General features: G+C 46.0%; 5 protein-coding genes across 11 annotated transcripts; 2 read left to right on the top strand and 3 right to left on the bottom strand.

The window, feature by feature from the left end:
- Positions 1-65,128: 65,128 nt before the first annotated feature.
- On the bottom strand, positions 65,129-153,782 carry LOC8025943 (MAP kinase-activating death domain protein). Of its 6 annotated transcripts, none has more exons than XM_040503951.2 (37): positions 153,186-153,331; positions 143,353-144,474; positions 137,218-137,359; positions 135,575-135,733; positions 133,120-133,251; positions 132,082-132,276; positions 130,612-130,800; positions 127,939-128,097; positions 127,403-127,469; positions 117,524-117,667; positions 115,560-115,664; positions 115,232-115,445; positions 114,576-114,642; positions 112,240-112,497; positions 108,213-108,350; positions 106,860-107,061; positions 106,554-106,619; positions 105,939-106,074; positions 101,282-101,465; positions 98,741-98,938; positions 95,994-96,104; positions 95,802-95,889; positions 95,284-95,376; positions 93,986-94,140; positions 86,653-86,829; positions 83,171-83,378; positions 81,851-81,971; positions 80,559-80,775; positions 78,355-78,378; positions 77,702-77,806; positions 76,414-76,578; positions 75,357-75,429; positions 72,648-72,754; positions 69,289-69,297; positions 66,859-66,931; positions 66,329-66,375; positions 65,129-65,389 (listed from the first exon to the last, which is right to left on the bottom strand). In XM_040503951.2, the coding sequence occupies exons 2-37, from the start codon at positions 143,928-143,930 to the stop codon at positions 65,291-65,293; spliced, it is 5,205 nt and encodes a 1,734-aa protein (XP_040359885.2). In that variant the 5' UTR covers positions 143,931-144,474; positions 153,186-153,331; the 3' UTR covers positions 65,129-65,290. The 6 variants fall into 6 exon arrangements, with proteins under 6 accessions (XP_040359885.2, XP_029831518.3, XP_042142462.1 ...); XM_029975658.4 differs by having other exon boundaries at positions 115,232-115,415; XM_042286528.1 differs by having other exon boundaries at positions 115,232-115,664; positions 153,186-153,782.
- Positions 153,783-153,988: 206 nt separating this feature from the next.
- LOC8025944 (liprin-alpha-4) lies at positions 153,989-214,822 on the bottom strand. Of its 2 annotated transcripts, XM_040503954.2 has the most exons (25): positions 214,158-214,822; positions 212,289-212,390; positions 208,564-208,728; positions 207,605-207,679; positions 207,399-207,488; positions 204,231-204,449; positions 202,764-202,910; positions 201,943-202,053; positions 197,223-197,300; positions 195,914-196,108; positions 195,158-195,249; positions 193,459-193,735; positions 190,359-190,585; positions 186,664-186,877; positions 184,591-184,718; positions 182,926-183,012; positions 180,338-180,528; positions 178,851-178,956; positions 178,374-178,467; positions 174,639-174,839; positions 169,026-169,201; positions 166,124-166,221; positions 164,403-164,578; positions 158,212-158,280; positions 153,989-158,013 (listed from the first exon to the last, which is right to left on the bottom strand). In XM_040503954.2, the coding sequence occupies exons 1-25, from the start codon at positions 214,404-214,406 to the stop codon at positions 157,957-157,959; spliced, it is 3,624 nt and encodes a 1,207-aa protein (XP_040359888.2). In that variant the 5' UTR covers positions 214,407-214,822; the 3' UTR covers positions 153,989-157,956. The 2 variants fall into 2 exon arrangements, with proteins under 2 accessions (XP_040359888.2, XP_029831522.3); XM_029975662.4 differs by lacking the exon at positions 182,926-183,012 and having other exon boundaries at positions 214,158-214,782.
- Positions 214,823-215,586: 764 nt separating this feature from the next.
- Positions 215,587-229,037, top strand: LOC8025945 (fatty acyl-CoA reductase 1). The gene is made up of 12 exons (XM_029975689.4): positions 215,587-215,685; positions 216,373-216,489; positions 218,572-218,750; positions 219,247-219,319; positions 219,392-219,498; positions 220,350-220,527; positions 221,454-221,498; positions 222,456-222,574; positions 224,494-224,733; positions 227,485-227,614; positions 228,000-228,127; positions 228,342-229,037. The coding sequence occupies exons 1-12, from the start codon at positions 215,587-215,589 to the stop codon at positions 228,523-228,525; spliced, it is 1,599 nt and encodes a 532-aa protein (XP_029831549.4). The 3' UTR covers positions 228,526-229,037.
- A 4,213-nt stretch (positions 229,038-233,250) lies between these two features.
- Positions 233,251-234,719, top strand: LOC115317940. The gene has a single exon (XM_040212210.3). It carries the CDS (start codon positions 233,376-233,378, stop codon positions 234,717-234,719), a length of 1,344 nt encoding a protein of 447 aa, XP_040068144.2. The 5' UTR covers positions 233,251-233,375.
- An 11,855-nt stretch (positions 234,720-246,574) lies between these two features.
- Positions 246,575-252,422, bottom strand: LOC8037758. Its single transcript, XM_029975663.4, has 2 exons — positions 252,263-252,422; positions 246,575-247,851 (listed from the first exon to the last, which is right to left on the bottom strand). The coding sequence occupies exons 1-2, from the start codon at positions 252,418-252,420 to the stop codon at positions 247,641-247,643; spliced, it is 369 nt and encodes a 122-aa protein (XP_029831523.1). The 5' UTR covers positions 252,421-252,422; the 3' UTR covers positions 246,575-247,640.
- Positions 252,423-288,358: the final 35,936 nt, after the last annotated feature.

Here is a 288,358-nt window from a genome sequence, read left to right as displayed (position 1 = left end):
ACGCCGCGAAACTCAGAAACGGGCTTCTAAGAGTTGCGCTCTGAAAGGACGGTGGAAGCTTGGAGCTTGGAGTCATCGCTTCCGGTGCCCAAGGACGTCACCACCACGTGATTTTAGAGCGCAGCTCTTATGCGCCCGTTTCCTGGTTTCGCGGCGTCAGCGTCGCCGCAGGCGTAACCGCGCTACATTTAGCGGGAAAATTGACGTCCCGTAACCTCAACAGCAATTCAATTCCTCGCTAAATTTAGCGGGTAAAATGACGCCACACGTTTTGGTGTCACGTCACCTTTGAAAAATTCAGTTTCTCAGCTAGATTTAACGGGAAAATTGACGTCACGTGACATCAACAGCAATTCAATTCCCCGCTAAATCTAGATAGAAAATTTACGTCAGGTGACCTCAACATCAATTATGTTCTCCCTAAATTTAGCGGGGAAAATGAAGTCACATGACTTGGTGTCACGCCACCTACGGACAAATTCAGTTTCTCCATTAGATTTATTGGAAAAATTGACGTCACGTGACCTCAACAGCAATTGAATTCCCCGCTTAATTTAGCAGGAAAATGAACTGCTGTTGAGGTCACGTGGCGTCAATTTTTTAGCTAAATTTAGCGGAGAAACTGCGGGAGGAGGGGAGGGTATAAAGAAGGAGTGGACTACGAAGAAGGATGGGAGGGTACGCAGGAAGGAGGGGGAGGAGGAGGGAGAGAGGAGCAGGATGGAAGGAGGGGACAGGAGGAGAGGACGAGAAGCAGAGGAGAGGGTACGGAGTAGAAGGAGGGGCATACCCTTCCCTCCGTACCCTCCCCTCCTTCTCCTTAAGAGCTGCGCTCTAATTTTGCATTACAGAGATTTGTAAACGTCTTTCTTATTTTCATTTCGCGTTTGAGTTGAGGTTTAAAGCTGAGGAGGAAGAAGTTGAAAAATCGTTTCACGGTCCCTTAAACATACATCCACACACACACACAAAGAAACGTGCAAAACACACAAAAAAGCGAGAAAGTAGTTCTCATACCTCATAATGCTTGTAGCGTTTCTTTTTCTTTTTTTTTATGAAAGTCGGCGAAATAATATGCTCTGCCCGAATTCCGCAGCACGCACTCGGGACTACGCGTGACTGCATGCTAACATCTTTCCCAATCTGAACGGGCATGGAATAAATTTACCCGATTTCTCACCCTTAGAGTAATTTGTTAGACGTCAGAGCCAGAACAAAAGGAAGGAGTATGCTCGCATATTTAAAAGAAGAAGACAATGGTAATTCCCTATTTTTTATTCACTGTCTGACGTAACCATTACGTATTCATCACCTCGTTTCGCCTTTTCTCTGTTGTTGTTTTGATTGTTCTTTTTTGTTTGTTTTTTCAAGCGGCAGGAAATAAGTGTGAATTTCAAGATAATGGTTCTTTTTCTAAAGAAGGAATACGCAAAACGTTAGAAAGGAATTCAGAAATTACGTCTTTTTTTTTTTTTTTTTTGTGGGCATGCAAGACAGCTTCTGAAGTAAAGGTTCCTTACCTTCGGCTTCTTTATCTTGAGTGCTTACTTAACCGAGTCTTTTAAACATTTTTTTTTTTTAATTTATTTACTTTAAGATACGGTATACTCTTAGCCGACTTAAAAGTAAAATCCAGAATAAAGTATAGATGAACAAAAGTAACAGGGCCAAGCAGGAAATCATTTGCATACAATCATAACGCTGCGAGAGTATTATTCGCTTGCGCCCCTCCCCCCCCCCCCCCCTTTTTTTTTATTTTGCTTTTTGTCGGTACGAAGTTTCAAGTTTCGTTTCATTCCCCACCAGTCGCCTTTTCGCGTCGCCGGCATTTTTTACTTCACTCCTCGGGACCATGTCCGTCCCTCAAACGTGCTTTCTTTTTCTCGACACTTTTCTTTAACTCGCTTCACGCCTTACCCTAGCAGGTACAGTCTCCGGCAATATGAAAGACCCACTGGGAGCGCGTGGCCGAGGCGGTGGCTGGCGGGGGCGCTGCGAGCGCTCCGGGCGATTCCATTCTGCTTCGAGGGGAGGACGCTCACTGGGGGCTCAGCACAATCTGATGAGCGCGTTTCGCTTTAGCTGACCCCGAGTGAGCGTCCTTTCCTCGAAGCAGAATGGAATTGCCCGGAGCGCTCACAGCGCCCCCGCCTGCCACCGCCTCGGCCACGCGCTCCCAGTGGGTCTTTCATACTGCCGGAGACTGTACAACCGATACTGCCCGGAAGACGAGGACCGCTCATTACGTCGTCATTAGTAAATCCCCGAGCCGTACCAAGCGGCGAACACGCCGAACCACTACGAGAGGTACGCCGCAAACCGGCAGACGCGTTCTTCTGGGCGTCGCCGTCTGCTAGCCCCGTGCACGTTCCCAGACGCTGCAAGACGCTTTCGTGCGGCGACGCTGACGCCAGCTAGGCGGCGATGCGTGGATTCACTATGTGGCGCAAGCCGCCACCCGAGTCAAAGGGTTCAGCCTTATCAGTGTTGTACGGAACGGCGTTCCAAGGAACGGCGTTCCTGGAACGCGTTCCTTTCAGGAGGAACGAAGGAACGCCGCCGTTCCATTTTGCATCGCTGGAACTGGAACGGGAACTCGTTACATTTTTACTGGAACGGAAAGAGTAACGGCGTTCCTTTTTTTCGTCCAGTGGGGTAATTTTTATTTTGCATCGAACAGGGTAATTTTGAAGGTACAAAAACAATATCTTTATGAAGTGCAGGATCTCGTTACTTTTCTGGCTACTAATCTTGTGGATTATTTTGTGTGGTCCTCGCTTGCTAACAGTTTCGGGTGCAGGAGAGCTGGTGGACATTTATCCGTTTTTGAGAGTCCGAAACTGCGGTACAAAAAGCAAGGCTTTTAGTCGTAGGAAAAGACAAAGAAAGAGGGTTATTTCAAGCTCAGCTACTTTCTTTAGTTCCACGAATCCTCCCAAAACTCTAAGGCCGGCTACAGCCACTTGTGAACTTCCATAATGAAACCTACAGTTACAACAAGATCACAGACTGCCAGTCATCGAACGCACCCTTGTATCCCGAACATTGTCACTTAAAAGATACACACAAAAAAATAACTATTATTTCTTCTCTTGTCCCCCCCCCCCCCCCACCTTATAAGTGATCAACAAAGCGAACCTTACAAAGAAGAATTTGTACTTTTTATGACTGACCTTCCGTAAGCCCTACCCTCTCCTCGACTTGCTCGTCTTGCGGACAGCAACATCGAGAAGCAACTGTTGTTAAGTTCAAACAAGGGACTACGCTCAATTGAAACGTGTGAGGCTTCCGTAAAACGCTCGTGCAATGTTGGGTAAAAGTACATTCGGCTCGTCTGAATTGTCCACTACAAACATGCATATGGTTAAAAGCTGAGATTTTTAACTTGAATATATCAACAAATGAAACTCTGCTTCCGCTTGTTTTCTTTTCCTGTTGCCCTTCCGTAACGATATACAAACTCGTATGTTGACTACTAATAGGATAGATAAAAAAAATAACTCTGCTTGATTAAACTAAATATAGTAATTAGCAAAATACAAATGTAACGCATATGTAACGATACGTTCCATTTCTTAAACTGTAACGGGAACGAGTTCCCTTTTCACAAATGTAACTTGTAACGGGAACGCGTTCCAAAAATCAGAAGGAACGGGGAACGAGCTTTCGTTCCTTTTTTTGAGGAACGTGTACAACACTGAGCCTTATCCATCCATCCAGTGATGACGTTCGGGGGTCTAGGAGAACTCGTCACAAGCCAACTCGTCACAGCCGACTCGTTATAAGGGAACCGGTCAGGGCGGCCATCTCGTAATGGCGGAGAACTGTTTTTTTTTTTTCAATTTTGTTAAAATTTGTTTGTCTCAGGGTACGCCTTCAGTTACGTAATTTAAATTAGGTCCTAATCGTTTTCCTACTTTTCACGAAACTTAATGAAAAGACAAACGAGCAGGTGGTATTTGACTTAGGGCTCTGTTTTCAAGCAAATAGGGTCTGCATGGTTGACGAGTATACCGATTTTACTGCACCCTTCCGGAAACGTGGTGCTTACCTATATTGCGCACAAAGTAGCAGAAATTTTTATTAAAAAACATCAATCAAAACTTTGTTTAGCAGCATAGTTGCAACGTGCTGGGTTGTCAATACCTGCATCGTACAGCATGTCGGTGTTTTATGGCAGTTAACACATTTGTTCCGATTTGTATATATACTTCAAGCAAGCGTTCTACCAAGTTCGCACTTTGGTCTCCTTGACTTGAACCTGCAAACAAAACATAAAAACAAAAAAAAACATCATTAAAATTGAAATAAAAAAAGCACGAAGGTTTACGCAAAATAGTGCTTCGGGTGCGCACCTGGTGTCGACGGCAGGAAGATAAAGGGGGGACACCGGGACCGCTATGGACGCGAAATAATCGAGTCCTTCCTCATGGAGAACGCAAAAAAGAACGTCTCTTCGGCCTCCTTATGAAAGTCTGCCCTCTAAAAAGAACTCCGAATAGTGCTGACAATGAAAAAAGGGGGTCACAGCAAAAGGCTTTCTTGTTTGGATGGACTGCTGAGCGAATAAAATAAAAATAAAATGTGAGGTGACGAACGAACTGGAAACGTTTTACCACTTTTCCTATGACGAGAAAGTCAATGCGACCACTCTGCCTACTACGGGATTACCTAGAAATAGACGTCTTTAACCAGTTCACCTATGACCAGTTTTCCAGTGACGAGTTGGCTGTGACGATTCGACCTTTTCCCACGCTCGGAAGGGTCGGGCTCTGCGGAGGTGCAATTGGGCGCAGACGGCGAAGCCACGACGTCACAAAGTCGCGTGACATGTATCACGTGACACATGACGTCACTGCTTGTTTTAGTTGTTTTCGCTTCGTGACATGTGTCACGATACATGTGACGTCACTGTTTAGTCGCCCGACAGCTGAAACAATCAGCGGCGCCTCGAAAATGACTTGAGGTGCGCCTCGCGTCTGTTCAACGCCTCGGTTCGCGGTAGCGGCAATAGACAGAGAACCACAGAGGTCTCCGTGGCGGCTCTGGTCAGCGCTAATAAATAATTGCTCTTTAAATGACGGTCCATGTCACATGAGCGAATGGCGTTTTAGCGAACAGCGATCATTTGAGCGAATCGACGTTCTAGGGAATACCTGGGGCGCGTGTTATCCCCTAACACCCCCCCCCCCCCCCCCCCCGGGCCAGCGTTCACGTCGCTTCGCGACGACGGTCTGCGGCGGCTAATTACAAACATGTTAACCCACCTGGTCCACCCGTACACGCCACTTCGCGGCGACCGAGCATTCGCTAAAAAACCTTCCGATGAAAAGTCGGCGTTCGCTAAAACGTCGTTCGGCCAACTGAGTGCCACCCACCCAGGCCAACATAACGAGTTTTTTTATATGGGAACGAGGACGGATGTATAGCCGTGAAAAAACAACAATAGAAAAGCAGCGAGACGCAATCCCCGAGCTGTGGCGAAGAGGACGGAATTGATGGGGGCTGTAGCGGCTCGGAGGGCTTCCGAGAAGACACCCGCGTCTATCGCTCTCATGCGACAAGCGACCACCGACGTTCATACTGAGGGTGATCGACATGTCGCTACCGGCGATTCGCTTCTCGGAAGCTCTCGTGAGCCGTCGTCGATTCAGTACACCCCACCACAGCTCGGGTTTGCGTTTCGCTGCTCTTTTTCATTTTCGTTGTCTCACTGCTACACACGCGTCGTCGTTGACATATTAAAAAGACTCGTTATGTTGACCTGAATCCTTCGCAAGCGTACAAAAAAAGAACAATCACCACATCGGCGTGCACTCGCTCGAGCTACCGCGTCGCAGCACGTACCTGAAGTGGCACGGATTCATTGCCAGACCGAGTTCTTTCTCGGGCGTTCGTTCAAATCGGGGTGCTTCGCTTATAAAGCACTGGCGACGTGCGCAATCGAAAGCGTCGCTATGGCTGGCTTTCCACGATTGGCCGAATGCTGACTATGACGTCGGCAAAGGATTTCTCATCGAAAGAAATAAGAGGAATGTAAGAACTTCAATTTTAACGGTGTTGGCAGTGTTGGTTTCAGAGCGCTATGATTTCGAGCTTCCACCATGCTCATTGCAAACACCATCGAACTTGTTGTTTGCAAGGTCATGAGGTCACGAGAGGTAACCATACGAGGGCGCCACCCAAAACATCTCGCCGCTAATACCGATAAAGCCTGGCGAATCGCCACGAGACGCGGCCGCCGAAAGTGAAAAGGTAGAGCGGCAGACAACGGATGAGAGGAAGAGGCATGTAACGGGAGCCCCGACATTGCTGACTAACGCCCCCGATATTGAAGCTGCAACGACATATTAGTTCCAAAGCGAGCGGCGCTCACTCACAGGGGCACCGCCATGTTTCCCCGCATCCCTAACGAGCCAGTCACGTGATTTCAAAATCCCTCTCCTAGGTACGGCGGCTAACTTTAGCCGCAGTTAGAGCTTCGAGCAAACGGGCCTAGAGCCGCAGCAGAGACCTCCTGTGGCTTTGTATCCACGACCGCTACAGCAAACCGAGGCGGTGAACGGACACTTTGCTTGCTTCTCCCACAGAAGTTCGGCGTGCCGGATGTAAACAAACGCTAAGCGCACCCACGTCACTTTCGAGGCACCGTTGATTGTTCAGCCGCAGGGCGACTAAGCAGTGACGTCATGTATTACGTGAAATATGTCAAGAGGCAAAAACAAACAGTGACGTCATGCGTCACGTGCTACGTGTCACGTGCCTTTGTGACGTCATGACTCCGTCCTTTATGCCCAATTACACCCCCAAAAGGCCCGACCCCGTTTGCAAAGGAAAGGCGCATGCCTGCCGCCCGGGCGGCAGATGCGCATGTACTAGAGCATTTTTGGCCGCCGCCGAGCCGACTTCTCAATATAGGGCTCGTTTTATGGTCCCAATAAAGACCGGCATGTTTTGCAAGATCGTGTGCCGGACACCGTTTCTTTGTTTTGCAGTATTCTGCGTCGCCGACTACTGCAGCTGACGCAGTCGAACACGACGCAAAGAAACTTGCTGGACAATTAGCGCTTCCACGGATAGAAGAAAGACATGAGGCGAAGGTCAATCGACATGGCGTCCTGCGAGACTCTGAGCCGAAGGTACGCCGCGCGAAACTGTCCTATAGACCTTTTCCGCTTGCTCTCGCTCCCGACTGCCAAGTAGGCATATTCGGTATGGGCAACGAAAACATACCAAAACGTTTCAACCTGCAAATAGCAAAAAAAAAAAAAAAATAGAGGGGAGGCAAAACGAGAATGTGTGACGGTTACGTTTATGTCCTAAATGCCTTCTATTGGCGTGGCGACGGCAAAACAATGTTTTCGCCCATACTGGAAGTGACGATAATTCAAGATGGCGGCGCCATTGCGAAAAAGGTCTATACCAAAGTTACTAACACACTCAGTTGGGAAACTGCCATAGATATTAATCTCAAAAAGTGGCCCCGATCTGACCTCGAGGACCGAGCTAATGACGAACGCAATGCCGCCATTTCTCCCGCAGCGGCCACTCGAGGACCACCGTGGAGCCAAAAAAGATACAGCGGAAGAGGTTACAGGGGTGCCACCCCCGTCTCCCCAGCGGACGCGCCGCGACTTACAACCGAAGTTAAAATGCACCTAGGTCGAGAGCAGGCATACCGTCTCGCTCGCAAACGATACCCCGCCGGCCACAAATCCTTAAGCAAGGCCCAGGAACATACCTGGCGCCGATTGCAGACAAACACATATCCTCATCCCACAATATATTCGCACATTTATTCCGATAGGTACACGGGCATATGCAAATTCTGTCCTCAGCCAGCCAACCTCACCCACATGATGTGGGGGTGCCCCAACCTCCCGAAGAGATATGGAAACGTCGAAACTATGGAGCAGTGGGACGCACTGATGTGTAGCTCAGATCCGGTCGTTCAAGCGGCGGCCTGTGAATGGGCTGCGGAGGCCGCCGGGGCTCAAGGGCTACCGGTCGCCTGATCCCATCATTATTCCCTTCTGAATGTACGAATAAAATTTTCAACAACAACAACCTAGGTCGAGACGCGCTACCTGAAAGCACCGGTGAGGCATGGTTGTATAAAAACAATATTAATTGTGCCGCAATACCCTGCACTCTAAAGATTTTAAAAACATCACGCGCCCATCATTTGGGACTAAACTCTAATAAATTTCATACAAAAAGAGTTTTTCCCGTTTGTTTTTACGCAAAAACATGCTTTCCAAAAATTCAAGGTGACCACAGTACAGACAAATGACAAAGAGTGGCGCTGTTGTCGTATTTAGCTCGGTCGCGGTGGACGCCAGCGGCCCAAGTTTCGACGGCAAGTTTCCCAACTGAGTGTTCAAGTAACGTTGGTCTATACGGAGAGCAAAGTCGTCTGCTTTTTGCGCAGGAGTTGAGGTGACGTCAGAATGACACCGCCGAGTTCTGAGTGGCTCTGATTAGAAAAATAAAGTGGGTAGATTTTAATGCTAGATGCATTAAGGCCTATCCCCTTTTTTATTATTTTTTTTTTAATCGGCCAATTAGAGCTCGGCGTTTTGACATCGCCGCAACCCCTGTGCAAGAAGCAGACGAAATTGCGCTCCGTATAGACATTTTCCACAGGGGCGCCGCCATCTTGAATTGTCGTCACTTCCAGTATGGGCGACGACAAAATAATAAAACGTTTCAAAATGTAACTAGCAAAAAAATAGAGGGGAGCCAAAACGAGAATGTGTGACGGTTAGGTTTATGTCCTAAATGCCTTCTATTGGCGTGGCGACGGCAAAACAATGTTTTCGCCCATACTGGAAGTGACGACATTTCAAGATGGCGGCGCCCTTGTGGAAAAGGTCTATAGTCACTGACAGCGGAAGAGACGTAGGGTGTGGCGAATCCCGTGCATCTCACACGTCGCCGCGCAGCCAACGAGATTGCTGCATCAGCCGATCACAGCGCCGACGAACCAATCACGCAGCCAGAAGCTTGAAGGTAACGAGCCACGACCTGCGCGTTCCTCAAGCTGTCAGGGACTTTGACAAAAAAAAAAAAGCGCGCATCGAGCTAAAAGAAACAGGCATGTACGGAGACCATGCACAAACGCACCTTTAGCGTCTTATTTTCAGCGAGAGCATATTTTTATGCCTCGTCGTTTTTTCTTTTTTCAGAGTACCGGCGATTGAGTTGACGGCATTTTTGTTAAATTCGTTCTGGTTAAACTTTTCTTTTCCAGCTATAAAGACGTTTACTATTTATTTATTTTTTTCATTTCTACTCCCCCAACCATCGCTAGCACGGGCCTCCATAGAAAAAAAAAACAAATATTAAATAAAGTTAGGAATTTAAAAAAAAAAATGAATAGTGGAATGAATGTCGAACCTAAGTAAAAAAGAAATACGTGCTTTCGCGTTTTTTTTTTTTTGTTTTTTTTTTTTTTTTTGTTTTTTTGTGCGCACGACTGAGAACGAGAACGCATGTACCGTAGGCCCAGAAAAGCGGCAAACGTGTTTATACCGCTTGGCGCACGAACGCATTGGTCGACTGACTGTGGAACATATATAGGGACCGCTTAGGCGTGCGCCAGTTCTCGTGTTACGGGCGAACGAGGCGTGCGCAAATGAAATTCCGAAGAGTAATGCCGGCTGAAAACGTTTCCCTGATCTTTATCGGTACTTGTAAAACCCGTTTTGTTTTTGGCTCGAGCGATAAAGCGGCCTCGTAATTTGTTTTCATTACCGCTGCGCAAAAAAAGTAAAATAACTATAGAAAAAAAATAGATGCGACCAGCTTGGTAGAGTGGATAAAACTTGTTTTGTTTAGTTTTTTAGACAAGGTGCGGGGCAAGCACCAAAAAAAAAAAAGAAGTGTTTTGCTCTAGGATTATTTCGTTCTCTCTCTCTCTCTTTCATGCTCGGCATAGTTAATGCAAAGGTATAATTGTATACCGGCTGCGTTACACCTTTACTACTTAAAAATAATAACATTTATATGGATTTCTTTAGTCGCTGGTGGGGGGTCAAGGCCGACAAGGCCCCGCCACTCTTGTACATTGCTCGTCAAAAGAAAATGTAATACCACAGCAAACGCATGAATAATGTTATCAATGAACTAAACGCAGTTAGCCAGTAACTGCGAAATAATAGTTCTATACGTAAAAAGTGGAAGGAAAAGGCATAAAAAAATAACTCATGAAAGCACATAACTAACATTTATCTTTTACATAAAGTTTGAATTTATGGGAAAAGTTTAGAACATAAAGTACAAACTTTGTCGTGTTCAATTATTATTTTTTCTGGTTTTTGCATGAGGGCGAAATCTGCTGAAACCTACAATTAGTAGTTCAATAAATAATTACCCTCGTTCATTTTTTTTTTGTGAGTTTGCTTCGTTGTTTGTTTCGCCACATTAGCAGTTCCTACAAATCGGGACTTTAATAAAAGCCAACAGCAAATATATATATATATATATATATCAAGATGGATTTTGACATATTTCGTTGTCGTGGTGTAGGTGGAATCCTAAAAAAAAACAGAAATAACCACCCGTTACCGTTCGCTTTAAGTGACTAACTTTTTCTTACTTATTATTCGGGGTTATAGTCGCGTAGCCACGGGATACACCTGCGCTTGCTGATCTGCACGTTAGCGCAGATCCAGATTGTACACGAATGCTCTCTCAGCGTTCGGGTGAGCTGCGTGTCCAGTCAACGCGTCGAAGGAAACTCGCAGTCAGGCTCGAGCCCAATAGACCGATCTCACTAAGCGTTCGGCGCATGCGTGATACCGCCATAACTTTAGTTCACAGGAGCCAGACGGCCGTGCATGCGAGGGCTTGTGCCGTCTCGTGTTCCACACGCGCAGAGCTCCAGCGGGGTTGTCGAACGTGCAGAAAGCACGTGCAGAAGTTCCTTCATGCACTGCGGCAGCGGTGGCGTACTCAAAGTGGCTCGTGACAAGCACGTAGCCCTGGGGAGGGGGGGGGGGGCGGGCTTCTCTCCCCCCCCCCTTTCCGAAATCTTCTATTTTGCTGGCACATCATATCTCCCCTCCCCCTCATACAGCATTTTTTCATGGGCGAGTCCTCCCCAAAACAAAATTCTGGCTACGTGCCTCGCTCGTGATATCGGTCTATAGGGTGTATTCACTGGCGGCCATAGCTGTGTGCGCGATTGCTGAGCGCGTGCTGATGGCGAACTTCCACGGTTATTTTGCAACGTGCACTTCACACCGTCAAGGTTGCTGGTCTTAGCAGCCTATTAATATGAGCTCATCTTGAGCATGCGCTCTAACCAGCACCCACAAATATGGCGTCCAGTGAATAGACCAGTCTACGCAATCCGCGAGTGTGAAAACGTCACCCGGAGGTAGTGGCGACTGTTAGCGAACTTTGATTATATGCTAGGTGGTGTTGGCCCGGTGTATAACTGCTAATAGTCGGTTTGCAACCGGCCAGTCTTCATTACAATCGTAGCACCGGCACATTTCTATGGAGGCCTACTTGCAACTTCATTTTGTTGATTGTTTATTTTTATATGAATCGAATTCACACATTTAAGTCACGTTCTAAAGCGGAAACGCTGTCAATGCCTTCTCGGTTCATTCAGGACACGCACAAATGCAACGACAGGCCTCCGCGAAACTAAACAAACAAACAAAAATAATCGCGCTTTCTCGCACAAGCCTCGTCAGCTACGATTGTTAAAGCCCGGGTCACACTGCTTATGCATCATACAAAAGACAGTCGACATACAGATTCAAACGCGACTCACTGCGAGATCCGTGCTTCGAGTTGAGTACAGTATGGTAACGAATTCGAGAAGAAACTTGTGATGAAAGATTCAATACAATTTCACGCGGGATGGTGGTGCAACTGCTCGCGTATGTGTTTGCGTTCCGCTGTAGTAAAAGTGCAGGTTTGACGTACTCCGCAGCGCTTCCACTGAGAGCATTCGTGCGACGCACGCAGCACTAACAGAAGGGTCTTCACGCTATTCTATAACTATCCAGTGTCAACAGGACGTCGGTTTTGCTTCCCGTGTTAACAAAGCACCTCGGCCCTTTCTGCCGAATCAATCAGGACCAGAAGCGGCTCGGTGCAACGTACTGAACACTGCGCTCGCACGGAGAGACAACAACGGCGTTGTTTCCAAGCGTGTTTCGCGTTTCAGCAGGCAGCTGTTTTGGATGTCGGGAAACGCCACACGCTCATAAATCGAGAGTGTGAAGAAGGGGCAAAGGAGGCTAAGTGAAAGGAGAAAAGAGGGGGAAGGCAGGGGCGAGCGGGCGAGCTCGTGCCAACCAAGCATTATCATGCAAATGAAGGAAATACAATTGGAGCGCCATGCAGAGCAGAAAACATTCCGTGCCCACCCCCCCCCCCCCCCCCCTCCCCCCTTTCATGTATATGGATGCATCTTTTGGGCAGTGTATTTCTTTTGTTTAACCTGTACGCGTGCTAAAGAGAGGAAAGGGATGGAGTAATATAGTTTTATGGGAGATTTTTTTTTTTCGTTGAATGCACCGTGTGTTTACGTAATGACGAGGTTTCTCCCTGCGTTCAGCTTTCTTCCGTTGAATGTGATCATGAGTTTGGAATGTCAAATGCCTAGTAATCGACAAGGCATTATTCGTGTAGTTCGCACCTGGTACAAATCATTTTCTTTTCGTTTTACTTGATTTCAATGTCGTGCTCTGTATAATTTTCCAAACTTCCCTCTTACTGCGAGCTTATTAATTTGCATTTCATGTGGAGTTCTTTTCTTTTTCAGGGTGTAAATTTTAGAGGTGCTTCTGTTATCAACCATCTTCTACGCTGTTCTATTTACACTATTTCTCGCTTGTCTTCCCAGCATTAGAGTAATACTAAAACAAATTAAATTTCCCCGGTTTGCCCCATTGTCTCGCCTTCAGTGTTACTTTATATGTCAGGATGTTTATTTCAAAAACGTATCGTTACGCTAGAAAAACTGAATTCAAAACACCGGCGTTCACATCAAGCTTTCACATGTTTTTCTTTTTTTTTTTTCCTCGCTGCTTTCCTTTCGACAACTCATATTTCTTTAATGTTCTTGTTTTAATTATCATATTGCATCGTTTGCATACTGCTTTGCCACCAACGTCGTCTTGAGACCTGCGTTCTAAAAATGACATTATGCCTACGTGTCATAAAGGCAGTCAACATTTAATATTTGATCTATATGGATGCTTTGACAGCAAAGAGAGCTATAATCTTGGTTTAAGCGGGGCTATTTGACAAAAATTAGAAAAGTGCAGGGTACAAATTTTTGAAAGTTGTGAATCGAAACCTTAAAAAAAAAACACTCAACACCCTTTTCTTTAAGTGCCTGTATATAACACGTGTGTCACCACACTAAATTTACCTGAAAACAAAAAAAAAGACATTTACAACACCCTGTAACGCCGAATTAGAGTGCAGCTCTTGAGGAGGAGGAGGGAAGGGTACTAAGGGGAGCATATACCCCCCTCCCCTCTTCCTCCTCCTCCCTCCTCCTCGCGCGGTGCATTATGGGACATTTCCCATAATGCACCGCGCGGTTACGCCGACGGCGACGGCGACGGCGTCGGCGACGCCGCTCAAGCCGGAAACGGGCGCCTAAGAGCTGCGCTCTAAAAATAAAAATAAAAGATTTAATATTTACGTCGGGAGACAGGAGCGATTTTTTTTTTAAGTTCAGTGTACCTTTATATGTCTCTTTAATAGCCGTGGCGACTATTTGGTAACTTCTTGCTCTCTATAGTATTCAAGGTTCCGCCCAAATGTATGATTGATGATATGTACTTTTTGGCATCTGGTGCCTACACAGTAAACTTCAAAACACCTATAATGGTATTTCATACCGAATACACCTTTTCAAAGCGCTATATTTATTTTTACAATAGGTGTAATGATTTTGATACACCTACTGACCGTGTGAGAAAGGTGTTGTTACACCTTATGGTGGATTCGGAAAGGTCTGTAAAAAAGATTACAGCTTTTACAGAGAAGGTGTTTCCGCCTGAAAGCACCTTGTTTTTTTAAGTTTGCCGGGACAGAATATTGAAATAAAAGGCCGGTGTTATACTGGGACCTGCGTATAAGACATGGTTTGGGGAACTTTGGGGGAGAAGAAGGGAGGGACTAATCGGCTAATCCAGCCAGAAAAAAGGGTAGCATTTTGTACAAAATTAGAAGTAGCTACCATTTTTTTTTTAAGTTTCGGGTTGGACCTCTAAACCGCGAAAACAACACACACCATCGCTATCACTATCAACAAGACGACATGGAGAAGAAGAAAACAGCTGGATTGATAGAGCCAAACCTGGTACCTGTGGTAAATGCAGGGGGTAGCAGCGTAGTGCCAGTAGAGGGAGAGAAGCCGTTGGCACTTCGGAGAGTCACAGTAGTGGGAGACTCCAACGTGGCAACGACCTCACAGTGAAATAAGACAAAAGGGTGCGAGTAGAGGCCCAGTCAGGGAAGTACTTGGTAGATGCCGTTGCCAAGGTGGAAGAGGTATTGCGGGACAACATGGAGGGTGAAAACCTAGTATTGATCCACGCAGGGCTCCACAACGTGTTCAACTGGAGGAGCCAGAACCTGGGAAAACAGATAGAAGGAGGACTGGGTAAACTAAGGGCGGCCAGTGAGAGGGCCCATGTGGAAATATGCACTCTCTCACGTGTCCGAGGACAGTCTCTCGACATCGAGAGGTGGGTCATTGAGCCTAACCGAGTGATTATCTTGAGTATGGCGTAAAAGAGATAATCTGGGAGGTTTATGCGGCTGGCAGCTGCCCTTTTACACGGTGTGAAATTCCTTATAGTCCAGACACCGGTAGAAGAGGGGAGAGAGGCTGGGTTGGCATGTTGCGGCTTTTTCGGGGACCCACAAAGCCCAGAGTGCACCGGTGAAGATGTACCAGTACCAGAGTCGGGGGGAGCTCCTGGGTTTCATCACCTCAAGAGAAGCAGGGAGAGCAGGAGGAAGCCCCGTAGAAATAAGAGAAAGAATTGGCTCAATATAGGGTTCATAAACATGCAGGGAGGCAGAAACAGAATAAAGTGGGAGAAGATGGTGAACAGTTAGAGGCTGAAAATTTCACAGTGCATTTGGTAGCTGAAACGCACCTTAATATATGACGAGGAACCATATTACATGCCAAACTACTCCTGGATGGGAGGTGAACGCCAAGGCGGAGGTCTAGGCATATTAGTTAAAGGACAAGGCTGAAAAAGAGAGAAGGGAAGCTGCAGAAAACACTTATGACTGAAAGGTAGGGTAACAGGTCTGAATACTCTTCTGGGGTTTGCTTACCTTAAAACAGAAAATAATTCAAGAAAGGAAAATACAGAACACTTTACATGTATATCGAGGGACATCAAAGAAATTGGCCTTAATAAAAAAAATTATCATAAGAGACACGAATGCCCATTTAGAAGAGTCGGGCCGGTTTATAAACACAATCGGAGAGTTCTTTGAAGATTTCTGTGATGTCCCAGACCTAGTGTTAGTTAATGCACAAATAAATGCGACAAGAAAATAGCGGAGCAGAATTGTGCTGTAATGAAGACGACCACAAGAAAATGAGACAAGGCAAAAAGTAAGGTTCCAGGAGGTGCAGTGACAGTAACAGACGACATACCCAAGGAACTCATAAGGACACTAGGAAACATAAGCAAATTCAAGTTACGGAATATGACTAATCAAATAATTATGGGAGGAGGGGACCCAATGATTGGAAACTAAATAACTTGGGACTAATATATAAAGGCAGAGGAAACAAATACAACATTAGGTCATATCGCCTAATAACGGTTACTTCAGTTCTATACAGAAGAGCTATGCGGATAGTAAAGCGGAAAATGGAGGGATGGGCAGAAGATATACAAATATTGGGTGAGCTTCAAAATGGTTCCAAAGAGGTAGGAGACTGGAAGATAACGTATTTGTCACTACACAATGTATAGAAATATCAATGAAGAACCAAACTCCTTCATGGGTAGCTTATTTGGACATCAAGGAAGCGTACGATAATACGAGCCAGGAAAAACTCTGGGGTCAGCTGAAGTGGTATATTTCTGAGGGTAAAAGCGCGAAAAACAATTCGGACAAGTAAAAAAAAAAAAGCGATCAACACAGAGCGCTTTTACCGCTTTTACACGGAGCTCTTTTACTTGTTCGTTTCTTTTAATTCTCCGTTGTTTTTAGCGCTTTTACCCTCAGAAATATGGATCACCAACTCTGAAGTAGTATAATTTAGATGAAAATTTGGTTAGGTTGATTCACCAGGTGTACACAGACAATAAAGTAGTTACAACATGGGAAGCAGAAACTACACAACCCGCAGCAATAAAAAGAGGGCTCAGGCAGTGCTTTTTACTGTCACCTCTACTCTTCTTAATAGATATCAGTGAAATGGAGAGAAAAATAGAGCAGAGCAACTTAGGCTTTAATGTGAGTTATATGGAAGGAGGAAATCTAATACAGGTAATACCAGGACTGATGAATGCAGACGATATAGTACTTATGGTAGATAATCAGGATACGTTACAGGAACTAGCTTGAATATATGGAGAGGAAGGGGACACCTTGGGCATGAGTTTTAGTAGTGGCAATTCTGGGGTAATGGTGCTTAACGACGAAAGGAGAGAACCCCTGAGGATACAAGATATTGTAATAGACCAAGTAGAAAAATACAAATACCTAAGTCTGGCCCAATAAGGGAAGAAAATATCTAGAGGAACATGAGGAGAATATAAGAAGAAAAAGGAGAGAAATTTATCTATTATGAAGCTCAAGGCACTATGGAACTATAATAGATATGGAGTGGTCAGAGGTATATGAAAACGAGTGATGGTACCAGGACTGAACTTTGGCAATGGAGTGCTGCGTATGAAATCAGAGATTCAATCAGTATAGCACTGGAAGCACGTGGAAAGACACCAAATGAGGGAGTACAGGGAACATGCGGTGGTTGTCTTATGAGAGAAGGGATGGAAGTTGGTAAGTTGAAATTTGAAGAAAAGTTGACAGAAATGAATGATAGGCGGCGGGCACGGAAGGTATTCAAGTATTTATACATGAAAAGTTTAAACACAAAATAGACAAACCGAACCCAAAAGCTTATATTTAAATACCTACACATCGGTGATGGGGCTGATCAGACTACTCCAGTGGAAAAGGGAGTGAAAGAGGGAAAAAAAAGTGTGGGAGGTAAGAATGTAGGAAAAATCAGCCCTAGCAATGTACAGGACACAAAAAGCAGGACGTAAGAAAGGAAAATGTGTTTGACAATTCACTGAGAATTTCTTTACTGTTTGAGTCGAGAACGGGAGTTTTGAGAACCAGGACGTATAGGGCTAAATTTTAGGAGACAGACGCATTATGTGCCGCCTGCCATAATGAGAGAGACGCACTACAGTACTTGGTTTTGAAGTGCACGGGGCTTCGCCCTGCCCTCCCTGAAGGGGTAACGGATTTGGCCGGGGCCCTTGGTTTTACTGGCGAAGATGGAAGTACAGAAGAGAAAAGGATTGCAGTAACAAAGAGGCGATTAGAAGATTGATGGAGATTATCTAGGCATAATTGAATTATTGGAAATTAACCAGCACAGCTGGGGACAGGCGGGACAGAGGAAAATTGGGACTCCCTCCGGCGTGACTCCAGCCCAATGCCTCAACCCTGTCTCTCAGTGGATGCGGTGCGGGCGTAACGCCGACAAGGTTTGACCAGAGGAAAATTAGCGACTCCCTCGCTGGGGAGATGAGGCGGGGGCCGCTTTTAGTTTTTTTGTGCGATCCCCCAAAGGTCATCCTGGTGATATCCCACACTGCCTGGTGATAGTTCGAGGGAAAACATTGGCTTAGGAGGACGGGAGGAAACATGTGTTTGTCTTTTTAAACTTAGGCTAGGCAACGCAAGGCACCGCCCGTTACAAGCGATATGGCCATTAATATCCATTCATCTACGGGAAGTTCTCGGACTGATCGGACGTGTTCTTGGAAGCTCCCCGAATTCCCAAAGCTACAATTCGCTTTTTTTTTTTTTTTTTTTTTGTTTGTCGCGTGATTATGTTTGCATGGAATAGTACAGTGGTTCTCAAATAGGGGTCCGCGAAAACGTCCTAGGGGTCCGCGAAGCCCAGCCTCACCAGTTAAACCCGGCAATAAAAGTTGTCTATTTTGCAGTTTGTGAAGAAACGTTCCAATTGGAGAACCACTAGAATAGTGAATACGGATATAAATAACGTTACGGACTGTAAAATACAATAGTTGACAGTTTCTTTCTTTTTTTCAATATCTCGTGACAGGGCTTTGTTTGAAGATTTGGCGGGATAGTTGGCCGCGTTAGTAGATGTGTTTTATCCTCGGACGGTCTTGTGTCCCATATAAAGCGATAGCGCGAGAAGCAGGCCACTCAATGGAGCATTTACCAGCTTTGTTGCTAGTTTTAAATAGCGTCAAGAATATAGGTTAGCGTAGGCACCGGCGGCGGGTAGGCCATTAGGGTCAAACGTTGTCTAGATTTTGGCGGGCTTTGCTCCGATTATGGCAGGAAATGAGTTGTAAGGACGGAAGAATAACAGGGAAGTGGAGTTGGCAGAGTGTAAAGAGTGTAAGCGATGATGCTATGTAGAGGAGACCGACTTTGAGAGCTTAGCTGACGCGGTGGGGGGTAGCTTCACTTGCCATCTCTGTGAGAATCTTGAGGTCGGTTTTACGAGGGTAGAAGGAGAGTGGGCAGCTAAGTTTGAGCAGCTTAAAAGGGAGTTCAAGAAGGATAGGGAGAAGCGGGCTGGTGCTCGAGACGCGGGTCAATAGAGAGTTTTAGTAGATCGTTCCGATACCTCCGATAGCCCCGATAACGATACTATGCATGCACAAGGGAGGCGGTGGCGGAGTATCGGGTATCGTTATCGGAGTCATGGGAACGATCTACTAAAACTCTCTATTGAGCTGAACGATGAGCTCAGGCAGGAACGGGACAAGCGAGCCGAGCTCGAAAATCGTGGGGCAAGTTTTAAGAGGATAGGAAGAGACTAGGCAGTTATGTTCGAGGAAATAAAGAATATGCGGACGTAATTGCACAAAGAGAGGAAGAAGCGAGAGGTGCTATAGGCGGCCTGGCAAGGTAAGCTGGAGGAGGTGAAGGCGACGCAAATGTCAAACAAAGATAAACATGAAGCAATGGAATGGCAACTGGAGGTGAGGTTAACGAAAAAGGAAGGGTTCGGAGGCAGTAGAAAAGGAACTAGAAAAGGTGGGGCGTGAGCTGCAGAAGGGGGAGAGACAGGGGACAGAGGGAGGAGCAGTTGTTGCAGTGCCCGTTGTAAAAAGAGCAGAGGACGTAGACACTAGTGTGACGGCAAAGGCAGCGAGGCCGTTGTAGAGTACAATGGTGCAGCAGCAGCCCCCTACTCCGACATCCGCCAAACCTGCGATGCAGGAAATACAAAAGGGAAGGGGGCAAAGGGTGTTGGTGGCAGGAAGCTGCAATGTGTCTATGTGCACAGCGGGGATCGCCAGCAGGATCGGGAGAGATGGAAGAGTAATGTTGCAGCCCTCCCAGGCAAAGGGATGAAGGGGGTGATGGACACCGCAGTATAAATGTTGACTGTGAACAAAAGGGAGGAAACCCTTGTGGTGGTACATGCGGGATTGACTGACGTACTAGGTAGAAGGGGAAGGGACCTGGCCACACACATCGAAGAGGGTGTGGAGCGTTGATGGTCATAACCCTTGGGATGGTGCACATTGTAATGTGCACCGTCCTGGAGGTCAGGGGCCAAGGAGGACGTACAGAGAGGGCAGTTCAGGAGACTAAAAGGACCATCAAGAGACTGAGCTCTAAAAATGGATATAAGATCATGAATGTGATGACGAAGGTATACCAGGAGAGTCCGATCCCCCTGTCCAGCCAGGACGGCATCCACTATGGGTAACTGACGGGTATGTGGGTGGAACAAAAGATGAGCGGTATTAGCCCCGAGAGCGAACAGAAGCGTCGCTGCGGTCGCCGCGCCCTGATTGGGTGAGGTGTACCGTGACGTCAGGCAGAGGACACCGCTCCGCGATCTCGCATCCGGCTCGCTTTGCACCGGTTTCCTGCTTTGGCGTTGTGTGCCGCAAGCACTTCGAGAAGCGGGACCTCATTTACCCGGTGTACACAAGACGCTGGGTTAGTCCGATATTGACGTGCTTCCGTACATTTTATAAGCCTTCTTGTCACTACCTTTATATTTGGGTTACAAACCCCGAAAGCTATCGGCGGAGGCAATTCCGTCGATGAACCTTCCCGTCCGTCCACACGACACAAGGCAATTTTGCGACGGGTCGGTGAAGCGGCGGCGTAAGTGTTTCAGGCGCTGAGATTCTGTTCCTTGCATGTTCATGATTTAGGACGATATTACATCCTGCTCTGCAGGCTTTTGAAATAGCATTTATATCAAGGGTCTTTGGTCGGTCGGCAAATTAGCTCGTGACTCCGACTCTGCGCGTGCTACTCTGCATGCGCTGGTTCGCCGATGTTTTACCGCTCATTCACACTGGAAGCAGATCCGCGTTCGCAAAGCGGTTGCGAACGCGGTTGTATAAAGATCCAGTACAATTGCACGCGCACTCGATGACATCAAGTGCGCGTGCAATTGCACTGGATCTTTATACAACCGCGTTCGCAACCGCTTTGCGAACGCGGATCCGCTTCCAGTGTGAATGAGCGGTTAAAGGCCCTGGATCTGAAGGCCTTTGAAGTGCTCGTGGAACAGGGTTGTTTTACATAAATGTAGCTTTTTCGTGAATCAATGATATAGTTCATACACGTATGCAGGCATGTTTTATTTTTTAGAAGGTGCACAATTACTGGAAATTAGTTTGTATGGTAGCAGGAAAAACAGCCGAATCGTCCCCCGTTGCCTGTATGAGATCTAGTAAACTGCCCAAAATATGCACAGCGATAGTACTGTAATTTGGAATGTTCATACTTTTTCCTGACATTCTTTCTTTATTTTAGACTTGAGTACTCGGAAAATGGACGGGTTAGTTTGAATTGTCATTTCCAATTAAAAGAGACACTGCTGCAGGTCCCCCGAGCTTCCTCAGCCTCCAAACCATTTACAGTTGGACTCTCTGACAGCAAAGGAAGCAGGAGGAACAGCAAGCATTCGAACGGCTGTCCAGTGGTAGATGCTGCAATAATAGAAGGAAATATGGAACCTGTGAAGGGTGACAGTTTGCGTGAGAAAAGCTTCTGATATTTTAGCTTCAGGACCAATTTGATATAGCTAAAATCTCAATCTCAAGGGACTAATAACGGGCTAGACACCTTCGCTTACGTTTGTTGTACATTACTTGAGGGACAATATAAACAAGTCGACAGATACCACCAGTGGAGTCTATTGAAATACTATCCGAATCCAGCAAAGGTCAAATGCGAGCAATGTATATAAATTTATGTTCCTTAATTCTTTCTTTACTTTGCCCCTGTACTTGGGCTGTCTTACTTGTGATTCTCTCTCCATGGCCCAGACTGTATTTAACATGTTGGTCAGGCAGCATTCAGCTTTTCTGCTTCGGCGATCTTGTTTAAAAACAGATACGAAAAAAAAACATACACGAAGTAGTATACGTAACCTGCCAATTTATTCAAACCATCAGCAGCATTTATTGTGTGAGACGTAAATCTATAGTGATGCTCCTGCAATTGTGGCCATATTTCTTTATTTTCATATACCACCTGCGATTCATGCGTTGCCTGCCCTGTCAACCAAGCCTGAAATGTTGCTTGAAGTTTAGCCTGCAGCTACAGGCCATGCCTCAATAAAGCCAGATATAAAAATTTACACCTCCTACGAAGAACACGCACAAAAAAAAAGTGAAAGCTGCTTACAACTCCCTGTAACGCCGAATTAGAGCGCAGCTCTTGAGGAGAAGGAGGGAAGGGCACGGGGGGGGGGGGGGGGGGGGTTAAACTAACCAGGGATGGTCACGTGACCCCCAATGCCGATGATGTCATCACTGAGGTCACTGATGACGTCATCATTGACGATCACGTTGCGGGTACCGATGACGTCATTAGTGACGTCACTGATGACTTCACCAGTGATGATGACGATGACGATGCGAATGTCGGTGACATCATCAGTGACGTCGCTGATGACGTCATCAGTGATGATGACGATGCGGATGTCGGTAACGTCATCAGTGATGATGACGATGACGATGCGGATGCCGGTGAGGTCATCAGTGATGATGACGATGACGATGCGGATGCCGGTGACGTCATCAGTGACGATGACGATGACGATGTGGATGCCGGTGACGACATCAGTGACGTCACTGATGACGTCATCAGTGACGATGACGATGCGGATGTCGGTAACGTCATCAGTGATGATGACGATGACGATGCGGATGCCGGTGACGTCATCAGTGATGATGACGATGACGATGTGGATGCCGGTGACGTCATCAGTGATGATGACGATGACGATGTGGATGCCGGTGACGTCATCAGTGATGATGACGTCATCAGTGATGATGACGATGACGATGTGGATGCCGGTGACGTCATCAGTGACGATGACGTCATTGGGGGTCACGCGACATCGGCGGGGGTCACGTGACCTCAGGGGAGTCACGTGACTTCGGGGGGTCACGTGACCTCGGGGGGGGTCACGTGCCCCCACGAGGTCACGTGACCCCGGTGGGGGGCTCGCGCGGTGCATTATGGGACATTTCCCATGATGCACCGGGGTCACGTGACCTCGGGGGGTCACGTGCCCCCCACGAGGTCACGTGACCCCGGTGGGGGGCTCGCGCGGTGCATTATGGGACATTTCCCATGATGCACCGCGCGGTTACGCCGACGGCGACGCCGACGGCGACGCCGACGCTGTTCAAGCCGGAAACGGGCCCCTAAGAGCTGCGCTCTAAAAATTAAATAGAAACGAGCGCGCCGACAGCTAACGTCGTCACAGCCTCCACAGGGCAAGCGGGGTGAGTCAGGGAAAAATTTTCTCCTCGCCGTGACGTCACCCCGGTTCGCCGTAAGGGGGCGCCACGCGAACTTCTCGGGGCTAATAGCAAAGTATTTTTTAAGAGCCCGCAGAGCCCTCCCGTGGCTGGCTCAATGCAAATCAGAACCTTAAGAAGAAACCTCGCAGAAGAAAAAAGACGCAGCTCATTGTAGGATTTATAAACATGCAAGGGGTATAAATAGAATGAAGTGGGAAGTGATTGTAGAACAATTAAATTATGAAGTTTTTGTAGTGTATGGATTGCCAGAGGACGCATCTTAGAGATATGCACGAACCGCTCTATTTGGCAGGTTATTTCTGGGTAAAATGCAATCGATGTGAAAGGGAACGGAAAGGAGGTGGATTGGGAGTGCTAGTGAAAGGAGAGGCTGGGAAAAGGTGAGGGAAAGCTGCAGAGAACACATGTGGTTAAAAGGTAATGTCAGGGGTTTAGACACGCTCACTGGATTCGTATATCTGAAAACGAGGACTGATTTAAGGTAGGAAAACGCACAGCACTTGAAGTGTATTTCTAAAGATGCTGGAGAAATTGGCACGAATCGGAAAATAATTATCTTTGGAGACATTAATGCATACTTAAAAGACTTTGAGGGATAGAGAAATTCAACAGTGAGGATTCTACAAGAATTTTGCGGTGCTCTTGATCTAGTGCTGGTTAACGCCCAAGTAAAATGCATGAGAAAATAACGTGGGAGAGAAACAATATGCACTCAACAATTGAATACTGTTTAATGTCTTGCAAATTGTATAACAAATTAGGCCACATGGAAACAGATGAGGGCACAAAAGGCTTAGAAAGTGGTCAGAAGCGGCTTAAAATAAAGTTTGGTACAGCAGAACCGGAGAAACGAATTCTTGAACGAGAAAGTATATCGACCTAAACGATACCCAACTACAAGAAGTATCAGAACAAATTGAGACTATATTATTCAGACAACTGGAAAAAGAATGGGCATATGACGATTTAGTAAACACTTTTAAAAGAAAATTAGAGAAGTTCAAACTCAAAAAAGGAAGAAGAAGGAAAAACATTAAAAAGCTGGCGGGACATTAAAGTTAAGGCAGCCATGGCAGGACGACAAGAGGCCTCAAGGGAACACAGATGGGCGAAGAAAAGGGGGGACACACCCGCTGAGGTAGCATCGATATGGAATACAATTCAGGAAAGAAAAAGAAAGGCATCTGCTCTAATCCATGCCGAGATTGGTAGAGCTGGAGTGCAGTGGATGATGGAGGTAAATCAAAATGATAGGAATAGAGCAAAAAGGTTACGGGATCACATTAATGCACAGGAGAAAAAAAAACAGAAGGGTTTCATGATTCATTGACCACACAAGAGGGGATAAATGTAGAGGGTGAGGAGGCAAGGGATTTAATTAGACGAACAATCGAGGCAACATTCGCAGAACTTGAACCAAACGGGATTGGACAGAACACAAACAGCAACACGGCACATGACGAGAACACTAACGAGACAACCGAGACGACCACGGGGGAATGGAACAGAGAAGAAAGTAGAGCACCTGCTGGAACGGCGACAGGCCCAGATGAATGAGACTAGTCAAGGCACTAGGAACAAAAAGCAAATTAAGACAGGCAACTGATCAAATAATAATGAGGGCAGAGGAACCCAATGATTTGAGACTAAGCAGGACGAGATTACTACATGAAGGCAAAGAAAATAAGGATAGCATAACATCATACCACCCAATACCAGTATCTTCGGCCCTGTAGATGGTAACTTATTCACCATCACTCAATGTAGGGAGGTGGCACAGATGAGTAAAAAACCGTTATGGATAGCATTTCCATACATTAAGGGGCGTCCGACAATCTGAGTCAGGATAGACTCTGATTACAGCTGAGAGAGTATGATTGAGATGCATATTTGATTAGGCTTTTCCAACAGGTAGACACAAATAACAAGGTTGGTATAACATAGGAAGCAGAAATAAAAGAACCGGCAGAAATAAGAAGAGGACTCAGGCGAGGTTGTTCCCTATCACCTCTACTTTTTTTTTTTATGATATACCTGAGCAGAACGGAAAATAAATTAGAAAAGTGTAATTTAGGTTTTGATGTGTCATGTATGGAGAGAGGGGGAAAGTAATCCAAGTTATACCAGGAATGTTCTACGCAGACGACATTGTACTTTTAGCAGATAGCCGGGATAGGTTACAGGAGCTGAGTGGAAAGGAAGGAGACTCTTTGGGCCTGAAATACAGTAGCGGCAAGTCGGGAATAATGGTTTATAACGATGAGAAGGCGGGCCCGCTGAACATTCAAGATGTTTTAATAGAACACGTGGAAAAGTATAAATAAATGGAAGCATGGCTGAATAGAAAAAAAAAACACTTAGGAGAACAGGAAGAAAATATACTAAAGAAAGGAAAGGGAATGCAGCAATGATCAAGCATAGGGCACTGTGGAATTACAATAGATATGAAGTTGTTAGGGGAATATGGAAAGGAGTCATGATAGCGGGGTTGTCTTTTGGTAATGCGATATTATGCATGAATTCTAAAGTCGAGTCGAGCTTAGAGATCCGACAGGGGAGCGTGGGCAGACTGGCACTGGGGGCTCATGGGAATACGCCAAATGAAGGAGTGCAGGGAGACATGACCTGGGCATCTCTCGAGATTAGAGAGGCGATCAGTAGGTTGTAATAAGAACAATTAGACTGGACAGAATTCAGGATACACGATGAGCGAAAAAAGCCTATGTCTATACATGAAAACTTTGAACACAAAATGGACAAACCGAACCCGAAAACTAAAATTCAAATACCGAGAGTCAAAACAGGCTACTTCTATGAAAGAGAAAGTAATTGAAGCCGAGAGAAAGATGTAGGAGGAAAGAATGCAGGGAAAATCAGCCTTCACTATGTATTAGTGACGAAAACAGGAAATAAGGCAACATTGGAATGATAATTCACGGGGCAGATCGTTGGTATTAGAGGCTAGAACAGAAGTACTGAGGGATAGGATAAAGAGTATGAGGAAATGGATACGCGGTGTGCTGTATGCCAAGGGGAAAACGAGACAACAGGACACGTGGTGTTGTGGTGCACAGGGCTAGTTTCGGCTTTCTGGGGGGGGGGGGGGGGGGGGGGGGGGGGGGGGGAGGGGGGGGAGGGGGGGGAGGCGGATTTAGCTGGAGCGCTGGGATTTGAAGACGAGAATGAAAGAATGGATGTTATGAGCACTCCCACCCGCGTGGCTCCGGCCCAGTCTCCCCCTAGAGCCACTCTATATGGCAGCGTAGCTGCCAGAGTAGCGACACGACGCAAAATTATCTAGATGCACGACGTCAGAAGCGCTGATAGTGATCTCCATTTTGGGCCTGGGAGGTTGCCATGGTAACCGTGCTTCTAGCGACGCTGGGCGGCAACCTTTGTAGTCTAGTTGATATCTTCATTCGTTCATTGAAAAGTGGTATAAGACGCTTGGCATCGCGGTACGGCAAGAACCTCTGGAGGAACGGTGCCTGTTTTTTCTGAAAAGTGAGACGATTTGCAGCCTGGGGACTGTCAGGCGACGAGAGCTGCTATCGTACGTGCACGGACAAGGCGAGTGGTTTTCGGCGCCGCCGGGATGGCGGCCGCTTCGTGGGACGAACGTACCGTCCTAGTATTTTCGGACTTCGCTCCGATGGAACAAAATCTGATTACGCCGGCCACGACAGGACGGTTGGCTCGGGATATGACTGCTGCTCGACTGCCCCATAGTGAGCGACTATATGTTTAGCATCATACTTCTTCAAGACCCGATCATCCCTTCAAGATGAGATTTTCTCACCGACTGGTGAGGAGCGACGTCGACGGGGTTCAATCAAGAAGGACGGCATGGTGGTCTCTAGGGAATCGTTGACACCATCAGAACAGACGGACGCTGGATATGAGGTGTGCTTGCCGACAAGCCAAATGGTCGTTCGGAAGTTTACCGGCATTCAAAAAGTCAATATTTAATCTGGTGTAGCACACATATCCGTGTTAAAGGGGCCACGAAATTATTTTTAAACTTCTTCTTCCTTACCTGTAATCCTCAACTCAGAAGAGAACTGTGAAATCACGCAGTCGTGACATGCTAGGGCACCGGTGCGATGACCCCAAGCTTTCACCGTGCTTTTTAAGCACACCGTAGAACTTGGCATTCGCAAGTGATGATAAGTTTTGTCAGGACACTCATTTGCCAGGAAAGCGAATTCAAATATCCATGGACGAATTGATTGCTGACGAGCGCATACATCCGAGCGACGCAGTTTTCGTGTCCAATGCGTGAGTTGGGGTCGGCTGACGTCATTTTGGCCTTTGCAGGCATTGTAAAGAGGATATTTGGAACCAAGCACGGAGCACAAAACGGGCCCAGCTACAGAAAATAAATATTACACTTGTAAGAAATAAATACGTCTGTAACTTGTTAATTACAAAGACGAACGCACCTCTGAGCATCTAAGTTTAATAGTATGTGTTGATGCATTGTTATATAGCAGGACATTACACATACGTCACTTGAGCAAACGCCAGTTTTTCACTTGAAAAACAAACCAAAAAACACTGCGATCAAATGCAAGCTATTGCAACGAAAGCAAGTTATATCAAAATCTTCAGAACTGCCAATTCGTAAAATTGACGATTATACTTCGTCTCACCCAACGATGGACTAAAGGCAGAAGCTACGGACCGCCAGATCCAATCGCGAGCCACTTAAAAAATGTGCGGTATTTCGCTTCGATACACGTATCGGCGCCCGTGTCTCAGATCACTGATAAGGGGACGGGTGGACAGTGGTTCGAATCGAAGAGCACTGAGTGACTCAACAATTTTACATCGCAAAGAAAGCCACAGCATACATGCTCTTTGCAGTGTCGAAGATATAGAAATGATGCGACACTTTTGGATACGAGCCTCATTCGTCCACCCCTAATCAATGTTAAGCGTGTCATAGTATGGCGTGAAACGGGATTGGACCTGGCGGCCCGCGGCCTTGGCCTTTAGTTCATCGTAGGATGAGACAAAGTATAGTAAAAAAGGTTAAAGATCGCAGGAGCATCCTCGCTGAAAAATGCTGTGATTATTCGGTGACCCAGGGCTGAAACAATTTCCCCTAGGCCCTACAAGCGCCGTATACCTTTCGTTATGATTCTCAGAAATTAAGACTTTGAAAGGAGGCTAGATAAATGCGAAAATTTTATCCTAAAAGCTATGTGGAGCGCAAGTTCGTCTGCTTCTTTTTGCAGGGGTTGTGGTGGCGTCAGAACGCCGAGCTCTGAGTGACTCCGATTGAAGGATAGTGGGTAGACCTAAAAGCAAGCTGCCTTGAGGCATACCCACTATTCTTTATTCAGAACCAATCAGAGCTCGGCGTTCTGACGTCACCACAACCCCTACTAAAAGAAGCAGACGAACTTGCGCTGCGCATATCGTAGTATGCTTAGAGTATGCTTGGGAGTTGTGTGAATATTTATACAGCGTGTAGTTGGTCAGCCATTTCAAAGTTGCGACGAGTCACTCGCTGTAGATGCGCAATTTAGCCAATGCAGTATAACCGCTAGCTTGGGGTCTATAGGTCTTTAACGTGCATCACGCAGTTGTGATACACAACCACAGGCCGGTACGATGCTCATCCAGATCGAAACGGGCAGGGGTGGGGATTTAAACCAGGTTCCCTGATTGTTTAGTACAAAACGTAAACATCGCAGGAGCTTCCTCGCTAAAAGTTTGTGATCATGCGGTTACCTGGGGCAAAAACAAATTTTCCAAGGCCCAACATGCGACGCGTAGATTTTGCATCGATTCTCAGACACTCCAACGTTCAAATAAAGCTAAGAGAATGCGAAAATTGCATGCTAAATGTCTTATCGATCCTCAAATACATCCGGAAACCCGAACACCGCTAAGGCGATATTACTGATGCTGTCGCACAGGTGCTAATATCCAGAGCGATCTTGCACAGAAAGGGTATAGAGTATCATTCTTTCAGATCTTCACGTTATGCCTACGTCAGAAAGCACGAAGAAGCCCTAAATCGTCGGCAAGCTGCGGCACATCAAGACTCCGCGCACAGAACAAACTCGCATCCACCAGCTCTGGGCGCTGCCATCTTACCGATGACATCGCGGCTCTTGAGAGGTCACGTGACGAGTCGTCACTCGGTTGCTACGGAAACCGAGCCAGCTCAGCTCGTTGCTATGGTACCGCGTGTGACCAATCGCGGTGAGAGGCGGCACAGGGAAAAGCGTGGCGCTACTCTGGCAGCTACGCTGCCATATCGAGTGGCTCTATCTCCACCCTATATTCCAGTGGGCACAGTGCCGGGATAACGCCGACTAGGTTTGACGAGAGGAAAATTGGTGACTCCCTCGCGGGGGAGAAGAGGCGTGTGTGTGTGTGTGTGTATGGGGAAGGGGGGGGGAGGTTTTGGTTTTTTTGACCGATTCCAAAAAGGGCATCTTGGTGATATCCCTCACCGCCTGGTGATTCTTACGAAATTCCAGAGGGTAAGCAAATTGGCGAATTAAAGATATCATACTGTTGGTTTTTAATTTCGAGGCTAGGTGGCGCAAGCTACCGCCCGATATAAAGGATACAGCAGTTAGCATCCATCCATCCACCCATAGCGCGATCGAACGGGCAGATAGAAGTGCAGAAGTGCGTCGTCTGTCAATCAAAGTAAGCTTTTGATTGTGTTTTCATGTTTTTGGAGGAAGTATACGACTTGGAAATGTTAATATGTGCCATATCAGAACTTCCGATCTATTTACGTGAGTTTTGTAATCAGAGCCGTACTGGAATGTTAACTACAAACATACTTATTTTCTTAGCTGGGCGAATATTGGAACTGCATGTCGTATATTAGGAATTCAAAAATTATGAACTTCGCTTGGTAAATTGGGTGTCTTCATTCGCGATATTTCAGCCAGTGATTCCCACAGTGATTCCCTGTGGCGTAAAATATTCGAATCGGAAAACAGTGACGTTTGACTACGTTGCGTCGGAATACGACTTCAAGTTACTGCGGCATTCATGCTTCGTATGGCGCGTCCCGAGCCACTCGTCGAATGGGTTGCCTCGCGAAGTTTACGAAGCACTAGTGTATCGTTCTTTGCGGCCGTATCTCGGCGCAAACACCCGCTACGACTCAAATTTAGACGCTTGCCAATTTATTAACATATATAAGCCTCCCCACCTCGCAAATAATGCCTTTTAGGCGTTGCGAGGGAACCTGAATAAATTAATAAAGAAAAATGTACGTCACGGGGAAATGCTAAAAAAGTTAACATTTCCATTAGAGGTTTATTGAGTATCAACATGTGAATGCATAAAGATAAATGGTGTTGGATACAGGAAACGGGCATCATTTCCTCATTGCAAACTTATGAAAATCGCTTAAACCTTTTGGACTAGAAAACGGCAAGCTTTGAAACTCTTGCATCTGGTCTAAACCGCTGACACGGAACGTTTGGCGATGCAAAGTTTGCTTTTTGCGGTGAAGAAAAATCAGTTTCTTTTCAGAGACACCCGGTATATATTTGTTTGCAGTTTATTTGTGCCAAGGTTCTAATTCCAAATAATGCTACACACGTAAAAAAACTAGGTCGTCTAGAAATAAGCTCAAAACGTTCTTTTTTTTTTCTGGTTCAAATGACTCGGTGAATTAATATTGCATCTGCAAAAAGGCAAGTTGTTCATAGTTGGACAACAATTCTCGCAGTTGATATTCGAAACCACTCATGCCTTTTTAATTGAAATCTGCTGACGCGTTAGCTTATGAACTATGATTTTCTGAGCTAATAAATCAATTACATTACAGTGTAGTTTGTGCCTCGTCTAAATTTAGCATATTTTATTGTTGAGTTTGAGGACTAATCAAAAAAGTGTCTTTTCATCGAGAAACCAAAACTTGGCAGTGATGTTTAGGTATGACATATTACAGTATGTTCGTTGAGTGTGCTTCCCTCTTTAAAGAGACAATAAAATAATTTTTCAACTTCTTCCTTCTTAGCTTTAATTCTCGACTCAAAAGCGAAATGAGAAATCATGTGGTCATTAGGTACTTGGGAACCGGAGGCGATGACTTCAAGCTTCCACCGTGTTTTTTAAGCACGCCGTGGAACTTGTCATTCTCAAGTGATAAGTCCCGTCACGGCACTCATTGGCCACGAACGCGAATTCAAATATTCGTCAACGGATTGATTGTTGACGAGCGCATAGGTCCGAGTTACGCAGTGCTCGTGTCCAATGCGTGAGTTGGGTTCGGCTGACGTGTTTTTGGGCACCGCGGATGCATCACAGTAAAAATGCGGAGTGTTTTCGAAGGAAAGGAGGTACGAAATAGACGGCTATATTATAAAGTTTTTGTACCGAAATGTTTTTTAGGATTTTTCGCTCGTGCACTAGTATTTTTGTCCACTAGTATTTTTGAGCGCTAAGTGATAGGCGATTAGCAAAATTCCAATTTATCCAAGCCGAAAATTCACTTCGTGGTCCCTTTAACTTTTCTGTGCAGTGCAACACATATACTGTGGAACATTTACAGGACCAAATAACTACTGGTTCTGCCCAAATTACTGGGCATCCTTGACTGACAAAGCAAACACCTCGACGAAACATTTTTATATATATATTTCAAATGAGGAGGAATGTTGTTACTTTTCTTTATAGGACCAAACATTTCTTTGTTGTATCAACCTTTTTCTTTTAAAAAGCAAACACAAACAGCCTTGTAGAGAAATTCAGCGACTCACGACTCTTTGCAAGTTACTTCTATCGTTAGAGTGTTCTCTAAAGATGGAAAACATTAAATGTCATGTGTAGATCAAGTGCTCTCCAAGGCGCTATGCATTTGCTTTCTAAAAAAGTTGACACAACAGAGATCTGCAGGGCCCTATAAAGAAAGGAGACAGCATTGCTTTGTGAGGGGTAACAACACCTACCAAAAAGGTGTAACAACATCTATCAAAACATGTGAGTTATAGACGTTGGATAAATTGTCGGTCACACCTATATAGGTGTTTTGAAGTTTACTGCGTATACTGCTTTATTAATCTAACTTTGTTTCGTAGTTTAGTTTAAAAAAAAAAACTCCATCGTGATATTTCACTTTAGACATTTTGGTCTGTCTTTATAGCTTCAGGGTGACGATTTTATTAACTCAGTAATGCTTACCGTTCGGTCCTTCATAAACTGCATTCCAAAATAGCGCGGTCCAGCAAAGGCAAGTACGTACAACTTCTATTCCAGCTAAAGTTCGTCTAAGGCAAAACAAAAAACTTAGGGTTGAATTGCCGGCACGACCACCGAAATCTTCCAAGGCAGACTGCCATCACCTGTCACGTCACTCGTGCCGTTTCCGGCCCCTGTCAAACACGTCCTTCTTTTTACCCCCTACGTGCCACTGCCTGCCCGACACGACAGCTTTCGCTCACAAGAATCCCGGTGAACATTTATTTACCCTTTGCTTTCCGGAAGTTCTTCGACGACCTCGCGTCTTTCTCAGTCGATCGTGGAGTGTGGTATACGTACGAAACTTGTTGGATGCGTGTTCAAGCTGAGATCCTCGTATTCAATACTTGTTCGCTTCCTTCTTTTTTGATCCCGCGTTCAATTGCATTCCGTGCGCTGACGCTTGATGCGCTTTATCTTCAAGGTCCACTTGGCATGCGAGACGCTACACTCGTGAGGATGTTTGAAGGGCGGACTCCGAATTGAGGGGGGGGGGGGGGGGGGGGGGAACGTCGTATGCTCTTATCTCACGTCGCCGTTCTTTTGTTTGATCCTCGGTTGTTTTTTTGTGTGTTTTTTGGGCATCTGGATCGAGATATGAGCGGTGGATTCGTGACAGGCGATTAAAAGAAAGAAAGCACCGACCAGAATGGTTGCTCGACTATACTTCGTTTCAGCTCCAGTCTAGACGCAGCCGATGCGCTAATGCGAAAAAATCAAGCAGCGTCAAAAGCGCAAGTCACTAGGCCTTTTCCGTTAATGGTTGTTTCAGCGATGATAGAACGCTGTCTGATTAATCTCACCAGCTCGTAGCGACGGCGGCGTCTGGACTGAAGGTGAAACGGAGTATAGTGTCTGGTGATTGTGGGGGAAAAGGCGGCAAGGACAGCCGAAATTAGATTTGGACAAAATTGGTGGTCTTGTTTGTTGGCGTTCCCGAATCGAGGAAATAAGCCTCTTCCGTTGCCCAGGAGGTGCTGCGAAAAGGGACCTGTTAGCACTTGTTTTGGGGAATACAAACTTTAGCGTTTCAAACTGTCACATATGTAAAAGTGTGCCTGCTCTGGTACGGAACGCTAGATCATGAGGAAAATACATTGATGCATCGAAAATTCGAACGCCGTAGAAGTACATGTCCAAGATGAGACGTTTAAGCGTGAAACACATGTGAGCAAAAATCGCGCCTCTGAACGGTGTAACCGCATCAACCATTGCTGTCACTGGTGGTTTCAATTAGTGATGGACCAAACTTTTGCCGAATTGAAAATTCGGTACCAAATGTTAGGACTCGGCAAAGCCGAAATTCGGGTGAACTTTTTTAAATGTTCGGCTAAAATTCGGCGGCACATACTTTGTTGACAGGCCTACAGTTGACAGGCCTACGTATACTGACACAGTTGTTACTAAAAAGGGCAATATTTCACAAGATCAGTGTATCGGTGTCATTTTTGTATATTTACTGGCAATTTTAGTGATGTTTAGGCAGAAGTGGTGTGACACCCAGGTCGGGTAGTAGCAAGCACAGTCACGGTACGTGAGTTTCAGTTTTGAGACCTCATCAGCGCAAGCCTGCAAGTGTGTGCATTGTTTAAATAAACTCAAGTCACCGTTTGGTGCGCGAAAATGAATGCAAAGGCTGCTGAGCCTTCACCAGAAGAGATAATAATATGTTGTAAATATGCATGTATTTTTTTTATTTGAGACATTTCAGCTTTGCATGATAGTGAATGTCCCATATTCGCAACGTCTCCTTTTTAACTGTTAAAATGCCAGTTTCTGGTGTTAGGGCACACGCGGACGTTTATGAGTTAGGAATCCCATACAAAAAAAATGGTCTATGGTCGTCTATGGAAAATTCTATGGCAGGCTATCTCCCCCTGTGGCCTTCTATGGTCGGCCATAGAAGTCCATAAATACAGCTACAGCCCGCTATAGAAAAATGTATGGTCTTGTCTCTAAAGACTTGGAACCAATCAATTTTCTTCGCCCGCTTATAGAAAATTCTATAACCACGAGTCTAAAAACGGGGGATCAATAAATTGTCTATACCCGCCTATAGAGAAGTCTATGGCCCTGAGTATAAAGACAGGGAAGCAATAAATCACCTTTACTCGCCTATAGAAAATTTTATGGTTCCGAGTCTAAAGGTTGGGAACCAATAATTTTTCTTTTCCCGTCCATTGAAAATTTTATGGCAACGAGTCTAAAAATTCCTCCTCCATGCTCGCGGCGGCAGCGGCGGTCTGCTAAACGATCTACTAAAACTCACAACACGGGATTTTGAACTTTCTGACTTGGGCAACTTGATGCTTTAAAGCGGTGGCATTATATCATCGAAGACAGTCTCATTTTAGTCGTCTGCTGTGATACCCAAGTCATAGCTCGTGAGTCTTTATCACTCCCGGCAACTACTTTAAATAGAAAAAACGCTCCAGGTTAGAAAATTAAAGCAATAGTAAATTTCTGTAATACCGGTGGCAAAGCATGACCCAAGAAATGCTCTCTGCTGTCGCAACGAGTCTTGAAAATCAGTAATATTCTTTGCTTGAAAAATCCATTGAAATACTTGTGCAACAATTAAAATGAATTATTACCCCACCAAGACTTAAAATAGATTACACTGCAATCAAGCACATCAAACGTATTAAAAAGATAATCAATAAATTTAATTAATTAGCCGAATGATCTACCGTATTTTCCGGGCTATAGTCTGCGGACTATACATGTTTAAAAGTTGAAATTTCTGGCTGTGCGGACTATCTAAGCGTGCGGACTATACAGGAATTATTTTTTTCAAGATCGTTTATTATGACGAGACGTGACGAATTTTGTGCACGAAAGTGTATGTTAATGATGATTTATGCACATCATAGGCTTTATTGTGAGCTAAAAAGCAGACATTTGTAAACGTGTGCCGTCTATGAGAAGATTTTCGTGTCGACTAAGCACCAGGTGCGGACTATGCACCGGGTGCGGGCTATGCACCGGGTGCGGGCTATCTAAGCAAAATCTTTTATTTTTGACCCCAAATTTCCCCCTGCGGACTATACAGGTTCAAAAGTCCGGAAAACTTAGTTTTTTTTTTTTTTTTTTTTTTAATTTGCTGGCTAAAGAGAGCCATAGGAAAAGCCATAGAGAAGTCTTTAGCCAACCATTAGAAAAGCTAAAGAGCGCTGTGGCTGGACAGCGATAGAGCCATAAACAAAGCTAAAGAGGCCTATAAAGGCGACCATAAAAAATATTAAAGACAGTCATAAAAATTTCTCTAGCTAATTGGGCCAAATAGTTAAAGCCAACCATACAAATAATTTTCTATAGCCGACCATAGGACATTCTTGTATGGGATGTTGAATGTGCAAAGTCAAGCATGATAGTTCTTTGTTCAGTTTTATACGGACAGATGAAAACCGCGAAACAACGCTAATTAAACAGCAATATTATTTCGTTTTGGCACAACCTACTTGTTAGACAAGAACAGGATTGCTGTAATGGCGAGGTGTGCCTGCCTCGTTGCATGACTGGAAATATCAAATGAAAATCACGCTATCCAGAATGGACCGCACTTGCGTAGTGGACTGCACGACTCATGGTCGATCTTCTGTTCTTGAGGCGAAAAAATATTAAAGAGAACAACACTCACAAAGGTTGAAAAACACAGAGTTATCATGTCGCCTACTCCGCGCCTCGCCGTAACCGCTGGTAGTACTACACTGTGCAATGGTAACCGCACGACCGCACGCCGTCCATTTGGAATCCATGGCCCCGTCGCAATCTCGCGCGTGCGCAGAGGTTTGCCAAATTTTCGTTGAGTCTTTGCCAAACTTTCCTTCAAAAGTTCGGCAAGTGCAGAACTCTGCTGAATCTGAAGTTCGGCAGATTTGGTTCATCACTAGTTTTTATAGTTACGCCGCGCCGCGGTGCAATGCGACGCGGTTTTTGCTAACACGTGTTTCACGCTTAAAAGCGTAAAAGAAAACGCCGTTTCACGCGTAAAAAAAAAGTTAAAAAAAAAGAAGTGTCGGGACGCCAGATGCCATAGCGTAATCGGCAATTTATCGAAAGTAGATAACTCACACCTTTTGATAGGTGTTGTTACACCCCCTGGAGCTATGTTGTCTCCCATCCTTATAGGGCCCCACATTTCTCTGTTATGTCAACTTTTTTTAGAAAGCAAGTTCACACAGCCTTGGAGAGCTCCTGAGCGTACGCGTGACATTTAATGTTTTCCATTGTTAAAGAGCGCTCTAACGATAGGAGTAACATTGAAAGAGTCGCGTGCCTCTGAAGTTCTCTACAAGGTTGTTTCTGTTTGCTTTAAAAAAAAAATAAAATAAAGTTGATACAACAAAGAAATGTATGGTCCTAAAGATAGGAGTAACATTCAAAGCATCATCCATATACTTTCACTTTCCTTTGAAACAAAAAACAAAAATGAAGAACAGTGTCGTCGAGGTGTTTTCTTTGTCAGTCAAGGGTGCCGAAAGATTTGGGCAAAACCCGAGGTTATCGTATTCAGAACAGTTTTCACAGTACGTGTGTTTCTCTGCACAGAAAAGTTAAAGGGACCATGAAATCAAGTTTCGGCTGGAACAGATTGGAATCTTATTAATCAAATATCGTTTAGTGCGCCCCCCCAAAAAAGCTTGTGCACGAGCGTAGAAATCCTAAAACCTGTTTTTCAGTACAAAAACTTGAGAATATAGACCGACACGCGGAGCGGGTCTGTTTACCAACACGGCCGGGAGGCCGCGCATGCGCGGTAGCTATGTGGGCAAAAGAACCCGGCCCTCAGTGTTTTTGCCATTGCGTTGTGAGGCGTGCGCTCGTTGTTGACGTTGTAGGGACGCTTCTAGCTTTGTTTGTGAGTCGTATTTCTTGGCAACGTATGTCGTATGCTATGCCCGACTATTTGAGCTCGCTACCCGAGCCTGAACGGCAGCGGTATCGAAACAAGCTGAGCGTGGACGGCGTTGCCTACGAGGATTCGTATGCCGTAAACAAGGCCTGCTGGACTTCCGACGTGAAGTTGCTGCCACCGAAGTCGACGGCTGACGTCGTCGTTAATTTAGTTTTTTCGCCAAGCCAGTTCACGGCCGACACGCTGCAGGCGTACGAGTCTCTCAAGGCCTACGATTGCTTCGAGTCGGTTTCCGCACTGCCGGCGGGATCAGCAGACTGTGGGTATGCGGAAGTGTATTTATTAATTAAATAAATACACACAGCGTCTTCAAGTCAAGGTATGCTATTTTTCCTACTCTGATGACCACAAGGCATGACAAACAGTAACGCTTTGTCCGTTCTGCAGTCTCGGCGGTAACACGTTACAAGTAACGACGTTACCAGGAACGCGTTACTTTTTTCAGTAGCGTAGTAACTTAATCGTTACTTTTTTGACACAGTAACGGGTAACGTACTTACGTTACTATGTCAAGTAACGTAGTTACGTTACTCGTTACTACAATTACACTTAAAGTTTTTCCGTGTTTTTAGGCGTCAAGCCATGTTTTTCTTTGCGTTTTTTCTCGTGAGCATTTAGGTGAAACCGTAAAAAGAGATAAAGTAATTATGTTCTGTTTCTGCATGAACATAATGTTTTTTTATATGTGAGCTTATGCATACCTGTATCGTCAAAACCGTAAAACGTGTTAAATCACAATTTAAAAAGTAACGCAGAAGTAACGTGCGTTACTTTTTATCAGTAGCGGTAACGCGTTCTTTTTATTTTTAGGCAACATAGCTCAGTAACGCGTACCTTTGATTTGCAAGGAACGAGTAACGTATTTCCTTACTTTTTTTTTTGAAAAGCCTACAACACTGCCGTTCTTTCGCCGATCCCCTTCTGCTGGATAGCAGAGGCGTAGCGAGCCTCCGACGAGCGCTTGGCCGGTGCTTTGTGTGCGAACACCGTAAAAACAAAATCCGGGTGGTCTCGATCAGAGGACGGTTTCCCTGCACATAAGCAGGCCTCGGGACAGAAATTCAAACGAAAGCCGCACTTGCCTCCAAGAAAGTGCTTGCCGCACAAACGCGCGAGGCGACCATAATTTTTGATTCACGGATATCATTTACCTTCGAAGCCTTTCAGAGTGTGCCGGGAACTTGTAGAATTTCACTCCGGTACTTTTCTTGTACATTTCGGTGAGATTAACGGCAATACAGCTTCGCGGCATCCTGAAATACTATGACGCCCATGCGAAACGTGCTCCCTTTTGCCCACACCCCTCGGCTCCGGCGCGATCGCAGCGCCGCCGCAGCGCCGTGACGTCAAGCCCCCGTGTCGGTCTATAGCCGTCTATTTCGTACCTCCTTTCCTTCGAAAACACTCCACCTTTTCACTGCGATGCATCCGCGGTACCCAAAAGCACGTCAGCCGAACCCAGCTCACGCATTGTCATTGGACACGAACACTGCGTGACTCGGACCTATGCTCTCGTCGACAATCAGTCCGTCGACGAATATTTGAATTCACGTTCGTGGCCGATGAGTGCCGTGACGGAACTTATCACTTGAGAATGACAAGTTCCACGGCGTGCTTAAAAAACACGGTGGGAGCTTGGAGTCATCGCCTCCGTTTCCCAAGTACATCTTGACCACGTGACTTCTCAATTCGCTTTTGAGTCGAGGATTAAAGCTAAGAAAAAAGATGCTAAAAAAACTATTCCATAGTCACTTTAAAAGTAGGGACTCGCACTCAACAAACATACTGTAATATTTCATACCCAAACATCACAACCAAGCCAATAAAAAAGACTTTTATGATCAGTCTTCAAACTCAACAGTAAAAGAACCGCTACATTTAAAGGTGGAACGAACGACAGTGCAATGTAATTCATTTTATTAGTCCATAAAAAATTATATACAAATAAAGTAATAAAAAGAAAGCTATTTTTTTTCGACAGATTATTAGCTTCAAAGAGTTTCGGTGGCGCCCCCTTATGGCTTCCGTTCGTGACATCCCGACCGGGATTTGACTCGCTGTGACGTCACGAGTTGTAATGTTGGCTACTTATTATTAATTGCAAGCAAATTTCGATTGTGTGTGTAAAAATAAAAATAGAAGCTTGGAGTCATCGCATTCTTAAAATCATATCATGAGAGTTGATAATCTGGCATTGTTCTTATTTCCGTCGATGAAAGCAGAATTGTTCAAAATAAAGACATCTTAATGAGCGTTTGGGAACCTTAGAATGCCGACCGAAACGACGCTTTTGGTCACCCATGTAACAATAACCCCTCCTGTTTCTTTTTCTTCTTGAGACGTTCCCCTCTGTGTCACTTTAGAGATGTCCCCTGCTTCATCATGGCATAACAGCAGATTCGGCAGGGAGATCATAAAGTCATTCGCCATGATCACAGCAAAAAACAACGTGTCAAACCCTTCCCTCCTGCCGGCCTTCGCGCCTTCATTGAGGAAGTGGAAGGGCGCCTCAATAGGAGCGAGGTTTGTGAATTCAGCGGTTAGTCCTCTTTGGTCTTTATCTTGCTTTGTGATGATCGATCAGAATCATCCAATTCCCGTAAATATTGTCAATTAACGTAACGTTGTCTTGCAACGTATTTTTATTAAAGAATATTAAATATTGCTTAGACATTTATGCCTTTACTTTTAAATTTTAGGCGTCTAAAAGTACTTTACCTATCGTTATTGCCATTATTTTCAAGTGACACTAGATTATATGCGTGGCAGGGAAACACTTGAAGTGACATTCGGTGAGCTGAAGTGCATTTGGTTGAAGCGGACTAAATTAGCCCGTCTGACGAGTCAGCCATTACACTCAATGGCCGCCATGAACCCCCCACCCCCCCCCCCCCATAAAAAAACGTTTGTTTGTTGTTGTTGTTTTTTTGTTTGTTTTTTTTGGTGCGGAAGTTTGAGAAGTGGAATTGCCTGGGTTAAAGATGACTGAGAAAAACAAAATTTCTTTATGACCCGACGTCCAACTAAGCCTAATATATCGTCAAAACAATAAATTCTACTGTGAACACTCGTAAAATTTATATGAGTGAAAAAAAAAAAACAGTTGTCAGCAAGAAAGAGAATATTTGTTTTCTTTCTTGCTGACAAGTTTGTTTCGATGAAATAGATGGTACAGACGCCCACAATGTAATATTTTTGTTTTTTCTTAAAATTAGGCTAAGGTGGACGTCGGCGCATAGGAAAACTTCGTTTTTCTCAAGTATCTTTTAATCTAAGCCACACTATGTTCTCAAACTTTCATATCCTATTCCAACCGTTGGTGTCACGTTCTCACTGAGATTGAGCATTCCGCGATGCCTAATTTTTTTTTACCCGGGTTTAAAAGCAAGGGCCTCTTTTCTCAATAGAAAATTTTCTTTTTTCTTTTTTTTTAAGCTTTTCCGACAGCGTTAACTTTGCAGCAAATTTAATGTAAACCAGTATCAACTGCACTTCTTTTTTGCTAGGTTATAAATGTTTTTGTCGAACTTCTCGCGCTTTGAAAGCATTTATTAGCGCCGAGATGTTCCCGTGACGCTCTCTTATGGATTCTATCCGTGACGTCACGACCAAGATTTGCCTCACCGTGACGTCACGAGTCATTACCCGGGTTACTTATCATCAGTTGAATCAATAAGATCAATAGTGTGTTAAAATAAAAACACCGTCGACGTTGACAGCCTTTTGTGCTGGTGGTTTGGTCAATCGTAGAAAGCCAGGCAAACCTGACCACGGCAACGCTTTTGGAGGCGCCAGTCGCTATCGAGCATCTCGTTACCGTCCCGCAGCCAATGATGTTGCGGCGTCGGCCAATTTGAAAGCCGCACAACTAATCGCGAAGCGAGAAGCGTAAATTAACATAAAAAGCCCCACCCGGGGTTTCTTAAGCTGTCAGTGGCTATATTAACCGAGCGTCGGAGTCACAGAATGCCAAGCGGAGAGGAGCGATATTACATACGCCGCACGTAGGCAAGCAAACACGCCTATACCACAATAAAACACACATCTATAAGACTCTTTTTCGTCAGAAGCCTTTTTCACGAACCTTAAAATGTTCTAAGACTAAAAGTTGCCTCACGGATGCTTTAAATCGGATTCTTCTTATCGCGCTCCCCCTCCTCAAACAAAAAAAAAAAAGAAAAAAAAATAAACCACAAAAGCAAACATTTTGATTTGCGTAAACAAAAAATCTCTCTTAAATCTGTGGTGTCCTCTGAGTGTGGGGTTTCTGTTCCCGCGATAAAACGCCCAGTTATCTAGCTTATTAAATTATTATATCACGACCTAAACCTCCCATGCTAAATGTTGTGTTTGCTTGTTTTTTTGTTTTTTTTTTTTTTCTCGAGGCTTTGGATATTAAGCTCAGCAGTCGATTTCTGGTCGCTGTATTTTAATAGGAACTTTCTTTTTTTTTTATCGGTTTTATTAAAGTGTGGCGTCGCGCTTCGCAGGAACTATCAAGTTTCGACGATGAGAAAAGCTCTCCTATCTCGGAACACATTCTGCGAAGCGTCTTTTCCACCCCTTTTAAATGTTATTTAAAAAAAAAAAAAAAAAACATTTGGTGAATTGAGTTTGATTTTGGATATTTCTTTGCCGACTCTTTGTTTGCTACGAGTGCGTGTGCTTTGATTTGTATTATTGACGTGGGTATTTTTTTCGTTTTTTTTTTCGTGCAAGATCCAAGCTTGTCCTGTAACAACGGCGATAAGGCTGTTCGACGACAATAGCGTTCTTCGCTTTACAATTTATGTTTCCATGAATCGAAACATTTAAACCCCCATTTCTTCGCTGATAAAAATAAACCAACAATAGCAAACGACCAAAAGGATTTGTAGAACCCCCCAAAACAGCAAATAATGAGTCTCTATCCCTTCGCCTTCTTGGCGTCGGTGCTCAGGCGGCGCCGGACATGAAGCAAAGCGTTTACTTCGCGCCGTCCTAAATCCCCTCTACCCTCTACTCGTACCCCGCACTAATGTCCGCGGTTATCTCTCCATGACTGCTTGGCTCGCTCTCTTCGATAGTCCTTTCTCCCGATGCCTCATCGCCTGAATAAACTAGTCCATCGTTTTCCCTATCTTTTTTTTTAGAATGTTTTTCGCTGTATTTTTTTTTACTTATTTTGTTATTTATATGCCGTCCTCTTTTCTCTTTCCGTCTTCTCTAAAATTTTCATTGTTTGTTTCTTTTCTTCTTCCCAAGCCAAACTTCCCTTTCTCTTTGACGCGCTTCTGTAACTCTAATTCTTTCATTCTCTTTCTCTCTTTATCTCTCACCATATTTATAACGGCTTCTTTCTACATTTATACTCTTGATAATAAGATAGCTTAAATCAATTTTTAATTTCGATTCGAGCCAGCTGCAGCGCTGCAGCGGAGATCTAAGGAACGTTTTCTGACGTTTATACGTGCGACTTGCTTGCGTGACAAAGATATATATATATATATATATATATATATATATATATATATATATATATATATATATATATGCTGGAGACTTTTTAAGAAACATTCACACCAAAGAGATAGAGACATGGGATCTAAGAAAGAATAAAGAGAAATTGTTAAAATCAGAGATGTGTCGTTTTGTCCGTCTTTCTGTTAATAATAATTTCACTGCAGAGCGCAAGTTCGTCTGCTTCTTGCACAAGGGTAGCGATGACGTCAGAACGCTGAACTCTTATTGGCTGATTGCAAACAAAAAAATATTGAGTAGATCTCAAGGCATCTTGCATCGAGGTTTACCCACTATCTTTTCAATGAAATCTAATCAGAACTCGGCGCCTTCCTGACGTCACCGCAAACCCTGCCCAAGAAGCAGACGACTTTCTCTTCGCATAACGTCTAATTGAAACCCACGTGGTCAGCTTCTACTTGGACGTAAAGACGATGGCGTGTTCATTATATGCAATCTTGACGCAATTAAAGACATGTGGCTAAATCAAATACAATTATGGATACTCCCCAAGATAATAAACCACAGGAGAGAGTTCATAATAGCTTTTCGGTGTTCTGCGTGTGTATGACATAACCTTCTTTCGTTCGTTTGAAACAACGTGAACGAGCAATACAGTGAGACGTTACACTAATTCGTTGTCACAAAAAAAATTTTCTGTTCATTGTTTGTACTCTGCGCGAGCTAATTCTTACGAAATCTGATTCTTGAAAGAACAGACGGTGATATTAGCCAAAATACAATCAGTGCGCAGGCGAGCTGGGAGTTTACCGTGATGTATTTAACCCGAGACTGGTCCACAAGAAAAAGAAAATCTTTCACAATAGGAAAAAAAAAATAATGTTTGGCAAAAAGTGAAATCTTTTTATTTATTTTTTAACTATAGGTTTGGTGGTCAATACGGGTACAGACTTTTCCGAAAAAGGACTCCTGGCCGGTGATTGATTGAGTAGACGTTTACTGACCCTTCTGGTAAACAACAGGGGCCTAATATTCACACATTTAGATAACGATGACTAGGCATTCTATGGTACAGCTGTGGTCCCGCCGTGCGGGGGAACGACCCCCTTATATGTGCAGTTCCATCCCAGTCTCGCTCAGGTATCCAAGCAGGCCGGACAGCACCGCGACGCGCTCGTCCTTGTCCCCCTCGGGGGCGGGAACAAGGCTTCCAAGCGCAGAGGGCGGTGTTGTTTCCCTAGCGCGTCCAGGGCTTTCGTCCTCTCCTGGTCGAAGCGCGGGCAGTCCTATACAATGTGCCGTTCATCGCACTCTACATCGTAATTCCTGCAGTAGATGCAGTCCCTGGAACAGTTTGCTGTTTCTCGTCGCTGTTTCCGAGACAGCAGGTTGTAATCGTGGTCTTCTACAGTCGCAGCCCCAGTGACGGCAGCTCTCCTCTCGGGGCCCTCCCTCGCCCATTGCTGAGTGCGAGCGGGTGTGATGCCCGTTTGAGCCCTGAGTTTTCGCAACTGGGCGTTTTCAGATAAGATCGAACAACGATGTCCGGTCACCATTTTTAATTTTGATAAAAAAAAATATTTTGCTGGCTTTATGCCCAGAATTATAAAACCAATCCTAGTTTTCGGAAAAAAATGTTTGTACTTGCGAAAAAAATTTGTAAGCACCCTCTCAGTCTCCTGTGCTTTTTGCGTATTGCGCAATATTGACATTTCGGGCGGCTTCCCCCAAAAAAACTGTTCTGGGTTCTGGGTCTTGAAAAATTCACTGACAAATTAGGCATAGGAAGGATTGACAAAAAGTATTAATCACCGAATATTAGGGTAGGTTTTTTGAGAAAAAAAATCGCAAACACGGCACATTGCGCAATAACGCTCTGGTTTAAAGAATATTTTTCTCCGTATCTATAAAAGCTAAGGTCTTCAAACTTTGACAGTGTGTTTCCCTGTATATAGTGCATTTTTGCGTAAAATATTGTTGTCCTGGTTAGCGGTAAAAATTTAGAAGAATTGCTCACACAGGGGGCATTTAACTAAAAACGCACTATTTTGAAAATAATTTTAAAAAAAAAGGCCATCTTTAATTTTCTTTGAACTCTCTTAAATTAACGTTCATAATATGTTCTAACAGATTCTGCAAAATCATGATGCAATATTTGTGTGGCTTTTGGGTTATAAAGCGAGAAACATGGCCAAATTGACGCTAACGCGGTTGCCATAAATGGGGTGTGCACATATCCGTTCTTGACAATTTTATTATTATTAAAAAGTGTAAAAATGCTAAAGGTGGTCAGGAAAAGATTAATTGACACCACAGAGGTGGGCGATAGTTTTTAAGGGAAAATTCTTAATACGTTTTTGTACTACCGACACAAAAATGCCCATGGGCCGAAGCGATCGAGGTGCCACCCTGTAACATGCTTCGCGGTGCCTGTTTCAACAGCCGGCGTGTAGCGTCTCCGTCTACGCGACGTAAAGGGAGCAACCGGAACGACTTTTCAAACAGATCAGCCTACAACCTTTGCGGGAACATGATATAGGAAGTAGAACGCGGCAGAACCAGAACCTAAGCCGCCTGTGGGCGCCAATAGATCCGCCGACGTGGAGGGCCGCACAACGCGTTCAAAATAAAGAGATATAAAAAAAAGAAAAAAGAATTGCGATTGAATGAGATTATCTGTAACTTAATTTATAAGACAACGGTTTTGGAGAATCGTGAAATCCAATTTGGGTATGCTCATGTCACCTACATAAGTGATGGTGCAACAGGCCACTTTAAGAACAAGTACCAACTACACGAGGTGCAGAGCCACAAATACACGTCAGCAAGGTGTATTTTTTCTGCAGATTGACATGGCAAGAGTGCCTGTGATGGAATCGGGGGTCGTGACAAGCACCAGACAACGTTGTGCAGCCTCCGACGGCCCACTAAGTCAGTGATCAAGTCGGCATCAGAGATGTTTCCCCCACTGAACACTAAATTGCCGAACGTGAAACTAATCAACTTCCCGACAGCTGACGTCGAAGCGTTCAGGGACATGAAAGAAAATGTCTGGGACTCTGTTTCCGTTGTGCGTGGAATTCAGTCCTATCACTTGTGGCAGTGTACGCGGTCCGACACTTCGCAACCACAGCTTCTTTAGCAAGGACAGCAGCCGCAGAAAAGATATATCTTTAAAAGTAAAGTCTCCTATGGCTGCGAAAAGCAGATCGAGGTCGCGAGCTTGCGGTGCCACTCAGAAGAAACGAACAGTAAACGCTACAGGCCAAACGGGAAAAAAAAATATTCATCCTCGGAGTGACAGAGCGCCGTGACCGACTGAGGTCAGCGTCCGACAGAAAGAATTCACGGGACAAGCTCCGAATGTGCGCACATGATCTTGATTAATTAAACTAGTTTCAATTGTACCACTTTAAACGTGTGTTTTTGCTTATCACTATTTAAACGTCAGCAGCCCAGCATCCCCACGAAGGTAGGCTCCGAAATCCACTGATCAGAGAAATCTTTATTTAAAGTGTTGACTTGTGCTTCAAACTTACCTGTAATCTTCTGTATGAATTCTAATTTTTCACGGATTCCTGTCACGGTGCTTTCTCTTCAGACTTCCTGCATTTTTCGACCCCTTGCTTGTCCTTGTTTGAAATCGGCAACGCCCTATATTTCTCCACTCCCGTTACGTCAATTCTGTATATTTAAAACCCTGGAAAAAATATTACAAAGCATTTTTAAAGGGCCTGATGGGACAGCTTAGGAGCCTTGATATGTGAAAAGTAGGAGAAAAATTGTGATGGCGTTCATTTTAAACTGATTTTCCAATTATTGCAAAATCGGTAACCTGTCTAAATTTCAGTGTATTTGTTTGAGAAAGGTTATCGTTTTCAATTTAAATGACAATTTACGTGAATATAGAACAGACGCATTCAAATCATTAAAACATTTTGAATTTCCAGTCTTTTAAGATACAAATTCATAAAGCTCTAAATTGCTTCGTAATCGATAATAGATGTTTACCGCATTTTATTTTATTTTTTTCTTTCTTTAATGAATATAAAAAAAAAAAACGGTTTCACGAAAGTCGCAAAAACGAGAGCGTATACCGACAGCAACTTTGTAATTTTTTTTTTTCCTCAAGAGAATTTTTTTTTTCCGCTCAAAAAGTTTGAATATGTTTTTGCGCTTGCACAACAAGTAAAACATATATCCTTTGCTAAAAATAAAAAAAAAAACTGTCGACCGGACATGGTCGTTCCATCCTATCTGAAAACGCCCAATACAGACATTCTCAGTCAATCGGGATTTTTTTGGTTTTAAGTATCTTTTATTTTCAACGCGTTGTGCGGCCCTCCACGTTGGCGGATCTATTAGCGCCCACAGGCGGCGCAGGTTCAGGTTCTGCCGCGCCCTACTTCCTATATCATGTTACCGCCAAGGTTGTAGGCTGATCTGTTTGCAAAGTAGCTCCGGTTGCTTCCTTTACGTCGCGTACACGGAGACGCTGCACGCCGGCTGTTGAAACAGGCACCGCGAAGCATGTTATAGGGTGGCGCACCACGATCGCTCCGGCCCATGGGCATTTTTGGGTCGGTTGTACGAAAATGTGTTAGGAATTTTCCCTTCAAAACTACCGTCCACCTCTGTGCTGTCAATTTGTCTTTTCCTGACCACCCTGTAGCATTTCTACGCTTTTTAATAATAATGAAATTGTGAAGAACGTCTATGTGCATGCCCCATTTATGGCAACCGCGTTATCGTCAATTTGGCCATGTTTCTCGCTTTATAACTTAAAAGCCACATAAATATTGCATCATATTTTTGCAGAGTTTGTTAGTACATATTATAAACGTTAATTTCAGAAAGTTTAAAGAAAATTAAAGATGACCTTTTTTTTAAATGATTTTGAAAATAATGCATTTTTAGTTAAATGCCCCTGTGTGAGCAATTCTTCTAAATTTTTCCCGCTAACCAAGACAATATTTTACGCAAATATGCAACATATACAGGGCAACACACTGTCAAAGTTTCAAGACCTTAGCTTTTATAGATACGGAGAAAAATATTCTTTAATACAGAGCGTTATTGCGCAATGTGCCGTGTTTGCGATTTTTTTTCTCTCAAAATAACTACCCTAATACTCGGTGATTAATACTTTTTGTCAATCCTTCCTATGCCTAATTTGTCAGTGAATAGGTCAAGACCCGTAGCCAGAACATGTTTTTGGGGGAAGCCACCCGAAATGTCAACATCGCGCGATACGCAAAACGCGCACGAGACTGAGAGGGTGCTTACGCATTTTTTTCGCAAATACAAACATTTTTTTCCGAAAACAAGGATTGATTTTATACTTCTGGGCATAAAGCCAGCAAAATATATTTTTTTCATCAAAATTAAAAATGGTGACCGGACATAGTTGTTAGATCTTATCTGAAAACGCCCAACTTCACCATCTCGTGCCTTCGGAAGACCCCCGAAGGAATGATTGCTTCGGGGGGGGGGGGGGGAGGGGGGGGGGGAAGGGGGGGGGGGCTCTTTTGTGTTATGTACCAGACTATGTTTATTTAGAGCATAGTCTAGAACAGGGGTGGCCAAAGCGCGGCTCGCGAGCCGCATGCGGCTCTTTGCTGGTCCAAGTGCGGCTCGCGGATCCCTCGTAAAGGGACCCCCCCCCCCCCCCCTTCGCCCCTTTCCGCTTTTTCCCAGGAAAAAAAAAAAGATTTCAGAATAAAGCACACTGCAGCTTGCAGTTTGGCAGCCTTTCCCATACGTACAGTCGTACAGCCTTGTGCCCCCATACCTACAGTCAGACTCTGAACAAAATTCAAGTTTGAACCCCCCCCCCCCCCCCCCCCCCCCCCGCGGCTCTTGGAAGTTCCATGGTTTTGTTTGCGGCTCTTAGGCCAGCCAGCCTGGCCACCCCTGGTCTAGAACATAGAATGAGATGCTGCTTCTGGTCAGTCGTCGATGGAATGTTCGAGAGCTTGCGCCATATCACTTCATCCTCGGCCGGTAGTCACGAGAGCACAGGAGCCAGGGAGCGCTGGCTGTTAGTCAACGTACATAACACGCCCCCCCCCCCCCCCTTTTTTTTAAAGCAAATTAACTTAACACACAAAATAAAAATTTCAAAGCACTTGAGATCTTCATTGTATGAATCTTTGCGGTTTCACCACTTTTCTACCTGCTCGTGTGCAGTAGTGCTGGTACAAGTCTGCTGCCTGTGGAGGCGGTGGCGGTGACTGTGGACTGGATGCAAGTGGAGAAGGAGCTGCCGCATAGTAATTCTCGGCTGACTGTGAGCGGGTCGGATGTGAGACCTGTTGCGGCTATACATGGTGCCTTCCGGTGTCATCACAACGTATGAGCGGTGCGAGGGCCCCACAAAATTAATGTAGCCTGGTGTCCACTTGCCACAGTGCTGAAACCACACTTTTTGGCCTTTCTTAAGTGCGACCAAGGGCTTGGTTCTCTTATCCCCGTGCCGATGCTGCCGTTCCTGACGAAACTGTACACGAGATTGGGCCTCGGTGCAGTTGCAGTGGGGTTGCAGTTAAAATGGATTCATCGGCAACAGTGCGCGGATTTTTCTGCTCATTAGGAGCTCTGCAGGCGACTTCAGCCCATCTATGGGAGTGCTTCTAACATCCATAAGCACAACAAAGAGGTCTTTTCCATCTTCTACAGCTTTCTGGAGTGAGTGCCTTATGGTCTGAGTGGACCTTTCAACAAGTCCATTCGATCTGGCATAGTAGGATGAGCTGGGATTGTAGGTGATGTCCCAGCTGGTGAGAATCTCTTTGAATTTCGCTGCATTAAATGGCGGTTCATTGTCACAGACCAGTTCATCAGGTACTCCAAATCGGGCGCACACAGCTTTCATAGCGGTGATGACAGCTTCAGTGCAGGCGGACGCCATGGGTTCTAGTTCAACATACTTGCTAAAGTAATCCATGATGAGTAAGTAAGTTAATCTGTTAAAGTAGAAAAGATCAGGTGCGATCTTTCGCCATGGGCGGTCAGGCAAGTCACGATCAGCAAGTGGTTCATGTTGGTTTTGTCGCTGGTAGCGCTGGCAATGCTCGCACCGCTGGACCATCTGCTCAATGTCTTTGTTCATTGAGGGCCAGTAAAGAGCCTCTCGTGCCTTGTTCTTACATGACACAATGCCACGGTGTCCTCCATGCAGTTTCTCTAGGGCGTCCTGCTGACATGAGGTAGATAGGACCAGTCGCTGCCCACGGCATATTAGGCACATATGTGCAGTCCAGTTCATCTTTGCAATGAAAAAAGGGTTTTGCTGTCACATGAACTGAGCGCTGTTCCGGCCAACCTTCTCGTATGTACCTGGAGACTTGCTGCAGCATCTGATCTGCAGCTGTTGCCTGACGAATGTTTTATTTATGCTCAGCTCCCCCACTCCCCCACCCCACTCCCCCCAAACAGCCACCACTTCGCAGGGCAAACAATGGCCGGCGGCGCGCAAGGGATACCAAGGGAACCGCCCCCCGGCCCTGGGGAAGGGGGGGTCTGGTTTGCGCCCCCACTCAAGAACAGGTTGGTACGCCATTGATAGTGGCGCCCCCACGCTTTGCTTCCGGGCAAAGCTCAACGGAACCACTCGGCGACGACGCTCAAGGTCCTGCACCTGTGGCAGTCGGGCTGGACGGGCGAAAATTGTCTCCCGGGGCCTTTCGGAATAGCGCCACCACAGTTAATGCATCTAAGTTGGAGCTTGCATCCCACGGCGGAGTCGTGCTCGTGGCCGCAGCCGCGGCACCTGACGGCGTCCTGAGGGCAGACGTCGGATGGCCGAGCTTGTGGCACTTGTGGCAGACGTGGGGTCTGGGCCTGTACGAGGACACTTTGAAGGACTCACATGTATAGCGCACATATCTCCGAAGGGTCTAACTTTAGAAAGTAATGAGCACGGTTCTTCCAGATTGGCCGAAAATCATGGCTGCCGAAATTTCATGGGTTCTGTACTCCAGCTGCTTCATCAGTGACTTCGACGTCATCGTGTCCCCCTGTCCACTTCGTTTGGGTACTCGACGTGACGACTTAGGGCTTCATTTCCAGCGCTTTTCCTTTCTGCTAAATAGTTCCAATCGCGAGGAGCACATCAACCGCCTGCTGATTCCTGTTTGTGATGGCAATCGCATTCGATTTCTTGTTGACATGAATGGAACATTCTCTGTCGTCAACGCTTGTTCGAGTGTTGGATTCTCTGATGTTTTTAGTGGCGATGTTGAAGACGTCTTCTCTACAGATGGTTTTCAAGACAACCGTGTACTTTGCTGTTGATGACGTAGAGTCGCTTATCTCATAGGATCTCTGACGTCTGCCGTGTCTATGCATTTGATACCACGGTCTAGCCGCACCTGTTTCTTGTTCCCCGTCCTCGTCCATTGACGTTATGTGCTGCTGACTCGTTTCGGCGCTGGAGCTTCCTGGGAGAACTTTGCTATCACTAGCCGACTACTTTCCCGTCAAGTGTTGGCGCTTATATTCTTGGAAAGTGTCCCTGTTCTGCATGTGCTTAGTAATGGCCGCTTGGTTCTGCTCATACCCGGCAGTAACTGCCCGGCTCTACAGATACTCGGCAATAGCGGACTGTTTCTGTTGAAATCAAGAAAGCTGCCCTGTTCATCATGCATTCCGTACGGTTCGAGAGTTCTCGCTTTTACGCGGAGGAACCTTGCAGTTCTTGGCCCGGTGTAGTGTAAACGACCGGGCCAAGAATTCTCAACCCCGTTGAGACACCTTCTTGGCAGGTGTCTCAACGGGGTTGCTTTCGGGCAGGTGAGGGTGGGCTGGATTCGCCATGCTCTTCCTTCTTTGTTGGTTCCGGATCATGCCAGGAGAGAGGGCTTGCGAAAGTCCCTGGTTGTCCACTGTCCCTCCGGAAGCAGGAAAATCACGCTCCATGGCGGGGGTGGGTGGCGGTGGTCGTTCAGTCAGCGGACCCCCAAAACGGGGGACCGGGGCCGAGAAATTGCTAGAAAACGCTTACAAGGCGACGAGGCTTAGCAGAGATGGAGCGGCCAGGATTCGTAATCAAACGCTCTCCACGAGCCCCGATTAATTTTGTTTTCATCGACGGAAATAAGAACAATATCATATATTGCCAACTTCGACGGTGTTGGTATAGGAATGCTAAGACTCCGAGCCTCCTTCAGGCTTTTTACACACACCATCTAACTCGTAGTTCGCAAATGATGATACTAAGCCAGGACTACAACTCGTGACGTTACGGCGATGCAAATCCTGTTCGTGACGTCACAGACGGCAGCCATAAGAGGCCGCCACCGAAACATAATGGCGCTAATAGACGCCTTGCAGCGTCTGTGCATGGGTGCCGCTATGACCGACCTTCAATTTTTCTTTCCTCTTTTTACGTTCACTTCACCATAACCACAGCAGGGCAGGTTATCGCCATTTTAGGTTCTACCGCATCCTTCTCCCGAGCATTGACTTCGAGGAAGCTCGTCAATCACTGGCTCGCCATCTCGGTATAAGAAAAAAAAAGGTCAGCAATGGCGGCTGTAATCTGACGCGTGTGCAAATCGTATTTGCAGCGCTACCCTTGCACTATATTATTAATACGAAGCTGATACATTGCGACATCAGTGCCAAGTTACGTTCAGGTCGGCGCTGGATCAGCGCTCTTCCTTTATGAAGCTGGCAGTCGATGCATAGAGAATATGGCCGATGTTATCTCACGCGCTTATACGGAAGTACCAGACGTTGCTGTACTTTCGAATTTACCCGCAACTTAAGACTCTGGTTGCAATTGTTTTGTTTGTTGTTTGTTTGTTTGTTTTTTATACTTCTTCATTTTTGTCTGAATTTACAACACGCATACGAATAAGCGCTCCTTTACAAAGCGAGAAATTATGCTCAAGAGAAATTAATAAAGAAAACCTTCTTGTGAGTAATATTTTAATTGTAAGGGGGAAAAAAAGCACGTTCAAATCGGTAAGCTGTTTGGTGAGAAAAATGATTTTAACTAGGGTAATTTCACATGCCTTAACCGCGGCACGCGTTTGGACAGAAAAAAAGGAAAAAAGTAAGCATTTATTTTCTGATGGGCTGCCGCTTTGCCGCATTACCAAAACTCTCGAGCAAATAAATCGCACAATGTAGTTTGTAAAAATCAAAACGTTTTAATTCCAGATGGTCGTTAGGACGCTTGCGTATCATCGTTAATGGCTCTTATGATTCTAGCTTTTGTCTGTGTGTGTGCGAACCAAGTCCCCAGTTTTTGCGGCACCTGCGGTCTCTTGAGGCAAGGTTGTTCGCTTGTTTCAAGAAATAAAATGTAATGAAAAGCAAACAAAAAATTACGCCGGTGATACGGAATGGGTAAACAGTTTGTTTACGCGCTGCTGGATGCTCGGATTTGAACGCTAATGCGAACTGTTAAATTATTTACGACCGTTTTCGAGGACCTTGCTCCCTTAGTGCATCATCTTTATCTTTTCCGGTCTATGTATGCCTCTATATTTATTTATGTTTGTCCTTATGTTTAGTTAAATATTGGTTTTGAAACCACAAAACCAAATAAATGCATTCGTTTACTTCAACTTTTTTTTTTTTCACGAGTTTTCATTTGAAAGCCAGAGATTTCTGCGCTTACGGGTTTCCTTAAATGAAATTAAGACATTTGTTCTGATGTGCGGTTTATCGCAAAGTTATCACGAACAAAAATATTTGGTGGATGTATGTTACAGTTATATTTTATCACACCATAACTTGGCAAAAGAGCGACGGCTGGCTACGGCTTGTTCGAGCCAATCAGAGCGACGGAGCCGAGCCAATGGCCGATCACGTGACAGCTCCCCGAGAGAGAGAGAGGCTACTGATACAAGGCTATTGAGGCAGTAGCCTTGGTCGTCTGTCAAGTTATGGTGAAACGAAGTACAGGGTTGTTGTTGTTGTTGTTGTTGTTGAAAACTTTACTGGACGTAACAGGAAAGATTGGGAAGGGAAGGGGGAGTTAAAGAGATAGAGAGTGAGTGTATGCCCTCATTCCAGGGCTCCAATTGCGGTTTGGGCATGCAGCGCGCGGGTCACCAGCAGCTTTTGCACATCGATGACTTCACTCTGCAGCCCCGCTTCCCACTCTTGAGTAGAAGGCTCCATCAGTGGAGCCAGTCCAGGGATCTTCTTACACTTCCAAGTAATGTGATGCACGTCCGCCCAGGGGTCACCACAGAAGGGGCAGGCTCCCGTAGTGTACCGGTCGGGGTACCACTGGTGCAACTTGGCGGGGGTCACAAGAGTGCCCGTCTGGAGCCTTCTCCAAGTCCATTCTTCTTCCTTTCCAAGCCCCCCGCACGGGCTCGGGAATACGCGCCTGTCGAGTTTCTTCATTTTGAGTGCCTCGTTAAACGAGAGGTCCGTGTCCACTTGACCACCCGACTGGGACGAGTCCCGGAGAATACAGCCTCGGGCCGCAGCATTTGCTGCCTCATTCCCAGTGTTCCCCACGTGGCCAGGGGACCAGATCAGATGCACCCCCTGCACTTCCGTCTTACGTAGTATTCTATCAGCGACTGCGCACACCATCCCGCGAGCGAAATTTCCACATGCTTTCTGGGAGTCAGAGATGACAGTCGCCCTGGGGTTGCAAACAACCGCCAACGCAATCGCCGCTTCCTCAGCCTGCCCAGCCGACTCTACTCTGACCGAAGCTAATCTTAACACCCGACCCTGGGCGTTAGCCACTGCGATTGTGGCAACTCCGTTTACTGGGCCGCCACAGTCAACATATAGCGTTCCCTCTCTGTGATCCCATGTCTTAGACAGGGCCTCAGATCTGGCCTTTCTTCTGCCGTCGTCCTTTCCTGGTTGCATATTCCTCGGGATACGACTCACCACTATTTTCTTCCGTATTTCTGCTGACAGCTCGTGGTCGGGGACAGTACCCGTATGCGTTCCTCCCGGAACCGCCATCCCGAGTTTGTCCATGAGCCACGCCCCGTTCTTCGTGGACCCCAACCTCTTTAGCTGAGCCACGAGATGTGCTTCGTGAAGCTCATCTATCGTGTTGTGGACCCCTAACTTTAGTAATTTGTCGGTCGCTGTCCTCTCGGGAAGCCCTAGCGCACTTTTGTAAGCTCTTCTTATCAAAACATCAATTTTTTGCCGTTCCGCTTTACTCAAGACCAAGTACGGTGTGGCGTAAGTGATTCTGGAGATAATAAAGGCCTGAACGAGTTGCATTGCTTCTTTCTCTTTTATGCCCCTCCTACGATTTCTTATCCTTCGAAGCATGCCACAGACCTGGGTGGTCATGGTGTCAAGTTTATCGATAGTCGACTTGTTGCCCCTGCCTTGTCGAATGAGCTGGCCGAGGATACGAATCTCCGTGGGTTTAGAGACCCGTTTCCCGCTCACCCAAACCTCAATCTGTTCCGACACACGTTCATAAGGGTTCCTCAAGACAAGTAATTCGGACTTCTCCGGTGCACACTTTAGACCGCACTCCTCAGCGTAGTCTTCTACAATTTTGGCAGCCGCCTGTAGTCTTTCTTCAATCTCCGCGTCGTTTCCCTCCCGACACCACAGGGTAATGTCGTCGGCGTAGATGGCGTGTTCCACACCGGGAACCACCCCCAGCGCCTCCGGCAAACCCCGCAGAGCCAGATTGAAAAGAAGCGGAGATAAAACAGCCCCTTGAGGCGTCCCCTTTGAGCCGAGCTCGAAGCTATTGGATTTCATGCTCCCTAAGGTTAGAGTAGCCTTCCTGTCCGTTAAGAAACTCCGTACGTATTCGAACGTTCTCTGTCCGCAGTGGATCTCGTTCAGGCCTCTGAGTACGCTGGCATGCGAAACGTTATCAAAAGCCCCCTTTAAATCAAGAGCGAGAATACACCGTGTTTGTCCCCTGGAAGGGTTCTCCAAAAGATCTTTGTATATCCACAGGAGGATGTCCTGCGTTGAGGTACGAGGTCTAAACCCAAATTGAGTATGGGGCATGAGATTTTCCTTCTCCAAGTACCTCATGAGCCTAGTGTTTAGTACCCTCTCAAAAGCTTTACCCACGCATGAGGTAAGTGAGATGGGTCTAAGATTTTCTAGATTTAAGTTCTTTTTGGGCTTGGGAATAAAGCGAATGTCAGCGGTTTTCCAGCAAGCTGGCGTCACCCCCCTAGCCCAGTAGTGCTCGTTAAAATGATTAACTAGCTTCCCGAGTTCGCCTTCTTCCAAGTTATAAAGGAGTTTTGCCGTGATGGTGTCGGGCCCCGGCGCGGTGCCCTTTTTCATGGCCCCGAGCTCGTACTCGAATTCTGCCACCGATACCGGCCTATCCAGTTCGGAGTTTTCGCGTCCTAGATATTCTAGAGTTTCCTCCGCGCGTTCAAGACACAAATATCTGCGCGCGAGTTGGTCCATGATTTGCTCTGTATCGTTGGGTAACTCGTATATGAGTTCAGCTATTCTACTGTCCGTAACCGACTTAGTCTTAGTTGGATCTATGAGTGCCCTAAGGAGACGCCAGGACCGTGCCGTACCGAGGCTGCCGCGTATAGAGTCACAAATCCCATACCAGTTGTTCCTAGCGAGATCGACCGCATGGTCCTCCGCGTCCTTAGTTAGTTCTTGGATCTTAGTACGAATCTTCTTGTTGTGTCGCTGACGTTTCCACCTCTTGGTCAGACCACGCCGGGCCTCCCAAAGGTGGAGGAGTCTTGCATCCACAGCCGGGGTCTTCTCCGAAAGCTCAACCTCCGTGACAAAAGGGCGCAGGCTCGTGGTCACGTCCGCAGCCCACTCCTCAATGTCCGCCAGGTGCACTTCTGTCTTTTCTCTTTTCTTCCTCCATTTGTCCCAGTCCGTGATCTTTGCGGTTCCAGTTTTTCTCTTGTATCCTGCCTCTCTTAGTGTCGTTTCAAGGATACAGTGGTCGCTTCCAAGTTGTTCTGCCAGGTTCTTCCAGTCGGCGCTCCCCACGTTCTTCACCAGCGTGAGGTCCGGGCACGTATCTCTGCACGTGCTAGTCCCCGTCCTGGTAGGCTGGTCAGGTTCCGTGAGGAGCGTGAGGCGTTCCTGGTTGATTCCTTCGAAAAGTTTGCGTCCTTTCGGCGTGACGTATTTGTAACCCCATCCCGGGTGCGGGGCATTAAAGTCCCCCGCGATGACGAGAGGTTCCTTGCCGGCCGCCCTCACCGCGTTTCCCAGGAGAGTTCTGTAGTCAACCTTGTGAAGCTTGGGGTTCCCGTACAGATTCACTATGTGGACACCCCGGTCCCCCTTCTTCACCGGGACGATCACCACATACCCACACTCCACTCCGCCCCCGTCCAGGTGCCTCTCCGTGGCCGCGAATGTCCTGTGGACGAGGGTCGAGAAGTATTGGGTTCCGCCGACCGTCCGGTAGTCCTTAATCTTTACGGGCTTCTTTCCAGGTTCCTGCAGAAGTATTACCGCAGGGGGATCGGTTTCAAGCGACAACCGAAGGCTGAGACTGGCCTGCTTCCGACCTATCCCCCTGCAGTTCCATTGCCATATTTTCAGATATGATTGTTTTAGACGACACATGGTTATTCGTGTCTTCTACTGATTCCACTTCACGTCGTGCATCAGTCGGCGATCTTCTCTTCGCCCCTAGCTCCTGGAGCAGGGAACTTCTTTTTCGTTCCAAGAATGTCGATTTTTTCCCGCTTGACCCAAGTTGCTTGAGCATGGACTCCCGGTTTCGCTCCAACGCTACCACTTTGTTGGAAAGCTGCGTGATTTGTTCCATTAAGAGCTGCGTGGCAGACTGCACCGCCTGTTTCACCGCAGCCTCCACGATTTCTCGAAATTGGTCCGTAGTGATCCCGGGGGTCCCAGAGCAAATGCTCTTCATTTCCACATCTTCCACTCCTTTACTCGGGGCATCCTGCCTGAGGACTTGTGTATGCTGGCTACTCCCGCTTGACCTCGGTGGCGGGTTATTCTTGGGCACATTGATATGGTTATCATTTTTCTGCAGCTCGGGCCATTTCTCCTGGTCCCCCAGGTCCAAGTTCTTCCCGTCCCGCGACATAGATCTTTGATTCCAATTTTGCTTCTTCCCGCCTTTACGACTTTTCCTCTTCCTTTTCTTTTCGGAAAGAGGCGCCGGGCGTGACGAGTTTCTCTTGCAGCTTGCTGATCTGCTGCGAGAGCGAGCACGCGGCCTTGAGCCACTCCGCTCCTTCGACAGCCAGCGCACCTGCCGTTCTCCGTTGCGGTGCCTCGAGCGGCTCCGTCCGGTTCTCTCAATTTGTCTCTTCTCCTTGAAAAACTTCTCAGGACAGTGACTGTCGTATGTTTTGTGCGCCCCTCCGCACAGTGCGCACTTCGGGACACATGGGTGTCCCTCCATCGCTTGCGGGGCCCCGCACATCGCACACGCGTAACCCGTCGGTTTGCTGCACACATCCGTCCGATGGCCGGCCTCTCCGCAGTTAAGGCAGGCTGCCTTTGTCTTCTTGTATAGAAAGCAGGGCGTTTCCAGCCAGTTGAAAGTGACCGTGAACGGAACTTTGGTCCCGGCGAAAGTGATGAGCGCCGATTTGGACCTTCCGAGCCTCCTAGCGTCGAGTATTTCGTGTCCTGGGGCCCTGATTTTCTCTTTGATCTGTGCATTGGACAGCTCCGGCCGAACCCCATGAATGACGCCACGGCATGCCTCTTCCCTCGGGGAGACGTGGTAGGCCTCAACGTCGAGTTGTCCGGACGGGAATATCAAACTTCTAAGCTTCGCCAACGCTTCGGCTTCGTCCCATATGTCCGTGCAGATCATAATGGTGTTTTGCTCTTCTAGCAACCGGACGATTGAATTCTCCGCAAGACACCTCGGGAGCGAGTTCTGCACCGCTTCGCCGATCTGGTCCCGGCAGCTTTTCAAGTCGACCGCCGTCTTCCGTGGCTTCACAATGATCTTGTGCTTGAATTCCTTGAGGCTGGGAAGCCGAAACGGTCTCTTCGTCTCTTTCTTCTTGACCTCCGTTGCTCTACCGGTAGGTCCTCGGTCTTCCTTCCGCTGGTCATGGACTTCTTTCTTCTGGGTCTTCTTTCTATGCAGAACTTGTACCCAGCTATTGCCGGGTAGCGTGCCTACTTGCTCCTCCGAGGCGGTTTTCTGAATTCCATCCGTATAAAGGGGCCGCGCCGCTGGATTTATGGAGTCAAAAGCCACCTTGTCCGGATCGTATCCGGTCCTGGGGCTGAGCACGAGAGCTTCCGTCGATATTACTTCCATCTTGCGTTTTCCACCGCCGCCGCGGCGGTTCCACGTGGTGACGCTTAGCTGGTTAGGGCCAGTAGGGCGGCCGCACCGAGCGAACTCGGCTCATCGCCCTAGTCGAGCAAGGCCCAACGAGGCTTAGCGAGGTTCCTCGTGGGTTCAAAACAAAATGCCTCTAAAATCAAAATATTCCGCTCACCAGCTTGAGGAAGGTATCCACGTGAACTGGGTCACTAACGCTGTCTATCCAAGACTTCTTCTCGCTCGGAAATCAAGAATTTCAGCACGAAACATCGGTTTTTCGCGGAGCCTTGATGAGCATGCGTCCGCTCGCCGCAACCTTCTTCTTCTTCCTCAAGTACAGGGAAAATCTGTACATGTGTGAAGATAAAATGCTACTTAACTACATGGGGACGATTGGAAAAAGAGACTAGTGGCACATACATATGTTTTTCATCGTTCATTGAACAAGGTGCTAGAACAAAAAGGAAAATACTGTGAACAGGTAGCTCTCACGTTTCGAAGCACTTTGGAAGCTGTAGTGTTATAAAAATACGTTCAGTGCGCTCAGGTTCGGTGCAAATTAAAAACCAGAAAAAAAAGTCCTTGCAGGACCCCTTTAACCCAGATCTTTTTTTTTATTTTTTTTTTTTTAAGCTTTTGGATTTGGCGATTGTTTTTCGAAGCGTCTTGCAGTCTTATACTTTGTTTCAGCTTAAGTCCAATCACAGCCGACGGTAAGAGCTAATAGAGCCAATCAAACATCGTCAAAAGCGCAAGTCACTGGGCCTCCTTTGTGATTGGTTCAGCGATGACACGTACAGAAACATGACGGACACCACCGTGATAGTGCGCTTTTGACGTTGTCTGATTGGTGCCATCGGCTCGTAGCGTCGGCTGCGTCTGGACTTGAGGTGAAACGAAGCATATATTCGACCTCTTCGGTTTTTTGTTTTTTTTTTACTTTTATGTCGCAGTCGCGTTATGGGGCCGGCGGAACTTACGCCACGGCCAACACCAAACCTCGGCACACTTCTCACTTTCTTTTTAAGGCTAAATAAGGGTTAGCTTCATTGGGAATGAAATTCTACCTGCATTTTAAAATAGCTGCGAAGTCGCTTGAAGAGCGACTTCGCAGAGCTCATAACTTGAACATCTTTATGGTGTACCATACCGTCTTAAATTTCACTGGATACGCTGTTGCTCGTCCGTTCGGAAGGGGAAAAGGTATCCGTCATAACTTCTCCGGCATCTTGGCAAACAACGCATTGTTACTTCCATTCGCACACTCGAAAACATATGTTGGACAGATCCTGTCGCCGAGGAACGCAGCCCGCCTCCTCATTTCCAAAGTCCTACTACCTTCGACATCTGCCATCAAGCGTCTCGCTTTTTTATGGCCTGCGAGCCACCTAGCGTCTGATAAAGTTGCCTGGTCATGTCGTGTAATCTTCGTTTTAATGTACGAGTGGGCTTGCACACACCAGCTCGGAGCAGAACGAAAGCTCGCGCTACAGAACCCCAGGATCCTGCAGGTTCAAACCACACCGCTGCCCGTTTCGATCTGAAGTAGCATCGTACCGGCGTGCGGTCCTGTAACACTATTGCGTGATGCAGCGGTTCTACTGCACTGGTTAAATTTCTCATCTGCAGCCGGGAGACAAGTCGCCCATTGAGGCAGGTTAAGTTCTAGGCTGTATAAACATACGCACACCCAATTTTTGTTTTAGTGGTGCATTCCAAACACGAGCGCGCGTGCATAGAAGACCCGCTCAAAGCGTTGCGCTCGCTCCTGTAGCACTTCTGGTCACCCGTAGCGAAACGGAGTATAAATTAAAGGTGTCATTGGTTTCCAGTGGATCGCTTCGGGTCAAGAGATCGGACGAGTCAAGAGATTCAACAAGACAAGAGGTTAAACAAGTCGAGTTTCCACGAGAAACGAGACACAACGACTCCAAAGACCAACAATTGAAGAAATCTATGGAGCTAAATCTGAACTTCGCAGTGCACTTGGTTTACCTAAAACAAACTCACTAGCAGATAAGGGTGGCAAGTCAAAAATAATTATCCGCACGCTTTTTTTTTTAGAGTAAAAAAAAAAGTTTGCTGTAAGACTGTGTTTAGAGTCCTCAATCAAGATTTGTGTACATATAGTAGAACAACAGACTGTTATTACGAGTCCTGTAATATATTTGTGAAGCCAATATATTGAAAAATTGGGTTGTGTATGTTTATACAGCCTGGAACTTGGTCTGCCTCAACGGGCGACGAGTTTCCCAGCTACATGTAGATGAGAAATTTAGCCAGTGCAGTGCAACCGCTATAGCCTGGGGTCTTTAACGTGCATCACGCAGAAGTGATACACGACCGCACACCGGTACGATGCTCATCCAAATCGAAACGGGCAGGGGTGGGGATTGATTGAACCCAGGATCCCTGGGTTCTGCAGCGCGATGCCACGTGCTCCGAGCTGGTGTGCGCTAGCCCACTCGGCTACCGATCCCCCGAAGCGAATATAGGCTGCGTTTTAAAGGCGAAGAGGAGTTTGGAGGTTATATTGAATCTCCTGACTCGTTATACCTCGACTTGTTCAACACTAGTCAAGATGTAAAATGTGGGCAAAGAGATCCAATTAATAAGTTAATCGAGTTAAGAGATCCACAATGAGCTAAGAATGTCCAACCAGTAAAAAAAGATAAAAAAATGGTTTGATAACTGTTAAAATTCTATTACTTTTTTTACGTCGTTTGCGGCGTCATTGCCACATAGAGGGCTTTCTTAGATGTATGCAAGCAATGCAAAGTGCTCCTTTTGTAGTCCTTTCCTCGCAGTTAATGCCGAAAGCAGCGCTTGAGACTTGCATTATTGTTTGCCTTGCAAGCTCATTGTAAGGTTGTTCCTCAGACCACGTCGAGTGCTGCCGCGCCCCGCTTCTATACGTTTCGTTTATCTTGTTCATTCATTCGTTCATTGCTTTATTTCCAAATCTGTTTTAGAAATACACACAAAAACTGTTTGGACCCATAGCCGTTGAGGCTAGCCCGGGGTCCAATCGTAGTATAGGTTCAAAAAGTGGCAGAATACAAAACTCATGCAATGCGCAAAAAAACAAAAAAAAAAAGGTAATTTAAGTAATTAGCGTAACTGCATTTCATAATCATGAAAGAATCTTTTAAAGGAAGGCAGCATTCCAACTTTATATTAATAGGTATTTCAATCCAAACTAGAGCACCATAAAATTCAATCAGCCTTTGTCCATACGCATTATGGCATGGTGGTAAATTAAACACATAATTCGCTGCAGCCCTTGTTTGTCTTCTGGGATATCGAAATAAGTTCAAAGATAGGGGTTCATTAGGCTCTACGATTTTACGAACTGTTTGAGCTATTTTTAGTTTGTAAATACAGCTGAATGGCAACACGTTTAGACCTGGGAAAAGGTCTACTATAGAGTTAGTTGTTCTTGAAAATGTTATAAATCGTATCGCCCGCTTTTGCAAGCGAGTTATCGGATCTAAGTATGTAGCGTAAGTATTACCCCAGGAACCAGCTGACTGTACACCAATGCAAAATAAAGTATGCGCAAAATAAATCAATCAAAACAATCGTGCGCCTTTAATAATGTATAACCATATGCAATTTTTGAACACATGTGCTTAATTTGGCTTTTCCAGCGCATATCAGAATCAAACAGAACACCTAAATAATGTAACATGTTGTAATTCCGTATTATCTAATTGTATAACTATCTCGTCGTAATTAACAGCCTTTTTCTTGGAGTGAAACACTGTATACTTAGATTTTTTTTAGGTTGAATGTAAGTTGATTCGTGAACCATGTCAGTATCCTAGTGAATTCCTCATTGATTTTCATCCTGCAATTTGCCTATGGTATCCCCAACAGAAATCAGTGCCGTATCGTCGGCGTACATTAATGCGAGTATTTTGAAAACGACGGAAAATCATTTACATTAAGTGAAAAAAGGATGAGCCCAAGAACTGAGCCCTGTGGTAAACCAGTTAACACCGTTTGGAGGGTAGAGCTAAATTAATTTATTACTACGCACTCTTTCCGATTAGAGAGATAACTAGTAAACAGCTCCGACGTTTTCCCCCGAAAGCCATACTGATGGAGTTTATAAAGCAATATACTATGATTATCTGTGTCAAATGCTCTTTTTTTTATATCTAAATATACAACAACGGCAATCTTACTGTCATGGAGAGCTCTGTTGAGATGTTGAGTTAGAACAAAAACAGCTGAGGACGTGTATCTAATTGGTATAAATCCGTGCCGATTGTGGCCAAATATTGAGTATTTAGTTATGAAGTCCTTTATGCGTTTGCATATTATTTTTCCAAGAACTGTGTTAATTATGCTTAAAATTGCAATAGGTCTACAACTGGACAAAGCAGAAGAATCACTTGGTCCTGCCACTTTTGCCACCAGCTTACCTGGCACGAGCATCTTCGGAGTAGAAAACGCCGGCATTCCAGGTTAAAACTTTACCTTTTCCACGTTCACTTCACCTGCGCTGAGAGAGCGGTTGGGGAACACGGAGTCGAATACTCCTTCAGCGACGGGAAGCGTTGCTTCTCCGCAGTGCACCGGTGCTCATTAAGCAGCGCACTTAACGGGGCTAACCCGCCGCGGTCAACACTTCGAAAAATACGAATATCAGAGTTCACCCCGCAGCGAATATCAATGCGCGGGCTAGGTACCGTCCTCATCTTGCCACACATAGCGTTAGCCTCGAGATAGACTGAGGAAAGCGGATTATCATGAAGACCTTCTCGCGATTACTCTAGAGGCTTATCACCTTCTCCAACAAACCTCCCTGTACACCTCGACCCCGCCGGAAACAACTCCCTGTCATACCGTACACACACACAGCACTTCGCATCGCCTCAAGGCGCTTGCCTCACGTTTCGGCGCACGAGAACGTACCGGCAACTCCTTCTCCTCCAAACCCCTGTCCCAACAAACATTAAAGGCAGGTCGCTCTCTGCCGGAGAGAGGAAATCTATTCCATTCCTTTCTCTTGCGGAGAATATATCGGGCAAACCGGCCGATGCCTAAATGACCGCCTGAGCACTTCCGAGAAATCGCCGATTCCAGCGAAGATTCGGTGCACTCAATACCAGTGCGTCGCTGCGCATGCAGACGATGTGCACCTAGGTTAAAAAGACTCGAGGTACACCTAATCACTTCTTACGAGTTGTGAATGCGAAAGCATGAATGTCGCTCTTGCGCACGCTCTCGTGAAGTGGCTACGCCGCGCTGACATCGGCCGTGCAGCCGCTCCGGAGTCTGCCCGAGCGGGCACTGGAAGGCCCCGCCGCCAGCCGCTTCTTTTTAGCGGCGCGGGCCCGCAGCGCCATAGGGTGGTGCTCCTTAAGGCTGACAATCGCCGGTCAAAGGGGACCTAGTTCCTTGAAACTGAAGCGCACCAGCCAATGGGAGCGTATCCATCAGATTTCGGCTTTACTTCGCTCCATTGGGAGGGATTTTTAGCTGCCGTTTGGCACGGCTTCAAAGCTGATGATGTCGGCTCGCTCCATTGAACCCCCCAGTTAATGCTTTCACATTTATATATATATATTTAAAAAAAAACAAAAAAAAACATGCCGTGTTTTGGCGCCATCCTCAAAGATTAGGGAGGAAAGTAATCTAATCATTTGCAATAATATTTAAAAAAAAAACCGGTGTCAAAGCCTTTTCCCCCTCGCTAGCCCTCTCTGATGGAGATGTATTATCTGCGGCTGGAGTTATCCGCGGCAACTAGACTACCTTGATGAGCGGCCGCCCCCAATGGGTCAGCGCACCCTGCTGCCTCTCTCCTTTCCCTAAGAATTGCACAGGGGAACGGGCAGTTTCCCTCCATGGAATTAACTTTGGGGAAGAGAAACAGACAAGTACATTCTTTCAACTCACAACATTCTCTTTGCTATCCGGTATACTTTACCAACACGCTCGTTAGGAATATATGGCACACCAAACAATTAATTCCTTTGACCATGCAAACATAATTTACGGGCCAGCATACGCTGAGCACTTCTCACTTTTTGCCCCTTGTTCCTCTTCCTCCTCCATTCAGCTCCTTCACGGTTTGGAAAAAAAAGACATCAGGAGGATTTTCTGCATTGCAGGAAGTTAAGCGCGTACGTATGATGGCCTTAAAGATATACAGGTCCTACTTACATTTGAGCGAACATCCTGCAAACGGAAAGCGAGGGAAAGGCAAGGACAACACACGTCGGATAACATCCATGTGCTTTACTTTTTTAATGTTCGGTACAATGGCCGCGGGAGCTGCTCCTGCGGCCCTGTATACCACGCAACATCAACACAGCCTTGTCTCTGGTAGCCCGCTCGGTGGAACTTCTGCTAAGTATATAAACGCCTCCAAGCACATTCTTCACCTCACGACCGCGAAGAGCCAGCTCCGGGCTGGGCCGGCCGGGGGTCCCCAGAGATAAGGTACGAAAAAACACAAAGTACTGCATAGCATATTTCGCTCGCCTGCAAAGAGAAAGAGGGACGAGGGTAGAAAGTTGGGCGAGTTGGTGATTCATAATGACTAAAAAGTGCGACAGGACAATGGACACAGAAGGAGACACAGACACAGCGCTACTTACAACTGAACTTTATTTTCGAGCTGCAGCGGAAATAAAGTTCAGTTGTAAGTAGCGCTGTGTCTGCCTCCTTCTGTGTCTGTTGTCCTGTCGCGCTTTTTAATCATTCAGAAAGAAGGAACAAGTTGCCACCATCGTTTGGTGTTGCACATTGACTATGTAGCATAAAACCGTACAATAAGCTAACCAACTAGACAGTTAAATACTACTGCTCTACTGTGACAAAATGACAATGTCACACTGCATGTAGAACTCCCTTTTCCATTAAATTATAGGTTCTCAAACTGGCTTCCCCAGATACCTTCAAGAGCTCCCCAGGTACCCTCAGGGGCTCCCTAGGTACTGTCAGAAGCTCCCCAGGCAGCCTAAAGTGGGCTCCCCAGGTACCCTCACGAGCTCCCCAGGTGCCCTCACGAGCTCCCCAGGTGCTTTCACGAGCTCCCCAGGTGCTTTCACGAGCTCCCCAGGTAGCTTCAAGGGTTACCTAGGGCTTTCTCGGGAGCATATCCTTATGAGCTCCCCAGGTACCCTCAGCGGGTCCCCAGGTACCCCAAGAGCTACCTTGAGGGTTCCAATCTCCAACTACAGGCTACTTCAACCTGATCCTATAACTGCTCATTTGCTCTGCAATCTATTCAGTCAATATAAACATCAACATTAGGCAGTTCTCTCATCACTCTGTCTTCACCTTCTAGTCAGACATTTCCCCAAGACAGGAAGAAGATTAGCACCTTGGAAGACAGTTAATGCTCACATGTTCCTCTTTTTCTTTTTTCCTGATCACTACACCACTAACTCAGCACAAGATTTCTATTGGGACACTCACCATCTTCGACTCATATCTTCTCTCAATGGTATGGCGAGTCTTGGGGTCTGAAAAAAGAATAGAAATAGCTCCTCGCAGCTTTTGTTTGCTTCGGTTTTACCCAAGGAATATCTCGTTATAAGAACAATAACTTGAGAGCCTAATGGTTTCACTCAAGAGCAAAGCATTTAGAAAACACACTGAAAACCACAGGACAGGCCAGGAGTAACTACTGCCTTACCGAGTTCCACATCCTTTAGAATTACTTCCACCATCACTGACAATCGTCTTCATTATCTACTCAGCCCAAATAAGGATAACTAGGCAATCCTTGGCAGAAACAACCAACACATTGTAGTAAATGTACTCTGGGATGTAATTTGATTGTACTCCTGCAGAGCACCTAAATGTAGAGCATTAATAGCAGTAACATTACCATCAATTTTCAGAGAATCCAACTGAACCATACATTTCACATCTAGCAGGATAACATCAAGGAGCCTAGTAATGATACTATTAATAATTAAAATATCAAACCATTGATTACTTACTGTATTCTTCAAGTACAAAGATATGCTCCCTTTGAGTGTAGCATCTCTTGATGTTCTCTAGCCTTACGAAGAACTAGAGGAAACAAGCCAGTTTTACTAGAAGGAACTCACTGTGAAAACCAAACATCAATCTGGAATGCCTACATAAAACAATGCACGAGCAGTGCCAAGCTTTGATCCATTACAGGATACCCCTTGCTAATCTCAACCATATACACAAGGCATGCACAATGCAACTGCAATTCCGAACCGACATCTACAACAACTCCTGTGCTAAGATTAGTGCAAATATGTGCGCACAAAATGTTTTTCGTCTATCAGGTGCCTCGTTACAGCACTAAGATAAACAAAGAATGTAAAATGATCACAGGTGTAACTTGAGTGTGGCACATGAACAATAAACATTAAAAAAACTAACCTGTTTGTGCAGCACTACCATTAACATGTCATGCTCAATAAAATAGAAAAAAGCTCTCGCAATACGAGTGGATGCGGAAAGTATTAAAGCTCGATCTTGGGGGTTCCTCTCAAGCTGAAACTGATGTGTTTAGTGTTTGCGGGAACACAAAGCTATTCTAAAAATACATCCAACAAAGGCAAACCTCCACAACTACACATAGGACGCAACATATGGACATGCTGTCTTACTACTAAAAGAAAACTCATGCCAGTGTGCAGGTGGAGATACAACCACAGTGCAGCGAGTGTATGTGCATGTGTACGATAACAGTTTTATTTTAGAAGGTTCTACAAGAAAAAGTTCAGCCCTGTAGTATTTTACTGACATCTATTTGATAAACACAAAATAAAACCTGTACCTTAATCCGAAACCAACCAAAAGTGTTGGGCAGAACCGCACATAAAAAAAAAGTTAAAAATGCAAGCCTAAGCCAGGTAGATAAGTTATTCCTCAATGACTAGCATCCTGGAAGATAACAGACTTGCAAGAGAAATGACAAAATATGTCAGCTGTTAAAGGAATCATAAAAACAACCATGACAGAGCTACTGAAGTCAAACTAGGTTGCTACGATTGAACTTTCACTGACAGTTGCAGGCGAAGACAAGTATTAGGGGCGTTACAGGAAAAATTACCATCAACTTTGTTATTCCATATAAAATTTCGATCTCGACCAAGCTCTGTGTTTTGAAGCCACATTTCGTAAACGAAAACTGAACTATGCAGACAAGTCTAAAAGAAGGCTATACAATATTTATATTTCAGCATTACACAAATCAAAATAACCAGTATAGCAATAAATGTGCCCAAAATTAGTGGGGAAAAAAAACAAAATATATGCCAAAGATAGCTTTAGATTAGGCCATAATTTAGTCACTAATTTCAGGCTTGCTTTACACCTCACATATAATCCTTTGCACATACTCCACAATTAAGGGTGAGCTCCCAGTAATTGTTAGAACAATAAAAAAAAAAGAAAAACAAGAAAAGCAATAGATATTGCAGCAGTTTTAATCTCACATTTTTTTTTTTATGCTTTCACCCTCGACTATGCCAGTGCAAGGTACGTGCACATGCTCCATGCTCACGTGCAAACCGACACACAAAGCACATCATGTTGCACATCATATTGCACATGCTCACACATGCTCAGGGGGGAGGCAAGCAAAAAGCTTTGTTGAACAGTTGCCAAAGCCAAATGACAGCAGAAGACGCAAAAACATTAGGAAAAAAGTCAAATAAAGGAAGGCCAGAATAAAAGGTGAGGACCGCAGCCGCCGCACACTCGTCCACATCACCTTCGCAGGAACGGAGAAAAAGCTGGTCAATGGAGACCGAAAGAGGTAGGAAACCAAAGTGGATACACAGAATGAGGAAGGAGAAAAAAACAACCACAAAAGAAGAAAGTGACACCAACAAACTGAAAGCAGCAGCAAAAGAAGAAGACTTTTGGAGATGGTCAAGTCAAGTCAAATCATGTGGTGTTGCTCCAACTCTACGAAAAAACCAAGCAAATAATGTATGGTACATGCTCAGAGTTCAGGTTGAGAAAGAAGAGGTAGAGAGATAGGTATAATGCTGTACGCCACGACTAGGTACTACCAGGGCCTACGCTTGCACATGGAAAGGGGGAGGGTGACGCGCGCGAGTGCATAATGTGTGTGTCTGTCTGCATGTGGATTAGTGCGTGCATGTGCGACCAAAGGCGGCAACAACGGAGGTACGGACGGGAACGGTTTCGTTAGTGTGTGCATTTCTCTCTCTAGGCGTGAAGCGAGGCGAGAAGGAAAAGAGCGTCACCTGGTGAGTGTGGTAAATGAGAAGGGGAAAACAAACAAACGACAAAACGCCTCGACAGCTGGTTTGTGCACTACCGCCACTACTGCTAGGCCCTCTCACTCGATCCCCACTACAAAAGCAGACTCTCTCTCTTCTAGACAGTGACAAAGCAAAAAAAGGTTGGGTCTGTACCTCAAAGTCCTGTTTCCGTTCACAGGGAGTGGGAGACAGAGACACACAGCGACATAGAGGAAGCCGAAGAGACCCCGGGTAGGCGTTAATTAGAGAGGGGAGAAAGAAAAAACAAAAACGAAAAGGAGAGTTGTACAAATGTCGGAGGATAAAAAAACGCTGCCCGGAAGAGAACGAAGAGAGGGCAAGTTCCTTTTTTTCTCAATACTTTTTTCACTGCGCTTTAGGAGTTCGAGCCAAAAGCATACACATGGTAAAAGGAGCACAAACAGAGTTAAAGGCAATGTCTCTCTCTCTTTCTCTCTTCTGCGTTGTTAGCGAGCACTGTCGGCGGCGGAGCATGCGGTATGTCAGGATGTCGCCCGCTTTCCGAACCCTGCTAGTCTCTAGTCTGTCGCCGAATGGAGGAAGGGGGATGGTAGGCATGAAAGAGGGAAAGGGTAGAGTCTGAAAAAGTGGCATAAAAGTAGGCAAGTTGGTGACAAGAGCAGGAGGGAGGGACGAGGAGGAGACGGAAGGCTTCGCAGCAAGGGCCAGGGAAAAAGTTTCAAAATCCTCAAAAAGCCCCGACCGTCAAGGCGACAAAAAAAAAAAAAAAATAAACAAAAAAAACTAACCGACTGCAACGGAATTTCCAAAGCTACAGCTCAGGCTTTACGGATTCAAGGGTCGGGAGGGGAGAGCTTGAGGAAAGGGGGAGGTTTTTTGTGGGGAGGAGTAAATTAAGCAAACGAGGCAAGTTTTAAAAAAGAGCGTGAAACGAGAAGATACGACGAGAGCTGTCAAAGAAGACGTGACAAAGAAAAAAAAAAGAAAAATCGATCAAGACAGAGGACCATCTCAAAAGTCCCTTCGCTTGCTCCTTTCTTTCGGACCACAAGAAAAAGAAGTCGCAGGGCAGGAAAGAGAATGTACATATATATCATGTCTATATATGTAACAAGGAGAGAGAAGAGGGGGGGGCAAATGTTCCAAAGATGCATGCACAGACCTCATTCCAAAGTCACCTCACGTAGGAAGTATGGTAGTAAACTGGTCTGAGTACAGTATTAGGAGAGGTATATATACGTAGATAGAAAACAAACTAGTAAATAACCAATATGCGCATATATAGTACGTAAATGCATATATACGGGTCAAAAAGTCCTGGGAGAGAGAAAAAGAGGTGAAGATAGGCACCACTGAAGCAGTACAAAAAGAAAAAAAGAAAAAAAAAAAAACACTCAAAAAGAGGAAGAAAAAGAAGACGTTTTAGACCGGGAAGCCACGGTATCCTGTTCGGAGGGATTGCTCTGTGCTTTCGTTCAGGCCTGCTGCCCCCCCGCCCCCCCCACCCCCCCTCCCCCCCTCCCTAAGTTCGTCTACCGAGAAACACACAGGGATAGCCAAAAAATGGGGAAGCTCGCCCGAGGGCAGCGGACACAAGGGACGGCATTCGGGTCCACAAAAAAACCTGCTCAGGCCCCGCCCCCTCCCGAGTCGTTTCAACCAACGCCAGGAATTCACTTTGTCATTAAGCCAAAGCAACTCAAAAGAGGTATACGCAACGGCTGCGTCGCATCAGAGAGGGGTCATGACAACTAAAGGGAATGGTCAAAGGCAAGCAGTAACGGGAGTTTTGAGAAGGTCCTCGGCCGGGGCAAGAGGCACCGTCCAATCCAGATTCAGGGCCCGCACCCAGCAATGCATCACTCTTCGTCCCCACATCAAAAAATAAATAAAAATTTAAAGAAAACCAACAACAAGAAGTAGCTTTTCTATTTAACCATACCCCTAAGTCTTTCTCCAAAAAAGGAATAGCTAATTTTTTTTCGGTCATGATTCCAAGATTTTAGACTCTTAAAACTTGTTTCGAAATGCCTCTTCATAATGCCGTCTTCTGTGGGCCCCACAACACCATCCCAAACAGGAGGGGTCTCCAGTCTAAAGTTGTATGGCCACTGAATCAGGATAACACGGTAGTTTCTGAGCAATAGGGTAGCACAATGGTATCATTGAAGAACATTGGTCGTATCACCAAAAGCAAGCTGTCGAACAGCCGATACACATACGTAAAGCAACTGTGGATTTGGGAAAAAACAGTTCTTATTTATGCTTACTGTTGTCTAAGAGGACATACAATAATTAGCCTATTTATATGAAAGAAATTGTTCCAGCTAAAAGTTCCGCTAGACAGTGCTTAAGTTGCAAGGGAGCATGTCGGAATGAAGCGAAGTTACTCGTAAGGATACATAGCTTCTAATAGATTATCTACTTTTACTGAAAGTGACACTCCATTGCCAATTGTGAGTGAATCCCCTCAAACCTTCATTTGCTTTTGTTTTAGAAATAAAATATGACATGTGACAAATTAAAGATAAGCAATAAGGTTCATGAAGTTACTTTAGCTCCAAAGACCAATGAACTCTCATAAGCAGGGGTGGCCTTTGGTGCATTGCACACAATGTGGGATATTGTACAAAGTAAAAACAACAGGAATCCACCCATGGCTGGGAAGAAGAAACTAGAAACTACATTATTGATTTCTCATTAAGATACCAATTTTCTCTTACTACAGTACTAATTATACCGGGTTCTTCAAGCCCACTACGCCACACATTGAATTATTAAGGACAATAAGGACAACCTTATTTACTTGTACGCACAATTAGCTAGAAAACATATAGCAGGTAATAGAGCCCAAGTTATGTAATCACTATGAGGGATATGTTTTCCAAAGATTTAGCGAGACAACAAATTAAATTTATAAATTGGACTATGCAGATGCGGTAACAATAATTGAAGTATGGTGCTTTGTTGCAGTTTGCTTTCCAAATGTGTGCAATTATGTAACTGAGCCAGGACGCCCAATCCTGTATACATTTGGTAATGCTACTTACACTTCTAACACCCAACAAACCACATTGAAGGATTTCATGATTAACTGGATGAGTACCAGTAATGCAAGGGGTTTAGAGTTTAGAAAGTTCCAGACACAGTCCGAAATGAGCCTAATGACTATGTAAAAAGTAGCTTGCGCAAATTAATGCTCTGGCTTAATTTTGATAATCCCAAGTTAGCTTGCTAGTCAAATTGTTGACAAATAAAATCTCAATTAAAAACATCTGTAGCCCATGCCAAACTTAACATCAACATTTGAATTTCCTGTTACTTCTCTGGCTTATACAAAAACAAAAAAAAACAAGCTGAATAAACACGAGATCTTAAACATAAAGTACTGCCCCTACAATGTGAGGTGGTGTACAAGCTGAGACGAGGCATCGCGACTTTAACAATGCTATCAATTAGCACATTACGAGGTTAAGAAACAATGGGCACAGCAAAATGAAGAGAAGAGTAGAAGTCGGTGCTTCCCTTACCTTGCTATTGGCAAAAAGCAAGCCTACGCCTTCCATGCACACCTGTAAAATCCCACCTTCACGCGTAGTCATGTCCAGCACCGGAAACTCTCCTCCGAGTTCCGTACCTAAAACAACAATATAGTGCAAGAGTAAATAACAAGTCCAGAGAGTACCACATATTGGTACTTACGTTGCACTGAAGTAATGCAAACATACCGTAGTAACTATAAGTAGACTTCGAGTATAGGTCAACTTCCAGTGTAGGTCGACTTCGAATGTAGGTAGACTTCGAATATAGGTCGACTTCGAATATAGGTCGACTTCTATACTAGATCACTTGCCTCAAGTAATAAAAGAATGTTCAAATGAAAGACAGCCCCTACTTTTTATAAAAAGGAAGGGAAGGACGTTCATATAAACATTTATTTCACAGTGTCTCTAGTCACCCCAGTTAACCCTCTCATTGCCGGGTTTTTTGCTGACTGCGGGTTTTTTCCCGCATTGGTTCCGTGGCCATTTTATGCTGGTAACTCGGCAATGGTGCCCTTTCTTGTGTGTGCCATCAGCATTATGGCAGTCAGAAATACATAGAATTCACGAGCAGTCACGTCTTTCCCCCAGTGTACAGTTGCCGACCGATTTTTCGGACTGAACCGAAAAAACGCCCAAATAATAGAGCAGTCAGAAAAATCGGCAGATTAAAAAACTTGCCTTTATTACGTCTAAGCAGGCTTAAAAAATTTGTCAATAGTGACTTGCTTCAGGCTACGCCTGCACGTCTTACTTCAGGTTTAGCCACTTTGAATTAGCTTGAGAATTGCTGCCTTCTTTTCTAGCATTATGGTCGCTTACTTTCCGTGCTTTTTAGCGACACTTTGTGGCAGCAGAAGAAAAGATGGGACCATGATGTCCAAGCAAGCGTAGTCCGAAAACATGATTCACCGAGACGAGATGCGAGGCGCAAGTCCACGACTGCAGAATCGCGAATGAACGAAGCAAAATGGTAACAATGACGAGGCTAATGGCGCGCAGCTAGAGAAAAAAAATCCGTAGCGTGGCGTCACCTAGCGGTAGGACTTAGCAGTACTTAAGTAGCACTGCCAAACCAAGCCAATCCATGTGCAGTCAACATAAAATCTAAAATGGCGCTCGCGACAATTTTGTCCGAAAAATCAAACTTTCGGACTTCAAGCTGTCCGAAACATTGGTCGTGAATATGCACTATTCCTCCTATCGGGTAGCTCACAGTTCCTTCTTTAGGTTCGATATATCAAACAAGTCCGAATTATCGGCGTTTGAAAAATCGGTCGGTGACTGTATACGGGATCGGTCCGCCGACGTAAGAGCGACAAGTAGTTGGCACAGGAGAAGGTTTGTCTGCTCAACAATTGCATCCAAAACATTGCACGTAAACAACACTTAGGTAAGCTGCTTCATTGTTATCACTTTCATTGGAGTCAGAATTGATCAAAAGCTAATTTATTGTTTCTTGCGTCAAAGAGCGGACGCGCATGACACACTGATGCGCCACAACTGCGCTGCCGAGACGAAGCGACGGAGCAGACGAATAAATGAGCGCTCGAACTGTTGCCTAAAATTTAGCCCACAAGTTTTATATGTTTAGGTGACCTCTCCATAGATGGTGCAATGAGCCCACAGCATTTCTTTTTTTACAAGAGTTGCGTCGGGAGTGCCAGGGAGTGAGCTAAAAACGCATAACGAGTATACTCGAGAGTAGCAGGGGGTGTGCGGGGGAGGGGTCACTCGAGCTAACTCTAGAGTGGCAGTAAAAGGGTTAAAACTCACTTAACCATCACCTTGACCACGCCATCGCTTAGCCTTCTAAACGACAACGCCGTCAAGACGGTCATGTCCCCAATGTCACAAACAAGGATCCGAGAGGCTGCCAGAAGATCCTTCCCGAAACTGTAGGATGGCAGCTGCCATTATAAGGCACAAATAGTCTGTTACTGCTGATAAGATCACATTAAATGAAGTCAACCATTTGCCCCCATGCCTTGGCAGGCAGTCTGTGTCGCTCGCACCAAGCTTCACCACCTCGCACTGGTGCAAGTGCATAAAGTTTCACTGCTCAGCCCCGGTGCATGCATCAAGCTTCCCTGCTTTGCACAGTAGTGCTAGGAGCAGCAGCTGATGCAGGAGAGCAACTGGATTAGCTCCAATGAGCTCAGAAACTTTGCTAACTGTTATGAGTTGACATTCTTCGGTTATGACTATAGGTCAACCCCTAATTTAAGTGAACAATGTAAAAAACAAACAATGTCAGCCTATATTTAAATAAATAGAGTAAGCAACAATTTTAAACTTTGGCCTTAAGAACACAATAGCCAAAAAAGGCAGAATTAACACACTGCAGCAAACGAGTTAGCATATAACATGTGTTCGTCCCCTTCTGTGTTCTTGAGTCTTAGGTTTTTATTACCACGTATAACATTCCAAATAAAAAGAAGTCTGGAAAAACTTTCTGCAAACAGACGTCGAAATAGCAGCAGTTCATGCTGCTATTTCAGCATGCTCATTTCACAGTTTCACAGTGAGCAAGCAGTGGCTTCTTTAGGCTTTCATTCCCCTTCAACTGCACACATGGTTAGGATACACAAGGTAGTGCAGCTTCATACGATATAACCAGATATGTGCAGACAACTGTATGAACTAGTGCAACAAACCACACAACAACCAGGCCACAAAAACAAATCGGTCACTTACCAGACGTGACAACTTTTCCACGGGCGGCTGCCCTTTCCATCGCTTCTTTGATGCTGTAGTACATGTCTTTACACTGAAAGCATCAACAGAATACAATGCGATGTCGTCCCAAATTTCTAGGCTCTTGCCCAAATAGTACAGTTTCTGACCGAGTGCCGTTAACCCCCTGGCTACTAATCACGAGTGTCACTCGTGTCCTTCATTACCCCTCTGATGGCACGACACAGTAGAGGACTCCAGGGTGGACACCTCAGATTTCCAGGAATTAATAGTGAGAGCAACAAACAACACCTAAAGGCCAAATGAATGCTCTGTTTAATTTTCGTAAGTGACGATTTAGAATATGTGTATTATGTTTTATAAAAAAAAGAAAAAAGGCTATGATGGGTTTAGCATGGTATTTAGCTGTGAAAGGTGTACGCTGTACTGTTGACATTTATGACAATCGAGGAACAGCAGAGTGCCCGCCGATGGCCTGCCCTCCTGGCGGTTCAAAGACTGTCTGAAGCGTGGCACCCTGTACAAAGAAGTGCACTTATACAAAGGTGCAACTTACACACCGACTCTATTGCGAAAATGGCCAATTATAGGGGGTGAAACTTACCAGAGAAATGCCTAACTTAAGCCTACTACGGTTTTGCTTCGAGGCGTTAGTGCCCGAGTAGTTTTCTTATTGGCTTTTCTATGGCTTTTCTCTGGGTCGCCAATTAGCTGCCAAAGTGCCAGAATCCCGCCAGACTTCAGCCAAAGGTGCCACATATCAACCAAACAACCAAAAGTGAAGCCTGATGCTTGTTTGGTTTCTTAGGGCCAAGATACCCACACTTAGGCCATAGAAATCTACTTTGGTTTTTTCGAGCATTACAAGGCCCAAAATTCCCAGACCAAGGTTTGACCCAAAGGACTGTGCTACCTGGGATGCCACTTATGGACCGGTAAGACAGTATGATGGTGCGGCTAACTCTTCAGACCCCGGTTCAGAGCAGCGAGAGCACATTTTAGTCGACGCCAAAGCGGCTCCGTTCGACGACACTCCCTGAAAGAAGGCGTCGCTCACCTTGCGAGTGTAGTACTTATGCAGCTGTGTCTGGCCTTGGCTCCGCCTCCAGAGACAAAGAACCTTGTTTTTGGGGCAGTAAGACATGTTCACCAGCCTTTCGTACCACCAGCGCTCCAGGACATGGCCGTTTGCGGCACGAAGAACTAGGCCGTCATCCCGCACCTGCACACGGCGATCGTCGTTACCACCATCATTTGGACACAAGAGGCAAGCACGTTGGGCGTGCTCGTATGAATCACCCCAGTCTTAACTTTAAATTTGGAACTCCAAAGTTAAAACAGTCTTTACATAGAAAAAAAAAAAAAAAAGATGACGGAACATATGGCGACTTGCGACATACACCCACTTGTCTACCTGAAAGGTATACAGGTGGGTGTATGTTCACTACATGCACTCTGTGCATCAGGGAAAGGTGTCTAGCGGAGACAATTCTCAAAGCTGTGATTTGGTGTTTAATGCCGAGCGCCGTTCAATCGTAGAAATAAATAAATAAAAAGTGATAAACTGAGCAAAATTAAACACTTTCCAACGATGTCCTTAGCTGGCACATTTATCATTCTCTAATTCGGCAAGGTAAGCTTCTAAAACAAAAAACGGGAGAAAAAAAAGTTGTATTCCTATGTACAAAAATAAAAATAAAACGTCTGGGTAATGTTGCTACTTACAGATGGCAAACAAGCTTTAAAAGTTTTGTGTTTTATGTGGTGCAATCTGAGAGTGGCAGCACAAACCAGACGTTTTGTTTCCATTTTTCTCCCTGCATGCAGGAATAACTCACTCTCCTTTTCCTGCATTAATTTTTTTTACAAGAAGTCACACTCCCAAAACTTGAGTGCGGTAAAGGTACCACCTAAAGACACCTTGGCAAAATGTTTCATTGCACACCTATCAATGACTCATATATAAATTGTTTTTTTTTCACGAGTGAATGGCACTTGGGAACCTCCCATTTATTCCATCATTCCCGAAGGCGAGTGTGTGGTCGATGCTACATACTCTTCGGAGCAGTCATGCCTACTTTTCACCACATGATCACACTCCTGCTCAAGCCCACGTGCAGAGTGGTATCAGGTGATGAAATAGAGGGGGGGGGGGGGCTGATTAGTCCAGCAAGAGTGTAGTTCCCATCAAACCCTCAGCTTACGGGTGAACGGAGCATGGTACCTATATGATATGCCTATAAAGAGAGTCTTCTCGCGACGTTAGCAATGACTTGCGTGGTTGCCTCGTGCTTCTAGCCCTTACATGGGTGAGCCAGGTACTGCCAGAGACTGGGCTCACTTACCTCCAGGAACCTAACTTCGTTGGAGTCTGTGGTCATGTGGACCGTGAAACACTGCGACTGCATCTGACGACTCCCTAGAGGCCTGAGGTCAATCTCGTTCCCAGACTGCAAATGAGGATGAGCGCGAGATGCAACATTTTAGTCGTCTGAACAGCTAAACAGAATCCTCCTAGATTTTGGCCTTGATAAACCCTCAGCAACAGTTAAGGATAGCCACAGCATACGAAGAACGGACAGCAGCCACAGCAGTTGTTTCATTTTCCAGTGGCTAGGCGGACTTTTAAATGTGTCTATCGTGGTATACTGTGATTACTATCATGGGAGGAGTAAGCCATGGTAGTAGAAAATGATGGTTCAAGGACAAAACTGCTATGTGGCGTTCATGTGCCGACCAGGTAATCATAATCTAAATGCCACCGCTCCTTCACTTCTCTGATTGCTAAGAACATAATGGTGCAAGTATAATTGCAATGAGCCGCAATACCAAAGAGTTTCAAGAGTGATGGAGATGCTACATGCTACATATCCAATATTATTATTATTATTATTATTAAAAGCACATGGCTCCCCTCCTACAAAACTGACCTTTCATCACTTTGAAAACAATCTTGCAAGCAATGAAAATACATATCCAATCTTGTAAATGTACCTACCTGCCTAACTTTCTTTCCATCCACCTAAAAAAAAAAAGAAGAAAAAAAAAGTAAATTTTTTAGTTTATAGTTTGAAAACTAAAGCTTCACATAACTACCACATATTCCATGTTCTAGCATGCTCCCCAGGAATGGAGCACTGCACTGCGAATGGGAGCACTTAGTACATGCACCCGTTCGCATTACCATCAAGACACCAAGAAAGTAAGTTTTTCATAGCTTGGAAAAGAAATTTCAAAACCCCACCTCAAGAAAACAAACCACATTTTGATGTTGTAAGCAGGGGCGGATCCAGAACTCCGTTCTGGAGGGGGTGGAAAATTTGTAAGGATATTATTCTCCCATTCTTTCTAGTGCACCGGCGGGTTTACCCATGTCAAATCGCCCTCCGAGAAGGGGGGAGGGGGGGGGGGGGGGGGGGTCGACTTTGCTTGGGGTGGGGGGCGGCCGCTCCGTCGCCCCTCCTTGGATCCGCCACTGGTTGTATGACCAGAGCGCACAGATTTCCCACAAAGCCCCATTTTAGTATAGTAATACCGCAATTTCCGGACTACAGTCCGCCAACTATACATATTTAAAAGCTGAAATTTTCTGCGGTGCAAACTACCAAAATTATCCTGAGACATGGCCCGCCCCACTTTTCGGGCGAATATCGATTTCTAAAAAAACACCAAGTGATCGCCCACCCCTACAAATACCCCAAACACGGACTCTGCGAACGTTCATCCTACCCGAATGACGCAGCCGCGGACCTTACGGTTGGAGGACGTCCGTGACAAAGTAAATTGAAGGAGGGAAAGACACTTTACTTTGTTCACACAGTTTCTCCCCGATTTCCATGACCCCAAAGTCGGTGTATATGCATGTGAAAGGAAGACAATGAAGATAACAGAATAAAACTTTGCTTTGCTAATAAAAAAACCTCGTTCGGACAAAAAAAAAAAATGGGGAAGGCAACACAAGCATTAACCCATTCAGGGATTGCAAGGTCAGCGAACACCCCATATCCACGGAATGCAAGGTCAAACTGCGCCTCCACCGAAATCACCGCAAACTCGCTCCTTCTCTTGAAACATTCCGACCACGGTTGATAAAGTTGTGCAATGTTTGAGACAAAGCCAACAGGTAAATAAAGATTTGCTGGAACGCCGCACACAGACGTTTGTCAAGCGTTCCATTTCGAGCTCCGTGTTCGTGGTGCTGTCCAGCCACATAGCAACACCGCCTCAACCTGCATTAATAGCACGTCGCGCATGGATGCACGCATGAACGGTATGCACGAAACAACCAAGTTGCACAAGAGCCTGCCCGCTCCTTGCAATTAACAAGGTGCCCCACTTGGCCCGACACCGAAGTATTTGCCAACGTGATCGCTGGCTTTCCCACTAACACAACATCGCTCTTAGTCGCTTCTTTAGCCCGCTTGCTTGCCCGCTCGCTCACTCGCTCTCTCCCTCGTTCATTTGTTCTGCCCGATTCTTTTTTCTTGTTTACTTTCCTTCTCATGAAGAAAACACAGCGTAGTAAAAAAACAAGCTTCCACGGAACAAGCGTTTGCGCTGTATGCCAATCGGCGGTGTACATCGCGCATATGGAAGTAACAGACCTTGCTTTAGTCAAACATTCTTTCGTGAGCATTTCTTGCATAACACAATAAAACTAATTCGAGTTTTGAGTTTAAAGTATCTCTTGTGCAGCCACGCTAGATATGTACAAAAAAAATTGGGTTTTGTTTAGCTTTTTCTCAACTTTTTGTACTTATCTACCGAGGTCCACCCACTTTTTGTTTTAAAGAATTTGAGGTGGCAGGGTGGTGGGCGATGGCTCTGGATATTACGTTATACAAGGACATTTTTTTTCTCAAGACGGTTCATTACGACACGCGACAGATTTTATGAAAGACAGATTATGTTAATGATTTGTGAAGGACACAAACTTGTTCATGCACTAATAATAATAAGGTAGGCATGTTTACATTGTTTTGAATGTGAAATATGCACAAAATGTGGATTATGCGTGGGGTGCAGGCTATCAGGAAAACATTTTCCCTCTTGGCCGAGATTTGCCCCTGCAGAGTATACACTGGGTGCAGATTACAGTCTGGAAAACATGGTGCTACCAACACGTCCAACATGCGGTTCTCCAACTTGCTAACCCCTTCATTGCTGGTCAGACGGGGGATATGTGAAAGAGGCGGCACTCACCACAACCTCCAGAGCGTCGAGAAGGGTGTTGAGCTCTGCACTGTACACCAGGCTAATGTGGCACTTGCCAAGGAGACGGCGGGCACGCCTGCGAATCTCCTCAATGTTCACTTCCATCATGAGCATGAAGGCAATCACGTTCGACAAGAGGGTCGAGAGCAGACGGTCTTCCTCATGCTCAAGGCGCTTCTTCTCTGGACTTGACAGTGTCCGGTACCTGCGGCACGAACACCGTCGATCAGGGCACGTGGCATTTCCTCAATGTGCAATGTGCAGTGCAGCATACTTTTCCATATTTTTCTCGGCACAAAATTGAATAACACATCATCGTTTGCAGAGTTCCAGCTCAAATGACGTGGCACCAGTGGGGGGGACCGGATGCAAAAATTTGGAAGCTTACTGTTACCCAATTAAAAAGAGTGATTTTTGGAAATTTTGAATGGGGGAATGGCAGCCAACGGAGCATGTGAATGCATAAAAATGAATGACATTTGCCGCCAAAAACAAGTCCCATTTCATCATTAAAATTTTTCGAAAATTGCTTTTGCTTTACCTAAATTCCTGACTATTTGCCACTTACCATAAAATACTGAGCATCTGTCCATGTCCCAACAAGCACCTGTTCGCTACTTGTGAAATGTTAAAAAAAAAAAGCGAAGGACGCGTCAATCATACGTCCCAGACTTCCGAGCACACCTAGCTAGCCGAGATGCACCTCCGTACCAGCCGCTTCTCTGAATACAATGGCGCGATGCGGTGAAGTTCGACACGCATGCATTGGTGCTAAGCGGTGAAGTCCACCACACTGTGAGCCTCTTCAACATATTTGCTCTCAAGCCTAACAAGTGCCCGTCCCACAGTTTTTTCAGAGTGAGCTTCTCCCAACGTTAAGGTAGGCGCTTGCTCGGTATTTTACGGTACGCAAAAGACAACTGCCGTACTAAATGAGAACTGAAGGCACTCCATCGTCTAACCGTTTTAAGCTTTCATCTATAACAGATGCAGTTTCATTTAAAAAAAAAATACAACATGTAGGACTGCGAATGTCAACGTTAAGAAGGTGCTCGTCTAAATTCACACAACTTTTTGCCAGTTTAGTGGGCACACAAAGGCCGGCTGGAAAGCAGGTTTTTTCAACGGAAGATGGGTGTCTATATTCCCCCGCCCCGCCCGCCTCACCCACCCCCCCCCCCCCCCCCCCCCCCCCCACCTCACACTTTGAAGCCAAATAGAATAGCCACCAAATTGCGGTAGACTGAAATTAAAAAGAGCGGAGGAGAGAGGCTGCTTACCTCTTCATCTGTTCGCCGGGCTGCTGTTCCACGCCGATAAGGTCACGCTCTTGCGACACTGCGTCGAAAAAGGTGTCCTCCCAGAACTGGGGCTCGTCCCAAAGTGTCGACCGATCTTTTCCTGAAATGTTGCGGACGACAGAACGTAGGCCAAGTGAGACAACATGAACATCAGAGATGACATTTTTCTTACAGCTACCATATTTTCTAGGCCATGTTCCACACACTATGTTTTAAAGCTTATTCTTTAAACGGTGTTGACTACTATACTTTTTAGAGCGCAGCTCTTAGGTGCCCGTTTCCTGCTTGGGCAGCATCGCCGTTGCCGTCACCGTAACCGTGTGTTGCATTATGGAAAACGTCCCATAATGCAACATGCGGGTCTCACTTGTGACCCACGCGTTGCATTATGGGACGTTCCCGATAAAGATGTCACAAGTGATGTCACGAGGGTCCTGCGTGATACATCATGGGAAACTTCCCATAATGCATCAGGCGGATCTCACTCGTGACCCGCACGTTGCATTATGGGACATTTCCGATAATGACACGTGATGTCATGAGGGTCACAAATGATGTCACGAGAATCCCGCGCGTTGCATCATGGGACGTTTCCCATAATGACGTCACACATGACATCACGAGGGTCACAAATGACGTCACGGCAGTCCCAAGGGTTACGAGTGACATTGCCAGTGATGCCACTAAAGACACTCGTGAAGGTCACGAAGAAGGTCATGACCCTCACGAGGCCTTTACGAGTGAAGTCACTAGGGTCACGGGGGGACAATGAGGGAAGGAAAGGAGGAGGGGGAGGAGAATGAGAAGTGGATGACGGAGGGGGGAGAGGGTGGAGGAGGGGCAGGAAGAGGAGGAGGAGGAAGGCAAGAGGAAAGGGTACAGAGGAGGGGCATACCCTCCCCTCCTCCCCAAGAGCTCTGCTCTAATTCGGCATTACAGGGAGTTGTAAGCATTCATCTTTTATAATGGGATTATAAAGGCCGATAAGTGAAATAATCGCCTTTATACGGGTCTCAATGACATGCTGAATGCCAAGCCGAAGTGCCAAAATCAATTCGCAATTGTCAGCTAGAAATACCAAAAGCGTGCAGAGCAAAAATGTACGGTCTACGCACACCCCCCCCCAATACACGTTTTAAAAACAATCTATTCTCCACAAAACTTTTTTTTTTCAGTATTACAAAGGTTTTTTTTACTGACACGCAAACTAACAGGCTTGGCTACCTGAATAGAGTGGTAAAGGGCATTAAGAACCGCCCGTAGCAAAAACGCCAAGGAGCTCAGCGTAGGCGAGCTCACCTATGAGGCCCTGGTAGATGTAGGTCCGGGTGTGAGGGGGAGGCGTGGTTCGGGTTGGCGTGCTTGGACCCGGGCCCGGGCTGGACCCCTGGCTCGGATCAGGAACCTTGCCCGGAACCGACGTCGCGCTCGGAAACCTAAACCCTCCACTCAGGCTCGTTTTCCCGGTCCAGAGGCTAGCGGCACGCTTCTGCCTCGGTCCGAGGAACTGGATGCCAGAGCGGGCAGTTGTGGGGCATTAGGAACCGTTTTATTAGCTCACTCTTTGAGTTTGGCTGGCTTGAAGGCCTGTTCACACACGCACCGCAGTGCTAACTCAGCATCGTAAGCAGTCATAGTTGTTTAACATAGTTGGTAAAACTTGGAAATAAATGTCTGAACCAGACTCTATGGTGGTTGAAATGTGTCGGTGCACGAGGTGATCAGGGTTTCTCATTGTGAGTTCAAGAAAAAGATGTTCAGTAACAAGTTAGTAAAACTACTGGTACAAAAAAATTGTGCCAATAAATTTTGAAAAAAAAAAAATGATAGACGTGTAAAGAATAATCTTAGTCGTCAAAGAAATGAAATGTCAAGTTAGGCTGCATTCTGCTCGTTTAAAAAATTTTGGGGCCAACTTATGTGCACACAGGATTGTGCAAATATTCGAATAGTAGTTTTAAATGATACATAATTTGATCTTCACAGCGAGATGAACTCCGACATTCCTATTTTTTGTGGTGTTGATCATGGCAGGTTAGCCCCGTTGAGCACACTTCTTGCCGAGCATCAACGCATTGCGGAGAAGCAACACTCGCAGAGCTTGCTTCGCAGATGTTGCTCCTATGCAGTGCACCGGTGCTCGGTAAGAAGCACACTCAGTGGGGCTAACTCGCTGTGATCAATGCTTTGAAAAGTAGGAATATTGGAGTTCACTTAAAAGTGAATGTCGAATAGCATAGTATTCAAAACTACTATTTTAGAATTCTAATATCGCACAATCCTGCACAACGATTGAAGGAGCTGTCTCTTAGTAAACGTATATGTTGACTCTTTAAACATTCCCTCATGAGCACCTTGTCTACCCTTCTGGCAAAGTCACACGTATAGTGTCCTACTATGCTCCTGCCACTTGCGCAATGATATTTCTGGCAGAGCTCACAATTATGCATTTCATGAACCGCTGAATGGGCACATCACAAAATAGAAAGTGGCTAACAACCTCGCTGACTTCGGCCCCAACTAAAAACACGGTGTAGGTCAGAATGAAATCGAAGAGCAGTGGGCCACCAGAGAAAACTGTCAGTCATGTGCAAAACTAGATGAACGAGATGGGCCAGGCATTTTAGAGCGAGCAAAGTACAAAAATTTATGGCATGCACACGCACACAAAGAAAGCAAGTTTCCCAATGCATCAGCAAAGCAACTTCATGTCGAGCAAAAGGTCAACCAGTACCTGAAATATTCGAAAGCATGCTTTACCGCTTACAGGTAATGAAAACTTTTTTATTAGTTCATCTGGAAACAGCCTGTCTTACAGAGGCCAGACTAGCAAAAGTTCCATTTCAACAAGAAAGCATTACATACTTGCCTGCATGATAGGTTGCCAGTTTCCCAGCAGCAACCTATCATGTGTTGTTGCTGTTATTACAAAGCACCAACTTGCCCAAGCTTTCAACTTAACATGCTACTTTACTCATACTCGGCCACAACGGGGGCCATGGTTATTTGGCATCAGGCATTTAACTTTTGGAAGACTTAGTTAAGCGCCACACTAAAGAAGGCTTTTATTTCTTTTGTTTGTCTTAGTGCCAAACAAAATTAGGGAACAGGAGAAAGAAGCCATTAAGCTTTGAGGGTCCTCGAAGCCACAAATTAAGCTTTAATCTTTTTAAGAAACTAAGAGGCCAGATGCCTCCTAGGCATTGTTGGGGGTGGGGAGGAGGAGGATGGGGGGGAGTGAAGGGTACTCTTCTTTGACAGAATTGGTTACTAGAAATCTCCAAAATGTCTGAGAAAGGGGAGGAGAAGCGATTGCAACCCTCCCTCCTAATCCTCCCTCCCCTCCTCCCCTCCCCTCCCCCCCCTCCCTCCCTCCCTCCCTCCCTCCCTCCCTCCCTCCGTCCCTCCCTCCCCTCCCCTCCCCTCCCTCCTTTTTCCCTCCTCCTCCTCCTCCTCATGCCTCTCTTGTTCCGATGTCACTGGTATCATATGCAAACGGGGCGTCGGTGGGTTGCCCTTGAAGCATTACAGTCAGCAGGCACACACAGAAGACAACCAGTGAAGACATGCTAACCACACATAATTGGAGAAAGCACCAGTCAGAGCACAGCTGCACTAAAAGGCAAGCAACTACAAACTACTAGACTACTGAAGCTACCAACTGAACAACTACACAAGACTGCCAATCGTCTCGTTAAGGTTATACTGAAGCTACCCACTTCAGTAAAAGGGACACACACTACAAGTTCCCTTGTTGGGGAATTCGTGTGCAGAGTTAGCAAACTACAAGGCACGCATCAGACACGCTGCGCCGCACACAAAGTGTAAGCGCATCAGACACGCTGCACCGCACACGAAATGTGGGAAGTTGCACACAAGAATCACATTCATGTCTTCCCAAACCTCAAGCAGTGCAATATCATTGAAAGATTCGCACCTTGCAACAACTCTCTACTAAAGTCTACTACCGGCGGAAGCCAACAGACGTTCACTGGAGATCGGTGAGAGTTATAGTGAAAACTCAAAATTCTTCCAGAAACCAGCAAGTTCTGCTAGAAACCACGGCCATATGATGCAATTAAATCAGATGTTTCTGAAGGTATTTCCAAATCCAATTAAAGACATACCAAACACCAGCATGTAAACCACAAGGAAGTACCACAATTAATGAAAGCGACAAGCATTACAAACATGGCATGTGCATACATGCTCTTGCCAGGCATACAGAGCCAAACTGCCAATGGCATGGCGAGTCACGCAAAAATCTTAATAACTGCGCCGCAACAATGACCACGACGTTTCACACGTTCGGAACCTAGTTGAGACTGCATTTAGAGTAGAAAGCAACTGGGCTTCATTATTTCCTAGGCCCCTACCAACGACTGCGTTGACTCTTTCCAGAAGCTCCGCACAAGACCAAATCAACATACCCTGCTCGCAAACAGTGTTAGCCCCCAATGATTTCCATTCACCTTCCTCGGAATTCAAGATGGGCACGCAGTCAGTGAAATCGCCGACAGCCGTGACTGGCCGGCGTTGCGCTCAACCTTGGCACTGGCCAATTGCAGTGCGGCGCCGGCCAATCGTGGTGGTCGGTGATCTCGCTTAATTTCTCGCCGAGTGTCTAACTAAGAGCTTCTGGTTTCCAGTGGACTTTTGAAAAGGTATCTTTGGTTTCTGCAGAAAACTGGTACGAGTTTGCAGGAGACCGGTGCGAGCCTACCTCCGTCCAATGAACGTCTGCCGAGTCTCGATGGCCTCGTGTCCGAGGGCATACTCACGCTGCCCGTGCCGCCGGCTTCGACCTCACTGTCAGAGACGGTCGAGCGGAACGAAGCATTGCTTCCGCCCCGCGTCTGGCGGAAGAAGGCCGGATTCATGGTCACGCTGCCCGTATCGCTGACGCTGCCGCTGGGCACTGCCAAGTCCGAGCCCTGACTCATGCCGGCTTCCGACACCTACGGCAAGCCCCGGCCACCCCGGCCCCACCTTGTAGCAGCTGCAGCAGCCACTAGCACTAGGTCACGCAATGGTCAAGAGAAACACACCCTTGCTCCGGAGTTTTACGTGTAGGAAGAGACTGGACTATAGGATGCGCGAGGCTCCAGAAGAGAGGGTTAATCCCCAAACAGTGGTACTAGTGTGAAGCCACTGATGCAGAGTGGTCCAAGGAAAACAAACCTCACTCCAGAGTCGTATATAGGGAGAGACCGGACAATATCCAGCAGAGCAGGTTATTCCAACAGCGGTGGTAGTAGTGGGAAGGAATTTTTAGCCTTATTTACTGTAATATCCCGAGATGCTCTGCCCCCGAAAGAAAACCCGCCCTCCATTTTTGGCACGATTTGCTAGTCTTTCAAAAACACCAAAAGATAGCCCACCTCTAGTAATTGCAAGGCTCTAGCACATGGTGACCACTGCAGAATTGGTGTTACTCAGCCACAGCGGAAGATAAGTGAACATTGCAAACTGGGAAGGACAATTTTTTATGCTCCATTGCCCCTCAATGTGAAAACAAGCTTGGCAGGTCACAGAATATAAAAATAGCATTCTTAAAAATTTTTTAAACGAAAGTTTGCCCACTTCTAATTTTCACCCAATTTGCTCTCGCTTTTAGGTGGGCTATCTCTCAGGATATTATGGCAGATGCTTGCTCTCACAATTGAAGCGATGAGATATGACGTGAAAAGGCTGACGAAGAGTTTATTTCCGCTTGGCTGGCAGCAGAGTTGCAACGGCTGAGGACGATTATAGCCTTTTGGATTTCTTAGGTTGTGGCCAGAATGCCTGTCGTATTATAAACAGGTTTTAAAAATTTAATATGTAGCTATGGTTGTCTTTTATTGCAAAAAGTTACCACCTCGATTTCTTTGGGTAATACTGAATATGACTTTGATAAGCCCACTTTGCTGGTCAAGGATCAATGTGACATTTGTGTGATGGAAATTCCCATCCTGAGTATGGCCATCACACATCCTTGCTGGCATCCTGGCAATTACAACAAATGTTCAACAGCATACTTGTACATCCGGCTCTGCCTCATCATAGCCTTGGTGATACTGATGTCAGTAAGCAGTGTCAGTTAATATGGCCATCTCATCCGAAATCAGCTTAGTCGTTCATTCTAAAAATCGGCTACTCTCCCTTTCCTGAAAGCAGTGTCTCTCCACACAACATGCCTGTGCTGCAGGAAAAGAGCTGAGAACACCGCTGAAACGATTACGTACTTCAGATGTGATAACTCTCGACTGACAAAATGTTGTACGAAGTTGGGATTGACGCTACATACATTATGAGAGTCCGGCCATTGCACAAGCATACAGCATAACAAAACGGCACACACCAAGATAGAAGACCTGTTCATTTGAAGTTTTTGCGTTTTATGCCCTCTGCTTTTTAATCCCATCCTATCCTTGTGTCAGTTGCTATGCCATAGTAATTGTTCAAAATTATTCTTTACTTATTTATTATGAAATTCCCTGTACTTAGTGTAAGATAACAGATATTTCAATCTGATATTGTTTTTTGGGGCAACCCTTCGCTAGTACTTTGCTTATTCTTTGCTGTTCCACTTATTCACACCCACCATTTTCCTGGTACTTCACCTGCCTGCTACATACCAATTTTGCAACTAACTTAACACTTCACAATATAACCATGTCCTTACTAGTGTTACAACAGGGCTGTTTTATAGTGCCCTTTATATCTTGACCGAGCTAAAAGCAAACTTTCACTCGGTATAAAGTGTTCTTAAAGGATGTAATGTGTTACACTTAACAGTTGAACAAACTGACTATGTATATACTTGGTACATTTCTTGACAACGCTTGGAGCTAAATAACTGTACATCCCAAGTAAGCTGCAAGTAGAAATTGTGCCCATTTTCATTGTACTGTATATGTATGCACAATGACCATACTATGACATGTCCCACTTAAGCTTCCAAGGGAAACATTTATGCAGATGCTCATGAAACAAGCAAGCACTTTTACACAGGCAAAGGGAGTGCATCACTCCTGCTTTGCAGGGTATTTTGGTAAGGTGACAGTGAACTCTTTCCAGTCGCTGAATAACCATCTTGCGCAACTTACGCAAAGCCCTAAACAGGCATAGAAGTCCATAGCTCAATGAGTATGTACACATCTGAAGCATACTTGAGCTGAAAGCTCAGGAGGATCTCACCTTAAATTACTTAATGTCTGGAAAGGTTTCAATGACACAGTGTGATGTATACAGCAGCAAGAGAGAGAAAAAATACATTTTGCAAATCTGTAGCTCGAATGCAGGGGCAGGAAACACACTTTGCTCACAAATGTGACAGGCTAAGATGTTTCGAGATTGATGCAAACAAAAACTTTAGAAGCCAAAAATTTTGTTTTGCCAATGCAATGCCATTGAGGAAACTATTTACTCCAAACTTCTGAGCTGGGCAGCACTGACTTGTAAAACTTTGGTGAGTAGCGCCTATCATAAAATACCACGGAAGTGACCACTTTGTTCAAGCGCCCACTATTAACATTTTCCCAACTTGGGGATTCTGCAAATTACGCGTTAAGCGCCCAAACTGACTGGACAAGCTCCCATGGCTAGATTAATTTAGTTTTCAGTAAAAGTGGGGTGGGTGCTTTTCCGGTATTTCACTGTAGGTTACCCCTTTCCTCATGCAGCTAATAATTTCTAAGATTTATTTTTCAATTTCTGTAACTATCTAAACTTTATCCTAAATTGATAAAATAACCTTTATCTTCTTACTTCAATAAAATGACTCTTGAATTTTGGTGCCATAGCAATTTTCCAGCAACAGACAATTCTCTAAAAATGTGACATGACCTTGCATTCTGCCACCGATTCAAGAAACTTTATACATGCCTCACACTGCCATGGTCATAGAGTAACGAACAACAGGAGAAAAGTGTGCCATATGTCTTATCTCACAAACATGAGGGATCGCAAAGAAAGGGTGCCCCAATTTTTTGCCCCTTATCAAGCTGTTTTAAATAAAAACTGAACGGTCGCCAGGTGCGACCTGCTGTACTTCAACGTTTACTTTGGTTAACCATTCTCAACACCTATTGAAAGGTTGTAGCCTATGCAGTGCTGCACAGAAGTAATAAGTACTTCTACTCTCGTAAATGAGGTGCTTTTTCCAACACTCCACAGAGTGGCCAAAATCGAGGAGATAATTGAATGGTGAAAAAGGCAGTGCAACACTCATGCACGCTCCCCTGAAAGAACACGAAAAGGTGATTGAAGCCAGAATTATAGGAAAATATACAGGGTGTCAGACAGGAAATGACCCTGGTTCAGACAGCCAGAGCAGGTTTGTTTCTTGAGGTATCATGCCACAGTTTAGCAGACACATATATATATATATATATACATCGCTGGACAGCGAAGTGTTTTGTCAACATATCACGACAGAAATCGACCTGAACAGAAACTATAGTTGGCAACAACTTAAGAATGCAGAAGTTCCACTTCCCGTATGCGCTCATTGCCATCCGTCGTGCCTTGACTGCACGGGCTCACAAGACGCCAAAGTATTAACGAAGGTAGAAAGCTATTGCTAGAGCATTCATAACATGTCGCCGGTGGAAGGAAAAAAATGTGGTTTTGTTATTCAATGCCAATATTGTAAGCCTATGTGTACCTCGTTGGCAGAATGACAATTGGAGTGTTACAATAAACGTAAGCGTTAAGTAAGCATTAAGTCAATGTATTTCATTGGTCCTGGCAGTCCCAGGCAGAGGTGTAAATCAATGAAATTAACCTGAATCATATAAGGAAATTCCAGTCCCTCATGCTCGAACAACAACAGTCTCACAGGGGCATCTGCAAACATTGCAAACTTTCAAATACCAATTTGAATATCAATGTATAGTCGATTATAGGTTGAATAGTAGGATTACTAAGTAATTTTATCGTTTTGCATTCTTTTCTATCGTTTTTGACATTTCTCAGACAATTTCAGCTTTACAGATAATTGCAAAGAATTTTCATAAGTTTGCTCACTTTTCTTTTGAGATAATGTTTAAAAACCAAGTGGTATTTACAGATTTTAAACACATAGTTATCATGCAAACTAAGCACCATTGAAGTGCATGGGAGTGCCAATCGCACTGTGACCTTCTTGTCCGCGCATCGTCGTCGAGCCGGAAAGTGTAACGGCCCGCTGCCATCGCCCCAAATAATTTCGTTAAAAATCTCGATTTGAGTTTAATTGAGCTGGATTGGTATTTTTATTGGTTCTACTTTTAGTAGAAGTTACTTGATTTGATGTTATTACTGAATTTAAATTAAAAAACCATAAGGGTGGTAAAACTCATCATGCTGGTTAGATGCAGACCATGAGCAAACTGCCATGGGAAAACCAGACCACACCCTCCATCGTCAGTGCGCTCACATTCACATTTATATAAAAAGTTTGTCTTTTTGAACCACGCTTCGAGTTATAAAGGTACTATGACACCTCAAGAAATCAACCCGCAAAATGAGCCTAACATTCCATCAATTAAATCCCAATGCTGCAGCTCGTACATGTGCATGAAGTCTTGACCAGACAAATAATGAAGCATGCTTAAAGTTGCCAGGCACACATAATTCACCAGACAATTGATGTTACGAGTACACTTTAGAAGGTTGAAAACATGCAAATGATGTGCACAAGTGTCTTATTTGCAAATCTTGAACTCATTAACCAGGAATGCCATGCCGCAACGCACATAGTGTACGGTGCACAACAAAGTCAGCTCGCACATGGCATTGGTGCTTTTGGCACTTTGCTCAGTTAGGTTAATATTTAGTACAAGATTTCTGGAGCCCAAAATGTCACCCCTAGGTGGATGACGGACACGAGCTACCTGCGATGATACTCTTAGCACAAATGAAAAAACTAGTCGAACCCGGATATATCGAATTCAAAGGGGATCGTAAAATAGTTTGATATATCAATCATTTGATATACAAAAATATGTTAAATTAAGCTCAAGTTGAAATTTCCTGGCGTCTCTGCTAATACCGAAGGTCGTGACAAATGGGGCTTACCAAATAGATCCAAGAACCGTTAAATACAGTAGAGCATAGTTAGCAGAAACCGGAAACACCGCTGCGCTTACACCCGTTCCTGGCTGGGACCTCCACACAGCATAAGCGACAAAACACGAATAATAAAAAAAGAAAAACGGAGAAGCGAGAAACATAAAAACAAATCTTTATCCATAGAAAAAAGTTAAGCAAGCAACAAAAAGAAAGCTCACTACATTCAGGCAGTAAAAAATGTAAAGCAAAAAAAAAACAGGCAAAGCTATAACAGCAAAAGAACAAGGTAAACAAAAATAAAGCATTCAAAGTGCATTGACAACCGTTATTGTCAACACACTCAACTTGCCGAAGACTTTCTTTTTTTCTTTTTTTTTTGCTTTTTTTATTTTGGGGTTAGGGAGTCACGCAGCATCAGCAGCGTTCAGGGAAAAGACGCAGGCTCCCGTTCCAACAGCGAGCACTCCCTGCACTTCCTATGCGTGCGCGTGTGCCCTGCCCTTTGCTTTTGCCATCCTCCACTTTTTTTTTTTTAATGGTTTATTTTATTTTTCCCCCACAACTGCTCTTTCCCTGCGTATTTTTTTACGTGAATGCTGGCTTGGCCGTCTGCCAGCCACGCAACGCCAGCGGTGTGCTCGTCACCCGCTGCCGGTGCAATTCGATGGCGAGAAAATCAACAGGCGGCCGGGCCCAGGCTCCGTTCGCTATATCAAGTGTCCCTGCCATGGAGTTGGATACAAAAAAGAGGTCGCATCTCCACGTGGTGAATGATGTTGATTGAGGCGAAGCTCTGGTGGTGCTGATGATACTGATTTTATTGTTCATAGGTAGTGCTGATGGTGCTGTTTTTTTGCTTTTTTATTGCTCATAGGTAGCGTTCAGTTGTGGGTTGCGTTTCGACTTCACTATTACTGCTTTATGGTCGGTGAAATGCAGAGCCATTGGTTTTTCTAGCGGATCAGCTTGGATCCGCTAGAAGCCGTGGAAATGCATCTCCATCGCTTAAGTCAAAGGTCCATGTCAGAAACAGAATGTGTGGTATGGATTGTGGTTATATATGCATTTGAGCATTTGACCACAGCGCCCTCTCGTCTATAAACGTTGAGCCAATGCACGCAAAGTTTAACGCAATTATACACGCATCTCACCGCAGCGCCCTCTCCAGTATAGACGTTGAGCGGCTACGTGCAACATTGGAGTGTAGCATAGTAGTTAAGACGTCTGCCTCGTAAGCAAGCGGTCCCGAGTTCAAACCCCCGTGCGGGCGTACATTTTTTTTTTTTTAAAGTAGGCCGATCCCGGAGGCAGTGCAATCGATGTGAGCACGGACGCCGGACGGATGAACAAAGCTAGACCCTAAGGAGTCATAATGGAACAGCGCGAATTTTTGCAAGGACAGAAGAAGGAACTGGACAGGACGAGCTCTTCGTGGTTTCCTGAGAATAAACCTTTCAGTTGTTAGTCAGCGCTCGTCCTGTCCAGTTCCTTCTTCTGTCCTTGCAAAAATTCGCGCTGTTCCATTATGAATCCATACCAACTCGCCCAGTTATCCTGTTTACTAACCCTAAGGAGCTTCGTCCCTAAAAGACAACGCTCCTATACTATTACATGTGATCTTCAAGGGTATGTTTCGACTGTTTGATATTAAGAATAATTCGAAATATCCGAGTGTGATATAACTGGGTTCGACTGTAGACGAATTGCCAAGTGATTGCCCAGGCTGACTGTGAAGCGCTCTGTACATTTAGCACTCCGTTCAACGGATTGTGTACAAAGAGTGGAAGCTAAACAGTCTCATGACATCTGTATCAGGTGAGTCAGACATTACAAAATCAGTCATTGGATGTAAACAGAGAGAAAGCAAAATTATGTTGTTAATTAAGAGTTTGACAACCTCAGAACAGAACACTTGAAAAAAATAAGCCAAGATTAAACCTGTCTCGCTGACTAGAGCTAACTGATCTGTCATAGCAAACCTATAAACGGAGCATATTAAATAACACCAACCGCGCAGCTGAGAAGGTAGGCATGAATCTCCTCCGTAACTTCTAGAAGTTGGCGTGAATGGCATACCTCTGAGTCGATGCTCGTGATCTTAGAGAGCACGAGCTTCTTCGCGTTCATGAGTCCCCGAAACATGTCGGAGGCCTCGTCGTGATGGTCGATACTGTCGGCCGAAGGGATCACGTTCATCTGGGGTGGCGTGTGCTGAGACACGTCGGAAAGGCCTGCAAACATCCCGTCTTTGTGTTAAAACGCGGTGGCAATTTAACGCTGCTTGAAAACGCTCCGAAACTTTGAAACAAACACTAAGAAACACGCAAAAGACACGACAGGCACCGTTCCCTAACAACAGCCATGCCTCTCTAACGCAACAGCACCGGCAGTGTCTCGTCAATCGATCAATCGTTTCTTTTATTTCTCCAAGGCGAGAAAGAGATCTCTTTGGAAGGTCCAGAGGTAGAAAAGGCAAAACAAAGTCGCAATGACAAAGCACCAAAAGTGTTTTTCTTTTTTTCTTTTTCTCTTAGTCTTCATTTCTTAGTACTGTTAGAGGGTTTCCATTATGTTTCATATGACATACCAGTTACCGTTCCTTCATACCCAACAAGGAATCAAATTTCCCTCGTTAACCATGTGAGTTACCTTCACTGTCTCGAGGGACAGCATTATCAGGCATGTTTTTAACAGCTACAGGTGAAGGATAATTTGACTGCTGCATTTCCATTTATGCCCTATTAGTAACCTCTTTACGATATGTTACTCAGCACAAGCTTCAATAAAGTGACAGCAGCAGTGTTGGTCCAACTTTAAAACTATAGGGCCCTAAAGGGAGACTGAAAATCGTCAATGTAGCCAATGCGGAATAGTTTGAGCATACTGCAAACACTCTGACTACTTCGGTCTAGAAGGATAAAGAACACAAATGAGGAAAGCAAACAATCATTCCCTTGCGAAAGAGACTAAGTTTGTCTGTGTGCTCCATGCTTTTCAGAGCGCAGCTCTTAGGGGCCCGCTTCCAGCTTGAGCGGCGTCGGCGTCGCTGTAATCACGAGGTCGTGGTTACAGCGACCTTGCGCTCAGGTGATGTGGTGACCCCCCCCCCGACGTCAGACGACCCCCCCTGAGGTCACGTGACCTCAAGGAGTCACCTATCCCTCAGTACCCTTCCATCCTCTACCACAAGAGCTGCGCCCTAATCCCGCGTTACAGGGAATTGTAAAAGGCTTTCATTTTATTGTTTAGAACTAAAGTAGACATAAATAAACCTACCTCAAAAATACAAAGTCACCGTGCGGGTTAAAAACAATGCAAACCAAAGCCGCAGAACAAGGAACACAAGAAGGGAAGTGTTCACTAGCACCACTCACTGAAGCGGTGTTCCAGCAGGGAGCCTCGGTCAAACGATCCCCTTTCTTCTCTGTGGGGAGAGTTATCCATGGGGCTGCTAGCTCTATAAAGATCTGAAGAGAAAAATAAGATTTGTGTGCTTTTCAGATTTAATATAAAAAGAAAAAGAAACACTACAGCTAAACCACAAAAAATATGACTTAGAAATAACTGAAAACACAGTGAAGGAGGAATAGAACAAAGACGGTGCTAAAACACGGTTCTTGGTTAGGGACATTACACAGAGAGCTCGCCAGCACGAAAATTAAAGCCCAAAATAATCAGTCATCCCAAACTTTCTCCAACTCACTTTCCGACAAACAGTCTGGTAGTATGTCAAGTGGAGTATAATAGGTGATGCCGTAGCTTTTACATAAACAACTGTACCGTTACTGTCACACACACGGTAACAAAATTATGTGACTTTACTTTTATCCCTTTCTCAAGTCTCAAATGTCTAAACATGCAAATCATGCGATTTTGTTGCACTGCTGTTCACCTGCAGGATGCGCCGCAACATCCGCCGCCCTCGCAGGATCCGTGGGATACCTGTTCAAATGTTCTCCGCTGCCGTACGGAGAGATATCCTGCATGTTCAGAGAGATCATGGCACTCACTCACCGAAGGAACCTCAGGTTCGCTGCAACAAGTCAGGAGCATTTATGTGCACATGTAATTTGAAGGGTCCCACCTGGCTCCTGTTGTATTTGGCATCTTGAGCACAGAGGGAGTTTTTGCGCGACGCCGACAGCTCCGGTTCTGTGCTCTGGGGTCTGCTCCTGCTGCCGACACTATTGGCATCCTGGCAGACACAGAATAAAGAACCTCAAGTTTTCGCTAAAAAAATTATAATTAAGTGGTCAAAAAGCTCAAAACTTTCCCAAGGGGGCGTTGACACAACAGCCACCGTATTACTCGCATAATGAATGCACTCACATAATGAACACACCCCCCCCAACGGCCGTCAATATTTGGACTTCATATTTTTTTCTCGCGTAATGAACACAGATTCCTCACTACATCGCCGGCTTGACACGTACCTTAGAAAGCAAACTGCGATAAGGCATTGAGGGTGTGACAAGGGTTAATTGGGTCACGTAGTAAAGACTCTAAGTTGGACAGAACATTTCTGAAAAGATGTTTGTTTCACCAGTTTCAAGGTGCGGTTAGAAATTTTGCCCCTCCCGCCGCCTTCGTCCCCAAAACTGAAATGGCCCCTCATACATTTCGTAGAGGTATGGTCTACACATACCAAAAAATACCAAGCGAGCGCCCAACCAAAATTGAGATATACTGTAATATCCCGAGAGATGCCCCCACCCCCGAAAGATAGCCCACCCTTATTTTTGGCATGATTTGCTATTTTTTCTGAAACACCGAAAGATAGCTTACTTCTAGTAATTGCAGGGCCCTTGGCCTCGGCTAAACCAGTTACTTACCCAGGCGAAAATTTCTAACTGGGACCAGTTGGCACCTCAACTGGTTTCAACTGGGACTAACTGGTCCCAACTGGAAAGCAACTGGGACTAACTGGTCCCAACTGGGAATCAACTGGGACCAATAGGAGTCCAACTGGGGCCAGCTGATGGGTCAACTGGTTTGAACCATTTCCAGTTGGGAGTCAACTGGTTTGAACCATTCCCAGTTGGGAGTCAACTGGTTTGACTCCCAGTTGGGAATGGAGTGCACTGGAACCAGTTAGGAAAGTAACTGGTTGGAGCGATTCCCAGTCGGACTTCAAATGCCTTTCCCGTTCCCAGTTCACACTGGGCAACAATTTGGACAAGTTGGGGGTGTATTGACCTTTGCTAATGAAGAAAACTAAAAACACTAACATTTTTAGATTTATACAAATAGGGAATTTTTATTTACTGGGGTACATTTATATATTTATAAAAATAATATAAAAATTTTAATTAACTAAATAATTTTTTAATTGTAAAATATAATTAGTGACAAAATGTGTTCACCTAAATGAACATTTAGTGCATTATTAAAATATATTAAAACATTTATTTCAATACCTACAGTATTTTTTTTTCTTTTATTAAATAAATTTATCTTTTGACTAACCAGAGCTAGCCGGCCGCCGCGGCACGCAGGTGCGGATTAGTGGTACGCGCTGTCGACAGATGGCGCTGCCTATGCTGACGCCGGAGTCGGACGGACGCGGTAGAGAAGGGTCGCCATCGCCCAAGTTGGCGTCGTTATGAAAATGTCAAAACTACAGCTGCGCTTCTTTGGACCTAACTGTACACACACCATGGTGGCGACGGTGAACTTCGAGGATGGAAAGATGCAGTTGAGCGATCGGAGGGCACCCAGGAAAGACCGGACGGAAGAGAACACGCCGCGGAGAGCACAATGGCGAAGATGGCGGGAGGTCTACCTCGAAAATGTTCCGACAGTTGTGACAGAGATTGCAAGGTGGGGGCGCTACCGCATCTTATCAGGACTTCACCTGCGCAACGCAGGATCACGGGTGAGCACCTTTTTTCACGCGATGGGAAGAGAAGCTGAGGACGTCTTCACTAACAGACGCCAGCGGCCGATCTTCCTTCATCTCATCAATACCACCTCTGAAAAAGCGATTCAACCGTCGCAAGCAAGTGGCTAAACCCGGAGCGTGTACGTCACCGAACCTATTTAGTTTCATTCTCCAAGTTTTTGACAATAAAGTCTTGTCACCCTTCCATTTTGTGCCGTGTTTCATTGTTGCTGGAGTTGATACGAACTCCAACTGGGACCAGTTGTAACTGGGACCAATTCCAGCTGGGACCAACTCCAACTGGGACCAGTTGCAACTGGGAATTGTTCCATAAACCAGTTGCAACTGGGACCAACTGGTCCCAGTTGAAAATTTTCGCCTGGGTAACTGGCGACCTCGGCAAAACTGGTTGCTTAACCATGGCGGGAGATAAGCAAACATTACTGACTGAGAAGGGCGGTCGTCTGGTTCATCGCCTCTTCCTGCGATCATAAGTCTCGAGGGTCTCAAAATCTAAAACTAGCATTTTTTCAACTTTTCTTATGGCACACCAAAAGTTAGCCTACCCGTTATTTTCATCCAATCTGCTATCGAATGTAGGCAGGCTATATCTCAGGATGTTACGGTAATCTCGAAGAACCGGGGAACGGGTGCTCGTTGGGCTTCGTACAAATTCATACAAAGGTGGCTTTCCTCTCTTTCCCACTTGTGGCTTTGACGGCACTGCATGGAACTAGTGAGGTATAGTAGAGTCGCGGGCCTTTCTCCGATGCACCGACTGACTTGCTGGGACCACAGCCCTTGTCGTCTGCCAAGTTCTGCTGGACACGAGACGTGTCCTCAGTTCTCAAACGTTCTAAAAGCGGCGGGTGGGCACTTATTGCGACCCGGCCACACGCTAGGTACCATACGGTAGACTCAAACAGAACTCGACGAAGGCGACGACTCACTTGGGGAAGGCCGGGGTTGATGCGCAGCCCCTGTTCGGAGGCAACGTCCTTGCTCCAGAAGTGTGTATGGGCGATCTCGCACACCTGCAAGGCGCTTGCCATCCCCCCAAGGCCGTAGTTGGTGTAGCTCTGCTCCAGTCCCGAGATCACCATCTGGAGCATCTTCAGGGTGCCCTTGTACACCGGCTTTGAGATCATCTGGGGCCGGGGAGGGAAGGGAAAGAAGAGAGAAGGCACCATGACCGACCTTTCTTGGCGACTTTCAAAATCGTACCAGTCGCCGCTGAAGTGCGGAAACAATGCGAGAAGGAATGCAGACACCAGTTCTCCAGAGATAAAAATAAAAGGAAAAATGAGGAGAATACAGTCACACCTGTTTATACCACTCTTTCGGATGCGCAGATGAGTTTGATAAATAAAAGGGTTTGTTATGCCAGAACTTGATATAGAGAATTTGAATGCCGGGAGTTTGAAATACAACGTATTGACATTAAATGTGCAGTAAACACTCAAGTGTAGGTAATTCGATGGATCGCGAAAAGAAAGTTTATTTCGAGAAAACGTAACTGACGATGCGCTAGGCGGGTTAATAGACAAGACAGGGAGCAATTCCAGTTCAGCTGTTTCTTCAGCTGGGATGTTTGCTAGATCGGAGCATCTGGCTAGACTCGCACGAAGGACTAGATAGAAAATCGCTTACCCTTTTCCCTCAGAAGCTGCGCGAGGCGCGCCGATTAAGAGAAAGCCACGAGCGCCCGTGTTTTAGATTTAGATTTCAGACTTGCGCCCAATCTCCGCAAGAGGCATCTGCCATTAAATTGCAAGCGCTCCCCATGGTTTGAAATGGGCCATCTCACCAATCTAGGCTCTCTAGGTTACGCCAGTGATTGCAGCGACCTCGTAGTGGCTGCACCAAAAAAGTTGCTATCTATACTCAGCCGCTCAGCATGCCCCTGGAAATTCATGAAATCATGGCGACTTCCAACTTTTTTTTCGCCATGCTCTTCGCAATTGACTATTTCGACTATGTCCAAGAACGGGATTCGTAAAGCGGAACCAAAAAAATACCGCATCTCCACGTGGTGAATGATGTTGATTGGGGCGAAGCTTGGGTGGTGCTGATGATACTGATTTTGGACATAGGTAGTGCTGATGGTGCCGTTTTCATTCATGTCAGTAGAAGAATGTGTGGTTTTCTTCTTTGTCTTTTTGTAAGAAAACAGATGGGATGGCAACTCAGAACCCCCTACTCTTTTTTTTCTTCTTTTTCTTGATACTGATTTTGGTCATAGGTAGTGCTGATGGTGCCGTTTTCATTCATGTCAGTAGAAGAATGTGTGGTTTTCTTTTTTTTCTTTTTTTAAGAAGACAAATAAGATGGCATCTCAGAGCCCACTATTTTTTATTTTTTTTCATCTCTTTTTAAAAAAATTTTTTTTTGCTCTTGCTGCTGAACTCACGAGCAGGGGCACGCAGGACGGCGGACGGACATACGGAAATGGCTAGCCCCTAAGGAGTTTCGCCCCTAAAAGAAAAGAACAAAGCACACACTAAGCGGAAGCGAAAAAGCAAAGAAGCAAATGACGCGCACACTCACGCGCCAGTTCGCGAAGGAGGTTTGCTTGGTGGTGTATGATGAGGAGGAAAATTCACACTTTGCTAGTCACATGATTTCGGAGCAACCACAAAATCTATCGCGTGCTGCGAGCGCCAAAGTGCAGAACAGAAGCGTGCACGGGCCACATGGGGACGCTGTGGAGGAACGCTTGCGATGGCTCGCTGCGTGCCTCGACCTTGCCTTTGAAGTGCCGAGTTGTTCTCTTTTGTTTTCAACTTGCGCTTCACGATTCATTTTTTTTTCTTTTGGAACAGGACAGGCGTTTGCATGTTTCTTGCGGCCGTTTTCTGTTTCAGAGTTCAATATAGCCAACGGGATGTTCGTTATAAAAGTACATTTTACCTGCATTTTCGTCCGAAATATGTGGGCGTTATACATGGACAGTAATACGCTATATCCGGGTTCGTTTTACACGAGCGCGACTGTAGCCGCTTTATGGTAGCACTCTAAGCCGACTCTCCCAATTACACCTGCATTAAAAGAACTTTGAGCCTTTCCATGCTAGTGAAGAAGGAAAACCAGCAAAGCTGTGTTATGGTGGGAATAAAGTAATGGCCGTCCGCAAGTTGGCAAGCCAGAGTGGAAAGGTTAAAAAGGTTGCCATGATCTATGAGCGACGGCGGCAAGCAGACAACCGGCAAACACAACACTCTGGACAGCTACCGCCATCTATGAGCGGCGGCGGCGATCAGAGTGTTGTGTCAACATGTTTTTGGTACTGGACACAATTCTAAGGAACCTAGCCCTTAACAGTTCCGCCGTAAAAAAAATAATATACGTATATATATAAACTCGTTAACACAGAAACGGATGTGGTGTACGAAATTTGTGCCTCGGCGAAGAACAATACGGTGACTTCAGAGTCCCCCTCCATTCAATGATCAGTGTGGCACAGTCCACGCCGCTTGCGAAGGGCAACTCACCACGTCCTTGATGAGACCGTCAGGCCCCACCCTTCGCTCGAGCGTCCGGTTGAGCTGGGAAACGACCAGGTTGCGGTAGCTCTCGTCTTCCATGAGCCTCCTGATGCGGCTCTGCTTGAACCACTTGACCCCCTCCCCATCCCGAATGGCATTCAGCACCTCCTTCAGGAACTGCTGGTTGTCACTGCACGCAGGGCGACACAATTCACAGATCACAGAAAATCCCAAATAGTACAATGGGTACGGCTCAACGAATTAGAAAGCATCGGTAATGCTGCAATTATAGAAGGAAAGCAAGGAAAAGGACGGAGACAACTCTGATGTTTGGTCCAGTCTTTATCCTTTTTGTTGCATTCCTTCTACACTTCTTACCATAAAGTAGACTGATTACTCAAACTCCATGAAGCCTTGAATTTTGTTTGAATTATCAGAAGTTAGAATTATCAGGAAATTCATCAAAATATAGACATGGTATCCCTGGAGCAAGGGGACAAAAAGGGATGGACAGACACGAAACTCCAAAAATTGTAGGTTTCGTGCCTGTCTGTCCCTTTTTGTCCCCTTGCTCCAGGGTTACCACGCCTATCCTTACCCAGCTTGCCTGTTTACTTGCTTTAACATCTACGGTAAATATGATGCAAGATAAAATTACGATTTGTTCTATGAATGGTTACACATACAATGCAGACATTTGATGATTTCCTCTATATAGAGGCCTTTCGATCTGGATGAGCATCGTACCGGTGTGTAGTCGTGTATCACTACTGCGTGGTGCACATTAAAGACGCCGGACTAGCGGTTGGACTGTACTAGCTAAATTTCTCATCTACAGGTGATACTCCATACGCCCATTGAGTCTGACTAACTTCCGGTTGTATAAACATACACACATTATATATTACTAATCATAAGTAGGCATGCCACAGATGAAATATTGGTGAAATGTCTGAGGTAACTATATACCTCCCTCAAAAATTTTGTACCATCGTAAACTGTATCGACAGCAGATGACACCTTAGAACAGAATTAAGTTTGCTCATCCAGAAAAAATGTGTTTTGTGCACTATTAGCCCCGTTAAGCGCGCTTCCTACCGAGCACTGATGCACTGCAGAGAAGCAACACCCGCAGATACAAGCTCTGTGGGTGTTGCTTGTTCCACAGTGCACCGGTGCTCAGTAAGGAGCGCACTCAACGTGGCCACGAGAACAAAAAGTATAGATTACGCAAAAACCCTATTCAATTAAGAGGCTTAATGCATTAAACACACAGCGGGGCAACCAAATTTTTGAAATTTGTTTGAATTAACCAGAAGTATGAAATATCCAAGTTTGAATTATTATGAGCCTACTGTAGGCATACAATGCCCACCAAACTCGTATGGAGCATGCAAACCATGCATTTTCTCGTGGCAGAGCTCTCCTGGAAGAAGCTGAACGACGGCTTCTCGACATACAGTTGCCGACCGTTTTTTCTGACTCCGATAATTCGGACTTGTTCGATATTTCGGACCTAAAGGAGGAACCGTGACTTACCCCATAGAAATTGTGAATATTCACGACTAATGTTTGAGACAGCTTGAAGTCCGAGAGTTTGATTATTCGAATAAAATTGTCGCGAGCGATCAGTGGGAAACACCACTGAGAAGCGGCCATTTTGAATTCTAGGTTGGCTGCAAATGGGTTGGCATGGTTTGGCAGCGCTACTTGAGTACTCCAGAGTCCTACCGCTAGGTGACGCTATGCTAGCCCTTTTCTTTCCATTTAGCTGCATGCCATCATCATCATCATAATTATCATTTTGCTTTGTTTCCTTCCATCCCTTCACGCCTCCTTGCCTTTGCCCAACGTTGCCTCCCCCTCACTTTCGCATCGCCAGTCGCCATTTTGTGCTCGTGGATTTGCGCCTCTCATCTGGTTCGGAAACCGCTGGCTTGGACGTCATGGCCCCATCTGTTCTTCCGCCGTCGCAATATGTCGTTAAGAAGTGCAGAAAGTATGCGACCATTTATGTATCTGTGTACAGGACAGTGCACTGCTGCTTAGGCCACTTGGCTGTTTGCAGGCACGCAAATAAACCCCATCTATCTATCTTTAACGCTAGAAATTAGTAGGCAGCGATTCTCAAGCTAACAGAAAGTTGCCGAACGCAAACGGAGGCGTAACCTAAAACAAGGCACGCAGGCGTTACCTGAAGCAAGGCACTATGTACGGCTTTTTTAAGCCCACTTGGAAGTAATAAAGGCAAGTTTTTCAATCTGCTGATTTTTCGGACTGTTCTATTATTCAGACGTTTTTTCGGTCCCTGCAAAGTCCGAATAATCAGTCGGCGACTGTACCACTTTGGGATGGTTTGTTTAAAGGGACACTGACAGGGTATTTATGCTCGCCGAGGTTGTTAGTTGTACGTGACATATGAGGGCTCAACTACCCAGAACAGAATTTGCGGCTCAAAATTCGGTTTCTTTCCGCCCGAAAACCGCCGATCAAGAACTGGCCGGTTCGAGTCTCGCTCACTCTCTTTTCCGCGGTCACGGGCCATTTTCTAAGGTATCGATGCGACCACCAAATTTAATCAAAGTCGTGGGTCACTGAAGGCACACACTCAATATTAAAAATAGAAAAAAATATGAAACCCATTTTTTGTGGCTTCTAAAAAGCTGCAAATACGTTGATTGAAAAAAAAAGTTCCACAGACAACCGGAAGCATTCTGTGCGTTCGTCGTTTCGCGTATCGTGGGACTCGCGGGGACGGCGATGGCAGCGGACGACGGGCGTGGGACCTCTATTTCAGAACTGTCGTTCGCGGTACCGGCGAATTCTGTCTACCGTTAAAAGAGAAATTTGGGACTGATCAAAAGAATTGGTATTCATCCCGTACGACACGCCCGGCCACCAAGCCGATTTGCACGAAGACGTCGCCGAGCCGTCGCTCCCTTCTCGTGGCTGAAGACAACGCTCGCGCAAACGTCAAGCACGACGTGTCTACTTCGAGTTGAATATGCACGCGTACGATTTCTTTACTAGGTGCGAATGTCCCCAAAGCGTGGTGCTTCCCGACTTCGACCCGGGAGTGCTTTTGCTAAAGAAAAATCGACAGCAAACTTTCAAACTTACAGTTTACCGGCTGAATTATTACTAAGGAAAGAGATCCACCAGAAACGAGATGCCCCAGTAGCTCAGTGGGAAAGACGTCCGCTTCACACACCGAAGGTCCGGGTTCGATCCCCCGTGATTTTTTTTATTTTTTTTATTTGCAAACAATTTCTGATGTTTACATATCTTTTTCTTTTTTTTACAATCATCACTGAAGAAACAAACAAAAAAAAATAACAAACAAATGTTGTGGACGATACTTCGCTGAATTAAACGGTATGGGATTTCCGTTTTGACACCTGCGAACTCAATGTAATCACTTTCCACAAAGTGCAAGGAGCATATAAATCAGGTAGCGTCCGCTTTCCGAGGTGCCCGTAAATGTTCTACAGGAATTGCAGCCAGCCATTGGTCCCGATCCCGTTGATCTTTCGACAATGCCACTTTTTTTCGGAGGACATGTGAGCCAGCTCTTCACGCAACATCTTGGGTTTATTCTTTTCGGAGCCGATCATGGAAATTCACCACGGGCACTCACTACTCATCTCTAACTCCTCAATGTACAAAACAACTCATCTTGGAGTACATAACAACGAGCGGAACAAACATAACTGCAAAAGAATGGCACGGCAAGCAGTTCCCGCACGCCGCATGTCGTGTCGTCTGCTACCGGAGAGGAGAAAAACAAAAAAAAAAGCATGGTCGGGTGTAGCCACGTGACTTCCGCCAGTCACTCTCTTCTCTCCACTTCTCCGACCTCCGTCGGGTTTCGGTTTCGAGCAGTTGCGTCTTTTGGCTTTATTAAAGAAATACGCTACTCTGTTGCAAAATATTAATTGGGTAGTCCTCCGACACCATAATGAAGCGCCTGGCAAAAAATAAAAAAATTTTTTTGGGGGGTGTCAGTGTCTCTTTAACGCCACATTACGAAGCCTTAGCTTGGCAGTTGCCAGGATGGCGATCCTACCGGAAAGGACGCAGTTTGAGTGTTCCGTACGAGCTTGGTAAGCACTGTACATTGCGAAAATGTGGGCTCATCCTCGGCTGGAATCCAGCCGGGAGCAACTGGATCCAGATGTATGTATAAAGCCAAATGGGAAACGACCGAACCCAGCTGGATAATGCCTGGGCCTGGTTGAACGGGAAACGACTCCACATTGAGCATTCAGCATTCAGCTGGAAAAGCCCCTGCTCCAGTTGGAGCGTTCAGTGTCCAAGCAGATACTTCCAGCTGGAGTTTCTAGTGTCCAACTGGAGCACTGCCTCCAGTTGGACTAGCAATTACTCCACCTGGGTTGGCAGAAAGATAGCTAGAGGCAACCAGTCATGCCACATACAGACGGGGTTAGTTTCAAACACCGCAGCTGTTACGCATTCGAGATTAGTTTGGTTTGTTCGCAGATCATTGCAAAACCAGAATCGTTAGACTGAAAAAAAAATGACGAGACAGCGGCTGACAAAAAAATAAAAAGGTTCCTTTGTTGGCCCAGCAGAGCCATTACTGTGCCAAAATTGGCATGAAGTCCTAGACTGCTCTTGAAGCAAAGCTCAGGAATGTGCCGACCTTTGAGTGGTGGACTGCTCTTCAAATGTTTGCAGAGACTTGGGCGGCTCCTGAGGCTGAAGCCTCTTGGCCTGCTGAGGCGTGATGTGCTTGATGAGTGGCGTCCTCTCCACGGGTCCCCTCCTCCCCATGTTAGCTGGTTAATACAAGCATGCACACAGCAAGCGTTTAGTAGTTAGAGGGCATTGTTAGTCAGCCATCATGCAAATCCATTAGTCAGATCTAAAACAACAAGTACAGCAGTTTTGACAGGGGGTTAGGCTATAGTTGTTTATGGAAAATTCTTATGTCTGCAATGCCAAAAATCACAAGGGACCAGGAACAAGGCAAAGACGAAGAGCATTGTGTCTGCGTGAACTTCGTTCCTGGTCTTTTGTAATTTTTGATGCTGTTAATATATCGGAACAAGAAGCAGAGGCTACCGAAACATCTAAACTGCCTCTCGTAAATAAAACTCGCTGCTGTACACCAGTAAAGTAATAGTGTGTTACTTTGCTAATTCAGTTCATGGCAGCTCTTGTTACCTTCATACTTCACTTGAAATGCAGTAATAACAGCTAACAAGCAGACAGCACAGAAAAAACAAAAAAGGTTGAAAACGAGCTCTTCACTAACCTTTGGGAAAAGGTCCAAATGGGGGTGCTCTTTCTTTGCCCTTCACAGTTGAAGACATTCTTCCTCCTGCGATTGTTTAATAAAAAAAAAAAACAATAGCACCATCAATTCCACTACAACCAGCCCCACTGCTTGCACTTCGCAGTCTTACATCCATGCAGCTTTTTACAAAAAAAAAAGGTGAGCGGTACGTCCAGCGCTGCAAACCTGGAAAATCCCCTAAGCGACAAAGCAAAAAACAAAAAGGAGAGCTCTAGAAGAGTGCTGGAATAACTAGGAAGTGGAGGAGGGAAGGGAACAAATTACTTCTCTCGCCGAAGAGGCCAGAAATGCCCTGGATGACGTTGGATGTGTGAGCGGCAAACCCATTGAGTTCGTTGCTCATGGTGGTGATGAGGGAGCCCGAGTCGCGCCGGGGAAACGAGAGCTGCGTCGTTGGGAACTGGCCTTCGCTGGACGACTCCGAGGGACAAGGATCCTGCTTCTCTCTGTCACGGTCGCTCAAGGCCTGAACAACACAGGACAGAACATAGTAAAAAAAAAAGAAGTAAAATGCGTCTGCTAGGGTACGTGAATATTCAAACTTTCGAATAGTAGTTTAGAAAACTATGCTATTCGATATTCGGTTCGAGATGAACTACGATGTTTGTGTTTCTCGAAGTGTTGATCGTGGTGGGTTAGCCCCATTGGCACGCTTCTCACCAAGCGCCAGTGCACTGCAGAGAAGCAACGCCCGCAAAGCTCGTTTCCGCAGGTGTTGCTTCTCCGCGGCACACTGGTGCTCGGTAAGAAGCGTGTTCGACAGAGATAAGCCGTCGCAATCAACAATTCGAAAAGTAAAAATATTGCTTTCAAAGTGGGATGATGCATGTGTGTGCTTGGTGCATTTCAAGAGAAATAGAAACTTTGTGAACGTTGATATCTACACTACAGTAAAATTTTCAAAATTAAAGTGTAGCTATTATGTGAGAGTATATTTATTAAGCGGAGATGTCCTGAAAACCTGTGTTCATCAATCATGACTGTCTTTTTTCTTTTCTTAAATTCGGGACTTAAGAAAGTATATTTGCATATAGCATGATTTATAAATTTCTAGATTACGGTAGGTGTAGCTGGGCATTTCTACAAGTTTAATTTTATGTCGAAAGCATAATTTACTTGCCATCCCAATGTATACATTGGACTTTCTGAGGCCGCTGTCTATAAATATAGTTTATAAAGTTAGCTTAGAAATGAATAAATGGAAGCTTGGGGACAACTTTCTCGAGGTCAGCCGGCTGTTCGTTTAAGTATGGTGAAGTAGTGAAAGGCTTGATGAAACTATTCGGCATTAGATTCTAAAATATTCGGCCAAAACCACCATTTGCTTCGAACTCAAAATTCGTCATTCGCACATGCCTAGTATCCATTTTTGTTGTTGTTTTTTAGACCTGAAAGGCTGTCATTAAAACCATAGGCATGGGGGAAGATCTCACTTGGGGGGCACTAGCCTAAGTGCCAAATTTTTGCTGCCCACCAATATCACTTACTAAAATGTGAAAAAGCGCCGATGTCGCATTCACGTCAACCGCGCCACGTGGTGTACGTGATCGTAACTTGCAAACTCGGCAATAATCTGTGTCAATGAAGTGTAACAGGAGACGAGAGGAGGGGTCAAACCTTCATGAGGGTCTTGCGTCCAGCCTCTCGGGCGGGTTTGGTCGCCTCCAGCGCCGACCGACTCACTTCGGCCGCCGCCTTGGAGGCCTCGCGGGCCACTTCCTTCGCCTCCCGTGCCACCGCCTCAAACAGGGAACCCTGGGGGGGTGAGCGAACACATTTATTGTATGTCGACAGAATCAAAGACACTGACAGGTGGTGGAGGGAGCAATACACTGACGGAAGACCTCGCTAATGCGGGGGCCTGGCGTATCGAACATGTTTTAAACAAAAAGGATATGCAAGGTATGGGGCCGTAATTCTAAAGGTGCTGGAATTTTGTTTCGGCAGAAATATTTAAAAGATATACGGTACCAGCCGACCCAAAACATTCTCTCCGACAAATATAAAATTTTTAAACTGTTTCGCTCCCAAACACTTCAGGTGAAAGAAAGAAAACGGCAAGTACCTAAGAGTCACGAGTTGTTGCGAATCAAATGTGAATCAGTGCAGTCATTTCATGATTATGCATTGCAGCAGTCAGTCAGTAAACGATTTTACTAACATAAAAAGGTACCTCGTAGCATCTTGAGGGAACCATTCGTGCTAATGAAACATTGACCAACCCGTTGACTGCTGCCTTGCGTCAATTACGACGGACTTGGGCTATAAAAAAAAAACAGTCGGCCATTTGCCGTACTAGCGTGGCAAAGGCCAATGGTAACACAGAATGTGATGTGCGAGTGTGGAGAAACCGTGTACGGATGTGGAGACTGGATGGTGCAAAACGGCCCAACGTTGTACAAAGTAAGTGAGTGAGAGCTCTGTGGTAGCCTCACTTATGGGTACCATCTTCTGCGATTGAGATCTAAATGTGACTTTCTCGGAGCCCTTCGAAATGCGAGATGCAGTAGACGGAGTGTGCAGAAAACAGAGCAATCGGAACTCGGCAGCACCGAGCAAACCCCTGGCGCAGTTCGCGGCAGGAGAAAACCAAACACTCAGACCCGTTGCGGCAAAGGAGCTGCTTTTCTTTTTTCTCCACTTTTCTGTCGCTTTTTCTCACGCTCTTTCTCCAAGGAAGCCCGGTGAGCACTTGTTTCATGGAGCAAATCGCCGCCACACACCTGAACACGCAATGCTTTACCCTTGCCGGGAGCAATACAGGGGCACTTGAAGAGGGGATCGAAGTGGCAATGCAGATAAGTTGGTTCACGATACAATCGGAAACAGCGCAGGAATAACAAAGACGATCAAGGTGTGGACAAAACGAGCTCTGGAACAAGGGTTTTCAGCTGGCATTGGTGTCGAGTTGGCAAGGAGACGGGCACTGCGTCAGCGTTTGGCCGGCAGCCGGCCCATCGACTTCTGTTGCCCGGCACCTAACCGGATATGGTTAGGTGTCAGCCGAATAACTAGGATTCCGTGTTTTTGGAGTTTATTTCTTGTGCAATTCACAGCGTGTTTTTCTGAGTTTATTTTTCGCTCCAAAATCAGGGTTCATCGGAGTTTTATTTTTGTTTAATTCTCAACACTCTGAAATTGTGAATTCATTTTACCATGTTGCCATTTAAAAAAAAAGCTTTCGGCCTTTCCAATTTGGTGAAGAAGGAAGACCAGCGAAGGTGTACTATGGTGGGATGACCTCAAGGCCGACTTCTTGGATGACCTCGAGGATGACGCCTAGGGGACGACGTTTTGGGCGTCGTCTAGGACAACCTCAAGGATGCCATCTAGGACGACCTCAAAGATGACTTCTAGGACGACCTTGAGGACGACGCCCAAGACGACCTCAGGGACGACGTTTAGGATGTCCCAGGCAAAAATTTCTAACTGGGATTAGTTGGCACCTCAACTGGTTTCAACTGGGACTAACTGGTACCAACCGGGAATCAGCTGGGATAACTGGGACCAGCTGAGGGGTCAACTGGCTTGAACCATTCCGGGAGTCAACTGGTTTGACTCCCAGTTGGGAATGTAGTAAACTGGGACCAGTTAAGGAAGGAACTGGTTGGAGCGATTCCCAGTCGGACTTCAAATGGTTTTCCCGTTCCCAATTCACATGGAGCAACAATTTTGACAAGTTGGGGGTGTATTGACCTTTGCTAATGAAGATAACTAAAAATACTTGCATTTTTAGATTTATACAAATAGGGAAATTTTTAATTACTAAGTACAATAATGTATTTACAAAAAATTTTTTTTAATTAACTATATAATCTCTTTTAATTGGAAAATCTAATTAGCGACATTAAATATGTTTACCAAAATGAACATTCAGTGCATATATTAAAATGTGTTAAAACATTTATTTAAATACCTACAGCATTTTTATCATTTGGCCAATCGGAGCCAGCCGGCCGCCGTTGCACGCGGGTGCGGATTAGTGGTACGCCCTGTCGACAGATGGCGCTGCATATGCAACCAACATCGGACGGAAACAGTAAACGCGACGCGGTAGAGAAGGGTCGACATCGCTTAAGTTGGCGTCGTTATGATGTCAATACCACAGCTGCGCCTGTTTGGACCCAACTGTGCACACACCATGGTGGCAGCGGTGAACTTCGAGGATGGAAAGATGCAGTTCAGCGATCGGGGGGCACCCAGGAAAGACCAGACGGAAGAGAAAACCACTGCGGAAAGCACAATGGCAAAAATGGCGGGGGGTCTACCTCGAAAATGTTTGACTGTTGTGACAGAGGCAATTGGAAATGTTGGATTGCAAGGTGGGAGCACTGCCGCATCCTATCAGGACTTCCCCTGCGCAACGCGGGAACACGGGTGAGCACCTTTCTTCACGCAATGGGGAGAGGCTGAGGACGTCTTCACTAACAAACGCCAGTGGCCTATCTTCCTTCATCTAACGAATACTATCCCTGAAAAAGCGATTCAATCGTTGCAAGCAAGTGGCTAAACCCGGAAGCGTGTTTGTCATCGAACCTATTATTTAGTTTTATTCTCCCAGTTTTTGACAATGAAGACTTGTCAACCTTCCATTTTGTGCCGTGTTACATTGTTGTTGGAGTTGGCACCAGCCGTAACTGGGACCAACTCCAACTGGGACCAGTTGTAACTGGGACCAATACCAGCTGGGACCAACTCCAACTGGGACCAGTTGCAACTGGAAATTGTTCCATAAACCAGTTGGAACTGGAACTAGTTGGTCCCAGTCGAACATTTTCGCCTGGGACGACCTCAAGGACCACTTCTAGGACGACCTCAAGGACCACTTCTAGGACGACCTCAAGGATGACTTCTAGGACGACCTCGAGGACAACCTCTCGGATGATTTCAAGGATCACTTCTAAGACGACCTCGAGGATGACGTCTAAGACAACCTCAAGGATGACTCCTAGGACGACCTCAAGGATGACGCCTAGAGGACGTCGTCCTCTAGGCATCATCCTTGAGGATGACATCCAGGACAACGCCTAGAGAAATTCAGAGTGGAAAGGCCTGGAAAGGTTGCCGCTATCTATTAACGACAGCGGCAAGCCGGTTGTCTGGTTGCCGCCGTCGCTCATAGATGGCGGTAGCTGTCCAGAGTTTTGTGTCAACATTTATTTGTTGACGGACACGAAACTGGAGAAACTAGCCCTTAACAGCTCCGCTGCAAAAAAAAAGTTTGGGCACCATAATTTGTCCTGAAAGGAACCTCAGACGAGCTAAATGGCAAACCCCTTTTTTTAAGCGGTTTGAGATTTTAAAGGAAACTGAAGTGGCACTTCCTCTAGACCACTGGCCCTGCACTCCTATAAAATTTAAAAAAAAAAAAAAATGTTTTTTTTTTTTTTTTTTTTTTTTTTCAATTTTTTTATTTTGTTGCAATTTTGAATTTCAGAGCTTTTCGGATTAGGGGCGACCCGGGTGCTTAATCTATTTTTTTTCATTTATCGAAACAATTTCTTGAAAATTGACATGCTTTTTATATTGTGATATCATATTTGGAATTATATATCCGATATCTTCTCTAGAACAAAAGTTATGGCAAAATACCTAATTCCAATTACGTCATTTCTTAGGGGTCCCACTCCCTCCCCCACTGTACCTGGCTCCCCTGGGAGGTGAGGCTGCCGCTGCCGGGCCCCCTGCTGAGCACCCCTCCGGCTAGGCTGCCCAGGGCACCCATGGCCCGGCCGGAGGAAGCGGCGGAGCCCCCCTCTGGGGGCGTGCTGCGCCCGCTGCTCACGCTCCCCACGGGGCTGCGGCTGGGGCCAGACCGGATCGTCGAGGGCGTGTGAGGCTCCCCGTCGTTGGATGAGCCGCCCCCGGCCGGGGCGTCGTTGTCTCCGCCCTCGGAAGGTTCCTAGGCCAGCCAGAATCGAACACCTTAAGCTCTGACGATAATGTGTTTGTCCTTTGTCCCCCTTGTTCCCCTTCTCCAGGGATTACTACTCTCATCATTGTCGTTAGAACTACACTTCCCTGTTTTCGAAGGATTACGTTTCTTCAGATGGCGGGACGTTTTTTCGGGGGGTTTTGTCTTTTCTTGACAGATCTGGCGTCCTTCAGTTTCAATTTTCAGCGTCAGACAAAAAGTCAATGTTTGTTAGCCCGGCATTGGCCGAAAATCGGATGTGCTCGCTGCCTTGTAACTACGGTTTCGCGTTTTTGAGGGTTTGGTTTTTCTTCAATTTTGGGGATGCTTTTCAGGGTGGTATTATTTTTGTGCAAAATCGGTGTTTTTCGGCTTTGATTTTCGGATGTCAGACGAGAGTTCGCCAAAATTATCGGCCGGGCGTTGGCCGTAATGATACCCTTATAACCAGAGTTCCGCATTTTCAGGGGTTTTCTTTTTTCAAATTCAAGAATGCTGTTTAGTTTTTTTGTTTTTTTTTTTTCTTACAGGTGCAGTTCTATTTAATCTCAATTTTCAATGTCTCACAATAAAAAAAAAAAATCTAGTGTGGTTATCGGCCAGGCATTGGCCGAAATGAGACACACCACCTTCTACTAGGGCTCCGCGATCTCGAGTGTTTATTATTATTTTTTTTTTTCAAATAAAAAATAGTTTTTCCTTGTTTTTTTTCTTGTTTTTTTTTTATCCCCCCAAATTTAATGTGTTGGTTTAAATTTTCAATGCCGGACAAACATGAAAATCGGGAGCATGGAGCTCTCAGATCACCAGGGAACATAACCAAACAAATGGATGACATTCCGGTACCGATAAGAAAGCAGGACAATGGGCGTGATGCCCCAAGAAAGCAGCAGCTTGCAGACAGTTCAGCGTGGTATATGTTCAATGTCTACAGAAAACAAAAAGCCGTAAATAAAAAGCTTTCTTCCCATGAAGCTCAAGTTTGTTTGTTTTTTTATTCAAGGACAGCCTCAATATGAAATATATATATTTCAGTTTTTTCCAATTTTGATAAGACCGACTAGGGCTCATTTTTGGCATTTGTTGGTATGTACCAGAAACACAAAATCCTAGTTAGAGCTATTGTAAAATACTGGGCAAGCGCCCACTCAAAATTTAGAGATAATCGCGAAAAAATGGGGGATGGGTGCTTGTCCGGTAATCAATATTACACATCAATGTATTCTGCACATTTTCTTAGATCTTACAAATTTGGGAATGGGTGCTTAGTATGGAATGGGCGGATACACGGTATTCTACGGTAGTGTTTTCCCCTATTAAGTACTATATACTTACAAACACTCAAAAAGAAATGCCCGAGCTAATTTTTTTCAAAATCGAGAAAAACCAGAACGTTACGAACTGAGGCTGTCCTTGAGTGAGAGCAACCTAATGGTGTATTCGCAAGATGGAAAGTTTTATTCGAAGAGGGGATTAAACATCACCGAGGGGATTAAGCGTCACGGATGTTCTGTCCGAGCAACTGGGGAAGGATTATGGTTACTTTGGGAGAAGGATTATGATCACGACTACTTTTAGGGAAGGATTGTGATCAGGAGTGTTGAGCTATGGGTGTCTTTCTTTTCTTTTATTCCTGCCTTTTGTTCGATGAGCCCGTGACGGTTACAAATAGGTTCTCAAAGAGAAAGACTTCACAGACTCAACTGAATGTGACACAGCAGTGCGAATGCTTGCTCAGATTTTCTCAACCGCACCCTCCTCCTCGAGGCATTTCCTCCTCGCAGATCTTTGACAGAGTACTCGGTTTTCTCCGTTGATCTAAGCCTGTCAAGCGAATATACCCCAAGCTTCACCGTTAGAAATCTGTCTGGAGTTTTATTCACTGCAAACAGCGCATGTCCACAGAGGGGGATAGCTCACTCAATGAGACATGAGGAAACATGCATGCACGAAAGATGGCCAAGTCTAGAGAATGACCCAAAACGTTAAAAACCCAGCACACACAAGAGAATACTACTTCTATGAATGGTTGACACATTAAGCTGTTGGTAAAGCAGCATCCTCACCTGCCCTTCCGTCTTAGGCGCTGGAAAAGCTCCTCCAGAAGCGTCTCCTTGTGGTTGCCCAGAGGGGCTGCGAAAGAAAACATAAATAAAGAAATAAATAATAAAAAATAAAATTAACAATAATGTTTACCTTAATATCCCGAGATAGTACAGATAAAATTAAGAGCAAATCTGGTGAAAATATGGAGTGAGATAACTTCCGGTGTACAATCAAGAAAAGTTGAAAAAAGGCCACCCCTAGGTTATGTGTTCCTTCCAAGCTTGTTATGGTGGTGAGGGGCAATGAAGCAAAGATGACTGTACTTCCCAGTCAGCAACATTCGCTTTTAACTTGCCATAGCTAACTGGCTGCATTTATGCGGAGTTCATCATTGATCCCAACACTACTATTCCTAGAAGTGGGCCATCTTTTGGTGTTTTAAAAGATATAGCAAATCAAGCCATATGTAGGGGTGGGCCATCTTTCAAGGGAGGGGAGGGCATCTCTTGGGATTTTATGGTAAATATTCTCTTCTTAGCTTCAGCTCAATAACGGATGCGCGGAAGGAAAGCTGACAAAGGAAGGCAGCTTTAATGATCGTAAACCATACACATTAGATACGAATAAACCTCCTACCAACCGAAGGTGGTGACACAAGTAATTGAGGACCCCCTACCTCGACAGAGATGAGTTGGCCGACGAAGAGGTCCCTGACCCGTGCAGGGAACTGCGGGAGTCGGTTCGTTCCAAGGTTTGCTGGTTCAAGTCCGGCATTTGAAGCTCCACCGGCGGGTTGAACACAGCGTTGTAGTCTGCCCGATCAAGTATTGCTGCTGATGCCTCTTCGACGTGAGCTCCCCCTTGGAGAAGGAGAGAGTATCGCGGAAAGACTGAGAATAAAGGGCCTCCCACACCCTGAACCTGTGTGAGACAGTATGGGTAGGGGACCGCGAAGTGACCCGCGCATTCTCGCGGCGTTTCCACACCACCGGAGGACGACTCACCGACATTTTCTCCATTGAATTCCACCATATCACAGACAAAGTCACTTAAGGAAGAGTAGGAGGAGCTGGTGCTACTGGCGTCATCACTTTCGCTGCCACTTTCACCTGCGTAGACAGAAATCGCATCTTTCGAGCACGGTGTTTTTCACATTTTTCTTTCTTTTCCATAAGGATGGCAGCCAATTTAAACGCAACCCTCCTCAAGCCGCCAGCCAAGAAGCCGGAGAGAGATAAAGCAGTGCAAGTAATGTGCCCAAATTCTTGGGTGCTTTCCGGACGCTCCACCGACAAACCGAGACATACGCTCTTCCTTTCCCTAACCACCTGCATCTCTTGAGCTTGCTCGACTCTCAACCCATGTCAATATTGCAAACTCGGCTTATATTCTAGAATTATTAAAGTAAACAATAATATTTTCAATTTAAATGAAGCAGGGGCCTGCAATTTTGGTAGTAGTCAATATATGCGACATCAAACCAATTCAAGGAGACATGCGCCAGGGTAATTTTTTTTTTTTATTATTAACGATATTGAAATAAACTTTTCGCAGTTTATGGTGCTTAATCTTCTCTTTATAAATATGGTGTTAGATTTGATACGGCTTGCTTTTTTAGGTTCTCGATGCAATGTACATGCAGAAAAAAACGTTCTCGAACTCACCACGTGAGGCGTGGCAACATACTTAGAAAAGCCTAGTAAAATAAACACAAACAACAAAAATAATGTGTGCGACAGATCTTTCATTTTAAAATATTTAAAAACTAAAAACGTTTCTTAAATTTTTCATAAATATTAAAAAATATACATTCTAACCAAACCTACATTGTTTAAAGTATATGCGTGCGAAAATTGGATACAATAGGGCGATATTAAGAACAGAAATTCTTTTGCACAAAATGTGAAGATGCCCCAAAATTACATAAAAAGAATTAAAAAGAAAAATGTGCTTGAATGTTACCATAAGTGTGTAGCTATAGTCTTTCGGGGCATGCAAAATAGTAATTTGTTAATAAATTTCTTTGAAAAATTGAAGCTACAGAAGTCTGCAACAGAGAAGAGATAGCTAGGCCTATTTGTCAATGTAAATGTGATGGCGGGCGACATCCCAACATGAAGAACCACGCAGAGAAAAATGGCTCGAATTCATGCTGTTCTGGGTTGCCTGGAGGTCTTCAAATGTGAATTCTGCAGTCTTAACCGGCATTAATTATTTTTATACATCATATATAAAGATTCAAAAAATAACAAAACCCATAAAACTCAAAATCACATTTTTTTGCAAAATATTGTCGTTTTTCAACTCGCGTCTCCCGTTTTAAGCAGAAAACCTATAAGTGCAGTGCAATGCGACAATGGTTTTATACCTATTGAGGTGTGTGCTAGGGTCCTTTGCCACACCGACACCGAGTGGTTTGGTTCACCACTCTAAAGTAAGCAGAAAACCTAAGCGAAGCGCAAGTTTGTCTGCTTCTTTTCTAAAGGTTGAAGTGACATCAAAATGCTGAGCTCTGATTGAAGTATAGTGGGTCAACCTCAAGGCAGCTTGCTTTGAGGTCTATCCATTATCCTTCAATCAGAGCCAACCAATCAGAGCTCAGTGTTCTCATGTCACTACTACCCCTGCAAAAGAAGCAGACAAACTTGCAACCCGCATAGGTCTCAGTCCATCATCTGCTTTCTCGTTCTGACGTCATGCCAAACATCTCACTTTTGAAAAGCTAGGCACATTGAAACTTCAGGACACCCACGCATCTTTGAGTCCCCAAACGCAACATTTGTTTGTTTTAAAAAAGCTAGTCAAGCCGGAAATTTCCGGACATCTCAGCAATATTTGAGCCCCCCTTCAACAATGTGTCCCGCCTTCTAAAGTGACTGACGTAACCTGCAGTTTGGGAGATGTGACTAAACAATAGTGGCCACTGCTAGTACCTGTAGTATTAGCAGGAAAACCTAAGTGAACCTACCCGTGCTTGCTTCATCCGTCAGACCCATGGCCGCCATGCTGGTTGTCAGGGTACAGCTTTCGGACCACACATCAAAATAAATGGGCTCCAACTGATGACAATACCATTTCCCCTTGTCCCCTATCACTGCAGGATCAAACACACCTAAAAAAAAAATTTTTAATCGTTGTCAAACATTGGAACTAAGCCCATGTGACTATATCCACAATCCCCTGGCATTTCTACAGCGAGTTGCCAACCACGGACAAAGCAAATAAATATATCTGTCTCCACACGTACCGAAATCGAGCTAGTCTAATTACCATAAAATACTGCGCAAGCACCCAACCAAAATTTTGAGATAGTCTTGAAAACACCGGTGGGTAGGCACCTGTTAGGTCCAAGACCAAAATGCAGAAGGGGCACATAACGGGGTGAGCTTGTGGGGATTGTGATCCCTCAACATTCTGTCGCGTCAGCGTTTTGGCGCGCCGTGGCGGCCGAGCTGGCGTAGCGAGAGGTGGCGCTACTTACCACTGTGAGTGGCTTCCTCCTCTCCCCCTTGGGGCGATTTCCGTAACGGACCCCCGCAGAAAGGAGATCGACGTGTCGCTCCTTGATTGGCCACTTCGCCCCCGCCGTGATCTTAAAACCAGCGGACAGCAGTCTCGCTGCTCTCTTCTTCCTGGGATTCGGCGGCGGCGACAACGGGGACCCTTCCGGCGCACCGGTGAGCGTTTACCCCGTACTTTGTACCTTTGTGAACGACCGTTCGGCCGTGGGCGATCTCCACACCGACGGCGTTCACCAGCTTATAGCCGCTGTGTTGTTGTTATTTTGTTTCATTGTAAATAAACAGTTTATCACCGTTACCAACGTGACTGGTGTCTGTTTGCGCTCAAAGAGCAGCATGCCACGCGAGTACGAACCCGCTTCGCGGTAGAGAGTCTCGCCGCGAACGTGGTACTCCCCAAAGGCAGTGGCCCTAAGGAGAACCACAATTTGGCGCCCAACGTGGGGCTGACGACCAGAACCCCGGTACGTCTGTGTGTGGCGACTGCTGCCGAGTGATGAGTCCTCGCGCAACCAGCGCTTACCGTGACGATGCAGACCGACTTCTCGGATTTGCTCACGCTGGCGACCGCGGCCGACGCATTCGCGCTGCCCCCACTTCAACGAGAAGCGCCCTACGGCGCACCCCTGGAGCCGAGCGTGGTTCCGACGCCATTGCGGACGGGTGCCATCGCTCCCGGATCTTCCCTGAACACACGTGCTCCGCCGCCGGCACAAAGCGAAGCCTATCGGTCTCCCCACGGAGAAACCGCTGCGGCGCCTCACCACACCTTGCTCGAAAACGCGGCACGTGTGATTGAGAGTCTGACAGGTGCGTTGCGAACGACAACACTCGCACCACAGGCCCAACGACCTCCGGTCCGAATTCCCGTCCCGACTTATCGGGGTTACGCAGACAGAGCGAGCGCTACGGACTTCCTTGACGATTTACGGAAGTACCAACGCGCGATGGGAATGTCCGATCGTGAAATACTTGAGCGCATTCTGCCAATCGCGCTCGTCGACGAAGCCGCCCGCTGGTTCCGACTTGTCGGTGACCAACCCGGAACGCTCGATCAGTTCCGAGAGGCGTTCCGCCGCGAATTCCTTCCCGCCGACTACGAGAGAAGGATGCGGCGGGAGCTCGAACAGCGAACCCAGCATCCGGACGAGTCCCTGCTGGAGTTCGTACGAGCCATGCAAGAGCTCTTCGAGCTCGCAGAACCCTCAGCTCCCAATGCAGAGCGAGTGGAACGCGTCATACGCCAAAGCCACCCGACTTTCGCTGCGTATCTTCGAGGCAGCCGTTTTCGCGACCTGAACGAGCTCGCCTCCGAGGCCCGGCGCCTTCAGGGTGACATTCTCGCTGCCCGTGCGTACCGGCCTCCGCCTCCAGCGTCAGCGGCCCTCGAACCGCGCTGCGCGTGGAGCGGGGACACGCCATCCCGAGCACCGAGGCGCTACGATTCCGCAAACTATGCGGAAGATCGGGGCCGAGACACGTACGCAATCTCAGATCGTGCGCTCGACCCGTACTCCTACGGTAGACGAACAAGCCGGCCGACGACGCAGTTCAGAACCACCGACTCGCGCCCCAACGAGGCAGCGAGGCAGGAGGAAACGAGGATCCCTCAATCTCAGCGAGCCAATGCACGCTACGACAGAGCCGGCGAAAACCAAAACGCACGGCGGAACCCCCAGCGAGGCGACGACAGAAGATGTTTTCGGTGCAATCGCCCCGGTCATCTCGCTCGCCAGTGCCCGGAGCGGCCGAACACGGAATCGCACCGTGCGGGAAACGAGCAAAGCCACCGGTAAACGGTCCTTGGACGGACGGACCGGTGGCTAACAAAGAACCAGAGGGTCCCATGGCCACTCTTTTACCGACCGCCTACAGAATAGGCTTCCCGACCGGCACGCCGGCCCCGTTCATTTCTGTGACGATCGCCGGCAAGCCATTCAAGGCACTCCTCGACACCGGAGCAAGCGCTTCGATGTTCGGCGACGAAGTGTTGACTCACCTCCGACAGAATTCTGTCCGACTCCGAGAATGCAACACTGCCTTTCGCCTAGCCTGCGGAACCGCCCTTTCGGCTGGTACCGCGCGGCTGGTCGCGAGATGGGAGAATCGAGTAAGACGACAACGCTTCGTTCATCTCCCTGGCCTATCGGTGCCCATTATTTTGGGCAGAGACTTCCTTGCCAAAACAGGCATTGTAATCGACGTCAGCAGCGCAGGCTATCGGGAGGGCACGTTTGCACCCCTGAAACCCTTCTGCGAACCCCCAGCCGTACCGCCAACGCCACCATTGGCGCACGCGACGAGCCGTCGAGAGGAAGCGAGGGACTCCCTAAACCGGGTCATTGACCCCAAGACACCGAGTCCAGCGCCGATGGCAGCGAGCGCCGCCCCCATCGGGGAAATGACGCACCCACTGCTCACGCAATCATGCAGCGTGTCAGGGCGAGAAAAAGCCCGACTGTCGTCGTTGTTGCGCCGCTATGACGCAATGTTCACGGACCGACCGGGCTGCACAAACGAAGTGCGACATCGCATTGACACGGGCGACGAACTGCCAAGAAGGCAGAACGCGCGACCCGTAAGCTTGGCTAAACGAAAAGCCATCGACCGTGCCCTGGACGAAATGATCGACACCGGAGTTGTCCGGCGATCTAACAGCCCCTGGGCATTCCCCGTGGTGCTGGTCCCAAAGAAAGACGGCACCTCACGTCTTTGCGTGGACTACCGCCGTCTGAACGACGTCACACGAAAGGACGCCTACCCGCTACCGAGCATCGACTCGATTCTGTCCAACTTGGGCAGTGCGCGGTACTTCACCACCCTGGACGCTAGCCGAGGCTACCTCCAGGTTCGAATGGAGCCAGGTGACGAGGCAAAAACAGCCTTCTGTTGTCACCGCGGGCTTTTCGAATTCACACGAATGCCCTTCGGTCTGTGCGGAGCGCCTATGACGTTCCAGCGATTGATCGACCGAGTACTGGGAGAAGCCAAATGGAAACACGCAATGGCCTATCTCGACGACATTGTCGTCTACTCCAACACCTTCGAAGATCACCTACGTCATCTCGAGGACGTACTCGACCGGCTAAAAGCCGCGGGAATGACCCTGAACCCCGAAAAGGCCCAAATAGCCGAAACCCGCATCGCCTTGCTCGGGTTCGAACTGGATCGCGGGCGCCTTGCGCCACACCCCGACAAACTACAGGCAATCCTGGAGTTTCCTGCGCCAACCGACGTGAGCTCCCTCCGTCGCTACCTGGGAATGGTGAACTTCTATCGCCAATTCATCCCAAACTGCGCGACGCTTCAAGCACCACTGACACGCCTATTGCGAAAGTCTGTGAGTTGGAGCTGGGGTCCCGAGCAGGAAGCGGCCTTTCGCCGCACCTCCCGAGCGCTCGCGGACACAGCTGAACTCAAGCTACCCGACTTGAACAAGCCCTTTCTGATCCAAACAGATGCCAGCAATCTTGGCTTGGGCGCGGTCCTGCTCCAACAGCACGAAGGTGTACTCCGACCGGTGGCCTTCGCCAGCCGCTCGTTGACGCCAGCTGAAAGGAACTACAGCACATGCGAACAAGAGTGCTTGGCCATCGTCTTTGCACTCCGGCGTTTCGACATTTATGTCGACGGGACCACTTTCGTGATCGAAACAGATCACCAAAGCCTAATATGGCTCTCCCGACTTCGCGAACCCGCTGGTCGCTTGGCAAGATGGGCTTTGATGCTGCAAAAATACGACTACGTCGTGCGGTACCGGAAAGGCAGCACAAACGTGGTGGCGGACGCATTGTCACGAGCCCCCGTAGACTGCACACAAATTTCCGCAAAGACCCAGGCCGAGCCAACGACATCCACATTGTCAGGCGAAGCCGTGACTCAGTCCCAAAGGGAGGCAGCAGATCTGACCACCCCGGACGAGACGATCAACCACCTAGACGCAGTGAGCGCCGTGGGAATCGTGTTCAGCAAAGAAGAGCTTCTAAAAGCTCAGCAGAATGATCCGTTTTGTCGAAAGGTGATCGACGGACTCGCAGAAGAGTCGGACGCCGTGGAGGCGGGCGGTGCGACCGCCGGGCGCAACACTACTGGTATTGTAGTAGGCGCCGAGTGCCGGGACGTATCTGGTATTGGTGCGGGCACGGAGGATTCATATCTGCTGAGCAATGACGGGCTCTTGCTGAGGTACATACCCTCCGAGAACGACTCCGACGAGGCGTTCAAGGTAATGGTACCCCGCAGTCTGAGAAACGCAGTTTTGCGCTACTATCACGACTCGCACTTGGCCGGACACGCGAGCGGCTCCAAGACTTACACAAAGTTATGTCGCATCGCCACCTGGCCGGGCATGAAACGGGACGTTTTCCGTTATGCCCGCACCTGCCACTCTTGCCAAAGCTTCAAACCAAGAGGCGGCAAACCCCCGGGCCTAATGCAACCGATTCCGAGCCAGCAATCATGGTCTCTGGCAGCCTGCGACGTGGTCGGCCCCCTACCGAGGAGCCCTAAAGGACACCAGTATTTGCTGGTTGTAACTGACCACTTCAGCAAATGGACGGAACTTTTTCCACTCCGTAAGCTGACAGCCCGAGCGATCACGGAGAAGCTCATGGAGGTTTTCACCCGTTTTGGGTTCCCCGAAGCTCTTTTGACTGATCGAGCGAGCTACTTCGTCGGGAAGGTATTCGTGGACGCGTGCAAGGCCCTTGGCATAAAGCACAAAACAACCACGCCCTACCACCCGCAGTCGAACATCACGGAGCGATGCAACAGAAACATCAAACCAATGCTGGCCGCCTTCGCGGAAAGGCACCGTGACTGGGACACATATATCCCCGAGATCGGGTTCGCACTTCGGACCACTCTCAACCGTTCGACGGGCTTCACCCCCGCTTTCCTCACATTCGGGAGAGAGCTTCCGAACCCCATGGACCGTGTCCTAGGGACGAGCGCCGGGGTGGACAACGCGCAGCCGACGCAAACGGACCACGCGCGGCAGCTACAAACTCGGATGACGGAAGCCTTCTCGGAGGCGCGTCGCAATCTCGGGGTAGCGCGAGCGAAACAAAAAGCTCAGTACGACCGCTCGCATCGAGACCTCCGCTACAAAGTGGGCGATCTCGTCCTCAGACGCAACCATGTTCTGAGTGATGCCAGCAAAGGCTTCTCGGCTGCTTTGGCTCCGAAGTGGTGTGGCCCGTACCGAGTGCAGGAACTTCTCTCCCCACTCGTGTACAAGCTGACAAACTTGCAATCAAGAAAAGTCGGTGGGCCGGTACATGTGTGGGATCTGAAACCCTACCATGAGAGGGAAAACGGGGCCAACGAGCAAACTCAGCCCCCGCAGAAACATGCACACGCAGCACGAGATAACGCCGACGATGAACAACAGGCGTCTCGCTACAATCTGCGTAGACGGAGGAACTATTATCCGAAGTTTTCGTAGAGGCAGCCCCATTAAGTGGCGAAATGTCACATTAAGGGAAGTGCAAAGCACAATACACCTGCTGCCTTCGTGAACGCGCCAGACACCATTGTTTACTGGCAAGCAGTGACCTACATACGTCACCTCAGCGTTCGCTCCCGGATGAACCCGTAGGGGAATCCCCCAAACACGGCTTCCGAGGGAAAGGGTACGCGTAACTGCCATTGGTCAGTTATTGCCACCTACGCTCACGTGTGCCACTTGTCAACGCGAGAGCGCGGTGCGAGCGTCGTCACAAGCGGTCGGAGACCAAGTGGTCATTCTACCGCAGTACGTTCCGCACCTACGAAGAGGACCTTCATCCAGCCTTTCCTTCGCGCCGTTCGTGAGCTGCTGTCTCCAGGCTTCGGCAGTTCGGCGGCGTCCAGGGTCCAGAGCTGCGCGTGATTCGTCAGGCTGTCCCGCTACCCCAGCCGGCCGCGGACCAAACCAGCAACCCGTCGTTTTCCTGGGCCGTCGGGATCGACATCCGGCCAGCGACTGCCGGCTCATCATCTTCGGGACCCGCGCCGCGGTCGGAAAGATCGCCGACCAGGGACCAGCTGTTCCCGTTCGTCCCGTAACAAGTCCCAAGGGCCCCAGGGACCTGGCGCAGTTCGCCCAGCAGGGCTCGTAAGGCACGCACTACATCCGCAGCCGAGGGATGATCCACCGGGACCTGGCCGCCCTCAACGTGCTCGTCGACGAACACGGCTGCTACAAGGTCGCCGACTTCGGCCTCTCCAGGAGCATTACGGACTCCGAGACGGGCGTGTGTACCACCAGAAGGCCAAGGGCGCCCTTCCAGTGCGGCGGATGGCTCCGGAGTGCTTGCATCTTCAGGTGTTCCCCTTCAAGTCCGACGTGTGGGCTGTCGGAATACTGCTGTGGGACATTCGTCACCTTGGGCTCGACGCCCTACCCCGGCCTGTGCGCTAAGGAGGTGATCCGCCACGTGCGCGGCGGTCACGTGTTGACGCAGCCGATCGACTGCAGCTGGGAGCTGTACCGCTGGTGAGGGACCGTTGGACGAGCTTTTGGAGCATGGACCAATGAGCCGAGCTGTTGTGTCCCGTGGCGGCCTTTTTCTTTTTTTTTTCTTATTTTAGTTTTGTTGTGTGTTTGTGTTGGTCTACCCGTTTGCGGGTGACTATTGGCTAAGGAGGGGGGAGTGTGGGGATTGTGATCCCTCAACATTCTGTCGCGTCAGCGTTTTGGCGCGCCGTGGCGGCCGAGCTGGCGTAGCGAGAGGTGGCGCTACTTACCACTGTGAGTGGCTTCCTCCTCTCCCCCTTGGGGCGATTTCCGTAACGGACCCCCGCAGAAAGGAGATCGACGTGTCGCTCCTTGATTGGCCACTTCGCCCCCGCCGTGATCTTAAAACCAGCGGACAGCAGTCTCGCTGCTCTCTTCTTCCTGGGATTCGGCGGCGGCGACAACGGGGACCCTTCCGGCGCACCGGTGAGCGTTTACCCCGTACTTTGTACCTTTGTGAACGACCGTTCGGCCGTGGGCGATCTCCACACCGACGGCGTTCACCAGCTTATAGCCGCTGTGTTGTTGTTATTTTGTTTCATTGTAAATAAACAGTTTATCACCGTTACCAACGTGACTGGTGTCTGTTTGCGCTCAAAGAGCAGCATGCCACGCGAGTACGAACCCGCTTCGCGGTAGAAAGTCTCGCCGCGAACGTGGTACTCCCCAAAGGCAGTGGCCCTAAGGAGAACCACAAGCTTTACCACATTGCACCACCACACGCACATCAAGCTAAACCACTTTGCGCAGGTGTACATGCATCAAGCTTCACCACCATGCGCCAGCGCGCTCAGAGAAGTTGTCGACGCAGGGGAGCATCTTGGTTAGCTAGGTGGGATCAAAACTTTGCCCATACTTCGAATGTATCAGAAGTAGAAACAGCCACTTATTGTGACATGGGTGTATGCTCAGTATTGTATGGTAATGAAGCAACCTGACTGAAAGTATGGAATGAAAATAAATCAATGTGCCATACGAGTCCATGAAATCTAAATCCGTGTCTTTTGCCAAAGACTGAAGGGCTGGCTTAAACTGATTATAACTAGAGGTGTGCGAATATCAAAATCTTCCGAAGCGAATCGAATCGAATAATAAAGATTACGAATCGAATCGAATCGAATATTTTCGAATACGAATAGTAGTTCCAAATAAGGATATATTTGAAAACAAATATTTTCTATTTGATATGAATTAAACAAGAATGCTTCATAAAAAAACACAACTGGAATTTTTTTTTTCAACAAACGTTTATGAAAAGGTTACTTTTATTGCAATAAGAAAAATGTCCCACATGTGACTGTTAAAAAAACAGATGAAGAAAGATCAGTCAGCAAAATACCATTCCTTGAGTGAGGTTAGAGAACGTAAATGAAAGTGCAAAAGTGAAGGCGGGTCGGCAAGCCACAACGCAGTCGGAGATCGCATCGCGGACGAAAGGAGGCACTTGAGCGTAAACGCAAGTACACAAGCGGTGGCGGGTCCGCAAGCCGCAATACGAAGTCGATGATTGCGTTTCTTCTTTGTGCGATCTCTTTTTACGCTCGTGAACGCAACCACGTGAACGTAAACGGAAGTACACAAGCGGAGGCAGGTCGACAGGCCACGGCAGAGTTTCAGATTGCGCGATCGCGCTGCGCAACCGCACTGACTATGCACCATCTCTTTCCGTGGGCAATAGTTCTGTCCATAGAGGGCGGCACAAAGATGCAATAAATTAAGAATATGTTTTGTTTAGTTTTTTTGGCGGGGGGAGGAAGTCTCACTTTTATCATTGAAAACGGGTAGAAATAAATAACAAAAGGAATTCTGGCAAACTGATAAACCGGAAAATCAAGCGGAAAATAACACAAGCCAGATATTACCGATAGCCGAGGTGAGCCATAAATCCATATCCGAATCCATAGCACCTTGGCTACTGTAGTCATTGTAGGTACGAAATCACGAATATATGGTTGTGCTACATTAAAAATGAATGTGGACAGGAACGTATACAAGACGTCTCGGGCTGACGCCCGAAACGTCGTGCGGTCCGTCGCGACGATGCATGTGCCGTTGCAAACCGTAGTCCTTCATCCTATCTATCGCAGCGTTTGCACCACGACCACTTAGCCGACTCTGCAATCCGGACATCACGGCAAGCAAAGGACAGATCGCGCTACCGCGTGCAAATAACTTTCCGATCCTTCCTACAAAAAGAAAAAAGAAAAAAAAAAGATACTTAGGTTGGTTGTGTAGGTTTGCCAAGCTCGAAACCATACTGCGCAGTCCAAAAACAAAACAGAGAACTCGACCGCAAGTTGACACTAATCAATGAGTTCTGCTTTATTCGTAGTTTTCGAAGTATTCGAAGAACTCGAATAGTTCGAACAGCGAAAGGGCGAAGCGAATCGAATCGAATAGCAAGCATTATTCGCGAAGTATTCGAAGTTTCGAATATTCGCACACCCCTAATTATAACATACATAAATCCGGTGTCAGTCAATAATTTTATCACATTTAATTATATTGTGATCTTGGGTGAGCACCTGTCTAGTACTCAGTCCCTTACTAACTTACCAAAAAAGTTAATAGATCAAACTTCACCAAAAATCTAGCAACTCAAAGCTCGTTTGTGAAGGGTTTGAATATTATAAGAGAACTAAATCAATTAAGAAATGAATCAAACTTTTTCCAGCAGTAAATAATTTCTAAATTAAGTCTTACTAAATACTTTAAATGCCCCAACATCCAAATTTAATCAAAATTTAAGCAACAGATACAGAATTAATTCAATTTGACATATCTCGACTAATAAATATACTATGACCAATATGACCAATAGGCTTACCCGTATGCACACGAAGAAAAGCCACATTGGTGGGACAGAGAGACCATTCTGCATAAAACTCAACAGCCTACAAAGAAACCAGACAAGAACCTTCAGAAACCCTCCACTCAAATGTAATTGGATTTGCCTCTATAAGAATAACTCTCTTAAACCAGCTAAAAAACTATGAAAAGTCATCTCACAAAACTCATACATAATTAACATGCACAGACATACCTAACTGCTGTCCAAAAGCCACAACAACTAGTTTAACACATTGTACTGGCTTCTAATATTAAAGTCTTCAGCACAAGCTTTTGCTGTTGTATTCAATGGCATATCACCATGAGTTATGCACCCTGAGCTCACAGGCAGTAACATCAACAAACGACATAGTCGATTCCTAAAAGGAATACAGTAATATGAACACAGTGTCTTCACAATCTTTTTGAGAACTGTTACAAGCATGCACTTAAACAACTGCAGGATTCCAGAAGCTAGGCCTAGGATCCTACCACTACACAAATGTATGCCTTTAGGTCCACAAAAAAGATTACCTGTGTACGAACGAACTTGCGCAGAAACGTAGAGAGCTTAGCCCGCGAATGAAGGAAACTGTTCACTTGAAAGGCAACTACAGGACGTGGATACAGGCGCAGTGTACGCGTGTGCTCCATGAAATGGGCTAGTACTCCAACAGAGTTGAAAAACCGCACCTGCAACAGGAAAGAAACAGCCATCTCAACTCGACGGCAAGAGAGCAATGCCATGCAACTTAAAAATCTCGGCGACTACTCTACAAATCCTTTTAAACAACTCTTACCAGAAAATAAAGCATAAGAAAAAAAAAAAGGTCAGCGTCCCAATAGCAGCAACAAAACATTATCAAACTGATGTTTGACTCTTAAAAGTGTGAGTGATCACTTGCACTCTCACAGAGAGAAGCACATTCATAACAATAATCCCTGGAGAAGGGGAACAATAGGGACAAAGTACAAACACAAATCTCCAAACACAACTAGGTGACTGGAGTGCGATTGAATAAATCCGCCTTGTCCTTGTATTGGACCAGGGACTTCTCCATTTCCAGTAAAGTGCTCTACCAGCTGAGCTAACCAGGAGTTAGGCATCAATAGAGCAAATAGGTTTTAACAACTGTTACCAGTCTAACACCAACAAGGGTGAACGGCCTGCAATTTAGAATTATGATGATAATGCAATTATGGCAAAGGTGCAAGCGAGCTGGACAAGAATAACAATAATAATCCCTTGAGAATGGGAACAATAGGGACAAAGGACAAAACAAATTTCCAAACACAGCTAGGTGACTGGTGCGTAAATGAAAAAATCCATCCTTAGAATCCGTCCCTGGACAGAGGTCCCTGGTTCGATACCAGGACCAGGCGGATTTTTTCAGCTATGCACCAGTCCCCTAGTTGTGTTTAGAGATTTGTGTTTATCCTTTGTCCCTTCTCCAGGATTTATTATCGTTATCCTTGTCCAGCTCGCCTGCACCTTTGCATTAACTACATTATCATCAAGCACGTTGAAGTCAATTAATATCTCTAACTAGAACAATTGGAAATCAATAAACTTCAATCAACCAACTTCACTGGGCTTTGTGCACAAGCATGGCATCAGAATCATCTTTTGCCTGGAAGCCACAATACGATTACGGTGAAACTTCACTTGAACAAACTTCAAGGGACCTCAGGAAAAAGTTTGTTAAAGTGAAAGTTCACTCAACTGAAATAAGTATGTTGCAGCTTGTTATCACAAACTAAAGAAAAAATCGAGTGTTCAAATGATATTTCAACCCATTTATTTGTCACTCTGCTCATTTGCAAGTGCATTTCCACCACTTAGCACTTTGTGTAGAATGCAGTAATCTTTTGCTGCACTTGTGCATTTAGGACTGCGCTGGTCGTGAATTGAGTCACTGTATCCAAGCTCTCATGAACCTTCTCCGGCACAGCAGTCTGCTGGGCAGCAAAGGCCTTCAGTTTCTCCAAGCACATCAGTGCTTCTTTAGCTGAAATTTTTGCTGCTTCCTCTTCGAGGGTTGATTCTTCTTCCTCTTCTTCTTCTTCTTCTCTTCTTCTCCAAGAAAAGGTGATCGCCTTTTCTTGGTGGCTGAAGCTGCGGCTATGGCTATGGCTGTGAAGCCAGCTAAACACGCAAAGCCAGCTATGGCTTCGGCTGGCTACGAGCTTATCTAGATAGCCAATCCAGTTCAAAGCTAAAACGGCGGCGAATTATACGTTGTGCGCTTCTCAACGTGAAAATATGCAACAAAAAGTGCAGGTTGTACTTCTTGGAGTGATCAATATGACCCGGAAGATATAGGATGGTGCCACGGAATAGGTTCGTAGAACTGAAGGTGATCGCCTTTTCTTGGTGGCTGAAGCTGCGGCTATGGCTATGGCTGTGAAGCCAGCTAAACACGCAAAGCCAGCTATGGCTTCGGCTGGCTACGAGCTTATCTAGATAGCCAATCCAGTTCAAAGCTAAAACGGCGGCGAATTATACGTTGTGCGCTTCTCAACGTGAAAATATGCAACAAAAAGTGCAGGTTGTACTTCTTGGAGTGATCAATATGACCCGGAAGATATAGGATGGTGCCACGGAATAGGTTCGTAGAACTGAAATGCGCATTGCGCTGAATTTCGTTAAACTGAAGGGCGTCTGCATTGGGTTCAATGGCGCTTCGGTGGGGGATTTAAAAAAGTTTTTAAAACTGAATAGTTTGTTTAAACGACGTTCGTTCAAGTGGTATTTTACTGTACCATTTTAGCAGATCAGAAGACTGTTTAAAGGGGTGTCCAAACAGGACACTACAAAAGGCACGACTCCGACAAATCATGAAAATGGAAGCGGACGCGCCCGCTTCGCGCCCGCTTCAATTTTCACGATTTGTCGGAGTCGTGCGTTTTGTAGTGTCCTGTTTGGACACCCCTTAAGACAGTTTAAGTATGGCTTACAATTCCCTGCTAAAGTATCCATTGCCAACTTGAGAAAGCAATAAAATTATTCCCTCGCCATGCAAGACTTTTCTTTCCAGCATTCTGATTACTACAACTCCTAATGGAGCTTCGGTGAGACAGTTAGTACTCAAATCAAAAGTGATAAGATGTGGGCCCTTCCACGGTATTTTACGGTATACTAGCAAGTAGATTTCAAATTGGCGGCTTTGGTTGGTACCAACGGGATTTGATGGTCTGTGCACTCACCATGGCTATTCGCGTGGCCACGTCCACAGAGTCAACGTCGTTGCCGTAAATGAGCGGGTTAAAGCCAGAGAGGGGAGGTGGCTGTTGTTCGGGCTTCTCTGGCAGGGAACTGGCACCAGGTGCCGCCCTGGGTTGAATCTTGTCCAGGTTCCCGATTGGCTGAGGGTTGATGCTCATCGAAGCCAAGGCCTGCAGTACAGTACCTTCATCTTTTAGTTCTCTGTCAGTGGCACAGCCTCAAGTAATTTGATCCCTTTGCACATGACATTGAAGGTAGTGTGCCGACAAGTTAACACATACCCAGTCAGATCCTTTTAGTGGGTTTTAAATAAATTCTCTTCTGTGGGCTCTTCTACGTTCCATGGAAATCCCCCAAAACTCCCAGGCTTTCCTATTCTAAAACACCGTGAGAAGTGTCGACAACAGCAACGTTGAAGCATCACTTAATCAATTTTGATTATTATTTTCATTACAGAGAGACCTATAACGCAACACAAGGTATTCAAAAACTATGCTTCCATGGGTAGGTGCGAATAACAGCCCACTATAATTTTTTGTGCATTCCAGAAGCTAAGCCAACTAAGACACAAACAAGGCCAATCGGAACACAAAGGGTCATACACTAATGTAGGGGCCCCATTGCTTTTAGCACGATCAATGAGTCACAGACCGTGCTCATACGAGATCTGCACGTACTAGCACTGGTACATATATTGTGTCCAGCAACATCACAATTGAGGAATGCTGCAGGTTGTTACAGTCCTGTTCGAGGCACATTATCATGTTCTTCTCCAGCCTGCTCTGCAGCCTACTGCAGTGCATTTTATTTATAACATGCATTTTTCCTATATGTTTCGCCCACAGACTTGTGTTCTACAGCAGGACTCGAAATGTTACAGGAAGGATAAAAACAAAATCGGCTGAAATTGCCTCATTTAATTGCTAACAATGAGCTAGGAATAGACAAAAATCAATACATTGATTTTTTTTGCCCCAGAGTAACCAGATATTCACATCAGAAGACACTCAAACCATATAATTATATAAATGATTCATTTAGGTAATCCTTCTTTCCTAGAACAGTAATTGACTAGAATAACCTGCCCCCCCAATGTCGTTAATGCAGCCATCTATTTTGATTTTTGCAATGTTCTTTGTCAATGATGGCACCATAAAATAGTTCTATTTATGTGTTTTTTAGTCCTGCTATGACCTCCGAAGGCATTAAGAGTATGAATAAACAAAACAAAACTAGACGACTGACCCTGCGACAATGACACCTGTCCGTCTGCAACTGTTGCTTCCATACCCAACCACCAGGATTGAAAAAAAAAAAAAAATTGTATTCTTTAGGTGGCTTTTGCGATGAATAATGTTGTCATTTCAGGGACACTCCAATGCACACAAACAGCGTAGGAAGGCAAAGAGGTCCACCAGAGAAGTCTGTAAATGGCTAGAGGAGAAACCCGCCTGCTTGAGGTGGTACAGGAGGTGGCTGCCCTCAGGCTCGGGAAGCGGGGGCAGGTCCTCAACCCCGGGCGGCTTGATGACGCTGTTGGAGTCCAGGTCCACAAGCCAGACGTCGTCTGGCAGGCAGAACGACCGCTTGAGCTTGAAGAAGGTGGCCGGCACGCCAATGATGTACGGCGTCGGCGCCAACAGGAGCTGTCCCACACAACCATGAAGAACCGTCGGACAATGCTCGCAACACAAATGAATGTCAAGACGCGAAAATGGACAACGCAGGTTCTATCTTAGCACACCAGACCTGTGGAGTTCAGAGATGGCTATGTTGAAGCATGTGAGCACATTTGTCCTCCTGTAGCAGCCTATGTCATAGCCCGGTAGATAAATTATATTGTGTGCTCTCCCAGAGCTCGAGCACTGTTCACAATGCAAATTAAGGTCAAAACATGAAAATAAACAACAAAACAGTGAACAATATTGCAAGTTCCCAACCCAGCACACTGGACCTATGAAATTCAGAAACGAATATGTTGAAGTATTATACACCAGTTTACTTTTCGCCTCGTTGAAGCATCTCGCAGTTAGGTAAATAATTTTTGTTTAGCTCTCTCGGAGAGACATCTGTTCCGGTTTTGAGACTTCCCTCAAGAGCCAAACCTCAGCTCCTCCCTCCAGCCATTGTAACCTTCTCAAGTGTTTCACACACTAAAAGAACCTTGAAAAACCACTGACACCCAGAAACAAGTGCGCCGCAGCCCCTGCCTGTTTCAATCTCGGTGAGCATATCATACCATCATGCAATCACTACTGCTAAGATGCATACTAAAGGCCCCAAGTTTGCAGTCATACCGCACTGACTAAGTTTCTCTTCTACAGTGGAGACATCAGACGGGTGAGGCAGACTAACTTTTTACTGTCAAAGCGTCATGCAACGAATTTAACCTTTTTTTTTAAGAGTGCATGTATAATTTTTTGTTTTTTTTAAATATAGCATTTACTTTTCGATTACCTGCTGACGGACACTTACAAGCTCCGGCTCACCTGTTCTGCAGAAGCCATGCACGTTGGTAAAAGCGGGATCACAGGGAACATGTACTCCAAGGGGTAGATCATCGTAACGAAGGCCATGACGCTCATAGACAGCGCGTTGTAATCACGTGACTGGAGCACCAGCTGTAAGGATTAAAGTTACCTCAGTTCATGCACTGTCAAGCTGGGTTAACATTTCCCCAGAGTACCCCTCTGGAGCTACCCGAGCTCCCAAATTTCCTCGGCCATCTCTCCTGCCTCTTAATGAAGTGTCCTTCCAGTTTATGCGCTATTATGAATATCCAAGCCCATTATTAATGCATGACTGCCTATGCACCACACACTCCTCAATACATTTACGAGGTCTGCTTTTGCACTGTTGCACTGCATCAATACCGTGGGTAGGAGGTGACCCTGAGCTATCAATTAAGAGCATTCGTCAAGATTAATAAATTTTGAGAACCCTTGCCTAAGCTAATAATGCCCAAACTGGAGAGCGATATACAAAGAACCCTTGTACCACTGCTGAAAAACGAACTTCCCAGAAAGCAATTTAGCTTGATTCAGAACGCTTTGGGGGCTATGCCTAATTCTGGAGCTCCAGTGATTTAAAATCACTCAACATTCTACCGGTGCATAGTCCGCAAAAACAAATATGGGGTAAAAAAAGACGTCTCTGCTTAGACAATTTGCACGCCGTGCACAGCCTTCACTTAGTGCCTAGTCTAAACGTAAAAATGATCACACATAGCACACCTTGACAAATGTCTGCTGTATTGGCTCACAAAGGAGCCTGTATCATACGTAAATCAAAATTAATGTACTCCATTATTCATAAAATCCTTCACATCTTGTCGCAGTGACCGATCTAGAAAAACAAATCCTTGTATAGACCGCACCTGTGGATAGTCCGCATTGGGTAAAATTTCAACTTTCATGTACAGTCAGTAAAATATGGTAAATTTGTAAGGGACATGTAATCATACTTCATGTGGCTCTCTTACGCTAACTCTGCGCGACATGTCATGGTAAAACGTGAGTCATAACTAGAGATGCTGCAAACTTTTTGCAAACCTGAGGTTCGAAGATCGAACCGAGGGGTTCGAGAGGTTCGCAAAGTCTCGAAACGCAGCATTTATTACATAAGACATTCAATGATTTTCAAACTTTCAATTTTTCATGCTTTGAAATTTGACATTTTCGAACTTGCTACGCTAAGAAATTCTACGATCTCCCAACTTTCGACCCTGGCGAGTTCAAGAGTTCGACAAACTTCGGCCTTTCGAACAAAAGTCAGACAAATTTTGAACCCAGCTCACCCCTATTGGTTTGAGGTAACGAATATTAAAAAAATTACAGAAGGATGCTTAAGACTGCTTACATGTAGGAAGGCAAAAGCATAGTCCCGTGGGTGAAATATTTTCAAGTAATGTTTCTACACGTATTAAAGTTTAGGACGATTTATAGGACAACATCGTAGAGATTGACACCAAGTACGGCATCTAGAATGACATCTAGGACGTCAAGAACGACGTCTAGGAGGACCTCAAGGACGATGTCTGGACGAACTCAAGGACGGCGCCAAGGACAGTACCGTCCTTGAGCATACAATTGAGTGACGCGTGCTTGATGACATATTTTTAAGGCCATCTTTTGGGCACAAAACCGCCGCTTTTTTTGCGAAATGGGACAAGTAAAAGTTCCTTAATAACGCAAGATGTCAATCTGTGAAGTGGAGTTGATTTCGCATTCAGAATCTTACCATTAGCTGATCGTGCTACAAACGACGCGCTTGTAAAGCGCCAAATGATCGCCTTGGGGTGGACTCGGGCTCATACCTATAGTCGGTGACAGGTCAAGAAAGAAGTGGAAGCTCCTCCCACCTCTTTCCACTTTAGTAGAGCGAACCCTGGAGAAGAGGCGACCTCCTCTCCACCATTCGCTCTACCAAAGGGGAGAGAGGTGGGAGGGGCTTCCACTTCCTTCTTGACCTGTCACCGACTATAGTTCATATCACATGAGCGAATGACGTTTTAGTGAACAGCGACATTTGAGCGAATCGACGTTTTAGCAAATAACAGAACGCGTGTTCATGCCAGTACCCGTTGTGGGGGGTGCATTCAGTATGCGAGTAAATACGGTATAACAATGTGGGCCGTAGAGTTATTATCCTGTACATGAATCTTAAATAAATTCGAAATGTTTCGATATTTCAAGCTATTGACACAAAATTCTATATCTTCGAACTCATACTTTCAGAAACCTTAACATTTTTTTAATTATTCTAATCCGAACCTCAGCGAAGTTATAAAGTTGCAAACTTTTCAAATTTGAACCTTAGCGAGGTTCAAAAATTTCAAATCTTTAGGACCCAAACTTTGGGAGGTTTGCAGCATCCCTGGTCACAACCCTGTCAAATGTGAATGCTTGAAAGAGCTTTAGGAGCTCAATAAAAACGTCCCCTTGCCTTGTGCTCCAAAATGATACAGGTGAGCACTTTCATGCAGGTGTCAACACCCAAGAGCTCCAAAGGTAGATGCAACGGGAAGTCGACCAAGGAGAAACGTGTGTGGTCCGGAAGTGCAAACACCAGTGGCCGTTCCACGCTTCTAGGCAGTATGGCAACCTGCGTAAACACCCACACCAGGACCCAAAGGCAAGCTTTATTCTACAATGCCCATTACCACACTAGACGTCTCGAGCTATAGCGATAACTATAATCCTTCGAAACAGAGTCGTCAAACAAAAGGTGGAGGAAGGAATACCAGCACAACATCAATGTCTACCTAGTCAGATAGACTAATTATTTAAGCTAGAAAAACAAACATAAGGATGGTGCTCCTTTGAGGAATACAACACAAACTTAAAAAAACAAGTTTCAAGATGCCTACAAAAACTGAGATGAGAACGCTCTGCTTTAGTAAGCTGTACTGAACAAACGAATGAACACCGAGATGGGCAAGAGGCACACCTTTTAACATGCTCAAGAGTGCATAAAATTTATATAAATTTCCTAGAGCTACTGAGAAATGAGGCAAACATTTGGAAAAAATAAGTTGTACCTAATTGAAGGACTACTGATCTCAATACGGTAGGCTCATGAAAATTCAAACTCTAATATATCATAGTCCTGGTTAATTTAAACAAATTTTAAAATGTCAGTTGTGTCGTTACGTTTTTAATGTATTCGTAAGCCGCTTAAATCGAACAGCGTGTTCGTGCAATTCAGACTCTGTTTGCGCGGCCCCGTTGAGTGCGCTTCTTTCCTAGCACACCGGTGCTAGGAAAGAATTCTGCAGGGCCGTTTGCCGGCCCTGCAGAAAAGCAACATCCGCGGAGCTCGCTTCTGCGAGTGTTGCTTCTTTGCAGTGCACCGGTGCTCGGTGAGAAGCGCACTCAGCGGGGCTCAAGCAAGGCACAAATGAGCTATGAAAACAGGCACCATGCGGAAATTTCCACAGCAACTTAAGCGGATGCTGTGACGTGGCAGCACTTCATAGGCCCACGTCATAGCATTCGCGCAAGTTGCTATGAAAACTGTCGTGCAGTGCCAGTTTTCATCGCTCATGTATATGTCCCCTGCTTAATATTTCACATTAGAAACTTCTTGGTCTGATTAACTTATTTTTGTTTTGAGTTGTCATGTGCTGTCTAAACAGTACCAGATAAACAACATTTTTGAAGGATAAATAAACTTATGTCTTATTTTACAAATGTTTCATGTGTGGCATACCAGCTTATTACCAGCAGGCCTATGTAAACGAAATCATCAAATATCTGCTCTGTATGTGTAGCCATTCATATGGCAAATCATAACTTTCTCTCACAACATATTTAGATGAATTTCTGATAATTCAATCAAAATGCATGGCTTCCTGGACTGACACCATGAACTAGTTGCATAAAAGAATAGGTTGCAAAAAAAAAACGCACAAACATAGAGGACAACTAAACAAGCCCAATACTAGAAGTATGGCCAAGACAACAGATCTTCAGCACTGTGTTTTTAGTTCTTCTCTTTCAAGCTTAATTAATGCCTTAGACATTGTAATGTCTAAGGCATTAACCTCTGTCATAAAGAATTAGGACAAAGGGAAGGACAGAACGCACCTCAACACGTGTCTTGCCAGGCACGGGAACGGGGGCGCTCAGAAGCCTCAGCATCCACGTCTCAATCTCCCTTACTTCGTGGAGGACGGCGCTCGAAATACCTTCCACGACACGGCCCAGAAACACATTCCACACACTGTCTCTGAAAAGAGAGGAAATACACATAGAAATAGATCTAGCAGTAGCCTCTGATGTCCATCACATCCCACAAAATAAGGGCAGGTAATGGTTCACGAGACCAGTGCATTTACATGCCAGTACATGTTTTTGAACCAGTAAACATAAAAGATGCTAGCGAGAACATGTACTCACGCTAAACTGCAGTAGAATAAAACTACCCTAAAATGCTGAGCAAGCACTCAAGCAAAGTTTGGAGATATACCGAACCCCACTGCATCTTCATTCATAGTCACCAAGCATTACAGCAAACTTGTAAATAGCCTTATTTATTTATTGCTCTTATTTGGTGTACTAAGCCACCTGGTACAGGCCGCCGGCCTTTCTTATACACCTCAACCCTCCTGGGTTCGAAATAAAGATTAATATTATTATTATTACTCAACCACGAAAAACTGGGGAGGGGACGGGACACTAACAGGGTATTCATGCTTGCGAAGGTTTTTATTTGCACAGTCGCCTAATTTTTTAATAATATCACGCGAGCATCGACCGCCGGGACGGGCAGTGCTGTGGAGAAATGCGGTGTCACGGGAGAGATTAAGCGCGTGCGCACAAAGCCCTTTCCGGGGAGCGTCGTCTGCTAGGCTATTCCGCTGATCGTACACAGCCCCTTGCTTTGTAGCAAAGGAGCGTGTTGCACTGTTTGTTTATACTCCGTTTCACTTTGTGTTGTACCGCAGCCAACGCTACGAGCCACCTTGGCCAGTCCATCACTAAGAGTGTGTCACGTGGCCTTCCTGTTAGGCACAACTGCACGTGGAAGCACGATGTCATGTGGCAGGGTGACAGCGCTAGATTGGTTTTGATGGCTCGTAGCATTGGCTGCGGTATATAGTTTAATGCATCGTTGCATTCAGCTTGTCGCGTAATCCTTTTTTTTTTTGTTTTTGGTGCTGACAAAGTAAATGCAAACAAAAAAATAAAAGAATAAAAAAAAAGACTAAACTAACGAGATGACGCACGGTTTCTTTCACGCCTGAGCAGTATCACGGTATCACGCAAGCAAGCACTCTTCAGATTTTTGCTTAAAGGCAGTCAGCTATGCCAGCAGATAAGGAACAGGGGCTGTGTGCGGTCCACAGAACAGCCTAGCGGACGACGCTCGCACCAAAGAGAGCTTTGTGAGCACGCGCCTGATCTCTCCCGTGACGCCGCATTTCTCCACAGCACAGCGCTGGCCGTCCCGGCGGTCGACAGTCGCGTGATATTATTAAAAAATTGGGCGACTGTACATGACATATGAGAGCCCAACTTTCCAGACCACAATTTGCAGATCGAAATTCGTTTTCTTTCCGCTCAAAAACTGCCAATCGAGAACTGGCCGGCTTTAGTTGCGCTCACTCTCTTCTCTGTGGTCATGTGTTGTTTTCAATGGTTTAGACACAACCACCAAAGATAATCAAAGTTGTGGGTCATCGAAAGCACACACTCAACACTAAAAATAGACAGCAAATATGATACCCATTTTTTGTGGCTGCTAAAAAGTTGCAAATATGTTGACTGAAAAGAAAACGTTGCACAGCCACGTGACATCCGGTAATTTTCTCCTGCTCTATATTTCCTCTTCCTCCCCAGTCCAGTTTCAGTTTTGAGCAGTTGCATTTTTTTTACTTTATTAATAATATATGTGACGCTCTAGCAAAATTGATTGGGTAGTCTACCGACACCATAATAGATCGCCTAGCAAATAATAAAAAAAAATTAAAACCTTTTTGGGGGTGTCAGTGTCTCTAAGTTTGAGGGCAAAAAGGCAAGAGGCACAATGTAGGGTGGGCTCCACCACTTTGAACCTGCATGTGCAGATTAAGCTTCACTACTTCGCCCCGGTGTGCTTGGACAAGTGACTCACACAGGAGAGCATCTCGGTTAACTATAGGTGAGGTCAGAAGACTAAAGTGGGTGCTTGGTATGTCCATTGCTTATCTTCAAACGCTTCGGAAGTAGTGGGTGGGCACTTCTTGTGGCATGGCTGCATGCTTGGTGTTTTGTGGTAGCTTCTGTGCTGCTGCTAACAGACACTAGACCCCAAAGAATTTAACTTTGCATCATTTTGTTTTTGAAAAAACAATGCAGTCCTTTTCAGTACCACCTAGGAAGACCGCACAAAAAATATTACGACCTAGTTCTGCCCAAATGTGTTTAAAACAGTCCGGCAAACTTTGCAATGCGTCAAGTTGCCGAAATTGGCTGACTCTAGCAGGCGAATTGAGGCGCAACCAACAATGCAGTCAAGGCTATAGACCTTTTCATCTCAGTAGTTACCCAACCAGTGGACAGAAGGTGCTGACACATGCGGCATCATAAGGTGGCTTCAATTTGGTTGGTTTCGGTTTCAGTAGGCTCGCTGCTGTGTTAATGTGTTCAGACATTTTCGCTTAGTTTTGTGATATAAATATATCCATTGTGGTACAGAACCAATGATACAGTGGTAATGGGCCACCTTGAGAACTACAACATAGTTACATGCCTAAATTGTGGACATTTTGATGAACACCTTCCTCTAATCATGGTCATTGTTCGGCTAAGTTCTGCAGTGAAACGAATGTGATGATGCCGAAGGGGGATTAGCTATGTCTATGGCCGTACTGGTCAAACCCACTGGTACCTGTTTCCATAAAAATAAACTAATGAAGAGACTAATGCATGGAGGCACAGTGAAAAAGCAGGTTGACGACCTGACTGACGATGTGCTCAATCGCACAGAATAGATGAACTCGCAAGTTTAGAGCTGCACTGTTCGGTTTTCGAAGACACAATTATTTTGTGAAAATTGCCCAACAGGAAACTTCCCTGTAATGACACATGGAATGCAAGAAAGAAGCGATATTGTCTTCATCGGTTTCTTTAAAGAATTTAAGTACTCAAGAGATGTTTTAATGGCCCATCCTAGGCAGAGTAGGAATTTTTTTTTCAACTATCAGCCCTGCTAAAGTATTTTAGCGGCATTTCCTAATGTTGACCTTAGAAAATTATTTGTTACACTGACATTTCCTGACAACGTATTGAGCATATGAGAAAAGGGACAAACCCATCAACAGAAGTCCGACGTCTGTTTTCCGTAATTTGCAAAATAAAATTAAATGGTGCAAGATAATTTACCTCCAGTTAGCTTGGCTCCAAGTCAAATGCCAAGCACCACTTCATGGATTTGTGAGGATAGATATTAATCTGTTTGAACAGATACGCTTTTTAATGCAAAAGCATTAACTATCCCATGGAGCAGAGCAGGCAGCATCTGTAACCGCAAAAAAAAAAAAAGCGAAAGAAATGCCCATTCGCCCATTGGCTGAAATTAATGGCTCCTAGATAGCCACTGGCCGCCGCATCACCAGAGCGCGTGCTCAGCTGCCACTCTCGTGTCAGGCATTGCCGGGGGGGGGAGGGGGGAGGGGGGGGGGGTTGCGGCCACTTCTGCTCCTTTCAGCACTGAGGAACATGGCGGCACCTGAGGCATCTATATATCGTCGGGGGCCGCAACCTTGGCAATAGCGAAACGTGGCCGTCCATGCCACTACACTGCAGACGAACTAAGAGAGAGGAAGAACGACATTCATGATTTTGCATTTGCACCTCATAAGAGGTGTTTAGGTGTCCTTGGAATTTTTAATTTCAGCGGCGTTGAGAGTAAATTCGCATCGACAATGCTGCACTCGAGAGATTTCCATGCAGACGGCTTTCTGGCGTCGCATATTGTGTGCCTCAGGTGCTTTTGACAGGCATTCACAAAATGTCTTCGACATGTTTTTCACCCGGGGAGCCAACCCTGTGTGTCTAAATAAATTAATTGAATTGGATATCTTAAGAAAATTTTATGACTGCAGACATGAGACCGGGCACAATGTATAGTTCCTTTAAATTCATAAATAAACAATGTTTATACTGAAAAAATGATTCATCCATGTATTCAAAAGCAATTATTTTGGACCTGTTATTAACTCAGGGCATGATGCTTTCAAGAAACACACATAGTGACTCCTAGCATTGATTATATTTGCTTTCTTTAAGATCATAAATGTGTGATCATAAATATATAATGCGCTTCTTATTGCGCCACTAGCAATGGACCTTTTCCGAGAAGCGTTCTGCGCACGCGCGAGCGCCCGATGCCAAGCGGCGGAAGTCGGAACGAAAAATCGAGGAAATTTGGAAGGAGGCTGTATATCAGCGAGTAGAACACGTAACTGCAGCATATATATAATTGTGTTACACAAAAAAAGAACGTCGACGGAAAGGAAAACACGACGTTTGGGTGGACGCCACGGATGCCCCTCTTTCAAGTCGCGTTGGGCAGGCGCCGCTGCTCAGAGGGCGAAGAAACTGGTAGCGTAGCTCCCATTATATCGATTGGTAGCGCAGGTAGGTAACTTCCTCAATTTTTAGTTCGTGCAGCCACCGCCTGGTGACGTCGGTATGTGGAAAAGGTCCATTCACCACAATCCCCTAAGCAAATTTGCACTGTCATAAATCATTGGCCTCTCCACCCTTGTCTGTCTTAGAGACATCTGAACACTCAATGTGCACCAGTGCTATGGCCGACTCCTTTCCTCACACATATCCAGTACGCCGACGGTGGAAATAGTCGTAACCTGTTATAAAATAAATTGCAGAAGTTGTGCACATAATGATGGCATGCAGTTAGGTAGTAAAAATCAGTATCAGACGACACTTTACAAAGCAAGACAAAAAATTACAGTAAAACGTGACAAAACAAATACGCCTTCGCCAAGGTGCAAAGGGGAGAGGAGCAACAATTTGGAGCCACCTTATGGCGTCCGCATCACATCATTCCAAGATGGCAGCGCCCGTGCGACGAAGGGTGAAAAGGTCTAGTGTGTTGGCGTAGTCAACATTGAGCTAAACGTCATCAGCACTGTTTCGATCTGTTTGTTTTTATTTCTCCGGGCAAGCGTAACGGGTGACGTCAGCAACATTTCCTCTTGGCGCTCAGCAGTGTCCACTTATTGGTGTTTATCTGCCTGTGCAGCGCACTTCTTGGGAGCCGTCTGGCTGTCCCACTGTTACCGCCTTCTCCTGCATCTTAACCGCCATCATTGTCTCACCGTTCGTCATTATTGTCTCTAAGGAGTTTCGTTCATGCTACATGCGCAGACTGATATCGCTGTTGTGCAGACATCGTCGAATGATGTAGACACAAAATGTGGTGAAGAGTGCGGTGCAGACGACACTTCCGCCTGGCATACGCCTGCCCCAACGGTGGCCCACTGGCCTGCCCCAATTCTGCCCGCCGCTGCGTAGCGGATAGTGTGACATCTCGTACCTCGTGATAGCCATATTTTTGGCGGCCCGAGGTCAATGTTGCCGGACGGAGCCAAAGCTTCGGTTTCAATTTCTGCTCGTGTACAAAGTAAAATTTAACAATATAATCCCATTTTCCTAAAAGCGAATGGCAGAGTGCCTTTTATTAGGGCTTTTTAATGTGAAATCACTCATTATACACAATTTTTGGAATTGATCGAAGTTGCCTTTTAAACAACGTCAAGGGCAAGACTCGGTCCACCATACACTTCAAAGAAGTCCATTGCTTTTACCTGGGAACTACAACATTTCATACCTTTAGACAACATCCTAGACCTCCAACACCTCGACATCAACTTATAAATCCGGTGGCCCTTGCCTCGCTTGACATCGATATGGGTCATCAGCCTAACAAAGTTCCTAATTATATACTATTTCAATGTGCATAAAAAGTTTTCTCACACATGACAAACTACAAATGATAACTTAGGCTGTGATGACCAAATAGAAAAAAAAGATAGCATAACAAGCGTATATGCCTAGCACCGCAGAAAGATCAATTTGTAGAACCGTCAGCAGGTGTGTAGAGAAACAAACTGAGCGAGTACGGCTACTGCCAATCTTCCGTACCACGGTATTTCTCGTTGACACAGATTGGCACACTCGTTAAACGTCAAGTCGACCGGTTGGTGCACTCACCTGCCCGGGGCCTTCCCCGCCATCCTCAGACCAAACAACAGTCTCTCGTTGGACGAGTCCAGGAGCTTCCTGAGCGTGAAGAGGCACTCTCGGAACGTTGAGAAGAACGGATGGTGGCTGATGATGCACAGCGAGACAAGCGAGTGGCTCGACAGCCGCTTCCGCCGGGCCGGTACAGGGGGTGCCGGACCCGCCTCCGGCGGCAGCACCACGTCCCCGCCCTCGAAAGAGGACTGGTCCCCGGAGCCCCGCGGGAACCCATCTGCCCGGTCTATCGGCCGGTAGAAGTTGACGCAGATGCCGTAGCGGACACGGCTGGTGTCTTTCTCCGTCAGGGCGAAGACGAAGGGTGTCGACTCGCGCAGGCTTGTGCGCCGGGCGCCCAGAAGGATGCAGCCCTCCGGCTGGCAGAAGAAAACCACATCCAGCGGAAGCGGGAAGTCTGGGTGGTCCTCCGTTGGGTAGCGGCGCAGGAGTTCCGGCGGCTGCACCGGGGTGGTGCGGCTGGGCTGGCGCGCTCCAGTGATGACGATGTAGTCTAGGAGACGGGGACTGAAGTACTTGCGGGTGACATCCATCGGGTGCACGTGACTCGGCTGCCCTCCCTCCCCCCTCGAGTGGAGGTGGAGCGCACCTCGCCGCTTCCTCTTTGGTTCGCTTTACTTTGTTTCTCGAGTTGCCTTCTTTTATTTCTTTTCTGTGCAGTGTCGTGTGCGGAGGTAGGTTTCGATCGGAACGCGATGTCGCCGGCTCCAAACCAGAGCCACCAGGAAAGCGTGGCGGAGTAACGGCGACGGACGATATGTACACGAGCCTGGTCTCAAGGAGCCCGCGGGCAAGTCGAGGCTTGGAGGGTGGGCAAGTTTAAAACGAAAAGTCTCGCTTAAAATTGATGGGAAACTACGGGAAGATTTACGTCTTGCAAAATGATTAAACTAAACATAAAAAAGTAAAGTTAAAGAAGCGGTTTCATCTGTAGTTATCTGTTGATGTAGATGGTGCGTGCCGGCTGCCGCATGGCTGTTATATTGCTGATGAACACTGTCGCTCGGAAGATGGCCCACCGCGTCTCCTCCGGAAGTGCTGTACCCACTGTTGCCATGGCTCAATCATTCCTTTGACCTGCACGAGGAAGAGTAAAAAAAAAAAAAATTTGTTTAAAACAACCGCAAATGGAGGAAAAATTGACAGAAAATGGTATCAAAGTCAAATCTGGGGGTTTTACGCCCCAACGAAGGACCGAGGATTAATTTAGACAATATCTGAAGATCTTTCGACGTGCGCGACCAAAATCTCGGTTACACGACACTTTCTTCGTTGCAGGTCAGATTGCAGGTGCCTCGCTAGGAAAGGGATTCGAACCAGCTACCTGGGGACCCGTAGGCTGCAGCTTTGCCTCGGAGCCACCGAGGCGGATGGAAAACGTTTACGGTGCCACGTTTTTGAATAAAATTCGAAAAACACAGAAGAACAATCGCCGGTAAAGCTTTCGTCGATACCGATTTGTCCCTAAAACTCTGAATTCTGAGGTCACGATGGGAAAATAAAAAGCAATGAAAAGCAAAAAAAAAAGATGCAAGTACTTTACAAAATTGAGTGAGAGGACAGGTTTGTGGTCCTGAGGTTAGGTCACTTCAGTTTCCTTTAAAATATCGGACCACCATTGACAAGAGGGAGACCAGTATTTATCTCGTCAAGGTTTGCCCAGAACAATGGGCCACTGCACTTCTGAGCCACGAGAAAAGCCACTCCGAGTTTCCAGTTTGGAGAATACTACCTGCATTTCTTAGGGAAGGAGGGGATTGTGTTTTTATAGCAGTGAAAACTGCAGATTTAATAAAAGCAGAGGGGAGGGAGGGGGGGCAACTGGAGCCTTCTTGCTTCCCAGCAACTACTACATCCTGGTGTTTAGTTATTTCAGAGCATTGATGTTATTTCAAGCAACACTACTTTGCAAGAACTGACACCAATGCCAGGTGCAGCTGCAAACATGTCGTTTGATCCAGGTGAGTTGTTATGATTTTAGTGTATACTTGTGTCCAAATATTATTAATTTTTTAATACTGAAAAATTGGAAACAGTAAAATTAATCTCCAAATTTCGGGGAATTGGGAATCTATAAAAGTGAACTCCGCTAAACCCCGGATATTCAGCGAAAAATAAACTCAAAAAACGTCCTCCAAATTTTACGCAAAATAAACTCCGAAAACACAGAATCCTAAAAAATGTTATTACGACAATGAATGTGTGCAGAAATTGCAATAATCCTTACTGGATGCTGTCTGAAAGGTGCAGGCCTCTGGATTGTTGTTCATTTGCCATTTCTAACAATCTCATCTTCATTAAAGAATTATGAAAGTAAAAAATCTAGATAGAGTAGACTATTTTTTTAATAATTTATTTAGAAGTGAACAAAGAAGAAAGACAAAGAATATTTTCAATGTGTCGACCAGAAAATTTTTAGATACGGATTTCGTGGGTGGTAATTCTTTTAATATGTTTAGTAATATATTTAGTAATAATTTTAACCTTGTGATATGGGGCAGCACAACTAAGTCAACGCTAAACTTGAGTATGAATGCTCTACATTCAGGAATAGAGATGCCGCTAACTTTTTTCGAACCTAAAGTTCAAAGGTCGAACCCGGGGTTCGAAAGGTTTGAGAAGTTTCGCCTTGGCGAACTTTTGCGTTTATAAATTGTATCATTTCAAACTTCCGAAATTCTTATATTCGAAAATTCGATTATTTCGAACTTACTGCATTAACAAATTCACAAAGTTTCAAACTTACTAAATTTAAAAATACGACGAATTTCAAATTTTCTAATTTATTTCTTGAAAAGTTTGTAAAGTAACATAGCTCTAGAACCGCCATCTTGAAAAGTTTGACGAATTGTGAATCTCATCAGGATTCAAAATATTGCGCCGAAGCTTTTATTCGTTGTTCCACTACACCAGTTCTTGCCTATCTTGCATGTTGTTGGCAAGCCTCGATTGGCAACTGCACCGACTTCGCTGCTGTGCGTCGCGGTGTGATTCGAGTTTAGTTTCACTTTGCGACTTTTTTTACCTTTTCGGCGAAGATCCAACGATCGAGCATGGAGCAGGCTGACATACATCCCATTAAAGGAACCAGGAAGCAGACTCTCAAGATAATGAATCGTTTCTCTACAGAGTTGTCTTGGGTGACTGATGTGATGTGTGCTCATTTTACCTCGGTCCTGAGGGGAGAGATCTGCAATGACATTTCTGTTTATTCTGTGCATTTTTTTTTTTCCCTAAACGCTGTCTTCAGAAAGTGCAGCTTTCACAACCTCATTACATGTTTTACCTGTAAAATTTTAAATCAAATTAAAATATTTTTCAAAATATAAAAAATAAAAATTGCACGAAGTTTAAATTTGTTTATAAATAATTTTCTTTTGCAGTTCAACGCACACAAGAATGTGAACCCTGTAAGAGCTCTAGAAATAGTGTACATGCATTCAAACAAATCTGGCCATAAAGGAGGAAAATACTGCAGGACAAAAAGCCTGACATTTTGAGCGAACTAAAGGGCCCGAGCGTCACCACTTTGTTGAAAAATTAAAAGGGAAGAAAGTGTTCAAAACTCTCAATTAAGATGCCCGGTTCTTCAGCAGGAATTTCGGGATTTCCTTGTAGCTGACTCTTCTGCACCCAGCTCTCAAGGTGGCACCTGACAGAAGCTCTTCTTTAGCTATATGGTCTATACATCTTTAAAAGAAAGTCTAGAAAGTTTGTGCGTATGGCACGTGTTTTCCTCGCTTTCCTGGGAGACGCACATGTGCGTGCGGGGCTGTGGAGCAGTACACGCTGAGCTGTTGCTTGGAATAGGGTGCTTTCATGTGCGCTTTGCTTAGGGTGATGACATCTGACCATTTTTTTTTTTATTTTTTGCTCTTGAGTGCGAGCAAGCGCGTCTCCCAGACGGCACGAGCTCTTGGCATTGACAGTGCTATCTATGGCGGCAGTTTGTAACCGCTTGCTGAATTTCGCTGTGCTTTGGTTGCATGTGCACGCTTGTGTTAGCAAAGGCAGAAAAATCACACTGAAGGCAGAGCAGTGAATGAAGTAATTCTGAGACGGCCTTCTTCCAAATGAACAGCGCGCGAGCCACAACATGGAGAAGGCTTTCGACTCTCGAGCCTAGTCCACTGTCCATCACTGTTCCATCGGAGGAAAAGAAACACAGACAGATAGCAGTACAAAGCGCTCGAGTTGAGAACCTAATTTCATGACCAGTGTTTGAGTATGTGCATTTAGGTTGACTGTACGCAGTTCAGTGTACATACAAAGCCTTGTTTATGATTGACGAAGTAGCTTAAAGATAAACAAGGCAGGATGCATCTGGGGAGCCTGTTGAACCGCATTTTTTGGGGCCTCGAGTTTAGTCGTTGAGTGCTCCTTGCGCTCTCGCTGTGTCAGGTTCTGTATTAATTCTATTCTTGCCTGTGGCCCAGTATTTTCTCCGTCCCAGGATCCATAGACCTCCAGAGAAATAGCCCGCCTTCAAATGAGTGTCTCTTTCCCACCAGCCAAAGGTTGTGGCCAGTATCGAGTAGCACCGAAGTAGCGAACACTAAATTAACTATACGGCACGTGCAAGATTTATAGTAAAACTTCTGGAGCTTAGCTCGCGATATTTATGGGAACTCCGGTCTTCGTGAGGTTCGAAGGCATCACTTCACAAACTTGGGCTCCGAAAAAATTATATTAAATTATATTTTTTCGAAGTTTTCAAACCTAAGGCTCAAACAAGTTTGAAATTATCGATTTTGCGAACCTGAATCATAGAAAGATTGAAACTGTCAAATTTTGCCAACCTCAATGTTAAAAAAAATATTGAAACTGTCAAACTTGAAATTTTAGAAGTTCGATGACTTCGAACTTAACGAAATGAAACCTCTGGGAGGTTCGAAAATTTCAAAAACTGTCGAATTCGAACTTTGGGAGGTTCGTGACATCCCTATTTATTAATAGTCGCTATATAACAAAGCTGGTAGCTTATAATAATAATAGCATTCTTTACCATAGAAATATAGCTTGTTCCAATAAAAACAAAATTAACACTGAAATTTCGCCTGATGAAAGTTAATGCTATAGACATGTGCTTAGAGAAAAAAATACAGCCTAATTCATCACTCTGTAGCACAACTAACTGTCTTCGCTAAAACACGCGTCAGAAGCGCCGTTGTTCTGTTTCTGTTCAGCAAATTCATTCCGTCCTAGGGCTGTTAGTGAATCTTGCGCATCCAATGTATAGACGCTTTGCACATGCGCCAGATTACAGCCGCCACTGCTGACATTCTCTTGTCTTACCCAGATGCCGAGCAGGTGAAACGGGCACTGACAAGCGTCCACAAAGGACAATGCTAGGGAAAACGACATGGTAGAATCTAAAATGGCAATAACCTGCCCTGCTGTGGTCATGAAGTGAAGTAAACTTGATAAACGTGATAAGAGGAAACAAAAGTTGACGGTCAATTATGGTGGCGTCCAAGCACGGTTGCTGCAAAGCATATCAATCCGATTTATTTTTTATTTATTTATCAGCTTAAAGAACAGAATGCCAGATTACGTTAAATTGTGCTTAGCCCTTTGACATTAGAATCACAAACATGATAATTCGGTTCATTATAATGAACAAAGTTTCTCTACAGGTATGTTTTTTTTTGCTTTTAAATCAATAATTTGCATTCTATTCGAGAAAAATATGAATAACAATGGAGACTTCATTAGACAGACATTTTGGGAAGGCACTTCCCTTCTTGAAATGTGATACACACTACAGCTTGCCCAATGCAAAAACGTATTGCAATTGTAAAGTATTATACCTGAAGAAGGAAGTATCTTTCTAAAACAAATTTCTATTAAAGTATCTCTTGTCATTCAAATTGCTCTGAACACTTGCAATATCTTGATGAAAAACATTTTTTTTTGTAAGTACATTTAACGAATTTCACCAAAATTACTCCCCGGTAAAATTATTACTTCCTCCAAATGTAGCAAGAGTTTTATCTGAAAGTAATTAATTTTACTGCCAAGTAAAAAATATCACCCTATTTGTAACAGACAGTGTATGCTCTTAACACATTGCAGAAGGTAAAAAAAAATTCCGACAGAGCTGTTCTACACATGTTTATACCATGACTGAAAAATGTTATAAAACAAAATTGCAGTAGAAAAAAAAAATGATCAAGGTGGAAAGACTTTTTTAATTGGATGAGAATATGGATCAATATCAACTTATGTTTATCAACTACAGTGTCTTTGAGATTGATGGGAACCTGACAGAAAAATGGGAAAACTTTGCCCTTTCAACTTAAAAATATAAAGACCAGAACCATATGAAAACTTCACTATTATTATTATTACCACATAGCTAAAGGCCATTCACCTAGCAATGATTGCTTGAAGGACAGCAGCTAGTAAGCACCTGCTAAAAGGGTGTGGCTCCCTCCATATGGCGGCTGTGAGATGAGGTTACAAAATTCTGATCTAAACCCTTGTGGAGCCGGTATTACCGCCAATTCAAGCATTTCTGCTGTTACACAAACTTATGCAGCTGCCACCTTTTTCATTTCAAGGTAGCTCAATAGAAAGGAATTTGACTGCAGTGTCGGTTCACCTGATTTCGCAGATGTGTCTGCACTGAAATGTCCCCTAACACTGTCACTAATGCAACTTCACCAGCAGGCACGTAGCCAGGGGGGCGGCCCATGGGGCCCGGGCCACCCCGAAATCTGATTTTTCTGGGACCTCCTCTCCCCCCTCCCCCTCATACAACATTTTGTCATGGGCGGGCCCCTCCCCGAAACAAAATCCTGGCTATGTGCCTGTTCCCCAGTATTCTTTTTTTTTTTTTTTTCCACAATACCTTTAGCTTAGTTAAGGGCCAAGGCAGGATTAGGCATTACAGTATTTAGTATGCTTTTAAAAAACCAGTCTTCACTTTCATTCTTTTTTTTTTTTTTTGTATAAGGGAACATTACTAGCGATGGAAGCGGCATCTGATTTTTTTGTAACGGGTTCTGTAGCAGGCAAAATGTTGGTTTGGAGCAACCACTGATGCTTTTGGAGCAGATGCCAACATCTGTTAGTGCATCACTTGAAAATGAATTGATTGCATCCCTAAATTAGTTCATTTATGATAGTGATTAAGAATTCCTCTGATACTCGAGCTACCGTTTGCGATAAGAATAAAAGAGCATAAAAGGAACACAGTAATCTTAAATAAGGATATAGTCAGAGGTAGGTTTTATTTGCAATGGGTATTAAAACATGGCTGAAAAGTGAATCGTAAAGGAACACTTCACTAGGTAAATACTCTCTCCCCTCTCCATTTTACATTCAGTTTAGTTTGCTTAGCCTATAAACATAATTTCTGTAAAATGTCAGCACGAACCAGCATATCCACTAATACGTCTACCAATAAAAATGCGTCCTGCAAGTTTAACGAACCTACCAAACTCAAGACTCTAATATCATAAACTGCAAAAACAACCACCCAAAAATAACATAAAAGCCTACACTTGTGCCTTAAAGTTGACACAGCTCTTTAGCGGCGTAGGAACCAGAGTTACGTCAAAGTTTGCTGCTCTTTCGATCGCCAACCGCACGAGAACTACCTGACTACCGTATACATTCGAATATATATAGACCTGTGTTTTCTTCTCTCTTTCTTTGCTCAGTTATTTTTTTCTTTAAATTAGAGATTAACTTACAATTAGGACAAAGAAGGTTGACCTGTAATAATCATGAGCATAATTTCTGTGCCTACTGCGCTAAGCCAGGCAGGCGCTCCCCCAGGTCAGCTGCTGCTCCTCACACTCCGGTGCAAAGCAGTGAAGCTTGATGCACGAATGCTGGTAAGAGGCGGTAAAAGTTGATGCAAGCCGCACAAGTGCCACGGTACTCTGCAGCCAGGTAGTCTTATCAGGAGTACAAGACCCTGGATTCTGTTTTATCACAGTAGCCGCAACCGGCAATCCTACTATTTTGCAAGGTTTTCTTGGGACTCCTAGTTTGTGACACAGACAAAATCGTCTGGAAATTTAGTTAATCACCCAGCCAGAGAAGCAACCGGCCAGAGCCGCTGATGCCGGGCATCAACCGCTCTGGCCGGGTGATTGACTAAATTTCCAGACGATTTCGTCGGTGTCACAAACTAAGCGCGACATCATGGCATTTGTCATCTCCTTTAATGTGTTCTTTCATCAGCTATACAAATCAAGTGGAGCGAAAAACCCGCGACATGCGCTTTTTGTATGTGTGTTTGTGGTTGTATGTGTTCCAAGCCTTCGACTGTGCTCTGACCTAAGACGACAAACTATACCGTAAGTATAGACGCTGTGAAATTCATATTTGTACAATTTTTCTTACCTTTTGCTTCTCTGAATATTACGATCGACCAATAATAATATATTAATTTTTTTTTCTTTAAGCCCATCTTGGCAGAGGTGTGGTGCAATTCTTAGCAAAAACTGCATTTTGGTGCAAGATGTAGATTTTTCTTCATGGCACAATTTGGTGTAAATGGCGCAACACTTCTATCACTGCATTACGGGTGTAAATTGATCTGGATGGCTGCTTCTGACTGGATGAGATATTTGTGGCTTTATGTAGCATTAAATGTAAGGAAATATCACTTATAATTAATTTATCTGCTGCCTATGTTTGGAGCACTGTATATATTTACAAGGAAATTAACATAAACCATGGTGGACTCTTTTTCCTGCACACACGAAATGGTGACATGGCAGTATCAAGAAGTCTGGTGACCCTTTGCCACCTCCTTGAGGCAAGCTTAATTAAGAGCTTGACTGGTTCCACACGAATTCATTAAGCTGTCTTCCTTTCAGCTACCTAATACGCAGCTACCACATATGATGACACTGAGACAAGCAAATTCATGAAGCCGTTATATAAATAGGCACATATCCATCATGTCAAATTTCCCCCCTTAGAAATGTACTTGAAAAAGAACCTGAAAAGAAAAACAGCTGGGAAGCATAACAAAAATGTCGCAGAGGTTACACAAAATAAGATAATGTTAAAACACTGAAAACGCCGTATCCTTTTCGAAGCGCGTAATCGTTTCAGCAAGACGAGAGGTGAAGAAAAGAAAAGAAATAAAAAAAGAAACAAATCAACGTTAGAACAGATAAAAAAAAAAAGTAAAATTGCGTTTGAAAGCGGAACACACTACGCTGCCAGCGTTTTAGATACTGATCGAAGCTGAGATAAGCGTAGAGGCGCGCCCGCGTTGGCGGGTACGAAGTGATGCCCCCAATCGCTCAAGTTTAAAACCGAACCACAAAAAAGCTAATTATTTTTTATTTATTTTTTATTTTATACGCTGAAAAGGGATGTTGCTGTTGACCTAAAGCCGCGGGAAGATCCGAGTGGCACATCTGGGTCTCGTTTCGGAATTTGGAAGCGACGGACATAACCGGCGACCCCAAGCCCGGGCTCCCGACATCGAGCTAGTTAGAAAATCAATACGGGCAGCTCCGCGCAGTACCTACCCAAAGCAACGAATCACCCCCCCCCCCCCCCCCCCCTTTTTTTTTTTTTTTTTCTTCTCTTATTTGCTTGTTTGCAAGCCGTTTTTACGCTTACCTGACTGCGATTACGCCCTTCAATTACCGAACCTTCCAACCACGCAAAGAAACATCCAATGTTCGAGGTAGTGGAAGCGAGAAGGGGAAATGAACAAAAATGACAAAACCGCTCGCAGCCCGAGGGCTGCACCAGTGACGCGATAGGCGACCCCATACGTTCCCGCAAGTTGGAAGAAGGTTTGAGCTTACCACTTCGTGAAAGTGACATCTTCAGAGCCGAAGGAACCTGAAGAGGCCGTTTAAATTGGACAGAGACATTAGGGGAAAAATCAAAACCTTGCGTCGCTCGGAGCTGAAACCCGGGGTCTCCGCGCACGACAGCCACCCTTTGGCCAGAAGCGCCGCACTGCCTGCAGCGCCACCGCCTCCGACGCGACGGCAGCAACGGCAGGGACGAGCGACGAAACAAATGTAGTTACAAAAAAATAAATATATATACACACACACTATCATTCCTCGACACATTTTGGCGAAATGTACTCCCCCAAAAAGATTCGCCGCTGTATTTGCGGACACTGCGAGATGAAGTTGCAGATAGCGAGGAGTTGCGCTAGTTTACGCGGTGGCACAGGTTTCGGTTTTCCCATCGGAAAGGGCGAATCTGTCGATCGCTTGCGATCAAAACACGTTCGAACATATCCCGTTTTCTTTTTCGCCGACGTGGGCGGCATTTCCCGGTGGGGCAGAGTATGGTAGAACGTAGTTTCGTCCGACAAGCTAGGATTCGGAGTAGTCGGATGGTAGGAAAGCGCTCAACCGCGAAACAAAGCCAGTTTATCGATCCACATTACGCGGTGGTTAGTGACGTCAAAGTGCGCCGGCGCGGCCTTTCTCTGCAGTAAGATCGATTTTTGTCAAGGTCCTTATGGAAGCCAATGCGACTACAGGACAACATAAAACCGCAGAGCTGTTTGTTTTCTTTGCAGCACTTTTTTTTTTTTCAGTAAAAAACAAGAGCCTGGCGCGAATTGCAGCTGCAAATCAAGTTTTTTTTTTTTTTTTTTTTTTTTTGCGATCGAGGTTTGTTAGGGCATGTACGCGTGGCTGTGACGCAGCACAAATTTACAGCTGCTGGGTCGCGTGTACCACCTGTAGCTTTCAAAAAATACCGTGGCAAAAATGACATTTTCAGCACATTATTAGTAGGAACAAACACATGAAGTGGATCATATTCCGCAGCCCTCGTTCTCACCCAAAGGCCCGGAACTGTGTCCAGAAATGATTGAGGGAAGAACAACAGGCACCGCTTGCTGTTTCCTTGTTTGATGTTAATTTTATTTACAAAAAAAAAATGACTTGTTTCCCGAGGAAAAAAAAAAAAAAGAAAAAGATCTCGAGAAATTCACACAGGAGCCTTTTTCACGTGCGCTTTGGTACATCGCAACACAGCCAAACACATCCACGTTCTTGTTTACATTCCAAGAAAGTTTCCAAGAGACGTATCCTACAGAATCGGTTGGCATGTAAATGCAACATGTGGGGGAAGGGCAATAATACTTTCGGTATGCAACAGCTGTCTAGAGGCTTTCAGAAAATGTACAGATATCCCTGGATTACACAGCAGCTGGCATTCGATACGACATAAGACTTTTGCTGCTGTTTTGTTGATGGATATATCCCAAGCTTACAAACCAGAGCATGAAAAAAAAATTAAGGAAGAACGTAAAAGGAGAGGGAGAGCCAAGCAGGTGATGTGCGCACACACATTAACACTGAATATAGTACACCCGTTATGTACAGCTAATGACTGTTTCACGAGAAGACCAACACAGTTCCGTTTTGTTTTCTTAAGTTCTATAAACATGCATACGAGCAACACGCATACACAAAACTACACTTTACTTGTGCTTGGGAACAGGAATGAAGAAATCACTTGTCATTCAACCAAATTTATGAAGTAGGGAGAGAAGGGGGGAGGATGAAAGGGGCTTGAAATACGACAACACTCAAAACCCAAGCTTTAGTGAAACATCGGTGAAGGCACGTGACTGTCTCTCAATGTGAACCTCGCAAAAAAAGAAATGTGGGGTAGACAGGACCGATGGGTTTGTTTACTCCGCGATGTAGATACATCCAGCACACCTCCCAAAAATTATGCGGGAAAACTAAGGAAGAAAACCGGGAGAAACTTGCTCTAATCACTTCATTCTTGCCAACTGCTCATATCTTCTAGAGTGGAGCTAGGTATGTAGTTTGGAGATAGTGGCCCTCATAAGCTCATACATACAGGCGCGACTATTAATAGGTCTCGGGTATAGCCACAGAGTTCCTCTTTAGTCCAGCCAGGCACGAGCACGCCGTATGCTAGGGCTCAGAACTGCGTGTAACTAAACCAGAGGGGGCTGCGGTCTAGCGGCGAAGCGCATGCTGCCTGCTTCGGGTTCTGTACAGGGTGGCGGCGCAACGAAAATTGAAATACAAAATCCTACCGTCTTTCTAAAGCATATGTATCTACAGAATGCGCAACTTTAGAAACGCTCACCTATTTTGGCGGTAGAATGGCCTAGAAATGAACCAAGGTGTTTGGGGACTAGCAAAGCGACAGAAGGACACCGTCTCGCGTGCAGCTGAAACCTAGGCTCGGTGTGTCGCAAATAAAACGATGGAACGGTCAGAGGATCCAGCTTCGGGTCTCGTTACCTACTCAAAGTGATGATATGCAATGTCTACGCTCATTCACCTCGGCTCACTTTCATGTTTCGTAAGGAGTAAAAATAATAAAAACTAAATCAAACTCTTGAAAAAGGAACAACTCGTGTGACAACAACTGTCGAGCACGTCATACTTTGTGCAGTGCAGCATTCAGAGCTTCTACCCAAGTGCATCACCTTTCTATCCTCCAAGCTCACAAACACACCATTAGTAGTTGCGCAATAAACGCCGTTCTCAGCATGCCCGCAGATACTGTCCTCCGACCTTCGAGACGCTATTGCTTGGACGCTCGACCGACTGCAAAGTGAGCCGCTCGATTCCGATTGGTGCACTTTTCGCACCCACAAAGCGAGCGAAAACCTCTCCTTTTTTCCTGCATTTTGGTTGCCTGTTGTAACGTAATGACAGTGAATTAAAACATCCACACTGTGACCGTGTTGAAGGGCGCTCGGTAGCGCGATCCACGTGACAAGAGTCGCGGGTTGCGACTCTTGACAGGCGAAAAAGGGGGCAACCCTGGTCGCAACTCGAGGTAGGGGAGTTGAAGACCCGAATGTCCCCTCAGCTAACTCAAACGTCCCTGCATGCGACTCGGTACAAAAAATTATGAATTGCGCAAACACCCACATTCCGGCGACTTAAGGAACGCACTCTGCCATTGGTCACGTGGCCTGTCAAGGAACAGGAGATTCTCAAAACGAGAAATGTAATATCTGAAACCTAAACACACAAACACAATTGAACAGTCTTAACTTTCTCTCTCGTGAACCTTACATGTTCAACAGGCTGTATGTCGATGAAGCACAAATCCCTCGGGGAGTGAGTGATCATGAAACGACCTTGACTCTTCAACATCGCTAAATGAAGGGGCTTCTCCACGACGGTCGTAGTAAGGTACAAAATGATCCTCAGTCGAAAATAAGACTAATCGTCTCCGTATGAGACACTCAACCTCATCAAACAATCGCTGCATCCTGCATGTACAAAAACAGCAATGAAGTTTAGAAGAGTTGTTGCACGATTAGAAACACAATTCTAATGCGAGCAGAGCCTTTTCTTTTCTTCAATGGAAGTAAACAGAGGTGTACCCAAAACAAGCGAATGCCAGAGAAAAAATAAAGTTGCTCCTTTAAAGACGGTGAAAAACTGCTTGAAAACAGTGTTTTGGAAGTGGTTGCTTTGAGAGATAAGAAAAAAGAAATTATATACATTTGTTTTCTAATAAAGAAATGCGGCCAGAAATTTGGGCTGGCCAGTAAACTGCTCGCTTGACATTCTGCTGCCGGAGAAACATCTGCTTGAATTGGGATAGGCTTTAGCTGCTCCGTGCTTTACTGGCACAGTTTTTGCGTCTTGCTCAGGAACTACTGCCAACGTGAAGGGTGCAATAAATTATTGACTGCTCTATGCCTGGCTCACAGGCCTATAAAGCAGTAAGCTTACATGGCACATTAAAACCAAATTGCTATTGGTGCCGCGACAGCAAGCTCCCAGAGTTAGAAGAAGCCACAGCAACCATATTGTTTGTTCCCTTGAAATAGCACTTAAATGACACGATGCAAAAAATATATATAGGTATACAACGACAAAAAAGGCTCCCAAAGTCGAGCGAAATGCAAAACAAAAAAAGAATGTCCTACAAAAAAAAATAAAAAAAATTAGCATCTCTTTTTCTTCTTTGCACAACTGACTAGTTATCCCTGCTTAGATGACGATAGTTGCCTAGATTGTGCCAAAGAAACGGCGTAGTAGAACATTACAAAACTGCACAATTCACTAGATAAACGGAAGTCGGGCTTAGTGAACAGAGTAGCAGCCAAGCCTGGCCATTAGCCGAAGCACTTTGTTACTGTCCGGTGGCCGCCAGGACGGCAGACTGCAATCTTTGCTCAGCCATACTTAACGCGAAGCTCGTTCCAGACGAGCCAATCCAATCTGGAACGTCCGGCGCCAGCCGTAGAAACGGGACAGTCTCTCTTTCTTTTGACACGAAAGTATAAAAACGCACATAGGTCCCGCATAATGACGGGACGGGAATAGAAGTTGAATCCGCATCCAAAGTCAGGTCTCACGGCTTGCTCAACAGCACAGAGGAGGAGAGGGAAAAAGCCACAAAAGGAAGCCAGGGGTTCTTCAGCGCTGAGCGTGTGGATGCACGGTTGAGAAACGGCCAACACAGGTACTAAAAATCCACCTCTGTCAATTTCCACGAAGTTCGACGCACACGGAACCAACCACCACTTTCATTCTACCGACTTCTCTTCGGAAAAATAAAAAAAATAACAAAAGACGCCTGTACGTTGCTTTTTCAGACCAAGCGATCGCCTTGGAGCCCTTGAAGCGATGTTCCCATGTGCTTGGGTCCCTGCATATAATGAAATGATGTGCCTGCAGTGTTTGCTCAACAATAAACACTTGATACAAAAAAACAGAAACGGTGTCCACGCAACATGAAATAGCAGTAAGATGGTAATGAATCTCAGTAATGCATTAGTTTTTGGCACACAAACAGGTAATGCTATTTGGTACAATGACAGTTCTGCTACGGGTCAAAAACACTTACGTCATCAGGTCTCCTTTCTGTTCCCATAATCAGAAGGTTACTAAACTCGTGCTCAAGTAGTTGACGTGCCTGCAAAGAATAAATACATAAAAAAATAAAAATGTTGCACTTACAACTGTAAAACTCCCCAAAAAGATCACGCATCCAGTTTCTTTAGTTAAATGTCCATGGGATGCAAACTACCGAAACATTGCCCACCCCATCAAGTTCGAGCGATGTTCAACGAGATCAATACAAAATCGGTCTATTAAAACAGCTCGGGAACCAATTTAAGCAGCCCACTAAAATTAATTGCCCTTTGCTCTGGCAAGGCTCGAGAAAGAATGAAGTGTGGATTACGGTACAAGTACAGCACAGGTGTGTGAATTCACCACTTCACAAAAAATTAAATACCGTATTTACTCACAAAATAAATCCTCCTCCCCCCCCTCCCTCCAAAAATGATTGTCAATATACCATATTTACACAAATGTGGGTAGACCCACTTTTCAATTTTAGAAAATATGAAGTCGGGGGTGGGGGGTCGACTTGTAATCGAACCAAAGCATTCCATTGCCGACAAAAACGAAACAATCGCGATATCAAGTTACGAGTTCAGCCGGCTGTACCTGTTGCATCGCGCTATTCTGTGCACTCATTTTACAAATTTTTTTTTTTTTTTTTTTTATTTACACGAACAAGTATTATTGATAGCGATTCAGAAATTAACCAAAACGTAGGGCTGTGAACAGCACACGGCACGCCTGACTCCCGGGGGTGGTGGCACTTCTTCCGGACGCCGCTGGAACAGCCTTACAGCACACTCCTCGCGGCTTCTTTTTGCAAGTTTTTCACACGGTTCACAATCGTACATCGCTGGATCGAGGGTCAAGATCATGCTGGAGCACTAACTACGTTGTTTCGTATTGACATGCGTGATTCGGGCAGTTTAGATTTTCGGTGCTCGTTTATGGCCATTTTTCACCCAAAAGCAACCAACAACTGCGCTGTTGAATGCAAGTTCGACCCGTTGGATCGGGCGATGCTCCGGTGGAGCCTGCAATGTTGCGGGATCTTAAGGGGGGACATGGGCCTAAAGTTTTTATTTTTTTTTGAAAAAATTCATTTTTCAATTTTGACGTTTTCAGTTTTAGAAACTAATTATACACCCTTACACCAAATTTGATAACCATACGCCAAATATTTACGATGATATAAAATATTTTCAACAGTTGTGAGGCAGTAACAAAGTAAAGGAGTTCAATGTTTGAATGCATTTTTCTCAGTTCCACTTTTTGCTGCAAATTTCATACGAAGGAATCTTTTGTTCGAAGGTGAAAGTGTTCAGATACCACAATCAAGATGTTTCTGAACTGAAATTTACTGGGGAATCGGGCTATCTACTTTATTTTGTTTTAAGTTAAAGTCCTCAGTGATAAAAAGCCAAGTTTTCAAAAATTGACATAGGACAGATTTGCATCTCATATTTTGAGGTAATCACTCTTCCTGAAATATTTACATTTGAGTTATAAAAACTAGATAGCCCAAAGTGCCACATCCCCCACTTTATATTCTAGCAGTCAAAATGGTGCTTAATAGCTTCATTTGCATATGATAGATTTCTTAACAAAGAGTGACACATTTTCTTATGCAGGTATGTAAAGTTGTCCTGGAGAGCTGAAAGTTTGCACAGTACACCTACATCTGAGGTTAAATCTCCTCTCTAAATTTCATTCCAATCACTTGAGTAGTTAAGAAGTTCGACCTCTAGCCAGTGTCCCCCCTTAAACTACGACGGCAGACAAAGAGGCTTCCGCAGGCCAAAGTTTGGATAGGTGGGGATGCCTTCTGGAGTTAGAGATCAGGCTTGCAACGTACACCGCAAAAGTGTGGAACTGGTCTCCATCCGTGACGTGCAACGCGATTGCCGAGCAAGCGTGGAAGATGCAGTTGATGCTGTCATTCGCGAAGTACGAGATTTCGTTGGACGACGCCGACGACGTGCTTCGAGAACGTAGCAGTGATGGCGACGGGACTGACATCACCAGTGCGGACAAGTCCTAGACTAGTCGCGGACGGAAAGAGAACGACAAGGAGCAGCTTCAGTTGTCCCGCCTCTAGGCGTGAACTTTCTAGTATCGATAACACCTGGGCATCTCATGCATCTCGCGTGTGCATGCGCAGCCAAAGCACGCCAGAAGGAATCGATCGCGTGTTGGAGGCTGGGCTTTCAAAACAGACACTTTGCCGTTCTCACGTGTTCGCAATAAAATAAACATCCAAATTTTTTTTTATCAATGTGCAATGTTGGAGGGTTAACTTACAATTGAGTCGACTTACAATAGTGTGAATAGTTGAAATTTGATTATACGCAACCAGATTTTATGAAATTCCCGATTTAACAAATTCTAATTCCCATACAGATTCCCAAAGGGTTCCATGCTCTTATAAACTCAAAATTCCGGTTAATTCAAACAAATAAAAAAATTGTAGAGCCCTTCCACTTCATGGGAAGATGGAGGACCAGCGAAACTGTCATTTTTACTACGTCTAGGACGATGCCTAGAGGACCGCGTCTAGGACGGCCTCAAGGACGACTTCAAGGACAACCTCGAGGACGCCCTCGATGACAACGACCTCAAGGACGAATTGTAGGACGATTTCAAGGACGACTTCTAGGACTACCTGGAGGATAACATGTAGGACGACATCAAGGATGACTTCAAGGACGACCTCGAGGACTTGTAGGAAAACCTCAAAGACGATGTCTAAAACAACCTCGAAGACGACGCCAGGACGACCTTTCGGAAGACCTCAAGGACAACTTCTAGGACAACCTCAAGGACGACGCCTAGGACGACCTCAAAGATGACTTCTAGGATGATCTCGAGGAGGATGCTTTGAGATGATAACGAGGAATCAGGACCTCACTATCTAATAATGCCAAGGAAGGCTACTCCCGTCAATATCCGCGGACAGATTCTTTCCCAGATCCTAGCGCATAACAGCTTCGCTGTAAAAATTGTAGGATTGTGCGAATATCCGAAGTTTCGAATAGTAGTTCCAAATTATACACTATTCGATATTCGCTTCGAAAAAACTGCAATATTCACGGTTTTCCAAGTGTTAATTGCAGCGGGCTAGCCCTGTTGAGTGCGCTTCTTACCAAGCACCGGTGCGCTGCGGAGAAGCCAAACCCGCGAAAGTGAGCTCCATGGGTGTTCCTTCTCTGCACTACATCGGTGCTCAGTAAGAAGCGCACTTAACGGGGTAACCCGCCGTGATAAACAATATCGTAATTGCGTGCTGGTAAGAAAAGCATACGTTCAAAGCATAATGGTGCACTCTTGCCGACTGTATCTGAAAATAAGTGGAAACTTTGTGAATGTGTATATCTGCATTGTAGTAAAAGTTTCAAAATTAAACTTTTATGCAAGAGTGTACTATGTTAGGCAGAGATGTCTTTTACAACCTGTGTTCATCATGCACAATTCATTCTTTTTAACTCGAAATTAAAGAAAATATTTTATATAGCAAGATTTGTAAATTCACTCAATTGGTATAATTGGTCATCTCTATAGGATTCATTTTATGTCAAATCCGTCATTTACTTGCAATCCCAAGACATCAGACCTTTTGAGGTCACAGTTCAAAAATATAGATGGATTAAACTTAGCTCAGAAATGAACAAGTGGAATAACCTTCCCAGGTTTAGCTGGGTTTTCATCGAAACATTATGCAATGGTAGTGAAAGGCGTGGAAAAACTATTCGATATTCGAATCGAAAATATTCGACCAATACCACTACAGGTAATCGCTTCGAATTCACTTCAAACTCAAAATCCACTATTTGCACAAGACTAAAAAATTGTGATTGCTTGTTATGTTTTCACTGCATTTATACGCTGCTTAATTTTTTCACTTAGTAATTCATACTATTGGTTCATCGTGGAGCATTAGCCCTGTTGACTGTGCTTTTCCCTGAGCACCTGTGTACTGCAGGAAAGCAATACCCAAAAATCTCGTGGTTATTGCTTTTCACAGTACATGGGTGCTCTGTGAGAAGCACACTCAAGGGGACTAACCCATTGGGATTATGCAAGCAGGACTTTCCTGGCAACCTGCTCTCATTAGTCACGATTGTTTTTTTATTTTTCTGAGGGGGTTAAGTTCGAGACTAAAGAAATAATATTTGCATACAGCAGGCAGATTTATAAATTCCCTCGATTAAAATAGCTTGGCATTTATTTAGGTTTAAGTTAATATCCAATCTGTCATTTACGCACCGCTCCAATGTAGGCATTGAACTTTCTAAGGCCATAATTCATGAATATAGTTATGTTAAAACTAACTGAGCTTAGAAGTGGGCAAGTGGAAGCTTGGGAGCAACCTTCACGAGTACAGCTGAATTTTCACTTAAGCATGGTACAATGGTAGTAAAAGGCTTGGAGAAACTATTGGACATTCAATTAGAAAATATTTGCCCAGAACCACTATACACTTTGAACTTTACCAATGTTTTGTTTGTGCCTGTTTATAAATAGGCCTGTGTAGAGAAAAGCGTAAAAAATCTGCTTGGTATGTGTAGCTATTCCTATAGCAAATCACTACTTTGCCTCACATCATATTTAGATAAATTTCTGATTATTCAAACCTTTGATATATCAAATTGAAGTCTGTGGCTTCCTGGAGGTTCGAATTAATAAAAATCAACTGCCATTCCAGAAAAAAAAAAAAAAAAGTTCAAAAAGGTGTTATTTTAAATGTATTTTAAAATGCCTCGAAGTTTGTTGCTGGTGTACCGGCAATAAGACCGCCCGGCCCTAGTTTCAACCTTAAGATGAAACAAACTTAGCACTCCGGGCTTTTAGTCAATTATGCCAGATGGCACTAACCGTTTCGTGGCATCTCGTTCGTGTCACACGCGACAGCACTGCATAATGCTTAGATGAAAACCCAGCTAAACGTGTGAAGGTTGTTCCACTTGTTCATTTATAAGCTAAGTTTAATCTATCTATATTTATGAACTGTGACCTCAGAAGGTCTGGTGTCTTGGGATGGCAAGTGAACGACGGATTTGACATAAAATAAATCTTGTAGAGATGGCCAACTATGCCAATTAAGTGAATTTACAAATCTTGCTCTATAAAATATTCATTATTTAATCTCGTCAAAAAAGAATGAATCGCACATGCTGAACGCAGCTTGTAAGGGCCTCTCTGCCTAACATAGTGTACTCTTGCTTAATAGTTTAATTTTGAAATTTTTACTACAATGTAGATATACAGATTCACAAAGTTTCCACTTATTTTCAAATACAGTTGGCAAGGGTGCACCATCCCGCTTTGAACGTATGCTTTTCCTCCAAGCACACAATTACAATATTCTTACTTTCCAAGTGTTTATCGCGGCGGGCTACGCCGCTGAGTGCGCTTCTTACCGAGCACCGATGTAACGCAGAAAAGCAACACCCGCGGAGCTCGCTTTCAAGGGGTATTGCTTCTCCGCAGCGCACCGGTGCTTGGTAAGAAGCGCACTCAACAGGACTAACCCGCCGCAATCAACACTTCGAAAAACGCGAATAGTGCAGTTCTTCTCGAAGCGAATATTGAATAGTGCATTATTCGGAACTACTATTTGAAATTTCAAATATTTGCACAACCCTAGCGCTCATCCTCAAATGCTCTTTTCGCACCTTTGGTGGGGTATGTGGACCTCCATGCGAGCCTTGGCTGGCACTTGCAGTTTGCCGATAAAAGAGCACGGATTGCGGTGTCCAAAGGAAAAACGTTAACTCATTCCCTCGGGAGTTCCAAGTTTTACTCATGCACTGGCGGTACTGGTTGTTTTCGCAGATTAAACTTGTGCACGTGTAAATTGTGTTTTTGGCACGTGAGCACTTTGGGATTGCAGTCTTGCGATGGCTCTCTAGAGGCCAATACATCAAAACTAGTTTGATCAAATTTAAACCCGAAAAATACCATTCTTGATTTAACGAAGTTCTCGATTCGACGGAGTAATTCGTGGCTCCCTTCAGCAATTTATGTTACATCAACTTTTATATGTATTTCCATGTTTTTTTTTATTCCTGCACACAATTAACGCATTTCTAATTTAGGGTCTGCGAGCCTCAAACTATGTTCTACCAAGCCAGCTGCCGAGACAACCATCAAGCCAACCACCAAGCCAGTCACCAGCCACGAGCTGCTCACCTGAATATTTTGCGTCGGTATCTGCAGAGCGAGGGCCAGCGCGCAATGATCGAAGGCGTCCTCGAGCGCTATGAGAGCCCCGTGAACTCCCGTCTCCAGCAAGTTGTTGGAGTAGTCGCGTAAGCCGATGGCATTCACCCACTTGATCACACGCTCATTGGACCACACCACCACATCTGTAACAAAACATTTTATACCGATTTGATTTATGCAATTTTTATGCGTGACGTACACAATTATGCGAAGAAAGATGTCAGGTTAACCTGTCTTCCCTCATTCTTCCTTGCATTTGTTTTCGTCTTCAAATCTTTTGAGAAGAAGTGATTTGAGAAGTTACTTTGATTCTTACTATTATTGTATCAACTATCGTAAAGTTCCGAAAAAATGCCCACCCAAGATGTAGAGATAAATGGTAAAAACCATGGGGTGGGCTATCTTTGGGGAGGCCACACCAGAAATTTATAAAAAGTTAACGATAAACACCTTGGCACCAGCTACAACTATGCGACAAGGGAACTGATACCACAGATCGCGGACACCGTAAATTAAATTTGCATTTCACAATGTGATAAACACGTGGGAATTTGCTACAAACTCCTGTGTCACGAGAAAAAATACCGCAAGGATTGGAAGCAGCAGATTCGCGTTTCACGGAACGAAGGACCCACGGAAACCCGCCGAGAATTCGCATCTCACGGAACGAATACTGCAAATCGTGGACGCAGCCGATTCAAGTTTTATGGTGCAATAAACACGCGGGAACATGCTACAAATTCGCCTGTCACAAGAACCGATATTGCGCGCACAGATTGTAGACAAAGACGTGAGAATGCACTAAAAACTCGTATGTTACGGGAACAATTAACGCAGATCGCAAACGCACCAGGATCGTATTTCAACGTTGCAATATACACGCCAACCAACTGGCATGGAATCAAGATTGAGGGCGCAGATCGCAAACAAGAATACGGGAATCCGCTACGAACTTTATGTCATGGGAACGGATACCGCAGTATGTGGACGCAGAAGATTCACATTCCACGGAGCAACATTCTTGTGAGAACGTCTTGTGTGTTACAGGAACCAATATTGCACACGCAGATTGCGGACAAAAACACGGGAACCCGCTACGAACTTGCTTGTCAGATGTGCTGGTACAGCAAATTGCACAGTTGGTGCGATTCCCGTCAGACATAGCTTGAAGTCCGACGAGAATGGGGGAGTGGGCGATGGTTCGGAATTTCTGTTCCAGATATTTAGTCAGAAAAACGGGATGGGCAATTTTACGGAGGGGGGAATGCTTTCGGGACTTTACGGTATGTGTTTTGTTATTTTAACGAGAAGTAAAACGTAAACTAAGCTTCACGTTAAAAAAAAAAAAAAAAAAAAAACATTTCGAGCACTTGTTAAACGAAAAGTTGTTCTATAGACACACAAAAATATTCTATTTGTCGCTTTAAAATTTAAACATTATACTGTCCCAAAATCACAGACACCTACACGTAAGAGCTGTTTGGGGTCACAACCTAGCGCCGTTTCCACAATAAATGTGAAAATCAACATCTTTTACTTTCGCAGATGCCAAAGCGCAAAATATGCTCTTTTTCGCCCCATCCATTAACCCCCCTTCCATCGCTGCACACAAGTTTTTTTTTTTTTTTTTTTTTTTTGCACAGTGTGCGACCCCTTCTAGAGAGAAAGCCGTCATGACCACAGCCTACCTTTGGATTCATTCTCGCTGTTCTTCCGGCGCTCGGAGAGTTCCTGCCTGTCATAGTTGACCCTCTTCAAGCAGCTCACCCCACACTGCAGGCTCGTCCTGAAAACACACCAAACGCAGGCATGACCTATGGACCTCGACCTGACACTTTCATTGCGGTACAACAGGCGTAGCCAAGCCACGACGACAGGAGCAGTAACAGCATTCCTGGGGTTTATGAGACAGTGTGCACGAAAAAATACCGGGTTTCGTGCACGACATCTACCAGCATAAGCAACGACGTGAAATAAAGAGGCACTGTGCATGCGCCCCAACGGTAACGCGAACCGGGACTTGACGAAAGTAGCTTGCAGAACGGCGTTGCAACCAACCACCTCATATGCAAAACATCCTAAACAAGCTTCCAAGGTTATTCTCTTGCCAATAAAGAAAAAAGTGAAAAAAAAAAACAGGTTTATCAGGTTAAGCTTTTCAGTTGCAAAAACAGTAGGATGCGGTCAATATCTTTTTAAAGAGCAACTGCAAAAAACCAGGCCAAGCTGTTCCATACGGCAGAGGTTCCTGTTATCAGAAGATAAACATAAAAACTCAAAAATATTTTTTAGTTTTTATCCATTTAAAAAAATGGTTGAGAACCACTGCTCTAGCAGATAATTTCGGATTTGATGTAGACACCCGAAACCAAACTTTGAGCTATGATATTTATAAAACTACATGCAATATTGAAAACCAAACACTTCGTAATCGTAAAATATATTTCGTTCTCAGCTAATGCAGTGTCGCTGCTTTAGCTGAAAACAGTCGTAATCCCAGATTGAAAACTTTTGACCAATGTTGCCCTTTAAGCTGAGACTACAGCGAATGCCACAAGCCCAAGAGCATGAGATCATCACTTTGAAACGTTTTTCCACCAGAACGAGCGCATACGCTAGAAAGGCACATATCAAAGCAAGAAGCTTGGGCTAGCTCAAATTTATAGCTTTGGCTGTACTCTCAGCTTAGGGGTGAACGGAGTACATCTAGACGGTGGTTTTAAAAGCGCAAAGGAGTAAGAAGAGAGCGCTTTTAAAACCACCGTCTAGATGTTCAACCAACTAGCCCCCCCAATAAATTCTGGTGAACGGAGTATATGAAAAACCCAAGTATAGAGCAGGTTCTTAATGCTGTGGTGTGGCTCGGTGCTAATGCCTCCGCTTCGCATGCAGTGGACCCGGGTTCGATTCCCGTGGGCGCATGCAATCTTTTTCAAGGATTGGGCCACGTCAACGACAAGCTCCCTCGACGTCACCCTCAACACCAACAACGACAACAACTAATACATTAGCGACTACTACAACTACGACACCAACAACAAACGTCATTTCCAGCGGTGGGAAGAGCTCAAATAGCTCTCGCTGTAAAAATTGCATTTCCTACAACCGTGGGACCATAGCGTGGGGGATGAGATAATTCCGTGCGATAGAGGAAGTGGGCTTCTGTTTCATAGTCCCTTTAACTGAAAGCCAAAATATTGTCCCCCTTAGAAACCAAAATACAGGGTGATTCAAGGAGAGGCCAGGCTCTTTAAATAGACCGCAAAATTCAGTTTCTTAACCTATCGTACTACGACTTTGTGCAGCGTTGCCCACAGATGGGGCATTTTTTTTGCAAAATTTGCAAAGAGCGAACTTACCTGAGGAAAAAGTAAAGAAAGAAAAAGGCTTAGCTTCTATGGAAATGCAGCGAAGCCACCGGTCTTCAAACAACACGGCGCCGTTTGGCACTGGAGACAAGAGATGGCTCAAGCGGTCACGACGCCAACTGCCGCCAACGAACAAGCATACGACGCCGAGAGCCGGCGTCTTTAGCAAACAAGGAACTGCAGTTCCTTGTTGTTACCGTGCCTGTTTTTGTTTCTGCGATTGTCGCCGCCTGCGGAACGCGCGCCGCTATTGAGTCGAAAAGATTGTCTGCTAAAACGCCGGCTCTCGGCGCCGTATGCTCTTTCGTTGGTGTAGGGACCTTACGTTGCGGCGTTCGTTGCGCCATTTCTTGTCTCCCATGCGAAACGGCGCCATGTTGTTTAAAGAACGGTAGCGTCGCTGCGTATTCATACGAGCTAAGCCTTTTTCTTTCGTTACTTTTTCCCCCAGGTAAGTTCGCTCTTTGCAAATTTTACAAAACAAAATACACCATCTGTGGGCAACGCTGCACACAGTCGTAGCGCGATAGGTTAAGAAACTGAATTTTGCGGTCAATTTAAAGAGCCTGGCATCTCCTTGAATCACCCTGTATTTATCATGATCCTATGTATAAAATTGGTGTATATACTACACGAAATCTGTTTAGACAGCATTCTTTAAGGCTTATGGTGGACTTTAGAGTTATTTCTTTTCATTTCATTTCATTTTCTTTACGTGGCACTTTCCGTATCTTTCTGTGGCATCAAATCATGTGATACGGCCTGCAAGTCTCCCTTTTGGCACAGTGGTAGAGTGTTGCAGCTCAAAATCCCAGGGTCGTGGGTTCGACCCTCGGTGAAGCACGCCAGGACTTTTGTTCTTTCGTCTCACTTTATCGCAAATTTCATCTTAATTGCACATTCTCTTCCACATATTTTCCTCCCAGGTATGCATTACACATTTTGTGTGAGGGCATGCTAAGAGTTTTGTTTTTTCATCTCATTTTATCACAATTGCTTCTTAATTTCACGTTTTTCTCTACACATTTTCCTCTGAAGCACAAGTTTCATCTTTCATAATGCTTTCCCTGGCGTTACGTCACACCTTCCTCGGGGAAACTGGCCCTCAAATGCATTCTGTATAAAAAAACAAAATCACAGGCGGTTGCGTCAAGTCGTGCAGCTGCCACGAAAGACGGTACAATGGTGGAAGACGGTACAATGGTATAAAGAAGGTGCCCACCTGTGCAAGTTGTCGATCATCTTGAGGTGCACCCTGAGGTCCTTCTTGGTGAGGTGGTTGAGCATGCGTGCATCTACGAGACACTCCATGAAGGTGGAGCGGTACTGGGGCAGCCCCAGGCTGGGCAGCCACTCGTTCCCGATCCACTCGTGGTTCATCTCTCCAAAGGCCAGGCTCTGCACACATACAAGCCAATCCAGTAAATATATCCTCTCCTGCGCACCGCCCTTTTTGTACACTGGGCCGTGGAACCCATTGTCGGCACGCGCGGTGGCTCTTTCGCGCAAAGTTTTTGTCGCCGAGCGTTTGTCCACGGCGGTACGCCACGAGAGTTGGAAAGCTCTGTAGGCAGAAAAGGCAAAAGGAGACATTACAGACAAGGTCTTCCGTCCGAATCAAGCTGGCCGAAGAAAACGGGGATGACAAGACCTATTGTGTGAAGCCTCAACAGGGGTGCTTGAAATTCCATATTTTCCAGTCTGTAAGTCTCAGCTACGGTGATGGAAGAGGCATTTGACCTCTCAGAGCAGGTTCTGTAGCAGGCAAAACATTGGTTTGGAGCAGCCACTGACGCTTTTGAAGCAAATCCTAAAAACTGTTACCACAACGCTTGAAAAAAAAATTGATTGCATTGTTAAACGAGTTTACCTTTATAATGACTAAAAGCTCTCTGATACTGGAGCATAACACTTATTACCGTTTGTGATAAGAGTAGAAAAAGCGCAAAGGAGCATGAGCTTGACAAAAACCCGGGGATTGCGGGTAAAATCGACAATCACACTAAAAAGTATTTTTAGTGTATGTGCAGTTTTTTTTTTTTTTTTTCCTTTTTGGTGTATGCGTTGTTTTTATCCACAGTCACGGGTTTTTCACCATGCTTAATATTCACCAGCTCGTTTGTGCCCTTACATTCAGTTCATTAACACAGAGCTTTCCTTTTTAGGAATAAGGCTCTGGTCAGAGTAAATTCCATTTACAATAAATTAAAAAAAAAAGAAAAAGAAAATGGTTACAAAAAGAATTATAGAGCCAAACTTCATCTGGTATAGAACCTCAACCCCCCCTCCCCCCCCTTATACTCGGTAGTTTATTTAGCTTGAATATAATTTCTGTAAAATGCCATCAAAACCAAGCATATCCGCTATTTCTTGGCACAGCTTTTTAAGATTAGACGTTAACCTACACTCAACATTAAAGACCTAAGAGTTTTGAGCACAATTCCCAAGCCTATCGCACCAACCCAGGTGCTCCCCATGTCAGCCGCTGCTCCTAGCACTCCGGTGCAAAGTGGTGAAGCTCGACGCATGCGCTCTGGTGAGAGGACGTGAAAGTTGACCCAAGTGGCGCAAGTGCCATGGTTCTCTGTAGCCACGGCATGGAGGCATGAGGCAGACATGATAGTGAAGTGATCTCATCAGGAGCAGTGGCATAGCCAGAAAAGAGGGGAGGGGGGGATTTCAGCCCCCCAAAATCCAGCCGACTTTGGTGATCTGGCTTGTCAACAGAACACACTTTGACCATGTTCCAAAATTTACTCGATCTTACTCCAGGGTAAGAGTTTTGTGCCTTGGCGTTCCAAAACCTACCCGCGTCCAGCGTTCTTCAATCTGTGTTGTCACGTGACACGACCCGCCGGAGTAACTCGGGTTCATTTGGGTAAGGTTTGGAACACAGCCTTTGTGTATTTGTGAGTGGCGCTACGTTGCGGTGCTAAAACAAAAACCAAAATGCCTTGGAAAAAAAAAATGAAGTCAAGAAGGAAAGGCGGGGAGCGAGCGCGAGTGAAGAGGCGAAGATAAAGCAAGCCACGGCACAGGCATGCACTGAGCAGTAAAAGGGAGGAATCGGTGGCCGAGTGGGCTAGCGCACACCGGCTCAGAACACGTGGAGCGAAAGCTTCAGCTGCAGAACCCAGAGATCATGGGATCAATCCCCACCCCTGCCCGTTTCAATCTGGATGAGCATCGTACCGTCGTGCGGTTATGCGTTATTACTACTGCGTGATGCACGGTAAAAGCTCTAGGCTAGTGGTTGTACTGCACTGGTTAAATTTCTCATCTACAGCTGGGAGACAAGTCACACGTTGAGGCAGATCAAGTTCTAGGCTGTCTAAACTTATACACACCCCAATTGTTTTTTTCGAGCAGTGAAAGAAAAGTTTACTTGGCTTCCTGCTCTCTGCCACTCACTGCCTGTGGAGAGAACTGCTGCGCGGTGCGTGTTTGTCGCGCCTGCTTATTTTGCGTTCCTGCTCGGTTGAGCACTCCCCCTTCCTTCACCCTCCTCGCACTGCCAGCAGTGCTCTGTGGCTCCGCTCTCCTTGTGTGAAAGAGTGGCGGCATTCGGCGATGTGATAACATGTGATAATGTGGCGGTGAGCAGGCCTGCTGAGTATGACAACTTGCAGCCATGTGCGCAAGCAAATTTGCATTGTCACCCTGTGGCATAATCGAGTGGTGAACGGTCAGTTGGAGCCGGGAGCAGCAAAGCCACTGCCGCCCACCATGGGGAGAACCCTGCCCACTGCTGCTCGTAAGAACTGTCTATTTATCCGCCAGATCAACTAAAGCCTTGCTGACGCATTTATTGCCTTAACTTTTGATTAAGCCTGACTCAATAATGTTTCTTACCGTTTTATCTTTATGCTGGTAATTGCGCACGTAGTGGACACAGGTTTGTATTTGCAGTTATAACAATGCATTAACAGATGGCCATTTCAATTTCTTGGTTACGTTCACGTAATTTATCATACATACATCTTCCCGCCTGGCCTAGATCTTTCCTGCCACATGTCAACGGTATTTGATGCACGACTTCGTGTATGCAACAAACGGACGCCGGTGCTTCCTCGGAAAGCCTACCGGGACTTTCCAGAAGGAGTCTGCCGATTTGCACATCTTGGCGACTTTATCTGGTTCCGAGAAAACAACCTTAGCCTTAATGCGGTCTGCTATTTTCTTAGGGTTATGTGCGGTCTTGTGCATATATGACGCAACCATGTTCTCAAAGGTTCAGCTCTAACTCCCCCAAAGGTTAGCATTGATCAATTAGCTGGGTGATCCCTTGACATCATAATCGTGATTCTCAAATAAAAAAATATTAATTATTCTTGAGGATGTCAAAAGACCTTCATTATGAAAATAAATAGATAAATAACCTTGCACACATGTTCCGAAAAAATGACGAAGAAAACGAGACCAAGAAGGCGAAAAGCAGAAAGAACTTTGAAGGTTATACTTCTTTAACCCTATCACTTCCAGGGGAACTGTGCTTCTGTGTCAATAAGAAAAACAAAATATTCAGGATAACTGAATCCCCCCCCATGAACATTGAGTGCTTGCAGACTTGCTAACTAATTAATGCTAAAGCCCAAGCTCTTGTTGCCCACATTCTTAGGACGACGTGCCTCGCCGACCTTAAACTGTCGCAGACACTAAGCCCTTGGGCATCTGTCAATGAGATGAGCGTACAATGTGAAAACGCACAGCTGTTTCACTCAACATTTTCAAACTGTGGCAAAAGTCAACAGCTCCTTGGAGAAACCGGATGGAATATTCCTGGATAACATGAAAATTTTCTGCCTGGAAATATTAAGGGAATGTGGAAAAATATATGCATTTAAGAGATCATTAACATTACAAGCTTATGGAATGACATTCGCACAATGTAGATTTTGTAGACAGAAAGCACTTCGAGAGCGCGCGCTGTCTCCGCGCCAGACCACGTGCTATGTTCTCCGCACTACTCCACGCCAGATTGGTTGCGCTGGCTCGTGTCATTCGCTACGGTCCATCTCAACGACATCAAGGAGCAGGCGCATATTTGCGCACGTTCGGCTTTGCAGCAAAGGGCCCATGTTTTGCCGTACGTCGGTAGTTTTTTGCTGTAATATCGTGTAATGTGAGCCCACGTGAATTCGCTCGGGAAGACTTATCCGATGCGGAGTCTTCCCGAGTTTGAACTATCAAACTTTTCCTCCCATAGAAATGTATGGGCACTGGCCGGGACTTTCGAACATTCTCGAATTAAACGAAAAGTCGAATTAACCGAGGCCAAACTAACGGAAGTTTACTGTAATTTGTACATACTAGGTAGGTTGGAACATTGCTCAGTCAGGCAGACGAAATAATTGGTCAGTTACGGCATTTTTCTTTCAAATTCATAGCATTCAAAACATGCTAAAACGGCTTCGTACATGTATATTTGTGCACTGTCGGACACTGTTAGAGCGAACATGACATCGGTGCTTTCCAGCATCAGGGATATCCATGCCAAATGAATGAAGGACATCTGGAAACCAAGAGAGACGGCGAGAACTCCGCACTAACACTGGATCAGTGACTATCCCTGCATGTATGATCAAAATAAAATGAAGGCCACGTAATTTATTCCTATTTTAAATAAGTACTGCTTTATTCTTTTTGCTCTGTGTGAAGATGCTTGCTCTACGTTCAAAACATTGCCCGCACGTGTGAAGTCTTTGAGAGCAAGTGCCCGACTAAAACTGCCCGGCAGAGAAAACAATAAGAAAGAGAGACACATCGCTTGCGCTGCGTGGCTGGCAGACCGCCAAGCCAGCATACGCAGTGAAAGGAAATTTCAACTCGAGCTTAATTTAACATATTTTTGTATATCAAATTATTGATTTATAAAACTATTTTATGATCCCTTTTGAATTCAATATATCCGGATTCGACAGTACATAAACGTCACTGGAATGTTGGCGAACCTTAAACACACTATATTCCTTTCGATTGTTATTTTGCTTTGAATTGTCGTTTTTTTTTTTTTTATCCACCTGCTGTGGAACAGATGTTTGGGACTGAATTGCAGCGAAGTTAAACATAGTTCACTAATGAAGGAAAATGTGTTAACTAAAGCCATTACACTTTTACAATGTTAATCAAGGTACACATTGCGACACTGTTAGCGCGAACACGACGTCGGCGCATTTTCGCATTTTATTCCTAAATAGTATTAGCGAGCACGAAATGTTATCGCTTACATTATAGAACTTAATGAGCTCTTTCCATACCAATAATAACTTGGATGACATCCTTTGGTTTCAAAGAGAAACACTCGAAAAACCGGCGATCGCTTGTTCGCGCTAACAGTGTCGCGCTCTGTACATATTAGTATTCGGTATGACCTAAATAACCAAAGTGCTCCATGTTATTTTCTGGCGCTAGACACTAGCACCAGTTCAACCTCTAGCACTCTAGCATACATTATAACAACTCTATGGAATTCACTAAAATTTGTTCATCTGAAAGGTTTGTTCAACCGGCACTCATTCAAGCGATATTTTGCTGCACCAGGCGTAAACCAAGAAAAAATATTTTGACATTCGCGCTTTTTAGATGGCGTAGATGAGAAATTTAGCCAGTGCACTAGCATTGCCAGCCGGGGTCTTTTGCGTACATCCGCAGCTGCGATATGCGATCGCACGCTGGTACATCGCTCGCCCGGATCGAAAATGAGGAATCGAACCCAGGATACCTGCGTACCGCAAGGCAAGCATTTCACTACCCTGTGCTCCATGCTGCGGTGCACCAACGCGCTTAGCCACCGATCCCCCACACAACTGGCAAATGGCCCGGGGCAGACACTTGCCGTGCGTGCAGGCTTGGCAGCAGACGGGCTGGTCAGGGCCACCATCTCCTGGATGGCCAACCGCAGCTTGAGCCGATGCAGCGGGTTGCTGATGCCGATCTCCCGCTGGATTTCCGTGTCCGAGAGGGCCGACATGATGGCGCCGCTCTTGACGTTTGCCCGGCACGCCGCCACGTACCATGCCGGCATGCCGACCCATAACTGCGGACGAAACCGATCGTGATCGTCACAAAAGGCTGGAAATGCACCACCTTTCTCTCCCAGTGCGTTCGGTTCGTCTCCTGGCGTGCGTCTTTGAGTCGCGGTTGCGCCGTTAACACGTACAAAAGACAGTCTGAAGACACTGTCTGAAGCGGGCTTCTTTCTTGTATGACAGCCCTGCCACGTGGGTCGTGCAGAAACAGTCAGCAGACATGTTTGAAGCACACACATGTACGAAGCACAATGTGCTACGAACATGCTCACGGTATGCCGCAGATAATTCTTTTACACGTCCCTGCGGCGAACGTTGCGTCTTTCGCACAATGTGTGGGCAGTGTGACTGTGACTTTTTTAAGTAGTTTCGTTTTGTCTCGGCATATATACATGCCCTTTAGTGGTTGCTATGGCTTGTTTTCTTGGCCTATAGATCACGTGTAAATAAGGTCCCTTGATTGCACTCGGTTTTTCCAACTGTTACAATATTCTGGGCTGTTTGTCAGATGGACAAATGGTGCCTATTGCACCTCTTTTGATTTTTGATATTACACTTTATGCATCCACCGCCTGAAGTTCTCCTTCTTAGCATGTAAAATGCTAAGCGTAAATTGGATACCTCACGTGAAAATAATGTTTTTAAGTCGTGGGACATGTATATCCACATGTACCAGCCCCTGCATTCCTTCCCCCTCTCCCTCCCCCGCGCCTTCCTCCGTACAATATAACTGCAACATTTGATTTTGCACTTTGCCACACTTATGGTCTCCACAGCCTCTTGGTTTGAAACACAATTTAGAAGCTGGGATGTACACCTTGTCTACTATGAACTAGAAAGTAGAAACCCTTATATAGCAGCTTTAGTTGCTAGAGTAATGACACTACCTAACAAGAATAGTCATGCGCAAATAGTGGATTTTCAGTTCGAAGCAAATTCAAAGTGAATAGTGATTTTGGCTGAACATTTTTTAATCGAATGTCAGATAGTTTATCCAAGCCTTTCACTGCTGCACCATACTTAATTTAAATGCAAGCCTAGATCAAGGGGAACCAAGCTGCGGCTCTTCGCGTGTTTAAATGCGGCTTGCAACTCTCCCCCCTCCCCCACCTCCCTCCCGGTCACACGAGCACATCCCCAAAAAGAGAAATGGAACGCATTTTAAATCGAAAGACAGGTTGCGGTTTGGTAGTCTTGTGCTATTGCTACCTTACGTACAGTTGGACTGCTTTTGACTCGGATAGATTGAAAGTAATCCGAGTTTCGTTTATTGCTCTGGACAAAAGTTTTGCCCCCCTCCCCCACGGCTCTTGGAAGTTTCGTGGTTTTGTTTGCGGCTCTTAGGCCCGGTCAGCCTGGCCACCCCTGACCTAGATAAACCTATGAAGGTTGTTCCCAAGCTTCAACTAATCTATTTCTAAGCGAATTTTAATCTAATTATATTTATGAACTGTAGCCTCAGAAAGGCTAATACCTACCTAGGAATAGCGAGCAAATGACATATTTGGCATAAAATTAAACCTATAGAGACACGCCCAGCTATACCTGGTCGAGAAAATTTATAAATAAATCTTGCTATATGCACTTTCTTAAATCTAGAATTTGAGAAAGTGCATAGAGAATTTGAGTTTTTCAAAGCTCTCCCCGACAAAATGATAACGTTCAAAGGGGATCCTTGCACTGGGGGAAAATGCAGTAAAGAGCGGGTGACCGTGCTCGTGGCAGCCAACATGACAGGCACGGAACGTCTGCCTTTTTTGGTGATCGGGAAATCCAAGACGCCACAATGCTTTCGGAACATCCCGCGGCTTCCAACGGACTACCGTTTCAACAAAAAAGCGTGGATGACACGTGAGATCTTTCAAGATTGGCTTCAAAAATTGAACCGCCAGTTCGCGTCCAAGGGGCGCAAGGTCGTGTTAGTAGCGGACAACTGCAGTGCGCACACAAAAATGCCGGAGCTGTCTATGATCCGCCTGATTTTCCTTCCACCTGCAACCACCTCACTCTTGCAACCAATGGATCAAGGAATAATCATACACCTGAAAGGCTTGTACCGCAAGCATCTCATGGCAAGAATATTGCTTTGTCTGGACCAGGGTAAGCGCTATGAAGTCACTCTGTTGGCGGCGATTCATATGCCTGTTAAAGCTTGGACGGACATGCCAAGCCAGGTCATCGCGAACTGCTTTCGTCACTGTGGTTTCTCGTGTGATGGAAATACCGCGAGTTCGACGACTGCATCGACTACTACGTCTACATCGGCAACTGCATCGGCTACTACATCGGCAACCACAATTGAAGATGAAAACTTTGACGAAGAGTGCAGTGCTCTAATGTCCGCTCTACCCGAAAACATTAGTTTCAATGATTACGTTGCGATAGATGATGGAGTGCTTGTGTGCGGTCAATTGACTGACGACGAAATCATCGCATCGGTTCAGCGTCCCGAGGGTCAGGAGGACGACAGCTGCAAGAGTGACGCCAAAGAGCCGCCGCCACGCCCATCTCCTGCCGAAGCATCCGCTGCGCTCGATGTACTTGCGAACTTCGCAACGTTGAAGACACCGACGGGACGATGTGGCCGCACATTAAGGATATGCGGAAATTTGTTTTTGCGAAGCGTCTGACGGGAATGCGGCAGCAGAAAATATTGGCGTTTTTTTCGAAATAAAACTTAGTCGTCACAGTTGGCTTTTCGCCGCTTCTCGTGACGTACGTCGTTACTCGTTTTTGATCGATATTCGATAATTCGACTCTTCGATAATTCAATCTATTTTCGAGGAACCGTCAGAGTCGAATTAAGGAGCTTCGACTGTAGATGAAAATCGCGAAATAATGCTAATTAAAAAGCAATATTATTTGTTTGGCACAAACTACTTGTGAGCCGAAAACAGGATTGCTATAATGGCGAGGAGTGCTTTAAAGTACTTGTCAGTCAATGTTGCAACTACCTTGTTGCATCACTGGAAAGATAAAATGAAAATAACGTTATCCAGAATGTACCGCAGCATTTATCACGTACGGAGTGGACTGTGTCAATTCCTGGTCAATCTTCTGTTCTTGAGGAAGAAAATATTGAAGAGAACCACTTTCACGAAGGCTGACAAACACACAGTTGCCACCTCCTTTGCACCTCGCCGTAACCGCTGGCAGTACTACACTGTACGATGGTAATCGCATGACCGCACAACGGCCATTTGCAATGCATGGCCCCGTCACGTTCTCACACGTGCGCAGACGTTTGCCGAATATTTGTTGAATCTTTGCCAAACATTTTTTCAAAAGTTTGATATGGGCCGAACTTTGCCAAATTTGAAGTTTGGCAGAATCGGTCCATCACTAGGAACTACTATTCGAAAATTTGAATATTTGCATAACGCTCAACAAGAATAAACAGACACGAAAAGGGATGCCACATGCACCTTTTTCAGAGAGGTGCATGTGCGATCCTATGTCTCGTTTGTTTGTTCTTTACCCTAAAACAAAAAGAGGATACAAAAACAAGAACGAAGCATCATGTTGAAATTTTTGGACCTTACCTCTAGCCACGCAACAATGGTGGGTCCGTTCCAGAGTGCAAAGGGTGTGCCAGCCTTCATGGCTTCCGCCAGCAACTCGTGCCTGAACGATGAGCTGAAGAGAATTGTACAACCACGCTGACATCGTCTCCGAGAACCATGACCTTGGCATCATAGGCCGGAAATCATTGAAAGGCTCTTTTTCTAAAAACAAGAGCTTAAACTCTTCTCTGAACACATGCAGCGGTTATTTTCAGCCTAAAGAAACGTTGACAAATCTGTGGCCTATTGGTAAAGAAGAACCTTAGACTAGAAATTAAAATCTTATAGTAAACAAATTTGCCTCCAAGAAAACAACAAGCAGTAATACTTTTTCTCTGGGCTCCTCGAGAATATGTCTAAATATCGACACAACAAGAATAAAAATGCGCAAGTCACCAGTCAACAAACTGCCTCCGACAAAGAAGAATGCGAAAAAAAGACATGTCGACAACTTACTTTTTCTTAGTACGCCGATCAACTTCGGTCTTGGGACCCATCCCTCCTGCCATGGAAAGGGTGCCCATGTCGCTTGCACAGAGGTCGCTGTCCATGTAGATGCCGCCTGCAAATGATACGACGATCAAACACCCAGAAAGACATTTCCGATGCGCTGGACAACCCCCAAACTCGCTGTGGCTCCTACCGCAAAGAGATCGAAAGGATGGATCGATGAATGGTTGCAGCTAAACCCTTAGTACTGGACAGTTGCCCATGTCACCTAGCCTAGAAAAATTCAAACCCCTCTGCTTTAAGGGCTTAGGCCTCTAACCCAGGCCATGCAGGCATTTCCTGAAGGTTATAATTATAATGCAATTAAATGCAAAGGGGCAAGCGAGCTGGACAATAATGATGAAAATAATCCCTGGAGAAGGGGAACAAGAGGGACAAGGGACAAACTAGCTGTGTTTGGAGATGTATGTTTGTCCCTTGTCCCTCTTGTTCCCCTTCTCCAGGGATTATTTTCATCATTCCTGAAGGTGTTTGCTTTCGGTAGCAAGTAAAAGGATCCCCAGGTGGTCAAAATTAATCCTCAGTCCTCCACTTGGGCGTGGCTTGGTATGTAAAACCCCCGAAATTTTACTTATGAATGGCTACTAAATTTTGTGCCCCAAACTGATTAATAATTGGGGCTTCTGGCTTGCAACAATTACCAAGAAAGCATATATGTCGAATGTTATTTCATCGGGTCATTGGGAGAGAATAAGCACTGCATATCAGACAGACAATTTCGCACCTATTTTTCTTAGGGTATACCTTTTAGTTTCAGAAATCTGCCCAGTTCACACTGATACAAACCACCGATATAAACCATTCTAGTACTGAAGTTTACTTTTGCGTTCTGCTGTTCGCATTTTCACAAGTAACGCTACCCCCTTGTGAACAAAGCCTGCACGTCTGCTTTCTCCCACAGCTTGTGAAGAGCTTACCATTGTGATTTACGACTCCAACGAACGCTGAAGCTAAGATTGTGTTTGAATCCAAATGTGGCATCTGTACATCGAGAATGAGCAAAGTCCTCATAGTGCAAATGACCAAAAACTTGGGTCGCTGCTTTGGGTTCACACATTGTCTGTGCATCTTTGTTTCCTTGTCCCCCTCCGTAAATAGCATCGACTGGCCTCCCCTCGCACTGTGCGAAAAAGAAAAAACACAAGGCCTCATTCGCGACCAGCGCACAACTTCTTTCGAGCATCGACGCCTGATCTTGCAAGAAATAATCACCAAACACCAGAGGCACTACACTCGTCAAACACAGAATTTGGGGCCAAAGTTCACAGGGCGCGCCAAACGGATACTTGCGAACAGGCCATTGTGCTTAAGTTCGAAAAGCCCAGTCAGCGCACACCACAAACTTTGACTCCGACTTCCAGTTTGATGAGTATAGCACCCTAAGTATCTAAGGACCGGCAATCTTGCGGTACGGTTCGAAGAAGCTCACGCACCCCCAGTGATGCCGTACTCCTGTCCATAGAGGTCCTTCCCTTTGACCTTGTCCTTCTTGCTGAAGAAGCGTCCTAGGGAAGACTTGAGACCCTTCTTCTTGGCCGCCTTGTTGAGCGAGTCTTGCGAGGAGTTGGTCGAGCTCAGTGGAGACTGGGCGCTCAGGGAGCTTGGACCCCCGTCCATCGTTACTCTGCAAGGCCAGGAGCGGCAGGGAAGTCGGCGAACATTAGAAGGACGCTCAACTATGTAGATGTGTAGACCCGGAAACTTTTTCTTTTTTTTTAAAGTATTGTTGTTATTGGCCTCAAGTGTAGGTTAGGACACTTATGTAACGAAATAAACTTTATCCACTCCCTCCTCCTCCTCCTCTTCCTTCTCCAAAAAAAAAAAAAAAAGTTTTTTTTAGTGCAATGTTGACGTTAACAGAAACATTTTGAATTAGGAATGATTCCAAAATACCGTATTTGCACGAATATAATGCAAAAACAACATTTGATGCCCTCAAAAATGAAAAAAGAATACTGTTATAAAGCGAGTTGAGGCGGCGTAAATTTACCGCACTCGGGGGCGTAGCAGAAGTAAAAAGGCAATAGAAATTGAAGAGATATCAGTTTATGTTTTGACTGCACTCATCCTTGTTCTCAGGTCCTTCTGTTTGCAATCCGCTGGCGACTTCGCATATATGCAGCAGCACGGTGCCGCTTGTCTAAAAAGCTCCTTTTTCTTCAGCGTGAGCTCAACAGCCCACAAGCAAAGCAAGGCACAAAGCAGAAGCACTAACACACAAACACCAGACCACTCTGGAGTAGAAACTAAAAAATTGTAGAGCCCTTCTACTTCATGTGAAGATGGAGGACAAGCGAGGCTGTTATTTTTACCATGTCTAGGACGATGCCTAGAGGACGAAATCTAGGAAGACCTCAAGGACGACTTCTAGGACGACCTTGATACTGCTGCCTAGAGGACAATGTCTAGGACGACCTCAAGGATGACCTTTAGGAAGATTTCTAGGACGACCTTGAGGACGACACCTAGAACAACCTCTTGGACGACCTCAAAAACTATTGGGTTGAGGCGGCGTAAATTTACCGCACTCGGGGGCATAGCAGAAGTAAAAAGGCAATAGAAATCGAAGAGATATCAGTTTATGTTTTGACTGCACTCAGCCTCGTTCTCAGGTCCTTCTGTTTGCAATCCGCTGGCGACTTCACACATATGCAGCAGCACGGTGCCGCTTGTCTGGCAGCTCCTTTTTCTTCAGCGTGAGCTCAACAGCCCACAAGCAAAGCAAGGCACAAAGCAGAAGCACCAACACACAAACACCAGACCACTCTGGAGTAGAAACTAAAAAATTGTAGAGCCCTTCCACTTCATGTGAAGATGGAGGACCAGCGAAGCTGTTATTTTTACCATGTCTAGGACGATGCCTAGAGGACGACATCTAGGAAGACCTCAAGGACGACTTCTAAGACGACCTCGATACTGCTGCCTAGAGGACGATGTCTAGGACGACCTCAAGGATGACCTTTAGGAAGACTTCTAGGACGACCTTGGGGACGACACCTAGAACAACCTTTTGGACGACCTCAAAAACAATTTCTAGGTTGACCTCGAAGACAACTTCTAGAACGACCTCGAGGACATCTAGGATGACCTCAAGGACAACTTTTAGGATGACCTCAAGGACGATGCCTAGAGGACGACCTCGAGGACAATGTCTCGGACGACCTCAAGGACCACTTCTAGGACAACCTCGAGGACGACGCCTGGGACGACCTCAGAGACGACATGTAGGACAACCTCAAAGACGACACCTACACGACTTAGGGACGACGTCTAGGACGACGTCAAAGACGGCCTCTAGGACGACCTTGAGGTCGTCCTAGAAGCATGTTGTGCATGTTCCCTCTCTGTCCTTGCCTTTTTGCGCACTGTTCTGTTCACTATTACTAGCTCAAGCCAGGCATAAAACAAGGGCCTGTAATTGGCTCAAAAATATAAAAATTGGCAAAAGGCTGGTAAAAAAGACAGTGCCATTGCATTGCCAAGAAGTCCGCCAATGCCGTTCTGATCGGCGCTTTTACAGAAGAACAAGGTTTTGTTATTCAGTACCTAAAAACTGCAAGCTGGTTCTGTCATTCTCATTACGTCGTTCCCTCCTGTAAGATGTGCCTCCACCACGAATTTCAATTCGCTCAATCGAACTAGATGTCATAAAATTCACCCGAAGATTGCAAAAAAAATTAATTTAACTGCAGAATAATAAAATGAAGGAGCGGAATAGAAGACACAGCCAGAGAAAGAGAGAGGAAAAAGTAAAAAGAGGTGCAGGTGTGCACAACCTTTCTTCGAAGCACCCGACTCCTAGGCCAAAAGGCCAGTCGTCAAACAATCAGTATTACTAAAAGAATTTTAAAAATGTGCAAAAGCAGGCAAACGTTTTGAGGGGACTGCACAGGCTTAGAAGCAGAACATCCCAATATCAACTTCTCACAGTACAACTCAAAGTGCCGAAGGCATTGTGGGAACACGGTTGAAAAACAAAGAGGAAAAAAAAAAACTGGAAGCGTGTGCACCCCTTGCTCACCTGAGCAAGGCATCTGGCGGAATGCCGGAGAGGCAAGCAGGGCTGCCGCCCAAAGAAGCATGCTGCGACAGAGACGGTCCAAAGGACCTGCACAGACAAAAGCTGATAATCAAGCAAGCACCCGTCACGGGCGACCGCAAAGCCCACGAGGCCACAGGGCTTTGGGTCAGATTTCACTTGCTCAGAATGCGGTCCGAACTTCTATGTTAAACGTCGTCGCGTAGAAATTTACCAGTGCATTTGCACTTGCTCGAACTGTGTTGTGTCAAATTCATACGGCAGGACCGTGCAGGCGCTGTCATTTAATGCCCTCCAAAGGGCCTTTAAAGAAACACAAGTAAATAAAAAAATAAAGTGTTGCTCGCTCAGATTTCTGTCTAAACTTCTACTGCTGCTACCAATTACCCCACAAGAAGTGCAAGAGCAGATTTGGCACTCGATGGTAAGGTATTGATGGTGGGCAATCTACGCAGGCTGGCTTTTGCAAAAATGCTCACCATGCACCAAAGCATGTTACTAAAGGTGCGAGATTCTATATGAATCCTAAAGAATTTGGTTTGTGACCTCGTGCTTTCCCATCACGGAAAAAAAGCTGCCTTAAAGCGCAGCATTCTTAGCGCACAAAGTTACCACCGAGATGGCGCTAGCATCGTCGCTGCCAGGGCACTGAGGTAGCACTGTGGTGCGTGAGTAAGCGGGAAAAGAAGGGGTTTGCATGCACTGAATCACTGATAGAGCACAAAATCAGCGCTGTGTAGACAGCAATGAGTTAATGCCACGCTGCACGTGAATTCCAGTGAACTCCACTGAACTGCACTGGAGTTCAGTGTGAACTCCAGTGAACTTCCGTTGAAGATATGCAAGCATAAGAGCTGTATTGTGGATTTATAACACCACGAGGCGTGTTTCGAAGTCTTCATAATGGCTTTTCTCTCATTCGTTCATCTACGCTATGGACTCGGAGTGCAATAAAGATAGGACTGTCGCTCAGATTTGAACATGCTAAAGTTAGCCAGCCAGGTGCGGGATTCTGGTGCACTTTATGACGCAGCTACTAAATGCAGTCTTATTGCTGCAAGCATTCAGAAATGGAAACTACTGGAATTTGTCAAGCAGCAGGGCGGTAAGCGAAACTCCGAAGTAAGCAAAAGGCACTCTCCGAAATTGTAAAATGACACGCAGATTTTGCACAGCTGCCATTGGTTGGTCTCATCGCTCCCGGTGTGAAGCCCGCAATTGGTTCCAAGTTCGCACCAAGCACTGATACAGCACTCGTGCAGAAAGCGTTTCAATTCTAGTGCACTCTGAATGGCGACGAAGCGCCCTTTTGTCCATGGCGTGCTCACGGTGCATGACCAACCAATGGCGGCCGCACATAATCTATGCATCATTCGAAGTTTCTAAAAGCGTTTCTAGAAAGAGACGAAAAGGAGGTGCCGCTAAGGTGAAAGCCAAAGTCAATCACATAAATCACACTGATGCTCTCAAAATCTTCTCAAAGAGGTCCAAAAAACAAATTAAAAAAAAAGTGGTTCCAGTAATTGTTTTTACAACCAAGGGTATGCAGCAAAGCCTGGACGTCAGCTTGTACATTCTACTGATCATTTCACATGCGATTTGTTGAGGAAGAGCGGCTAAAACACAGGAAGGGCGAGGTGGACGTACCTTCGAAGCTCCTCGGAACTCTGGGCCAGGGCCTGGGCGACACGATCGATGCGAAGTGCCCGAGGTGTCGGAGGGCTTGTCTCTCTTCGAAGAAGACGGTCGTCCCGAACTTCCAGGGACGCAGGCACCTGAGGCACGAAACCAAGGTCACGGCGACGACAAGCTATATCCGGACTGCATATCCGGTGCATGTCCGAATCCGCGAAAGAAAATGAAACCTGGTTTTCTGGCCTGCATGAATTAATCACGTATCGCAGAAAGCTGAAACTCCGTCAGAATACTACAAAGCCAGCAGCGAGGGATAGGGTGCAAAAGTTTGAGAACATGGCGTCACCTGGATCGAGATTCAAGAGAAAGGCAAAATTTCTCAACGAGCCAAAGTCCACCCAAGCCCAATTTTGCCAAAATGGGAAATGACATTGTGGGTGCCCGTGGCATTCTGTTCGGAGAAAAAGATTGTCGTTCTTACTGGTAAGTGATTTTCACTTACAGGCCGACGCACACTTTGTGCTTTCCACATTTCCTCCGTTCCACCTTTCCCATATTTTCTCCACCTTTAAACCTGCCCCAACATTGCTCCCCTCACAGTTTAGGGGAGGCGGGCGCTAAGGGGATTATCTTCCCTGGAGAAAACTGAGGTTGTACGTCGGTCTTTGCTACAGGCACCCACCATGTCCCTTCATGTTTTGATGAAATTAGGCTTAGGTAGACGTTAGCTCGTAAAGAAATTTCGTCTTTCTCTTTCCCCTTTTAATCCAGGTAATGTCATGCCCCCAAACGTTCGCATCTTATCCCCACCTCTGCAATCCAGTTTATTTATACAAGTCTAAAATCATGTTTAATTTTCTCTCACAGACTAAACACACCTGCAATCTCCCCAAGAGGAACCAGATTAATGGTGTATTTTTAATAAAAATCTTATATGGGGCAACTCCTGTTACTGTATTTTTGTACTGTTTACGTATTAGGCCATGTAACTACTAAGTTACTTTGCTACGCATACACTGCAGCTTACATATAACTCCAAGATTTTTCAAAATGTGCTTGCTATCTAAGGAGGTTGTTATTAGTGAACCAGCATTTAAATGTGATAAGCCAAGCTCAAAATCTGCTGTTTCCTTCATATCTGCTCCTCATGACAGCATTTTGTATAATTGAGCTGCAGAGTATTCAAATCTCCCATAAAATGCACACCCACTACGTAGATGTACACATTTCACCACTGTTTGTTGAAACCATACTTAACGTACCAAGCACGACACAGCATGGACAAGCGATCATCAGATTTTCCCCTTGTTCCCTCCCAACCATAAGACTTAGATTCACTGTACTACAGTCATGTCCCATTGAGACAGACCACGTTATTATGGATTACTTTGCCATGTAGACCAGATTTTCGGGGAAGAAAAAGGTGAACACATGCATTTTTGTCTCATCTTTACGACAACTCACATCATAGACCAGGGGTGGCCAAGCTGACCCGGCCTGAGAGCCGCAAACAAAATCACGAAACTTCCACGAGCCGTCGGGGAGGGGGGGGGGGCGGAGGAGGGAGGGAGGGGCAAACGTTTCGTCCAAAACAATAAATTAACTCAAACTATTTTCAATTTATCCGAGTCAAAAGCAATCTAACTGTACGTGAGGTTGCAGTAGCACAAGACTACCGAACTGCAACCTATTTTTCGATTTTAAACGCGTACCATTTCCCTTTTCGGGCAAGTGCTCGTGTGACCGGGGGGGGGGGGGGTGTAGGAGGGGAAGCCACGAGCCGCACTTTAACACGCAAAGAGCCGCAGCTTGGCCACCACTGTCATAGACAATCGTTTGGGGGGAAACGAGACGTTACTTGGCGTAGAGGAATGCAACGATCAAGCCAGACAACTTTGGTGTTTGCAACTGACCAACGTGTGCACAAAACACAAAGAGACGGTGACGTCACGTTTCTGCTAACCGTGAGTGCATACAATTCTCAATACTTTCGTTCCACAGAATGATATCATACATACAAGGTGCGACTCCCGAAAGGTGCGAAAAGTGATGCCCCATCCCCCAGTAACAACAGGTGCTACAGACCGTGTGGTACTTGGGAAGGTACTCCCTCTGCGGGCTGTGGTGGGGTCCGCCAGAAGGGGGAGTGGAGCGCCCACTCAGGGGTGGGGAGGGGCCACCCCGCTCAAAAGAGCGGCCCCTCGACAGCAGAGAACCGAGGGGCTCCAAGCTGCTGCCGACACGCGATTCCAGTTCCTCCGCCCGCTGTTCTGTGCTCTGCTTCTCTTCCTGGATCAACCTGGCGACCCCAGAACAAGAAACATAGAACTTGGACCCATGCAAAGTACTTTCCATTTTTATTTGCTCTAAACTATTCAGCTTTCTGGAAGTTCTGGGCCGGCGAGAAGCATTGAGGTCGCTTGGCGGACTGCCACATCCGCCCTGATGAAAGTAAATATGGTTGCTTCACCACGTTACACGGGCGCGTCGTCAGAAAGCCCCCTCGTGTCATTTGTCGTGCAGCGAGATGTTGCTTCACCGCATTATGCAAGTGTGTTGTTAGAGAGCCCACTTGCCTCGCCTGCATCATGCAGTGAAGCAAACCCACACAGTTGCTTCACTGCATTCACAAATGCATTGTTAGAGAGCCCGCTTGCGTTATCTGTGTCATCTGGCAGAGCAAACTACATGGTTTCTTTACTGCATCGCACGAGTGCATTATTGGAATGCCCACTTGGCCATTTGTGTCACGCAGCAAACAAACCAATCTAGCTGCTTTACCGCATTACACACGTGTGCTGTCAAAAAGTCCACTTTCATTTGCGTGACACAGATGGTGCAAGTGGGCTCCCTGACAATGTACTCTTCTAATACGGTCTAATAACCATATTGGTTTGCTTTTCTGCATGACACAGATGGCCCAAGGGGGGTCTCTGACAGGGCACAGATGTAATGTGGTAAAGCAACCAAAATGGTTTGCCTTGAAGCATGACACAGATGGCCCAAGGGGGGTCTCTGACGGGGCGCAGATGTAATGTGGTAAAGCAAGCAAAATGGTTTGCTTTGAAGCATGACACAGCCAAAGCAAATGAGCTTTCTGATGACACACTCTTGTAATGTGCGTGAAGCAACTTCAGTGTGTGGATGGTTGAGCGTGTTGGTGTATAAATTATGATGATAAAAGAGGGACATGGAAGATGATACAGATGACTTGCACGAAGCAAACCCTTGTAGTTTTTTCACCGCATTACACAAGTTTGTCGTCAAAAAACCCCTTGTGCCATCTGTGTCATGCAGCAAAGCAAACTAATGTGGTTGATTCACCGCACTACACAACTGCGTTGCCAAAAAGCCCACTTTTGTCATCTGTGTCGTGCAGCAAAGCAAACTTATGTGGTTGATTCACTGCACTACACGACTGCATTGCCAGAGAGCCCGCTTTTGTCATCTGTGTCATGCAGCAAAGTGAGTCAAAATAGTTGCTTCACCGCATCACAGAATAAGCGTCGCTGGAAAGCCAGCATTCCGAACACAACCAACCATAGCAAAACTGGCAGGCGGAATGCTGGCTTTGCCATGCAACAGAGGTGCACTGCGACAAAACTAATCTGCACATAAACACAATTTCTTTTTTTTTTGCTTTAAAACAGGGGTGTTTAAACCTTTTGGTTAAGGGGCCGGATGGGGACTTGTGGAAGACACGCGGGCTGGAAGATGTTTAAGACAATATAAATGAGAAAATACTAAATAAAAAGTCTATATAGGATTTAAACACAAAAGATTATTCTAAAGCAAAAATTAAAAAAAAGCAAGGTGGATGAATACATATACTTTGCTTTTACATACAATATGTTCCTAATTACGACATTACAAAAGAATAGCAACTCAGAGAACTCGCCAGGCATAAATCGAAGCACATAAGAACTCTGGCATATTCACTCACGGCAGAAGAATGTTGGATCTGCTGACGACAATACGCAAGGTATGACACGTTAAGCTCGACATTCACGAGAATGCTAAGGAATTGTGTCGAATTTACACAGACATGCAGCAGAAAACTATGAATAGTAATGCTTGGGATGACAATGTACAATGTTACGGCGAGAGATCTCACACTTTGGTGCAGTTCTTTTTCATTCAACCCGACCTTTGTTTGCACTTCTAGAGCGAGTCGCAATGCTTTATTTTTTACGCGCGCTTATTTTTGCATTTTTAGCAGCAGACCTAGGGCCGGGCATCAATGGAAAAACCACATCCATCCGCGGCCCGCATCTGGTTCGCGGGCCGGGGTTCGGAGACCTTTGGTTTAGAAAATGGTAGTCTTTACTTCAGGGTCATTATGTTAAAAGTTGTTACATACCGTATTTACACGATTGTAGGTCGACCCGATTGTAAGTCAACCCCCCCCCCCCCCCCACATTGCACATCAGCAAAAAAAAAACAAAAAAAAAATCTTTTTTTTTTTTTTTTTTTTAGTTGCACATTTTATTGCAAACACATGAGAACGGCAAAGTATCCGTTTCGAAAGCCGAGCCTCCAACACGCAATCGATGCCTTCTGGCGTGCTTTGGCTGCGCATGCACGTGCGAGGTGCATGAGATGGCCAGGCGTTATAGGAACCAGGAAGTTCACGCTGGAAGCGGGACAACTGAAACTGCTCACTGTCGTTCTCACTCCATCCGCGACTAGACTATGACTCGTCTGCACTGGTGATGTCAGTCCCGTCGTCATCACTGCTACGTTCTCGAAGCACGGCGTCGGCGTCGTCCAATGAAATCTCGCACTTCGCAAATGACAGGATCAACCACATCTTCCGCGCTTGCTTGGCGATCGCGTCGGACGTCACGGGTAGGGACCGATTGCACACGTTTGCGGCGTACCATTGCAAGCCTGACCTCCAACTCCGAAAGGCATCCCCACGATCCCCACCTATCCAGACTTTGGCCTGCGGAAGCTTCTTCGTTTGCCGTCACACTTTAAGATTCCGCGCCACCGCAGACTCCACTGGAGCATCACCCACTCCGACGCAACGGGTCGAACTTGCGTCCAACAGCGCAGTTGTAGGTTGCTTCTGAGTGAAGAATGGCCATAAACGAGCACCGAAAACCTAAACTGCCCGGATCATGTGTTTCAATACAAATGAACATAGTTAGCGCACCAGCATGATCTCGTACTCAATCAAACGATGTGCGACTGTGAATCGTGCGAAAAACTGCGAAGAGAAGCCGCGGCACCGCGGGGTGAGCGAGCCGTGAGGCTGTTCCAGCGGCCTCCGGAGTGGCCCTTACGAGAAGTGCCGTCACCCCCCGGGAGTCGGGCGCTCCGTGCTCTCTTCACCGCCGTGCATTCGCGTTAATTTGCGAATCGCTACCAATAATACTCGTCTGCACAAATAAAAAATAATTAATTTGTAAAATGAGCGTACAAAACAGTGTAATGCTAGCCGGCTGAACTCGTAACAAGCTGAGGTGTCCGTGATATCGCGATTGTTTCGTTTCTGCTGACGGTGGAATGCTTTGGTTCGATTATAAGTCGACCCCCCACTTCAGATTTTCAAAAATTGAAAAAAGGGTCGACCTACATTCGTGCAAATACGGTACCTATATAAATATTGTAGCGGTGCTGCCGAGGCGCGTGCTAGAACCCACGGAGGACAAAGACGAAACGCGTGCACACGGCGCGTGACACACTTCCAACCTGGTCTAATTTGGTTATGGACGTCCTTTTGTAAATTTAAAAACGTAACAATATAATAAATAAGAGTGGCAGTTGGCACTGACCGGATCTCATTGTTGATAGCATCTAGCTGTTCCTGAAGCATGAGGGCCAGTGCCTGGGCATCTGAATGGTGGCCAGCTGGCGAGAGCATGTCCATGGCTTCCAGCAGACTCTCATTGTCTTCCTGGCTGCATTCCGTGTCGCTGCCACCCGTGCCGTCTAAGCCGATCCCGCTCACGGACGACGAGGAAGCGCCGCCAACCTTGTCCCACTCGTGATCCACCAGCATCTGTCAAATGGATTGATAATGGGATCGAAAAATCCATTAGTTTCAGATTTACACAGGTGTTAAAATTGGTACTCTGAGTATTCATTAAGAAAAATTAAATGCTAAAACTAAGCACGACAGTAGTATTCAAGTTCGAATAAACTGTAGAACTGTAATCCTATGCCTCAAGAACTAAACATGAACAATGTTTAATTCTTAACAACCAGCCCTTAGATGCCATACTTCCTTATAGGTATCTCGGTGCTTATATTTCTACTAATCTCAATTAAAACATTCACATTGCATATGTAACTAACAAAGCTAACAGAATGTTAGGATATTTGCAACATAACTTTTCACACGCATCTTCTCTCAAACTAACACTCTATAAAACACTTATCTGCCTTGAAATTGAATATGCCGCATCAGTTTGGGATCATTGCCAAGAAAGCTTTATTTAGTCACAAGAAATGGTTCAAAATAGATACCTCCATTTTTTTTATATTTTCTAATTACACTAGAACAGCCAGCATAAGTACCTACCATCCCAAACATCTCGCTCCAAAAATTCTCGTGTCTTTTTCACAAGCTGAGTAATCGCCCATACTTTTGCGACACTTATTTTTCCTGCTTAATACATTTTATCTTGATCAGATTAATCTCATAAGGTCAAAATTCCATTCTCCAGAACTGTAATGCTTTCCTTCAGTCATTTTTTTCAAGCACATCTGAAGAGTGGAATTGCATTGCTGCACCAACAGCAACCATCATAAATCATCAACATTTCGAGAATGCATTAGCTAACATTGTATAATTAGGAGCCTTTCTAACCATTGTATATCTAATATCTCCAGTTTGCCCTTTTTAAAATATTGCAGTTGTAACCACTCTTTTCTCTAATGCCTCCTGGCCCTGAGGGTATAGTCAAAACTCTATCTAAAGAAGTCGAGGGGAGTCGCGAATTACTTTGCTAAATCGAGACCTTCATAAAATCGAGAAAGTAATTTTTCTGACATTTCGGTCAGGAAAGTCTTGATGCAGTGGCATCGTGAGAACCATGGTATCAATTTTACGTGTTCAACGCACTGAAATTTTTAACAATGCACGAAAAAGTCTGCGAAGGGGTCACACCACGAAGGGCTCACCCTGGCATTCTTCGATTTCAAGATTGTCGAAAAAGTGCTGGCTGGTATGCCATGCTCTGTTGCAACTTCACATTCCTTCTGTCCGCTCATGACGGCACGAATGATATCCACCCTCTCTTCAAGGGCCGGCACTTTTCACCTTGGGGGGCTCCATTTCTCAACAACGCAGAATGTAGTGGAACAGATATCGTACACAGAAAGAACCAGTCACGGGAAGAGACAAGCAACAAAAGAGAACGAAAATCTTAACAAAGAAAAAAAAGCGGAGAAACGGAGACTATCAGTGCCATCTGTCGCATGCGACAAAAAGAAACCGCCGCCGCTAGCGGCACCTAGTCTAGGCAGTCGATTCAAAGCCATGCGGAGAGTTCGTGTTCCGTACAGTTTCGTTTTGTAGGGTACCTCCGGTACCTTGATTCTACCGCTGGCATGTGAACGGCAAGCTTCAATCCATTCTGGGAGAAATAAATGTAGAATAACCTTCTTTTGCATATAACTTTTTCGGGAATACTTTGTCAAAGCGGGTTTGAGGGTCAATTTAGGTACTTCGTTATTTCGAGTTCATATAAGCATTAAGCCCTAAAGGAAACTTTGGGAGAAACACAATCTGTTCGTTAGATCAGGAAATTTGTAAGATCACTGATCTTACAAACTTGATTTAACAAACCCCGATCTTAGATAGGGGTTAGTTAAATTGAGTTTTGACTGTATTTTAAACAAATCCTTTCACTCACTCCATGGGGCTAGTAGACTAATAGTTTCTGTACGCACCCTCAAATAACCATTCTATATAAAAAAAGAAAAAGGAACCTTGGAAAAATGACAGAGTGGCTACCGCTGCCACCAATTGTGAAGACTCTGGCTAGGAGCTGCACACACACCGTCGTCGGGGCCCGACGTTGAGAGACAGTACCCAGCACTAGTTCCAGCACATAACTTTACCTAAACTCGGCTTGAGTACGCGACACAGACAACTGCTACGACTTTCTCCGTCCGAAGGCTTGCGATGGCTAACCACCCTTTTTTCTTGACCCTCTTCTTTTTCCTCTTTTCTTCCCCTGGCCGCGAGGCAAGGATTCTTTGTAATCTGGAGCGAACGCCACGGTGGGACACACACACGTGCCCGCACGCACAGCACCGAATGAGTCGGTAATACACTCCGTCACAACATTATACTAAGGGACCCTGTTAAGAAACCTCAGCTGGCATTCTGAACCCCACAAGGTCTAAAAAAAGTACACTAGAGCCAGCCAGAGTAATAACATGAGGCAAAAGCACTTGACGCACGACAACAAAAGGAGCAGTGAACATCCCCATCTTGGTCTTGAAAGCCATTGTGGGAACCACATAAATAGTGGCCCTTGACAGCTATTTTAAGGGTCTGACTGTTCTATTCATTTGACTGTGCTACCTACATCAGCTATTTTAAGAGTCCAATTATCCTATTTGCTCAACCACATTCTTATGTCAGCTACTTCAGTCACACTGTTTCGTTTGTCCTACTTTAATACTTATTTCAGCTATTTTAAGTGTCCTTTTATTCTCTTCGGCCAACTGCATTACTTACGTTTGCAACGTGATATGGTGACGCGGATATAGGCACAGGTCATTGAACTCTGTAAAAAAAAATAAAAGAGGCTTGACAGCGACTTTCGATGGAAACTGGCGGTCGTAGCTGCCGCATAGAGCCGCTCTGCCGTCCCCCAATCGCAATCACGTGACAGAGAGCGGGAAAATGATGGGACTCACCTTGGCAGGGTCTTCTTCGAGGGACCTCCGCCTGACTCTGGGGAGGACCCGGTGTTGCGACACCGGCGTTGGGGGGCCCCCCGAGCCCAGGTCGAGGCCCCCGCCGCTCACGGGGAGGCTCCGGAAAGCGTCCACCGACACCGAGGCCACGACGGATGCCGTCTCGGAGGAGCTCGACGGGATCGCCATCGAGTGGGACCCCGGTGGTGAGAGCACCACCTGGCCCCTCTGGGGCGACAGCGGAGAGTGGTGGGCGAGGGAGCGCGCCGACGTCACCCTGTGGACAGAGTCGATGGACCCACAAGCGACGGAACAAGGTTAGCAGACACACAATGCCCGTGTGTCCCCGCGACCGCGTTCGTAAAAGTTTCGCACCTTTACGGACGGAGTAAAGGTTTTGTACCCTGATATTTGAAGACCTACCTGCATTCGGAGTTCCCGCGTTTGCGTTCTCGTGCGATACGAACCGCAGGGCTGGCTGAAAGCTCGGATTCTATCATGTCCTCACAACGTAACCGACGATGACGGTAACCCGGCGCTTTGTTTCTCGTGTGCCTGCGCCTAAGGCACGTGTGCATTCAACAACATTCTGTGACTACCACGGAATGACATGCAGCGGTGTCGGTGATTGCTAAAATTGATACGAGAAGTATTTTTCCCTCCTCATTTTATTGGACTGCTCTTCTCTCACTGGCAGATGAAGCTCGGACTACTGAAAATTGCGGCTGTTTTTGCAGGCGCGTGGGGAAGGAATCTGTGTTTATAATTTTCATCTCTAGTGTTAAAAAACCCTAGCATTGATTGTGGCCCCAAAGCTTGTGTAGCGCAATGAGGTAAGCGTACATTCAGCGTAAGCGTACAAAGCGTAAGGTAAGCGTACAAAAAGGGCCCGAGGGACCTGAACAAGTGGATTAGAGAGACTTCATGCCCCGTCTGTTTTTTCCAACAGTCTTAGTCCTTAGTGATATATAGAGTTTTGCAATGTTCACTCAACTGGCCGAGCAAGTCATTTTAGTAAAGTTCTCTGCATTCTTGTGGCTTGTTGTAGGAAACATTTCTCAAATTTTGATGGAAGTGTCCCAAATGAAAGTAATCAGAACCATAATTACAATCCCAACTGTAGTTACAATTCCAATTACAGTAGAACCTCCCTAATTCAAACTCTCTTAATTCAAACTCACAAATGATTCGAACTAACACACAGGTCCCGCCCTATATGTTTCTAGGAAGGAAACTCCCGGTTATTCAAGATTTGCATTATTCAAACTAAGTTGTGGTCCCCTCAAGTTCAAATTAACAAGATTCCACTGTAGTAGTAAGTTGTTCAAACTGTAAGTGAATTTAAATTCACATTTAGGGGGTTACCCTTAGTACTTGTAGAATTCGTAACCGACTGACGACAGCCATAATCTACAATTTTGTGCAATACAAAACGAAAAGTAAGGCAATACACAAAGAACATAACTTGTAATTTTGAAGAATTTGGCATCTTTCTCGAGTTTTTTCCAACACCGAAGACACTTTTTTTGTTAAAATTACCTTCCAATTTTTTTTTCCTTCTACTGTTCAGGTTTAAACAGATTTCCTAAAAGCCCAAGTTTCTTCAGCATGTCATATTGGTAGAAGCCTTACTTCGGCATGTGCCCACCAAATGCCGCAAAACGCAAAGTCTCATCTCCGCACACCGACGGCCCCTCACCTGGCGAGTGTTTCTGTCCTGTAGCTCTGGACGTCGTGGCGAATCATGTCCATCTCCTGCCTAACTTTGGAGAGCTCTTCAAAGATCTTCTCCTAGAGAAAAGCAAACGGAAAAAGAAAGAAGAATGAGAAAGCCGCGAAAAGGAGTTCTCATAGGATCACTGCGAATACAGCCCGTTTCTACGAATGACTCTAGGATCCTCTTTGAAGGTCAATCTACAAGCTTCTCTGCCAAGGACCAAAAACCAAAAACGCTGAAACTCAACGAGGGTACGCTGCAAAGCGGCAGAACCGTGCATCTCAGCGTCGCCATCTGGTAGCGTCTCGCTCGTTGCAGGACGCTGCAAGACGCGCCTGTGGCGACGCGAGCCTACTCTTCTAGGTTGTATTGCTCGATTTCACCTTCTTAATGGCACACCAAAATCCGTGGATCACACCACCGGAACAGCGAATCTACAGCAGAGGCACAGTGATCGATCAAGAATTCATTCCAACAATGAATCCCACGAGAGCCACGCCCTCAACTGGAAAACTCCGTTCCGGAGATGTGCTCGTGTTGCCGTCACGTTTAGCGCGGCTGTGCTTCGACTTCGACGACTGCCAACCAAACGCCCCCGTTTTCGAGAATCCCATCGACCGACCACCATACTTACTGGCGTGACTCCTTCAGAGTGGTTGCGGCGGTGCAACTGGCCGGTAATCAAAAAGACAGACCCTCTCCGAGCGATCCAAGAGGTAGGAACCGGCGGAGACGCACCTTCTCTCCCTGCGTGTCTTCGAGCACCTTGCGAGTGCGCTCCAGTTCTTGGGAGAGCATGTTCTTCTCGTCCAGGGCGTGCATGCGCTCCTTGAGGTGTAGCTGCAGCCGGTCGTTGCTTTCTGCAAGCAGCTTGTCCACCGTGGCAGACAGCTTCTGGTTGTGGTCGTCGTTCATCTTCTCGCGCTGCCGCGCCTGTAGGCAGACGCGCAAAGTCGCGGACAGTAAACAAGCTTGCTGTCAGATTAAAGGCCGGTTCAAAAATATGTTACAGTGCTGAATCAACACTAGGAATAGCTTGGATGAAGCCCCGATTTGCCGTAACTTAGCACTGATGCAGCGCTGTGTCACGGCTGTCACTAATGAACATGAAGTCAGTGCTGCCTCAGCGAGGTCAATGCCATTTCCAGTGCCCACTAACAGCACTGAGCTAGCTCTGTGTATGAGTGAACAGGCCTTACACCAAAGTTCACCTTTCTTACAGCGATAGCTCTATCTCCGTAACCCAAGCGTTTTACACAATCTAAAATTACGACTGTGTGTAGCATTTTTTTCCTTTTAGAAACGTGACGAAACGTTGCGAAGTGCCCCTTCCCTGAGATAAATTTCCGAAAAGGGGCTTGTTGCAAAGTTTCGCCGCGTTTTTCAAGGTCACACAGAATCGTAATTTTGCGTTTTTTAGGACAGTTGAGGTGCATAGATTAAGTTTCACCATAAAAAAACAATCTCAAAAATTACTTCACTACACCTTAAGTGGAGTTTCTAGATTTCAGTATTTCCCTTGAAAAATCATGCTTAAATCCGTACGCCATTAGGTGTAGCGATACCGGTAGTAACATTAGTAGCATAAATAGGTATAGGTAGTATCACCAAATTAATAACATAATCCACCCACCCCCCTTTTCTTTTCTTTTTTTAATGTATGTGTCACTTTGTTCATCTATTGCAACTTTTAGTCACCCACCTCTTTTAAAATGCCCCACTTTAGGGCCTTTAGGGTTTTATTAATAGAATAAATGCCCATAATTTTTTTTTTTTCGACAATTAGTAGAAAAGATATGGACACCAGAGATACAAACAGTTTGGCATTCTTTATCACATTATTCTTGACATGCGGCATGCAAGTACAACAGAGTTCTTAGGGGAACGTAAACACCGGTCGAGGCAATGCCGAGTTCCCAAGCGCGTGTGATTGAATAGCCTCAAGCAGCTGTACTTAGAACAGGTTTCTCCCTAGACCTTTCGGATAAGTTAACCGCAGTGCTCAATCATTAACCTTGTAACTCTACGGTAGGAGAAACAGACGCACCCTCATCAGCTCCCCAGCCTTCTCCTCGAGTTGTTGCTCCAGCCGGCTGACAGTGTCCTCCATCGACCCGTGCTTGTCCTTAAAAAAATAAAAAAATTAATAGACCCCTAATTGCAGCACAACTATACTATTTTCCTAGGGCACACACAGACTCCATCAATGCAAGTAGTAGTCCATTTTACACAGTGTGCTTATGCAGTCTCTCACAATGTGCTTTCAATGAAGCGCACAACCATGTCCTTGTACTATTTAAAACAGACCTCACTTCCGGACAGTGGTTCTCAAATGGGGGCCCACAGAACATTGCTCCTCAATCAAGCCAAGCAGTAAGGCTTCCTTCTTTTTCTACCACACACACAAAGAAACAAAAAAACATCAGTCTCCTTTTACACCAAAGCAGTTAAGGGCTAGTTTCCCCAGGATCATGTCCGGTACCAAACAAATGGCAACACCCGTGGTCTACACAACACTCTGGTTGTCGCCGTCACTCATAGATGGCGATAGCTGTCCAGAGTGTTGTGTTTGCCGGTTGTCTCCGTGCCGCCGTAACTCATAGATCGCAGCAAACTTTCCAGCCTCGGCAACCAGACAACTAAGCTGACCACCCGTCCCGCGACTCGCGGGACTGTCCCGCATTGAGGGCTCGTGTCCCGCGTCCCGCGAGAAATTCACAAATCTTCAAAATGTCCCGCATTTCACACTGTCGTAAAATTCACAATGCAACTCAAGGTGCTGCCGAACAACGGGGCACGGCCGGGGAAGCGCGGAGGTCACTGGGAGTCGCAATGGTACGCCATTTTCTATCCAAGCACTGCGGGAAGCGACCGTTTTTCTTGCAGGAGATCTGACGCGCATGCGCCGTTGTGCCTTTCCCCTTGGTGGCAAAATAGTGTAAGAGAAAATTGCTCGCCAAAAGTTTAAATATAAATTATTATTATTATGTTCGTGTCGTAGTGTCAATGCAAACAAGTTGCTGTAGAATTTTTTTTTCTTTTTTTTTAGTTAATACAGTTACACCAGGCAAAAAGCCTCACAACCTTCGAAAAAGAAAATAATGTTAACAATGTGCGTACGAACATGTTGATAAAAGTAAGCATTGACAGGAAACAATAACCCGAAAAAGGTTTACCGTTTCTTAATTTCATTTGATGCATTGAGTTCTGCTCAATGCATCAATGCTCAATGCATTTGATGCATGAGTTGATTTTTATGCTTTCAACTTCGACACATTTGATAACATACAAATATATCCCTGGGAGTGAAAATGATTTTAGCTTAATTGCTGCAATGCAATTTGCAGATGTATAAACAGCACAGGATATTAAATGTGTTAACAGAGCCTCAGTTCGTGGTCTGCGTGTTTGTAAATCCCCCCCCCCCCCTCCCCGTTCCCGCGTGTCCCGCATTTCGCTAGTAGAAAGGTGGTCACCCTAAAGACAACTGGTTGCTGCCGTCACTCATAGGTGGCGGCAACATTTCTTCAAAGGAAGAAGAGCGGGAGCAGATAAGCAGCGATGTGTGCAGCAGTGCAAATGGTTCTGCAATTGCCACGAAGCCGCTATCAGCTGAAGTTCCACTGTGTCGAGCGCTTCAGATTCCCTTGCGAAAGAAGAGCAGATCACTAGCCTGGAAAGCCACTGCCGAGAACAGAAGCTACAGCTCCGCTGCTCTTCCTTCTTCACCAGACTGGAAAGGCTGAAAGTTTCTTTTTATATTTCTTTTGAGTTCTACATTAGCGAGCCCACTTCATGCTACCAATTAGATGTGTTCGTTGGCCCTGCTTTTATAATCACACAAGTAATCCCACCTTCTCCCCTTGCCTTTAATGGGGTAAAGGGGTCCACAAACATCAATGGCTGCGTTAAAGCGCAACTCCGGTCAATTCCGAAAATTCTGGAATTACGGGCGATTATCATGTCTGAACTACTAATAAACGGTTCTAAGTCATTTGTTTTCCGAAAAGAGAAATAGCTGTCTTGCAAACATCATATAAACGAAAATGACAAAGCAGAACCGAAACGTTGCTTGAGACAGGCAACATTGGTCCTGCTCGTCAACTACTCCACATCACATGGTACGGAGACATGGGCTATGCCATCAACAAAAGCGGCAAATGGTGCCCCACCCTTCCTTTTTTCTCCCTCAGCCTAGCGCTCTGCACTCCAAAAAGTGAGACAAACAAAACAATTCTTCCTGTTGTTGACATTCTGTGCAGTGTTGGCTGTGCCCACCCAGTGGTATTGACTGGACTGCTCCGTACGTCGCCCGCTAGATTGGGAGGATTTTGGCGACCATAAAGCTGCTCCAACTTCATTAGCCAGTTTAATGAGCTTTTATGCGGAATTGGGTCAATATTTTTGCATGTAGGCTTTTCAGATGATACGACGTTGGACTGCATTGTTTTTTCAACATCAAAATTTGACCAAAGTTGCCCTTTCAAGTGGAGACAGCATGACTTCGACTCGCGTCACGCCGTTGGAGTCCCCAGTCTCCACTAAACGGGCTTTTAAGGCACCTCCAGATGCAGTTCACACCCTTTATGTGAATTTCTGGTCATTTTCTTTCATTTCGCTTTTCCTGGGGAACATTGCAAGGTGCCGCCTACGAAACAGGACTCAGAAGATGCTAATCTGATGCTGCAGCTGCTCAAGCGTAGGCTTGTGTTCTTGTTTGTTCTTTTTTAATTGCTTGAAATTGGGACTGAAGCGAATCCAACTGCTGATAAGCACGCCGGAATTCAATCGACTGTCTATTGCCAATAAAGGTAACGTTGCGAGCTTCATTCTGCTTACTGTAAAACTCCGTGAGAACGCCCACCCAAAATGAAGAGATGAATGGTAAAACATGGGGTGGGCTATCTTTGGGAATGCCACAGCAAAACTTCATCAAAAATTAATGATAAACACCTGGATACCCGCTACATACCACGTGACGCGGGAACTGATACCGCAGATCGCGGACACGGCAAATTCGCATTACACAATGTGATAAACATGCGGGAATTCGCTACGAACTACTACATCACAGGAAAGGATACCGCGGGTCGCGGATGCAGCAGATTCACGTTTAAAGGTGCGAAGGACCCGCAGAAACCCGCCGAGAACTTGCATCTCACGGGAACGGATACCGCAGATTGCGGACACAGTAGATTTAAGTTTCACGGTGCAACAAACACGCGGGGACCCGCTACAAACTTGCCTGTCACGAGAACTGATATTGCCCCCGCAAATCGCAGGCAAAAGCGCAGGAATCCACTACAAACTCGCACGTCACGTAAGCAGATACCGCTGATCGCGGACGCAACAGATTAGCATTTCCCGATGCAGTATACAAACGAGACCATCTCGCTGTCACGGGAGCCGATATTGAGCGCGGGGATTGCGAACAAGAACACGGAAACCTGCTATAAACTCGCTTGTCAGACGTACCGGTACTGCAGATCGCGCGGTTGATGCGATTCCTGTCAGACACCGTGTGACGTCCGACGCAAATCAGCGGGTGGGCATTGTTTCGAACTTTTACAGATATTTAGCCAGAAAAACAAGACGGGCAATCTCTTGGGGGAGGGCATCCTTACGAAATTTTACTCTAGCCGTCATTTCGGAAAAAGGCATAAACAAAGTCGGACTGTGAAGTTATGTGCATGTAGTGCGCACCGTATCAAAATACAGAAGCTGCGCTGCTTTCTTTAGCTAAGCATCTATGAAATCATTTAGTGAAACTGCCTCGGCAACAAAGAATGAACGCAATGTACGATGCAAACAAGAATTGCTGCGTTCTCGCGGTTGTGCTTGCCATAAGCTCGCATTACACGAACGAGATTGAAAAAACACAAGCAACATCTGGTGGACACTAGCAAGGGAAAGTAACAAACAGCGTTTACAAAGCCCTACGTGCCTATGCATAGCAACTCCAACAAAAAAAATTGGCATAGGGACGCAGACAATTTGTTTAATGCATCACACAAGACTACCACCACGTTCCCACTTTGCCAAAAGGCCCCACAATGATCCGAATCATATTTCATTGCTTCTGCAGCAATACATCTATCGTGAAGTCCGTCGGTTTATCGGACACCGTTGCCGGACAAATGGTGAATCGGCTACCAAAACAAGCGCGAGCCGCCCGCGATCGGCATCTGCTCTCGACGGGACCAGGCGGAACTGCGTCACCCCTTCTGGAAGTAGGACTATCCGACTCCACGAGCACCGAGTCCGAAATTTGACTCTAGTTACGAGCATGGGAAATGTGCGAGGCCCGCCTAGTGGAAGGAGGGACTCGAGTCATGTCTTTGAGTCGCTACTTAACGCATCCCATGGTTGAGAACCACTGATCCAGGGTGCTGTGGCCATCACTACAAAACTAATCAAGTCTTTTGAACTAACCTTAACCAAAAAAGTTATCCCACATGTCTGCTGGATTCATGCACAATCCACATAGTGGCTAGACAGTGGATTCCACACTGACACAAAGATAATGCAGGGTACCGAACAGGATGTTCAAAAGGCATCTATGGGACATTGTTACTATCTGCAGGAGCAACTGGCTTGTCGGGGAAGGCAGATAATTCTATATTCATGAACAATAGGTACCTAAAAAATGTGGACCATGTCTCCAGAGCTTTAGCATGGTCATATTGAATTCGAGAAATAAACAATAAATGCAGCATCAGCCACTTCACATAGACGCTAGACAGCAGCAAGTGGGAAAAGTAGCTCACGTGGGCAATGATTGAAGCAATGTCAACGTCTGCCTCCTTCTTTGAGAACTGCGCCAACTTCTGTTCTGCAAGTTCCAGACGTTCTTGTAGAGCTCTAATCTTTTCTTCACTCTGGAAAAGAATCATTCATGATATCAGAAATAAAGACAAAGCAGTGTTTATGAGTCCAGCCTTTGAAAATGGAAATGCAGAGTCCCTGTATCATCCACACACTGTTTTTGATGGTACTACAAAAAAAAAACTGCTATAAATATTGTTAAGATGGAGGTGCGAGCCTTTGCTTCTAGGACTCGTTGCACACGCGGGGATGTTTTTTCTGTCTGTTCTTATTTTTAGAGCGCAGCTCTTAGGCGCCAGCCACGCGTGTTGCATTATGGGATGTTAGTTGCCCTGCTAAGATTAACAGGGTAACTGAATTGGTGTTTAGGTCACGCAACGTCAATTTCCCCACTAACTTTAGCGAGGCAACTTAACCTGCCAAATTTAGCGAGAAAATTTTCACTAAATTTAGCAGGAAAATTTTTGTTGAATTTCTCGCTAAATGGGAGGGGAGGAGGACAGGAGGGTGTGGAGAGGCATACTCTTCCCCCATACCCTCCTCCTCCTAGAAAGCTGCGCTCTAATTTGGCATTAGGGAGAATTATAAATGTCTTTAATTTTTTTGTGTTTTCCTTTGTCTCGGGTTTTAACGAGAGTAGCTCAAACTGGCTAGTTTTTTCACCTGCTTTCTAGTGAACTATGGCTCACACCCCAGAAATAAACGAGGACATGTCGAAAGAACCGGTCGGGACGAAGTGTGCGGAGAGAACAGGGGTACTCGCCAGTTTCAACTGCGCCTCCTTGTTGGAAAGTTCCTGCTCCAACTTTTCGTTCAGGTCGTGGAGAGAAACACTCTCTCTCTGCGCGTTGAGACAACGCTTCTCCAGCGTCGATATCCGCTCCTCCTGGTCCTCTTTCTGGGCATTGTTCTGCAAAGAAAATGCAGTAACCTCTTGAAGTAACTCCCAACAAGGCAGTGTTTGCCAGTCTCAATAAAGCATAATTAGCAAAAAAAATGTGGGTAAACATTTATCAAGATTAGAGGACACCAGATGCTAGCACGGTGGGCCCCAAGTCCGGTATGAATGCAATCTCGAAAGTTTGCACACTGGACTAGGGAAATGCTCTCAGACACGAGGCCGCAGTCACTGAAGCCAAACCGTTTGATGCTGCAATGCCTTTGTGGTTAGATTTAGATTTATCTTTGGGACTAATCGTGCAGCCCACCCTTGTGCAAATTCCTTTGCCATGCTTTCACAGCCATTGGTACGGTACTTCCGATAGTACACACAGGCTCAGCACATGCTGTAAGCGATTTTGTACAACGCTGCAAAGGTGAATAACACAAACTCTGGCCCGAGGGACATTCTTTCGTTTGCACGACCGTATGCATGCTAAAAAGTGTCATTCACATTCACAACATAGACACAAAAAGGTGATCGTGGATCAGGTGTGGAAGCAGCCAAGAACGAAGCTCGCAGACACATTTTCGGATGTAACTACAAAGTTTGCAAACGCGGGCGAGACACTGATAACAAAATCGCTGTACACGGAAGGTGGACACCTTGAGCACACCAGAAGCACACAACGAACGCCAAAGGCACAGGTGATATTCGTCCTAGTCCGGAAACCATCAACCACTCCTCCGAACAAAAGGCCGTCGTGGAAGTTCACACTTGGGAATGTCGAGCCGTCGAATGCCAAAACTACGACGCCTCGATCACATCTCCGAACGGCGCTCTTGCTCTCTTATCAGACCCACGCTCCGAAAGACATCCCGAAGAGGCAAACTATTATGCCGCAGGAGCCCAACTGCACACAAAAAAAGGTGAGCAGATGCGAGGGTCTCTGTCGTCGCGACGCCCAAACTGGTGTCTGCTTCGGTTTCCGTCGATTGTCTGTCTGGCTGCAGAGCGACCCGCAGAGACAAGTCCATCTGCAACGCCCATTTCCACCGCTGTGCGCCCGCCGAGATTGCAACAGGCAAAAGCACAACACTTTTGTAGGGGCGGGCAAAGAGCAGTTTGAATCGAATAGCACCACGTCATTCGCAGCCTTTGCGGTGGTGGGAAAACCAATGACAGACGGGCTCTTTGCAGCGTTGAAGCTGAGAATGACGCTGCGCCATTCGATTCTAACCGGTATTTGCCCACCCCTATGCTTTTACAATGTCGTTGGATTAAAATTAAGGGACCATTTTTGAGGATGCAACAGACGCACCACAGTACCGCGCCAGAACTAAGGCTCACCTCTTTGAGGTCCCTGGCCAACCGCGCATTCTCCTCTTTCATATGAGACACTTCTTTCTGGGCAAGGGCCAAGGCTTCCTCTAGCTCTCGGACGCGGGGCAGAAGCTCGTTGATCTTCGTCCGCGCCAGCGACAGTTCCGCCGCTTGCTTCTCCAGCATCTCCTGCAGCTCCACGACCTTGCAGGCCTCCTCCGCCACGTCCGCCAGGCCATTCGACACCTGCGAGTGAATGTCGAGACAAACCTTGAAACGTTTCGTGCCAATTTCTGCGAGGGTACGGTAGAAACACATTCAAGCTTCTTCGCGTCAGTATGCTTTTAGATGTGATGCTTTCTCTTGTTAACATCGGGAGGAGTTTCAACCAATACGGTAAGTGTGCTAAGTTATACAGTAGGCTTGCAACAATTCAAGCTCGGATATTTCATACTTTTGGTCAATTCAAACAAATTTCAACATTTTGGTTGTCCCGCTATGCTTTCAATGCTTTCATAAGCTGCTTATTTCTAACAGCATTTTTGTGAAATTCACACTTTTTGTTCTCGCAGCCCCGTTGAGCGCGCTCCTTACCGAGCACCGGTGCACTTAGGAGAGGCAACACCCCTAGAGCTTGCTTCCACGGGTGTTACTTCTCCGCAGTACACCGGTGCTCGGCAAAAAACGCGCTCAAAAGGGCCAATAGTCCGCAACAGACAACTTTTTCGCTGGATGGACAACTTTCTTTAGAGGTGTCGCATGCTGCCTTATGAACAGTCCACGACAAAAAACATTTTCAAGGCACGAGTAAACTCGTCTCGTACATTTCACCAATGTTTTGCATGTGGTATACCTGTTTACGATTAACTCTTTCCTTACAATGGGAAAAGTAACAATTTTCAAAGGAATCGCACAAACGCTTTTATTTTCCTATATAATTTCTACAAGGAGCAAAATGACACATCATAATGTGGCCAATTAGTTGTTCTTGAAAAAAAAAACAAATTAGTATAATGCAAAAAATATTTTAAAATTTCATTTTTTGAAAATGTAATGTACATGCGGAAGGCGTATAGACGCTGAAACTTCTATGTCTATATCAAATTAAACAACAAATTAAAAAAATCCCGAACATAGAAAATGTGCCTCACACCCAAGGAATGGAAAGTTAGTGTACTCTAACTAACATTGTTTATTTGTGGTTCGTTGGAGAGTTAGCCTCCGTAGCACATGTGCTTTTCAATGAAGGAATGCTTACATTGATGAAGCACAGATAGTACACCTCACATCCCCAGCAGAATGCTTTCTTTGTGTCCTACCTTGGTTTTGTCATAGCTTACAGTCAAACCTCGATGTAACAAACTTCTATGTAACGAAACCCCCGATGTAACGAAGTACATAACTTTTTCTAAACGCAAGTGTATGCACACCATGTACTTTTGACCTTTATGTAACAAAGTCCCGTTTGCCGAAATTTTGATGTAACGAAGTTTCGTGAATGATTTCTCACAAACTTTTGGGTCCCAAAGGAGATTTTGGGAAGCACATGCGCTGAAATGGGCCCCCTATAAAGCTCAAAAGGTGAAACGGGCCGAACCTGGCGAGTGTGGTGTACAGAATGGCTACTAGAGGACACTAGAGCTGCCGTCATTTCGTCTGTCAGCTTCGTCTGCGCTGTGTAGTTCGTTTTGAGAACTAACTAAAAGCGTGCGTTTCTCATTGTCCTGGGCGATGGAGCCACGAAGGCGGTGAAACCGCCCCTGACAACGTCGAACTCGACGGCTTTCTACACACCGACTCTGCTGTCATTGCGACGGAGGAGGTGACCGACGAGGCAATAGCTAGCTATGTTCGTGGGAATTTGCAAGACGGGGACGACATCGAGCCTGATGGTGGTTCACGATCACACAGCAAAACAAAGACGCAATGCAGGCCGTCTGGCTATGCGAACGTCGTGTGATGCCAATAATAATACCAAGAGTGGCCTAAAGAAAGGTGACTAACTACTTTCAACCGAAATAAAGGCGTTCAAGGTGAGTTTTGTGCACCCGAGAAACATTTGTGGAAACTTTCTTTAACACTAGCCTCGAACTTCTATGTAGCGAAATTTCAATGTAAAGAAGTAAATTTCGAATTTTACCGACTCCCTTACATTGAGGTTTAACTGTACTTAGAAATTTTGTGCACCTTGTTGGAAACAAAACATGCACACCGGCTCAGGACAGCCTTGGAAATTATAGTGATGCTTACCGACAACAATCTGTTAAACGACACCTGTAACATTACTTGAAGCATCCCCAGAGCTCTTGAGGTCTAAAAAATATGCCACAAAACAGTTCAATTATGAAAGCAATGCCATCTTTGTAACGAAAACTGATGCAAGCAGTTGGCCATTTTGGATAAGTGCAACCACCTTTCCGAGGACTATTTCTGACAGCCCACCACCTTGCGATAAAGCTTAAACCTACCTTGAAATCGAAAATAGCATTCTTCGGCTGTCCACGAGATTGTGGAATATACCGTAGTTCTTCGCACTAAATTTAATTTCTTGACGGCACTTGGAAACCATCTATCACCGGTGATCAATGGCTTATGGGCGCAGTCAGGAAAGAGTTAAGTAGGCCCGCATAGAGGAAATCATAGAATATCTCCTTTTTACGTATGAACGTATGACAAACCGTAACTTCACCTTGCACCGTATTCGAACGAATTTCCGGTAATTCAAACGAAATTCCAGGCTTCCCAGAGTTTCATAACTAATGAGCACCTACCTACCGTATCATGCAGTCGGAGTATGACAAAAAAAACGGTGGCACAATGCCTGCTTGAGCCGTAAAGGCTGGGTCACGCATTTGCGTCCGATCGACTGCGTCCCAATCGCTCCTGACCGCTTACAACGAAAGAGCACACTGGTGCCATCTATTGAGCAGCCCCGGAACACGTTATCTATTATCTGTTTTAACAATGTAACCAGAAAACCCTTCTCATAAATAGTGCATATATTGTACCTTGCACGCACCGCAAAACCTTCCAGCTATACGAAGATCTAACCGACAGAGGGCGCCAGTACAGTTGACCACAAACGCGAGCGTGCGAACCAGCCTCAACTGTCGCCGCGACCCTTTGTCGTCATTGCACCTCTCGTAGTCTGTCTTAGGGCATCCCGTTTCGCCAGAGTCAGAAATAAGTCCTTACCTTGTTCCCGTGCAGCGAGTTCTCAATCGCCACGTCGCCACCCTTCTTTTCCTCCAATATTATTGTGCCTTTCGTCTTGAACTGCGTGATCTGAAACGGGAGCACGCGGCACCTGTGAACCTGTTTCTTGAATGAAACGACGCATAGGTGAAATAACGAGAAAGTGTAAAATGTGTGCGGCACACTGAAGAAAAGAAAGGGCTCACTTCTTCGTTGGCCTTGGTGAGTTCTTCTTCCAGAGTGCCGACGCGTTCCAGTGCCACTCTCAGACGTTCTCTGACCTGCGGGAACCGAAACATTTTTATTGTGTGCAAAGAACGGAAACGCATTGAAGCCTGGGCAAAGTCAATGGCATCTTTAAGTGATCCAAAACCTTCTGGAAATAAAAGTAATGGATGTAATGAATCATGAAAGAAATATGAGACACCTCAAAAACACTCTCAACTGTGCGGAGGTAAAAATAAGAAATAGGCTGGCGCCGAAATTAGACGACTTTTAAATGAGGAGCAGGCAAATATGATGACCATAAAAGGAGCGATGGGCACTGAATAACAGTTTCCCCTCCGATCATGCCCCTCCTCTATTTTCTAGACATTCATAAAAAGAGCTTGAAAAAAGGTTTCGAAGCTCGAAAACTTTTAAATATTTCCAAGATTGTTGCAGACAAACTGCTAAAAGCGAAAACCCAGATTTATACTGGTCAGAAAATAGAATTTACATGGTGGTTCATTCAGACAAAGATATCAAAGAATGCTCTTTGCTACATACAGTATGATTTGTAAAGTTATCAATCTCAGCAAGCAGCAAAAATTGTTTATGCAGCAAACAATCAAATTAATATTTAATGAAAACACTATTACAGGGGAAGGTTCTGTTTACAGCAACAAAACTAAAGAACCCAGCAATTCCACATAAGAACAAAAATGTAGCAGCAGCATAAAAAAACACCAGTCACATAGTGGAAAACCTTTCTCAGCTCAGCTGCTCATGGAGCACAGAAACTTCCCTGTCACACTTCAAGACATGTTTGAGTTAAAAGGTCGACTCAATAACAAAAAAGGGATGAAATGCAACTGGCATGGACTAAACAAGTGAATTGATCCTATTAAAGAAATTTATCTGTCAAATGCACGTCAATCGTGTGTACATTAGAAATAGTATGTACCTTCTCATCCAGAGCCTTGTGGTGTTCAAAAAGCGACTTGAGGGCCTTCAGAACTTCGACCTCTGAAGAGACGCCGGCCGGGGACTGAGCTTGCCGCTTGACCACAGTCATCCGTAAGGAGCGTTCATGGCGAGAGACTAGACATTCCAAGTGTTCAAGGAGCAACTGCACAAAGAGAATCACAAAATCTGCATACTTAGACACAGAAGGAACTTTGCACCTGCAGCCCAGTTTTACAGGCGCAATAAAGGCCTTCAGAATAACCTCCTTCGAAGAATTAACCAATAGGCTTGCAATCTCCATTCTGCGAGTGCCTATCAGTGCGTGCTGGATCGACGATTATTCAAAGAAGTTCCCTCTGAAAGCCCTTAATTGCACCTTTTTTTCCAAAAAAATGCATATTCAGAACTGCAGAGTTTTGGCATGTATGGATAACAAGGAACACTTTCACAAAGTCTTGTCAATGTGCACTGACAAACAATGTCAAAAATAATTATTCTTTATATGTTGGTGAGGTGTGCTGCACTGCATAGCACTTGTCATCCACAAGTGAAAATAGCTGAAAGCATTGTCAGTATATCAGAAGAAGTTTGAGAAAGACATCACCTACACTGCTGGAAAGAATTTCTGATATTTAAGATGAAAAAGGGAATTTTTAAAACATCATCTTGAAACTTCAAGTGCATTTATCTCAGTTTCACTTTTGGCAGCAGATCCCACCTTAATAAAACTATAGTTTCAGTATGAAACTACCGGGAGACTTAATATTTGCGGATTATATGCCGAAATTTTATCGAGCCGGTTACTGTGAACTTATATTTTGCATTTTCATGTTCTTTTATTATGAAGAATTGTAATTTGCAAAACTTGGCAAATGTAAAAGAAAAAAAAACTTTTATATATTTTTTTTACTTGAAAAATGCAGTTTCAAAAATTTCATTTCATAGTAAGCGGCAACAAGTATTCCAGTATGCATTCCACCAGAAAAACATGTGGTGATGAACACCATTTCTCAAAGATAGATTCATTGAGCAGATTCCATACAAAGCTACGTTCCGGGGGTATAGTACCTCACAAAATTTGTTCACAGGGCTGAAACTTTGCATGCCCTCCTTCTATATGGCTAGAAACATCACATGCAAATTTCACGCCGATTGAGTGAGCAGTTCAAAAGTAGACATGCCAAGGTATTGTCCCCCCTTAAAGGGGCCCTGCAAGGACTTTTTTACTGGTTTTTAATTTGCACCGAACCTGAGCGCACTGAAAGTAGTAACTTAATGAAACTCTTCTTTTCTCAAAATTCACTTTATTTTAAAAGTTATAGGCAAATTAAAATTACAAAAAGAAGCAAAAAATAACCTCCTTCGTGACGTCTTTGGTTGCTTGAGTGGCCGTGAACTAGAGGAGGCATAGTGAGCTCATCGAGCGCTCGCGGCTGTCGCAATCCACGTCGACGGCGTAAGAGGGCGCCACTAAAGCATGTTCTGGATAAGTTGTATGCAGCGGGCGGCCAGAGAGGCTCTCATTGCATTTGCTGCGCAATTAAACACTAATTCGGCATGACACTTCATTGGCCACAAATGACAGCAAACACGGGGTAAAATCAGTTCAGAATGGGAGCCACTTCGCTCTGCCATACCGCGAAACGGCTAAACCGCAAGACAAAGCTTCTTGCCGAAGGCCTTCGGAACGCTCGGAGCCGGTCGGATCCTCCTGTCCATACGACCGCAGCGTCACCGCGTACATCCGAGACCTTTCGTGTCGGCGCCTGATCCCACTACTCCTTTCTAGTATGCGCCGCCTTTTCCTCCGCTTGGTGGCGGGTATGTCGACGAGTCATTTCTTGTTTCCGTACTTTATAAACTGCATTCGTTTCTTTTCTGATCTAAAATACTGAACAAAAACTACTTTTATAAATAATTTAAACAGTTCACGCCACTTATATTTTGCATTTCGACTAAAAAGAAGCTTTTAGCGGCTCTGACCAGTAGTAAGCCCAGGACCAAAGACGTCACATTTTGCGCGCTTTCGGTACCGTGGGTCACCCTCGTCGGTGGAGGAGGTTTCTGCATCGTCCGGTTCAAATTTGACGCACTGATATTTAGTTACTCTCTCCGTGCCCCACTGGCTTGCACGAATTCCAAGAGACGTGAAAGCCACAAAAAGGGTAGACGCTTAAATATGATTGCAGGGCCCCTTTAAAGGGATGCTAAACCGAAATTTAGATTTCACAAAATAAGCTTACAAAAGTGTTCAACAGGGCACCATAAACCACGAAACATCGCTCATATAGCCATATCTTGAGGAGCGAATGAGGGAGAATGTTGATGTCATCTTATTGCAGAAGAGTTGAGAAAATGGAGAAATGGCCCCGATCCCTTTTCTCTCCGCACCCTCGCGGAGTCAAAGCAAAAAGTGGAGGAAATGAGAATCGCGAGGTCACGCTTCTTTTTGGCCTTGTGCGAGCGCGCTCTTCTTTTACAAAAATAGGATGATTCGTTGGGGATACCACTTTATGAGTGATGTTCTAGGATTTGTAGCGTCCCGTCTATCGATTCTGCGTTGTTTTCTCAAATTCGATTCAGCATTCTAAAATCATTCGAATGCTGAATCATTCGACGAGCAGCATTCAACGAGCAGCCAGAAATGCATTCAGCATTTCTGGCTGCTCGTCGGCATTAAAGGCCGACGAGACGCCAGAAAGAAGGAAACTCTCTCTTAATTCCTTCTTTCTATCCGAAAAGGAGGAGACCTTCACCTTCCTCCTTTCTGCAAGGAGTAGCTCAGAGACCCACTCCTGCAGAAAAGCGAACAAGAGGAAATGGAGACAAAGAAGCTGGGAACCAGTTTTCTGCCCGGCAGAACATGCTTCTGTAGGTCGGCGTTTAATGTGACCATAAAAAAAGGAATATCACTATGCGTTTGTAAAATGCACACTACATGACACAGTTTGCCTCAATGACACCGGAGCAATTTGCTGGCAAAGTTTGTTGGGGCAATCTGCATCATAGTTTGTCCGTTGTGAGTAAAATACAACTTTTAAGAGGGTGGTTGAGGGGGGGGGGGGGAAGAAAGGTTGTCTTTGAGTGAAAGGTCACATCTGAAAGCGTGAAAGGTGGTTAGTACTCTCTAATGTCAAGACGATGCAGTGATACGCATCACGACGAAATGGTGCAATCCTGCCTGCAATCATTGTTGATAGGGTATCTTATTTGGGAGTAGCCACGGAAGTTGGACATGGATTAGAATAATATTCCTGTTGCCTGTAAACACTTGCGGGAACAAGAGCGCTCAGAAACAAGGGTTCTATACACTGATCCTACGAGGGTAAAGATGCGCCACTACTATATGTTTCATCCAAGAGGTTCCGCATGACCAATTACATAGATTGCAATTGAAGTATGTTCACGTGACTTGATTGCCTTTCAATTGCTCCAGCAAATGCCAGCACAATGAAAACACAAAGAGATGTCCACTGTACCCATTATAAATCTGGAGACTTCATTCTGCGGCTATGCCTCAAAAGATTTCCCGTTTCCGCTATAAATGCGACTTGAGGTATGCAAGATTCTACTTTGAGAACAGTGCTGTTGCAAGCTTTGAAATAGGGTAGCCGGTGGACTGCATTACCATGAACAGCAGAAATGGGCCAGGAGCATAGCAAAGAAGTTCCGTAATTGACAGACTTAACACCGCATGAAAAAAAAGACAAATTGGACACCCACCCTTGTGTTATTTCGTTCCGCTTTCAATTCTTGTATCTCCTCTTCCTTTTCCAGAAGTTGTTCTCTTGCTTGGTTAAGCTCTTTGGTAAGTGTAGCGAATTCCTGAAGAAACAAAAATTGGTGCACATCACTTTAAGGCTTTCTCAGTGATAGAGAGATTTGCCAACAGTGCATCACGATCACATGCGGCAATCAACTTTCATGCAGATGCCAGCAGACTCACCAACAGCGTCCACCAACAGGTGGCAAACACATTGTCTATGAACATCGAGGTACGACCAGCAAAGAAATGTTACAGAACAATAACTGGCGTTCTGTGAGCGCAGCTTCTATTTTGGTTTAATTTTTCTTTCATATTGGCAGAAACGACTGATTGACTTTCGGCAAAGTGGGAACACACGGGAAACGGAACAAATAGTCCCGGAATAAATGATCCCGGAACTAATGGTCTCAAGTACAAACTAGGAAAAAATGGTCCCAGATAACTATCGCTAATGTGGCTTCTGAGTTTTCAAATAAATAAGATAAAATCCAATGACACTCGCCGAATTTTGAGGCTGCCAGTTGCACAAACTTTACTGTTTTGTATATTTTTCTGGGAAGCTCAGAAATGTTTAGCGCTATGTAAACCTAATGCACCTATAAAGGCATCAGGCTCCGCTCATTATGTGTGCTACCACTACGCGTCATGACGAGATGGGAGTAATTCGAGTTTTATGGCTTCAACAGGGGGACTAGAAGGAAAGGCACTCCCTTGATCGAATGACGTTTCAGCGAATGCCCATGTTTCACCGAATGACACTTTAGCAAATAGTCTGCCGCCGCGAAGCGGCTTTTATGGGTGGGGAAAGTTGGTTCACACTTTTGGAGTGAGTTGCCGCAGACTGTCGCCGTGAAGCAGCGTATGCTCAGCATGGGGGGGGGGGGGGGGGGTAACACATGTTCTGTTATTTGCTAAAACGTTCATTCGCTCAAATGTCGCTGTTCACTAAAACGTCATTCGCTCATGTGATATGAACTAGGAGTACTCATTTTTCGCTCAAAAGAGCCTACTGATATATTCTTAAGCCCCTTATATAAATGTAGCAATAGCTCTTATAATATCGTATAAGGCCACTAAATTAACAGTTAGGAGATAACTGCTGGACAATATTCATTGCAAAAATATTCTGACGATTTCGAATAAAACTAAGTTCAATACCCGACCACTTCCTTCGAAGTAACCGGCCTCAAAATATACACGAGATCCTTCATTCCACCAGGAAATCACTGATTGCATAATGGATAAAGTAGATTGCATGGTATATCTTAGTTTCAGATCCGTCTTCTTACTGGACCATTTTTTCCTACCTTGGACTTGGGGCCATTAGTTCCGGGGCCGTTTGTTCCGGGACCATTAGTTCCGGGACCACACACCTACGGAAAACGTGCCATTATATGGTAGCCTGTGTTGAGTTACGAGCTTCCCTGTGGGCCTGTTCTGAAGCCGACCTGCCAGCATGCCGGGCGAAGAGTTCAATATATGTGCACACAAGTGGTCGCAGCATAGAAACGCCATAACTTCTGTAGGAAACAAGGCCGATCAGATAAGTAGAAACGCAAAAATGCGAGCCTGAACGACAGAAGACAAAGCCAAAAACACGGCTGGTATTTTATCTCCATATCAAGGGTACGACAAACAAACAAAAATGACATGGATTCTGTATCGCGTTGGCGGTCACCGTAACCTGCTGAGATAACATCGACACGCAAACAAAAAAAAAAAAAAACTACGTAACTCCGGCGTGTCAGGGAGAACAAGTGTGGCAGTGTACACGATTTTGGTATGAATTGGAAACCATCCGTGCGGGAACCACGGAGAAAACCTACCTGCGGCAAGTTGGCCTGCAACTGCCGTTGGAGCGAGTCGCGTTCCTTCTCCACATCGGTCAGCTTCTGTTGGTTCGTCGTCAGCGTCTCCTGCGTCTCGCGAAGCGTCTCCATCAATTTGTCGCGTTCGTCCAACATATTCACCATCAGCTGCTCGAAATTCGCCTCATCCCCGGAGAACTGGCCGCTGCGCTGAGCGATGCTGTCCTCCGAGATGGTTGGCATCACGTCGCACATCATATTCCACATCTTGGAAGGTCTCCGCGGCGTCGAGGCAAAGCCCCGACGATCAAACACCAACACCGGGTCACGTAGAAACTAAATACGGACTCGCCGGCGATTCACAAACCGACGGGGCGACTTGGGGTTGCGGTGAACAAGCCGTTAGGCTTAAGTCGCTGGCATGTTTGGACGACGGGCTACATTGGGAGCGGCCTGGCCCGTACACCGGTGGGGAGTTCCGCGGACTTGAGTTGTGGGCTTCCCGACGGACCTGGTTAGATCCATGCCTGAAGCCGGTCTTTGCTCCGGCTTGCGCGGAAGCCCTCGGCACAGTCGGGTCCGTAGGCCTGCCGCCCGCTGGTTCCGATCTCCGGCGACTTCATTTTGACATCGGCGTACTCACTCGCTCACTTCACCGCAAGCTCTTTTTTTTGTGTGTGTGTGTGTGTCTGTGTGTTTAGGAGTCGGGAGGAGGAGGGGGAAAGAGGGGCGTGAGCCTCCGAGCGCCCTGAGCGCTCGCAGAAATGTCTGTATTCCGCCGCGCCCGTTTCATTTACGGGCTTTAAAAAGGGGGAAAAGAAAAGGTTTTGTTGGAATCGGATGCCTCTTGCGTGTCCAGAGACTTTTCACATACGGATACATGTTTTCTTTGTTTGTTCGTGTCTCACTGCAAGCCATCACATTTTTGCAGGATGCTAAAATTGCGCGGAGTTCCTCATACCGACGCTAGGACGCGGATGTTCCAAACGATTTGGTTTCGGTTTTTGCCGGTTCCTTCAGTTCTGTCATGGTTTCGCATTGTTTTCGAAGTTTTTGCTTTTGTCAAGTGATTTTTTCACGAATCTTGCGTGCTTGAAAGTGAGCTTTAATCAGGGACTGGCCAAATCCCAGTTGCCGTCTTGTAAATAATGTAAAATTAACTCGGCCAAATTTTTTAATGGGTCCCGGGCTCCAACAGTTCTTTTCTTCACTAGAGGACTCTACAAACGCTAGTGTGGTCTTTGTGTTTTAAAATAAATTTGAGTTTTTAACGGATTTTATTTTTAAATAACTGTCAAGCTTTTTTTTAGGCTTTTCTAAAGAAAGTGCAATAAGTTATTGTAAGAGTCAAAAGTAAAAACAAAACAAAAATTAGAAAGAATCGGGTTGTGAGCGCCATCTCTCCAAAGACCAGTCAACCCACCGTGGAGATTTATGGATGGAGCGGATGGAGATCAAAATGGCATCAATGGATAAGCCGTTCATTCCAGATTTTTACAGGGAAAAAGACATTTTTGTTACCGGAGCGACTGGATTCATGGGAAAAGTAAGTAGCTTCATATGTGGGGATTCAAATTCAGAATGCGACATCCAGAGAAAACACTATTTGGTCCCCAATTCCTTAAATGTACTCCTCAATGGTCCGTATAGACTATAGATGTCATCTCGGCTGCGTTTCAAAGCTTTTCGGTTTCATTTGTGAGCATTTTATTTAAAACGACGTTGCACTACCTTCCTCTTTCTACGACTTTTACTAGCAAAGTCAGTGTTGAACTAAGATCTCACAAAAGCCGTCATATCACCGACCAGTATATTCCTGCTTTACCGTGGATTGTAATTTCACATCCATATATAGATATATACGCCTTAGACGTAGACTCCCACAGATAAGTGTGAAGGCCAACTTGAGCTCTCCGAACCTTTGGCAAAATAACCAAATCCAAAGCACGGATATTTCTCTGAGTTCCTTAAAGCTGACTTCACCTCTTGAACGCTAGTATTGCGAGAAAGAAAGCTTTACAGAGCACATACTTGTAAGGGGATGTAGTCGTGGTGGGGCGTGTAACTGTTATATGTCGAACAAGTCACCTTCACAAACCGCTTTAACAGATTAAACATTATCAAGGGCGGAACACCAAAATACGGAAGATATTCGATTCAATGTATGGGTGGGTAGTTTAGTCAGTTGTCTCCTCCTCTGTCTGGACGGTTGCTAACTTGAACTTATGGATAGGTGCTTCTGGAGAAGTTGTTGAGATCATGCAACGGACTCCGCCGTATCTTCGTCCTCATGAGAGCCAAGGGAGGTGCATCTTCGCAAGCTCGGCTGGACGAGCTTTTAGACGCTGAGGTAAGTGAACCGTTTTTATCTGTCTTCCAGAAATTGCTCACACTATTGCGGCTGTCTATCAATGACAATAATCACAAAATTGGTGACGAGGGGTTTCCTTCGTCAGTGTTTTTATGATTATTCTCAGAAATAAAAATATAAGTTGTTTCTCTCTCTCTCAGAAATAAAGAGCAACAATGACAAACAAACAAAAAAACTTATGGAAGGGTTTCTAGTTCAGCGTAAAAATCGGTGACTGTTTTAATAATATGAGATCAAAATTTACGACTATTTATTCTGCCTGAACGCCCCTAAATTAAAAACCAGAGAGAATCAGATTGGCACTAATGAGCGATACTGTTGGAGAGCAGAACATGTAAAATAAAACCTCATTAGTTTAATTCCTTGAGCCTATCTTATAACATGTCCCTAGAACTCATTCATGGCCGTTTCTTTTTTATTTTATTTTTTATTGTTAGCTTTGAAGTACGTCTAGGTACAAAACATTCAGAATAAACGCTCATCAGTCAATTGAATTTCCGGTTTTTATTGGTTTCTATTTCTAACAAAGAAATAAGCACAGATTTACTACTGTTTATTTTCTTTTCTTTTTTTTCTGAATACAAACTGAAAATCCAATTTAACATTAATTGTCAGTAATACCTCTATTGGAACGTTATTATTGTGTGATTGGTTTTGTCTCTTATCAGTCCACGAAAGAGCCGAAAAGGCTGCAGCTCGTCGATTTATTAAAACATCCACCAGATGACGCTAGACGTCTGGCGCTGGGCGCTGCCACCTAAAGCGCTGAATTCATTTTAGCGCTTTAGTGCTGATCGAAGGGTGTAGTCGTACTCATTCATATATACATCCACTCATTCATCTTCGAAGGCTCAAAGACAGAGTCAGGCTCCTTATTCGCAAACGTGCAATGGCATCTATTTTATTATTATTTTTTGTGTTTTAGCACTGCTCGTCGATTTAGAAAACATCCACCAGATTGCGCTACACGCCTGCGTCATTCGCGGTGTAGAGGCGCCCGAGAGCTGCCGCTGAAAGCGCTGAATTCATCGTAGTGATTTAGCACTGATCAAAGGGTGTAGCCGTATTCATTAATCTATCCATCTATTCATCCCTCGATTCTTTCGTCTTCGAAGACTCAGACAGAGTCAGTCTGCAATGTCATTTATTATTATTATTATTAATATTATTTGTGTTTTAGCACTGCAACCTCATTGCCCACCTCTACGTGAGCCTCTTTTATAAAAAAACGTTTAACTTATCACATGTAACAGTATGAGTTTATAGTTTTATGATATAGTTTTGCGCGATAGACTCGTGTAATATCGTTCTATAGCACACAGAAGAAAAAATCAGATTAAAGGCTATGCGGCCGTGGACTTATAAAAAAAAAAGTGAAATAACAGAAAAAGGAAAGCAAGGGTTGAGAGTAGGTACTTCTCATAATATGATCACTAAAGTTGACGCCGTGTGTGCGTTTAATTATTTCACCGCAGGTTTTTCTATGCTGTTTCGTAAGTTAGTTTGGAACGTTTAATTTGTGAGCAGCCACCTCTTTCTTGCACCGTAGGCTTGCGCCAAATATTCGACATAATTTTACATTGCATTAGGACACCGGAAAACTCTAAACGTCAAATTTCTCACTACAAAGAAATAAATAAAAGTACATATAATTTCGTATTTCGACAAAATAAGTTAGGTTACATAGACCAACGCGCGGCTGTGACGTCACGTCGATGCGGTGGCGCTGTTGTCGCCAAGGCGCATGTGCAGAAGCACAGGAATCTGGTCTCTGCACATCCGCAGTGGCCACGATGGAAAGATGGATGGATGCTAACGGCTGTACCTGTTGTTTCGAGGTGTAGCTTGCGCCACCTAGCCTCAAATATAAAAACCAAAAGTATGACTGCTCCCTTCGCCCTTGTAAGCCGATTTACTTCCCCTCTGGAATTTTGTAACTATCACCATGGGGTCTGGGATATCAACAGGATGACCCCTACACCTGGTGTGGGAATACGCTGACTTGTTCGCAAACAGCTCGTCGGTCTGTAGTAAGTGGTATTGCTTATTTCCTCCCGACAGATCTTCGACGCCCTTCGAGCTTCCGATCCCCACTTCGCGCAAGGCAAAGTTATCGCCGTCGAAGGAGACCTGACTCTCTCCGAGCTCGGTCTGAGCACCGAGCACAAGAGAGCACTCTGGGAAAACGTGGACATCGTGTTTCATTCGGCAGCCATCGTCAAGTTCGACGAGCCCCTCAAGTAAGCGCGTGCCAGTCACGTTTACAAACCTTACAAAGACCAGACAATCAGATATAGCACACAAATAAACATCTTCCGAGCTATGCGACAACCGGATCAAGGTCCTCCCACAAAGCCCTTTCCCCTTCCACTTTAGCAGAGCGAACGCTGGAGAGAGGACAAGTGGAAAAGAGGAAACTTGCCAATCATGGAGATTGAAGAGCTTTCCGGGAGGGGCTTGTCCTGCTATTCTTAACCTTCAGTAGACTGTGCTGTTACTACTACTACTCATGCATTCGTCCCAGTCGAGAAAAGAACAAGTGATGGCTGCAAAGTGTCAAATACGCCAGTTGTTAGCAATTTTTTTTATTATTATTTAGTTTAAAATTGTGGGGGAATAAAAAAAAAACTTTCTCAGGCCTGTGTTACTATACTTTCCTAAACTGCTTGTTTCTAAAAATAGAGACGAAAAAAAAAAAAAAGACATCGCCTTAAATAGTTTTTTAACCTTTTGCAGGAGTTCCATTGATATGAATGTTCTTGGAACCAGAAGACTCCTCCAACTCTGTCAAGGCATGGTCAAGCTGAAGGCAAGTTCGTTGTTTTTCTCCCCGTTCCGAAGCGCAGATGGCGCTAACAGGCGTCACTGATTGGCGTTCCAGGCGTTCGTTCACGTGTCGACGGCGTACTGCAACTGCGACAAGGAAGACGTGGCGGAGATCATCTATCCGCCACCGTTCGATCCACAAAGCGTCATCGATGCGCTCAGGCAAGCAGGACAAACATTTTCTAGAACTTTAGTAGGCCGTCTCGGAAAGGTTATATCTAGGGGTGCTTGAGCTTTGTCCAAAACCCTTTTACGCGGCAAGACCATAGTGCTAGGTCTACGAAACATGTCATGAGCAGTGTCCCTGCTCAGAATGCGTCTTCAAACCATACCATGATTTCTGCAACGTCACTTAAGCATTTGCTAGGCGCTCTCCGTGGATCGTTGTGATCGTCCCATCGTGGCCCCTGCAAAAAAATTCCTGCACATAAACTTTATTTTATTTTATTTTTTATTTATTTTTTTTTAGTATGCGTTTTGTGGCACAGTGCTCTCGAGCACGAAGTCAACGGTTGGTAATAGTTTATTCCTGCAGGCTACACGGTCACCTAAGTTGGTGTCACACAAAACCACGGACCACCGGACTCCAAATTTCAATGAAAGCCCCTCAAAGAGCGCGCCATCTGGTAGATGGTGCACACATTATCTGAGTCCGCCATTGCTTGGGCTCGCATTCGAAACGTGCATATTGGACACGACGGATACGTCAACGTTCGGAGAGGACTCGGAACCAAATATCACACTTTGTGCCTAAGAAGTGGCGAACACCAATGTTGTTTGATGGGGTTTTGACAAGAGTTTATAGCGAAGACAACAACAACAGCAACAACAGCTGGCGATTGCGTGTCATACTAAATGTGTCGCCTTTTGTACCTAACTTGTTTGCGCTTGAAATCATTGTTCCTTCTTTTGTTGTTCTTGTGGTTGATGTTCTTGTTGTTTCTTTTAAGCGGGGACCATCAAATGCGAAGCACATAAGACTGCGTCTAACGAATCACGTTTTCTGTACGAAGTTGGATGGACGACGCCCTGGTGGAAGCGATCACGCCCAAGTTGCTGGGCAGCCGGCCCAACATGTACACCTTCACCAAGGCGCTGGCCGAGAGTCTGGTGGCCGAGGAACGTGGAACGCTGCCCGTGGCCATTGTTCGACCCTCCATCGTCACCGCGGCCTGGAGGGAGCCCATTCCCGTACGAGCACACCCTCATCAAGTACCGCAATGTCGAACCTATATATACCAGAAGGCATCGCCCACCAGAGAGAGCAGCCAAGCTTCAAATGCTAGTCTGGCAATAACACTGGGCACACCTCAGCAACGCTTCACCATCAGACGAATTGTACACGCCATCGGCAAGATGGCAGCGCGTAGAGGCCGTACTTGCACACGCCTTATTCAGCAGAAATCCCGTCGGATGTATTCCCAATCCGGCTAATGTCCTAGTTTCCTCGGTTACCAATCGTTTCGTAACTTTTACGTAAAAATATATCCGGTCACAGAAACATGAGCTTCGTCGTTTATCATACCATGCATGCGGCTACTAATTCGTTCAGGGCCTTGCTTCTACTTCTATGATTATCTTGGAAATTTGCGCCGGCGTGCCGAATAGTTTGCATCTGTGCTTGTGTTGTATTTGATGAAATCATAACGAAATACAGGCATAATTTGGGTGACACTCCGCTTGTTGTCAAGTTCTGGTTGTAGTCACACCACCGTTCCTGGAACGAGTACGGTAACCAAACTCATTACTGTCTGCTGAACCAATTTTGAACAACGAGTAAACTGCGATATGTTCTATTTTTGAACCCCCGGGATCGTCTACAGATTTCGGGCGACCGATATTATCATTGTACAGATGATGGCTGGACCCTATGGAGTGAATATGCGGCGAACAACCAACCAACTTTGCACGGCGGTACGTTCGCTTTGCGCGCGCCATCGACATCCACTGTTCTGATGCAGAGTGCAGAGCGAACGCCACAGGGCAAAATTCGTAGCCTGTTCGCGGCATATTCGCTACATGAAGTCCAACCTTTACACTCCGGAGTATGGAGCATGGCAGTCATTGTAAACAAACTGTTTCCTATGCATTTATATGTATTATTTTTTTTTATACAGGGCTGGATTGACAACATCAATGGTCCTACGGGACTCCTTGTGGCTGTAAGTACTGAAAGTATTTTGTCAATGTCCTTTTACTTTATGGTATCCTCTAGCTTGCGTTGTCTTCTGTATTGGGCAGTACTTACCGGCGCCATTAATACGCGATGCGTTTGGCACTGAACAAGCGGCGTGCTGGCAGCGAACTTTGGCGGTGCTTGTGCGAACTTCTTGGGTCATTCTCAGCAGTCGTTTGGTCACTGCTTAGAGGCGAGCATGAAGCACTGACGTCATATGACTAAATTTATTGTAGAACGGCAATATTGTTGCGCTTGTAAATGTTCTCTGCCAGTCAGCGAGCTGGAATAAAACGTCAGGAGACACACCGAATGAGGCAGGTGAAGATGGCTGGTTTGATCGTGATTTTCATGTAGTTTCATGTAGAGCAGAAAGAAATCTGTGTGTTTAGGGAACAAAATTCATAACGCATTTGGCATACGACTTTTTATGACATATTACCAAAGATCACAATTCATAATGTGCCTATTTTTTAATCTTGTTCATTCACCCAGTAGAGTATGCTGTCGGCGTAATCATTTAGTTCGACCGAAGCACAAACGAATGAAGGTTCAAACAACCATCAAACTCAAAATGCTCTGAATCGAGTTTCCAAATTGTACTCTTCATGAGTTTTATTTCCACCACGCAGAACGGTCGCAGGCTCAATGTTATGTTCGAAATGGCTGCAGTGACGGCTATAGTATAGGCACGGTTTTGAAGGGAGCATTTTAATTAGTTTATTTCTTTGGGAAGAATGTGCATGCAAATTATAATTGAGAAGAAATGGGACAATGTATATAGTTCAGATGTCGATTAAACCACATAAATTTATAATTATGAATGACGCATTAAAAAAAAAAAAAGTTCTGATTTGAGTAGGCAATTTTCGAAGCTGCGCTGCTCTTTTAGATATTTTGAAGCTACATATATATATGTGTCCTGCTTATTTCTTTTTTCTAGTCAGGAAAAGGACTACTACGTTCCATGCTGGCTGACACCAACAAAGCGGCGGACTTTGTTCCAGTGGACGTTGTGATAAATACCATGATCATCGTAGCCTGGTACACGGCCACGCAAAGGTAATAATTCGCGCGCTTTGCATACAACTTTTCCATAAAGGCGCAGCCATCTTGAATGTCGTCACTTCTGGTGTGCGGTAAAACGTCGTTTTGATCTCTCCACGTCGCTGGAAGGTCGCTGCCTCACGTCGCTGCCTCACCTGTATTTTCTCGCATATTCCAGGTTGAAATGTTTTATTATTTTTTTGTCCCGCATGGCAGATACGGAACACGCGTGACTGAAAACGACATGAAGCAGAGAACGTATATACCGGGAGTTTCAAGCAGCGGTCAGGCTCTTTAAATCGACCGCAAAATTTCGTTTCTTAACCTATCGCGCTACGATTTTGTGCAACGTCACCCAAAGGTGGTGCATTTTTTTATATAAAATTTGCCAAGAGCAAACTTACCTGAGGAAAAAGTAAAAAAAGAAAAAGTCTTAACTCCTATGAACATGCAGCGAAGCCACCGGTCTTCAAACAATAGGGGCGACGTTCCACAAAATTGTAGCGCGATAGGCTAAGAAACCGAATTTTGCGGTCGTTTTAAAGAGCCTGGCCGCTACTTGAGACATCCGGTAAATAGAATTAACGGATAGTCGAGGTCCTTGTCTCCCACTGCCCAAGCGCATACTTAAATAAATCGTCACTTTTCCTTTTTTTTTTTTTTACAAAAAGTTTAATAGTTTTGGTTTGAAAATTCATGTAGCGAACACGGCACAGGCAGCGAACAGCTTAGACGCGCACTGCAGGCGTCTGAGTTAGATACGTTTTAATGCCGTCGGCACAGAAAAAGATTGGCACACAGGACAGTTTTTTGTTCTTTGGCAGTTCGTCAGACCGGCGAAATGAATGTTCTGAAATCGTAATTTTTGGCGTGACGGACGCACGCCCATCCTGTTTTCTGATGAAAATAGGCAAAACAAAAATGAAAAAAATACCGGCAACGCACATGATCCTTGCAGTTTTACAAGACTCCGGCGATGTATTGGTTGATATCTATTCAGAAAGCACATCTGAAAAGCTTAGTCACTATGAACAAGCCGGTCCTGAGATTAAAAATGGCGAACCATCTTTTCTTATGTGTGTTTTTCTTCTACTTCACCACGTCACTCCTGGAGAATGAACGTGCAAAAAGATCCAGTAACTCTCTTCAAGCGCGTTATATGGTCTTAAAAATGCTTTTTTTTTCTATTGATATCCCCCCCCCCCCCCCCCACGCCCCGTGTTTCTTAAGCTGTCACTGGCTATGATAGGAGGAGCCACCAAAACAAATCATCATAAATTATACATTCAAAGAAATCTCAACTCCGGACCTCCGCCAGTTAAGAAAAAACAGCGCCGAAATAACACGAGGGCCAAGGCAACAGGGACACGACAAGACAACACAAGGACCAAGGTAGGAGGGGCACGACCTCCACCGGTACCCTTCTTTTCTCTCGACCTCAATATATGAAGAAATTTGTCAAAATGGGGGGGGGGGGGGGGGGGCCCATTTTGACAAATTTCTTCATATATTGAGGTCGAGAGAAAAGAAGGGTACCGGTGGAGGTCGTGCCCCTCCTACCTTGGTCCTTGTGTTGTCTTGTCGTGTCCCTGTTGCCTTGGCCCTCGTGTTATTTCGGCGCTGTTTTTTTTTTTAACTGGCGAAGGTCCGGAGTTGAGATTTCTTTGAATGTATAATTTATGATGATTTGTTTTGGTGGCTCCTCCTATCATAGCCAGTGACAGCTTAAGAAACACGGGGCGTGGCGTATGATGCTCAGGCTTTCTGTTTGGCGATTGGTTCGTAGACCTGCTAATCCCTGCTAATCTCGCAACCTCACCGGCTGTGAAGTGATAATAAGATGTCCGGGGCACGGCCTGTGTTTCGTAAACTGCCAGTGTCAATACTGTAGCAAGTTGTGCGTCGAAACTTAAACTCGGGTTCCTGGCTCGCAGACCAGAGAAGACGGGCGTGTACCACTGCGCCTCGGGCACCCTGCGCAAACTAACGTGGGGCGACATCGAGACCATCGCGTACCCGCTGCTTCTCTGGCATCCGATGCCCAACCCCGTCCGCTACCCTGGCGGCAGCTTCAAGAAGAGCCGCTTCTTCAACGCCCTGTCCATGTTCGTGGAGCACCGATGCCCCGCCCAGCTGTACGACTGCTACCTCTGGTTGTCCGGCAGAAAGCCCAAGTACGCCGGCCTTGCTTACATGTCAAGAATCTCTAGGCTCTTGATAACACGAACTCAACTCTCCTACGTCACGCCGAGGTGGTGGCGCGTCGGGCGCACTTCCGGTCTGGGGCGGTGGGCAGAAGTCGCCGTGCGAGACATGCATTCCTGTGTTCTTTTGGGAGAAACCAGACAAAAAAAAAATACCACCTTCTTGTCAAAATGCTGCGACGGGGGCTGTACCAAGACAGTCTGGAAAGGTTTGAAGATCAGTTTTCATGTGTTTCTGCCCCCACCATTCGTCCGAGAATATGGATAGTAGCCGTGAAAAGGGCAAACCAGGCGCTGTCGAACTACCATTGCTTGTGCGGGCAACACTTTGTGGTCGCCAGATGTATTTGTTTTGTTCCAACACGAACGAGAGAAAACCGCAGTGTTGTCCGGACCACCCGCGGGCTCAGTGCGTCTTCGAATTCATACGGCCGCCTGATCGTTCGAACTTTCGCCTGCTCTATCAAACTTGTCTGCTTTTTGTCGTCAGCTCATTCAAACGACAGCGGCCCAAAACCAAACGTTGACCCGGTAATTGCGATAAGAAGTAAGTGCAGGCCTCCAAACACTTTTGAAGGTTGATTGTGGTAAGTAGGCTAAGTGTAAACAATAGATACAAGAGGGTGTTGATCATTGTTACCAGCGGCCATCACCGACTTGTAATGCCCGATTCTACTTGCGGTTTTCAGTACCGACGTCCACCATCTCAGCTACGGTCCACGCTTTTGCAGCCCGAGCGACGTCGCGACTGAAAATAGCGAGCAGAATGTCATCGTGGGAGTCAGGCTTTAGCCCCCATTCTGCGGCGTTTACGTGAAATGTATCGCCGCACGCCACATTATTCACGCAAAGTTCTGCGGTATAACGAGCCTCGTTAATTTTTCTGAAGCCGCTCAAGTAGTCAGACATCGTTAAGAGGACGTAGAATCAACAATTCCAACGCGAAAAAGAGCACGGTGGCCCACACCGACGCCGACAGCAACGCAATTCAATGGTTTGTTTATGGGCGACGGCGAGCTTCTTGCCCACCCTCCACCGCGCATGCGCAGCGCCGGTGGCATCCTCTAGGGGCGCTCCGGTTCGATTGTAAACATGAGTTCGTGTACACAGCGCATCGCCGACGTGCCGAGTTGTCGGTTTAGCGGGGATGTATCCGCGCTGTATCGCCGCTCACCACTGTAGAACAGCACACGGACGAAAAAGGACGTGCACTACTGTGGAACCACATTGGCGATAAATCATGTGCCAGTCAGAGCTGCATCAGCGCAGTTTTCCAGCGCCGATTCGGCACCGCGCTGCATGTGTGAACCTGCCTTTAAGGGTGTAAAAAGGTTGTCCCAGAGTCTTATACATTCATGACTGCACCTTTAAGCACCTCTATTTCGAGTAAGGCAACCTTTTTAATCGTAGATAAAGGTGATCTTGCATCGAACGCCTTTCATTTTTGAAGGGTGTGAAAAGGTTGGTACCAGGATGTGAGGTGAGCGTTTTTAGAAAACAGCTTTAACATATGTTGTTTCAGCGACTATGTCAATTATTTATTACCTGTACCAATTCTTTTTACTTGAAGAAACATACAACGAACGTAGGTATAGTGTGCGGTACATGAAATTTTGAGAAAAGCAAAGCAACATACCGGGAACTATCATAATTGCAGAGACGGTCACCCACAAGGGGTATATTTGAATTGTGAAGTATGTAAGGCGGTGGGAACTGTCAACAGGGTCGTGATTTCTCTCTCGTGCGCGATATTTACTGCGTCGGTAGTGGTCTTTTCTTTTCATGAACGTACTGCATGTGGTACTTGTTGCCTGTAAACTTGTTGCTGAAAAAAAACACAAAAATACCTATCCCTAGCTGGCTGCTAAGATCGCCAGCATTTTATTTTTAGGGTGTTCACGAGCAGTCTAAGGGTGTTTCCGTGACACCTTTAAGGTGTTAGTCCTTGGGCAAGCGGAATCACTCCTTTAGGGGTTTAAATTGCTTTGGTGTGTACCCTCCTATCTCTGCCACGTGCCTGATTAGCGGGACACAACGTAAGATGCAGCTTACTTTTTTTCCCCGTATACTATTACCTTGAGATAGAGATATTTATCGGTGTAACTAACGATACGTCTAGATAAAGGAATAAAGAAATATGGACGAAAAAGCGAGCGAGTGAAGGCTGGTTCAACCATTTGCGCTTGAGCGAGACTGATTGCTCTAAAAGATTCATTTGGTTCTACTACGACAGGTTGCGCGGATCTCGATTGCCATGGCAACCGTTTCGTCGTAAGTAGTCATAAGCGGTAGTAATGCCATCTGTCCCACTCAAACGCAAATGTCTAAACCAGCCTTAGTGATTGGAAGTAATCATCCGATCGCACTCCTTGTCCCTCTATAAGAACAACAAAATAACAGTCAGTCTCTTACCATATATCCACACTTTGTTGCAACTTGAGGTTCAGCACCGAAGACTGCAAGCGCGAGAAGATTTCTTTCGAATAATGTCTGGATTGCGCGACCTCTCTTGCAGTTTTTAAGTTACTCAGAAGGAATGGCTGCATGCACGAAGCCTTTTAGCGCCAGCCAGTGATGTAGCAATCACCGATCATTCTTAGTGGGAAATATTTTCACAACTTCGATGCTATTCTTTGGCGGTACCCGTGGTGCTACAAAATCAATGCATAGCGAAAACAAAAGTCTGCATAGATTAAGTAACTCTCTCTTTTTTCTGCTCAGGATGGTCAAGCTCTTCACCAAACTCTACAAGGTCATGGTGTCCTTGGAGTATTTCACCACTCACGAGTGGAGATTCAACTGCACAAACCTTCTTGCTCTTCTCCAAGAAATCTCTCCCGCAGATCGAAAGGTACTTCTCGTTAGGCATCGCTTTCGCTAGCTACTGTTACCACATGATAATTGCACAGCCAAGTCTTTTAAAATCCGAAAGCCAAATTTCTGCAGTATGCTGACTATATCCGGCATTAATATCTGAACATCTCATTTAAACGCACGGCTTCGGCACAGGACAAATAATTATAAAATACGTGAGAAGCTTGGAGATAGGGGAGGGGGGGGGGGAACAATTTCGCTTCTACATTTATAGCTGTTCAGATTATAACTCATCACCCTTATGTGCTTGTGACCTTGTACACAAGGTAAAATTCACAATCAGTGGTAACTTCATGGTAACTTTAAGAGTCGTACTGCAGTGATCTTCCATGTGATCATTCTCATGTACTCGGCGCACTCAGATGTTCTGCATCGACCTCCGGCTGTTGAACTGGGGACACTACTTCAAGGACTATGTCATTGGTACCCGCAAGTTTGTCCTTAAGGAAGACCCCTCAACGGTTTCGGAAGGCAGGAACAAGCTGCGAAGGTAAGGGACAACATGATCCTTAACTACACTATTATAACCCCCCTGATGACCCAAAAACAAACATTTGAAAAACGTGTTTGGGAACAAGCAGTCTATACCATTGAAGCTTGCTGAAGCGCTGATTTTACAACGTCTGTGAGGTGGCTATTTCATTAAGTTTGCATAGCACCGCCCATGGGGCTTGTTTGACACAACCGGCTTTCCGTATCCGCAGGCTGTACATCTACCAGCAGCTCCTTTACGTGGGCCTGGTGGCGTTCGTCTGGAGACTCATCATGTACAAGTCCAAGTCCGCCTGCAGACTCTGGCGCGCCGTCGTATCTCTGTTCCTGCCACTGCTAAGCCTCGTCTCTTCCGTACTCGGCCTGCCTTGTTCAGAAGACATCCTCAAGCAGTAGTGACACTGCCTTCCCTCGTGTTCCTGAACACTTCCAGCCAGAAACACACTTGCCACGCACCTGTAGAATGACTTTTCTTTTTGTGATGTGGATCTCTGAAAAGCGACGACAGCTGGGTCTGCGGACACGGATGCGCCAAAGGGGGTCCAAGCTTCTCCAGACGTTGCTATTGAGCTTATAGTTTGGACCACGTGGAGTGAGGCATTAATTATCGAATGCTTTGTTTCTTACTTATGGTCGCTTAGGTATAAAACAAGAAAGAAACCAAAACGCCTATAGTTTAATTGCACGTCGTAAGCGCTCGTCAAGGGACCACTGTTAACGAGAAATAGAGTTCCGGTTTGATTTTTGTTTTGTGAGCAGCGTTTCATACCTTTCGCAAATGCCCCCGTTGCGGTCGTAATCACCGAAGAGATTCACTGCAACTGATAATTCATGGTCTTGCTCTATCATTTCCAAACTCTAAGTGAAGCGTAAAAAAAAATAAAACCAACGCAAAAAAAACAAAAAAAAAAAAAACAATAATAAACACGGAAATGGCAATTTTTGAGCCACACCATTTTCAAAATCTGTTTATCAATCCTGTCCAGAGCCGAACTTGACACTCAAATCAAAGACGGTAACGACATTGTGGCATAAAAGTGATCACGTTGATATTAAGGCTTTCAGTGCCGATGCACAATATCTGCTAAAACTGCTCTAGTGTGCTAGTGACCTTAATTTTTAGTAATATTACGATAACTCTCAGTCAATTTTCTCTGAGTATGCGCCAACAATCCAATGACATGTATGTACAATGACAACAGCAACCGAACTTTACAAACGCCGCTCATTCTTCGATGTCAGAGGGTGAACGGAAATCTGAACAAAGATTTCGCTTTTGTGAACATTAGCGTGGACAACAGGGAAGACTGCAGACTCGGGTTGTCGTCCATGTGAAGTTTATGCAATGTGCAGGTCGTTTGAGATAAAAGCAATCCATGTGTTTTTCGTACAGAAGAAACGAGTCATGCATCAAGGAGAGCTTAGATTTTGCTCGAATCTAACAATCAGTAAATTGAAAGAACGTACGAATCCAGAAATTATTTGATTCAAACGATAATGGCGGTTTTTAGACCCTTACAAATATTCCCAGGAGATGGCAACGGGCGTCTCTTGCTAAGATGCCACTTATCAAAAATGAAAGACGTTTACAACACCTCGTAACGCCGAATTAGTGCGCACCTCTTGAGGAGGAGGAGGGAAGGGTACTGAGGGGAGGGTAAACCCCTCCTCCCTCCTCCTCGCCTCCTCATCTTCCCTGCTACTACTCCCCCTCTCCTCCTTCACCACCCCTCCTCCTTCAAGCTTCTCCCCTCCTCTCCTCCTCCCCCTCCCCTCCCCCTCTCCTCCTCCACCTCCTGCTCCCTTCCCCTCGTTCCCCTCCCCCTCCCCCTCCCCGCGCGTTGCATCATGGGAAATATCCCATAATGCACCGCGCGGTTACGCCGACGCCGGCGCCGACAGCGACGCCGCTCAAGCCGGAAACGGGCGCCTAAGAGTTGCGCTCTAAAAACGAGCGTCCGTTCCCGGATCTTTGTTTCTGTATTGCCTCGCAGCTCTGGAAGCTACTTTCAGATTGAAAGTATCCTCAAGTAACTTCTTATTCCAACCTTTGAATTATAGTCCAACTCAACTCACTGACGTCACGAAACTGCGGTGGCGCTGCTGTTGGTACTGCGCATGCGCAGACGCTTCCCTCATCCTGAATTTGATTTTCTGCTCGCGCGCAGGTGCCCACACCTGCATGGTGTGGGCAAAGTGCGCTTGTTTAGTAAACACTGTGTTGGTGTATAGACGTTTGCAAGTACGGCCTCTGGGCGCCGCCATCTTGCTGCTGGTGTGGATAGATCGTCTGATAGGCGTGCCCACGGTGGCCAGACTAGCTGTTGAAGCGCGGCTGCTTGCAAACTTGTATACAACACGGCCGAGAGGGCTCGTCGCAGGCTGCAGCCACGCGGCGATCTCTTCTTCTGCCTCCTGTTATCAGTCCAGGACGTCGCATACGTCGTCATCGGCATCTGCGAGACGACTAAAAGACGAGAGAGGGCGGAGCGATAGACTTTTTTTCCCCAAGGGCGCCGCCATCTTCAAATTTCGTCACTTCCAGTATGGGCCAAAACATTTGTTTTGCCGTCGCTACGCCAATTGAATATATTTAGGATATAAGCGTAACCGTCACCCATTATCGTCCTGCCTCCCCGATATTTTTTTTTTTACTATTTGCAGGATAAAATGCTTTATTACTTTTTCGTCGCCCGTACCGGATATGCCGATCAGGTGGTTGAGGGCGAGAGCAGATGAAAAAGGACTATACCGCGCATCAAGTCCTGCCGTAACCGACGCTGCGATTCGACGAAAAAAATTAAGCAGCGCCAAAAAGTGCATCGTCTGACGCTGGTTGTCTTTGCGCGTCTGCTGTGCACGATCGGTTTAGCTGGTGATTGATGGCAAACGCGCTGGGAGCACGAGAGCCGTGACGATGTACTTTTCACGCTGCTTGATTAGCCCTATCAGATCGGTCGGACCTAACGCGAAACGGAGCATACCGCAAAAGTTTATTTTGCAGTTGCTTACCGCTCCTAGTATAATAAAATAATAAAAAAACTGTTATCTTTTTCTCTCTGGTGAAGAAGAAAGACCAGCGAAGCTGTACTATGGTAGGTGGGAATGAAGTAAAGGCCGACCGCAAGTCGGCAAGCAAGAGTGGAAAGGCTCGAAAGGTTGCCGCTATCTGAGCGACGGCGGCAACCAGACAATCGTCAAGTCGGTTGCCTGGTTGCCTCCGTTGACTCCAGGTTAACAAGGGAAGTGCAGCCGGGAATTTCGGTGAAGATTAGTCCAAAGATCTCCAACAATTTCTTTATAGGAGCTTACACTCCCGGCCTGTCGGTAGAGTTTCCATCGCCTTCGGTAGCACTATGGCTGGATGTGGTGGAGCAAACTGGCTCCTTTTTGAAGAGGTTCTCCAGAGAGTACGAATGTTCTTCTGCTCCAAGCTCGCTGCTTGCTTGCTTTATGGCCTTCACAAATGGCACAATGCGCTGGGGCACTGTTCTAATTGTCCATCCCCCAAGGACCACACGCAATTAGATATTTGTCACTGAAACGAAATCCATTCCCAAAATAATGTCTCTGCAGAGGTCGGGCAAACACAGGAAACGTTGTCTCCGGGAACCGGCCGCCCACCGGATCTTGCACCGAAGAAATGCAGTGGACTGGGACAAACTTGTTGCCAGTCGCAGCCTACGCACCTCCCTTTTTTGACTGGCACCTGTGGCTTGAGCAGCTGCGATAGCCGGCCGATTCAAGAGACTGACGCTGGAGCCTGTTTCGAGCAGTGCCTTTTACGTTGATGACCCAATTGTAACGTCAAGGAGAGACTCTTTCCCACCGGCAGTAGTTGCCACTTGCAGCGCTCTGTCGTAGATGCTCACCAGGGCAGCATATACCAGTGTCCGTTTCCCGGACATTGTGCTTCAAAATGGCCAGGCAGTTGGCACGTGAAGCAAAGACCTGAACCCAAACGCCGACCCGCGGCACAGCTGCGAGCGGGGAGACCGATTCCTCCGCATCTCCGGCAGTGGGCGACTCCTTGTTGGCGCTGATGCCACTGAGACATTGGCAGAACTAAATCTGCAACTCCCCCTTACGTTGCGGGTCCTGAAAGCTGGTCCCTGTAGTATGCTGGTTCGATTGCCGCAGGGTGGTGTGGCCAGCGGTACGTCGACGGCATAGTGACTGTTGCAGATGATACAGCGGCTGCTAGGGTCGGTGCGACAGTAGCGGGCACAAGGTAGCAGCGACTTCCCAGGAAAGTTGCTGCTACCTTGTGCCCGGAAAGCTAGGTCACGGGTCAGCTGGTTGCTTCTTGGGGGGAGGGGGGTCGGCTTGTACTGAAGACGCCGCCAGGCACGTTCCATGAGGCCAGACTTGTGTTTGTTACTTAAAGAATGGATTACAATTACAAATTACCGAGCCCCAAATTTAATGGATTACCGTTAGAAATTACTTTCGCTGAAAAGTAACGGATTACTTTACTCGTTACGTTACAAATTACTTTCACGTTACTTTTTTCCGTACACTTATCCCGAAAACAATAGAAACAATTTTGATATTAAAAAAAAATGTTCTGCAGCCACTATTTTTCATTTCTCATACGCCCGTATTATGGTAGCCCTTGTAAAAATAAAATATTGTATTTATGAGAAAGAGTGTAGGTGCACTCCGTTCACCTGTAAGCTGACAAGGCACCGAAAGCTGCAACGACACCCGCCATTTCGATAGTTTATGGCCTCTGGAAATGATCCCTGGAATTGTGCAGACAAAGCTAGCGGTGCACATGTTCAGTAGCTGCAGCGTCTGCCTCCGCTACGAGATTCGGAGCTAAAGAAGCGATCTACGAAAGCTCCCTTTTGACTCGCGTGTTTCGCCTGTTTCTCAAAAAAAAAAACTTGATTTTAACGTTACAGTGTATATAGCCCAATGCAGAATGCAGGTGGGTCAGCTTACCTTGATGTGTCTCCGTAGATTAGAGTTTGTTGTTCTTGCTGATGACAATGTGTGTTTTTTGTTTTGTTTTTCTTGGCAAGCAATGTAGGCACTGAAACCCTAAGTTTCCGTTCTCCTTGAGAGAACGACGACGACGACGCTCCAGCCAGGACGATCGAATTTGTCGCTCTAGGAAGACTACGTTATTTTATGGTTATTTCCTGGTTTATTGACCGAATATTTCCCTGGTTTTTCAAGAAGACGTCTCCTGTCCACACCCAATTAGGAGCTACGACTCCGCCCAACGGGGGCCACGTAATATGAGCCTCCCGAATCCACCACAGCCTAACCAGGATGAATCTGGATCTGCCGAACCACATCACAAGCCTGAAGACTCTCATGATAGCGTCATGGATGACTTCGAGGACGAAGCTGGGTGGCAAACCCAAACGTCGAAGAAGAGACGTCACGGCTCAAAGTCAAGTGAGGACACAATCATAACTCAGCCGGGTTATAATCTCACAGTCATTGTTAAGCCTAACGACCCAACCACGATCATCACCAACAGGAACCCTCTGGTACTAAAACAAAAGCTGGACGGTCTGGCCCCAGACGGTGTCATCCAGATTCGGCCCAACTACCGATTGAATCTTCTGGCCATCGATGCTAGAAATGTAGAATCCACAAAAGCACTCCTGCAACTGAAGAACCTGGGAACAGTTCAAGTTCAAACTTACGAACCTCCTCCACCATCGGCATCTGTGGGTATTATTCGAGGAGTATCTGCAGACATCGAGGACGCTGATCTCTTGGCAGCCATGCGAGAAAAAGCTTCAGTAATCCAGGTGAGAAGACTTGGAAAGTCAGAAATTGTCAAACTGGTCTTCGCAACAAAATCCTCACCTGAATATGTCACTGCCGGGCATACACGTTACAAAGTTCTTCCCTACCTTGAAAAGCCAAGGCAGTGTCCGAAGTGCAATCGCTTCGGCCACATTGCAAGCACCTGTCTTAAGGCGCAGCGCTGCAGTCGTTGTGGCGGCGACCACGGAGTAAATGAGTGTGCAGCGGAGCAGCCTAAATGTGCCAACTGTAAGAAGCGCCATGATGCGACATCAAAAGTCTGTGCCATCTACAAAGTAGAAAGACAAATCAGCAACTACAAAAGCTCGAAAAATGTGAACTACACTTCCGCTAAATCTGCTATCGAAAACGACCAAGAGGCGTGTGGAACTGGAAGACACTGGACACCTCGAAAACGATCACAAGGCTCAAAAGAAGATAAGCAATCATGCATTCCACTCCAGAGCGAGGATAACTTCCCTCCTTTGGAAAACTTGACAGGTAAAACTGCTCCAGATGCCTCAGCAGCTCCCCCAGTACAGTCTGGACCAAGCACTCAGCCATGTAGTGCTTCAGCAGCTACCGCCAAAAAAGGCCCTTCAAGAGGTCTGACCCGGCCAACCCGAAAGCACAGTGAGCCACCTGGTGATCCTAAACCAATACCTAATGCAACACCTAAGCCTCAAATCTTCGGAAGTGCGATTTGTACGTTAGCCATACAGCTACGTACCTTTCTCACGTCTCTAAATTTTCCATTCGCTCAGGCACTGGTTACAGTAATCGACATGCTCCTGCCACTTGCCAGCTCCTGGTCTAGGTAGTCTCGCCTTAATAAGGCCGGACTGCAATCGACGCAAAATCATCTTCCTCGCTGCGCAAGACGCTGTTTAATACCTCAGATCCTTCAGTGGAATGTTAATGGACTACGAAATCGGATAGACGACTTACGGCAATATTTACAAAGGCACCAAATTGAAGTACTAGCCCTCCAGGAGACAAACTGCCAACCACAATCGATTCGTCTGTCGCCCTATGTTATCTACAATAGTACGCCTCGGACGACTCTCACATCAACAGATCCTCCAAAGGCATCCTTGTACGTACACCGAGATCTACCTCAATTACAAGTGGACCTGTCGGACTTGTGCGACAACAACGCCGAATATGTCGCTGTCACAATCAAAAAAGGGAACTCAGACGTCACTGTCATCTCAGTCTACATTAGACCTAACGTTCAGTGGGACCCCTCCTCATTGCGTGCAATTCTCTCACGATGCGCACCAGCCACCCTGTTTCTTGGGGATTTTAACGCCCACAACGAGACCTGGGGGGATAAGAAAACAACACCTCGCGGGCGACTGCTTGAGGATGCCGCAACTGCCCTTGGTCTTCAATGCTTGAACGACGGAGTGGCCACCTTCGTACGACCTGGCGTGGAGGGAAGTGCACTAGACCTTAGCTTCACTACGTCCCCAGTACGAGCCTTGTGGTCAGCGGAACCTGATAGCTGGGGCAGTGACCACCTACCAATCAAAATTACTTCACTAGAAGGAGGCCCCACCACGCACAAGACTTGCAAAGTGACTAACTGGGATGCTTACCGCGTGTTGTTTGCCGAAATAATGTCTCTAGGCAATTTGGATTACACCACAGCCATCTCCAATGCGTTATCCAAAGCGACCAGAACCGTGATCATTCCCATATATCGGCCAAACCCTGACCTAAAGTACCTCAAGTTACGTGCCTCGCGACGCCAGGCACAGCGCCGAGCACTTAAAACATCAAAGCAAGAGGACATTCAGCGATATCGAAAGATAGACAGAGCATTCCGGAAGCACACCAAACGATTACAAAGGAGACAATGGCGGCAGCGTTGCGAGTCGCTTCACTCCCCTGGTGGAGGAAAACAAGCGTGGCGCATGGCCCGTGCCCTTGCCGGGCACGCTGTTCCACGGTCACCCGTTCTTGGTCTTGTCATCGCCCAGAACATCACTGTGGCTCAAGCAGTAGAATTCCTTGCCGATGAATTCACCTCTGTCCCTGTCTCACCCCAAGGCTATACCGCGCATAGCACCACTACTATCACTTTACCAACAACATTGACCGCGAACGACGTGGACTTTACGCTGAAGGAACTCCAACATGCTCTTCGCCGCTCTGCTCGCAAACGCACCGCTCCAGGGCCAGATGGGATCACCTTTCAGGCCTTGCGCAATTTAGATGCAACGGCCCTTCCGGGCCTTTTGGAATATCTCAATGACATCTGGCGCTCGGCAGTTCTGCCACGCGCATGGCTCACATCTGAAGTAGTTCCCGTTCATAAACCAGGGAAGCCAACCGGTGACATCAGCTCCTACAGGCCTATCTCCCTCACCTGCTGTCTCGGCAAGGTTCTGGAGCGGATGGTCCTAAGACGCCTTGACTGGCAGCTTGAGACATCTGGCGCTCTACCTCATCAATTATCAGGCTTCCGAAAACGGCGGTGCACAACAGACGCGATTGGTGACCTAGTGTCAGACATGGAACAATCAAAGGCAACTCGCCAAGCAACCTCGGCAATATTCCTTGATATCAAAAAGGCCTTTGACTCTATCCCACACGAAACCATTCTAGCTCAGCTAATCAGGCTTGGTGTTACCGGCCGAGCACTCGCATTCGTTCGTGCATTCCTGACAGGGCGTACAATGTGCGTTCGCTTAGAAGGTGTGCGCAGTTCACAACGGCAAGTAGCCCAGGGTGTTCCTCAGGGCAGCGTCATTAGCCCATTTTTGTTCAATGCAGCAATGGCAGCTCTGCCGGAGGCTCTGCAGCCCTTGAACAACCCCTCTCCAGTCATAAACATCGCAATTTACGCCGACGATGTTGCTCTCTGGGCTACTGCCCCAACTAGCTCATACAGTAACATGCAGCGAACACTCCAGCTAGGCCTCGACGCTATAGTTGACGTGATATCTAGGCTTGGTCTTACGTTATCGGCCTCTAAAACAGCCGCTCTTCAATACCACCCTACGGCCAGGTCTTCCATCAACCGAACTTACACGATCAATGGGACAAACGTGACAAGGGTTCGAACATACTCCTATCTAGGCTTCCTCCTGGATGATCGAGTCTCTTGGCGACCAGCAGTCAAGACAACCATTATCAGATGTCGCCGACACCTCAACGCTATCCGCATGACCATTGGCAGCAGATGGGGGACCGTACAGGCAATGATGATGCATCTCTACAGAGGTCTTATTCTTTCAAGGTTGCTATACGCACTGCCACTGGTGAACCTCGGCAATACCCAGAGTTCAGCAGTAGAGACTTTTCAGAGAGTGGCAGTTCGTCTGTGCCTTGGATTACCCAGATATTCACCAAACGTTCCAACACTAGTGGAAGCGAGGGTAAACCTAGTGGAAAATCACGGTAGAGAACTAACACTCCGACACATAGCGAGGCAAACTGTCTGTCGCTCAACTGCTCCTCTTCTGAATCGCCTTCGCCAACGCCCCCTTTCTTGCCTTGGTTCTCTGGCAACGGAGTTTATGGCCTTTATTGGTGATCCGGACACCGACTACCCGGCACCGCCACCATATGCCCCTCCACTGAACATAAATGAGACTGTTCCAATGCTCAAAAGCAAACGCAACACAGCACAGGTCGTTGCCCGGACAACTACAGAGGATCATATTGAGACACTGTACCAAGGATGGATGCGAATATACACCGACGGCTCAGTTCTTCGTAGCAGCAAGTCATCTACCGCAGCGGTTTATATACCTGACCTGAATGTGTCTCATGCCAGAAAGCTCAGCTTCCACGCCACATCAACAACCGCTGAGCTGGTGGCCCTTAGACTTGGACTTGACGCCCTGGAGAAACTTCCTTACTGCAGGAAAGCTTTGCTCCTGACCGACTCAAAAAAATAGCGCTACAACATCTCGGTAATCTTGATGATGCCCCTCAATATGCCCGATACATTGCACACCTTGCAAGAAACCTCCAAGCGAAGGGCTGGGAAATATCATTCCAATGGTTGCCCTCACATGTAGGCATTTTGGGTAATGAGACGGCCGACCTTCTTGCCGCTGCAGCACACCAGCTTGGTACTCCCATTATTGTGGTGCCGAGGATTCATGAAGCCAAGCTGCTAATTCACCAAGCGATAATCCAGAATCATCCGGACCCACGGGTCGCTGACGGGAGACCACCCCCACGCGTCCCTACGAAGCTACCACGTGCAAGCGCCTCCGTACTACACCGGCTTCGCACAGGCTGTGCCTATACTGCATCTGCCATCCACCGAATTGACGCAACGATGAGCCCAAACTGCTCTACTTGTGACACTCTTGAGGATGTGGACCATCTCTTTTGGGCCTGTCCCAATTACGCAGACGAGAGAAAAATCTTCTTCGACAAACTGCAGATCGCGGGAGTTGCCCGCTCTACTACGCAAGACATTCTTTTCCCCCCCGGCTCCGTTCGTGATGCCGCAAGAACATTCTCTTCTCTTCTTGTATTCCTGGAAGATACCTGCCTACTGGACCGCTTGTAAAAGTGCTGACAGTGCTGTGAATAGATATAGAGTAGTGGACAAACCTAATCAAGTAACTGTGACTTCATCCAAGATGCCTTCTCTCTCTCTTCTCTTCACCTTTCTAATCTTTCCTTTTGATCCCCTCTTTCCCCATCCCCAACCTGGAACTGGCTTGCCCCCAATCGACGGTGTGGTTAATAAGTTCCAGGCTTCCTTTCCTTTCAACACTTCTCTCTCTCTCTCCGTTCTCCTTAATGCCCTGAATTTCGAGCATCTCATTAGGAGATGTCCATGGAGACGACGGACACTCCATGACCGAAAACTCGACTAGTCAGAGAAAAAGTGGCGGTTACGTGGCTATCGATCGTTCATCGGTTCTCACTTTCATACCAATATTCGTGGAGGCCAGGGGAAGGGAGGGCGTAGAAAGCCAGAAAAGCGGTGGCCATCGGTCTCACAAAACAATGGAGGATCACACCCCTTTTACGCGATCTCTCTTTCTCACTCTCTGTCAGCACTCTTTAGATGGCCTAACCCCCCCCTATAAGGTGAGTAGTGGGCTCGACCACCATGCCCAGACAAGTAAACCAAAAGAAGTATCGTCCTTACCCTCGAAGACGATGCTCTTAGCCTCGCGCCGGGAGCTTTTCAGCCGTGCCTCTAGAGTGTGCTAGAATACAGCATAGAGTTCCTGTATAGGCTCCCTACGGGAGCCAGAGTTGCGCGTTCACCCCGGAGCGTCGGCTTTCCTGCACGGCAAGCGGAATCTGCTCCTCACGTGACTGAATTCGGCGAATAGCGGCGCCGCGCGTTCGAGGCGCGCGGCGCGCTACATTAACACCCCCCCCCTCCCCACACACACACACACACACACTTCTTCCGACATTGCCCGCCTTCCCCTCTCCTCTAAAATTAAATCTATCTCCCCCTCTACCCCCCAGTTTCCTCCCCCCACCCCCAACCCCCGAGAGCCAGTGACCATCGCGCCTGGTGCGCATACGCTATCGGCCCTCTCCTCCCCCCCTCATCTACTTTACAACGCTTACACATACTCAAAAGCAGGGGAACGTACGGCGGGGCGCGTGCAACGTCTACTTTCCTGCACGGCACTTGATCCGGCTCCTCACGTGATCGGATCTCGGCGAATAGCGGCGCGGCGGCACGTGGAAAACAGACGCGCAACTCTGGCTCCCGTAGGGTGCCTATAGACGCTTTGCAGCAGCTGTGCATGGGTGCCGCCATAAGCGACCTTCAGTTTTTGTTACCTTTTATTACAATTACTTCACTTGATCATTACCACAGCAGGGCAGGTTATTGCCCTTTTAGGTTCTGCTGTGTCTTTCTCCACAGCACTGACCTTTGCGGAGGCTCGTCAAGGCCCGCTTTAGTTGCTTGGCATCTGGGAAAGACAACTGAAGGTCATCAATGGCTGCTGTAATTTGGTGCGTGTGTAAAGCGTCTATACAGGAACTGTAGTAGCGCACATCGAAGAGAGCGAATTCGGCACCCTCGCGCGAGGCTACATCGTCTGTTAAGTGAGTTGTGAACCCGCGTATTGAGGGGGTACCGACCCGCGTTTGATGCCTGTGCAGGTGGCGGGAGACGTCGAAGTTGGAAAGGGTGAAGCGGTGTAAAAGACAAAAACAAATAAACACAAAGAGCTTTCTCCTGCCTGGGAGAAGAAGAAAAACACGATGCAAGGCGACGGAGAGCCTACTTGGCGTGGTGTTGACTCGGCGTTGTCTTATTTGATCTTTGTCTTTCGTATATTTGTACATGCCTTGCCCGTTTTTCTAGTCGTTCTAGTGACCGGCCATACAAAAAATCGTGTTTTCTTTTCGGCGGTTCTCCCCTTCCTAATGTTTTCTCATTTGTTGAACTTGCTCTCTTTATGCTGCTGAATGTTCTGCTCGTATTGCTCCAGTTACTGTATTATGCTCATATTTTTTTTTTAAAGTAACGAGTAATTTAACTAATTCGTTACCAATATTTTGTAACGGAATTACATTACAAATTACTTCCGAAAAAAAGCCACGTGGCAATTACAAAATTACTTTAAAAAGTACCGGATTACTTCCCAAGTTTGCATGAGACCATCCTGACTCCTTCGAGAGCCATCCCCGGCCAGCGTAAAATTGGCCAGAGAGAAAAAGACCCGTACAACACTAGAAAATCTGACTGAACGAAAACGGAGAGGTAGCCACAAAACAGCACGCGCCAAATGATCGGCAAAGATCAATGCCAATTGAACGCAACAAAAAAACAAAAACAGCATTTGAGAAAACACGCTTCTGCATGAAATAAAGCATGGATGGCCTTTAGCCTATGGAATGAGTACGCTCACGCAAATACAAGAGGATCGGGTATGCTGACCGCGTGAATGGAAGACATAATGCCGGGGTGTTTATTGATCCCGGCTTTGATATTGTTAAACATGTGAATAAGGTACGATTCTTTCTGTTCGCGAACTCGGTTGCTTTAGAAACCAGACTGTAAAAATGTAACTTCGAGCTTATCGAATGAATGTTTTGGATTGCTTACATGTTTTGAAAGGGGGAGTGTGTGGATTGATTTTGCATGTTCTCTGTGATTATTGAACCACAATCCGAAAGGCGTCTCTGTCTGGCCCACGTACTGCGTGCCGCAAGAGCTGCATTGTAAAAGGTATACCAAATTACTGGCGTCGAAATGCAAGTTGCCATAAATTTTGTAGGTGAAGTTAGATTTTGTACTTTTTATGAAGTTTCTCGGTGTTACGTGTTGGCAGACCCCACAGTCCGACGTTCCGCATGGCCGACTCCCAGTGCTCTCAGTAACAGTTGTCTTGGACCTACCTATGAAATCCCTAATAAACCTAACACCACACGGGGGACGGTAGTGATAACTTTTGCGAGGCGTCCACTCTGTTGTAAAATATTAAAATGTTCCCTTAATATGGCGGTGACATTCGGAGACTTATTGCTGAAGGACAGCACGAGGCTTGCCTGTCGGCTTGTTTCCGCCTGGGGACCGCTCTCACGACCTAACAAGAGGTCGCGATCAAGGGCGCGCGCCTTACTAATTGTGTCATTTATGATTTTTTCTGGGTACTTCTGTTCTTTTAAAACCTTGCGTAATTGATTAGTCTTAGAGTCAAAATCATTGTTATTAGACCATACACATTTAAACCTGTTAGCCTGGCTGTACGGAATACTGGTTCCGCAAGGTCGAGGATGACAACTGTTGAAGTGCAAATATTTCTGGCTGTCTCTGGGGTTTCGATACAGTTGAGTGACCAGAGTTGTGTCTTTAATTATTATTCTAACGTCTAGGAAATTAATGCGAGTTTTCGATTAACTGTGTGAAGCAAATGGAAGGGTGCGCGGTGTTAATAGTTTCGATAAACTTGAAAAGCTCATTTTCTGCGTGTGACCAGATAAGCACCGAAAACACAAAATCCTACTTATCAGAATAAATAAATATATATATATATATATATACAGGGTGTCACAAAAGAAAATTTACACGGTCTTTTTTACCGTAAAAATAAACTAGGCATCGCCGAACGCTCATTCTCCATCCAAAGGTAGTGCTATAGGTCACAACCCGATGCCAAGGTTTCAGCCCGATCCGATAACTTAATCAAAAGTTATAAATGATTTTCTAAAAATTTCAATGGGAAAATGGTGGCCGACGGAGTTTTTAGATACATGGGGCTCTATGGCACCAGAAACCGAAAACGGGCGAAAATGGGCTCCATTTTCCCATTGAGATTTTCAGAAAATCACTAATAACTTTTGATTAACTTATCGGATGGGGCTGAAACTTTGGCATCTGGTTGTGACCTCTAGCTCTACCTTTGGGCGGAGAATGAGCGTTCGGCGATGCCTAGTTTATTTTTGCGGTAAAAAAGACCGTGTAAATTTTCTTTTGTGACACCCTCTCTCTCTCTCTCTCTCTTTCTCTCTCTCTCTCTCTCTCTCTCTATATATATATATATATATATCTTTGTTTATTCTGATGACTAGGATTTTGAAGTTTATCGGAGTTTATCCTTCTTCAATTCCCAATTCCCCGAAATTAAAAAAAAAAAATTATTTTTTGGATGAAAACGTGTGCTAGATTCAAAAGAACGAGCTTGTATAAATAAATACTTCTTTGGCAGGATTTGGCGTTGACGCCCCTGCCATCGGCAATACTAATTTGTCCCACGACAAGATTTGAAAACAAGTGGTGCTTCGATAAACGTAGAAAACTTAAAATCAATAAACTCCAGTGGTGTTTTGTCTCTGCTAATGGCCCGCTCAGCCGTGACCTGTTGAGGGCGGTTGCGACGGACCCGTCCTGCGCTTAGAAGCGTTCTCTCTCAAGAGCAGCGCGTGCCTCTGGTTCAGCCGACCAGAGCGCGGTCTAGCACCGACTGGCGTCTCATGCAGGAAACTTTGGAGAGTGGAGCTCACGAGACAAACTTCGTGAAAGCTGTGTGTCTGTGTGCATGTGCTTGTGGAATGGAACTTTCTTTGACTCACCAGCAACACGAGCCACCACATCTTGAGACCCGCCACGAAGTCCAGCGACATTGGCTGGCTGCTTGCACACGGAGTTGTTCACTATCGGCTGCTCAAGACCACGTTGGCCCTTGGGATTGGACGAGCCAGGGTTCGGTGAGATTGAGAGTTTAAAGAGAGACGCTCGCAAATCGAGTGTGCACGATCAAGAATTCGAACACCAAAACGCTGATGTAAATATGTAGATATAAAGCTTTCTTTTTTTGTCGTTCCCCTCGTCTCCGGCTCGTCTGCCCTGCATCCTGCCCGGCGTTTGGTAGCGGGGCCGAGCTGGGAACCTTAAAAGGACCCCCTCGGACACAACAGTAGGTATTAATGGACAAAGATCGTGTTGGTTCGGGTCAAGATTGTTGAAAGAATAAATATGTAAAATATGTACATGCATAGGCGTAGACTTCGGGGGGGGGGGGGGGGGGCGCATCGGGGCTCGTGCCCCCCCTGGCGAAATCGGGGGGGGGGGGGGGGGGGGGGCCGAGCCCCCCCCCCCCCCCAGGCTTGGGCCATAATCCTTACCGAGACGCCGCTTTCGTGCTATGTAACGAGCTTCTAGTAGTGGCATGTAAACAAAATAACGCCCACGTTGCCTTTATTGACAAGCTACATGGGAAATGGAATCCCAGCGTGCGTTCGTTAGCTTCAATCTCCAGTTCTGGCGAAGAGGTAACGCGCAGCACCCCCCCCCCCCCCCCCCGGGAAAATGGAAAGTCTACGCCGCTGTGTCCATGTAACATGTCCTGTAGGTAGTGGCTAGGAAGCTCGTATTCATCCCGTCCTATTTATCAACCTACCCTCCAGCTGCGCGGGGTGGAGGGGTTAACTGAGGTGTTTCACCTCAGTTAACCACTATACAGAAGTTTCACTTGCCCGTCCCCCTTCTCCCTTCTATGAAACCTCTTTGGTTCACAGCTTTTACTGTTACGAAAACAGAATCTCTCGTTCCTCTAAGCAGCACAAATAGTATGATCCGAACTGGAAACAGGAAAAGTGGGTTTTGTCGCGACCCGATATACCTCTCGTTACCCAGTATACCTGACCCGGTGAACCTTGACGAGATAAACGGTAAGATTCCTTATGTCAATGATCGAAGATTTGAAAGAAAACAGAGATGACATTTTCTCAAGACCATATACTCTGTGCGCACTCCCAAGTTAATTGCAAAATACCGTCTTTTCTTTTTGCATTGGTACATTGAAACTTGGAGTTTATTGGATAAATCCGAATTAACGAAGATTTTACCGGTGGCTGTTTATCGGAGTTTTCTGTGTTTATTCGAAAACACTGAACCCTACTGATAGCTAGAGAGATTGGTCAAACTTTTAAGTCGTGGAGAAGGCGGTATAAAGTCGGCTGAAGAATGGAATGACAGGCACAGCTATCAAAACTCTCACCACAAAACGCGCAAAAAAATGTGTGTTTTTTTTTTGTTCTTGTTTTTAGGTGTTAGAAAATTTAAGTGGATTCCGAACCTCAGACTTCGACTGTGTTTGAAACATAGCCCATTGCGATTCGACGTTAAAGTACCAGAACCAAAGCTCCGAAGCACAGGGGACATTTCTTTTAATGTTGGAGCACCGTATTCTCTCGAAGCACTCGAGATGAAAAGAATACCTCCTTTTGCACGAAGCTCCGTTCCAGGGATGGTACCGTGCTCCAAACACGCGAGACAGACACGGCCAAGCAAACATACGAAAAAAACAAAACAAAACAAAAAGTATCAAACAAATATATGCGAGAAAGAGAAAAGCGGTTGTCAACTCTTGGGCGCACAACAATCGGACATTCCTGACGAACCCGAACACTTCCGCAAGCTTTTGTGATCAAAGCAATCCAGGCGTGTATTTCGCATCCACCTCCACTGATGCGCTGTCGAAGACCCCTGTGCCGCTGTCCATCTCGGAACACAATGTCCTTCAAATAGCGCCTTACTTTTCATTTTTCGTTGCTATATATTAAGGTAAAAGTCAGTAAAAAGAGCTACATACAAGAAAAAAATAACCAGCAAAAACAAAAGTCAATATATATCTACTCATCTACGAGAAAAAAAGAATGTAAAACTGAATATTTCCAAGCGGTGGGATAAATTGCATTCCAGTAAAGCTGAATTGTTGTTTCCAACGTGCATGTCAATATAACAGTAACGCAACACGTGCCCTGTCTTATATATGGTGAGTTTCTCTGGTGACATCATGGGAGAATTCTCTGCGAGCACGCTTCAAGCCCGTTTGAATTAAGGGGGCTTGCTTCATGCATACGTACGATTCAAAGATATCTGCCTAGATTCTTTCTTTTTTTTTTCATGATCAACGCGACAGGATCGTCATACCAGAAAAAAGCACGCACCAGACAGTCTGTGCAGACTGTCTTTTGTATAGTGTATACTAGCGACCACGGCTTTACGCATCTAGAAATAATTGAGCAGAGTTTGCGACTACGTCAATCGTGAAAAAAGATTTCCTCTAGGGAAGAGTATATCTTTTATAGCTTTCACCGTGATATATATATATATTATGAGCTTAACCCGACAGATACCGGAATTAGTGTTATTTAAACACCTAACACATAATTCTTCAACAGAAACTAATAAGTATTGTCTCCCTATTTCTTGGTAAAACAAATATTATAAATTGTGAACTAATTCAAATATATTATAAAATGATGTTTTCTTATCTATTTTTTTTTTTTTCATTCTGCAAATAGTCGTTTGTTTCTGACAAGTTTCGTGAAAATTGTCTCGAACCTAAATCTAATTGCTTCAAAGCAATTGTTTATAATATTCTTTTTCTCCATATAGGTCAGGCGTGTCAACATTACCCCTAGTTTCACAATTTGACTCGGAAACCCTCTTCGGTGAAAAAAAAAAAAAAACAAAAAAAAAAACACGGACATAGCTTAAACATTTTGTCTTTTTCGAGTAGGTACATCGTTAAGAAAAACAGCATACTTTTTTCTAACCCACTGTCCTTACATTCAATCTAAGCTTTAATTTTTTTTTAATGCGCAACGATCATTACAATGACGTTTGTGAGCTGCCGCAAACAGCCAGTCTCTAAAACATGGTTGTGTCTTCGCCATTCCTCCATGAATAAAGCGGTCGTACACACCACACGTCATAAATGTCGTTCACGCATCATTACCGGAAGGACAAACGAACCTAATGATTGCTTTCAAATCTCAGCAACAAATATTAGAACGAGTTATTTATGACCTCATTCACTTCGATCCATACCATGCGGTTCGACAAAGGCGATCTTTTGAGCACAACGACCCTCGTGTGCAAATGAGCCTGGCATACGTCTCTCTTTGTTGCCATTATTACGAAACAAATGTATACTTTCATTGCGCGAAAAAAAAAAAAAAAAAAAAAAAAAAAAGCTCGCGTCGAAACTGTCTGGCAATCGTCTTAACAGTCGAGACTTTCTTAACTTGACGTAAAACAACCCTACGAGCGTCGCACACTTTTGTAAATTAAAGAGATTCCTAATTTGCTTAAGCAAGCAACGGGGCCTGCCACTGTATACGCACTCTGCGAGTCGTCTCATCCACAACACTCGAGATGTCTCGGGCAATTTAAAAGGGAGTTGGGGCGTACGTGGGAAGAAAATAACGGGCATCCATGTTTAAGAGAATCTTTATTGTTGTAAGCCTCTGCGCGCATAGCATGACTTTTTAACTCCTCCAGATAGCAACTTTTTTTTTTTTTTCCACCTCAACATCGTTTTTGAGGTTCTGCATCTTTTATCGTAACAGTTCGAGAAACGCTGCCCATCTCAAGAAAACAAACAAAAACACATAACAAACAGAAGCACTTTTAGTCGGAGCTAGACAACTCTATGGAGACATCTATACACAAGGAGAGGTCTTCCTGGATAACATGAGCTGCATGTCTGGAATTCAAAGAACCGGCGTGCCACGATGGGGCAGCAGCTTTTTTAACGTGTGAAAGTATACCAGGGTAAGGATGGAAGATACACGAAGAAAATAAAAGGATTGGCGGTAGCGGACAAACAGTACATACATTAAGGAAAGCTACGGAAGACGAATGTGAACAAACACGAGGGGACAGGTTCGACACTGCGAGAATACTCCAAGGAGAATACCATTCAAAACTAAAATTTTTGAGATCGAAAAAAAAAAAAAAAGGTGAGTGTACAGAAAGTGTTTATATGTTCCAGCGTAAAATACATCGCATTCACGAGCGGATCAAGGGAACGATTTGTAACTTGCCACAGAGGTGTCTTTGGGTGGTGCGTCTAGTGCGCCAAAAGAGTTTGGTCTCGTGCCTGAATCACAAAAAAAATTACGATGGTGTCATCATTGACCATGATTGGCGAATACCTGCCCACAAAAAAAAAAAAAGAAGCGATTACTAATATTTAAACAGTTTAATCCGTATAACTAAGCTTTATGAAATTTTAACGCAACATTTGAACTGCCCAGACGCACCTTCGTGACAAGTTCCTCCTCAATCCGCCGATCTTCTAATTTATGCGCCCCATGTTACGCTGGAACGACGTAAGCGAGACTCGAGCGGACTTAAATCAGCCCATCTCTATTTTCTTTTAAATAAAGAATAAAAACGGAAACGGATGAGAGACACAGCAGCAGCGACGTCTCCGTCTTCATCACCGCCGCCGCCGTGACAATCGGTGAGCCGAGGAGAGTCTTCGAGGATGGCTTCATTTGACGGGACTGAAATCCCCAAAGCTCTCCTCGAAAATGTCCTCGTGGAAGCCTCGCTGGTCGACCTCGGGAAAACGTTTCTCGAGCCCCGTGCTATCGAAGAACGATGGCTGACGACGGCGCACCAGAGAACGTCCGCCGCGTCGACCAGGACCGACGTCCAGGTACCGAGGACTCCGGTAGGGCTCTCGTCCCAGCAGCGCGTTCCTGGACACGTCCCAAGAGAGCGCCAGGAGCCGAAAAGGAGAGGAGAAGGTAGAAAGTGAGACGGGTGAAAGAGAGAAAATACTTCACTACAGTAGTTGGTGGGTTAAAAGTTCAGTGTCACCTCTTTGCACTTAAGCCTCATCTTCAGCCTTCTCTCCACTGAAGTAGAAAGAGCTCAGAGAAGCTTTCCCTGATGGAAAGCTGGATATGAAAACGCGCGGTCACATCAGAGTGCCGAGCTTTGATTGGAAGGATTTGTGGGTAGACGCGAAGGCTAGAAGCCTTTGGCCCTACTTGGTGTCTCCCTCCAATCAGAACGAACGAGAGCGTCGTCTGCCCCTCGCGCAGGATCTGGCGTTCGAGCGCCATTCGCCGAAGGCCAACGTCCGGCGTTGAAACGTCAGACCCAGCGCGAAGAGCAGACGACGAGCACATAAACGGACGCATGAAGTTAATTGTGACGCTCAACTATTATTTACTATACCAGCATCTAAACCGGGCGTCATATAAGCCAACGAAATAATATCGGTGTAATTTTCAGGCTGCACAGTCTAACCTACTCCAAGAAGGTCACAGACAAAAAGCTAACCCTGAATTGCGTTTTTCTTTTCTTAAAGCGCGCGCTCTATTGTTTGTGACCTTGACAGTGTTTCATACAGCATGTGGAGATGCTGTATAGACTAGCACGCTGCTTACAAACAAGTCCACGTACGCTCACACCAGGAGTGGGCATTGCGTTTTCGCAAAAACCAGATTCACATCGAGGGACTAGTCTGCGCATGACCTGAGCCAAGAGCAGAGTCACCGCGTATGTAGCGGTGTGACATCAGAGTCACTGGTCGGTGTAAAAATCGCACTGATTCCATTCAGTAATTTTCCCTTCCCTTTCACCGTTTCTACTTCCGGGTCAAGAACACCAAGTGTAGAAGCGACACTCAAGATCAGTCCCACCGTCTTTCTTACATATTCCTTCAGACTTCCTACCACGGAGAAAGCAAACTGCAACAAAAGTACAACATGGCCGCAGCCAAGGACAACGACCTGTCAAGAGCGTTTGCGCACGCGTCTGACAACCCTATAATATCGTTTTTCCCGCAACAGCGTCAGCGTCATCGTCGGCCCTCCGCGCTGCCCCGGAGAGGCGTATAGTATGCAGAGAGCCGGCTCACGCACGCTCAAGTTTCGCGGCGACGGCCCAATGTCGTTAAAAGCACCGGCGGCACTCGAAAAGAGTGTACTACTCTCCGCAGGCTCCTCCCGGAGCTATATTATGAAAATGTTCCGTTGGATTGAGCGTCCGCCATTAAGTATTGACACGCGTGGTCAAAGTCCCGAGCCACTCCCTTCTGCGACGTGTAATACACATATGATGCCACGCACCCTCTCACCTTACGATGGACCGCAACGCTGCGAATATGTCACGTGACTATGTGCGCCGAGCGCGTCGCCTCGCATCTCGCGAATACCGCGTGACACTTACGCGATGTTGGATTGGCTTCCGATGGCTCGTAGCGTCCTATATGCGGTTCGTTAGAGAGTTCTAGTAGAGCGTTTCGATGGCTCCGATAACCATACGCGATACTCCGCCGCTGTCCTTGTGCATATGTCGTATTGTTATCGGGTACATCGTTCTCGGGAGTATCGAAATATCGGAACGATTTAATAACTCTCTATTGTAAGGTGAAACGGAGTACAGGTTGTGCGGGGTTGGGAACGTCCAGCATTTTGTCGAAGTTGGTGGTATGGTGTCGGCGTTTACTTCTTTGGCAATCTCGACACAAAAGAGTTCTGTTCGCGATTAAAGTGAGCGGAACGCTGGGAAGAACGGGCGTGATATCTGTCACACAGAAATTACTTCGAGTTTTGCATCTTTCAGTACGCATATATAGTGACGGCTTAAGAAAGCCCGATACATTATATTGCAAAACGGGACACCTTTTGCATTCAAACTTTCGCATCGGCGCTTGGTACGTTGTTCAATTAAATTATTATTATATTTCTTTGCAACGTAACCGTTCTATCTCCGAGTTCCTTCCATTTTTGGGGGAGAGTTTAAGAGTGGCACCATCTAATTTCGAAACTTTCACTGAGTTTGCGTTTTTCGGGCTAAGATTGAAGCAACAAAAGTTGCGTTACTATCGATCCTACCCTGAACGCACCACAGCTCAGAGCACGCGGAGCGAAAGCACGCGTTGCAGAATACAGGGAGCCCGCGGGTTCGATCCCCGCCCCTTCACGTTCCTATCTTTACGAGCATCGGACCGGCGTACGGTCGAGTATCAATCAGTACTACGTGATGCACGTTAGAGACCCCAGGCTAGCAGCGGTACCGCACAGGCTAAATTTCTCATCTACATCGGAGATATCAGTCACTCATTCTGGCTGTCTAACTTCCCGCAGGACAAACGAAGACGCAACGCAATCCTAAAATGAACCTTCGGCAGTGCTTCACGGAGTTTGCTTTTATACATTTTACCACGGGGCGACGTCATGACTCTACGAACCGTAATGCGATATGTTTTGTCCTTGGTGCTTCCCCACAGAGCAGCTATTAGCGGCGAGTTTGGGTGGCGCCCTCCTATGGTTAGCTCTCGTGATGTCATTACCTTCTCAACAACAAGTTTGATGGTGTTTGTAATTAGCATGGTGGAAGCTGGAAATCAATGCGCGCTTTTAAGCCAACACTGGCAACACCGTCAAAATCCAAGTTCTTACATTACTCTTATTTCTGTCGATGAGAAATCCTTTGCTGACGTCATAGTCAGCGTTCGGCCAATCGTGGAAGGCCGACCACTGCGACGCTTTCGATCGGTCACGTCGCCAATAGGCAGTGCACGGTGGCACCATACGAATATGCATTATAATTCAGTAGCAGAATTTCCTTCTACAGCTTAACCTGCTAGAGTAAGTGACAGCTTAAAGGCCTGTTCACACATGCAGCGGAGCGCTATACTTCGTCTCACCTAACCATGGACTAACCGCGAATGCTGTGCTAGCGCGAGCGGTAGCCTTGACTGCCTTGACTGGTGCACTCGCTGCACGAGCACTCGTGCAGCAGCCGAGCCTTCATTCGAAGCAACTATCTCGCGCTTTTAACACGCGCGGCTAACAATAGTCCATACTAACGTGAGACGAAGTATACAAGCATAGCGCTGACCTCGCGCTAAGCGCGTGCTGACGGGCGTGTTCCCCAGCTTTGTGTCGCACCGTCAAAACTGTTGCTCATGGCAGACGATAAGTAGCTGACGACACGTGAGCAGCGCTATCAGCGCTTAAGGCCGGTTCAGACACTTGCGTTTGAGTGCGTTTGACTGCGTTGCGTGGAGAACCGAAAGCGAGTCACCGGCACATCTGTGCTTCGTATGAAGTGTGGAATCCAATGCAAGGAATCGTCTTGGAAAGCGATATAAGCAGCAGCGATGTCCTGGTTTCTCGCAGCCGCAACGCAGTCAAACGCAACTGTCTGAACCAGACTTTGCTGCATGTGAGAAGCGGCCTTAACAAACAAAGTGAGGCGTGTTATCGACACGCTTTTTCCTTCCTGATTCGTTCTTTGGCGCTCTTAATGGCTAACACTCTTGGGCTGCAGTCTAAGTGTTGCCACGTTCTGCACTTCTTAAATTGTCCGTGACTATGCGGAGAGAAAAGCTGTCTGCTTCTTGCGCAGGGGTTGCGGTGACGTCAGAAGCATGACGAGTTCTGATTGGCTCTGATTAGAAGGATGGTGGGTAGACCATGGTAGACCTCAATGCTTGATGCCTTGACGTCTACCCACTATATTTTTTTTCGGTCAATAAGAGCTTGGCGTTCTAACATCATCGCAACCCCTGAGCAAGAAGCAGACGAACTTGGCTTTGCATAGAAACACGTTCGTTCCGAGTGCAGAAACAGGCGGCTATTACGCAAGAGGTGACTCTGTAGTGCAGTAGTGAACAGTTGCGTGCCTCGTTGTCTTTCTATAGCTTTTGGCACCACGTGCACAACAAAAAAACTATCAAGGGCAAAAAAAAAAAAATGTCGCACTGGAGGGATGGACATCTAATGAATTCTTAACCTGTCACCGACTACAGTATCACCGCAGATTTGAGTCCGACAAATGAATAAACTAACCAGAGGGCAAATGGCGGATATCTCTAAAGCAGAGCATGCCCCTCTTCCTAGTACGCAGTTTAATGGCGCTGCATACGGCAGGAGTTGGACCCGAATAATAGGCGCCCGAACTCGCGCACTCTATAACCGAGGTTTCGAGTCGGTCGGAGAATTTAGTTAGGAGAAACCAGCTGAACAAATCAACCATACCAATGAGAGGAGAACGTGAGAGACGCATTCAACAGCTGGTTTCTCCTAAGTATGTTTTACCAACGTGGTCAACTCTTTTCCGCGGTCGGAGAGCGTCGAGGGCACGCCTTACCTGAACCTCGCAAAGCCTCTTCGGTCGGCGGCTGCGGCTTCTTGTTTCGACGGAGACGCAAAGAAGGCGGACAGGTCCGTCCGCTCGGGGCTGTCTCGCTGCTGGCAGCGACACTCGACCAGGAAGACAGCCGCCAGACACAGCCAACGCGGGGACATCGCTGCGAGAGAACCATTTCATAATGAATAATAGACCATTTTCAAAAAGGCGCGCCATCCGGTAGCGGCTGCGCCAATTGGCGAAGTGCGTGACCAAAGGTGTCGCTGCGGTCGGCCTTCCACGATTGACAAAATGCTTACTATGACGTCTTGAGTGAGATGGATTCTATTTTTATTAATGGAGGTAACAGGAGTGTGAAACTCTCAACTTTGACGATGTCGGTTTAAGGACGCCATGACTCCGAGCTTCCACCGTGCTTTTTAATCCTGGCTTTGACGTCACGGATAGGAACCTTAGCAGGACACATGAGGTCCGTATACGTTTCAGACGTCAGTACAACACGACGTGCAATTCAGATACAAAGGCTGCGCAGGCGTTTATTTCGGAGTGTGGTCCGATCAGTATCTGAGCACAAGTTTGGCTCCAAAGCCTTTTGATGGCAAAATATAATTTAGGTGATTATGAGACGCCGCTTTGTAGAACTCGTTTTTCATATTCACGCCATCAAAACTGAAATTAATCGAGAGCGAAGTATGATTGACGTGCGAAAATGACAGTGCCAGATGAAATACAGTTTCATGACCTCCACCAGTTTATCGAAAATAAAACGGCTTGTGGAGCCATCCGATGACGCCGAACGCTGAAATGGGCATATTATCCGAGTTCGCCATAGTTTTGGCACGCATTCTGAGCACTTATTGGACAGGAGGCTTGGGTCAGCGCTCGGCGTGAGCTCGACTCAACTCGTATCGACAAAGAGTGAAGCGTCAGAGTTCAGCGAAGACTCGGAGCCAACCACGCGCTCTGTGCCCATGAATGAATGATACTGGCTATGCCCTTTGTAAAGGGTGGTAGCTCGCGCCACCTAGCCTAAGAAAATGCTTTCCTCCCCCACTGAAACACCCAATTTTCTTTCCCTCTACATCCCTGCAACTATCACCGGGCCAGGGAAAGAACCACCAGGCTGACCTTTGGGGGATCGGGCAAATACAAAATAAAGAGAAAAAAAGAAAACGCACCCCCGCCTCCTCCCTCCCTCCCCTCCCCTCTCCTCCCCTCCCCTCCCCCCCCCCCCCCCCCCCCCCCCCCCTTGGCCAAAGAAATGGCGACCACCGATGTTACCTGATTAGGTTTCGAAAGAGGGTTATCGTGCTCTGTGTATGTTTAGACAGCGAGAGGTTAGTCAGCCCCAGAGGACGTCTGGCGCTATAGACGTGGGAAGTTTAGCCAGTGCAGCATACGACTGCTAGCCTGGAGTCTTTCATGTGCATCACGCAGTAGTGTTACACAACTGCACGCCAGTACGGTGCTCGTCCAGGCCGAAACGGGAAAGCCCAGGAACCCTGGGTTCTGCGGCGCGAGCTTTTGCTCTATTGATACTTCCCTTACAGCGCAGAGTTAAGCAGCCCACTTACCAAAAAGGGGGGCGTTGGTGGCCCAGTGTGTTGATGCACCGCACCTCGGAGCAGGTGGAACGAAATCTCACGCTGCGGAACTCTGGAGCCTGTCCTCACCTATTCTAGTTTCGATCCGGCCGAGCATCGTACCAGCTTGCAGTCGTCCAATCACTACTGCGTGATGCAGGCTAAAGACCCCAAGGCAAGCGGTCGTACAGCACTGGCTAAATTTCTCATGTACATCGGGACGAAAATTAAACATATCCAAATTTAACTTCGGTAATCTAAGAAGAAAAAAAAAAAAGATAGGTTACATTCTACAGCCAAGCCACTTCACCAAAACGTCCAAATATCACTCAGGGACGTCAACCACCGTTTGACCTCGGTCATTAAAACACCACGAGCGAACGAACACGACACTTATTATCTCTGGTCACACCCGCGTCCACAAAACTCAAAGTTTGAACCCACGTGCGAGCAGACAGCCAGACCTCGACAGAGAAAAGAGGGGGGAGGGGGGCACGCCACCGCATTCGCCGTCTCTCGCGATTTAATTACAAGAAGGGGGGACAGCTCTGGCGTTTTACGGCAAGGCCGGCATTCAAGGAGGCGATATCTCGGCCAGAAAACCGCGGCCGAATGTTCTGGCCGGGCACGGCCGTTCCTGTCTGCTGACCGACGCCTGCGAGCTCTCAAGCGGTTTTGGGGAGTCCGCCCGAACATATGCCCCAGGGGAGAAACCGAAGAGAGAAGCGAAAGGATCAGAATGATTGTTGCCTAGTACAAAAAAAAAAAAAAAAAAAAAAATTAAAAAACAACAACACAATAATAAAATGTGTGTGTATGTGTGTGTGTGTCTGTGTGTGTGTTTTCGTTCTAGGCAGCTACACGTAGTTGACAATTGTTTACAGATTATTGTATGCCTGGATTTTTTTTTTTTTTTTTGTATGACGATCCTGTTACATTGGTCGTAGAAAAACCGTCTGCTGACAAATTCGAGGCACATATATGTAGGGAACAAACGTGCTTCAAACTTGCCTGTGGACAGTCCGTAAATATTATTGTCGTCATGTCTGCAAACTCCGTGCCTTTTGTATGACATATGAGAACTGTGTCTGCTGCTTCATGTTCTCTCACCAATCGATTGGGAAGGGGGAAGGGGGAGTGATTAGCGCATTTCATGTCGGAGGAGCACGTGCAGCGAAAAAGCTCGCGCTGCAGAACCCGGGGATCCTGGGTTCAATCCCCACCCGTTTCAATCCGGATGAGCAACGTATCGGCGCGCGGTCGTGTATCACTACTGCGTGATGCACGTTAAACTCACTGGATCTGGGAAAGTAGCGCAATTGCCTTCCCACCTACTAGCCGGACACAAACAAATATCAACATACAGACGACAAAACCTCTCAATGTGATTGGCTCATCGCTGTCGGTTGCCATGGTGATCGCCATTGTGGACCCTTTCAAAGCTTCGAAGCTTCCAAAGGGTCGTCAATACCAGTCGCACCAAGATCGCTATGGAGTATTATCGTACCGAAAGCGTTCCTCGGCCAATATGAGCGTCTTTGGCACTGTGCATTCAATAACCTTATCACTCATGCTTATTTCCTCAGATCTCTTACAATTATGTTGCTCTTCTTGCGTGTTTCAAGACAGTAAAAATTATGTTTCAATGCCCCCAAGTACCGACGCCGCGTGTGATGCCGTACATCTTCGTACCGCCATCACACGCAACGTCAGTGCTTGGAGGCATTGAAAATAATTTTACTGTCTTGAAACACATAAGAAGAGCAACATAATTGTAAGATATCTGAAAAAATAAGCATGAGTGATAAGTAGGGTTCCGTGTTTTCGGAGTTTATTTTTCGCGAAATTCGAAGGGTGTTTTTCGGAGTTTATTTTTTAGCTAAAATTCGGTGTTTATCGGAGTTTATTTTTCGTAAATCCCCTATTCTCCGAAATTCGGAGATTACTTTCGCAGTGTTTCCTATTAAAAATAATAAATAATAACCGGATGCAAATTGTATGCCAGATAAAAATTAAAACTCACTTGTATCAATTAAGATTTCTTCAGTTGAATTTGGCGTTGGTGTCATTGGCAATACTAGTTTGTCCCACAACAAAAGTCGCACACAAGTGTGGCTTCGATAAACGTTGATACCTTAAAATCTATAAACTGCCGGAGGTAGCCGCAAGGAAGCTCGTAGTCATCCCATTAATCAAGCCCGCGGCCGCGCGAGCTTGATTGATGGGATGACTATTTTATACAATCTCATTGCTCCATAGCTTTCACTGTTACAGAAACATACCCTCTCCTTTCTCTAAATCCCAAATCCCATGGCCCAAACTGGAAACCAAAAGAGTGGCTTTTGTCATGACACGAATGGTACGATGACCTGTTTCCTTTTATTTTCACTTTCCCACAGCGCCAGGGTGTCATTACAGTGTGTGTGTGTGTGTGTGGGGGGGGGGGGGATTTTCATCAATGTGATACATTTAAGCAATACAAAGGAGCATAACAGAAGGCGCACATGCATACCCACTATACGGGAAACAAAAAAAAAAAACACTTCTCACAATGCAGCAAAGAAAGCGTCATTGTCCAAAATGTCAACAACCTCCGAAGGCAATTGATTCCATTGGCTAATAGATTTGGTGAAAAACGAAGATTTAAACTGGTTTGTGTTACATTTATATTCACGTACCTTTCGTTCGTGATCGACACGATGAGAAATATAATGCGGGGGTAAAATGTAGTTTTCGCGCTGTATACCAATTCTGCCGTGATAAAAGTTACGAAATAATTTTAGCCGTAGTTTTTTTTATTCTTTTTGCAAGAGATTCCCAGCGTAAGAATTCCTTCAGACTTGTCATGCTGAGTCGCCTTTTATAATTCCCGGGAGCATATCTAGCCGCTAAGTTTTGACCTCTTTCAAGTTTATTTCTATCAACAGCAGTTGGTGGGTCCCAGATTGTACACGCGTGCTCGAGAACAGACCTGATATAACCCTGAACCAATCTTGACAAGACAAGCCGTAAGACCCCCTTTTGACAACCAAGGCTTGAAAGATAATTATGGTGTCATTTTGCCAGGATCATTCTTCCTGCGCTGCTCAAATTGTAAATATATATATATATATATATATATATATATATATATATATATATATATATATATATATATATATATATATATTATGCTGTGGGGCACATAATAATTCGGAGTTTATCGGATAAATCCGAATTGCCAAAAATTTTACCGGCGGGTGTTTTTCGAAGTTTTTCGGATTTATCCGAAAACACGGAGCCCTAGTGATAAGGTTATTGAATGCACAGTGCCAAAGACGCTCATATTGGCCGAGGGACGCTTTCAGTACGATGATACTCCATAGCGATCTTGGTGCGACTGGTTTTGACGACCTTTTTAAAGCTTCGAAGCTTTAAGGTCCACAATGGCAATCCCCATGGCAACTGGCAGCGATGAGCCAATCACCTTGAGAGGTTTTGTTGTTTGTATGTTGGTATTTGTTTGTGTCCGGCTAGCAGGTGGGAAGGCAATGGCGCTACTTTACCAGATCCTGTGACTTTAATGGGCGTGAAAGACCCCAGGCTAGAGCGGTTGTACCGCACTGGATAAATTACTCATCTAAAGCTGAGAGTCTGAGAGACATGTCGCCCACCCGTCGAGGTAGGTTAACTTCAGGCTGCATAAACATATACAGGCGAGATCATATTCTGTTTCTCTCTTGCCAGCGAAACAGAGCGTGTCAACAACGTTGCTGTCATATCGGAAGCTCCTACTTGTTGCTTCGTCAACATTTGTTGGAAGGTAGAGACGACTTGACTGTGCTGCCAACACAGCATTGCGCTTGTTGCGAAGCTAAGCCTTCCGTGTTGAATTTCTTACGACTCTTCTAAATCGCACACTTTTGTTGCGTTACTTCAACCCTATGTCGGAAACTAATTTTTCAGTCATCATATACACTGCGCTAATAGGTTAGCGGAAACACATCTTAGTTTCTTTTTTTACCCCTTTTTCATTTAGAGTAGCGAAGAAGAGCAAATAGTACTGCCCATGGTGGGTGCTCAGGACAAGCACATTCGATCGCACTTCGTTTCACAACCAGCCCGAACACAGCCAATGGCATACAACCCGAAGGAGGCAATCAAGTAGCGTAACATTGTATCGTCACTGCGCTCGTCGTTTTTGTGCATTTGCTTTCGCCGGCTAGACCAACCACGCGTAGTGAAAACGCCGTAATCATGCGTGATTTTCTGTGCGCGATTGGTTTGCCCGGTGAGTTGTCGAGTTAACAATACAAATAAAAAAACTCGAATTAAAATTGTAATGTTGTTGTTGTTTTTTTTTTTTGTGCGGCAATTACTTTGTCGTTTTCCTCCCAATCCCAAAGCTTGAGTAATCCAATATCTACAGAAGAAGAGTTCATTCAATTAGGTCTTTTTCGTTTTTTTATAAACTCTATAGATCCCTTTGTGTGACTGTGTTCAAACACATACCCGGCGATGATGAGGTCTGATTTAGTGGGAAGGGTCATTTTACCCGATAGCAGCTACAACTTGTCAAGCAAGTTTAGTAAATAGTGATGTAAGTGTTGAAAAATGTCGTCTAGAAATTGGTATCGTATTCTCTGTAGCATAAGTAGCAGTTTTTTTACCCCCAAATTTCAATATGTGCGTGTTGTACAACGGCGCTACTTAAAGATTGGCAAATACGGTAACACCTATCTTGCGCCATAAAGTTGATGTTTTATGCCAACATAACATGTTCAGTGCATTGTAAATGTACACATTTTTTTTTTTTTAGCTTTGGATTACATAAAAGATTATGAGGGTGTTAGCCAGCGTTGAGACGAGCATTATTTTATACAGCTGAGACATTTCAGGCTTTCGTAACCTAGGGTAAGGTTAGAAAAGGAAAACCATCTTCCCTGCTCACCCGATATGACTATGGCAAATCATCTTGTTAATAGGGAGTTTCCGTAGACCGCGTTTCCTCCTCCGCCAAGCCCTAGTCTAACTCCTGGTTGGCTCAGTTGGTAGTGGGCTCGACTGGTAGTGGAAAGGTCCCTGTGGTTCGACACCAGGACAAGGCGGATTTTTTCGGTCACGCACCACCATTGTCCTCATTCTCCAGGGATTATTATCGTCATTCTTGTCCGTTTCGCTCGCACCTTTGCAATAATTGCATTATAATGATGACTTTTGTTTCCTTTCTGGAACACGCCTGTTCGATAAAGCCGCGGTCCATTGGTAATACATCATATAAGAGACAGTCAGCACACACTAGAAAGTTTTAGGGGACCGTATTTGCACATCCCATTCTGTACGGTGAGCCCTCCGGTACAAACTGTGCATGCGTGATTCTTCTGCGGTAGCAAAAGGGCAGTTCGTACCGGAGAACCCATCGTATCGTATCGGATGTGCATAAACGTTTTCCTAAAACTCTCCACTGTCTGAGGAGTGTTTCTTCCTCGTAGGACGGTAAGGACGGTTCAGACACATACTAAAACCTTCTGCAGACATGTTCAAAGCACGCACATGTTTAAAGCAAACATGCCTCAAACACGTTTTAGTCATGTCCGCAAACAATACTGTCACCATGTCCGCAGCGAACATATATTCTCTTATATGATGTATGAGTGGTGTGTGCAGCTTGAAGCTCTGCCTTGTCATCCAACATGGCGACACCCGCATAAAGCAAGCGTGTTCGGCGTTCATCCGGATATATCTTCAGGCTCCAGCCTCGTTCGCGCGGACGATAAAAATAGCCATTAGAGAAAGTCGGTAGACGGGGGTCCGCGGTCATGTCCGTTGCACGCGCCGGATGACAGGCGAGTGAGGGGGGCGAAGAGGAAACTGCATTATGCAATCTAACGTCAGTCATCTCCCCCCCTCCCCCTGCTCTTCATTACTAATTGCAAATTATTCACGCGAACTTGCCGGGATATATGGTGTTTGCACCGTGAGTTTAGGTGGCTGGGGGACACTCTGGGCGGCGACATCTGCACCGGCCGCTAGCCACCCACGTCAAAAGGCAGGGGGATGTGCATTCCGCAGAAACCCTGGTCACCCGGGTTTTTTCGCAATGTCGAGCCTGACGCAGGGCAGTCATTTTGCTTATTGTGGCCAAGTGAATGACATCAAATGTGGGACAAGTATGTTTTATGCTTCACCCAAACGCGAAAAAAAAAATCTAGTTTTGTGGACGCATACGCGTACTGTTCGTTAATGTAGTTTTCACGCAAAAGACTCGAATAAGAATAGAAACACGCTCTAAAAAAAGTCTGTGAGTTCGCTTTCCTGCAGAGCACGAAGGTATCCAATCAAGGAGAACAGCAGAAGGAGCTCAGCGAACGACAAACTTGATAACACAATTAAATCTGTAAATGGAGAAAAAAAAATTAAAGACGTTTACAATTTTCTGTAACGCCGAATTAGAGCGCAACTCTTGAGGAGGAGTAGGGGATGGTACGGAGAGGAGGGTATGCCCCTCTTCCTTCCCTTAGCGGGGAAAATTTTCCGCTAAATTTAGCGAAAAATTCTACCCTTGTGACGTCACACGTGTCGTCAGTAGGGCAAATTTAGTGGGAATTTTTTCCGCCAAATTAAGCGGAAACTTCCCCGCTAAATTTAGCGGGAATATTGGCAATATTGGATGCGTGTGACGTCACGCCACTCACACGTGACGTATGACGTCACGTGTGACGTCATTATGGGAAACTTCCCATAATGCAACGAGCGGTTACGCCGACGGCGACGCCGTCGCCGACGCCGCTCAAGCTGGAAACGGGCGCCTAAGAGCTGTGCTCAAATAATGCATTGTGCAGAAGGACAATGAGCAATTGAAACGTCACGTTCATTGTTTTCGCGCACATCGGGCTTCCTCAGTTTAATTATATTCTGAGCTCCGTCATTTGCTGGGATGGCTCCGTAAAGCCGTAGTCGCACTGCTGATACTTCATACGAAAGACACGGTCTGCAGAAATGATAACCGAAGATCTGCGGACAACTTGTCAAGCATGTTTGAAACACCTTTGTTTTCATATACAGTATGTATCCTTGGAACACGTCTGAGTCTGACGATAGTTTTCCTATGTCCAATGTGACAAACATGATGGCAATAACACGACCCAGACAGTGTATGCAAGCTGTCTTTTGAATGATGTATTAACAGTGGGACCGCGAGTTTAGTCAATCGCCATGGTTCGTTGTTTTGAGTTCTGCGGGAAAGTGAACTCATAGTAGAGCTCAGCATGGATCCAAGTCAATCCGGAAGCCCGTGCCCGGCACGGCCCGCGGACCGGGTCGGGTAGCACGGATTGTTTCGGTCCGAGCGGCGTCAGGGCCCTGGATGTATGGATTGTTTCCGGGCCAGGGCCGGTCTTGGACAATGGTGTAGTACACTTTCTAAGAAGAAAAGAAAATGCTAACGCATTGATCGTTTAGATTTGAAAAGAAACAAAAATGCCGAAGTGCGAACTCTGCGACGCCACTAAAAAAATCTTAGAAATAAAAAAAGGTCTATTGGACTAGGAAAGCACAAAAGAGGATAGGGAGAAGATTCATGGGGATTTTTTGAGCATGGTGGGACAGCTGCCAACAGGCAAGAAAACGAGGGCAATCCGCTCACAGGGGACAGTACGATTGTCTTTCTCTTTCCTTTGCAAACTATAAAAAACAAAAGTTTTCTGGTTACTAAAAATGAGCTATGTCTTTTATATCTGAGCAATCTTCTGAAAGTTCACCACGTGACTGCAATATGACAGTGTTTTTCATGCAAATTAGTAAGCGAATCAGATGCATCAACAACTCCCCAGGGCATCCTTTCATTTAAACCCCTCAACGGGCCGAGCCCGAGCCGGGCCTGATCAGGTAGGCATCCCATCAGGCTGTGTCCGGGTCGGGTGACACCAAGTATCCGCGGGCCCCGGCCGGGCCGGGCCTAAAGAAATAAGCCCGTGTAGTGCTCTAACTCGTAAAACTTTCTTCTTTAAAGTGTACGTTACTCGTAGCAAAATGCGTTTATAAGGAATCGTATTCCTAAACGCGATTATATTTAAAAATTAAAATAGTGTAACCTGTATCAATTATAAGTTAGTCTATTACTTTTACATTTTCTTTTCAAGACTTCGATATTTGAACGACGAGTTGGCACGGCGAGATTGGGGAGTTTTAGCCAACCGTTCCCGTGTTCCCCATACCGCGCTAGCGGAGCCTTAAAAGCACGCTTCTAAGAACGCGCCCCACGCGGTCACGGTATGACCCGGGCGCACATTTAAAAGCATGCTTCAGTGAATCCGGAAGTGCTGCACAAGAAACACGGTAGCGGTTTGTTAAAAATTCACTATTAACTGAATATGCACCTGTCCGTTTAAAAGGGTCAAACTCAAAGTCAAATTTAGGGGTTTTACGTGCCAAACCAACGACGGGCATCTGGCACGCCCCAGCGGAGGACTGAGGATCAATTTGGACCACCTGGGGATCTTTTGACGTGCAACCGAAAGCTCGGTTACACGCCGCCTCCTCCGCAATAAGCCTCCGTCAGATTGCGGGCACCTCGGCCGGGATTCGAACTCGCCACATGGGGATCCGTAGGCCAGCGCTCTCGCCTCGGAGCCACCGAGGCGGCTTCCGTTTAAAAAGGGGCCGTGCAGTACCGATCTTGAGTTGGAACGTTTCTGACTTTACACAAGCTTACTCTTACTATACGGAAATAAACTAATGGAAGGGAGGAGATGGAGAGAGCGCGGTTCCGTCAGAGCGCCAAACTTTGATTGGAAGCATACTGGGCAGACACGAAGGCTATATTTCGTTTCAGCTTAACTTCAGACGCAGACGACGCTCGGAGCTAATGGGATCGATGAAGCAGCGTCAAAAGCGAAAGTCACTATATCTTTTCTTGTTTATGATTGGTTCAGCTATGATAGAACACGTACAGAAACTTGACGAGCACCATGATGGAGCGCTCTTGAAGCTGTCTGCTCGGTCCCATCAGCTCGTAGCGTCGGCTGCGTCTGAACTTAGGGTGAAACGAGGTATAGACGCAAGCTACACACGCGCCACATTACAGCCACCATTGCTGAACTTCTGTATTCTTACCGAGATACCGAGCCACTCATACGTCGTTGGCAAGCCTCCAGAAAAGGCCGGTGCTGGGGAGATGGGCGCACTAGAATCTAAACTGGAAATTATCTGGCCTGCCATGGTATACAACGATGAAGTGAAGTAAACGGAATAAGAGGAAACAACGAATATCGGTTTTGTCGGCGCCCATGCACAGCTGCTGCAAATAGTCAATACTTGCATCTATCTTCAGACACTGCGCGAGGAGCAGACCACGCTCTTGTTTGCTCTGACTGGAAGGACACAGTGGACAGAGACAAAGACAGCCTGCAGCCATGGCGTCTATCCATGATTCCTCCAATCGGAGCTTGCCGCTCTGACGTTACCGCAAGCTCTGATTCCATTTCCTCGCTCAGTTTGTCTCCATATAGTTGCGGATAACTCTTCCTACTAATGAAGCCAAGGTTATGGGTTTCCGTGCTCTCGCGCACCTTGAGCGCAGATCAAAGCTGTGCACGTGCGGTTTTCACTGCTTCTGAAATGAAGCTGAGTAAGGGCGCAGCCATAGCCAACCTTCAATTTTCGTTTCTCCTTATTCCGTTTACCTCATTTTATCATTACAAGAACCCCACAGGTTATTGCCGTTTTAGATTCTACTCCGTCCTTCTTCTCAGCGTTGGCCTTTGTGGAGGCTCGTCAACGCACGCTTCAGTGGCCCGGCATCTCGGAAAGACAATTAAAGGGTCAGCAATGGCGGCTGTAAAGCGCCGTTCGCACACTTGTAACCGAGTAGGACCGAGAGAGACGAGACCGGGTTTTAAGTATCTTGAGGCGGCGTGGGACCTGCTCCGCAGCAGCGCATCGGTCCTGTGCTGTCCCAGGAGGCTTAAAGACCGCTCTTGTCTCTCTCGGTCTTACTCTGTGGCAAGTGTGTGAACGACGCTTAATCTGGCACGTGAGTAAAGCGTCTATAGGGATTAATCGAAGGAATGCGGATAATAAAGCATAATTGATCGATTGAAACAAAGTTTATGAAGCCGCCGAAATAAAAAATATTTAACGGAGCCGGGATTCAAACTCCGGATCTGCCAATATCCGGTTGGGTAAATTAACCCCTCCACCACTCCAACTTGGTGGCGAAGCCGAGAGTTGAACTCGGGGCCTCCCAATATCCGGTCGGGTATGCTAACCACCGCATCAATCCGTGTTCACTTGCGGCCATTGCTATGTACGCGACTCATTGGCACGACTGCCGAGCGCGTGCTGACGGCGAGCTTCCATGGTTCTTTTGCAACGTGCATACCACACCATCAAGATTGCCGGTCTTCGCCGCCTATTAATGTGAGCTCGTTTTGAGCATGCGCCCTAAACTTGCCTTAACAGGGCGCGCAGATATGGCGCCCAGTGGCCCCCATTAGCGGCGAGATGTTTTGGTGGCGCCCTCCTATGGTTCCCCCTTGTGACGTCATTACCTTGCGAACAAAAAGTTCGATGGTGTTTGTAAATAGCATGGTGGAAGCCTGAAATCATTGCGCTCTCAAAGGAACACTGCCAACACCGTCGAAATTAAAGTTCCTTCATTCTTCTTATTCCCGTCGATGGTATACCCTTTCCGACGTCATAGTCAGCTTTTGGGCCAATCGTGAAAGGCCGACCACAGCGACGCTTTCGGTCGCGCACGTCGCCAATAGTAGAATCCAAGTATAGACGCTTTGCAGCAGCTGTGCTTGCGCACCGCCATAATTGGCCTTCAGTTTTTGTTTCCCCTTATTACGTTTACTTCACTTCATTATTACCATAGCAGGCCAGGTTATTGCCATCTTAGATTTTATTCTGTCTTTCTCCCCAGCATTGGCTTTTGTGGAGGCTCGTCCACACCAATTTCAGTGGCTCGGTATCTCGGTAAAACAAAAGAAGGTCAGCAATGGCGGCTGTATTCTGACGTGTGTGTAAAGCGTCTATACCCGCACAAAACTTTACTGACCGAGAATTTATTTGTTTGTTTGCGGTTTATTTTTAGTAAAAGAAGCCGACTTCTTTTTTGTCTTTCTTTCCCGAAACCTGATGATGCATCACGGAGTCGCGGTATTGAGAAAGTCACCGAGATTATCCCATGGTGGGGATATTTAAAATGCGACTCGTAGATGGGACGCAAGCGCTGCGTGCGTCGTCCCTCAGGGTTTTGGTCTGTTATCTTCAACCGTCACAAGCTCGTTTGCGCCCAAGCTTTCTGTTCGATTTGGTTCGTGACGATCAGTGCCTGTACGAGCATTCGGCTACAGGCTCGTTCCCAATCGCTGCAATGACAGCTTAATAGCCGAACTCTAACAATGTCCTTGAACTCAGCACATGCTCTGTGCTTTGCTGACCCCCAAAGCTTAGCTGTGTCGAAAAGTAGTTTGCGTATAATCGACACCACATCACCTGGCAGCTCTGTTCTGGCTACAAAACGAAAATGTGAACGCTGAACTTTTTTTTTCTATCATTGTTTCTGCGACTGCCATTGCGTGAACAGAAAGACGAACACGTGTTTTGTTGGTTACGAACGTCAAACATTAATTCTAACTGGTATTTACTCAAAGTACAAACATTGTTGCACCGCCCTTCAATGTGCTGCCAAGCTGTGGTGCGCTAACCCGCACGGAGAGCAATCTACTTTTTTTTTCTCAATTACCCAGGAACCAAGGAGCATGCTGCGAATATAGGAAATATTCACTGGCGGCCATAGTTGTGTGCGCGACTGCTGAGCGCGTGCTGATGGCGAGTTTCCACAGTTCTTTTGTAACGTGCATTCCGCACCCTCAAGATTGCCGGTCTTAGCAGCCTATTAATGTGGGCTCGTTCTGAGCATGCGCTCTAGACAGCACCCACAAATATGGCGCCCAGTGAATAGTCCTTATAGTCATACCCGCTGCACTTGCAGGGGTCTGCGACAGTAACCGTTCTAAGGCAAAGCAACCTAAAACAAATGGCACGCTCCAAGTACATTCATCAATGTCTTATTTTGATTATTTACCTCGAATTTTTTATTTAGACAAATCGAGGGTGTGCAGTGGATAGAGATACGTCCCCAGGGTCCTCTTTTGTAGTTCGGTGATTTAGAGCACTGCACGGGCCCGGGCCAGCCCGAAAGCCCAAGCCCGGCCCTGCCCGTGGGCCGGGCTCGGGCCGGGTAGCACGTATTTTCTCGGGCCCGGGCCGGGCTCGGGTTTGAACAAAAAAGTTCTCGGGCCGCGCCGGCCCGGGCCGGCCCGGGCCGTGCCTGGGCAATCTTGTGCCGTAAATCATAGATTGTTGTTGATAGCAAGAATTTTGCTCATTAATTTTTTAGGTTCACTAAATACAAAAAAGCGAAGTGCAAATTCACTACAGCGTCGTTAAAAATAATAACTAAAAGACGTCTTGAAGCTAGAAAGCCTTCAAGCCGTGTGAGCGAGGGTTCAGTGTTATAAATTGTAAACAAAATAAAGTCCCAGTCATATGCTTGTCAACCTGTCTGATTCATCGCTCTCAAAAATATCTAGTTCACTATTAGGAAGGTTTAGAAAAACGTACGCAAGCGCTTTGGGTACCGTAAAAATAGCGTTGCGATGTAAAACCTATGGCGATGCTAATTTTAGCTTGCCCAAAGTGCTTGAGTACGTTATTCTAAGACTCCCTTATTGCACAGAGCGCGACACTATATTAGCGCGAACAAGCGATCGTCGTGTTTTTAGAGCGCAGCTCTTAGGGGCCCGTTTCCGGCTTGAGCGGCGTCGGCGTAACCGCGAGGTCACGTGACCCCCCGAGGTCACGTGACCCCCCCCCCCCGAGGTCACGTGACCCACCCAGGTCACGTGACACCCCTAGGTCACGTGACACCCCTAGGTCACGTGGCCCCCGAGCTCACGTGACCCCCTTAGGTCACGTGACCCCCTTGAGGTCACGTGACTCCCTTAGGTCACGTGATCCCCTTAGGTCACGTGACCCCCTGAGGTCGCCTGACCCCATGAGGTCACGTGACCCCATGAGGTCACGTGACCCCTGAAGTCACGTGACCCCCTTGAGGTCACGTGACCTCAAGGAGTCACCTATCCCTCAGTACGCTTCCATCTTCCTCCTCAAGAGCTGCGCTCTAACCGGCGTTACAGGGAATTGTAAACGGCTTTCATTTTTATGTTTATCTCATAGAATCAAAACGTCGTTTTCAAAACTATTAGTGTCTTTAGAAGTGCTCATCTGGGCCACAGACCTAAGCGGTATACTTTGGTGCCTACTAACACTATTTCGAAGTAAAATTCGAAAAAAGAGCCAACGTCGTGTTCGCGGTATCAGTGTCGCGCGGTGTACATAGTCCGTTCCGCGCTTGCACGTTTTGGGAACCATCTTGAAAAAAAAAAGTTTTAAGGGGTTAAGTATTAAGTTAAGTAAGTATATTAAACTTAAGCTTGCCTGAAAGGGTTGTATATTTTAAGAACGCGTTGACATGTAAAGCTACTTCAGAACATATTCTTAAACAGAAAAGGTGCGCAGACCAGGCTTAGAACGATGGAGACTTTTTGCGAAGAGGTTGCGATGTGCAGGGCCTTATAAAAGTAGGTTGAAATGGGACGCGTTGAAACGCAAAGGGTGTTTCGGAAACTGGTTCAAATAAGAAGGACATTTAGGGAATGGGTCGAAACAGGACAAATTCAAACGAGAAGGGCGTTTAGGGAACTGGTGGAAACGGGACGGGTTCATATGGGAAGGGCGTTTAAAGAATGGGTCGAAACAGGACGAGGTTCAAATGGGGAGCTCGTTTCGGGAACGGGTCGAAACGGGACGGGTTCAATCGGGAATGGGTTGTTTCGGGCTACAGCCATCGGGCCGGGTCGGGCGGGGCCTAGAAATTAAAAATTCTGTCGGGCTCGGGCCGGGCCCGGGCCGTGTCTCTTCCGGGCCGGGTCGGGCCGGGCCTAGAAATTAAAAATTCTGTCGGGCTCGGGCCGGGCCCGGGTCGTGTCTCTACCGGGCCGGGTCGGGCCGGGCCTAGAAATTCCGGCCCGTGCAGTGCTCTACGGTGATTAGTCAAAAGGTGTACATTCGCACCCACCCCCTTTTATGACGTCACAATAACAGACTTTCTTATTCCTTCAACCATCTACGTTAACTGTCGTCGTCATTGGGCGTTCCCCGAGAGCTCTGGCTGTTGAGAAATATCTTACCCGCAATCCTTTTCATCCCGCGCGAACACGGAGCGCGCAGCAGGTCAGTAGAGTGTTCTCCTCTCTCGTCGGACGAAAAGTTCATCGGATTATCAGCACTCTCAGTCTGACAGACTGGAAAGGTCATGCCGTCAATATGACTCAAGAGTAAAGTAGTGCGACGTCCTGTATAAGGCAAGTTACGTCGCAATGTTTTTTTTTTTTTTTTTTTTGAAGAAAGACAGAAAAAAAAAGAAGAAAACAGAGATCAAGAAAGCGCGGGCTGGCATTCATAACAAAACACTCTGCCGAATTTTTTTCTTTCCTGTTTCTTTTTTTTTTTTTTTTTCTTCTAAAGATTTGTTTCTCCAATCATCGCAGATGCAAGCGAAGGAGGAGCAGAGTCATCCGTCGCGCCCCTAGCAGCTAAGTTGAGAACTAAACCCACGGCGACCACAGCAGCATTAATCTTTTTTGTCTGTTTCTGACATAGGCTTGGCTGACGTAGCCGAACCCCGCGTCAGTGTTCGGCCAAAGCTCGCGTTCAATCAGCGGAGCACCAGTTAAATACTAGTACGCCGCCGCTGCGCCGCCTCTAATCTCTTTCCCGCTCTCGATCACGACATACGAACAAAAGAATCCAGTCTACAGGCCTTGCGTCGGGTGAACACCGGGTTCTGTGGACAGCAAGGCAAAGAAAGCACCCACTTTAGTTCTGTCGCCTCGCCAACGGTCACCGACACACGTTGAGAACGCCCAAAAAGGTCCTTCGGTTTTCCCGCCCCCAGCGCGAACGTCTTGCCTTCGATAAAGCTTTGTGGCGTCTCGTGCGAAACTCCCCAATGCACGCGCAGTCACCGCGATGCTGAAAATAACGAGCGTGTGCGGACGCCGGACATTTAAAAGGACCGCCCTGCCGTTCTCATTTTGGCAGAGTGCTCGTAGGATGGGCAATATACCTATTGCTATATACCCAAGCATCAAGGAGAATGCAGGGATTGGTGTTCCACGCGCCGCACGTGCTGGCCTCAGCAGTAGTAACTTTTCTAAAGCAAATACATAAAACAAATTGTATCTTGAACGCGCGTTCGTCAACGTTTTATTTTGGTTCTTTACTTCGAATCTTTTATACGGGGGAGGCGTGCGCGTGTGGCGCGTGGAACACCAATCCCTGCATTCTCCTTGATGCTTGGGTAATATAGCAAATGGTCTATTCGCTCTCATGTATGCCTGGAAAACGTAGAAAGCCACTACACCAAATTTCGGTGTATACGAGAGGCTGGAACAGGCAGCGTGAAAGATGCGAGTGCAAGGGGTACATAAATGAGATCTTCGACCCACGCGAATAAAATTTTTAATACCACCTTTAATTAAAAAAAGAGATTCAGTTATGTGTAACTTTCATTGTGAGGGACTTACGTCTGAAAATAATTTGCTAGCTCATCAAATAAACACCCGTCGTCCATGACTACCGAAAAGATTACGGTTGTAGACAATGTTTCTTACTGAGTTGTTACTTTCTGGAGATTATCCCATTCATATCAATTACACCAGAGAGACTTCAGTTTGCCGCGCTGCTGAAGTGGCGTAAAGGGCACATTAAACTTGGTGTTTTTTTTTTTTTTTTTTTTTTTTTTTTACTTATCGGCTGGAACGGCAAGTTTGATCCCGCTGCAAGCCTCAAAGCTCACTGAAAGAAAGTGAACTCTTTCTAAAATAAGCTAAAACTAATATAAGATACTCTTATTTTAGAGTGGGTAAAATAGAGGTGAACGTGAAAAACGATAAATAGGCAACGAAGCAAATTTTTAGTTTAGAACAGTTGTAAAACGATTTTGTTTTGTTTTATATAAAATATCTACGTTCAGCTGACATAACTACGCGCCGAACGGTTCTTATAAAATATCGAGGAAAGTCGTATTTCGGTCTTGAAATTGTTTCGCCTCCACGCGAACAGGAAAGCTTTCCGGGTATTTATATAAATTATAAAATCACAACATGATTTCATTTTCTGTGGTGGCCTTCCGCAATACGTCAACAACATAACCAAACACGCAACAACAAAAAAATTAAACCAAAGCAAATTTCGAGTTTCATTCAGACGATAAGTTCCAAGACTGAATACGTAACTGATCTCCAACAAACATACTTATACAACCCGCCGTCATAACCTACAATAATTGTGTTCTGACAACAACAACAAAAAAGTAAGATGAAGGGAGCAATTATGGTGGTATTATAATGTATACGCTAGAGGTTCAACTGGTGCTAGTGTGCGGTTTCAAATTGAATCAGGCGGCAACCAGTCTTAAATTGACTTCCGTTGATGCATATCTATTGGAATAAGTCAGTGCATTTTCTCCCTGCACTTGTTTTTATGTGCGAATATCACGAATAATTCGTGCGTACTACAAAAGCTTGGAACATTTCTCAGTCACGCAGAGAAAAATGTTGTTCAGGTACGGCGTTTTTCTTTCAAATTCATTGCATTAAAAACGATGCTAAAATGGCTTCGTACATGTATTTATGTACACTGTCCGACACTGTTAGCACTAACATAGCATTGGCGCTTTTTGCAGCGGGGTTTACGTGCCAAAGCAATTATAAGAGCATCTTGAAAATCAGGAGAGACGTTAAAAACTACCCACTAACACTGGGTCAGTACCTGCCTGTGCATGCAGACGATCAAAATAATGAGTAATGAGTGAAATTTGCAATAAATCATTCGTTTTAGTCCCTCTGCTACTCATGTATTGGTGCAAAAGTAAGTTTGTTCTAGCGTTCATAACTCATATCTGCATGGTCAAAAACTTTCAAAGGAGGGGAAAAGTCAAAAACCTTTTACCGTCTGATAAATTTAGCATAATGATAAAAAGAAAACACCTTTTATAAAGTGCGCAAGTTTACCGTTTTTGCGCGTTTCAACCGCTCATAGATGGGGTTTATTTTAGTGGCATAGAAATCTCGCAATTAGCGTTATCGGGATGTTGGTGTTCCTTGAACAAGTCCTACGTTCTTTACGTCTGTTATTCTTGGTTAGACTCGCCGCTGGTCGTTACACACTTTTCGTGGAACATAGGAGTGGGCCCGGAATGCTGGTGAGTTAAACGTCGCTCACTGATCGGAAAGCTGTAACAAAAGCAGTTTAACTTTTATGATGTTAATGAAGTTACCATTATTCACTACAACTCAAGTAACAAAGGAAATTTTTGTTATTCTCCGGCGAAGAGGCAAAATGCAGACGCGTTTTCCCATAGGAATTCACAGGACCGCCTCAAAAGGAAACTGGTTGCTGTCTGCTCCAATTCAAAACCGGAAGTCCCACAGACACTAGCGCCAGTTGAACCTCTAGCGTACATTATATTAACTCCATGGGAACAACGACGATCACAAAGGCGATGAAACGACGAACCCCCATTTCCGACAAACATCAAACCGAAAGTTTCGTCTAAATTCCGAGTCGCCACTTCCATGCATTTTTGAGGGACTTCCATCCAAATCTTTCTCAACTTCTGAGTACTCGGGTCAAAATCTAAAGAAAAAGGTCTATTTTTTTGTGGTTGGCTTTATCATAAACAGGAACATATATACTGCCTCGTTTTCATATTGGATGGACCGGGTAGACGTCGCATGTTTTAAATCCACCGAAGCACATAACCTTTCTGGCCTATGGGCGTGGCGAATCCAGATTATCTTATCGTTTCTCCGCAGCCAATCACGTTGCGGCATTATTCGTTAAGAACAACTAAGAACCAATCGTCAAGCAAGAAGCATAAACTATATAGTTTTACACACTGCGTCTCTTAAGCTGCCACGTGATGACTGTAGTTAGTCTCAACTGCGATGATTCTCTACAGCGATGCATTCTAGAAATGGTATGTGAGTTCACTTGAGTGACCCCACGCGCAGCTGCGTATTATGAATGTGGCGAAAGCGTACATCATTCTTGTATTGGCTGCAGGGTCGCGCGGGAACGTGGGGTGCGGTATCATAGCTGGTTTGCCGTCATAAGACAGCCATTATTCGCTAACTCACGAGCTGTGTGTAGCGCTGCAAGTGACTGCAGCGTTGCTGGAATTGTTCGTTCGGGGCATACCAACCTCAGCAGTTACCTTTGTTGCTTCTTTGTGTCTGGCTGCCTGACCGAAATGTGCGACGAAGCTCCGCCCGCCGCAGCCGCTCCTCGGCTCGGAGCAGACGGCGTTTTGACGTTGGGTACTTCGTTCCTTGGAACGCGTCCCCTAGAATTGTCAGCCGACGAAAACAACGTACCCTTCGAGGTGCTTCCTCCACCCCCTTCCTCGCAGGCCTCGCTCGTAAAAAAACCGGTAGATTTCCGAATGCCGTACAAAAGGTGAGGCAGCCATTGCTATGACTAGCAGACGAACGCCAAACACTGGTGCCACTGCTCCCTCAGCACCAGGAGCAGACGGCGCTCCTGTTCGCTCTGATTTCAGGGAGACAGTGAATGGATAGAGAGTTGCAAGGAGCTCTCCTCAGCGTCTCTACCCACCATTCTCCGAATCAGAGCTCAGCGCTCTGACGTAAGTGCACCCTCTGCGCAAAAAGCGACCAGCACTAATGTCCCCCTCTTCATCAGTTTCTCTTCGTATACATGGCTTGCACTGACGTCACATCAGCCGCCATTGTGGTGGTTTTCTACGCCACCAAATAGTTTTATACACGGCAAGAACAGGTAGAAACTTCCACTAGCATAGTCCGATATAATGTCACGTGGAAGCCATATATACTTGTTAGTGTTGATTAGAAGTCAAACTGACACCGCCTAATTAAAACATTATTGGAAAAAGTATTTCCCCGCGGTTCTGTGGTAAACCGTCCACGCGGTGTTCAGGTGTATACATGCACTATAGCGATTGTCTCCGGATATAGGTCAGGTTTTTCAATAAGCTCCGCGAACGACACGCCGTTTCCGTCGCGCCGGCAGAGTGAAGACTCGTCAAGCTTCCGTTTCCGTTTGCGGGTAAATAAAGCGTATTATGGGCCGCCGCGCGCATATTGGGTTCCAACGGTCGCAAACGCGGAATTAGTTTAGTCGCGCGTTTTGGCGCGCTCTGAAATCCCATCGAGGTGTGTCCGGTGTGTGTGGGTTTGTGGAAGGGAGGAGGGGAGACGAATCATGGCCGATTTTTTACGAGACCGCCCAATTTCAAGATGTCAGCTCATTATTAGCTGCGTAGGTCCGATTGCTATTGAGCGAATGTAACAGGTGTATCTACTAGGATATTATTCCGTAACTTTCCGTCGCACCTTTTTTTTTTCTTTTTTTTTTTTTTTTAGGGGATTTTTTTGCGAGCTTAGGTAAACTCGGTGAGCGTGTGTTCGCATAATCGGATATGGTTCCCTTTGAGAAATCATTTTGCGATCTTGGCTGAACTGCGCGTAAAACGAAATAACGATGAATTATTTCACGAGGGTATACGGGGGTCATCAGCACCCCCGGACCCTTTCTTTGTGTGGTGTGCTATTTTCGTTATCTTAGTCTGATCACGCTCTCGACCGCCACCAGGGGCCTCCCAACTCGTCAAACACAAAGTTGGGGGCCGAAGTTGACGGAGCACGACGATGACTTCGCGCTTTTTTCGCCGACGTCCAATCGGCGCTATCTGCGAACTTTCAGCTTTAATTTTGTGTTTGAGGAGATTAGGGCCAGAGATGGTTGTTTTATAGCGCCATTTTGAATACTGTAGCGCCATCTAGCGAGCGTCAGGTTCCGCGGCCATGCTGAGTGGTTAGAGACGTTGGCGAAAGTGCTCTACGGAGCGCCGCTCCCGCGTTGCGTCTGCTAGTTGGGTGCTCCAAAGTGCTGGGTATCCAATTTAGGGCGTGTCATGTGTTCGTGTATGGCGTTTTTCAACTCAACTCATTGGTAGCGTTTCTTGTTTCGCATTATGGCATCCACCAGTGCGGCGATGCCAGGCAAAGCAACGCTGAACGCGCAACCGAGAGAAATCGGACGTGAGCACTCAAAATATTGTATCCGTTTTCAGCGATTAAATTTCCCTTCAGGTCATACACGTAGCCAGGGGCGGGGGGGGGGGGGGGGGGGGGGCGGCATAGGGCTTGCCCCCCCCCCCCCCCCCCCCCGAAATTTTCCATTTTGCTGGGGCCTCCTCTTCCCCTCCCCTCATACAGCATTTTGTCATGCCCCCCCCCCCCCCCCCCCCTCCACTCGAAACAAAATCCTGACTACGTGCCTGCTTCAGGTTTTGTGTCGCTTTAGATGCAGTACACCTAGAATATTTTTGGCGTTTCGTGTCGTTCACAATGAAATATAATGTGAACAAGGACGCGCGAAACAAGAGCATTGCGGCGAACGATTGATGGCAGCTCGCTCCGGCTTGGATATATTTATAAAAGTTTTAATTGAGGATTCCGTGTCGACGAGTTGGTCCTTTGCCTAAGTCGAGATGGGCGGGCGGCGGAGAAAAGCTCACCACAAAACTGTTCGATGCGGTGATAAGCTCACCGGCCTTTTGACGGATGCGGTGAAAAGCTCACCCATGAAACTAAGAATCGAGCGTTCACTCAAGTGAATTACGTTTACTCAACTGAAGTATGTTTGGATTCCTTATTCGCATGCGGTCATTCTGCACTTCAGAAGCAGAATTTATTTAAAAAAAAAAAACAAAAAACAAACGTTCTGCAACACGTCGGGCGTTGCCCGAAACAAATTAAATAAATATTTTCAATAGAACGCTAGAAAGAAACGTGAACGATAGAAACAAAAACTGGGAAAGTAATGTCGTACTACAAGAAACACAGATCGCAAAAAAACAGCCAATACAGCTTTTTTTTTTTGTATACAAGAAAACTAAGCTGTTTTTATTCTAGTATGGCATGGTTTTTATTAACAAAAAGTTGTTAAAATTTCAGTAATTATTTTTTTTTTTGTTTTGTTTTCATTGACCGGAAACATTCATCAAACAATCTGCCGTATTTGGGATAAATAATGCCCATCTTTTCCTGCTCCAGCGATTAAAAATTATCAAAATATTCTGACTAGAATAAAAAAAAAATCTAACATACACTTAAAAATTTTCACTATTTTTGTTGCAGCAAAGAAACATGATGTGAAGTGTGTCCGCTGCGTGTGTCATGCAAACGCCACGTCAACACAAAATTTTTTTTTTTTTTTTTTTTTACATTTGAGTGTTTATTAAAACTATACTGTGCGTGCCATGGGAATTCATCATTCGGGACACAAACTTATGCGAATAATGTTTGACACTGGTGAACCCTTTCTCTAAGCACAATGCGCTAATTCGCTTTGCGCTAACTATGTTGTACAGTTTAGCCCTACTAAAACTTTGGTAACATGACTACTTTTAAATGATATAGACTATTTTAAACAAAAAACAAATTTCAGGTGAGCTTTTTCCGGGTCTGTTAAAAGACTGCTGGGCTTTTCTCCGGACAAAAACCAGAAGTGGGTGAGCTTATCTTCAGTGAGTTTTTTTTCCGGTGAGCTTATCTCCGGTGAGCTTACATCCAGTGAGCTTTTCTCCGGTGTGCTTTTCTGCGGGATTCGCGATGGGCCCATTGCCGAAGTGATGTCGATCAATGAATCAACGATTCAAAATCGACGCATCAGCATGAATGAATGAATAAACTTTATTGCAGGTATGGGTTCTAGTACACCCAGTTGGAGCCCCTAGTCCGGGGCCCCATACGTGGCGGCCACCGACTCGGCACGCTCCACCAGCCATTGCTGGCCGGTGGCCGTGTCATCGGTCAGCCGCTCCTCCCAGGAGGTGGGGGAGGGGTTGGGAAGAGGCAAGACAGAGGGAATGGCTTGGCATTGCCAGACCATATGGAGAAGGGTAGGACGATCGCCGCAGTGCGGGCACTCAGGCGGACCACGGGAGGGGTACACGTAGGAGTAGAAAAGGGGCGCCGGGAAGGTGTTGGTTTGGAGTTGACGCCATAGGACGCCCTGTCTGCGAGTAAGGGAAGGCTGAGGAGGAGGATAATGTTGTCGAGCGAGGCGTAGCTCAGCTAGGTGAGTCGAGTATGAAAAAGGGGCTGGTCGGATGGTAGCAAAGTCTTCCCCAGGTGCCCGGTTTGAGAGTTCTCGGGCGAGCGCATGTGCGCGCTCATTACCAGGGATGTCTGCGTGCCCAGGCACCCAGACTAACCGGAAAGTGTGGGAGGTGGAGGATAGGAAAGAGTCGAGTAGGGACGCAGTGAAGGGATGTGGGGTGTTGTAAAGGAAGTGGCGACAGGCTGTCTGGGAGTCAGTCAGAATGTGAGTGGGCGTGGAAGAGGAGAGAGTGGAGGTGGAAAGGATTGCCCTGGCAACCGCACGCTCCTCCAGGAGGGACACGTCAGTGAGACCACGTTCCGTGGCAGCGTGGACTAGCCTGAGATCACTGTTCACGACGACTGTGATCCCCCCACGTGCATCCTGCGGACTGGCGTCCGTAAAAAGGGCACGAACGGTATCGCAGCCTTCAGTATACGCGCGTCGGAGGTAGCGCGAGCGATGGTCACGCCGGGCCGAGTGACGGGTAGGATGCATATGGCGGGGAATAGGAGCCACAATGAGTTTGGCGCGAGCAGCGGGGGAGAGAACCGCAGCGCTAAGGGAAGCAGGACAGGGTGGGAAACCAAGGGTGGCAAGGAGACTCTGCCCTTGAGCCGTCGAGCGCAAGCGCGTCAACTGGGCAACCTCATGCGCTTGTATAAGTTCCTCCAGGGTGTTGGTCACCCCAAGCCGCTCTAAGCAAACGGTGGCTGTGCGAACGGGTAGACCGAGCGCCAGTTTCTGCGCCTTCCGTAGTAGGGTAGACATACGTTTGTGCTCGGTCTGGGTGAGGTTGTGGTAAGGTAGGTGATAAAGTAGGCGTGTATGAATCAAGGCCTGGACAAGGCGCAAGGTATCTGCCTCTTTAAGGCCATTTCGGCGGTTAGAGACGCGGCGTAGCATGTGCATGATTTGGTTGCACTGGGTAGTGAGTTGGTGAAGGGTTTGCGTTGCCTTAGCGTTGGACTGCAACGTGAAGCCAAGCACCCGTATGGCCGATTTACGCGGGACGGGTTTGTCATCTAGTGTGATGGTGAGGGGAAGATCGATTTGCCCGCGAGCGTGTTTTGTCACGACTAGTAACTCCGACTTAGTGGGGGAACATGTGAGGCCCCCACGCCGGGCATATTGCTCGATGGTAGTAGCGGCTTGCTGTAGCTGAGTCTCTATGTGTCCGAGGGAGCCTCTCGTTACCCAGACAGTAATGTCATCTGCATAAATTGCATGGCTGACATCTGAGATCTCATCCAGAAGGGGAGGGAGACCTCGCATAGCAAGGTTAAACAGGAGGGGAGAGAGTACAGAGCCTTGCGGAGTACCACGGTTTGCCACCGGAGCGGAGGGGGAGCGAAGGTGACCAAGAACGAGGCTGGCAGACCTGTCGCGGAGAAAATTACGGATGTAATTGTACACCTTCGCTCCGCAGCCAGTGGCTGCCAACTGTTCAAGGACCAGGTCGTGGGACAGGTTGTTGAAGGCTCTTTAAGATCTGCGGCAAGGACAGCGCGATATTGAGCAGTGCTTGGAGCGTCTAGAACTTCGTGTTTGAGGCGGAGCAGTACATCCTGAGTGGAAATACCACTACGGTAGCCATAGAGGGTGTGGGGAAGGGCGGAGGTGTCGGCAAAAAATTTGTGTAGGCGAAGCTGTAGGACCTTCTCGAGCAGTTTGCCCAGACATGAGGTAAGGGAAATCGGGCGCAGGTTCTCCAAGGAGAGGGGTTTGCCAGGCTTAGGAATCAGAACGACTGTGGCTTCCTTCCATTCCTTGGGAAGGGTACCTGACTCCCACACCTCATTCAAGTACGTAGTAAGTTGAGTGGTGTCGGAATCAGAGAGGTTGTACAGGAGAGAGTAGCGAATCTTGTCAGGACCAGGGGATGTGTTGCGGCGAATGTCGGTGAGTGCAGCGCGAATCTCAATGTCCGTGATGGGCGCGTTAAGATACGGAAGATTGTTGGGGGAACCCGTGTAGTCCGCGTAGCGTGGAGTGTCAGGAGGGGGAAGGTAACGCTGTCGTAGCTGTGCGAGGCATTCGGAGTCTGTTAGGTTAGTAGCGTGGAGAAGTTTGTAAATGCCCTTGGCCCTGTCCGATTTGGCTTGGCCTGGTTTTATTAGATGACGCAGTAGGGACCATGTTCGTGCAGTACCGAGCGTGCCATTGAGCTTGTCACAGAGCGTATTCCAGTTTTGACCAGTGAGGTTGGCAGCATAGGTAGCCGCATCTACAGTGAGTTGTGCAATGCGTAGTTTGAGCTTCCGGTTGTGTCGTTGACGTCGCCACCGTTTGGTTAGACCGCGGCGCGCTTCCCATAGGTGAAGAAGGTGGGAGTCTATATCCGGCGCATCGGGAGTGGTGGTAAGGGTGCGCGTGTGTCGGTCTAGCCGGGTTTGCAGTGTCTGCACCCAGTCAGTGAGTGTGTCGGGCGAGGTAGAAGAGGAAGATGTGCGGAAGGCAGGCCAGTCCGTGATGCGGATTTTGCGTGCCTCACCCGCGAAGTCTTTGGTGTCGATATGGGTGACAAGAATGGAATGGTCACTGCCGAGCAGTTCCTCAAGGTTGTGCCAGGTGCAAGGTTTTGTGCCACGGTACAGGGTGAGGTCAGGACACGTGTCCCGTGCAACGCTGGTGCCAAGACGTGTAGGTGTCGATGGATCAGTAAGTAAAGTGAGATTGTGCTGTTGGATCAAAGTGTGCAGCTTGCGCCCCTTAGGTGTGTCGCGAGGGTAGCCCCAAGTGGGATGAGGAGCGTTGAAGTCGCCTGCAATGAATGTTGCACAATCCTTGCGCCGTGCGGCTTCAAACAGCGTATCAAACCGTGCGTAGCGGTCTTGGGGGCGGCTATAGACATTGAGTAGGCGGAGAGGTTGGGTGTTACGCTTGCGTGGGGAGGCGGGAAGGAGTTCAAGTAGGACATGTGGAACGGCCTGGTTGTCTAAAGTAAAGTCTACCGCGGTGTGAACGCGTTTGACTAGGGTGGCCACAAGGTGGTCCTGTTTGGGATCGTTATGTGCCACATGTGTCACATATCCAGGAAGATTAGGAAGGGTGCGAGGTTCTTGTAGAAAGATGATGTCGGGTGGGGGAGCGTGCGATTGAAGATACTGTATGAGGCTGCCGCGCTTTCTTCGGAGGCTACGGCAATTCCACTGCCACACAGTAAGTTCTGAAGAGGAATGTGGCGCGGCAGTTGCCATTTACAATGATCTAATAAGGGGAAGGGCCATTTGAAGAATTGTGAGTATGCTGCGGGCCCATTCTGCGTCAATAGATTCCAAAAGCTTGCAGATTATGTTTGCTGCTGTTTGAATTAGCTTCGGAATCCACCCCTTACTTGGGGCTGTGTCTGTTGACACGGACGGAGTCTTGCGCTTCGGTGTTCTTCGCTTTCTTGGATCGGCGGGTGTGTTTCCTGACGTTGTCGGATCTTCGACTTGAATTAGGTCAGGTGAAATAGGCCCTTCCTTAGTCGGAGGTGCCTCTATTTTGTTACTTTTTGGAACCTTAGTTAGTGCAGCGTATGTAGGCCTCTCTGGCACCTGGTTCTCAGTTATGGTAGCCAAAGTGTCCTGCGCAGTTGAAGAAGGCCCTTCGCTTTTTCTGGGCAGCTCCGGCCATCCGGATTCATGAACTGCAGTTATGGCAGTGCGGAAATCGACTCCGTGTTGTCTGGAGTAATTTTTTGTCTTTTTTTCCTGCCGCCATTTTGAACAGGATGGTGATGTAGCCGAGTGTGCGTCGCCGCAGTTAATGCACTTTTCTTGAGCAGAGCAGGAGTCTCTGTCCTCATGCGTGCCGCTGCAGCGTTTGCACACCGGGCTGCGCTTGCAGGTTGCCTCTCGATGTCCATAGCGGCAACACTTGCGGCATTGAAGTGGATTCTCTTGGAATTGTGAAACTGCATGCCGGACATGACCGAGGTAAACGTAGCTTGGCAACGTCGATCCACAGAAGGAGATCTTGATCGCTGAACTTTTGCCTAGTCGTCGAAGACGAGCAACTCTGTTTTCAGGGGACCTTAGGTTGCTGGCGATTTCTTCGTCAGTCAGCGTGGTGTCTACGTCCCTGATTACACCTGTGGCGCAATGTCTGGGGAGAGGCTCATAAGCTCTGACTTTGATTCCACAGGGCACCGTGAAGCGTAGCAGCCCACGCGTCGTCTGTCCGTTCCTTACGTCAACGGCAATGAGATTCAGGCGGTTGTTGAACCTGATTTCCGAGATACATTCAGGGAACATGTTCTCTAGAGCAAGGGACAGTTTTAGGCTACTAAGTGACGTAATTACGTGGCCCTCCTCTAATGGCGTGAATACGACAGTAAGCCCTTCAGGCGCTACTGCAGCACTGCAGACTGTCTCAGCACTTAGGCTCGAATTAAGGCTAGTCTTTTTTCGCTTTTTTCTTGTCTTGGCATCTTTCCATTCAGGTTCGTCAAAGTCAGAAAGCTCTATGTCACTGGTTGGTACAATGACTCGACGCGAAGAGGTTGTGGCACATTGCTGACCTGGAGTGATGTCCTCAGCGGTATTCATGGGCGAGTCCTTGTCTTCTGATCCAGCGGTTGAGTTGCCACAAATGGAGGAAGACAGACTGTACTGATCGGTGGAGACGTGATGACTCGAGTGTTGAGAGGGTGGCCCGGAAGACATAGCAAGGTCGATTACCGTGCACCGGGAAATAGCCCGGTGCGGGAGACCACACCGTGGACAGGAGCAGTCAACTTCCGAAGGTTATCTAGAGTTTCAACTATTCAGACCGACTGATAAGAGTAAAAATGTTAATTCAAAGGAGCGAGCTTGAAAAACGCAACCGTCTTCGAAACACTTCTTCTTCCTTCCGCATCAGCATGTTTCAGCAATACAAATTGAAGTTCTCTTTCCAGGTACGTTATATACTAGTTTGTAAAATAAGAAGGGCCCAGTCGCGTTTTGACGGTCAACGTAAGTTCACGGCTTTCTGCTATCGCGCAGGAGATAGAACAAACTTTTCGACAATTTCTAGCCACACCCTGCAGCGTAAATGAGCCTTCAACGAAGCATTGTAGATGATAAAATCGAGTCAATGTTGCCACTGTAAGATATCAGCATTAAGATAAATTAAGTTACAAAAGGTGACAAGCTGCAACAGCGATTCTTACGCGGAAATTTGCACCCACCTTGCGAGCGTAGCCCACGTACATCGACGGAACAGCGGTAAGTTCGGTGCGCGCTCTATTCACGAAATGTTCCGCGCACACTCGAGAGGATGGCGTCGGAACAAGTCTTTTCTGTTTAAGGACGCAACCTACTGCCGCCGCAGGTTTTGGTCATTTGGGAAGCGACGGACTTTGAAGATTTTGCAACCGCAGTTGCCTTGTCGGATCCCGTGCGCGATACAGATATCCTCCGATAATATTCTGAACTTTCGCTTGTTATACGGGCAGTCTATTACCAATCAATGATGTCCCTATGGCACAGGAAATTGCTGTCATTGATTCCGCTAGCTCTAATTACATCTGGAAGACAAATAAAATAGAAGAAAGCGTGAAGCAAGCAACCGAACCTGGAGAAACGCACCCGTCCAAGGCATTCATCCGGGTCTTTTGCTCGTTCCCAACCACTCAGTAAGGAGTCAAACGCCGGCAGCCATTTTCCCTCTACACTCTTGCCCTGTTTCGGTAAAACGGTCTATATAAGAGGCAAAAACTCGACAGCGTAGCCTCACAAAGGCGCCGCGTCTGCGCGAGCAGTTTCTACGGCACGCAGCCAATCCACACAAACAACGGAAAGATGTAAGCGAAAGACGCATCCCAATATATAAGACCGCACTCTGAAAATAAAAACACGGCGGAAGCTCGGAGTCGTCGCGTCCTTAAATCGGCACCATCAAAGTTGACAGTCTGACGTTGCTCGTATCTCGATTGATAAAAGTCGCATTCATTATACTCAAGACCTCATAGTGAGCGTTTTGGCCAATCGTGGAAGTTCGACCACAGCGACACTTTTGGTCGCGGACTTCGCCGGTAGACTGAAAAAGCGACGGTTTTCGCCCGGCGGCGATCGCTCTGCGAGCGGCGTCAGAAAAGTGGCTGCCGCGCCGCGCGCACGAGAACGTTGGTCCGGTAGAAGCTTGCCGGTTGTTCGCCGCGTGTTCGCCGCGTGTTCGCCGCGTGTTCGCCCCGTGGGCTTTTAAAGGGGTAGTGAAACGATATCGGGTAGAAACGTTTCTCGCTTTCCACCAGCTTACTGGTACTTGAGGGGCCAAAGAATACTCGAACGCAACGCCACTTACAAAAAGCGCCTTCGTCGCAGTGGAATTCCAAGGTTTACAGAGTAGAGTACCATTTTTTTTTTTCAGTCTCTTCTTCGCAAAATTTGACGACGGAGCTGTGGGGATAACGCAAAGAATGTGATCCCCACGAGTGCGTCATCAAGTTTTGCGATCCCCGGTGTGACGATATGGACCTTTTCTGTGTACTCTCGTCCCCAGCTACATAACAGGCGTATCCCGTATGGGCGACGAAAAAATAATCCAGCGTTTCAACCTGCAAATTGTAAAAAATAAAGGGGAGGCAAAACGAGAAAGTGTGACGGTTACGCTTATATCCTAAATGCCTTCTATTGGCGTGGCAAAGGCAAAACAATGTTTTCGCCCATACTGGAAGTAACGTCAATTCAAGATAGCGGCGCACTTGCAGAAAAGGTCTATAGGCCTTCGATTTTGGGCTCGTGACAATCAATGTCTCGACATGTATTCGGGTGGCGACTCGTGCCCAGTCGCTGGGATGACAAGAATAGCCAAACCTTAACAATGCGCGGAACTCGGCGCGCACCCTGTGCTCTGCCATAGCCTCCTTTATATCTGACAAAGCTTGGCAGATCGCCACAAGAAGCGGCCGCCGAAATGGAAAAGGTGGAGCGGCAGACAACGGATGAGAGGAGAGCCACGTGACTGGCGCCCCGCTGCGGCGAGACGCCGAAACGCACTTCTCCCGAGCGATGGAATGTCCGCTCGTGCCCCGCGCGTTCCTCGCGCTACCGCTTTTTTTCTCATCGGGTTTGAAAACCATGTCTCGGGTGCTCGCCGCTGAAAAAAAAAAGTTGTGCGCTGATGTCCAGGTTACCCGAGAAATGGCTCTCTGACGCTCTGTGCTCCAAGATCCTCGCGCTTTTAGTCTGCGACCGGGCACTATATGGCTCCGTCGCTGAACTGCCAGGCTTTGTGAGTATAGAGGAGGCCATGGCCAACCCGAGCGCGTGGCTATGTTAAAAGCATTGACGGCGTATAACCGGCAGCAGATCACGTGGCCGCTAGTTGAGAGGGGAGAGAGGTGTTCGTTTTTCTCGATTTATTTCCTGCGACTGCCTTTGCGTAAAAAAAAAAAAAAAAATAGCAGCGTGTGTTTCATAGTTCATAAATGTAAAAAAAAAAATAATTCAAATCGGTATTTATTGAAAGTAGTAAAATAGCTGCATCGCCCCTGAAAAAAACCCCAAAGCGAACATAGGCTTTAAAAGCCAGGTGCCCGCGGCCCCTCCGCATATATAGGGGGCATTCATTGGACGCCATGTTTGAGGGCGATGTTTATGGCGCATGCTCAGAACGAGCTTACATTACTAGGTTGCTAAGACCGGCAATCTTGATGGTGTGAAATGCGTGTTGCAAAAGAACTGTAGAAGCTCGCCGTCAGCACGCGCTCAGTAGTCGCACACACAAATATGGCCGCCAATGAATACTCCCTATTGGCGACGTGCGCGACCGAAAGCGTCGCTGTGGTCGGCCTTCCACGATTGGCCCAAAAGCTGAATATGACGTCGGGAAGGGTATACCATCGACGGAAATAAGAGGAATGAAAGAACTTTAATTTCGACGGTGTTGGCAGTGTTGCTTTGAGAGCGCAGTGATTTCAAGCTTACACCATGCTATTTACAAACACCATCGAAATTGTTGTTCGCAAGGTAATGACGTCACAAGAGGGAACCGTAGGAGGGCGCCACCAAAACATCTCGCCGCTAATAGCTCAAGCCTGTGTTAGCAAGCACGTCAAATAGGCTACTTCCAAAAATCCATGCATGCAAACTGCGCGCGCTGCCTTATGGTACCTCTCTGGTCAGGGAGAGGAGCCTTGTCTTTTGTAGGAGGTATTGGCCAAAGTTCCCCTCACGCGCGTTCCACACTTGCATACAGACGCATGAGTCGCGGGATGGGACGCATGGGTCGCGGGCATTCGCAAAATTTCATACGCCGAGTTTATTTTCAGTGAAAATAGCCTCCCTACATCGCTAGAAGAGAAGAAACCCCGAACACCGAAGTAAACCTAATGATAAACATGGACGATGACCAACGTGAGCATAAAATTATCATCGAGTACACCGCAATCAGAATATTGGGTTCTGGTGTTTGCTTTCGCTTAAAGTGAGAGTCGGGTGGGAATTAGAGTTGCCTGTTTATTTACGTTGGCGTTGCCCTGGGCTCGATAAAAAAGGGGGGGGGGGGGGGAATAGGACGCGTGGTGGGAGATGGCTGCACTCTGAATTTGGATCAGCGTCCAAGCGACGAGCTCGAGCACACGCATGACTAGATAGCCCGCACTTATTGCAAACATGAAGCTGATTGTGTGTGCCTTCTCGTGCTTTCATTGGACTTTATTCGGCGCAGTTTGTTTGGGTTCAGTGGCGACACAGTTGCCGCAATCGAGACATTGGCAATTGTTTTGTCGTGTTTGTCACGCGGGTTAGCCTCGCGAGCATCAAATCAAAATACCTAGATTGGAGCATCTCTTGTTCATAATTTCGGCGCGCTTGATAGCCTCGGTGCTTCACTTTTTGGTTTCAATTCAATGTTAATACCGTATTTACTCGAGTAATAGCCGCACTGTTTATGAAGAAAACCTGAGGGTTCACTCTTCCTCGGAGCACGCGTCTTGCCAATCACCGCGATGGACAGCATGATTTCAGCGGTTTACAGGAAAGAGATAACGTCCTCGCGCATAGATGCCATCTGTGACGATTGCATTTGTATGGAGAATTGTGTTATCGATCTAATTATTCGCTATGTTATTTATGCGAAGACCTTCTTCATAAATAGTGCGGCCATTACTCGAGTAAAGACGGTAACTCAAACATGCTAATTTTTTATGTTGTTTTCTGTACGGGCGATTATGCTTTTAGGTCGCATAAGCTGAATACATCCTTCAGAAGAGCTATATAGGAATACAATAACCGCGGGTAAGAATTGAACACAATTTCATAATCCTCATCATTAGTTTATTACACGTGCTCATAAAGAGCGAAATTCACTTGAACATGATGCACAGGAAAATGATTACACATTCCAAGATGTTAATGCCCGCAGCCTTTGCGCGTCGTTAATGTCGTTATACAATCTTCTGTGTGAGTTATGAAACTAAATACGATGATGTAATTAATATAAGTAATACCAATTAAACTCACTAACAAACAAGAAATGTAAATTAAAAAAAATTAATTTGACGGAAAGGTGGGAAGAGCAATACTACGAAATATTTAACGATGCTACACTTGAGAGTTTTAGAAGATCGTTTTGATGACTCTGTTAACGATACCCGATACACTGCAGTGCCTTTGGGAATCCGTCGTGTCGTTATCGGGTATCGTTACCGGGAGTGTCGAAACAATCTACGAAAATTTTCTAATAACGACAAGCGACGGAAAGGTTAACACCGATTAATTCTCCATTTAAGAAAGACGAAGACCCTCCTTCTTTCTGAGGAGGGTAACTGAGAAACCCGCTCCTGTGGGGGAAGGAGGAGAGAGGAGTGTTAGAGGGAATGGGGAGAAGGAAACTAGGAACCGGTTTTCTCCCGGCAGCAGACGTCTGTAGGTCGGCCTTTAGGTAAATGGTTTAAATAATGAGTTACTTATCTGGTGGTACTGGTTCAGCAACTAGTTAATTTTACTGGTTATTGTACGTGGTTGGCAATACAGGAAAATAGGAAAGCAAACTCGACAGGCGAATCTTGAAAAACGTAATTTTTATAGTGAAGATTCTTTAGTAAGAATCTTTTATGCGCAACATCATGGACATAACGCTAACGGCTTCGCCCCAGTATAGTTTGTTCATTATCAAAACAGTCGGAAATAACTCATGGAAGTTCGATGCGCTTTGCGACTATGCAGGATGGTTAATTTCGTTTTGTTTTCCAGAGGGTGATTTTAACCAACGGGCTACGTCGGGGGCCTTGGGTCGTGGGGGCCACTGGAAAAGCCGAGAAATTGGTTAATCATATGTTGAGACCGGTTATAACGAAGTCAACGGGAATCGGAAATCATTTCGACATATACGCTATTTCGTTATAACCGACTTCGGTTATACCGAAGTGCCAAAGGGAATGTTAAATCGTGATCGCTTCGCTGTAGCCGCTATTTCGTTATAACCGGCTTTGATTATAGCGAAGTGCAAAAGGGAATGGGAAATCGTGATTGCTTCGCTGTAGCCGCTATTTCGTTATAACCAAATTCGTTATAACCGGTCTTGATAGTAGTTGATGTTTAACTAAGACGTCTCGAATAACTTCTTTATTTTTCACTTTTTGGGACTCATAATGTAGTTGGATAATTGATGCTCAACCTCATCATAGTCCAGCCGTGACGTGAAAGTTTAATCAATCAAAGGGCGATGTTCTATCGCAGCATCGCAGGCAGACAGGCTCTCCGGGTAGCTGGAACGTACTGAATTTTTATTACGGCCAGACAGTCTGTTTTATAGACGTAAGCAAGAGTGACGTAATAACGTTGGGCGAATCACATGCGACCTTTACAGATATAACATTCCTTCCGCCTTTAAAACCGCCATACATGTCATTACGGTCGAGTCTACTTGGCTTGACGACGAAACTTGTACGACTGGTAGCGGTCCGGTGCTTTCCGGGTCCGGCTTCCTCTTCGAAGCGTTGTTGCTGTGGAAGACGCAGAGGCAGATCCGTCGCCTTGATCTTGCTGAGCAGCTGCAGGAGGCTCGGAAGCAGAAGCGTTGTGTTGAGTGTGCTGTCGATCATCGGGCTCAGGTACCTCGAGGAGCTGCTCTGGGTGTGGAACCGAGCCGGTGCCTTGACTCGGGAGCTCAGCGGCGTGGAACCTCGGAGCAGGAGATTCCGCCCTGGGTAGCTGACCAGCGCGGCTGCCCTCCGGGACTGCTTCCGTTGTGGCGCTCGGTGTGGGAGGTGGGATCTCAGGAAAAACAGACCCAGTCGAAGAAGCCCAACTTGCACGGAGATGGTCCATATGGATGAACCGTGTTCGATTATTCACATTCACCAAATATGTAGTGGGGCTCACAACTTGAGTTACCAGCCCCTCTTCCCAGGACACTTCCTCGCCTCTAGTCGTTTTTACAAGTACTTTGTCACCTGCTATAAACGACTCTCCCCGACCTCTCCGGCCGTTTCGTAGTGCAGTTTCGCGTTCTTGCTTAGTCCTCATGTCTCCTGCAAAGTTTGGTCGTATCAGTGAAAGCAGTGTACGAGGTTGACGCTTCAAAAACAGTTCTGCTGGGGTCTTCCCAGTAACCGAGTTTGGTGTATTCCTGTACGCCAACAAAAATCGTTTACTCGTTCCAGAATAGTCCTTTTCCCCCCGGTGATTTGATCATGTCTTACTTGTTTCAACAGGGTAGTCTTCGTAGTTTGTACCAGGCGCTCAGCGGCTCCATTCGAGGCTGCGTGATACGGTGGTATCCGGGTATGTTTTATGCCATGCCGCTGCAGGTAGACCCCGAAGTCCTCGGCGGTGAATTGTGGGCCGTTGTCGCTCACCAACTCTTCTGGGTAACCGTAGGCTGCAAAAACAGAGCTGAGGCACCGCACAGTTTCTTCAGTGGTCGTGCTTGACACTACAAACACTTCAATCCACTTTGAAAAAGCATCCACCAACACAAGAAAGTTCAAGCCCTCCTTCGTTGCGTAGTCGACGTGTATCCGTTGCCATACGCGACTTGAATACGCCCAGGGCTGCTGGGGTCCTGGAGGTTTTGCTGGCAGAACACTTTGGCATAACTTACAGTGACGAACTCTTGTTTCAATGTCGCCGTCCAAAGTTGGCCACCAAACGAACGACCTAGCAAGCATCTTCATCCGCGTCATTCCGGGATGTTCTTCTTGCAAGAGTGTCAATACTTGCTCTTGGAGGGTTAAAGGGACGATAACCCGCTGGCACCATGACAGACAGCCCTGTTCCAGGGAAAGTTCGTTGCGGCGGACGTAGAAAGGCCTCAGTTCCTCGGAGACGGACGA

The sequence above is a fragment of the Ixodes scapularis genome, unplaced genomic scaffold (assembly GCF_016920785.2).
Source record: "Ixodes scapularis isolate PalLabHiFi unplaced genomic scaffold, ASM1692078v2 PGA_scaffold7__128_contigs__length_106722199, whole genome shotgun sequence".
Lineage (NCBI taxonomy): Eukaryota > Metazoa > Arthropoda > Arachnida > Ixodida > Ixodidae > Ixodes > Ixodes scapularis.
This window is presented reverse-complemented; position numbering and strand designations above follow the sequence as displayed.

Bases quoted from the DNA above. Each gene is read 5' to 3' on its own strand.
- LOC8025945 (XM_029975689.4), top strand. From the start codon at position 215,587: ATGGAGATCAAAATGGCATCAATGGATAAGCCGTTCATTCCAGATTTT. The intron at 219,320-219,391 runs GCAAGTTCGTTG...TTGGCGTTCCAG, and splicing joins AAGGCATGGTCAAGCTGAAG to GCGTTCGTTCACGTGTCGAC. The intron at 221,499-222,455 runs GTAAGTACTGAA...TCTTTTTTCTAG, and splicing joins CTACGGGACTCCTTGTGGCT to TCAGGAAAAGGACTACTACG.
- LOC8025943 (XM_042286528.1), bottom strand. From the start codon at position 143,930: ATGGATGTCACCCGCAAGTACTTCAGTCCCCGTCTCCTAGACTACATC. The intron at 94,141-95,283 runs GTGAGTGGTGCT...GGATGTTTGCAG, and splicing joins CCTGCTGGAACACCGCTTCA to GCCTTTCCGACGTGTCTCAG. The intron at 78,379-80,558 runs GTGAGTGCCGCC...TTTTTTTTTTAG, and splicing joins TCGACGCTCTGGAGGTTGTG to GTGGATGGAAAGAAAGTTAG.
- LOC8037758 (XM_029975663.4), bottom strand. From the start codon at position 252,420: ATGTCCCCGCGTTGGCTGTGTCTGGCGGCTGTCTTCCTGGTCGAGTGT. The intron at 247,852-252,262 runs GTAAGGCGTGCC...GGACGTGTCCAG, and splicing joins AGAGGCTTTGCGAGGTTCAG to GAACGCGCTGCTGGGACGAG.
- LOC8025944 (XM_040503954.2), bottom strand. From the start codon at position 214,406: ATGTGGAATATGATGTGCGACGTGATGCCAACCATCTCGGAGGACAGC. The intron at 186,878-190,358 runs GTCAGTGCCAAC...TGGGGTCGCCAG, and splicing joins GCTATCAACAATGAGATCCG to GTTGATCCAGGAAGAGAAGC. The intron at 164,579-166,123 runs GTAGGCTGTGGT...GTTTTGTTACAG, and splicing joins CAGCGAGAATGAATCCAAAG to ATGTGGTGGTGTGGTCCAAT.
- LOC115317940 (XM_040212210.3), top strand. From the start codon at position 233,376: ATGAGCCTCCCGAATCCACCACAGCCTAACCAGGATGAATCTGGATCT.